The sequence below is a fragment of the Erythrolamprus reginae genome, chromosome 1, assembly GCF_031021105.1.
Source record: "Erythrolamprus reginae isolate rEryReg1 chromosome 1, rEryReg1.hap1, whole genome shotgun sequence".
In the NCBI taxonomy this organism is placed as follows: domain Eukaryota; kingdom Metazoa; phylum Chordata; class Lepidosauria; order Squamata; family Dipsadidae; genus Erythrolamprus; species Erythrolamprus reginae.
In genome coordinates, this window is record NC_091950.1 from 47823240 (window position 1) to 48111597 (window position 288358).

General features: G+C 38.9%; 6 protein-coding genes and 1 long non-coding RNA gene across 29 annotated transcripts; 4 read left to right on the forward strand and 3 right to left on the reverse strand.

Annotated features, from left to right (window-relative positions):
- Nucleotides 1–5725: 5725 nt before the first annotated feature.
- Nucleotides 5726–10061, forward strand: LOC139167113 (uncharacterized). The gene is made up of 3 exons (XR_011559074.1): nt 5726–5840; nt 7469–7513; nt 9881–10061. It is a non-coding gene; the product is annotated as an uncharacterized lncRNA (long non-coding RNA).
- Nucleotides 10062–29755: 19694 nt separating this feature from the next.
- Nucleotides 29756–89503, forward strand: PPP1R13B (protein phosphatase 1 regulatory subunit 13B). Of its 8 annotated transcripts, none has more exons than XM_070751544.1 (18): nt 29940–30330; nt 49571–49718; nt 53131–53250; nt 57375–57439; nt 68107–68208; nt 69640–69814; nt 71049–71245; nt 73116–73280; nt 74358–74538; nt 77450–77551; nt 79369–79532; nt 79791–80292; nt 81070–81833; nt 83498–83671; nt 83757–83890; nt 84993–85159; nt 86008–86207; nt 88244–89503. In XM_070751544.1, the coding sequence occupies exons 1-18, from the start codon at nt 30322–30324 to the stop codon at nt 88283–88285; spliced, it is 3411 nt and encodes a 1136-aa protein (XP_070607645.1). In that variant the 5' UTR covers nt 29940–30321; the 3' UTR covers nt 88286–89503. The 8 variants fall into 8 exon arrangements, with proteins under 8 accessions (XP_070607674.1, XP_070607645.1, XP_070607653.1 ...); XM_070751552.1 differs by having other exon boundaries at nt 83534–83671; XM_070751548.1 differs by having other exon boundaries at nt 29985–30330; nt 73116–73256.
- Nucleotides 89504–90479: 976 nt separating this feature from the next.
- On the reverse strand, nt 90480–104869 carry ZFYVE21 (zinc finger FYVE-type containing 21). The gene is made up of 5 exons (XM_070739283.1): nt 104770–104869; nt 104116–104191; nt 100431–100522; nt 91769–91911; nt 90480–90515 (listed from the first exon to the last, which is right to left on the reverse strand). The coding sequence occupies exons 1-5, from the start codon at nt 104867–104869 to the stop codon at nt 90480–90482; spliced, it is 447 nt and encodes a 148-aa protein (XP_070595384.1).
- Nucleotides 104870–109605: 4736 nt separating this feature from the next.
- XRCC3 (X-ray repair cross complementing 3) lies at nt 109606–124515 on the forward strand. 4 transcript variants are annotated; one of them, XM_070751647.1, is made up of 8 exons: nt 109606–110063; nt 111658–111714; nt 112326–112463; nt 112864–113076; nt 115474–115628; nt 118801–119013; nt 119931–119980; nt 121087–124515. In XM_070751647.1, exons 1-8 carry the CDS (start codon nt 109622–109624, stop codon nt 121334–121336), a joined length of 1518 nt encoding a protein of 505 aa, XP_070607748.1. In that variant the 5' UTR covers nt 109606–109621; the 3' UTR covers nt 121337–124515. The 4 variants fall into 4 exon arrangements, with proteins under 4 accessions (XP_070607748.1, XP_070607755.1, XP_070607763.1 ...); XM_070751654.1 differs by lacking the exon at nt 109606–110063 and adding an exon at nt 110316–110339; XM_070751662.1 differs by lacking the exon at nt 109606–110063 and adding an exon at nt 110368–110458.
- A 5151-nt stretch (nt 124516–129666) lies between these two features.
- Nucleotides 129667–175599, reverse strand: KLC1 (kinesin light chain 1). Of its 11 annotated transcripts, none has more exons than XR_011559077.1 (17): nt 175408–175558; nt 164874–165135; nt 162864–163094; nt 161621–161699; nt 159262–159487; nt 157797–157884; nt 157313–157414; nt 154562–154735; nt 154291–154390; nt 152429–152478; nt 152264–152331; nt 150786–150894; nt 149472–149606; nt 142852–142970; nt 134343–134409; nt 133956–134046; nt 129667–131427 (listed from the first exon to the last, which is right to left on the reverse strand). XR_011559077.1 is itself a non-coding variant. In XM_070751580.1 (16 exons), exons 2-16 carry the CDS (start codon nt 165132–165134, stop codon nt 131362–131364), a joined length of 1902 nt encoding a protein of 633 aa, XP_070607681.1. In that variant the 5' UTR covers nt 165135; nt 175408–175570; the 3' UTR covers nt 129667–131361. The 11 variants fall into 11 exon arrangements, 7 of the variants coding, with proteins under 7 accessions (XP_070607681.1, XP_070607685.1, XP_070607714.1 ...); XR_011559076.1 differs by having other exon boundaries at nt 131039–131427; nt 149445–149606; XM_070751580.1 differs by lacking the exon at nt 133956–134046 and having other exon boundaries at nt 149445–149606; nt 175408–175570.
- Nucleotides 175600–185964: 10365 nt separating this feature from the next.
- COA8 (cytochrome c oxidase assembly factor 8) lies at nt 185965–200826 on the reverse strand. The gene is made up of 6 exons (XM_070751709.1): nt 199893–200826; nt 196335–196532; nt 195780–195843; nt 194941–195031; nt 187864–187975; nt 185965–187442 (listed from the first exon to the last, which is right to left on the reverse strand). Exons 1-5 carry the CDS (start codon nt 200058–200060, stop codon nt 187888–187890), a joined length of 609 nt encoding a protein of 202 aa, XP_070607810.1. The 5' UTR covers nt 200061–200826; the 3' UTR covers nt 185965–187442; nt 187864–187887.
- Nucleotides 200130–208867, forward strand: BAG5 (BAG cochaperone 5). Of its 3 annotated transcripts, none has more exons than XM_070751681.1 (2): nt 200130–200283; nt 203801–208867. In XM_070751681.1, the coding sequence occupies exon 2, from the start codon at nt 203829–203831 to the stop codon at nt 205176–205178; it is 1350 nt and encodes a 449-aa protein (XP_070607782.1). In that variant the 5' UTR covers nt 200130–200283; nt 203801–203828; the 3' UTR covers nt 205179–208867. The 3 variants fall into 3 exon arrangements, with proteins under 3 accessions (XP_070607782.1, XP_070607798.1, XP_070607790.1); XM_070751697.1 differs by lacking the exon at nt 200130–200283 and adding an exon at nt 200400–200472; XM_070751689.1 differs by lacking the exon at nt 200130–200283 and adding an exon at nt 202718–202795.
- Nucleotides 208868–288358: the final 79491 nt, after the last annotated feature.

The window sequence follows — 288358 nt, forward strand, 5'->3', positions numbered from 1 at the left end:
ACCTGAGCTGCCTTCCTTCTATAAATACTGGTGGCTGGGTGTGATTTGATGGCTCAGCAATTGCCTGCTGTGTAGAAACTTCCTGGTGAGTCAGTGGGATAACACCTGGGGTCGTTGATGTAACTGAGGTATGCTGATTAGTTAATGGTTGTAGATTAGGCGTGATATCCTAAGTAGTTGGAGCTTGCAGGCTACTTGATTGTTTTGCAATGTGTGTTCTGAGTCTGGTTTCAGTTTCTATGGCTGGGATATGTTTGAGGGCTGGTTTCCAGATGTCTGGTAGGCGGGAGGTATCATCCCGCTTGTTCATATTTTGGGGCTGTTTTTCTATCTCGATGGCTTCCATGATTATTCTTTTGCTGTAGTGTTCTGTTTTGGAAATTAATTTGGTATTGTCAAAATCAATTTCATGTCCTGTAGTTTTGAAGTGTTGGAAAAGGGAGGAGGTTTTTTCTTTTTTCCTTAATGCATTCTTATGTTCTGCAACACATGCATTTACTCTCCTGTTAGTTTGTCCAATATATGTGGCTGGGCAGATTTTACACGGTATTTGATAAACTCCCTGGTTTTCTAGCTGGATATTGTCTGAACACACATTGCAAAACTATCAAGTAGCCTGCAAGCACCATCATTCCTGTACCCGTGAAAATGTACGAAAACACACACACACACACACACACACTATATATATATAAAGAGAGAGAGAGTGAGTGAGTGGGTGAGTGAGTAAATAAGTAAGTCTGCAATACTGTACTTCATTCTAACTACTGCACCAACAACTAAGCCAGGGGTCCCCAACCTTGGCAACTTTAAGACCTGTGGACTTCAACTCCCAGAATTCCTCAGCCAGGAAATCTAGCTGAGGAATTTTGGGAGTTGGAAGTCCACGGGTCTTAAAAGTTGTCAAGATTGGAGACCCCTGAGTTAAGCAATAATATGTGTATTCCAACCTCCCAAGACGCACCAGCAAGCTTATTAAAAAGCCAGCTTCAGAATTCACCTGCAGTTATTTGCATATAAACAAGATTGCAGGGTTGTTGTTTTTTGTAATTCTAATTTAGACTTTGTTCATCTACAAATTAATATTTGTTTAACTGCAAAGTCTCCCTAATTAGTACAGCTGTTTCACTATTATGCAGTGTACACTCAACTGCTTTGAAACTCATCAAATTTGATACTCAAGGCATCTTGATGTGAATATTCTGTCCTGTACTTATAGTTGGTTTACTACTCCGTACATAAGCTAGAATTTGTCAGTGTCAACTGCCTTGTGAATCATTATATTATTCCTTATGGGAAACATGTGTTTGGTACTCAGTTTTTGGTATTCATCACACTTCCCGGAAGCAATTAAAGGTGAGTACCAAGGTACCATTGTAATTTATTCTCAGGAACTTTATAAGTGTCCGGGGGTTTTAGTTTATAACTAGATTTAAACAAAACACGGGATTGGGTGGCATAGAAGTCAAACAAACAAACAAACAAACAAACAAACAAATACTAAAATGTCAACTAGCTTACAGTTTAGCATATGATACAAACCCAATTAAAATAATGAATTCAGTTAATCATGAGTTAATGTTTTGCAATGGATACAGCTTAACAGTGCATTTCAAAAATGGTGGTCTGTAAATTTTCACAAAACCTATAAACTATTCCATAAAACCCCTTCAGTGAGATCAGGATTAAAGTTTAAAATGGAGTCCTATCTTTTATTGTTGACTATTTGAATTTATTGTAAGCTTCAAACTGTATGTCAGCAACATGTCTCAACAGCTGAAATAAATTCAACAGACCTGTTTCCCTTCCTTCTATGTAATATTCACCAGACATCCTGCAATCTGTCAGATCTGTAACTAACCTGCAGATTTATGATCAAAATGAGCTCTTGCATGGATAAATTGAAAGTATAGCAAATGAATTTAAGAGATTTATGAATCTGCATTTCATCTTATGAGTGTTTATAGAGAGGTAAATCCGAATGAAAGTCAAACTACATATCATTTTAAAGACTCTGCAATGTTTATTTTAGGCTGTGTTCTATAACCTGTGGCCTTCCAGAAGTGCTGGACAATCCTAACCACATTAAAACCAGCATGGCTTGTGATAGTTGACTAGGATGATTATTTTGCATGTCTCAGTATTAACAATGTTTTTTTAAATACCAAGACATGGCAGAATAAATCATTGTGATATTAAAAAGGCATCAGTTTAGGAAGGATCTAATTCAGCCTTTCTCAATCTGATGCTGGATACGACTGAAGTTTTCCCTTTAGCTATTAATTTCCAGTAAACCAGGATGTGATCAAGTTGAAGACTGGATTCCTTCCATTTCTGACAATAATATATGCAGTGTATGTTGTGAAGAGAATTCTATTTTGAGGTCATGCCATGTTACAACAATCAAAGTTTGCCCATCTTCGCCTGGTGCACCAGTTGCGGCCCTATTTGGACAGGGAGTCTCTACTCACAGTCACTCATGCCCTCATCACCTCGAGGTTCGACTACTGCAATGCTATCTACATGGGGCTACCTCTGAAGAGTGTTCAGAAACTTCAGATCGTGCAGAATGCAGCTGCGAGAACAATCATGGGCCTTCCCAGATACGCCCAAGTCTCATCATCAATCTGCGGCTTGCACTTACTGCCGATTAGTTTCCGGACACAATTCAAAGTGTTAGTAATGACCTATAAAGCTCTACATGGCATTGGACCAGAATACCTACAGGACTGCCTTCTGCCGCATGAATCCCAGCGGCCAATTAGGTCCTATAGAGTTGGTCTTCTCCAGGTCCCGTTGACTAAACAATGTCATCTGACGGGACCCAGGGGAAGAGCCTTCTCTGTGGTGGCCCCGGCCCTCTGGAATCAACTCCCTCAGGAGATTCGAACTGCCCCCATCCTCCTCGTCTTCCACAAGACTCTGAAGACCTACCTGTGTCACCAGGCCTGGGGTAATTGATGTATTCCCTTGTTGACTAGTAAGATTTATGTGTGGTATGATTGAGTAGTATTGTTTTTAAATAATAGTGGCTTTTAGCTTTAGTTTTTAATGATTGGATTTGTACTAAATTGTTTATTGCTGTTGTGAGCCGCCACGAGTCTTCGGAGAGGGGTGGCATACAAATCTAATATATTATTATTATTATTATTATTATTATTATTATTATTATTATTATTATTATTATTATTATTATTATGAATACCGAGCGGTTTTACAAAAATGTTAACCACTTGCTGCCCCTATTCAATAGGCTGCACTTCTATGAGTCATCTGTAATACTTTACTGACTTAAATCGTCACCCTTGTTCTCTTACTTTTCTACATTTTTATGTAGGAATAAATTCTATTGAAATCATCATGGCATACATTAGAGGTGGAAAAGTTTGATTGTAAAATGTAAGCCGGAACAAGTACACTTCTAGGCATATTTTTGGGAGGAGAGTTTCACTGAATTTAATTAAATGAGCATTTATATGATTTATATAATTTTCGAGGAAAATCAGACGTTTTAGTCCAGCATGAATTATCAGGGACAAAGCAGACTACAAAGTTATTTATTAATTAGATTTGTATTCCGCCCACTCTCGAGATGCAGGGCAGCTTACAGCAAGAATAAAACAATATAAAATAAATACCACAATCAATAACAATATAAAACCCTTAATTATAATCACAACAATCATACCACCGAATATCCCACTCAAATCATCCGCCTATTAGCGCCCTTGGTATTTCAACCTCTCTTGGATATATTGTACTCAATTGAATTTGGCACTGAATTTAACCGAAATCGTGAATGTATTTAGTTAAACTCAAGTGGCAGATAATCCTCCCGGCCGAGGAAAAATAGAAAGAAAACGGTGTCCCTGCACATCAGTGTCCGTGCCTCCAATTGTCCCCGTTATTCGGAAGAGCTAAAAATATGCAGAAAACAAGGTTTGTTTGGCAACCTACAGCCATCGCGGGGGAGCGGGAAGCGACTCTTTCAGCGCGGTCCTCCTCAACAGGGTGCGCTGTAGGCGACCGAAACCGGATGAAAAGCCGCTCTAGGCAGACGCTGTTTCCGTACCCAGCAACCCTTGCGGCCTCCTGACTTCACAATCAACTGTTTGTGACCTTTCTTTCCGCTGGTTTTTCTGACTTTGAGAAGGTGGGTTTGATGTTACCTTTTGGGGCTAGCGGGCTGTCTGGGGGACCTTTTTTAAAAAAACCGCTTGCTGCCTGTCAGCGCCCGTCGTGCGCCTTGGGAGGGTCCCAGTCGTTTGCGAATGAAATCAAACGCACCGTTTGTTGGGGGAAGGTTACCGGGATTAGTCTAAGGAGCACGAAACCCTGTGTATCCTCAAAGACCATTTCCAGCTATTATGACAGCCGGGGAAGGATGGGGAATATAGAAGAAGAAGAAATGTTACAGCACTTACTACTCCGCTTTCTCTCGCTCCCTACCTTGTAGTAGGAGAGCCTTGTTTAATCAATAATGGCAAAAACTAGAGTTTGGTAGCATCTCATCCAGCTAACAGAAAATTACTAAGTTTAGAAAATTTAAATCTAGAAAATTACAGCTAGCAGAAAATACGACTTCAGCAATAGAGTGATCAATGCCTGCAATGCATCCCCCAAACCAGGGATAGGCAAAGTTGTCTCTTCTATGAGATGTGGACTTCAACTCCCAGAATTCCTGAGACAATCATGCAGGAATTCTGGGCGTTGAAGTCCACATCTCATAGAAGAGACAACTTTGCCCACCCCTGCCCCAACCCCCAAAATTTTAACCTTAGATTGCCTACAGTCGGCCTCTCCCCATTTGTAAGAGGTCTGTAAGGGGCGTGCATAAGTGCACCACTGTGCCTACTGTCACTGTGCTATTATCCTCTGTTATCGGTACTTTTTGCTTATGTTTATACAAACTACTACTATCCTATACATGTTTGACAAATAAATCAATAAAATAAAAATCAATAAGTAGCAAGCTATTTAAAGGAATAAATTTTTCCAAGCTGCAGTTCCTGTGTCTGTTAAAAAGTGAACCTTCGGTAACCAATCCTAGGGTATATGAAATTCATCGCCAGTAGAGGTGGAAGCTGCAATCTTCTTTTTATATGTACCTTTTATTTTCTTGGGGGAAAACCTGGATGAATTTATTAGGGGAGGATATATCTACATGAAGCTATTATAGAAACTGTAGGTTGGCATTGCCAATGTGGTATACAGGGGCATTGTATTTTGATTTATGTCCTGGAGATATCTGTTGTAGGATAGAAAATAATGCATAAAGTTGCCTCATCCTGAGCCTTTTACTTATGTAGAAATTTACATTATGTAGCCAGATCCACAATGGCGAGGTACACTTAATATAATTTACAGTTAACTCATAAAAAGGTCCAACAAACTGTATGCTGTTTACTAGGCTGGAGAAATAAATTTAATATGGGTGGGCTTTTGGTTTCATGCTTGGTGGCTTCTAGTTAATTACTGTGGCAAATTACGGGATAATAGGTCACAAGTGTGATCCAAAAGAACTCTTACTTTCTTGGGTAAATGAAAGACAAGCTAATTACATTCTAAACAAAGCTTCCCTGTTCATAGGAGACTTTTTTAAAAAATAAAAATGCCTATTGTTTACTAATTAAGATACAAATTTAAATATAGAAAGCAAGTAAATTTAATAAACCAGTAAACACAAGCTTACTTTGAAATACTGTTGTTCTGTTCTTACTTACAGATGCTGGCTAATATTTCAAAGTTGTGGGCTATATATAAACCTTCAAAAGAATTTCAGCCTATCGTGGCTTCTGTGATCTTAACAGGATACCTTTTTTACAAAATTGAATTTGGAGGTAAAGTTTATATGTGTGTATTCTGGAACTCTGGTTACATATGCAGTTTTGGATTCCTTTATTAGATTTTTATCCCACCTATATTACTTAATAAGTAACTCATGATGGTGAAAATGTCTAATACGCCTTCCATTTCCCACCAACAATCAATCCTGTGATGTGGGTAGGGCTGAGAGAGAGTGATTGACCCAAGGTCATCTAGCTGGCCTTCATGCTTAGGGCATGAGTAGAGCTCACTATGTCTTGGTTTCTAGGCCAGCACCTTAACTGCTACACTAAACTGTGTGTAGTCATTCATGCACTGGTCATCTGTCATTTGGATTACAGCAACACACTCTACGTGGGGCTATCCTTGAAGACTGTTAAGAAGCTACAACTACTACAGAACACAGTTGCGTAGATAGTTGTGAAGGCTTCTTGGGTGGTACATTTAGCACTGCTGTTGTGCGAGCTGCATTAGTTGCCATTGCTTTCAAGTCTAATTCAAGGTGTTGGTTGTTACCTTTAAATCCCTGTACAGCATGGGTGCAGGGTATCTGAGGAACTATCTCACTATACTAGTATTAGCCCATCCCATTCACTCCAGCGGGAGAAGCCTACTTCAGATCCCATTTGCCAAAGAATTTCACCTGGCAGGGTTTAGGAGAAGAGCTTTTCCTGCTGTGAAATATAATCCCATTGCCTCCCCACATTCCTGGCCTTCTAGAGTCTTAGAACCTGGCTCTGCCAGCTGGCTTGGGGCCCCAATAGAGGCCTTTTTTGTTGGGGTGGCTGACGGTAGAGGTAAAAAGACGTGGTTGGTAAATCCACAATAACTGAATTTAAACATGCCTGGGATAAACATATATCCATCCTAAGACAAAATACAGGAAATAGTATAAGGGCAGACTAGATGAACCATGAGGACTTTTTCTGCCGCCAATCTTCTATGTTTCTATGTTTGTTTTATGACTGAATATAGGTCAAATTTATAAAAGATTACTGTATCTTCCCAGTTTGTCTTGTATTATATTCATTGTATATAGATATTTATTACATTATATAACTGAAGCAATTTAAGTATGCTCTTTAAGATCAATCAAGGAATTTCTTTTTCTATTATACAATATAAACCAACAAAATACATGTGTTAATATGACATAAAGCTTCTCCTGATCATTTTATTAAAAGCTGCAGATGTTGACAGTCTATCACCTATCTGCTGCTTCAAAACATGCATAGGTTTCAAGAACAACATCTTCAGCCCTAATTCAAAGATTTATGTGGATTTTAGTCCAAAAATATAATAAGAGCAGAGCAAGGCGAAGCCATGTGAATTAATCTTACAACTCTTGAATTGTATTGTTAGTACTGTTTTATGGTAATTGCAATCAATCCTTAATAAAACATTACCTGAAGCATTCAAACAAAAGGAAATACCCAAATCATGGATATCAAACTTGCCCCAAATTTTGTAAAAATAAAAACAATTCTTATAAAATCGGGTTACTGTAAATTTTGTAATTATATTTGGCTATTCAGGTTCTCTTATACATTTTTTTTCTTGATTATAGCTTTGTCCTGATATGATCTATGTCTCTAATTATACTAGGAACTATTATTTGATCTAAAAATTCTTTTATCCTTAGGTGAACATTCAGCAGAAAGAAGAGCAGCAGAAAAAAAGAGGAGGAGTAAGTGCTGGCATAATTGGAAATGAATATAGATCTGTCATAACTACATATTTCATTAATTTAAAATCTTAATTAATGTAGAACTTGAAAGTGATTCTGCATTTGTTGTTAGTACCAAATGTTTACATAAAGCTCAGAAAGTAATGATACTTCTGAATTTAGGATTTTTTAAATATGTAAATACAATAAATAAGATTCAGATTTTGCTTGGCATGTATCTAGGCTAGCTGGGCTCCTTTTTTCCCCATGGCGGAAACTAAAATAGTGTGATATATGGGAAAGTGAGTACAGTGATCCCCCGGGTATTGCGATCCCGATCATTGCGAAACGGCTATATGGCGATTTTTCAACCCGGAAGTAAAAACACCATCTGCGCATGCGCGCCCTTTTTTCTATGGGCACGCATGCGTAGATGGCGCCGGGCAGATCAGCTGCTGGGCGGCTTCCCTGGGTCTTCCCCCTCTTGCTGGCGGGAGGGCGAGCGGCGGGCATCAGCGAGGAGTTTCCCCACCGCCCACGCAAACTCCTCGCTGCCGCTCACCTGCCCTTCGCCCGCCCACGCCGTTCATTCTCGCCGCTTCCCAGCTGAGTCCTGAAGCGAATTGGCTTCAGGACTCAGCTGGGAAGCGGCGCGAGCGAGCGGCGTGGGCGAACGGCTTGTCCGCCGCCTGCCTGCCCGCGCGCCCGCCGCTCGCCCGCCCTTCGCCCGCCCACGCCGTTCATTCTCGCCGCTTCCCAGCTGAGTCCTGAAGCGAATTGGCTTCAGGACTCAGCTGGGAAGCGGCGCGAGCGAGCGGCGTGGGCGGGCGAAGGGCGGGCGAGCGGCAGCGAGGAGTTTGCGTGGGCGGTGGGGAAACCCCAGCGCCGCTTCCCAGCTGAGTCCCCTTCCCAGGAACCCCAATCTTCGGCTCCTCGCTAGCGCTGCGGAAGTAAAAACCGATCATTGCGGGGGGTCCTGGAACGGAACCCTCGCAATGATCGGGGGATCACTGTACTTCTAAAAAACGTCAGTGGCTTTTATGATTGTGTCCCCTTTCCTCTACTTAACCCAATAAAAAGCTTTTGTTTTACGATCCTGTAATCCCTTAATTCGGGATAGAATTGGGGTGATTGGATGAAATTGAGTCTTTACTGATCAGATGCCCTTCTTGATACCTCTATATATCCCATTAAATTAGATTATCCAAGCCAGTTTATTTGTTAAATTTATATGCTATCCATTTCATTATCCAAAGTAACTTTTAATAAAATATTCAGGGGATGGGTAGAAGTTATGTCTTGTCAATTTGCTAAACTGAGTGAAACAGATGTTATAACGAGGGGAAACTACTGATATTTTATAGGTTTGAAATCTGGATCCAGTCCATTTGGTATTAAATTATGCTAGTCACTGTCTTCTCTGTATAACATTTTAAACTCTCACTCGTAATTATATGTTTTTCCACTTTTGTGGTTTTCATTTTTTGCAAATAGCACTATTTTTGAATGTACATTATTTTTATTCATAATTAATTTAAACTTATTTAAATTAATTAAACTATCATCTTTTACAAAATGCATACCTGAAAGTATCTAGCTGCAATTTTAACTGTTGCTTTGTAGCTGGTGTTCACATTGTTGTGTTGTAAGCAGACATTACAATTCCATGCTAGAAAAAGCAAATCTATTGGCTGAGGCCTGTTAAAAATGCCGCTGGATAATAGAAAGACTGATTATAATTATACAGTTATCGTGTCCTTCATATGCTGGTTCTGACAGCTATGTATTAATGAAGGGAATGGGTAAAAGTGTTAAAATGCTGTAGTTTTTTATTATTATAAAATGATACTATTGAACACAGTGTGATCGATTACCAAGTAAAAACGCATAGCATTATGCTACTTTATCTAGATTGTTAGCATATTATGTGTTTGTATAAAATAACACTTAGATTTGTATATCTATCTAGACTTGATCAGGCCCAATGAGCAAGAGGAACAAACTGGAAAATTCATAGTTATATTTTCTGTATCAGAATAATTAATAGATGTTATATACGTAGTCATACTAAAGACGTCTAAAATAGTGAGCTAATTATAACATCATATGAATGGGCTGATCTTCCTTCCCACTTCAGTCTCATATGTGTAACTTAGATCTGCTGCGAAAAGTCTACATGACACTCTGGAGCAGATTTGGGGGATAAAATTGAGAAATATGAGGTGGAGTCTTCTCATGCAAAAACACAATTAGGTAGTGCCCAGTGGAATATATCACAGTATAATTGATTGGTTGGTTGCTGTTTTTCCCCCCATCATAATTTTCCAGTAAAGTATATTTTATTAAAAATGGTTTATTGTTGGTCTAATTAAGATTATGTTATTTCAGGAGCCAAGCCTCAGCATCATTAAAACTTGCAATCTTCAGTATGAATTTTTGAACTGTCATCTGAGCTGTAAACGAGCTGATTTACATCATGGGAAACTAATTATTCTGTAAGCAGTGTGCATCATTAGCACAATGGTAATCTGCCAACCGTCATGGAGTGAATAAATGTGGTATTCAAGAAGTGTGCTGAATATTTTATTAATCTAGATTTCCTAGACGTAATCAATATTTTTTACTTATTTGTCTGACACTTTTCTTCACTACTTTCTTTTAATTGTTGCTTTTTAATTGTCCAGCTCCCAAATGGGCATGCAGTATAACATAAGGGTGATATACCTCACAGTTATCTAAAATATAATACTATATTAGCACTCCTAGGGTTCAGGTTCCAGAACACACTATCAAAAAGTTCAGAACATAATATAGTGGATAAACCATGTTAAAGACAGGATCCAGAAGGAATAACATAAGACCATAACATCTAGCCCAGTGTTTCCCAACCTTGGCAACTTGAAGATATCTGGACTTCAACTCCCAGAATTCCCCAGCCAGTGATACCTCGTCTTACAAATGCCTCGTCATACAAACTTTTCGAGATACAAACCCGGGGTTTAAGATTTTTTTGCCTCTTCTTACAAACTATTTTCACCTTATAAACCCACCGCCGCCTCTGGGATTCCCCGCCTCCAGACTTCCGTTGCCAGCGAAGCACCCGTTTTTGTTCTGCTGGGATTCCCCTGAGGCTCCCCTCTACGGGAAATCCCACCTCCAGACTTCCGTGTTTTTGTGATGCTGCAGGGGAATCCCAGCAGTGCAAAAACAGGTGCTTCGCTGGCAACGGAAGTCCGGAGGTGGGGTTTCCCATGGAGGGGAACCTCAGGGGAATCCCAGCAGCGCAAAAATGGGCGCTTCGGCTGTCAAAAGGGGTGAATTTTGGGCTTGCACGCATTAATCACTTTTCCATTGATTCCTATGGAAAACATTGTTTCGTCTTACAAACTTTTCACCTTAAGAACCTCGTCCCGGAACCAATTAAGTTTGTATCACTGTATCTTCAAGTTGCAAGGTTGGGAAACACTGATCTAGCCAACCAAAACCCGCCAAAATAAAGTACTGTAGTTGGTATTTAAAAAACCTAAGGGGAATGTTTGCCTTCTGACACAGTTACATTTTTCCAAATGAAAAAATCTGAAGGCTGAAGGCTTTTAAATAGTAGCAGTGGATGGATTCTTTCTGTCCTTTCAAAGAAGTATTTTGTCAATAAACTGTAAGATGTGCTAACCCTGGGAACCTAAAACTGCACAGTGATGACAAGGATCAAATTGCAAACTTCCATGAACCTGAAATATAGGTGTGAGGAGAGATAAAACCTGAGGGGAATTGTTCTGTCCCTTAATTCTGCCGCACGAATCCCAGCGACCAGTTAGGTCCCACAGAGTTGGCCTTCTCCGGGTCCCGTCAACTAAACAATGTCGTTTGGCGGGACCCAGGGGAAGAGCCTTCTCTGGCAGCCCTGACCCTTTGGAACCAACTCCCCCCAGATATCAGAGTTGCCCCCACCCTCCTTGCCTTTCGTAAGCTCCTTAAAACCCACCTCTGTCGTCAGGCATGGGGGAATTGAGACTTTCCCTCCCCCTAGGCTTATAAAATTTATGCATGGTATGTTAGTATGTATGATTGGTTTCTAAATTGGGGTTTTAAATCAACTTAAATATTAGATTTGTTTACATTGTATTATTATTGCTGTGAACTGCCCCAAGTCTGCAGAGAGGGACGGCATACAAATCTGATTAATAAATAAATAAATAATAAATAAATAAATAATTACACAGATTGCAATGCTCACCAAGGTCTTCTTAAACAACTTTTATTCAGAACACTTTTTATCCAAATTATCAAATAATCATCTCATTTCCAGCTACGGTAAGTTCATTTGTTTTCAGTAACTCTGCTGCTCTCACTTTTACTTTAATGGCTCTGGGAGTTGCACCAAAGGCTAAATCATTAATGTCCCAAATAGATAAGATTCTTCATACATCATGAACTCTGACAACTTCCCCCAAAACTTTCAGATATCTTGCATCTTCTCGGTTAACAGTTCTGAATAGCTAGAAGCCGTGCTTTCTGAGAAACTTCATCAGAGCACCTGGAAGAAACAGTTTCTATAAAAATAGTTGCGCTCCACAAAGAATTTACCCAGACTCCCATTCTTTTATAGCTCTAGTGACAAAACACCCCTCTAAAATACACATAGTACAGATCATTTCCTTTTCCAATACAATTTCTGCCACCTGCTATGGAATCTTCTAAATCTTGGATCTAACAGAGGTTCATTTTCCATAATATCTCCCTCCTCCTCTGACTCAGAAATAGTCTGTATTAACACTTCTTCACTTGGGTATACCTCCCCTTTACTTTCTGGCTCAGCTGGCAAGGCCATGGGGCCAGTGCATCTAGACGGCCCTGGTTCTTCCTCGTTCTCATGATCCAACATTACCAAAGTTGATCTAGGCTCACTCACAACAGGAATGGGAGAAATTAGATTATGAATGTATTGAAACATAAATTGCATGCTAGATTGCTGATAAAAACATGTAGCATGCCTCCCACAAAGGTTGGCATGTATCTCAGTCACATGCACAGTCAGATACTCCCAGGCTTTGTTGGGAAAAAAATATGTTGTATAAGAATGAATAATTTTTCTTTAGTTTCATAAGTCTTTCCATATATCTTCTGGGATTCTATGAGGGTCGCCTAGAATGTAATGCACCACATTTTTTTTCTCAGCCTACAGTAATGGTACAAATAAAAAACTTTAGCTATACATTATTTGAATTGTCAGGAGTGCGTGTGTAAATTTTGCACTTCTTCAGACAGCGTAGCTACTGCAGTGTTTTGAAATGGCATCTAAGTGATGTACACTACGAAGCTTGCCCAGAAAGTAATGCACCACATTCTTCAAGAACTATTTATTGAATACAATTAAACTTACGCACAAGAAAGAATGTTTCTTCTACACTCCCTATTTTTCCACGTAATCTCTGTCCCATTCTATGGCCTTTCTCTACCGTAGTGGTTCTCAAGTTGAAGTCCCCAAGTCTTAAAGTTGCCAAGATTGGAGCCCCCTGATATACAGTACTCTCAGCCATAAATATCTTTCTGCCCCCTGGCAGCTTGAACTGGTTTATCCTTAGTCAGTTTTGTCAATATTAATACCAATATAAAACCATGAAACTGCCACTTGCTAATTTTGAATTAACAATTGTTTGATCCTTCAAAATAATGCAGTTTTGTCAATATACCCATTCTTTTTCCTGGAATCCTCCAGATTTTGGCAAGAGTAGTGTGGGGGAGGTTTCAGTTATAAGAAGCCACAGCAGAACATTAGGAGAAATTCAGCCTAGAGGCCAATGTGTAGTCATGAAAGTAAAATTCTGATCTTGTAAGCTACTTTCAGATTTGAAAGTCTTTGGGCCTTTATGTTTATGCTTCTCTGTGGTCATTGGATGGAAGACACTGCGTTTAGTTTCAAAAGAAGTGTAACAATATAATAATAATTTATTGGATTGTATGCCGCCCCTCTCCGTAGACTTGGAGCGGCTAACAACAATGATAAAAACAGCATGTGACAATCCAATAATAAAACAGCTAAAAACCCTTATTTATAAAAACCAAACATACAGACAAACATGCCATGCATAACTTGTAATGGCCTAGGGGGAAGGAATATCTCAACTTCCCCATGCCTGGCGGTATAAATGAGTCTTGAGTAGTTTACGAAAGACAGGGAGAGTGGGGGCAATTCTAATCTCCAGGGGGAGTTGGTTCCAGAGGGCCGGGGCCGCCACAGAGAAGGCTCTTCTCCTGGGGCCTGCCAAACGACATTGTTTAGTCGATGGGACCCGGAGAAGGCCAACTCTGTGGGACCTTATCGGTCGCTGGGATTCGTGCGGTAGCAGGCTGTTCCGGAGGTAATCTAGTCCAATGCCATGTAGGGTTTTAAAGGTCATGACCAACACTTTGAATTGTGACTGGAAACTGATCGGCAGCCAATGCAAGCCACGGAATGTTGAAGAAACATGGAAGCCCCACGATGGCTCTCGCGGCTACATTCTGCACGATCTGAAGTTTCCGAACACTTTTCAAAGGTAGCCCCATGTAGAGAGCGTTGCAGTAATCGAACCTCAAGGTGATGAGGGCATGAGTGACTGTGAGCAGTGACTCCCTGTCCAAATAGGGCCGCAACTGGTGCACCAGGCGAACCTGGGCAAACGCCCTCCTTGCCACAGCCGAAAGATGATGTTCCAATGTCAGCTGTGGATCAAGGAGGACGCCCAAGTTACGAACCCTCTCTGAGGGGGTCAACATTTCCCCCCCCCCAGGGTAATGGACGGACAGATAGAATTGTCCTTGGGAGGCAAGACCCACAGCCACTCCGTCTTGTCTGGGTTGAGTTTGAGTTTGTTGACACCCATCTAGGTCCCAACAGCCTCCAGGCACCGGCACATCACTTCCACTGCTTCGCTGACTGGACATGGGGTGGAGATGTATAGCTGGGTATCATCTGCGTATTGATGATACCTCACCCCATGCCGTTGGATGATCTCACCCAGCGGTTTCATGTAGATATTAAATAGCAGGGGGGAGAGGACCAACCCCTGAGGCACCCCACAAGGGAGAGACCTAGAGGTCGAGCTCTGACCCCCCACTAACACCGACTGCGACCGACCGGAGATGTAGGAGAACCACTGAAGAACAGTGTCTCCCACTCCCAACCCCTCCAGCCAGTGCAGAAGGATACCATGGTCGATGGTATCGAAAGCCGCTGAGAGGTCAAGAAGCACCAGGACAGAGGACAAGCCCCTGTCCCGGGCCCGCCAGAGATCATCCATCAACACGACCAAAGCAGTTTCCGTGCTGTAGCCAGGCCTGAATCCAGACTGCTGAGGACCTAGATAATTGGCTTCTTCCAAGGACCGCTGGAGTTGGAGCGCCACCACCTTCTCAACAACCTTCCCCATAAAGGGAAGGTTGGAGACTGGACGGTAGTTATTAAACACGACTGGGTCCAGGGAAGGCTTCTTGAGGAGGGGGCGCACAAGTGCCTCCTTATAAAGGGCCAGAAAGGACCCCCTCCCCAAAGAGTCATTGACAATCTCCTGGGCCCAGCTCCGTGTCCTCTCGGCCGGCTGAAACCAACCAAGAGGGACACGGATCCAGTAGACAGGTGGTGGAACTCACAGCTCCAATGGCCTTGTCCACTTCATCAGGTAATCATTTCTTTAACGATTCCTACCTAATGGATTTATGGAGGGCCATATTCTCCCAGGCCTTGAGCTTGATTAACTGGAACTTCCCATAGGATGTTGGTAAATGTGCTGTCTAATAGATTCACCATCTTTCACTGCACGATCAATTTCCAGTCACAATTCAAAGTGTTGGTTATGACCTTTAAAGCCATGCATGGCATTGGACCAGAGTACCTTTGGAACCGCCTGCTACCGCACGAATCCCAGCGACCGATAAGGTCCCACAGAGTTGGCCTTCTCTGGGTCCCATCGCCTTAACAATGTCGTCTGGCGGGCCCCAGGGGAAGAGCCTTCTCTGTGGTGGCCCTGGCCCTCTGGAACCAACTCCCCCCGGAGATTAGAACTGCTCCCACCCTCCTTGTCTTCCGTAAACTACTCAAGACCCACCTATACTGCTTGGCATGGGGGATTTGAGACATCTTTCCCCCAGGCACCTTACAATTTATGTTTGGTATGTATGTGTTGTTTGGTTTTAATATGATAGGGTTTTAGTTATTTCTTTTAATATTAGATTTGTGCCACTATAATATTGTTTTTACCATTGTTGTGAGCCGCCCCGTGTCTTCGGAGAGGGGCGGCATACAAATCTAATAAATTGAGTTGAATTGAATTAAACTTATACAGTATACCGCATCACAGTACTTTTACAGCCTGTTCTAAGCGGTTTACACAATCAGCATTTCTTCCCCAACAATTTGGGTCTTCATCCCCCGCTTCCCATCTTGGAAGAATGGAGGCTGAGTCAAGTGTGAACCTGGTAAGATTTGAACTGCCAAATTGCAGGCAGCCAGCAGTTAGCAGAAGTAGCCTGCAGTACTGCATTCTAACCACTGTGACCAACCATGGCTCATCTTGTTCTTTTTTTCCCCTACTTTGCTTTTTGATCAATATTCTTAATGTAGTATTTTTATTTTGCATATTGTGAGCAATCCAGATTTATTTTCCAATAAGAAATTGGAAAATCTTTTTAAAGCTCTGTTATGAATACGTTTGTAAGTTGGCTGCTATTTTAATACTATTGAGATAGTGTTTTGGTTTGCTGTAAATGAACAAAAAACATAGATTAAGAAATAGTTGGCAGGTGAATTATTTTAAATACTAGTAGGACACAAAAGTAGGATAAGAAATGGAAATCACCCATAGATATTAGTAATACTTTGAAAAATGTAACTTTTTCCAATTTTAGCATTGTATGCAGATAATATGTTAAACATATACAATCAACATCCCTTTCTTACTCCCTAATTATACCTGTAATTAAAATAAAATAATTGTAATTTTGGCCAAAAAGGTTAAGACAGATAATGCAGAGTTTAAACCTTGTAGCTTTTATGTATTCTGGTAAATTTGAAATACAGACATTTTATGACTGGTGCAGATCGTTATATATAACTAATGTCTCCTGCTGGGTTTCTATCTCTTAAATAAAATAAAATAAAATAAAACAATAAAATAAAAAAATCCAGAGATGCAAAGCACTGTATTTTAGCAGTAGAAACAGGTTAGGCAGATTATGCTGTCCATCCTGTTTATTTAACAAAAAGAAGAGCACACAATATCTTTAGCAAACTTCCAATCAGTACAGTTCTACTGTATAATTCAACAGAAGAAGTTTAGATAAATGGAAGTAAATGGATATTTCCTAAATTACATGTTTTTAAAACTAACCAGTCATATCCTCTTTGAATATACAAGTAAATTGATGCTTTAAACAGTGATGAGCTTAAGCCCAAACAAGCTAAAAATAGAAGACGGAGAAGGACAAGTTTATGGAAATAAGATCTATGTGCCAATTTTGATTTGTTTTTTATGTTCACCTCATGCTAGGAATTTCAGTAAGGTGATACCTGTTGGATCGATTATTAATTCATCTTGGATGTCTCAAAGTTTTGAGAAGTTGTTCTCTGTATTTCTAAATCTCTCAAAAAGTAATCTGAATTGTATTCAACTTTAAAATTGCTATCATATCCGACAGGAAATTACTACCATAGATTGTTTACTTGTGCTTAATCATTGGAGACTAATGATTTTGTAATATTTATGTACAGATATGTTCAGTCATTGAATACATAATACAGTATAGACTTTTTTTTCCAAGAGTTCCCCATCCAACTTTTGTTTAGCTTTAGCTTTATAGCAGCATCACATCCCTCGGGTGATGTTTCATATTACAATAGCCAGGTGTGTGGTTATCTTCATGTGGATAATAGAAACATGGCTTATTCATTGTAATTGGTTGTTGAGTAACAAGTCATTGCATATTTCAGTTCCTGCTATGGATGTCTAAAAATTGTTTATATTTATATGTAGGCTAGGAATCATTCTGATTACAGTAGGGTAGAAATGTGTTTATTTTCTGGATTTAATGACACCGAACCATGATCTAACCACACATCTGGGTTTGCAGAATATGCTGGTTTACAATATAGTTAGCAATTTGTGATTCAGTATCTTGTATGACTATACCATATGACTTGATAGTTTCAACGTATATAATACAACCATTTGGTAAAAGCTAAGGAGGCCTCAATGTGATCAGCAATCTTTGGAAGTTTATTTAACCCTCACATCTTGAATGATATAAGAGGAAAAACGGGGATATAAATGATTTCCAATGTAGATTAAAATTTATGTTTTTAGTACATTCAAAATGAAATTAAATAAAGAGTATTGTAATTAATTTCTTCCATCATGCAACTCAGGACAATAAAGGGTAAAACTTCATTACTATAAAATAAGATGTACAGTGATCCCCCGATCATTGCGAGGGTTCCGTTCCAGGACCCCCCGCAATGAGCGGGTTTTCGCGAAGTAGCGCTGTGGAAGTAAAAACACCATCTGCGCATGTGCAGATGGTGTTTTTACTTCCGCCGCAGCAGCGAGGCTTCTCCGCTGACTTCTGGCGAACTTCCCCGCTTTAGGAGTCAGCGGAGAAGCGGCGCACCTGTTTTAAAACGATCGGAGCCGGCCTGGGGGGCTTTCCAGCAACCCCCGAGCCCGGGTTGGGGGCTTGGGGGTTGCTGGAAAGCCCCCCCAGGCCGGCTCCGATAGTTTTAAAACAGGTGCGCCGCTTCTCCGCTGACTCCTAAAGCGGGGAAGTTCGCCAGGAGTCAGCGGAGAAGCCGCGCGCGTGTTTTAAAATGTCGCAGCCGGCCTGGGGGGCTCGGGGGCAAGCCCCCGAGCCCCCCAGGCCGTCTGCGACGTTTTAAAACGCGCGCCGCTTTGCAGCTGTCTCCTGAAGCCGAACGCGGAACGCGGAACGCCCCCGAGCCCTGAAGCCGAACGCGGAACGCCCCCGAGCCCCCCAGGCCGGCTGCGACGTTTTAAAACACCCGCGCCGCTTCGCAGATGTCTCCTGAAGCCGAACGCTAACTTCCGCGTTCGGCTTCAGGAGACAGCTGCGAAGCGGCGCGGGTGTTTTAAAACGTCGCAGCCGGCCTGGGGGGGCTTTCCAGCAACCCCCGAGCCCGGGTTGGGGGCTCGGGGGTTGCTGGAAAGCCCCCCCAGGCCGGCTCCGATCGTTTTAAAACAGGCGCGCGGCTTCTCCGCTGACTCCTGGCGAACTTCCCGGGCGAAGGGCGAAGGGCGGGCGAACGGCGGGTGGCCGGGCGAAGGGCGGGCGAGCGGCGAACGGCGGGTGGCCGGGCAAACGGCGGGCGAGCGGGTGCTGGGGGGGCTTCGCCCTCCCGCCAGCAAGAGGGGGAAGACCCAGGGAAGCCGCCCAGCAGCTGATCTGCCCGGCGCCATCTACGCATGCGTGCCCATAGAAAAAAGGGCACGCATGCGCAGATGGTGTTTTGACTTCCGGGTTGAAAAATCGCAAGTTAGCCTGTTCGCAATGGTCGGGAACGCAATAACCGGGGGATCACTGTACTATATTGGAATCCTCTAAACTTTTATTAATTGCATATAGAATAGCATAGAATTCAGTTCTTTATTGGGCAAGTGTGATTGGACATACAAGGAATTTGTCTTGGTACATATGTTCTCAGTGTACAGAAAAGAAAAGAAATTTGTCTACATCCTGATATGGATCCCATTGCAATTGGGAATGGAAAAAAAATCAGCTTTGTTATTCATAACCAATGAACTTCTGGAACGCAGAAATTACTGTATCAAGAGTTTTGTTCTAAAAGGCATAGCTCTCATTAAAGCAATAAACATAATTAGACCTCTGTCTTTTAGGTGGTTCATGACAGAAAATACAATGCAATGCTAGAACTTTGAATTAAGTCAGAAAAGTCTTTAAATTACAAAATTCATTCTTATGCAAGCATTTAAGCAGAGATGCAGAAATTAATGGATGCAGTCAAAGTGCAGAAGTAATAAATATAATAGGACAATAAATATCAAAGACTACAGTAATAGATCAAGAAAAGATATAAGGAAGGATCACTAGTTAAGTGGAAACAAGAAATGGCAATAGATGCATTTTTCCTGTTGAATAGAAAGAACCTCGTAGATACTTTTTGTACAAATTAAACTTTGAATTAAATGCCATTTTCTCCCATGAAATGTTTATTTTTACTCCCATTGATCTTTCTCTGGGCTGCTGTGTATACTTCCCAATAAACATTCCACCATTTGCATTTTTAAAAAATGCTTATGGAGCCCATTTGATTGCCAGAGGCATTCTGTAGGGAATAAAAATATGTTGATACTTTGCAGCTTCCCATTTAAAATTCATGCATATGAAATTCAAGAGCCTGGTAAATACCAGGTATAGTCTGAGATGATACCTTGAGATGTCACATGATGGATTACATCTATTATAAACTCAATCCGTGTGCTTAATTAAATGTTCTAGAGGTTGTGAATACCCAATTAAATGGGCAAGTCATTGTCAAGCAATAGAGTAATGTTTCTCAACTTTGACAATTTTAAGATGTGAGACTTCAAGTTCCAGAATTCCCCAGCCAGCAATTTTTAACTATTGAAGTCGATATATCTTAAAAGTTGCCAAAGTTGAGAAACACTGGGTTAGAATATTGTGCAAACAGCTGAGTTGGCACATATATGAATACATTTAAAAATACAATGAGTTTCATAATAATTGATAAGCAGTACTGGGAGTGGTTGGGATGTCATCAGCCAGTCAGCGTTAGGTATATGCAATTTCTGCCACGAAGAAGCTGAACAAGTTTTCCCTAAGAAGCAGCAGGAGGTGAAACACAGGCTACTTTAGAAGTATGGCTCAAACTCTCATAACTAATTAATATTCATAAGGTGGCAGGGAGAGGAGACAAGAACAAATTGAGACAAAGCTGTTGTGATATGAATGTTACATCTCAGGATTGCCGAAAGACTTCACTTAAAAATCCAAGGACTTTGTTTTTATTCTTTGCAATCTGGTAGAACTTGGACAGAAATCACACTAAGCAGGTTGCAATACTGCCTACCTGTCAGGCACAATTACTCATTGAATTGAACACAACAGGACTAAACTTGGTCTGGCAGGGGAAGATTGAGCAAAAGAAAGATTGAGTTTGAAAATCAGGCAGGATCTGAAGGAGAAAAAGAGAAATCCCCAACAGGAGAAATATATTATGGATAGTATCCTCCTCGACCCACAGCTCACATTAGAGAAACATCTTTCAGCTGTGGTGAGGGGGGCGTTTGCCCAGGTTCGCCTAGTGCACCAGTTGCGGCCCTATTTGGACCGGGAGTCACTGGTCACAGTCACTCATGCCCTCATGCCCTCGAGCAGGGCCGCCATCAGGAATTTTGGGGCCCCATACAGCCTAAGTGTCTGGGCCCCCCCCCCCCCCGCCATTTTAAAACTACTTTTTTAAAGTTTTTAATAAGATGTTAGATAATCATCTGAAAATAGCTGTAAATAAAACCCGATGTTCCCAGAATTAACTTTATTCATAAGATTATGATAGCAACAACTTGACCTTAGTTTTACTGGAACTATAGAATAATCATATAATAACCGCTGATGTTACAGGCCGTATAACTATATAAAGAAGGAACTGTGAGGATAACAGTTCAAAAGGGATGGGGGTGGTGTTTGTTATGTTGTGTTGTTTTGTTGCTTGTCTTATAAAATGCAAATACAAAATTTAAACAAACAAATAAGTATACAGTATTGTAAAATGATAGATTATGTACTATCTTATTTTTTTAATGTTTACATAATAACTACTTAAAAAAAAAATCTGTCTGAAGTAGTGTAGGATTCCTGTCTAAGCAGGGGGTTGGACTAGAAGACCTCCAAGGTGCCTTCCCACTGTTATTCTATTCTAATTATCCAGGGGGTTGTGTAGTTATCAGTGGTATTAAAATAGGAGCTGTTAAAAAAAAAAACCAAATACAATTTCATATTGCTTCACATCTCAATATTCTTTTCGATCTAGTTTTTATGCCCATCGGTGAACGCAGGTCTGAACGAGCCCGTGGTATCCAAGTTAATTTCAAAGTACACTGCTCAAAAAAAAGTGAAGGGAACACTTAAACAACACAATATAAACTCCAAGTTGTCAATCAGCGTTGTTTCCTAAGTGGACAGTTTGATTTCACAGAAGTTTGATTTACTTGGAGTTATATTGTGTTGTTTAAGTGTTCCCTTTATTTTTTTGAACAGTGTAGATAGAGCAGGAGGTCTCCAATCTTGGCGACTTTAAGACTTGCGGACTTCAACTCCTAGAGTTCCTCAGCCAGCAAAGCTGCCTGGGGAACTCTGGGAGTTGAAGTCCGCAAGTCTTAAAGTCTCCAAGGTTGGAGACCCTCTGATAATACAGGGATTCTATCGTTGTATAAGTCAGTGTTTCCCAACCTTTTTTGAGCCGCGGCACATTATTCATATTTTCAAAATCCTGGGGAACATTGAAAGGGGGAGGCGGGCTAAAGAAAAGTTTGGACAAAAAAACCCTCTCTCTTCCTCCCTTTCGCTCTATTTCTCCCTCTTTCTCTCTTTTCTTTCCTTCCTTCCCTTCTTTCTCTCTCTCCATCCGTCTTTCTTTCTTCCTCTCTTTTTTGCTCTCTTTCTCTCTCCGTCCTTCCCTTCCTCTGTCTTTCTCTCTCCCTTGCTCTCTCTCTCTCTGTCTCTCTTGCTATCTCTTTCTTGCTTTTTTCTCTCCCTCTTTCACTGTCTTGCTATATGTCTCTTTCTTTCTCTTTGCCTCTCTTGCTATCTCTCTTTCTTTCTCTTTCTCTCTCTCTCTGCCTCTCTTGCTAAGTCTCTCTTTTTCTCTCTCTTTCTCTGCCTCTCTTGCTGTCTCTCTTTCTTGCTCTGTCTCTTTCTCTGCCTCTCTTGCTATGTCTCTCTTTCTCTCTCTCTCTGTCTCTCTTGCTATGTCTCTCTTTCTTTTTCTCTCTCTCTGCCTCTCTTGCTATGTCTCTCTTTCTCTCTCTCTTTCTCTGCCTCTCTTGCTGTCTCTCTTTCTTGCTCTGTCTCTTTCTCTGCCTCTCTTGCTATGTCTCTCTTTCTCTCTCTCTCTGTCTCTCTTGCTATGTCTCTCTTTCTTTCTTTCTCTCTCTCTCTGCCTCTCTTGCTAAGTCTCTCTTTTTCTCTTGCTATGTCTCTCTTTCTTTTTCTCTCTCTCTGCCTCTCTTGCTATGTCTCTCTTTCTCTCTCTCTTTCTCTGCCTCTCTTGCTGTCTCTCTTTCTTGCTCTGTCTCTCTTTCTCTGCCTCTCTTGCTATGTCTCTCTTTCTCTCTCTCTCTACCTCTCTTATATGTCTCTCTTTCTTTTTCTTTCTCTCTCTCTCTCTCTGCCTCTCTTGCTAAGTCTCTCTTTTTCTCTTGCTGTGTCTCTTTCTTTTTCTCTCTCTCTGCCTCTCTTGCTATGTCTCTCTTTCTCTCTCTCTTTCTCTGCCTCTCTTGCTGTCTCTCTTTCTTGCTCTGTCTCTCTTTCTCTGCCTCTCTTGCTATGTCTCTCTTTCTCTCTCTGCCTCTCTTATATGTCTCTCTTTCTCTTTCTCTCTCTCTCTCTCTGCCTCTCTTGCTAAGTCTCTCTTTTTCTCTTGCTATGTCTCTCTTTCTTTTTCTCTCTCTCTGCCTCTCTTGCTATGTCTCTCGTCAGGGCTCCCGCTTGCAGTCAGCTGAGAGAGAGCGAGAGAGCGCTCAATAATCAAGCCAGGGTTGCCCCGAAAGAGTCCAAAACGCAAGCGGGAAAGCGAGTCGGCTAACCCCCCCCCCCAGCCTAAAATACGTACGTTGCCTTAAGCCGAGGCCCTCTTCGGATGCCTTGCTTCGGATCTGCAGCGGGCCGCCTGGAGCTGCGACCGCTGCAGCCGTCCCCCCCCTCCTACCGCCAGTGCCCTCCCACCGGGCCACAAAGGACACTTGCCGCCGACGCCAGGAAAGTTCCAGCTGGGCGGGGCGCTGCCGGTACTTCCGTCCTGGGGCTCCCGCTCGCAGCTGTCCCCTGGCTTCTGCTCCTGCTCGATGCTGCAGTTTTCGGCGCTCTCCTGCTGTGCCCCAAAGAAGGAAGGCGGGAAAAAGGCGCGACGAATGGAGCTCTCCTTCTTCCTGCCTTCCTTCTTTGGGGCACAGCAGAAAGCGCCGAAAACCGTGGCATCGAGCAGGAGCCGGGGGACAGCTGCGAGCGGGACCTCAGTGCAAGGAGCCGCTGACTGCGGGCCCCAATTTGCCCGGGGCTCGGTGCCGCGCTCCCTGTAGTACCCGTCTATCGGCGGCCCTGCCCTCGAGGCTCGACTACTGTAATGCTCTCTACATGGGGCTACCTTTGAAAAGTGTTCAGAAACTTCAGATCGTGCAGAATGCAGCTGCGAGAGCTATCGTGGGCTTCCCTAAATACGCCCATGTTACACCAACACTCCGCAGTCTGCATTGGTTGCTGATCAGTTTACTGTCACAATTCAAAGTGTTGGTTATGACCTATAAAGCCCTTCATGGCACCGGACCAGAATATCTCCAGGGCCGCCTTCTGCCGCATGAATCCCAGCGACCAGTTAGGTCTCACAGAGTTGGCCTTCTCCGGGTCCCATCAACTAAACAATGTCGTTTGGCGGGACCCAGAGGAAGAGCCTTCTCTGTAGCGGCCCCGACCCTTTGGAACCAACTCCCCCCAGATATCAGAGTTGCCCCCACCCTCCTTGCCTTTCGTAAGCTCCTTAAAACCCACCTCTGTCGTCAGGCATGGGGGATTGAGACTTTCCCTTCCCCCTAGGCTTATAAAATTTATGCAGGGTATGTCAGTATGTATGATTGGTTTCTTAAATTGGGGTTTTTTAAATCAACTTAAATATTAGATTTATTTACATTGTATTATTATTGCTGTTAGCCCCCCCGAGTCTACGGAGAGGGACGGCATACAAATCTGATTAATAAATAAAATAAATAAATACATACATTTTTAGCTCTCTTCTCTGGTTATGTAATGCAGAACAGAGTGTATTTATTTATATCCTGCCTTTATGATTTTTATAAACAGCTCAAGGCGATGAACATATCTAATATTTGTTTCTTCTTCTGTGAGGTGGGTTGGGCTGAGCAAAAGTACCGGTATTTATTTAAAATGGTTTGCAAAAATATATTCTCCCTTAATATTTTACTTCCTTTGTAAGTTTCCACAATATATAATAGCCAACTGCATCTTAGCTTAAAATGTTCTTTGTGTGTAGCCCATGTTAAATTACAGCTCCTATGTCAAGTAATCCTAGAAAGTTGTCTAATAATTCAGTAAAGCATGATAAAGTGAACAGTTTTTAAATATCAAGTTTCCTGATCACAAAATCAATTATTATCACAAGTAAATTTGACTTGATGTTCTTCCTCTTAAACTTTTAAACATGTCTAAAAAATTAAAATATGCTAAATATATTCTTTGCATAAGCCTCTTCTAAGTCTCCAGTAATAATAATAGGAAATTATGCCCCCCCCTTTAAATTAAGACCTTGTACAACCCAGTGGGTTTTTAAATCTCTCTCTCTACCTCAACCTCCCACTTTCAGGAAAGCCTTGTCCCAGGGCCTCACCCTAATGGAGAAGCGGAAGGAGGCGTGGACTCCGCCATCTGCATTCCTTGCATACCTCACATTGGTAGTAAGGGACTGTCAGCTGTGGAAATTCTTTTAAAATGCATTGTGCCTTTAGCCCACAGGGTGTAACACAGAGGAAGAAGACAGGAAGAATTACTCTTGCTGGAGTCATTCTACGTTTGAAACTGCTATTAAGACTAAGCAAAGGTGCAGAAAGAGAAACCGGATTTGATTTTTCATCTATATATTGTATACTAGAGCACAACAGCTGTGATCACACATCTGAAGCATTTTTAAAAAATCAACCACATTTTAGTGTAGGGAGTTTTGTGAACCCAAGTCTATCAATGGAGTAGACTCTGGTTAACTGAGTAAACATAACATCCAAGTAGAGCCAATGACTGTTAACAGATCTTAGCAGAGACCCCTCAAAAAGTTTCAGATGGGAGTTCCTCGTGATATATTTTTCCCAACACTGAGTTTGCACTTGCACATATTACCTATGGTTTTAATAGATCAATGGTTAACCTCAGCACTATTATCTGTGGACTTCAATTCGCAGCCAACATGCTTTAAAGTTCTGGAAATAAAGATTGTCAGTTCTGCAGTGGCGTTCAAATCGGGCATCCTTTTTTTGTATTATTTAGGAAACGTGTTTTTAAACTATCATTGTCTCTCAACTGGAGACATAAAGAGAAGAAGTGGTGTAGTTAGAGCAGTTACAAGGAGCCACTTTCTGCATCTACATTGGTATCTGGAAAGGAGTATTCTCAACATCATTACAGGGTTCAGACAAAATGAGAAGCTCTAGTAAAATAAAGATAAGCTATATCTAGGCATGTTGAGTGGCCAATATTATGTGGTTTGGTTAAGGTTTCGTCCTTTCCTAATGAGGTGCACTTATTACAGGTAACATGATGTCATGGACAAGCTTGCTAAGTCTTTGTAGTGGCTTACCAAGTTATGTGAACACAGCCTAAAATTAACAAACTTTACCAGTTAGACCTCTGGGATTTATACTATAGGAATATTTGCTGAGCATCCAATTTCTGATCTAAAATATTGACTGACTAAAAAAATATCGCTAGTGTTAGAAAACAAGTATTGTAGTATCTTAAGACTAACAAGCTTCTTATCCTTAAAGCAGCCTAATCCTCAAAGCTGCAAATCCTTAATATGTGAGCCTTTGTTAAAAGTTAAAAATAATACTCTGAATTTGCTGTCTACATGCATATACAGAACCCCCAAATGAGCCTATATTCATATTTTAGCCTAGGCTAGTTTGAAAACTAACCCAATGTGGTTAGTTTAAAACGACCTGCTTTGCAAATTTGGAAGATTGAATTAATATTTAGCCATGGTGTGCTTAGGTTTTGCTGAATGTAGTAAATGTAGTTTGGCGGGGCCCAGGGGAAGAGCCTTCTCTGTGGTGGCCCGGGCCCTCTGGAACCAACTCCCCCCGGAGATTAGAATTGCCCCCACCCTTCTCGCCCTTCGTAAGTTCCTTAAAACCCACCTCTGCCGTCAGGCATGGGGGAACTGAGATACTCTTTCCCCCTAGGCCTTTACAATTTATGCATGGTATGTTTGCTTGTAGGTATGATTGGTTTTAAAACAAGGGTTTTTTAGTTGTTGTAGTATTGGATTTACATGCTGTTTTTATTATTGTTGTTAGCCGCCCCGAGTCTACGGAGAGGGGTGGCATACAAATCCAATAAATAAATATAAATAAATAAATAACATATTCAAAGAAACCTTGATTAAGTGTGATATATATGAAAATATGAATCAAGTTAATGTTTGAGGAATGCATACATTTTTCTAAAGAGAAAGTGAGGTGCTTTGGGAGCCCCATTGATTCCTGAATTTTAAGATACAGTACATTTATTTCAAAACATTTTTGTTTCTGTTTGTTCTGTTTTATTCCAGTTAAAAAAACAATCATTTTTGTTATTATGCAGGCCAGAGGTGAAATTTAAAATTCTTCCCTAAAGGTTCTGTGGGCGTGGCAAAATCTCCATTCCCACCCGATTCCTAGGGGAAGAATATTGCAAAATCTTCATTCCACCCCACTCTGGGGCCAGCCAGAGGTAATATTTGACAGTTCTCTGAACTACTCAAAATTTCCACTACCTCCTGAACCTGCTGAATTTCATCCCAATGCAGACCTTTCTGAGTTTTGTTGTCTTTGAAAGAAGTTTCTATGCTTCAGTAATTCATGTGTGGTTTCTTCTTCACCACATAATCCACTTTTCTTCAAGAGTTGAGCTTTTTACTCCAGCCATTGCCCAGATCAAGGTCTAAAAAACCCAAACAAATTATACAATGCAGCGGAAAAAGGAAACCACAGTAGAAACACTTGGAAGCCTTTGATATGCCAGGGTTTGGGGGAAGGGGCGCATAATAAAGAACACATTTGTATCCCATCATTGCTATGTTTATTAGGAAGAAGTCTACTCAATTTGTGGTTTAATTTCATGTGTGATGCAAATTCTATGCCAACACAATTAGTGAAAAACTTTCCTTTTACTTTCAACTAAACACAAAGAGATAATATTAAGAATAATAAATTAACTAATCAGTGGTAGAACGATCTCAATTTATATGAATTTGAGATTTACAGTATTTGCAATTATAGTGGTCAATCCCAATGCATAAAGTTAAAAAGGCAGAATTCTAGGGCAAAATAAGGATGTGAGCACATTTAAAAATAGGGGTTTGACAAACTTTGTGTAAGAAAAAACAAGACTTTCAGATTAAGTCAATACCAGTGTTTTTTTTTTACCTGTGCAATAAGGAGATACTGAAGAGGATTAAGAAAAGGATTTATCGCCCTCAAAGTTGTTGTTTTACCCTCATCTTTATTAACCTAGATAAATCTTATCATAGGAGGCTTAATTTTTAGAGGGGTTTTTTCCTGTCTCCTTGACAGAAGAGGAGCAAGCAGAGGATATATAAAAATGATTTTTCCGCCCGCAATAGTCGATCCTGCTAGCAAATGCAAAAACCAAAACCCACTAGAGAAGTAACTTGTAGGCGGCCTTTGCTTAGAGCAGCAAATCCTATGGTACCAGAAGGAAAAGGAAGCTAGCAGGATGCCAGAAAGTACTTCATTCAAGACAGAATTGGAAAAACAGGAAAAACAGCCAGAAGACAAGCAAATCCAGAACGAACAGGGGCCATTTAAAAAGCGCCAGGCGGACAGCATCTCCCACCTTGGTGCCTTCCGATTGTACAGAATTTATATTAAACATCTCCAACCTTTCCTGCAGAGGTTGTGAATGCTCCAACGCTTGAGACTTTCAAGGGGAGACTGGACTGCCATTTGTCCGAAATGGTGTAGGGCAGTAGTTCCCAATCTTTTTTTGACCATGCCCCATGTAAGCATCTCTAAAATCCCGAGGCCTCCCCCCCCCATGACATATTCTTATTATTCAAAAAGTGAACTACAGGCAGAGGAAGTCTAAAAGGCCATTAACTAGGTTTAAACAAGGTTCCAATTGCCCCCATTAAAAATGAAATTGCCCCCTTCTGGGGCGTGGGTCCCACGTTGGGAATCACTGGTTTAAAACAAATTTGGACACAAACAGGCTACAGATGGAAAAATGGGGAAACAGACTCCTGGTTCCACTTATACAACCTTGTATTTTGACCACTGTCTTTTCTACATTTCTAATGTTAGTACATTCAGAAACTATGAAAGAAATTAAATGACAGCACAGGGAATGAATGCGGAGTAACATGTGTAGGGTCTCCTGCTTGAGGGGCGGTTGGGCTAGATGATCTACCAGGTCCCTTCCAATTCAAATAAATAAATATAACCTGCTGATCGAATACACAGCATTACTTCACATCGTCCTTTTGAAAGGTATCAAGATTGGGCAAAGATGACGCAGTCATATTTTTGTTTTTTTGTTATTTATTTGTTTGATTGAGTGACTGACTGGTTGATGGATGGATGGCTTACAATATAAAACACAATAGAATAGAATTCTATTCTATTAGAATTCTATTCTAAAAGGGGCGAGTACAAGTGCACTAGAGTGCCTTCCGTCCCCTGTCCTATTGCTCTCCTATTTTCTATTCCTATATCTCCTTCTATTTTCACTGATATGTTCTATTCCTATATCGTCTCTTCCATTTTTTCTTAGATATATTTTACTATGAGTATATCCTCTATAACCTTCATCATGTATTTTACTATGTGTATACCCACTAAAACCTTCATTGTTTATTGGACAAAATAAATAAAAATAAATAAAAAATGAATATTGGAAACACAGCCTACGTTGACTTGAGAACCGCGGTGCGGACTTTAACACGCAACATGCCTTTTAAAATGGGTATCTATACGACGATCACGCAAGGAAGCTGTATTCCGCGATCCTGCAGTGACGCGCCCACTGGACGCCCGAGAGAGGAGGGGGGAAAGGGGGGGGAGGAAACATGAGTCGATTCTACCTATGCACGCAAAGCTCGTATTAAAAAAAAATCCCCTACAATCCATCCCACTACCACCACCCATGGCGAAAACCTTGCAGGCGCGTTAGAAAGGTGGCTCCTTCCTGACGTACCAAAAGGCACCAGCATTAATAACCCGGCCTAACGTCACGTGCGGCCTAGAGAGCAGGTAGGCGGGCACGCACTGAGCGCGCGCCTCGCATTCCTCTCTCTCTCTCTCCCCCCCCCCCTTTGCCTCCTCCCACTTTTCCTGCTTATTCCAAGGGCAGCGGGAAAGCCCCTCCCCCTTTTCTCTCCCGCCTCGGCCAATCGGGAAGCGTCCTCGTTAACCCCTGGCGAGGCGGAGTAGAGCGGAGCTGAGGGGGAGGGGGAAAAAAAACAACCTCTGAGGAGAAAAGAGGAGGACGAGGCGGCGACGGCGGCGGCGGCCGGGGCTCGCATTGCCCGTTTTTGGGGATTCTGCTTGCCGCTGTCATCACCGAAAGGGGAGGACGGGAAGGGAAGGAAAGGAGGGAAACCGGCCGGAAAACGAGGACACCATTCCGCGAGAGAGGGAAATACAGGACGACGGAGCCTGGCAACCGTGCTCGAAACCAGCCCCTCTTTTAAATTCCGGTGCCGAGAATTGCCAGAGGGAGCGGCAACGCAGCCAGGGCCTGGTCCGCGGTCGTCCTGCGTTCCTCCGACCGGCGTCTTTGATTAACGCGAGTGACAGCCGCCGGAAATGATGCCGGTAAGGCAGGATTGCGGGTGTATGGGTAGAAAAAGTGGGGTACGGTGTATCGGGAGGAGGAGAAGGAGGAATCCTAGCGGGGGATAAGCTTTTTCTCTCCGTCCCGGGCGTTTGCGACATAAAGGCTGGCCAGAGGTAAGCGCCGAAACAGCCTTAGTAACGACCCGGTATCTAGGATCTTCAGACCTTGATTCGAATGTAGGCGGTTGTGGGGGGCACCGCGCCGCACGTTTGGGGGGGGGGGGTTCTCCTCCTCTCCCTTTCCCAACAGATGCAGAAAGGATTTCCCTCCCCCCTCTCTCCCCCTCCACCTTCTGTGCTATAAGCAGCTGAATGTGACAGGGCCAGGCTACTGAGGGTGGTCTTCCTGTAGGAGGTGATAAGGTTGGATGTTGGGGTTATCTGAAGGACAGATCGGATTATAATTCCCCTTCGTTTTATATACATAAAAGGAAGGGGGATTATATAATATATATACTTATGAGAGACTGGCCAATCTTTTCTTAAGGAAGGCTGTGAGAGAAGCTTACCAGAGAGAGATATGTTTTTTCTGTCGAATATATGTACAGTATATATATATATATATTATGTGTGTGTATATGTGTGTGTAATATTATACATATATCTATATAAAATTATACATAGATAGATAGAGAGATATAGATGTATAGATATAGATATATAGATATATAGATATAGTAAGCTTCTCTCTCAGCCTTCCTAAGAAAATATTGGTCAGCCTGTCAGGAGGATTTAAACCACTGCTGCCAATCCCCACCCCCAAACCATCAGTTGTTACTTCTTACATTCTTACAAGGTTTTTACACAACCTTACATTCCTATGTATGTTAAGTTCAGGGAAAGGTTGGTGGTGGGGTTTTTTTTTAAATCATCGGAATGTTTGTGTCCTTTCTGGGTTTTGTAGAGAATTTCAGATGGGAAAAACTAAGGTGTTCATGAGCTCTCTGTTCTTTCATCTGGCAGACTCAAGGGGTAATCTGAATATGCGTCAAAGAAAAACATAGGATTTATATTGAAAAGCTAGGATGAGACACATTCTTATTGCAAACCTATGTCTGCTTTTGTATGCGTAAATCCCAATCCAGAAAGCTTACTCATGACTGAGTATAGTTGGATTTCTATGTAACAGAAACAGGAAGTATCAGAGGAGGCTGCATAGTTCATTCTATTCTGTACATTTCTGTATTTATTTATTAAAATAAATAATTTGTTGCCTCCTGGAAATATGCTTGCAAAATGTTCTGCTGCTCATCTCAACATAAAAGAATGTGACCTTGCCTTGGTGCTTTATCTTTTCGAACATTGATAGGATTTTTAAAAAAAATATTCTGTTTATCAGCCATCTGGTTTCTGTTAGTTGGCTCTTCTTTATTTTCATATATGTATGTATATTATCTGTAAAGAAATAATACATTACATATTTGTTTGGCTTGAGAAATTATTTTTTCTGAATTGCTCCTGAAATGCAAAAGAAATAATTTTTAGAAATATACCTAATTATACATTTCTTTTTATCTTCCAATAAATGAGGGAGGGGCAGGATTCCTTGTATTACTAACCATATGAAAAACTGCTTGAACATGAGAATATGAGTAAGAAATAAATGTTGACTGTGCACGGTGAAATTATAAAGTAACAGTTTAGATGAAATTTCTGTAGCATAAAGCATTTTAGTAAGAATGAGACAAACCTATTTGGTTAACTCCCACTCATTCTGTGATGATGGTATTTTACAGTTTTGAAAAACAGGGATATTAGAATTAATGAGTTTACAGAACATGCAGATGATTGTAGATCTCTGGAATGGAAAACATTTACAAACATAATACATAATTGGGCAATAGCTTTATTAGACTGAACCAAAATATTGCAAAACATTTTGCATGGTTTCAAATTTTTGAGAAAGCATGAGTGATTTTTGTTGCACTTTGATGTGTCTCAGTTAAGGTATTACCTAACATGTTTTTTTCTCATGAATCGGCATGACCGTCTCTGGGTGTATATAAACTTAATGACTGTCTTTACAGTTCCAGATAACTTCCTAATTTCATTCAGTAGATTGTGATTTAGATTGCATTCAGTAAATAGATATAAGACATGTCACTGGATGTCATTTTATGAAATATGACATTTAGAAGTTTCTTTGCAAGTGTTAGCTTGCGAAATGATCATAACATTATTAGAAAGCAGATGTAAGTGAAACCTAGTCACCTTTTCAGGCATTGTACTGCTGAAGTGAACCTTCAAAGCTTTTGTTTCTATTGATATTTACTATATTAAAAATTAAAATATATACATTCATTGATGCTATCATTTCTCACAATTGTTTGATGGGATTTTAATATTGTATTATTTTTTAACATAGGCTGGCAAATAATTTTGATTTTGAGAACTCCTGATAAGGTCTTGAAAGACCCCCCCCCCCCAAGGTCCTAGGACTGCACTTTAGAAACATTGTTCTATTGTATAAAGGTTTTAGCATTTTTATATTTTAATACTTTCCAACATTTCTACTCTTTTTAATATTTCTATATTTTATATCCACAAATTCATACATCAACTATAGTAATTTGATATTACATTACATTTATATTAATGAATGAATGCTTCAGATCTTTCAGGGGAAAAGTGGTAGGAAGAGAGTTTCCACAAATATGGAACAGATGTCTTACCCATTCCTGTAGTGAAGCCCTCTCAATTACCTTATTTACTTTTATTTTAATTTCCAGCTGCACCATATTATTTAGTCCATACATTGACTTGCCAAGAGTAATGAAGAATCCTGAAGCCTAAGGCATCATACACTATATATATTATTATTTATTTATTTATTCAAATTTTTATGCCGCCCTTCTCCTTAGACTCGGGGTGGCTTACAACATGTTAGCAATAGCACTTTTTAACAGAACCAGCCTATTGCCCCCACAATCCAGGTCCTCAATTTACCCACTTTGGAGGGATGGAAGGCTGAGTCAACCTTTAGCTGGTGATGAGATTTGAACCACTGACCTGCAGATCTAGCAGTCAGCTTTAGTGGCCTGCAGTACTGCACTCTAACCACCACCTCGGCTCAGTATACTAATACCCTAGTATACATTTGTAATATATTGCTATCCTTTTTAAAAGTGGAATTGGGTAGGCTGTTAAGAAGACTTGGTGCCTATTGTCATAATCTCTTGATTATTAATAAATCAAAGTCAAGGGTTTTGGAAAATAACACCATAGCCATAGGTGGCTATTAGATGATGAGCGAATAAAGCAAGTTAATACCTTTCCTTACCTATGGGTAGTTTTTCTGAGCCTGGAGCTTGGCTCCTTCATCATCAAAGGAACTTCACTTAGAACAAGAGCAGGAATGAATCTACTCCCTAATTTTTTTAAAAAATAACCATAATTATTCAGATTCCTTAGCCCTAATTATTAAATTATATAAGGCCAAGATCATTTCAGTGCTCTTATATTGATCTGAAGTTTGGTGCTTAAATATCAATACTACGGTAGAACAAATATAATGACTGTCAGACTTTCTACTAAATCTGCACTTCTATTCTACTAGTTTTTCTCATCATTCCTATCACCCATTTCCTCCCATGTTGACTGTATGACTGTAACTTGTTGCGTATATCCTAAGATTTTTATTAATATTGCTTCTTCATTGCTTATTTGACCCCTATGACAATCATTAAGTGTTGTACCACATGATTCTTGACAAATGTATATTTTATTTTATGTACGTTGAGAGCATATGCACCAAGACAAATTCCTTGTGTGTCCAATCACACTTGGTCAATAAAATTCTATTCTATTCTATTCTATGACAGCAATTGAGAAGTATTTTGGGTCTGGGTAAAAGACTTCAGCTGCCATAGAAAGAGCTGAATTGGGAATTTATAAAATTTGTTCTTTACTTAAATTCAGGATATATAATTTTTGGTCCAAAGTTAATGCTGTGGAAACTAACAGACTCCCAAAATTGTGTGTGTTAGAATAAACAAAAACTCAATTAAACTTGAGTTTGAATTGTACAACTGATGAAGTATATTAGGAGAGTTGTCTCCTGTCTCCTATACAACTGGAGAATACGCTAAAAAGATTATTGCACAAAAATTCTTGGATATTGAAGCACAAAAAGATATAGTGATCCTCAGCTTAGTAAAGTTGGAATATTGAAAAGAGCAGTTTATGAGCTATAAATGTACTTTTCAAATTGCCAAATATCTAAACACAGAAAAGCCTAAACATCTAAGGGAAGTGTTTACAAATGCCAGATTTAATGCAAGATTTAAACAACTTGGACGCAATGCTTAAATATGAAAGATTTAGCTACCATAAGTTCTTTGCAAAGAACTTGGTTGCATTTGTGAAATTCCAGAGATAGACGATAAAACACATATATTATTCCAATGTCAACTTTATAAGAAAGAGAGCCACTAGTATCTTGGACACCTACTGGGATGCTTATATTAAAACAGCACACTTCATATCTGGTCAGAATTCAAAAATCACATACAGTATAACAGTTCTATAATTGAACAAAAGTTTAGTTGAGGTCTGCATATGTGGATCTTACCTGGGTAAATTACAGTGGGAACATAGAAATATAGTTCGCATTCTTTATTTTATTCTTATTTAATTTGTTTATTTTATTCAATTTTTTCATATGATTTTATTAATATCTATGTTTTATATTTCAAATTACATCAATGAGATGTTTTTCCATATAATGTTTATTTTTTGAGTAAATGTTTATTTATTCAGAAAATTAAGAAAAAATACAAACTCCAAAAAAATTACAAAAACAAAAGATTTACAAACAAATTTTAAAAATTAAAAATTTAAAAACAAAAAACATAATGTACATTAAAAGGACAAAGAAAAAATCATATGTACATTTATGGTTTCCTCTAGTTGAATGCTGATAAATGTGTTGCAACGATATTAGTTTCCTCCCCTTGCGAAGCATGCCCAAAATGTATAAACTTTAACATCTAAAAGCAAATAGTTAACAGGTGAACCAACAGCAAAATTAAACTTAAAAGTCTTCTGTTAACAATCAATTATTGTATGTAACTCCTAGAAAGTGTACAATAGCTTGGTATCTATTATAAATAATCACAATCATTATTATTCAGTTAGGTCAGTGGTTCCCAACCTTTTTTTGGCCATGCCCCACCCAAGCATCTCTAAAATTCTGATGCCTCCCCCACATGACATATAACTCTCACTATTCAAAAAGTGAACTCTACACATGCAGAGGAAGCCTAAAAGTCCATTAACTTGGTTTAAACAGGGCTCCAATTGCCCCCATTAAAATCAAATTGCCCCACCCCGTGGGGCATAGGTCCCACATTGGGAACCAGGGAGTTAGGTATAGTAAGTCCATTCACCAATCACCATCAGTCTTCTTAAGAAAGTACAGTTCATCACTCATTGATACTGTTAACTCCAAATCTGTAGAATCCATATCTCTTTTAGCCTTTTTCAGTGGACTTGCAGTTTTCAAGTCAAGTTCCTTTCAAATTTGTTAACAGCAGTTCCAATCCATCCAGTTGTGAGTCTAGGGTTTGACTACAATTGCTTATGTTGGGCATACTCTTTAGTTTGACTTGAACCATTGTTTTCTCAAAAATTTTACCAAAGTTTTCAATTTGAACTTTTAGGTTCAAAGCAATTTTTCCCAAAGGTCTCCCAAAGGACTTTATCTTTAAGTTGGTGCATTGTTTGCATTTTTAATATAATCCTATACTGTAATTGAGTATTTACAGTCAGACATAAGCAGTTCCTTTCAAGGACAGGGGAGTTAGATATACTATAACAAAGTAGCCAAAGAAAAAGTTGAGATATTTCTCACAATAAAAAAGGATGGGTAAAAAAAGAAAAAGGAAAATTTCTATCAAAAAAGAGATTTTTTAAAATTAAGAAAATGTGAAATATCTATAGTGAAAATCTAATGAAAATGTGAATCCAAACAGGTCATTTTCACTACCCAGAAAATATACGTTGACTTTCATGCAGAAAAAAAATGAAAACAATTCAGAATTGCAGAGTAAAACCGTGAAAAAACACAGAAAAATTCAGGTCAACAAGAGGTTAGAGTAAAAAAACTCTACTTTGATTATTTTTAAAATAATCAAAAGTCTTGCAGCACTCAACAATCCTATCCTTTGGCCTAGCTGACTTGTGAATTCTGAGAGATACTTTTGAAAAAGGATATTGTAGGCACCATGATTAAGTACTAGACTACTTATATCAGGAAAGAATGTAGCCTCTGCGTTTTTTTTAAAGCTTGGAGTGAAGAGGAGGAAGGGGAGATATGACAGGCATTTAAAATCATGCATATATAATTAAATATGGATAATATTTTTCTCACATTGTTAGATATTGGGTTAATCTATTAAAATAGGGATGATAAAAAGAAGTCTAGGAAGCCCTCGATTAATGATTACAACTGGAGCTGGAATTTCTATTGCTAAATGATAAGGTTATAAAATGCAATGTCACATGACTGCACTACTTAGTTCCAGTCCGTGAAGGGCTACCAAAATTTTTACTACCACACTGTGGGTGTGGCTTATGCAGGATGCCCTGCATTTTCTTTCAACATCTTTCAGGTCAAATTGGGTGCTCTGGGGTGGAGCTCCATTTTCGCTACCCCACTGCGTTCCCATCCGTCCGGGCAGCAGCCCACCCCTGGTTCCAGTAAACCCCAGTTAAGCAAAGACTGTGCGGATCATGAAGTGAGGGCCTCATGTGATCATGATTTCTGACTTCCTGCCTGCTTTCCCAACTTTGCTTGTGGAAAGCCAGTAGACAAACTGTGATCGCATAATTGTGAGGATCAGAAATTTGGGTTGATTGGTAGAATCACATGATTGCAACTGAACCAGCTGAAACTTCGAAAAACAGTTGTAAGTATTGCTTGTGCAGTGACCAAAGCAAATTTGAACAGTCACTGCACAAGCTGTTAAACTGACCAACTGTATTGTTTTGCACAATAATTAAGCTGTGGAATTTGCTGCCCATAAATATTGGTTGAAGGAGAATAGGGCAAATAGGGAGAATAAAGCCACAAGTGGTAGCATGTGTTGAATATCTGATGCCAAGGAGGAAACATAAAGTAAGGCTATAGCTGCATTGGTAGTCATGTTTTTGGGGTATTTAAATGCAGCCCTGCATGACATAAATCCTTTTTAGTTTATAAGATATAATAGTATGGGCTGCAACTGTCGAATTAATAGCCATTTTAATAACTTTAGAGATGATCATGTTGATAGAACAAGAAAGATATAATATATTAGTTTTCATATTCAATTATTATCATGTATTTCTTATTTATTTATTTATTAGATTTGTATGCCACCCCTCTCCGAAGACTTCTTCTAAAATCAGTATTTGATAATTTCTAATTTTAGGTTATAAGAATTTTAGGTAAAGAGACTCATTTATATTGCCAACATTGCTTTTATTTCTATGTAACAAGATATTTTTAAATGCCATTTGGTTAGATAATAGCTACAAATACATTCAAAACACTGATTATAGGATATAATATAATTCTAAACTTCTTAAAATATTTTTAAAGATCTAGTTTCTATTCTGATTGTGGTTTTCTCTTAATTCAGACTTGGTGATTTCATTTATACAGTAACATCTCTTTCCTTGGGACAGTGCAGATACCAAATTATAACAACCCTGTAAACTTGAATTTAAAAGATAATGAACACAAGATGTCTGTTAAGTCAAGACCTTGAATTGCATGAAGATTTCAGTATCTGTTTAAATATGTGTCCGATAACTTTGGAGAATATTTATTTGAATAGGACACTTTACAAAGTGTGTTTGTGGAAATAAAACATCCAGTTTTAAAGCCCTTTTGCATATGTGCAGAGTCTGTTGATTATCTTAATGAAGTTTTGTTGGCATGTACTATGCAGTGCCAGGGACAGCCTTTGAAGCAGTCATGTGATGGTTTGCAAAGATCGTGGCTTTACACATAAGAAAGGAATATTTTGCTTTTGTCAATACATTTTGCATACCTTTCCAATGTTTTGTGCTTAAATTAGTATCATTTTTTAAAGTAGTGTTGGAAGAAATGTCCATCTGGATTCAGTTCCAAGTGGGGAGAAAGACATTGGAAACATGGAAGTTTCTTGGAAAGTTGGTTTAATGATGAAGCAGGACCACATGGTTTGAGGTTCTGGGCAAAAAAGCACATGGGTGTGTGTGAGAGAGAGAGATTTATACCCTCTCTAGGGCTTTGAATTTGAGCTTGTATTCTGCTTGGTTGTCAGACTACCATGGGCTATGCAGGGGTAACTTTGTAGGTTGTCTTTTGAATCTTAGGTTTGGTTGAGCCTTGCTGGGTGATGCAACCACCCCAGGTGCCATGTGGGGAGTTCTATTACTAGATGGATAGAGGGCCAATCCTATTATGCCCTGAGGGCTGTGTCTTAATTCCATCACCCTGGAGCTGAAGGGGAGTGGGGCAGGGATCTGCAGAGAGCTGCTTTGTCTTTACAACATGTTTCTTCTTTTCTCATCCAGGGAAATAGAATATTCTGCCTTTTTAATATTTTTAAAAATATTTCATTATTCTAAGTGGGGGTGGGTGGGTGTTGCTAACTTTCTTCAGTAGATAGTTGCATTTATTGCATTACCTCCAAACCCTTTGCAGAGTCTCATTTTCTAAGAGTTTTAAAGATTATCTAATTGTAGTATACAGCTGTGAGAAGAGAGGTGATAAATCTACGAATCTGTATATTTTCCCAAATTGTGAATAAGTTTTTATAATTTTGTTTTAATGATAATTAGATTTTCAATATTATTCCAAATAAAATTTTAAGATGTTTTTTCTTTTACTATTCTGTTTAAGAATTGTGTGATTGCATAACAGCACCTTTTTAAAATAACGAAATAAACAATAATGCCCATATTGCTAGTCACTAAGAGCCTAGAGGTTTTAACATTTTTTATTTATTTCTCCTAACTCATAGAAATTATAATGCAACATATTTCCATTTTTGTAATTAGCATATTACTAACTACAAAATAAATGTATACTCCATTTATATAATATAGCAACTTATAATATAGCAATTTATAATATATAGCAACTCGGTGGAGGGGCGGTCTGTCTGTTTCCTTCGCCCTTTGCTGCTGCAGCCGATTTGTCTGGGTCCGCGCCCTGTGGTCTGCCGTTCTCCATCGAGCCCGGATGAATCAGCTGCAGCAACGGAGGCTGAGGGGAACAGACAGACTGCCCTTCAATGTTCCGCTAAGTGACATCCTCCCTCCACCCCTCCACCAAGTGACATTCTCCCTGCACAAGTAAGACCACCTCCTCCCGCACCCCCCTCGTTCTATTCCGGACCGCGACATCTTACCTGTGCAGGAGGAAGAAGGAGGATCTTGCTTGGCGAAGGGGTGCTCTGTCTGCTCCCCTCGCCCTCCAAGCAGCAGCCGATTCATCCTGCGCATGCACAGGAAGGCAAAAAGGTTTGTGTGCGTGTGTGCTCTCGTCCCCCCCCCAGGAGTGTTCCAGTAGGGCTGTGAATGGCTGCCCTTTACTGCCTGTCCCTCTCCCCCAGCTCCAGTGTGGCAACACTGAAGCCTCAAAATGGCCTCAGTCAGGTCATCTTCAGGGTTGACAGCTAGTTCAGATTTCAAAATGCAGATTTTTTCCTGTATGGAAGGGAAATGGTCACTTTGTCCAGAGCCAGCTCAGATTTCAAAACTTGCTCACATTCCTTGTAGATCTTGCACTGTAAAGTCAGCAATTGTGAGAAGCAGAGGAGGCCCAATTAGGTGTGATGACTCCAAGGGGTGGGAAGTAGAACATGGGTATTTTAAGGGACGGAGATAACTTGAGAGGCCCAAGGCAGGTAAGCTTCTGCTCCATGAGGCACCTGCACACACTTAATGACCTGCACATTGACTTAACAAATGAATTGGGAAAAGTAGAGGTGAGAGATCATTAACAATGTGGCTTACAGTATTTAACATTTATCCTGACTTCAGACATTAATGGGCAGGCCCCAAATAATGCTTAACCTTTTTTGGACAGCACTAAGCTTTTCAATACTTTTGCATTTGGAATAAGTTTACTGCCCATCTTTATAACTAACTATTCTTAACATTTTTTAAAGAAAATGTAATCAAAAAGGCACAACAAAGAATGTTCTTTCTGCATCAACTCAGGAAGCTCAAACTGCCCAAGGAGCTGCTGATACAATTATACAGAGGATTTATTGAGTCTGTACTGACTGGTTTGGTTCTGCAACTCAACAAGACAGACACAGACTTCAGAAAATAATCAGAACTGCAGAAAAAATAGTTGCTGCCAACCTTCCATTGAGGGCTGTGAAAATATGTATAGACCCCTTACATCCTGGACATAAATTGTTTCAACTCCTACCCTGAAAACAATGTTATAGAGCACTGCACACCAGAATAACTGGACAACAAGACAATTTTTTCCTGAACACCCTCTGTCTGCTAAACAAATAATTCCTTCAACAGTGACAAACTACGGTATTTACTAAGTCTGCGCTATTATTAATCTTCTCATCGTTCCCATCACCCATCTCCTCCCACTTATGACTGTATCACTGTAACTTCATCGCTTGTATCCTTACAATTTACAGTATATTGACTTGTTCCTAATATGTTAATTGAATTTTATTTTTCATTTGTAGTTTAATTAAAATATTTTTTTTCTGCCAGAATCGTCAGTATTCACTTTTATTGATTTCAAATTTGTATATGTTGTGAATAATTCAATTTTTTATACATAACATATATATTATACACACTTACTTGAAAGTTTCATGATGTATACATCAGTCTTCACATTTATTAAGTCAGTGAATCATAATGTTGTCAGCTTTCATAACAAGTAAATAACCTCCAATTTTCTCTGTCAGCCCTTTTAAGCTCATCTTTGAGAATAGTTCAGGAAATTGATGGAAATCTTTCTGCAAGATATGTTATTAGATCTAATTAATTTTCTATTGCAATTAATACTTACAGTACTTGCTTATCCTGAAGTTTTAGATTTATTTAATTAAGGGTCTGAAATAGCTTAGAGAAATTAAATTCCCTTTTTCAGTCTTAATGCAGAAATCAATCTTATTTTTGGAAAGAAAAATAAATAGCCGCCCCGAGTTTGTGGAGAGGGGCGGCATATAAATCCAATAAATCTAATCTAATCTAATCTAATACTCTTCAGACTAATTCAACAAAATGTATCAAACAATTGCATTTAGAAAACCAGGGAATTATACCAGTATATAACACGGTAACATAGAAACACACCGGTCATCACTTTTATGACAAATATGTGAAAATTGTCATTCATTCTTGAAACTGATTTTAATGTTGTTGTATTCACAGTATTTAGTGAGTCATGTAAATATGGACTTAAGTATTTGACAACATAATGATTATAAGTAATATAAAGAGTACATAAAACGTCTGAAACTTCCCTTTTCAAAAATATTGTTCTGATTTTCTAGCATAAATGGAGCTTCATTAGATGCACGGACAACAATGTTCATGTGTAAAATATTGGTCTTTTCAGAAAATTATTTTAATATAGTAAAAATTCATTTCTTTTTACATTAACTATGAATTTGTCTTTTGCAAAGAACACTTTACTTATGGAGTTTCAATAAAATGTTATACACTGGCCATTAAAAAACCTTTGGTGTCTATTATTGTGGATTTGTTCAACTGTAGTGAGAATATTTGGGTTTTTTAATATCATAAATTGATCCTCAATCTCCTCATCTGTCTACCTTTGTAAAAATTGTTTTTAATTTCAAAAGTGAACTTGATGTATTATTGTGGAAACTTTATCCTTCAAAGATGGCACTATTATTACATTGTATAGCTTATTATAGTTAGGAATAATCTCTTAGATGTGATAAATTACAGTGTGTGATAAAAATGCAGTAGATTGGTCTATGGACTTTTTAGAACAGTTTAATTGAATGTTATTTCAATTATTGAATGTCTGTTAAATAGTTCATATTTTTTAAAAAAATACTGCAATCTCTATCACCTGTTTAGGTGCTTTATGTGAAAGTGACCATAAAGATGGTTTACATTAAACTTCAAATGCTGGCTGTGTTCAGAGAAAACCAAGAGCAATGTATTGTTGGATCTGACAATATATTAGATTCAAATATAATTGTATTGTGCAAGCTTAGTATATGTAGTCAAATATGGTTTGGGTTGGATTGTCCAATAAATTGGACAAATTCAATAATGCTTGGTTCAGTGGTTAGCATGTGATCACAGCTGATTGATTATGTGATTATGTTTTTGATTTTTAGCAGTACATAGATAGATTTTCTCAGTGACAATCAAATTAGTATAGTGCATTTTAGTTTAGCATGTTGGCCAAGCATAGAAAATTTGGTTACATTTTATATAATTTTTATGTACTGATTTTGAATATCTGATGATATATACAGTACTAGATATATTAAGCAAGAGTTTATATTTAAAAATCCTAAACATTGTAAATATTATTTAATTATAACAACAACTCTTAATTGAAACTTCAAATACCTCTGTATAACAGAGTTGGAGATTAATTATAAATAATTAAAAATAATTTAAAATATTCTGTAAAACTCTTGTAGTTCTGGGTAGCTGCCCAATATACTATATGTTTTATGCATCATAGGACACTGAGAATTTTTGTATTGCATAGTTTCAGTTCATGATAGAAAAACATTTGAGCAGCAATAGTAATACAGTGATCCCTCAAGTATCGCGAGGGTTACGTTCCAAGACCCCTCGCGATACTCGATTTTTCGCAATGTAGTGGTGCGGAAGTAAAAACACCATCTGCGCATGCGCGCCCCTTTTTCCATGGCCGCGCATGCGCAGATGGTGTTTTTACTTCCGCACCTGGGAAGACCCAGGGAAGGTTCCTTCCGCCGCCCAGCAGCTGAGGAGCCGCCTGCCTGCCCGCCTGCCCACCGCTTTTCCGCCCGCCGCTTTTCCGCCCGCCGCTTTTCCGCCCGCCGCTTGTCCACCGCTTGCCTGCCCGCCGCTTGTCCGCTGCTTTTCCGCCCGCCGCTTTTCCGCCTGCCGCTTGTCCACCTGCCGCTTGTCCGCCGCTTGTCCGGACGCCGCTTTTCCGCCCGCCGCTTGTCCATCGCTTGCCTGCCCGCTGCTTTTCCGCCCGCCGCTTTTCCGCCCGCCGCTTGTCCGTCCGCCGCTTGTCCGTCCGCCGCTTGTCCGGCCGCTCGGTGCACGATCGGGGTTTCCCCTTTGCGTGGGCGGCGGGGAATTCTGGGAGTTGAAGACCCAGGGAAGGTTCCTTCGGCCGCCCAGCAGCTGATCTGCTCGGCAGCGCAGTAGCAGCGAGGAGCCGAAGATGGGGTTTCCCCGTTGCCCACGCAAAGGGGAAACCCCATCTTCGGCTCCTCGCTGCTACTGCGCTGCCGAGCAGATCAGCTGCTGGGCGGCCGAAGGAACCTTCCCTGGGTGCCGCCCGCCGCTCAAGAGCAAGAGGGGGAGAGATAGAGAAAGAGAGAGAAGGAAAGAAAGAGATGAGAGAGGGAGGAAGAGAGTGTGAGAGAGGAAGAAGCAAGATAGAGAAAGAGAGAGAGAAAGAAAGATGAGAAAGGAAGGGAGTGACGTCATCGGGTGGAAAAATCGCGATATAGCGTTTCGCAAAGATCGAGATCGCGAAACTCGAGGGATCACTGTATAAGAAATGCTATATTTAAAATAGCCTTCTCCATGGTTACAAATCTCAAGTTCTAATTACATAGGTGGTTTTAACCATTAGCACAATAGTTGGCATTTGGATATACTGTAGAATAAATAGTTTGCTTTTTAATCTGACTTGCAAACATGCTGATTTGAAAACAGTAATAGAAATGGTTTGAAGTCTTGCTTTTATTAGCCATTAAATGAATCTCAGGAGTTTAAATATTCAGAATCAACGTTTGCTCAGTCAATTCATTTTTGGTGGAGAAGTCAAGTTAATGGCAAACTTTGGGCGATTTAGTTGGGGAAGGCTGAGCAAGTTCGTTGGCTGTGTATGCTGAGTTATAGAGAAGATTTCTTGAAAAAAGGCTTAAAAAAACAAAAAAAATTAAGTGTGTTCTGGTTTCTGGTAGAACTTTAGCTATTACAAATAACTCTTACTAAATGCAGTATTTCATAAACAAAGAAACTCCATCTTTATTTCTCTGTATTCAAAATACAGTTCATACTAGCACATTCCTCTTCCTCCCGTTATCTTTCTTAATTGCATTCCTCATACATTCCTCCCAGCCTTCTCCGTTTAACAAGATTTATGTACTCACAGCATGATTCAAAAACAGCAGAAATGACTGTAAAATAACACAGACTGCATTTGCTTGATTGGGAGCTGAACGGAAATACCTTTCATTTTAGCCCTACAACATTGAAACTCCATCCTTCTTCCCCACTGACCCCCTGACATACCAAATATATCACTCCAGTATTTAACCCATTCCTCCCCTTAATATCTTCTTCCAAACACCTGTTCCTTACATTTTTGGACCCTTCTGAATTTAGGATTGACCCAGCGAACGTCTGATTCTTCCTTGGTAGATTCTGGACTCATAGCCACATCCTGTGGCTGACCTCCCACCTGTTCTACTACCTGTAACCCCGGGCCCACCACTAATTCATAAACATTATCTGTATCAGAGTCCTCAATTTCTTCATCATCCTCCAACTGACCAGGAATATGTACAACAAAGTGAAGTCTGTATTCAGCTGCTAGCCAGTGCGGGTATATCGTTTGACACTAGGATACCTAAGCATGTGGGCATCCATCCATCCATCCATGCAACAGAAACCGGAAGATCAGCAAAGGCTTCCTTTCCCCTTTCGTGATAGAATTATTTCTGGACCAAAACGTCTTTAATTTATTATGCTGTTACTGATAGAGAGCAGGGCTGGCTCTGTGCAGACAGCCCTTCTCTCTCTATCTCTCCTTCTCTCTCTCTCTCAAAAAGAGGAAGAGTCCCACTCAAGGGCCAAAGAGCCACACGTGGCTCGCAAGCCGCAATTTGCTGACCCCTGGTATAAGGTATTCTGCTTGAGCAAGGGATTGGACTGGAAGACCTCCAATGTCCCTACCAGTTCTATTCTGATTGAGCTAAATGTGATGATACTGCACCCCATCCAGATTGAAGCCTAAAATGGGACAACAAATGTTTTTTTCTTTGTCATTAAAAAGAATAGAAAGGATTTCTAAAATAAGAAAAATCTGAAATCAGGACCTGGGAATTTCTAAAATGGGTCTTAATCCAATTTTCAGAATATTTAATAATCAATAAGGCAATTTTTAGAGGTTAGAATAGATTTGTTAAGAACAAATCTTATCACAATAGTCATATGTCACTTTTTAATCAAATAAATTTCTTAGATTACAGGATCAAATAAGTTTCTTAATAGATTGTGGAAATGGTATAAATGAAATGCATCTTGGTAACAGTAACAGAAAGAACTCCAACAGACTAGGTAAATGTGGGCTAGAATGCATAACAATTAGATGTATATATAAAATAATAGCAAAAAGTATATTTAAAGATGGATGCTTACCGTATTCATTTAACTGACAAAAAAATACCTGAACAGAGTTCAGGACTATGTTCTTCAGCATCCTTATTAATCATATGGATAATGAGACAAATGTATATCACATTTGCAAATGCTAAAATTTGGATGAAATAGCAAATATATGAAAAACAAAAATAAGATGCAAAATGAATTCGGTAAGTTAAAAAGTGAGCTAAATGAAACTTATCATTTACCTGAGATTTCCTGATCTTTGTATAAATGCTTACCATTGTTTTATTTTTTTCTTATTGGGGTAGAATGATGGGAAATTGGAATATATAATCAGAGGTTACATATACAGTACATAACTGTAAATCTTATTATTTTTCTTTAATTCAATGACTAAAAATTCTCTCATTTTTAGATATGCATTTCCTAAACTGAGGCAGTGGTTAATACAACACATTTGATTTAGTGAATTCTTCTTGTAAACTTACCTAATTAGGTGAAATCCAATCCAGAATATCTGTTGTCACTAGGCTCTGTCTTGTTTCAGTAGCCTGGCTTATCTTCACACGTCATTATCTCTTGTATTCATTTACTCAGCATCCAGAAGATGCCCATTTAAGTAGATTCTCACTGCAGCCTGGGCACAGGAACGGTTTTAGATTCTAGTTTTCACTGTATATTTTTTATTTTTAAAAAGTCACCTTTTTCTCTGGGATTTACACATGAGGAACCTTTTAAGAATTATTCTTCAAAACCTCTTTAACTTATCAAAAGACAAAGATTGTCAACATGGCAGGAACAACATAAATCAGAGAAACAGAAAAGTAAACAAAACAATGAAAAAAAAGGTGAGCGTGAAAACAACTTTTTTCATTATTGTGATGCTCTCACAACAATTCTTATAGTTTGTGGGGCGGTTTGCAATTATGTACTACAGACACAGTAATGTTTTCATGTTTAGAGATTTACTGTTTGTACATGAATTTGTTTTTACTTGCATGTTTACATTTTGTGCTTAAATTTTTTTTACCTAATATTTTTTGAATATTGTTACAATTAAATTGTCTTGAAGATACTAGCTTACAAATTAAATAATATGTAACAAATATTGATAAGGAAAGCAAAACGTTTTTTTGAAAAGTAACATTTTCTACATTCCTCTCAGATTTATAATATTCCATAATTAAAAGCATTCTGTTTATAAGAAAGGTTTTTGCTGTTGTTTCTTAGAAAATAGATTTATTTTTTGGATTTAATATTTGTGTGTGAATATTTAATAGAAAATTCATTTTTCTACTATTTGGGATCCTTTATTTATTGCATTTAAATAATGCATAACTGGGGAATTCTCTGGTGGCCTTGACATCTGTATATTATTTTAGTGATTGCCTCCTGGTGCAAAAGAATAAACATGCAAAACAATTATTAGTATTTTTGACAGGTTGAAAAATATCTGTCAGGTTGAAAAATAATGCACTCTTTTGCAATGAACAAAGAGGCTATTGTATAGTCAGATAGTTTTAGAAGGTTAGTTTCCATAGTCTGACCTTGTAGTTGTAATTTACAAAGTCATGCCTTAGGTTATTTTTACTAACAACAGTTAAATGGCTGTTGCATTTCCTGAATTTGTAGATGAAACAATTTGAATTATCTGGTGTACTCATTAAATCTTATAATGTATGTCTAAAAATTTTAATGCAGTCTTATGACACATTTCAAAGCCATTCTTCATATCATTTATAAAAAATACTCTTAAGGGCATTTTACATGATCAATGCTTTCTACAGTTGTTCTTAATTTATTATTTGTACTTCAGATTCTCTGTTGCCTACATTTTGTAGGTCTGAGTCTATATAGTGCAACTAGACACTTCTAGTTACCTCTCCCTCTCTTTTAACACAACTGCTGTTGCTGCAGGAAAAAAGAGACTGGAATTAAATAGGCTGTATGTTTCAGAAGAATATAATTTTGTTGAACTATGTTCAACAGCAGACATAATTGATTACAAACAGTTCTTGTGACCAAAAAGTTGCATTGTTTTATCATTTTGGTGGCATGGTGGTTAGAATGCAGTATTGCAGGCTACTTCAGCTGGCTGCCAGCAATTCTCATCAGCTCGAGTTTGATTCAGTTTTCCATCCTTCCGAGGTCGGGTAAAATGGAAACCTAGATTGTTGGGAGCTATTTGTTTATTTATTTATTTATTTATTTGTTTGTTTGATTGATTGATTGGTAGACTCGGAGCAGCTAACAACAATAATAAAACCAGCATATAACAAATCTAATATTTAAAGTAACTTTAAAAAACCTTATTAAAAACCAAACAAGCACACACACAAATGTATAAATTGTATAGGCCTAAGGAGAAAGGATATCTCAGTTCCCCCATGCCTGACGACAGAGGTGGGTTTTAAGAAGCTTACCAAAGGTGAGGAGGGTGGGGGCAATTCTGATCTCTGGGGAGAGCTGGTTCCAGAGGGCCGGGGCCGCCACAGAGAAGGCTTTTCCCCTAATATGCTGACTCTGTAAACCACTTAGAGAGGATTGTAAAGGTGAAGTGGTATATATATCTAAGTCCTATTGTTATTTTCTAGGAAGAATAAATTATATGAAGTTGCCTAGTATAATAGGTAAAGAAATTTGTTTAGGTTCATCTTCTTAAAATATTTTTTTTTAAGTTGGATGTTATTTTACATTTTGTCCGATTAATTGTAATACAGTATACATTTTTAATAATAGGACATTATGAAAGCCACTGGTCATATGTAGATGCATTAATAAGCGCAAAGAAATAAATGCACTTCACTGCTCTTACTTCCACAAGTTAAGTCCTAATAAAGACTCTTACTTATGCTTGGTTGGTTTTATCCCTCCTCTTCTTCCAACAATATTCTAGGGGTTTCTTGTATTGCTTCATTTTCTGGAGCACCGCCATAAACTGGAAGCCCTATGGGATCCATTATCACAGAGTCCACATAGGTGTGATCCTATTATTATTATTATTATTGTTGTTGTTGTTGTTGTTGTTATTATTATTATTATTATTATTATCCCAAGGCCCTTGTGTGCTCATTCCAGCCTGCAAGTAAGGCTGAAGCCAAATTATGCACTAGAATTTTAGGAATAACACCAAGTTCACTTTGAAACCAATATACTTTTATTAGTGGTTATAATATTACTGGATGAGTGTAGGGAGTGGATTTAGTCCACTCATTTTATAGATCCAACCACATTTATCTAAAGTCTTATTTATTTCAATTTTATTTCGGCTTCTTGATTAAATGGAATGCACTGCTTAAATTGGTGCTTGATTGAAAATCAGATGTATTGTTTTTGATGACTTCTATTCTGATTGCCAATCTGTGAGCATAATATTCTTTTATTTCTTTCCAGTCTACTATAATCAGATATAACATATCACCAGAACATGATTATTTGAGATGAGAGCAATTCATTTTATTAACTCTCTTGATCTTTAGGTATATCTTGATTCTGTTTCATTTTTCAGTGAATATTTGCTGAATTTTATAAAGGATCATTTTTTGTGGTTTAAAAACTCAAGGTCTCAGGACAGTGCATCAAATTATACAGATCAGATTGCATGATTGAAAAAGTTTTGATCTACATTGTACAGCGATTTCCTGTTTTTCAGATGATATTAACAGTGTTCCTGAGCAATAATGAACAAATTTTGACTGAAGTGCCAATTACTCCTGAAACAACCTGTCGAGATGTGGTGGAATTTTGCAAAGAACCTGGTGAAGGTAGCTGCCATCTTTCTGAAGTGTGGCGTGGAAATGGTAAGCAATACTTTGGCATTCCATATTTGTCTGTGATGCATTATGTCAAACATGATCATCTATCAATTGGATTTTGACAACAGTTTAAAAGAAACTTTACTTTGTGACTGCACATTATCCACAGTTTATGCTAAAACTATAATTTCAAGAGGGGATTCTTGAAAAATGCATATGAAAAACCAGCATATTAATACAATATGAAAGTGTTTCATTCCCAATTATATCTTTATAACAATGAATTACAACAAACTTATTCACCTATGTTATATTTACTAATTAGAATTCATATATTTAAATAAAGTGAGAGCTTCAAAATATCTATTGCATAGTTAGCAATATAAGAAGTCTGAAAAATAATTACAGTAAATACCATTGAGTTTATGAATAGTAAATACCGTATTTTTCAGTGTATAAGATGCACGGTGTATAAGAAGCAGCTAGATTTTATAGGAGGAAAACAAGGGAAAAAGTATTCTGAACCAAATGTTCTAGTATTATATTGTTTAATAAAATACCAGCGTATCAGAATACTTTTTACAACCATGTATACTTTTTAAAACCATGTGCACTTTTTACAAACTTCAAACTTGACAGCTTGAAGACTTGTGGACTTCAACTCCCAGAATTCCTCCACCAGTCATGCTACATTAGGAATGGGAGTTGAAGTCCACAAGCCTTAAACCTGCCAGGGTTGAAGATCCTTGCACTCCTAACCCTTAACTCAGGGGTCTTCAAACTTGACAGCTTTAAGAATACTGGACCTCAACTTCCAGAATTCCTCCACCAGTCATGCTACCTTATGAATGGAAACTGGAAAGCGACGCTTTGCTGCTGGTGCTTAACTTGGTGCAGAGCCTCCGGGAGCCGCTTGTGAGCAGGCTCCTCTCAGTATTCCCCACAAGCTGCTGTGGAGAAGCAGGCGGGGCATTCCCTAGGCACTCTGTGCATCCAGCCAGTGGAGGAAGCCTGCAGGATGGCCCTGATAATCTGGCGGGAGGGGGCTTGACTCCATCAGCCCCCCCCCAAATCTCCCGCCTTAGGGGGCATCCCTGGGGCTGAGCTGGCAGCCTTGGCAACATTTGGTGTATAAGAGGCACCCAGTTTTCAATGCACTTTTTAAGGGAAAAAGGTGTGTCTTATACATAAAAAAACACAGTACAGCAATGCTTAAGAACTAGGGAGAAGAGATATCTTTTTAAAAGCCACCTAAAGGAAACATTAGGTGTGTGCAATTATTTAAACTCAGAATAGTATTCCTTGGGTAGGGATAGTTTTGAGGTATTTGTCACAGTGATGCCTGCCTGATCTTATAAGCAAGTCAGGTATGATTGGAAGAGGTTATTATAAACCACATATCCATGTGGGTTTTGTAGAATTTTAACAAATCTGGACCCAATTTGGGGGAACTTAGCCTTTGGACTGAACTTTCAATTTAGCTCCAAAATTGTAAATCATGCTCCAAAATTGGCAAATCATGCAGATCAGACAGATCTAACTATCTACTTTGAGAAGAATTAAAGCAACTATATTATGAATTTGTGAACTTTCTATAGCTTCTTAAATTCAGCATACTACAGTAGTCTAGTTTTGTTATAGCTAATAAGGCTATAAGGGACCCAGGGGAAGAGCCTTCTCTGTGGCGGTCCCAGCCCTCTGGAACCAACTCCCCCCAGAGATTAGAACTGCCCCCACCCTCCTTGCCTTTCGTAAACAACTTAAAACCCACCTCTGCCGCCAGGCATGGGGGAATTGAGATCCTCTTTCCCCCTAGGCCTTTACAATTCTATGCATGGTATGTATGTATGTATGTATGTATGTATGTATGTATGTATGTATGTATGTATGTATGTTTGGTTTTTATATTAATTGATTTTTAATCATCAATACCAAATTACTATTATACACTGTTTTATTGTCGCTGTTAGCCGCCCCGAGTCTCTGGAGAGGGGCGGCATACAAATCCAATAAATAAATAATAAATAAATAAATAAGTAAAGGCATTTCTGCCATCTCTGTTTCTACAGAGATTGAGCTTTTTTCCCTAATTCCGGAGTTTTACACTTGTCCATGGAGCAAGATGTTGGCAAACAGAGGTAGGTGTTTGTTTGATGGATGGATGGATAGGTGGATGGATGGACGGACGGACGGACAGACAGACAGACAGACAGACAGACAGATAGATAGATAGATAGATAGATAGATAATATAGCAACCAGAGTTCCAGATAATTTCCCTAAGTTGTTTCATGTAATTATTAGATTCCATAAAAGACAAATGAAACTCCACAGAATTCTACTAGTTGCTTCTTTAAATTTTCCCAGCAAGAAGCATGCTTTTAATGTGAATCTGAATAGAGTTAAATGTGCATGTTTAGCTTTAAACTTATACTTCTTAATATCATTTTGATGGGATATTTTGAATAGAAGAGGTTTCTGCCTGTTTATTCTTAGTAAAAGGTAAAAAAGGTTATATGATTATCTTGATTATCATAAATTAGCAGTAGGTAAATATAGTAAACTGCCATAATCCTAAAAAAAAAGTAGTAAAGAACACATAAAAATATTTAGGAGTTAAGAAACAAGGGGATATTACATCTTAGTGACATTCTTTAAATCATCGCTGCTTGGTTTCATATTTTCACCAACAACTTGTTTTGTCAGACAGCAAAATAGAGATGTAATATCCCTGTGGCTTTTGTGTGAGGCTGATGGGCTATGTGGAATGTGGTAGCTTGCAAATTGTTTCAGTGTAATTGTTTCTACAGTGATAGTGACTAAAGCCCTCTTTTAATCAGTTTGGTTGCAAAACATGAGATCCAGAACTGTAGGGTATAGTTGTTAACAGTGTTAGGAGGAATAGCAACACTGAGGTGCTAATCCTTCATCATCATTTTTCTAATATATTGAGTTCTGAAAGAGTGAAATACTTATAGCATTCAGAAGGTCACTGGATAACTGTGAACCAGTTATTCCCTTTTATTCCAATTTATCACACATGATGCTTATAATGGCAACAACTGGATCAGAGAGTGCTCTACCCAGTACCTTAAGCTCCTGAATGAAAAGGTGGGATATAAATCTAATAAATAAGTAATATTTTAAAAATATAAACATGGTAACAATTTACACAAAACTACAGTATTGTGCAAACTATAATCCAGTTTAGCACTATTGTCATTATTTTTAGAGATTATATAATTTCAATTTGTGAACTTGTTCAAAAAGGTTACTCTGAAATTGGGAGGAAATTAGGTTTTCCATTGGAACCCTAGAATATTATAATTTTGATGGGTGGGGGGAGAGGAATGACAGGAAAATAAAACATATATCTTGTTTTATATAGTTGTTTACCCTTATTTTAAATAAATTGCCAGTGATGTGCTCTAATAAGTGATCTTTGATTCTGTATTTAGAACGACACATACCCTTTGATCATATGATGTATGACCATCTACAAAAATGGGGACCTCGTAGAGAAGAAGTGAAATTTTTTCTCCGACATGAAGAATCCCCTATAGAAAGCAACGAACAGGGTACTCTTTTATTCTATAATGTTTGTTGCTGTATCATGGATATAATTTTTATGTGCCCCAAATTGTATTAGTTTAAATTAAACCTGCCAGCATAGTGATAAAGTAGTATTGGTGATTTTTAACTGCTGTAACTCTAGGTAAATATTGTTTACAAGTATTTCTATAGGTAATAATCCTTAAAGGTATGCTACATATCCTTTTGTATGAGGAATGGGCAAATATTCCTATATATAGTGACATGAGATAGTGATGACAATTGCAATAAACATTTGTTTCTAGTCATTGCAGTTGAACGGGGGTGAAATCAGTATCTGAACCTAAGGGGAAATTGATTTATTGCTTATATGTATTATACCTATTCAGCAATTAGATTATTTTCAACCTAAAATTATTTAATTTTTTAGATTATATTTTCATACTGTATGATGACTTAGTTTAGGAAATATGTACCCACATGTAACTTATAATAATATTCAGTGGCAAAGTAAGAACATTCTAAAGACTGCAATGCATTTTCCTAGAACTGTTAATTAATTTTAATTCTTATAAATGAATTCCTAGTTTTTAATTGTGGAAAACCAGGAGTGAATGCTTTAAATGAAAATAATCCATCTTATATTAACTACTGTGAAACAATATCAAGATTTACTAGTGCTTGAAAATAATGGTTAAAATAATTAGGTTTTGTTTGACATTTTCCTTTTCAAGCAAATCTTGTGGGATTGTAAAAATCTATCACTCTTTTGGGGATTAAACATTGTACATTTATGCATTCTATATTTAGAATCTTATTTTGCTACCTGATGCCTTTTGCCCGCAGTATAATTATAGGTCTAAAACACTACATATAATTCTGATTTAAACTTGTTTAGTCTACAGTCCCAAGGATGCTTACTGTATCTAAAAGCTTTCTCATTTTGTTTTCAATTGCTAGCTTGTGGATTTTCAGTACTTTTAGTACTTTTAGGCACTAGACAACCTAATTTCTGTCTCAGTAACATGTTTTGCTTAAAAGCAGGTAGAACTTTTTATTTTTTTCTCGGTTAGAAAAAGGAAGTGAAAAGCAGGACTTTTTAAATATACAGATAAAAGCCTTCATTTTGCTTTAGGGGATAAGGGCAAATTTAGACATCAAAGGTAAGTAGGAATGTGTGGGTTCTTCTGGAGCTTATACATAACACACACTACCTATAAAATTCAATATTAATTTAAGACTGAAGATTCAGAATAACTGATGAAATAAGTTTTAAGACTTTAAATATGCTTTCATAAGAAAACAACATAATAAGATATTACTTGAAAGGAAAAAGAACGAAAAGAATAACTAATAAGATCAAAGGTCAAATAGTTATGAAGCTGGAGTCCATTTCAAAATCGCAGAGCCTACAGGTTTTGTGAGAAGAGTAGCTGTACTACTTAAGTGCAAGTGCACTTGGAACATGTAGGATGGAATAAGATTGAACAACATGATAGTATGGAGAAGGATGTTAGTATCCAAACTCCTGTGTTCCCTGATGAAGATTCTAAGATGAGATATTCTAGACAGAGACAGTGTAGTGTTGTTGAAGATGAGTCATCAGGAGATGGGTCAACAGAAGATGAGACATCAGCTATTGACAATGTTGGCTCTTGTGGATGTAAAAACTGAAGTGTAAGAGGAGGATGAGCCTGGTACTAGTACTAGTGATATGTTTTTGCCCAGAAGAGGTACCAGAGAGAGACGTGAACCTGATAGATATGAGGCAAGTATAGCGTGTCAAGTTGCTGTGGAATCTTTCAACTATAATGAAATCAAATTATATCCAGAAAAGGAACAGGAATATTGGCATGTAGATATGAGAAAAGAACTTAACTCACTGAGTGACCTGTGTGTACAAGGAAGTTCAATTATCACCAGGTGAACTTGTAACTGGGTCTATAAGATCTAGACCACTTCAGATGTTAAAATTACTTATAAGGCGAGACTAGTGGCGCAGGGTTTCTCTCAATTGGAGACAGATTATGATGAAGTCTTTGAACCAAGCTTGCGGGCAACATCTTTAAGAACCGCCTTGGTATGGGCTGCCAAGAATAGATGTTGTATTCACCATATTGATGTAGAGACGGCTTATTTGCATGCATCTCTACAACACAGAATATATATGAGAATTCCACCTGGTATTGTGAGTAATAGTAAAGGTAGATGCTGGAAAATTAAAGAGTCTTTATGGTCTCAAACCTTAAATCTGGCTATGAGAGAATAAGTGCACAGTCAATGAATTAAGTAAAATGGGATTTCAAGCAATTGTTTGCTGACTCATGTTTATTCAGAAAGTATAGAAGCATTTCTATGTCACTGTTGTTACTATTCACCAATGATATAGTTATTATCGCCAAGACAGAAAAGGAAGTGGGCGAAATTGTTTCTGAGTTGGAGAAAAAATTCAAAATCAGAATTCTTGGCAAAATAAGACATTATTTGGGTCTAGATCCCTGGTTCTCAACATGGGGCCCACTCCCCTTAGGGGGGCAATTTGATTTTTAATGGGGGCGATTGTAACCTTGTTTAAACCAAGTCAATAGGCTTTTAGGCTTCCTCCCTGTGAGTAGTTCACTTTTTGAATAATAAGAATTATATGTCACGGGGCGGGGGAGGCCTCAGGGTTTTAGAGATGCTTAAGTGGGGCATGGGTTATAAAAGTTTAGGAACCAATGGTTTAGATATAAAGAAAAGTGATAAAGGACACAGGGTACACAAGAAAAGAAAATCAACAATTTGTTAAAAAAATTAATATGAAGAATTGTAGGGGTGCAAAAACCTAATGGAAACAGGTTTCTTATATAGTGATAACAAATATTCTTTTGTGGATAAAGAATTATATCAATATTTAATAAGAAGCTTGTCATATTTAAGTAATTGGTCAAGACTGGATATTGCCTATTGTGTAAATCAGTTGGCAAGGTATAACATTGAGCCTACTGAATATCAGTGGAAGGCAGCAAAAAGGATATTAAGATACCTAAAACATCCCATTTATTATGGTTTATATTTAGAGCCAAAACAGGAGCTCATATTAACAGCCTCTGCAGATTTTAGCTTTGCTACAGATACAGTAACTAGAAAATCCATATCGGGATTAGTTGTACTATTAGGTGGATCTATGATTGGTTGGAAGTCCCTAAGATAACAGCATATCGGTTTCTCAACGATTGAGGCAGAGTTCTCTAGTTTATCTCTGTTGTGTACAGATCTAATCTTTTATAAACAATTGTTAAAAGATCTAAATATTGATATCAAAGAACCAATAACTGTGTATGAGGACAATCAGTCTCCCATCAATATGGCTAACAATATTGCAGTGAAAATCAGATGTAAACATAGGAATATCAGATATTTGAATGTGCGACAAAGTGTACAAAACAAAATGATTAAGCTTGTATATTGTGCGAGTGATGAAAATATTGCCGATCATTTTACCAAAGCACAAAGTGTTATAAAGCACAAAGATTATAATATGAAAATGTAAATAGATATGTATTGATCACCCATGGGGGACATTGCCAATACAATGTATATGACTGGATAATATAATACATATAAGCCAACTATGTATGTTTGAGATATGTTCCTTTAAGGGCAATGAGGCAATTGGCCATAAGAGGGAGCAAGTAGAGTTCCTCTTGGGGGGTATTATTGCTTAGACACTGTGTATATAAGAATTGTGTGCTGATATCTAGTTTGTATATGATAGTTTGATTTATATGTGTATGATTTGGACTGTATAACGACTAGTCTACTGAATAACTGTAAATATACATACTCTATTTGTACTAGTCTGGTTTATTGGGTGAATATTCCATAGCTGCCACATTTACTCTGTCTTACAGTTTGTTTTAGGGATATTATATTTTCCTATGCAATCCAACAATGTCAATTTCAGTGGTATTTTAGTTGTTATTAAACTGAGATTCTACTGAGATGTAAAAAAACAAATGTTCACAATTTTAAAAATGGAAAACATTTTGCTATCTAAAATTTTGTACACAAGGTTGGGCATTATATTTAAATTGTTTAAATGTTTACTAATTTTAATACGAAAATTAGTATTAAACAGGAAAGCTAAATGTTATAATTGTTTTCCCAGGACGACAGACTCAAAGTCATAGAAATGGAATCTCTATACCTATGGAGAAACGTACAGAAAATGGGGTAGGTGGCAAATCGCATATTAACAGTATATGTATTTTCAAGTTGATTTGTATTTTTAAGCCTGGAATTTTTATATCCTGGAATGATTTTTCATAGTTAAGAAACAAATAAATAAATACAATTTCTAAAGCACATTTTAAAGTAAAATATTTTATATAGCTTTCCCCAAGGTAAACAATTTTATATTTTAAAAATTTAGCTAGGATTTCTTTTATAAAATTTATGACAGTTGACAGCATTCCTGAATTTATCCCACTGATATTTCTTTTTTTAAAAAATAATTTTTATTGAACAGTTTTAAAAAAGCAACATATAAATACAAAATATATATTATACAAAAGCAAAACACAAAAACAAAAACAAGACTTAACATCAGCATTATATGACAATAAATAGTTTTTGATTTTTTTTTTAAACTTTAGGGAAACTTATGGCAATATGGGATTTAAGAAAAGGTTTGCCATTGACTCCTTCCTGGGGCTAAGAGAAAGTGATTGACCCAAGATCACCCAGTTGGCTTTATGCCTAGGTTGAGTGTATATTTTTTTCAGTTTCTAGCTCAGTGGTTTAACCACTAAACTAAATACTTTGTATTGGCTACGCTGGTTCAGAATTCCGGTGTCTTTATATATGTAGGCCTATTAATATGTTACACTTACATCCTGCCCAGCCCCAAAGACTTTGTGAAGTTAAGATTATAAAAATAAAACAATAGTAAGGCATACAGAAATAAATGATAGCACAAGTTAAAATCCTGGGTTGCATGTTTCAACTCCAAATATATCAAGTAAATGTCTTTTCAGAAAATAGCATAAGAATGTTCATATACTTCTGGGTGTTACATTTATTTGCTAAAATCTGTTTGGTTTGTTTCTATTCTTTAGAAAACAGAATTTTTAGAAAAGTTCAGATAGCTATTTTATTTCAGTAATAAATGTTTATTTCAGCTATCCAACACTAGTAGACTCTGGACAGCATAGAAAATTTTAAAAAACAGTAAAAGCATTTAAAAATGTACAACCATACAGGCATACAAGCTGTAAAGTTTCTATTCTGCATTGTTTGTCTTTTGAAATTTAAATCCACAGTCAAGTGTAAAAATGGAACTAGTTTAAACTTCTCTATTGAATATGAAAAGGACAATGCAATGAACTAATTAGACTTTACAGCTGATGTGATATTGTCATGATTAGGCTTTTCACTGTTAGCAAAATCCACTAGACTTTTTCACTCATTGATTTCTGATGAATGCCCACGGGCCATTTTCCATATTGAAGAAGGATTTGAATAAGAGAAGAAGAGGGCTTTTGTTTTTCATAGAAGAAGATACCAACCACCTGAGATTTATTAGATTATGCAAACTGAGGATGAGAGCTTATTTCTTATGAGATTTGGGAGTTATTGACCAACTTAGCTAATTGGTTTTACTATTAATATTAACAATACACATTTATTATTGTTTCAATAATCACACTTAGCTATGAAAATAAATGGTGAAATAAAGAAATGGTACTTCAAGAGTTATTATATTTACATTTGGTGATTGTACAAATTTATTATGGAACACTGTCAACAATTTAGCTAAAACAAATAATGTTGTAATGAAAATGTGTGAGGCAAGTAAAGGCTTTTTGATGCCTGTAGCATTAAATTTAATTGTGCTGTTTTGAATGTCTGTTTTTTGAGGTTGTGTCACCTTCATAAACATTGCGTGAACCACAATGTTGGAAAAACAAAAATAAAATAAATCCTATAGTATTTCAGAATCTTTTAATGAGCCTTAATCATAGCAGGTTAGAGCATATCACAGTAGGATGGCTTTGTTTCCTCTTTAAACATCCAGAAAAATCCAGTTTCACAAGTCGCAATAAAAAGGAATAGTATTTATTTATAGTGCTTAATGAGGCATTTCTATTATTCATAATTGCTTTTGAGGGTTGAAGTATAGTAAACACAGCCTTCATATTTTGGCTTGCAGTTCTTTCCAGTTTCATTAAAAGGAGGATGGAAATCATTTCATCACTAAGTAGCATTGAGTTTGTATTATATTTTGAGCCAATGTGCAGTCAATAGATTATCTTTTTTTCTATTTGATTTAAAATTTGACTACAAAATTTATTACAATTTTGGAACTGGTTATCAGTTATTAAAGAGAAAATGCACTACATGTTTGTCACAAAATAAAATATTAGTTACAAAAGCAATTCATGCTCTTCTTTTAATTAGTAATTAGCAGAGGAAATGACAAGAAAAATATTCAAGATTACCTCGTTTTGATTCTTTTTGGTATAAAAGGAGGTAGGGTTTTGGAATTCAAAATTCTTTAAAATATGCTACCCAATTGAATTGAATCAGAACACAAAATACAAACTGAGTGGACAAGACCTTGTAGACGACCCTCACTCTGTCAAGGACTTTGGAGTACTCATATCTAAGTGCCAAAGCCAACTCTAACAACATTGCCAAAAAGTCATTAAGAGTTGTAAACCTAATCTTGCGTAGCTTCTTCTTCGGTAATACTGCACTACTAACCAGAGTACTGTATATGAACAATTCTCTAATACAACTCATCTGTCTGGAACCCGCACTGCATATTGGACATTAATAGCCTAGCTCTGTTACAAAGTGCTATTGCTAACATGTTGTAAGCCACCCTGAGTCTAAGGAGAAGGGCGGCATAAAAATTGAATAAATAAATAAATAAATAAATTAATTAATTAATTAATTAATTAATTAATTAATACTCACATTTAGCTGGTTGTTCACTAATGGTCAACCAGCACCACCTCCTAAAGTCAAGAACGACTAGCACATATGTTGCAAGGATAACCTTTACCTTTACTTATATTATTTTTTTTATTATAAACAATGGCATAAGAAGAACTTTGGTGACTTTAAAAAAAATATTAATAGTATAATTAAGCACATTTTAAAGGTATATTGCTAGATAAAGTGTCCTATGTGGATATAAATATAAGGCCTATGCCTAACTTGAAAAAAGTGTGAGGTTTTAAATTTTTTTTAATGATTTTAATGAAGTTTAGTTTAATGACTTAATTTTTTTAAGTAACAACATATTTTAAGCTTTCATGGTGGCCTAAAATATCAGAGAAATACTATGCTCCTATGAGGTGCAAGACATTTATTCTAAGTCATTTTTGAAGTAAACAAAGCTTTGATAAATATGACAGTAAGGTCTGTTTTCACCGTTTTGATTTTTGTATCTAAATAGTTTCCCTTTTTGTCTAGATTTAGTCAATCTATTTTCATAAAGCTAAATTATTGCTACTGTAAAATTTACATTTTTCTTCCCAAATGGATTCTGTGATTTTGTGAATTAATTTTTAAAAAGCACCAGTGGTTATTTCAGTATTATTTATTTATTTTACCTATCAGTAGCAACAGGTTCAATCTGCTACAGATAACAGGTAAGACTGGTGGACTTCATCCTCATTATAAGTCTCAAATTTTGTCATTGCTACCCCGCTGACTGATTTATTTAACCAATCCCTATTAACACGAGATGTTCCTGAGGATTGGAGAATGGCCAGTGTTGTGCCTATCCACAAGAAGGGCAGTAGAGAAGAAGCTGGTAACTACAGGCCAGTTAGCTTGACATCAGTTGTAGTTAAAATGATGGAGACTCTACTCAAGAAGAGGATAAATCAGCACCTAAAAAACAATAACTTATTGGACCCAAATCAGCATGGCTTTACTGAAGGCAAATCATGTCAGACTAATCTCATTGATTTCTTTGACTATGTCACAAAGGTGTTGGATGAAGGTGGTGCCATGGATATTGTCTATCTGGACTTCAGCAAAGCTTTTGATACGGTTCCACATAAAGAGCTGATAGATAAATTAGTGAAGATTGGACTTAATCCCTGGATAGTTCAGTGGATTTGCAGCTGGCTGATGCGTAGACATCAGAGGGTTATTGTTAATGGCAAGTATTCTGAGCAAAGACAGGTTACAAGCGGTGTGCCACAAGGGTCTGTTCTGGGTCCTATTCTTTTTAATGTGTTTGTGAGTGACATAGGGGAAGGTTTGGTAGGGAAGGTTTGCTTATTTGCCGATGACTCTAAAGTGTGCAATAGGGTTGATATTCCTGGAGACGGCTGTAATATGGTAAATGATTTAGCTTTACTAGATAAATGGTAAAAGCAATGGAAACTGCAGTTTAATGTTTCCACATGTAAAATAATGCACTTGGGGAAAAGGAATCCTCAATCTGAGTATTGTATTGGCAGTTCTGTGTTAGCAAAAACTTCAGAAGAGAAGGATTTAGGGGTAGTGATTTCTGACAGTCTCAAAATGGGTGAGAAGTGTGGTCGGGCGGTAGGAAAAGGAAGTAGGATGCTTGGCTGCATAGCTAGAGGTGTAACAAGCAGGAAGAGGGAGATTGTGATCCCGCTATATAGAGCACTGGTGAGACCACATTTGGAATACTGTGTTCAGTTCTGGAGACCTCATCTATAAAAAGATATTGACAAAATTGAATGGGTCCAAAGACAGGCTACAAAAATGTTGGAAGGTCTTAAGCATAAAATGTATCAGGAAAGACTTAATGAACTCAATCTGTATAGTCTGGAGGACAGAAGGAAAAGGGGGGACATGATCAAAACATTTAAATATGTTAAAAGGTTAAATAAGGTTCAGGAGGGAAGTGTTTTTAATAGGAAAGTGAACACAAGAACAAGGGAACACAATCTGAAGTTAGTTGGGGGAAAGATCAAAAGCAACATGAGAAAATATTATTTTACTGAAAGAGTAGTACAGTGATCCCTCTATTATCGTGAGGGTTCCGTTCCAAGACCCCTCGTGATAATCGATTTTTCGCGATGTAGGGTTGCGGAAGTAAAAACACCATCTGCGCATGCGCGCCCTTTTTTTCTATGGCCGCGCATGTGTAGATGGTGGAGTTTGCGTTCCCCGCCGTCCACGCAAAGGGGAAACCCCGATTCGGCTCCTCGCTGCTGCTGCGCTACCGAGCAGATCAGCTGCTGGGCGGCCGAAGGAACCTTCCCTGGGTCTTCCCCGTCTTGCTGGTGGGCAGGCGAGCGGCGGGCATCAGCGAGGAGCCGGGGTTTCCCCTTTGCGTGGGCGGCCGGGAAGACCCAGGTTGGGGGTTCGGGGGGGGTAATGGGAAGCCCCCCAGGCCGGCTGCGACCTTTTAAAACAGCCGCGCCGCTTCCCAGCTGAGTCCTGAAGCCAAACGCGGAAGTTCGCCTTTGGCGTTTGGCTTCAGGACTCAGCTGGGAAGTGGCGCGGCTGTTTTAAAAGTTCGCAGCTGGCCTGGGGGGCTTCCCAGCACCCCCCCGAACCCGGGTTGGGGGTTCGGGGGGGTGCTGGGAAGCCCCCCAGGCCGGCTGCGACCTTTTAAAACAGCCGCGCCGCTTCCCAGCTGACTCCCGAAGCCAAACGCGGAAGTGGTTTTTTTTTAAATTAATATTTTTTTAAAAATCGCGATATAGCGTTTCGCGAAGATCGAGATCGTGAAACTCGAGGGATCACTGTAGATCCTTGGAACAAACTTCCAGCAGATGTGGTAACTGAATTTAAACAGGCCTGGGATAAACAGACTAGATGGACCATGAGGTCTTTTTCTGCCATCAGTCTTCTATGTTTCTATGTTTCAAATTAAGCATATCCCAATGGCTATTCTACTCCCGGTTTTTCACTGTCTTCCTTCTCCCCTCGCTATTCCTCTATCATTAATCTATCTTCTTTTCCGCTATCCCAACACACTATCACTGCATGGACCAAAATATTTATTTTCATTGTACGCATAAATAAAAACACATCTGTTGTATTGTAGACATGGACTGAAACATCAAAATAATATACAGTGATCCCTCGATTTTCGCGATCTCGATCTTCGCGAAACGCTATATCACGATTTTTCAGAAAATATTAATTAAAAAATGCTCCACTCTTCTCTCTCTCTCTTTCTTCCTCTCTCGCACTCTCTTCCTTCATTTCTCATCTCTTTCTTTCTTCTCTCTCTTTCTCTATCTCTACCCCTCTTGCTCTCCCTCTTTTTCTCACTTTCCCTCTCTCGTGCACCGAGCGGCGGGCAGGCGGGCAGGCAAGCGGCGGACAAGCGGCGGGCGGACAAGCGGCGGGCGGGCGGGCAGGCGGGCAGGTGGCGGACAAGCGGCGGGCGGACAAGCAGCGGGCGGGCGGGCAGGCAGGCGGCGGACAAGCGGCGGGCGGACAAGCAGCGGGCGGACAAGCGGCGGGCGAGCGGGCAGGCAGGCGGCGGACAAGTGGTGGGCGGGCGGGCAGGCAGGTGGCGGACAAGCAGCGGGCGGACAAGCGGTGGGCGGGCAGGCGGCGGACAAGCGGCGGGCGGACAAGCGGCGGGCGCGGCAGCAGCGAGGAGCCGAAGATCGGGGTTTCCCCTTTGCGTGGGCGGCGGGGAAACCCCGATCTTCGGCTCCTCGCTGCTGCGGCACTGCCGAGCAGATCAGCTGCTGGGCGGCGGAAGGAACCTTCCCTGGGTCTTCCCAGGTGCGGAAGTAAAAACACCATCTGCGCATGCGCGGCCATGGAAAAAGGCGCGCATGCGCAGATGGTGTTTTTACTTCCGCACCACTATATTGCAAAAAATCGAGTATCGCGAGGGGTCTTGGAACGTAACCCTCGCGATACTCGAGGGATCACTCTACATTATACTATTGATAAACAAAATCAGCTGTTCCATAGATGGATTGTTTTTCACATCTATATAACAGATTTTAAACAGATATAAAAACACTATCTTCATGATTCCAGTCTGCAATTTATTTGGCAAATGTATTTTTCCACATTCTGCTGCAGTAGAAAAATATATCAATATTACAGGTTGATAAGCACAATCACATGCCAGAGATCTATATATTTTTCACATTTCCGCTTCATTGTTTTTTAAGTCTGCTGCTTCTAGTACTGGTGTGCATAGAAACTTATCTTTGTGATTTGAAGTGTACATTAGCTGATAGAGATACTTTTAAATAAATGAAGAAAATAAATCATGCAAGCACATCTGTTGAATAATGTAATTATTTTAATCATGATATATAATGTTATTTTCAGTTCCTTGTCACTGGGATGTGATAGAACTAAAAATAAAGTGAGAGTGGCTATGTTTCCAATACTTACTTTGCTCTAAAACAGTGGTTCTCAACCTGGGGGGTCAGGACCCCTTTTGGGGTCGAATGACTGCTTCACAGGGGTTGCCTAAGACCATGGGAAAAGACAAATTTCCCACGGTGTTAGGAAGTAAAGCTTCTATTCTGGCACCTTGGAACATATTTTTACAATCTGACCAATTACCAGTAGGTCTTTACAGTGTGGGTGTCCCTCTTACCTTCCTGCCAATCACCTTAAAGCTCTATTGGGAGAATTGGAGCTAGACTTATGGTTAGGGGTCATCACAACATGAGGAATTATATTAAGAGGTCGTGGCATTAGAAAGATTGAGAACCACTGCTCTAAAAGATTCCTCAGATATAATAAATTGAAATATAAATATTATGTTTTAATAGAAGTTTTTCATTCATAGGTTAGTATGGTCAGAATTATATTTGAACCAGTTCTATTTTAAGAGCACGATTTCTCAGTTAATAGAAGGAAGCCAGTAGTTTGTTAGAAAGTGAAGCTCAGAATGAATTTTTGGAATGCGTGTGGGAGTAGTTATCTACCAGAATGCCTTTTATGAACACTGGAAATGCATTATTATTATACTGTCAGTAAGTGCCATGAGGTTTTGTGTCTTACGTGTGATAGGCTCAGGTTTGTTTTGAAAAATAAATGATGTCATACAGAGAAAAACTATATAAGTAGTATGAGTACAATGTTTAGTTATTTGGGCTCTTGTTGTTTTCTTTGAGCTTATCCCTTGGATAAGAAGGATTGCAGATATTTTTCATCCATTTTATCTGGACTGTAACTGAATTAAAAAGAATTAGAATTAAAAGCTTGACTCCTTTTCAGGAAAACTGTATTACTTAAGAACAAATTTATTATGAAGTTATTAAATTTTCAAAGACTTAGCTGCCCTACTTTGATGAGCCAAATATACTGGTTCTGATCTTCAAAATTTGCAGCTCTGAAGCTGAGCGTCTTTCCTGTTCTTCTACAGCCATCTTTTCTTCTCATGTGGATAAAGAGGAAACAGCCAAGCATAATGCTACAGGTTTAAACCTTTGTTGTTGTTAGTTCTGTTTTGTTCAGATACCACTGCAGAATAATCATTAATGGTAAAGATTTGTCTAAATGTGTGTAGAAAGTATATTTGTGTCTAGAAGATTGTCGTCATAATTTGCTGTTATGGATAGAAGGTAAAATCCTATATTTTGGAGATACTTTAGTTATATAGTCCTTCAGGTATTATGAAATGTATGCACTTAACTTTAATATTTTGGAGGAAATGCTAAATTTTAACGTCTTGTTGATTTTTATGAAAAGAAATTGCAGTTGCAACTATATTCTAGTCACAAGTTAAAGCTTTTTCTTAAGACGTCTATGCAAAAAAAAAACCTTATTAAAAAAAATCCAAGATGTGGCTCAATAAATCTGGATAGAAGTAACTGTCTTTTTACAGGCTATTGGTTTTATTTCCCTCATCCTTCTTGTGTTTTTTGATTTAGTATAGTTCAGACTCAGCATATTTAATATGCTGTATCAAACCTTGTAATATTTAAGCCATTAGGAGTTTGATGCATTCTTCTGTTGACTTTGTTTCGGTAATTGATTATGTACAATTATTTGATGGTAAAACAATTCCAAACATATACTGTTCAATTGTGAAAAAAAAAATAAAGTAATGAAAAAACATGTGCATTCATTAATCATGATACCGTACTAATTACCAAATAATTTTGTTTGGTAGGCAGACCATGCTATCTTGAAATTCACAGTCCAAAACTGGTAGAAATTCAATATTATTAATAGAGAGGAAAAATAAGTAGTCTACTTTATGAAAGTATAAAATATATCGTATATGAAATTGTAAAAACAGAAATCTTTTATTCTGTATATATGTAATTTATTTCTTTTAAAAAGTATGTTTTTCACTAATCAAGAAATGAAGCAATATGTTTTTAGTACAGATATTTTAAAGCCATAGAATAATCCTATCAGTTTTTTTATTTTTCTGTTTAATAATAATGCAATATTATAACGTACAAGACAGCCCATGAGCCATTGGGTTATCCTTTCAGAAATATTATATTAACACGAAAGAGAATGACAAAATATGTGGGCAAAAAAGTAGTGGGAATGATTTCTAACTTCCTGTTGGCTTCCCTATTGACTTTGCTTGTGGGAAACTTGTAGGGAGCATTGGAAACCACAGTCACATGACTGTGGCCAGCCATGGTGATGCTGCAGCGGCTACAACTTTATAAATATAAACGATGTAGAGATTCTTGAAATTTCAATGTGTATGAGTGTATGGAGCTCAGATTTTGCATATATTTTAAATTATCAGATTTGAGATATCTCAGTTCAAACATGTTTGTGCTATGATGCACATTTGGTCTAATTGAAAGTTACAAACACCTAGGAGAGCTTTAATAGATTCTGTACAGCATCCGATGTATAATATATACCTAGTACAGTAATACCTCATGATACGAACTTAATTGGTGCAAGGAGGAGGTTCGTAAGACGAAAGGTTCGTAAGATGAAACATTGTTTCCCATAGGAAACAATGTAAAGTCAATTAATCCGTGCAACCCAAAAACCCCCCGCAAAAAAACGGCTTTCGGCAACTGCTGGGAAGCCGCGCGGCTGTTTTAAAAGGTGACATCCGGCCTGGGGGGCTTCCCAGCACCCCCCGAACCCGGGGGTTCGGGGGGGTTCTGGCAAGCCCCCAGGCCGGCTGCGACCTTTTAAAACAGCCGCCCCGCTTCCCAGCTGTCTCCTGAAGCCGAACGCCGAACTTCCGCGTTTGGCTTCGGGAGACAGCTGGGAAGCGGCGCGGCTGTTTTAAAAGGTCGCAGCCGTCCTGGGGGGCTTCCCAGCAACCTCCCGAACCGAACCCGGGGTTCAGCAAAATTTTGCCTCTTCTTACGAACTTTGTTCGAGTTACGAACCGGCGTTCGGGAGGCTTCTGGGAAGCCCCGCCGCCCGGCTGTCACCTTTTAAAACAGCCGCGCGGCTTCCCAGCAGTCTCCAAATGCCGGTTCGTAACTCGAAAAAAGTTCGTAAGAAGAGGCAAAATTTTTCTGAACCCCGGGTTCGTATCACGAGTTGTTCGTAATACGAGGGGTTCGTATCTTGAGGTACCACTGTATGTGAAAATTTTAAATACTTATTACTGAGTTTTTTAATGTTGGGGTTTTATATTTAGGATTGTTCTAGGATTTTGTTAATTATGTTACTGTTCTTTTGTGGATTTTTAAAATAATTCATTGTCTGTCTACTTTTTGCTAAACATTAAAAAAAATTAAGAAACTAATGTGTCAGACATGTAAAAGATATATTTCAGGAAGCTAAATTTTCAAACATGTTTCATATGTAATGTATACGTGTCATTTTGGAGCTCTGTATTGTCATGAGATTGAGTTATAAATTATTCCTTGCTTTTAATTTTTTTCCACTTGTGAAACTGAAATTGTTTTATTATATCTCCATTAAATGCTTTTCCTTTTTTTACAATTGATCTTTTTCCTTTATAGGTTGGAAATCCACGTGTTGAACTCACATTGTCAGAACTTCAGGATATGGCTACCAGGCAGCAACAGCAAATTGAAAATCAGCAGCAAATGTTGGTTGCCAAGGTAAACTTTCATCAAACTTTGAAAATGTATTTTCCAGAAGATTTTTTAACTCTGACTGTACAAAAAATGATGTAATCAAAAATGGTTGCAATTCAGTACTATTTTTTCTTGCTTAAAATGCTGCTACAAGTGTACATATACAACCGACCTTACATTAGGATTCTTAGTGAAGATAGCATAAGTAGTGATACTGCACCATTGCATCAAAAATGGCTAAGATATTTTATAAGGCAGCGATTGAAACAGTACACACAGTGTTTTTGTTTTGTTGTTTTGTTTTGCTTCCTCAATAGTTATTTGGAGGTAGTATGGATTTACTACTTATTTTATTTCTGAGAATAACAACTCTGGTTCTTCCTCCTTTTTTCTTTCGGCTGGCCCAATTTCACCTTAACTGAAAATTTAGTATGGATGCTTTGAACCTTTTTTGGTTAGCTGCTTAAAAGGAGTGCGTAGCAGGGCCATGTGTGTGTGTGCCCACACCTATAATTCCATGTGGTTTCCCCCCCCCCATGCATATGCACATGATCCCCTCCCCCCGCTCCTGGCATGTGATGGCGTGCCCGATTTTTGCTGTCCTCAGGCTACAGAGCCTTTCTAAGAGCCTGGGGATGGCGAAAACAGCCTTCCCTAACTCCACGGAGGCTGGAAACAGACGGTTTCCCAACTCCCAGTCGGCACAGAAGCCCTGAACTCGTGCATGCATGGTGGCCCTGAGCTCACGTGCCCACCAATATAGCCACACAGAGTCACTTTTGGCACGCGTGCCATAGGTTTGCCATCACTGCTATATAGCCTATTTGTCTGAAAAGGGCTGCATTTTATCTATTAAAATTCCAAAAATAAATAGAAACATAACTGATACAATGTATATATTTTAATACTAAAGTATTTTAGCATATGTTACTAAAAATATGTGCCATATAAGAGAGCAGAAATGAATTTAATTTTTGTTTTGTGTAATAACAAAGTGCTGTGAGAAAAAAGGAAGCATTTCCTGCGTTTGTTCAATTCATAGGCTGTGATTCTAATATATATCTTGCTTTGGATCTCTTTATCTTTATATGTTTGTAATCCTGATAGTCACTGTTTCCTTTGGGAAGTTGTGTAATGGAGTGTTGGGACCAATTTTTCAGTGGAAGGAAGCATGTTCGAGTAGCAGGAAGTGTGCTTTACAGGAAACTTGCAACTATGTTGGAATGAATAGTTCGCTTGAATTCTTAAGAGTGTATATGAGGTTTGATCTTTTTACTGGTTTGACAGGGAGTTAATATTTGTTTCTAGACTTAAAAGGCAAAACATCGGCAGACATGAAAGCTGTTAACTAATTTAAAGACTAGCTGTCTCAACATGCTTTTAATACTAACAGACAGACAGTAATATTTTTCTAAAAATAAGACACAGAATGATTATATGTACTTGTTTTGATAGGAACAACGTTTGCGTTATCTCAAGCAACAAGAACGACGTCAACAACAGTCTGTGTCTGAGAGTGAAAAACTTCAGAAACTTAAGGAACGAGTAGAGACCCAAGAGACTAAGCTGAAAAAAATCCGTGCCATGAGGGGGCAGGTGGACTACAGCAAAATTATGAATGGCAATTTGTGTATGAGCAATTTCTCCCCCATTTCTGTAATACTTGTTACTTGACTTTTTTGATCCATTATTTGATTTAGAAATAGTCGTGCTGTGAGATGCCTGTCAAACTACTAAACATGCAGTTAGTTGGAAGCCATTTCTGCTATTTCACTTTTATTTTCCATCCTCTCCATTTTTCATGAGAAAGGGAACAACTGCTGTATCAGAACTGCTTTACATTATTTTTCAGCATGTTGTTAGCACACACTTGATTAAGAATGAGATATAAAAGTTTGTAGTTAAAACTGTTAAACCTGGTATGAATTATCTGAGCAATGCAAGACATTCATATATTTCAATAAACCAGGATTTTTAAAAAAAATGTGGCTTATTATGTGAGTCATAATAATCTACTTTACATATAATTGTCCATCCTGGAGATTCAACAAGTTCCCATCCTTTTTATCTTCCAGAGAGCATCCAAAATCTGGCTCTTGCCTATGATTAATCATATTCAAATCAGAAGAGTTATTCAATATTAATTTTCTCAATTTTTACGGCTTTCAGAGAACCTCTTAATGTTATTTCTTTCGAACATACAATATTTATAAATATATACACTGAGTTTCTTAAGTCCTTAAGTACAAATGCAGGCTTCATTTACGGAATTTATAGGCTGGTTGTGGCTCCAATGCTTTGGACATGGATCTTATTGTACAATTTAGGGCTTAAGTTTTCGTGTCAGTATTCTCAGCTTCCCATTGTTTGTTCTTTATTGCTTGTATGTCCTGAGTGTAGGGAATAGAAATAAATTGAACTATTTATTTATTTAGGGAACAGAAAACTTATAACGAGAATATCATAATGAACTTGTCAGATCACAGTTTCTCCATTTCTCATTCTTATTTTGTTCATAGAGATACAATACAAACCAATTAAGGATGATATTTGTAGTTCTTAGTTGAAATGAGTCATCAGTGGTGCTCTCTGGGCTTGGTTGTTTTCTTGCAGATGTTTCATTACCCACACTAAGTAATATCAGTGCTAGTCATTGGGCAATGAAACATCTGTAAAAAAACCCAACCAAGCTCATGCCTCATATAATGCAAAGATTGCAAGGATATTTTTGTTTGTTTGTTTGATTGTTTGCTTGCTTAATTTGACTTTTATGTCACCCAGTCCCAATGGAACTATTATTCTAAAGTGTTGCATGTAATCTCTGATACTCATTGATATTTCCCTTTTTTCATTTTTCATTGTAGCTACTGAAATTGAACATATCAGTGCCATGTTCCAGGAGAAACAACAAGAATTACAAGCTGCAGTGTTAAAAGTGGACCAGCTTACTCAACAATTAGAAGATCTAAGAAAAGGGAAATTGAATGGGATCCAGTCTTACAATGGACAGATGACAGGACCTGCAACTATAGAATTAAAAAAATTATATCAAGAGCTACAGGTAAATAATTCCTTTGGTCTTTTAAAAATCAGTCATTTCTCTACAATAAAATAAAACAAAAATAGAGAATGCATCAAAGCTGAACAGGACACAAGCTATGTTGCACTAACAGTTTAGCCATCGATATTTATTGGGCAACTCCTACAGCTAATCTTGGAGTTATGACAGTAGTCGGAACTAAGATTTCCATCACTAAATAATTTCATCATAAAGTGTAATGGCAGTCTTTTACACATTGTACCCCCAAGACCACATGGATAATTAAGCAAGGACATCATGTAGCTGCAACATGCGAAGAGGCAGAAGTTGCCTCTGGTGGATGAGAGGCTTATGGGTGAGAGCTACAGGTGGGCAGTTGAGTGGGCTCTATAAAGTGTAGGTCATGAGATAAAATGCTGGGAATTATTTGCAGCCTCCCACCAGCTTCCCCATTGACTTTGCTTGTGGGAAACCAATTTGGAAGGTCACAAATGGCAATCATGTGGCCACTGACTACTGCAACTGTTGCAATTGTAAGCCATTGCCAAGTATCCAGATCACAATCACATGACCACAGAGAAACTGCAATGACTACAATTTTGAGAAATGGTCTTAAGATCCTGTCGTTCAGCACTGACATAACTTTGAATGTTCCTGAATGAGTAGGCATAACCTGAGAACTACCATGTTTCCCTGAAAATAAGACCCTATCTTTTCTTTTTCTTTTTTTGAACCCTGAACTAAGTGCTTGGCCTTATTGCCATGCATTCAAAAGCCTGATTGGGCTTATCAGGAGATGTCTTATTTTGGGAGAAACAGGGTACCTGTATCTCTGTTAGTTTTTCCTATTACACCAGATGCAATAGAATGGGCCTATTCAGGTCCTTTCTATGAAACTCATCCTGTGGGAATGAGAAGGTGTCCTTCTATGTCAAGGTGCCTGTTCTCTAGATTGGGCATTGCCTTTTCCTGAGATTTGGATGATCATATCTGTCTTGGCTTTCCAAAAAAGGCTGTTAAAACTAGACTTTTTTCCCCAAGTGTCAGGGCCAGGGTATTAGGGGAACCTATTAGTTAGCTCCACTTATTTTTCAGAGTGTATTCCTCAGCACATCACATAAAGGCCAACTATGGGCTTGGATCTAAAGTCATAAGTGAGATCCAAGGATATATGTCAAAATGTGCAATGTATGCTTGCTACAAATTGCTTTTCTGGAGAAACCACAGCTCTTCAAATTAAGAGAAAACGAGACTGTAGTCTAAAATTACTTTAAGTCCTGTTACAACATGCATTTCTGCTACTCAGTATATTCAGATCAAAGATAGGGAGAGAATGAGGAGGGAAATTACACACCAGCACTTTTCTATCCACCTCTGAAATGAGTTATGCAGTAGCAGTAGGATACTAGGAGATTTAGAATGAACTTCTGATATTAGCTCACACAATTTAGATCGTATTCTGACTTTGTCTGACTAGCTTAAAACCTCACATAATCACAAATAGATTATTTTAGGTCTTTGTACAACAGACATATAGATTTCTAGCTCTGCAAAAGTTGGTCTGCAGTGAGCTAGACCTGAAATTCTGATGGGATTCTATTTCCTTGCATAGATATACTTTAAGTGAATGAAATTCACTTACTTTTCTCTCAGCTCCTGAAAAAAGGTTTAGGTTTGGGGGTCTTAAACAATAGTCTCTTACCAAATCATGAGTTTTAGAAATTTCTGATACACACAAACTGTTGTTTCGTATTTTTTTTAAATGAAACAAATTTCAAAGCTTGTGTCTTTAGATCTTGTCTGTTGGACTTTAATTCTTTTCATATTAAATATCTGTGAGTAAATTTGGATCAACTTTGAATGATAACTATATATTTTTTTTAAAAAATAGATTCGCAACAGGCTTAATCAAGAACAGAATACTAAACTTCATCAACAGAAAGAACTTTTGAACAAACGTAACATGGAAGTGGCTATGATGGACAAACGAATCAATGAGTTACGCGAGCGCCTGTACAAGAAAAAAGTTGAGGCACGTCAAAAAGAAAACATTCCTGTAAGATAAACTATTAAAAGGGCCACATTTCAGTGAGTTCTGTGAAGCCCAATGAATTTCCATTTTTATGCAGCGGTAGCATTCTGGAAATACTCTATTTAAGTTAGTGAGAAATGTATAACTTTTTAAAATATTTATTCACACCACAGATACACATGTGATTAAAAATATGCTACATACGTGGGCAAAATCTTGTATTTATTTTCAATATTGCATTAAAGATGGAAATGTATGAAACACATGACAACTTAGGGAGGATGGTCTGTTATCAAAAGATATTAATTTTTACACAGAACCCTCTTATAATTAGAACTCTAAAATAGAAATTTTATTTACTTTTTTATTAAATGTACTTGCCACCTATCTTGCCAAAGGAGAAATGATCTCCTCCTGCTCTCTTGATTTTCCTATCAGCTATCTATTAATATTTCTAGCCACATCCTTCTTGTTTACAACCAGTAGAATGTGAGTGGGAAACCTCTGGCCATCTATAACTTGCTAAACTACAATTTGCAGAACCTTCAGCAGTTGTAGCCAGTCACCAGAGAAATCTGTCAGGTGTGCTTTTGTAACATATGAAAGGCTACAGTTTCTTCAACTTTGCAATTGAAAGAAAATAGATTACCGTATATCAGTGATGTCTGATCATTCTTTCTGTATTGAAGTAGACATTGAATGATTTAATGTAAAATTGTTATTTTAAACTTTAATATTAGATTTGTTAGTGTATATTGTTTTTATCATTGCTGTGAGTTGCCCCGAGTCTGCAGAGAGGGGCGGCATACAAATCTAATTAATAATAATAATAATAATAATAATAATAATAATAATAATAATAATAATAATCACTGAAGGCATTAATATTAAGAAATACAAATTATAAAGGTGTGTGTGTACCTGACTTCATCATAAAATCATGGAAAATGTGTTAACTCTTAAAACATCCAATAAGATTGAAATGAAGGAAGTGGAGTAGATAGCACTAATTACTTTTGAACTTTGATGAAACAACTCTAGCTTTTATTTATTTTTTAAAAAAATGCATATTAACACAGCATTGGGTTTGTTATTTTTTAGTTAAATCGGATAAATGGAAGTTCCTCACCACAGTCCTCATTGAATGCTTCAGGCAGAGTTGCAGCAGTTGGGCCATACATTCAGGTTCCTAGCTCTAACAACTATGCTGTACCCCTTGACCCAGTAAAACCACAGTCCCTCACAATTACTACTAGCACAACTCATGGGAGGTCCAAATCTGGTAAGTAGCTCTTATTGATTCTACTTGTTCTGTGTGAAGGGAGATGATAAAAGAGTATTTCTCTGGGATGGCCTTCAACTCTTGGGATAAAATATTGAAATAGAACAAAATGGCCCCTGCAACTTTCTTTGATTTTAATAATCCTGGGATAAATATCTCTGTCTCATATTTCTGTTTGGTACCTTTATAGACCTTCTAGATGAGCAGTATTATACAATTCTGCTATGAAAATTAATTGCAAGAAACATAGAAATAATTGTTATAAAATGATTTTTTTTTCAAAAACAGTGATTGCTGTTGAGTCATGTATATGATAATTACGTATATGCTTCTTTTTGAAAGTTGGCCTTTTTTTCTCTAATTAAATTGAGAGCAATTTCTGAAAAGATTATATACTAAGTATATAAAACAGGTTCATTCAGAATACATCCTGTAGTTTCTGGAGTGGGGTTGAGTTTTTTCTTTTAACATGTCACTTATCATTCATTTTTACATTTTTTACCCATAACCTACTAGTGTTCTTTCTCTTCTTTATATTTGTGACCATATCTAGTTATTTCTTATAGTTACAAACTATGAGCATGGTGGACAAACTGCAGGTCTATAGAAGGTTTCTGATTTAAACATAATGCATTGTCTTGTTATCTCCCTCTCTTCAATCTGACGCACAATATATACTCAGCATCTATCTTTTCTAAAATCTTGCATTAGGAATTTGTAGATTATTGACAAATTTAAAAATTCCAATTTTAATATGGGGATTTGAAGTCTTATATACAGATACATGTTGAACAGAAAAGAATGTTTAGAGATTTTGTCATATCCACCTGTGTATTTTAAATAAATGTGTATATGACTTTTGGGGAGGAGGAAAGAAAAGAGAATGATTCAGACATTTTAATGATTAGCAAATCTTAATACTCTAGAAGAAACAGAATAGTTTGTTAACATTAACTATGTTGCCACTTTCAAAATACTGAGGATAATCTGTTTCCAAAGAAACATGAATGCATGCATTGTTCATTCCAAAAAATGCTTTTTCAAAAGGCAACTGGGCTGTTTTTCCTTGAGTAAAAAGAACAAAACCTTTCATTTCTCATCCAAGAAACAAAATGTTTTGTTCTTCCTCAAGGGAAAAAAACCCAGTCCAGTTGACTTTTGAAAAAGCACATTTGAGACAACTGTGACCTGGATAACTGATCTCCACAGACATGCTTTGTTCATCCCATCTTTACTTATATTTTCTGCTGTGTTCAAACAAAACAAATGATATACGGTAATTTTAGAAACATTTTAAACACTAGAATATTTTTCCTGACTAGAATAGTTTGAGGATTTTTTAAAAAAAAAATTAAATCAGGAATAAAAGAAAGTTCATATTTCATTCTGGATCTTAAGAATTTTAAGAACATTCATTTAGAAATGAATTCCCTTGATGGTTTCAGGAAGCACATCACCCACACCAAGGGGCAAAGAAAATTAGTTTTCTTCAAGTAAAATTAGAGTTTTTTTGGAAGCAGTACACAAGTGCTTTGTTACTGTCTTCTAGGATATTTTCTCAACTTCTTAATCTAATTATAATCATGGAATTTTTGATGATATCTATTTAATAATAAACAAGATTTAACTTTATGAGATTGGCCATCTGTTGCCACATAAGTGGCACCAATAGAGCATCACACTGAAGAGACTTTAGAAGTGCTTTATCTTATGTTTATTTTATGTGACTATGTGCATATCTTGCCTGAAATGAAAACGAGAAAATGATTCTCACAGCTATTACATTGAATTTTTTCATATATTTATATTAAATCCTGGAACTACACAAGTATACAGTTTGTATTTGACTATATTCAATATTATGGTCTATATTCTATGGAATGCAGAAATAACTGACTCAATTAATCTTTTAACATTCAGTCATTTTTGTAGTAGGTATTTTGCTCTTGTGTTTTGTTAATAGGTCTTGGAATTTTAGTAAAAACAACAACAACACGCAGACTCCACAAGCTAAAATTCTGCTGTGTTTGTATCCTACATTTAAATATGGAGGCCTGGAGACCTCACCTACAAAAAGATATTGACAAAATTGAACAGGTCCAAAGACGGGCTACAAGAATGGTGGAAGGTCTTAAGCATAAAACGTATCAGGAAAGACTTAATGAACTCAATCTGTATAGTCTGGAGGACAGAAGGAAAAGGGGGGACATGATCGAAACATTTAAATATGTCAAAGGGTTAAATAAGGTTCAGGAGGGAAGTGTTTTTAATAGGAAAGTGAACACAAGAACAAGGGGACACAATCTGAAGTTAGTTGGGGGAAAGATCAAAAGCAACATGAGAAAATATTATTTTACTGAAAGAGTAGTAAATCCTTGGAACAAACTTCCAGCAGACGTGGTAACTGAATTTAAACATGCCTGGGATAAACATAGATCCATCCTAAAATAAAATACAAAAAATAGTATAAGGACAGACTAGATGGATCATGAGGTCTTTTTCTGCCGCCAGTCTTCTATGTTTCTAATATATATTCTGATATTAAACTGACTGAAACGTTCCAAAACAGATTTTAAGCTATAGACTTGATGTCACTTTTTAAAGATATGTGTCTAAATTAAAGCAATCTTTTAATCATAATTTATATTTATTATATACATTCATATACATTATTTGCCTCTAGAAATTGATTTCAAGGTGGCTTATAATCTACATGAGCTTTTACATGTGAAAAAAGTTCTTTAAATACAAAACATATTTTGGCTGCTGCTTCAGCTGTAATTTAAAAAATAGAAACCACAACATTTCCTCTTACTAGGCAAGCAGGCATGAAATCAGGGTGATTGTTGTGAGGAGGAGGGTATTGAGTGGGTGGAGAAAGTTGATTTTCTGATTCTTTGTACTATCCTAGATGATGGTTATAGGTGGTCATGGACAGTATCAGACCTTGATGTCAGGCCTGAATGCAGCTCTACATGGTATCCAAGAAACAAAACTAATCAGTTTTGGAAATGTATGTTTTACAAACCATAATATATTTATTAAACCAACTATATTCTTCAATGATTTTTAACTCCAATCAAAAATCAAATCATTTCATTCTCAACTGATTACTTTTCAGCATGTTAAATTTGAAGATAAATCACATTTAAAATAGCTAATATTAATTTTAATATACTATTATTCAATTTTTTGCATTCTATTCAGCTTCTTGAAAGATTTGTCTTTCTAATTAATTAAAGAGATTTAATTAAAAAAATATTATTCAGTAATATTTGATACTATATACGTATTGGGTGATTGAGTAGATAATCACAAAATGAATATTTAATCACACAGATAGAAAATCATGCTCGTGTATGTGTATGTGAGACAAATATAGTTATTGTCATATTATCAAATAAATAAATTCAGACACAAAATGGTATATTCTAAGTTTCATCTTCAGCAGAATCTTTTCCTAGAATTCATGTAGAATAGCGTGAAGTAAATTTGTGACAACCGGTGAATATGGGAATTTGTTCCTTTATATTCTCTCTCTTTCTCGCTCTCTCCTTCTCTCTCTCTCTCTTTTGTGTGTGTGTGTGTGTTCTTACATAAGCTGTGTATAGGATCTACTTGTTTCTTCTGCTTTGGACAATCAGTGCAAACTTGTATGCTGTTGATTTGGGCACTTACAACAATCAAAGAAATTACAGTGAAATTGTTAAAAGATAAAAATAGAAATGAAACATGGCAAGTGTGACAAACAGATGGAATGAAGCAAGAGGTCTCATTTTCCTTCTTCAAAGTTTTGAGGATGAGATTGGGTCTTCATGGCTCTTCTAATAAACAGACGATATGCTTCTGGGGTCCCAATAAATCACCTTGCTTGATTGAAGGAATCCGGAACATGCCAATCCAATAGGATTGAATCTTCTGGGCAGATATTATGGGAAACAAGGCAGTTCCTCAATTTGCCAGATCCCATGACACGTAACGTCCTAAGGCTGACAAAGGATCAACTCAGGACTATAATTTTGTAACAATGAGCCTGCAAAATTATTTGAATCAACTTAAATTCAAGTTAATTAACATTACTTAATAATACTAAATTAAGGGATATTAAAGGTTTATTTGGAGCAGATAGTCTACAACAGGGGTGTCAAACATGCGGCCCATGGGCCAGATGCCACCTTAGGCCTGGTTTAGCAAAGGAAAAAAAGCCCCAATATGTCAACGTGACGATGTGAGTTTGACACCCCTGGTCTACAACAATTCTATCATACGCTATAGGTGTTGAAATCCTCTTCTAAGCATTTAAAATTAAAAAGGAGAGTCTTTTATATTTGGCTTGCTATTATTACATGAGTTTTGTACTACATCTAATTAATTACATTTTTTGGAAATGCTTCTTTTAAAAAATGTCGAATTTGTTTGTTAGATTCAGTTTAGATTCCATGAACAGAATGTTGTTGTTTTTTCTCAGAACAAAATCATGCCTGAAAAAATTAGGAAGACCTGCTTTTGGCTTATCAAACTAAAAATAGGTAGAATTTTAAGGCAGAAATTGCTTTTTCTATCTGCTATTAACTTGCTAAAGAAACCGAGACTTCTGAATGTAGCAATTTTAAGTAACAAGTAATTCTTTTGATATATACTTATAGCCACTTGTAATTTGACCATGGTATGGAATGGAACAGTGCATAAATAATGAACCTTTAGAATTAAAAGTACATCTGTTTTTTGGCTTCTCTGTTACCACTTTTATTTCCCTAATGTAAATATTTTTTTCTAGATCTATTTGATTTATTCCCCAAGCATATCTTTAATGAAACTTTTTTTTTAAAGCTAATGATGGAACGTGGCCTGCACTTAAACAAACTGCTGTGATAAAACCACCTCAACTCTCTAATACAGACTGGAAGGAATCAAATATGGATGCAAATTTAAAACAAGGAACTATATCCAGTCAACCTTTATCATCTTCAGGCTTAGGAAGCACTGATAAACTGGTGGGTTTTTTATTCCTCCCTTTTTCTTCCTTCCTTTCTCTTGTTTTGCATATTAAAATATTCATTGCTGTTACAGTTTGGTACAGATAGATTGTATCTGTACAAATGAGTTGTATACAATCTGTATACAATCTATATACAACTCATTTGTTAAAATGTTATAATATGGAGTATTAGATTTATATTTCAGTTATCTAGTTTTTGGTGTGAAATAGAGCAGTCTAACCAGCCTTTTAAAATGTTCTTTTTCCCGTTTAGAGTCTTGATGTAGGCAAAATACCACCAACTATTCCTGGTGTAAATAAACAGTTGCCTCCAAACTATGGGACCTATCCAAGCTCCGTTCCTTCAGGGCCAGGTTCCACTAATTCCTTGGAAAGACGGAAAGATGGCAGCCTGCCAAGGCCTAGTTCTACGGCTGTGAACCGGCAAAGACCTGTTCCTTTACCACCTGCAAGCAGCATTCATCAACCAAATTCTTCACAGCAGATACAGCAGAGAATATCTGTGCCTCCAAGTCCAACATACCAACCTTCCAATGCACCGTTATTTCCAGGCGGGGATAGCAGGCCTGATCTTCCTTTAACAGTGGCCATTAGGCCTTTCTTAGCTGAAAAGGGTTCAAGACCCCAGTCTCCTAGGAAAGGCCCTCAAACTGTGAATTCAAGCTCCATATATTCAGTCTATCTGCAGCAAGCAACTCCACCAAAGAACTATCAACAAGCTGTGTATAGTACACTAAATAAGTCAGTTAAAGCAGGTAGAATAATTTTATGCTACTTTTTATTTTCTGGCTATGCTTTAGAAGTTGCAACCCATTAGGAATTATGATTAGACTTGATTTGTTTAATAGTTTAATAATTGCGAACAGTGATTTTGATGTGTATCAAAAAGAGATAAGAAAGATCTGTAATGAGGTCCTTGCTTTCTGAGGTTGATTATTTTCTTGTAGGCATTTTATTTCCAAGCTAGATATTTATTATTATTGTTGTTGTTGTTGTTTGTTATTGTTATTATTATTATTTAGATTTGTATGCCGCCCCTCTCTGAAGACTCGGAGCGGCTCACAACAATACACAATACAAATCCAGTGATTAAAAACAACAGTTAACAGATAACATTTTAAAGTTTATTCAGTTGTTTTCCACCTTTAGTATTTTTACAATCCAGGTGGCAAACATATCCACTTGCATAGTCATCCTCAAGGAGAGAAAATAAATGATTAACTTCTTAATTTCCCATATTGACGCTTCCAAAAAGTACTTTTTGGTGTCATAATTTGCTTCCTGCTTAAAATATGTCTTATCTCTGTTTATGTGTCTGTTTCAGGAGGCTAAAATAAACGAGAAATAATCAGATAAGTTTGGCCTTATAATTTCTTTCTCTTCAGGATACTTCTGTTTCTGAAGATTGGAGAGTTATACATGTGTATTAGGAAATGTTACAAAGACAACCACTAGCATAAGTAATTTCTTCATTTAAAATTATATAATTCTATTTTACTTTAAACTGTCCCTCTCTTGCCTTTTCTTCTCAGTCTATGGGAAACCTGTTGTACAGTCTGGCTCAACATCTCCGTCGCCACTTCCCTTCCTTCAAGGATCTTTGCCTGCCAGTACGTCACAGTCTCAAGCACCAAATGATATGAGTGAAAAAGAGCAAGAGCAAGAAAGCACTCCATCCTCTGGGGAGAACAGCAACGTAGAAAACATTCCTCGTCCTCTCAGTCCGACAAAGCTCACTCCCATTGTTCATTCACCCCTTCGTTACCAAAGCGATGCTGATCTTGAAGCTCTTCGCAGGAAACTTGCCAATGCTCCCAGGCCTTTGAAGAAGCGAAGTTCTATCACAGAGCCAGAAGGTCCCAGCGGACCAAATATTCAAAAACTCTTATACCAGCGCTTTAACACTTTGGCAGGAGGGATAGAAAGTGCCCCTTTTTATGAGTCAAGTAACTCACAAGAATTTATCGGTACCTTGGCAGATGTTGATAATGGGAACATGAATGCTAATGGCAATATTGAGGATCCAGGGTCAGTACCTTCTACACTTCCGCTTTCTGAGGAGCCTTCATCAGATGCCAATGATAATGAACTACCTTCTCCTGAAACTGAGGAGTTGATCAGTGTAGAAACTACAAATCAAATTCCCGAGACAACTGAAGATGATAACAACAACCCTGCCATGGCTCCTCCTATTGAGCGGCCTCCTACTCCAACCCCCATGGGCAGTTCCGATGAAGATGATGATGAAGAAGTGCAGGTGCTACCTGTTCTTCCTCCTGCACCTCCACTTCCTGTGGTAAGTTACAGCAAAACAGGTATGATAGAGATTCCTGAAACTTGGGAAGAAACACAAATATGCCAAGACCTTCATATCTGCACCCATGAAAATCTACAAAAATGTGTGTATGTGTGTATAAACAATATATGAATGTTTTTCATTTGTCAGTGTTCCTATTTTAAGCCATATGCCCTTTTTATAGCAAACTTCTTCAGTGCTGACTTACTGTATGATTTGGAAGGCTGAAAGCGTAATTCATCAGTAAAATAATGATGTCTTGCCAAAGTTTAATAATATTCCTATTTCGGTGTTCTCAAATAGGTGGACAGGAAGTCTAGCAGTTTGTTGATGAGTTGTATCTGTCTTTAATGAGTCAGAAATTAGAGACTATACTTCAAAACTTTCAGTTGAGGGTTTATGTTCCACAATTCAGTTGTAGCCAACAAAAGTAGGTCATACTAAAAACACATCATTAAACAGGAAAGAGAAATAAAAAGCTGAGTCTCTCTCCAATGTTTGAAGATTATTAAGATCCTAGAATAGGCCAAGTTGATTTTTCAGTTGTATTCAGAGGATATGGTATATTATGTTTTATACATACAGTACTTAAGAAAAGGTGAAGATCAAATTGGAATACATCTACAGGTAAAACTTGAGAAATCAGCACAAACTGTAGAAACTTCATACTGGACTTCAAGTATCTTGCAGTATGTGCCTCTCCATTCTTCCTCCATACTTTGGGTACTTGGTTTCCAAATGAGATGCAAGCTTCCACTGTCTGTGTTGATTTGGGAAGCCATGTCATCTGCTGGTGTTAGTCCACTGTGCTTCATTAAACCCAGGGTCAACACAGCTATCTACCAGGAGATTTTACAACATTCCATGCTTCTTTCCACAGATGAGCTTAATGGGGATGTTGACTTCAATTTTCCAGCAGAACAGGGCACCGGCCCACACTCCCCAAAGAACCAAAACCTGGTTCAATGGCCTTGGGATTACTGTGCTTGATAGGCCAGCCAACTCGCCCAACCTGAACCCCATAAAAATCTATGGGGCATTGCCAAGAGAAAGATAAGAGACATAAGACCAATGTAGAAGAACTGAAGGCCATTATTGAAGCATCCTGGTCCTCTATAACACCTTAGCACAGGCGAATAGCTTCAATGCCACGCTGCATTGAAGCAGTAATTGCTGCAAAAGGGGCCCAAACCAAGAACTGAGTACATATGCATGTTTATACTTTTCAGAGGTCCAATATAGTTCTATGTACAATCCTTATTTTATTTTATTGATCACATGTAATATTCGAATTTTCTGAGGTGGGGAATTTGGGGTTTTCATGAGCTGTACCCCATAATCATCACAATTATGACAAATCACAGCTTGAACTATCTTGCCTTGCATGTGCGGAGTCTCTCTCATATTAAGTTTCATCTTTTAAGTTGCATTGCTGAAATAAATGAGTTTCACCTGTATTTGTTCTAACTCATGTTCATTTTTAACCTCTAACAACATATTAGAAATGAAAGCTGATCTTCATTAGCTTGTGGATGAGATAGCGAGATAGACAATGTATATATTTAATGACTAATGAAGAATGAGACCTGGATAGTGATACATAAATTTAAAAAATACATAAAATAAAATAAAATTTAATTTGGATAAATTCAATTTTGTCACAGCAAAGTAGTTTAAATGTAACTCGTGTTGTTGTTCAGACGAAAAGGACCAACCTGAAGAAACCAGACTCCGAGCGAACTGGTCATACCTTGCGGGTAAAATTTAATCCCTTGGCCCTGCTGTTGGATGCCTCACTAGAGGGAGAATTTGATCTAGTGCAAAGGATCATATATGAGGTAAGCTTGGAAATAGGATCAAATTCATCAGCTTTGTTTAATAAATAAAAATATTTTCATGTAGTCATACTTGTTTTTCCCCTAGGTGGATGATCCCAGCAAACCTAATGATGAAGGAATTACCCCTCTGCACAATGCAGTTTGTGCTGGCCATCATCACATAGTTAAATTTTTGTTGGATTTTGGGGTCAATGTTAATGCAGCAGACAGTGATGGATGGTAAGTGGCATATTAATAACCCTTCTAACAATTGTAGGGGAAAGGTTTCATCTTAGCATATCTATTCATATCCTTTATTTGCGTTACAGTAATACCCCGGTTATTGCGTCCCCAACCATTGCGAACAGGGTAATTTGCGATTTTTGAACCCCGAAGTCAAAACACCATCTGCGCATGCGTGCCCTTTTTTTCTATGGGCACGCATGCGTAGATGGGGCCGGGCAGATCAGCTGCTGGGCGGCTTCCCTGGGTCTTCCCCCTCTTGCTGGCGGGAGGGCGAAGCCCCCCCAGCACCCGCTCGCCCGCCCTTCGCCCGGGAAGTTCGCCAGGAGTCAGCGGAGAACGGCGCGCCTGCTTTAAAACGATCGGAGCCAGCCGGCTCCGATCGTTTTAAAGCAGGCGCGCCGTTCTCCGCTGACTCCTAAAGCAGGGAAGTTCGCCAGGAGTCAGCGGAGAAGGGCGCGCCTGCTTTAAAACGATCGGAGCCGGCCGGCTCCGATCGTTTTAAAGCAGGCGCGCCCTTCTCCGCTGACTCCTAAAGCGGGGAAGTTCGCCAGGAGTCAGCAGAGAAGGGCGCGCCTGCTTTAAAACGATCGGAACCGGCCGGCTCCGATCGTTTTAAAGCAGGCGCGCCGTTCTCCGCTGACTCCTAAAGCGGGGAAGTTCGCCAGGAGTCAGCGGAGAACAGCGCGCCTGCTTTAAAACGATCGGAGCTTTCCAATGCGTCCCGAAGACAAACGTCAAACTTCCGCGTTTGTCTTCGAGACTCATTGGAAAGCCGCGCGGGTGTTTTAAAAACGTCGCCGCCGACATGGGGGGCTTGCTAGCACCCCCCCAAACCTGGGTTGGGGGTTCGGGGGGGTGCTAGCGAGCCCCCCATGTCGGCGGCGACGTTTTAAAACAGCCGCGCCGCCCCCAATCTTCGGCTCCTCGGTAGCGCTGCGGAAGTTAAAAACACCATCTGCACATGCGCAGATGGTGTTTTTACTTCCGCAGCGCTACTTCGCGAAAACCCGCTCGTTGCGGGGGGTCCTGGAACGGAACCCTCGCAACGAGTGGGGGATCACTGTATATTGATTTTCCGATATGTACTTTATTTCAGGACTCCTTTGCATTGTGCTGCCAGTTGCAACAGTGTTCACCTCTGTAAGTTACTTGTTGAATCTGGAGCAGCAATTTTTGCTTCGACTATAAGTGATATAGAAACTGCAGCAGATAAATGTGAGGAGATGGAAGAAGGCTATATTCAGTGTTCCCAGTTCCTATATGGTAGGTTTCATGTTTCCATGTCGAATTTGAAGATTCATAGCTTAAATAATGTCTCTTCTCAACTCATTTGAAGATTTGTATTAGTATTTATATTATTACCAAAATATTTATTTTGAGGATTTGCACACAGACCTAAATCTTTGAAGGAGTTCAACAGTTAAGAAACAAGAAATATACAAAAAAATAGTCTTTTTACTAAAATGAGATCTGATGAGATATAACTTTAGCAGACATTGACTTTTTTGCTTTCATAGAGCTCTATTTTTAAAACTTCTCAATCAGAAACAGCTGCATCATAGCAAGATCATTGGGACTCATTTCTCCAATCAATAGAAATATCTTCTCTTGAGACCAAAGTATTTGCATCATATAATGCAAATATGTATTAATCATGGCCAAGTAGAGTAAGGTAGATTCTTTAGAGCAGCGGTCTCCAACTTTTCCAGCTTTGTGGATTGGTGGAGGGGGAGATGAGATGGTTTCACTTTAAGCACGAGTGTGTGTCCTGCTACTTGCACAAATGGAGTTTCACATGTCACCCACATTTTTTTCTTTTTTTTTTTGCCTATTACTCAAACTTGTCCAAAGTCCATTGGAGTTTTATATACTGCTCAGAGTCCATTGAAGTTGGGAGTTTAATAAAGTCCAATAAATAAATATATAAATGATAGCAATAAAGTAGAGATTGGTTATAACTTTACATTTTTATTCCTACTGGTCAGAAGCAAGGGATTTTGATATTTGCTAATTAGATACATTATGATTTAATACATTTTAATTTCATAATTGAAATTGTACAGTTTCCAATCTTAAAAGTGTTCAGTTTTTGTTAAAACGTTTGTTAACAGGTATACAAGAAAAGTTGGGAGTCATGAACAAAGGCATAGTTTATGCATTGTGGGATTATGAAGCTCAGAACAATGATGAGTTGTCATTTCATGAAGGAGATGCACTTACAATTTTGCGGCGCAAAGATGACAATGAGACAGATTGGTGGTGGGCTCGGCTCAATGACAAGGAAGGCTATGTGCCTAAAAATCTTTTGGGGGTAAGCATGATACATATTTTATCCTAAATTGTGATATAATGCCTAGGCTGAATATCTGATTGTTCATAACAAAGCCATTAGAAATTGTGGTATCTATTTTGAAACAAGGAAATAACCACATTAGAAATCATTAAAATGATGAATAATCTACAGCTTTATAATGTATTTTGATTCACCTTCTAATAGTTTGAAGTAGTTGTCATAAAGTGTACCTACCATTAGAAAATCATTACATCTGCAAATTACCATGGTGTAAGAATAATCTATATGAAGGGCTAGTAAATCCTGGTCAGGGGAAGGAAACTTCCTGTTCTTCAAAATGATACATATACTGTATATAGATCCTGTGCAGAAACTGTTGGTAAATGCCCTGTCCGTAGAAACCATATTTCCCTGTTTTCCAGGTTTGCTGGACACCCTGAACATAGTTCCTCCCGTCCGTACTTACAACCCTGTCCCAAGGTTACAAATGTCACCTTGATACCTGGTTGGTGATGATCACATGGCTGTATTTTGAGGACTAGGGCTTTATGGCCATTTGCAGTGCCTCATGGTCACATTACTGCATTTTATTATGGGTTTACCAAACCCCAGAAATATAAATTGCAGTCACATGAACATGTGCTGAAAATGGCCATAAATGGGGACACTTGCCTAGTGCCCAAAATGCAGCCATGTGACCACCAACACAATCCCCAAGCATCAGATTCAAATTATAAGTATCCTGGGGAGGTCACTATGAAACCAGTTGCAAAGAACTGCCATTAGTAGACTTCTGTACACATTGATAGGTTATTTTTAAAACATCTGATACTACAGATCTTCTCATCCAAGAGTAACACTTTTGAAACATGTATTGAAGACCATAGATTCAAAGACTACTAAACCATTTCTCTCAAATTGTCAAAATTGGTGATTGATAGTTCCCAGGATGCTTTGCAGGTTTAGCTGAAGATGGCTTTTTTGTTTATAAGTTGTTTGGCCACTCAAAAAGCAGGGATTTTTTAGTCCCTGACAAAGGGCTTTGAACAAGGGGTCAGCTGTCATACTATGGCAGGACAAAAAGAAGAAAAAAATAAGGCCCACAGTTTGCTCCAGAAATTTCTCTAGTGATCCTAGAAAAAGCATTTAGCAAGAATTATGCAGCTGTATGTGAGAGCAATGCTTATGCCAAAATTCATTAAAGCTCTCAAAAAGTTTTGATTTGAGCTTTCCATTGGTACAGTCTGTGTGAATTCACTGGGGGTCATTTGAATATCTAAGTTGCAAGTAGATAACTGATTATTTTAGCAACAGAGGTGTGTCCTCATAGCTTTGACAGACTCCATCCAATCAGCTAAGCAGACAAGGTCAACCCATTGCTGAGCAGTGGAGAACTAATTATTTTCAGGGGTTTTGGGAAATGATTAGAGGTAAAAACTGCTAGTAGTAATTGAATTTTAAATTCAGAAAATGACTATGAATATAAGTTTCAACATGGGAAAATGGGTATACCTTTTATGAAAATTGGTGCTTTTTGTACAAAAGCCAGAACTCATAATTTTATTTCACTGCACTATTCGGTGTTCTTCTGATATCAGGAAAACCTGACAAGAACAGCATTCTTTGGATATATACTAACTTATAGTGACATTTTAAACATTCTAAAGTAAAAATTCTGTTGATAAATTTATGGTTGTCCTATGGTAGCAATACATCTTTGCATTACCTTAAGCTAACCACGATATACAGCATATATACTGTTTATATAGTATAAAGAAATAAAAAAGTGTTACTATATAAAGTAGTATATATATATGTGTGTGTGTGTGTGTGTATATACACACACACACATACATACATACATACATACATACATACATACACTACTTTATATAGTAACACGTTTTTTTATTTCTTTTAAAAAGCCAAGAAGTATTTTTCATCTCACACCCATTTTTTTAACAATGCTTCAAAATGTCTAGAAATGTTACAACTTTGTCCTTATATCATTCTTTTGCACTTTAAAATTTACTTCCAATTTCATGTTATTGCAGTTATACCCAAGAATAAAACCAAGACAGCGAACACTTGCCTGAATCACTTGATTTGTCAATTATTTTTTTCTGGGAACTGGAAGATGGAAAGAATACACTGGAGACATTTGCAATTACATTTCACCACAAATTAAAGCTATTCTTGTTTTAAATGGTGCTCTTGTTTAATATGATAGACAGCATTTGAGATTTTCGATCTGCAGTTTGTAAGTGAGGTCTGCTCCATATTAATCTGCCAATCATTGAGAGGTACTCAAACAATCTACAGTATTTTTTGCCAATTGAATTAAAAGTGCTAGATGTTAAATTGTAAAAAGCAGATATGCTGTCTACTCTGTCATAGTTCACTGTAGCTGCCCTGTTATGTCAAGAACTTTAAAATATTCAATTGAATGTTAAGTTTAATGTGTAAATCCTTAAATATCTTGTAAGAGATGACAACTGGGAGTAATGAACAATCTTCTGATATAAAAGGTGTTTCTGATGGGACAGAGAAGCATTTATGCTGAGTGGATTTTGCACACTTCTAAAAACTGCACTTGTTCCTTCACTTGATGTTTCTTCTTGATATTCTGCTTACAGTACAAATTGCATTCCCAGTATTCTGTTACCATTTCTCAAACACATCCTGTTTTCTATTTCCTAGACAATCCTGGTTTAAGGAACTTGTATGTCTTATGAAAGAAAAGTGCAATAGTTGGAAATGGTAAGAGGTAGGCTATAAAAGCTAGAAGATTCAATTTAAGGACTTTAAAACTTTATTTGTGAAAGTAGGATGGTGATTAAAAGGTTGAATAAAGAGACAAGTGGGTTCAATAGATTGAGGCTGAGAAAGGAGAGAGTTTGCTTTTTGGACTGAAATAGTATCTGTGATTCTAGTGACCCTGCCTGTCAGGGTGAGATATGCAATAAACCCAGTATCTACTTTCAAGCAAAAAAGCACTTCACTGGAATACTAATTGTACATGGTTTTATACACAGAAGTCTATTTTGAACTTCCCATTATGTTGTAACCATGCTTGGTTTTTGCCAGTAAACTCTAGACCAATTGGCTTTATTCATTACACATTGTGCATAATTTATAACCATCCATGCAGTGCTGTGACTTGCTTTTATTATTGTTTAGCATCAATTGTATATATTGTGTGACGAGAAGTGAAAGGGTATTGTAAAAGAATATTTGCTAAATGAAATTAAAAGTTAAAAAGCCTGCAATACACTGCTAATCCAGTGTGCACAATAAACTACTAATAAAATATTGTTGACGTTTCGGGTGTTTGTTTTAACGTGTATGCCTTTTCTGAAAGTCATTTATGAAGTTTTCATATACACAACACATCGTACATGTGTTATACTGTTATATATTCTCTGCATGCCCTTAAGAATGATGTGTTTAAATCAGGTCTTCAAACGGAATTCTTTAGAAACTTTCTGCATTTGTATTTATTTTTTACTTTTTTCCCTGCTTAATTTGTACTTGATTTCATACCAAGTCAATATCAATATCAAACTGACAACACCAATCTACATATTAGTTAAATGAATTCTCAATAGTGCTACATCAGACAAGCTTACATAGTATTTGATAATATTTTATTAGCCAAATCTCAAATTATCACAAACATATCTATAAAATCTGAAAAACAATTTTACTGAGAGTTTCATTCAAAAAGGCCAATTTATACAGCACTATTTGTAGTATTTGGTAAATCTTAATTTTACAACAAAACCCCCCATTTAATCTCATGATACAAAAACCTCACCAGAATAAAGGGTAATTCTATATAAAATAATACCTAAGGTGGATTTGATAGATCATTTGGATATATGGGGAGGAGGGGGACACACACCTGAGATCTACATTTCTGAAGAACTTTTTTCTGGAACAATGAGGATTGGTTTTAAATGAATTACATAATTTGTATTATAAAAGTTGTACTATATATTTAGCAATAGTGCAGGTCACACTTCATTTTACATATTAAGTGCAGATAAGATTTAACAAAATAAAGTCATAGATGCAGAGCTCTATTTAAAGCATTAATAAACTGTATACATATTGCACACTAAATAAGTGAATACTTATAGGTCCAAATACTCACATTATAATTGGCCACTGCTCACATGATGAACCACATTTAAAGGAGGAAGGGATAATCCCTATACCATGTGTAAATAGCAAGTAGTAAGAAGCTTATTTTTAGAGTTGATCTTTTCCCCAATTCCAAAAAACTACCTATTGATCCCTAGATTCATAAAGAAGTTTTGCTGCCTGTAAGATGACAAAAAAGAACAAAAAAGGAAGAAGTAACATGAACTGTCATTGTTAGAAACTATTGGAATTGCATATACAGTTCAGCAGTAGGGTTGAATTATTTCTGCATGCATTCAAATTTTTCTGATAGAAGCAGCAGCAAAGCAAGATGTGCTAAATGTTAAGATTCTGATTCATCAAATTGTACAGGGAAATTTTTATAGAATTTCAAACTATGATTCTCTTCATATAAAAATCTGTACAGTAGTCCCATACCTATCGCTGGTGTTACGTTCCAGACCTGGCCGCGATAGGTGAAATCCGCGATGGGGAATTTATCGACTGATAGTACTTATTTAAGTATTTATATTGTAATTGTTTGGTAAGTTTTCATTGTTTTAAGTGTTTATAAACCCTTCCCACACAGTATTTATTTTAGATACAGTATTTAAATACAGTATTTACAATTTTAGATATATATATATTTTTAAAAAACCTGCCGATCGAGTTCGGTGGGCTGTTTAAATCTGCCGATCGACTTCCTCAAAAACCCGCGATGAAGTGAAGCCGCAGTAGGTGAAGCGCGGTATAGTGAGGGACTACTGTACACAAACACTTGTGCTGGTTTATGGTCATAATACAGATAGTGCTCAATTTACTACCATGTTTGGAACCATAATTTCTGTTTTAATCATTGCAGTTGTAGGTTGGGATCCATCTTTTTACATTTTTTGCAAGTCATTAAGCTAAAATAGCAGCAGTTTACGGGCAAAAAAAATTGCAAATCATAGTCAGATGATCGCAAGTTACTGCAACTAGCCACAAAGGCAAACCAGTTGCCAAATGTCCAGAGAGAGAGGTATTGTGATATTTTACACAGCTAGAAGTGCCTAATTACCATGGGATTAGGTTAACAATGGCAAGCAGGTTGGCAAACACTGCCATCTTAAATGATCACTTAACAATGGAAATTCTGGTTTCTGTTACGTCATATGTCAAAGACTACCTCAACTTAGTATATAGCTATCACAGACTATTAGTTATTTAAACACCACTCTCTTTTAAAAGAGACATGGTTTTGATTATAGTGGCATACCTGCCATCTTGCAGATTTTGACTCTGAACTTCATTGGATTCCTCCTGGTGGAAAAGACTGCTGCTAATTTCTTGCCAATTTCCTACTGGCATCTTGTATGTTAATAACTGATTAGGTTTATTTAAAAGTACTCCTAAAGGCATTTAAGGTATAATTTAACAATTGCTTTAGTTACCTTATGCATTGCTGCTAGCCAGGTAGCAGATAGCTTTTTATTTGAACTGAAATCTTCACCAGAAGTAAATTTAATCTGTTTGAATTCATCTGATCCTGGTACTTTGTACTGAAGCAGCATACCTGTAGCACGAGTATTGCCTCCTAAGGGGGAAAAATAAGGGAAAATTACTTGGTTATAAATACAAAGGGCTGTACCAAACCATAGCTGCTTTTTATTGACAGAATGGATTCTATCACCAGAAAAATTACACATCCCAAAATGCAATCCAAACTTTGAGTAAAATTCTGAACCAGACCTAAAAAAAGGAGAACAAGAGGAAGTCCCATTGAACAAGTGGAAGTTTACTCAAGGGACATCCACAAAGTTACACTGCAAAGCAAATACAGCTTTATCCTTACAATGGTGGCTGGTTAGCCCATCATCTATTTCTAGCCCTAATCACTGATAGATACTTGAGAGAATACTGAGTAATGTATTAAACTCTAGGTTACACCAAGTGATGGAGAAAGCCACATGCAAAACAACTATGGCCAAGCAAGTATTCAGACTGGATAGCTTTGAGGTTATAAGACAAATGTCTAACAGAACTAGTGTTTTTAAAGGCCTCATATTCAAAAGTGCATGTGGAGAATGTGCATTACATAAGACATTTATTGGATGATGTATGCTCAAGCAGAACAAAATTATGTCCTTGAATTATTGGTAAGAAATCACAAAGTAGAAGAGACAAACCTTAAATAGTTTGCAACAATGGAAAAAAACATGGAGCAGCATAAAATAATTAAATCCATTAAACCAGTGTTCTTCAACCAGTGTGCCGTGAGACATGGTCCGGTGTGCCGTGGGGAAATTAAACATGGGTCCCCAAATTACCATTCCTGCCAGGATATCCCGTTTGTGTTCATTGAAACAGGCCCAGGTTTCACACTAGGTGTGTATAAATATATTTAGAAACTATATTTAACTATATGTATAATATATACTGTGTTAAGAGTGTCATTTTGGTTGCTGGTGTGCCCCAGGATTTTGTAAATGTAAAAAATGTGCCACGGCTCAAAAAAGGTTGAAAATCACTGCATTAAACAATACAGAAATTATTCTAAACATCTTTCAGTATGGAGATTCTGCAAAATACAGATTTATTTACAATATTAAACTGAAGTCAAAATGTTTAAGTCAGGCCACCTTTATGATTACATCTCAAATTCAATACTACTTTAACAACAACAACAAAATACTTGTACCCATCTCCTCCATTACAAAGTTGACATGTACTTTAAAGGTACAATTTTGAATATTTTTTTGCGGTGGTTCAGAATTGACTTGAAAGCCCCAACTAAATCCACTATGATTAGTTTTTAAAAATCTACCTCTATTTATAAAATTAGAAGTGTCAAAGAAATCCTATCACAAAGGCAAAGGCTCTACTTATTCCCTTTTAGTAGGGGAAAAAAACAAACACAGTTCTAAATCCTTATATTTGTACTGTTGGACAAATGTAGAAACTGCTGATTTGAAAATAACAAGGCACACACATAGGGTGGCTTCTTGAACTCTTTCCAACACTTCAAAAAAGTTGTGTTTTAGATCACGATTGAAAAATGTCATGCCAACCTTCTGCCTCTCAGGGAAGCATTGGGAGATTTCCCCCCCCCCTGGATTTCTATTTTCTCTGAAGCTTCTGCCGGATACTGTTCAATTCATTCATTCTTTTGCAATTTATCCTATATAAAATTTAGTCCCCTTCTGTTATCCTATTCTCAAGTCAGTCTACATAATTTATTCTCAATATTCTATTATGTTGGAAAGAATACAATTTGATTTACAACTGGTCGCTTAGCAATAGTTCGAAGTTACATAGGACCTACTGGGGAGCTACTTATGACCCATATTCAAAGTTACGATGGTCGACAACCCCCCCCCCCCCCCCCATAGTCACATGATAATACTTCAGGTGCTCGGCAACTGACACGCGTTTATGGTTGTTTGCAGCATTCCACAATCAGGCAACAGTCTTTTATGATAATATTGCCAAAAATTGGTATTGACTTACAATTTTCAGCAAAACAGTGCCTATAGGAAACTACTGGTTTGCTTATTCTGTTTTTTCAACTGTCACAATTTCGGACCATAATGGGCAAGTTCCATTATGGTTGCTAAGTGAAAGACCATGAAAATAAAATAGTGTGAAAGAACTAATGTTCATGTTTCATGAGTATGATGTTAGACTACAATTTTCTTCTGCCATATTTTTTGTAGATGCATTTATCTTTTCTAGAAGATTAGCATTTTATGAAGCTGACTTAACTAATGGAAACAGTATTAAAAACAATTTTGGTTGTAATGTCTCAGAATATATTTAAGAAATATATAACAAATGCATAGCTCTTAAATTGTGTTAATGTGAGAACACTAAAATAAGTCCATTTAATTTTTTATTTTTTATGCAATGATAAATGCATTTGTCTGAACAATAATTAAATTTTGAATGTGAACCATAGTTAACTTAGCTTTCTGGGATACCTAAGCTGTGATTTAATAGTTTAAACATCATACAGGTAATTCAACAATAGGTAAAACTAACACATTATTCTTTTCAGTTTTGTTTGATTAAAAAAAATAAACATGCTAAATAAGCCTGAGTAGACAAAAATATTTTTTTAAAAAATGGAAATCACTAAACACTGACCTAGCAACAAGGCTATTTGTTTTCTGAAGTATGTGCAATACTTTGGATTTCATTCCAAAATGGTATTTCAGCATGTGCAAGACATAAACGGACTATGTTTTCTGAAGCTCTTCAAAGCAGATACATATTTTCCTAGGATCAACTGCAGAAAGCAGTCATAGAAAAGACATGGCTGTTTTAAAAATTACAGAGACCGTATTAATCAGAGTATAAAACACACTTTTTTCTTTCCTAAAAGAGGAATACTTATACTCCAAATATAACGCTGCTCACCCGCCAGCCCCTAATCCTTCGGCTTCCGTGCATCCTCTTCCTGGCTCCAGATTGCCACCGTCCATAGCTAATGTTTTTGGGCTCTACCTATTGCGTTTTCAGCCTCCAAATGCTCAACACACAGTGCCCAAAATGGCTACATGGAACAACTGCAGCCTTCTCTTACTCCTTCTGCACTTTGCCTGCTTTAATCACTGGAGCTTCCTCCTCAAATACGATCAGCTGTGCTTTTGAAGCTGTTTACAGCCCCAACACCAGCTAAGTGATCTTCCATGCTTTGTCTTTTCTAACTGATGCTCCCTCCAACGATCAGCTGTGCTTTAGAAGCACAGCCCCCACCAGCAAAACCAGCAAGCGAACTAATGTGCTGAAGCTGACCAGGCTAAAGACTAGCCAGATGAATACCTGTTAGGCAGAATCCCCCCCCCCCATTTTCCTCCCCAAAAACCAAGGTGCGACTTATACACTGGTGCATCTTATACTCCAAAAATACAGTAACTATATTTGCTCCCTCAAGAAATCTAAGCCACTATTCGAAACGGATTCTGAGTAGTTGCACAGTCCAATTATTCAAACAATATGAAGAAGCTATGTTAATTTTAAATTTAATGTTGATACTAAAAAGACTGTATATACAAATCAAGTCCTAAATCACTTTATACCCTGTGTTCAAATTGAAGTAATCAGACTGGTCTTTTGGTAAGGCAGAACAAATCCTTTGCCTAGGGTAATTAATTGTGGCAACTGCCTGAAAACTCATGTTAGTTCATCTATTCAAAGCTGTCACCTCCCCAACTCCATCTGCAAAGTGATACATGCAAGGGAAGTGACCAAAGATGACAGAGAGGAATTACAGGTTTCTCAATGTGACATATGAATCAGGAAAGGTAATGAAGCAACCAGAAACAATAGTAAGTTCTGCCACTTCCAGAGTGAGGTCATAGCCTAATTGTTTCCTCAGATCTGTTATGTGTAATTCTATAGAAATATAGGGTACACAGCTGTTTGTGGCTGTACTAAGCAATGCATTATATCTTTCCCATTTTAAACTTACTTTAAATGTATATCAAATATAACTTTTTGTGTCTTCCTAATCCTGATCCTTCCCATATTTTCCAACATCAGGGCAGGTCAGATTAGGTCAGATTTATGATATTCATCCAGTGAAGAGTTTCTCTTTTTACAAGCCTTTTCCCATCTCACCTGGAATTATGAAATGATCACATATCTTAAACAGAAACCACCCAACCCCTTCTCACAAAAAAAAACTTTTGGCAGTTTCATTCATGACAGATAGATCTCTTCACTGCATTCAAATAAGTAACCAAAGATTTAATTTTGGAGAAAAGCAACACACCTATGACCTATTCCAATTGAAAAAAAATACCAAGATACTTGTTATTGCTATTTTTATTGTTATTTCAGACTAACACAACTTCTTTTAATGTTTAAATGTTTAATATTTTGTAGCCCAAGCCTAGCTGTCAGACAAAGGGAGTGGGAAGGTGTTGTGTTTGGGCCTGGGCCAGCCATTGCTCCCACAGATGGGAGAGACGCGGCACAAAGTGAATGTGAAAGCCTGGCTGACAGCCAGGAGGATTCAGCAGACAGCCCAGGGGATTTGGCCTGCAGTCCCTCAAACAGTCTGTCCTCGCTCAGTTCGTCTGCAGATCAATACATTGATTTACATAGCTGAAGAGCTATGCAAAGAAGGGATCGCTTTAAGGAATATTACAAATCATGAGAGAAGCACCTGGGTTGGGTGTGGTTCCCTTAATGAGGGCTAAAGGGGATAAAAAGGGAACAAGGGCCAAGGCAAACTGTGGCTGTTTATCTGTGTTATTTTGTGGTTCCTGCTTCGAAGTTTCTGTGCTGTTGGAGTTTTCAACCCAGCTTTGTCAGACAAGTGGGAGATGAAAACTCTGGGACTTGCTGTTTGCTTCAAAGATTCAAAAGGACGTTGTCTTTGTTTGTTTTTCCCTGTGGTTTTTTTTGTATGCGGCTGAAGTAAGCCTTGCATTGTTTTCGGACATTAAGAACTGTTTTTTTGAGTAAGCTGTTTTTGTTTATGTAATACAAGTTTGCTGATTAGCAGAGCACGTGTGTGTTTGATTTCTTTTCACTGGACTATTACGCATTGCCAAGCCAGTCAGGCAGAACAGAAGGTAGTGGCTATATGTAGCCTGGGGAATGCTAGCTTGCCCATTGAGATGGTTGGCTGTGAATGGATCTGAAGTTCAGCCACTAAGGAAACATTTCCACCAAAAAAAAATGTATCTGCACTAGGCCTCACATATTGAATAAATTACACAAAAAGCATGCTTAGGAGTAATGAGTTCCAGTGCTGACCTTCCATAATGTGTTCACTTTCCAAGAGGCAGGTATAAGTATGAATGTCGTTTTCTACATCAAGGAAGCAGGCAAGTAATGAAAAGAAATGTTAATAAAAAGAAATACAGAAGGTTTAAAATGAAGATTCAAGTTATAGCCATAAAAATTAAACAGATAAGATCAAGTCATTTGGAGAAACATAGAAAAAGCTACAGAAAAGAAATGTGTATGAATGGAATCTAATCCAGTGACCGAATACTTGTAACATTGGGCTCAAATTTTACTATTCTTGTTTTCCTGAATTCTCACCACCACATTTTTATATAATCTAACCTTAATGATTTAAAAGTCAGCAAAATCTTGTATTTTTCAGAATGAAATTAATGAAATAATTTATATAGTACTTACTTTTGTGGCTAACACAATGTTAAAGGAAAATAAAAAATAAGTTACTTGCAATCCAAAATTTTGTTAAAACAATGTGCTTTAATAAAGGGCTAGCTTAATATTTGTTAATATTTCAGTTCCATATTAACTGTACAAAATAGAAATATTTTTAAATTACATTCTACAAACAATTATTATGCATGTCATCAAACTCTCAATGATTCTAAGTAGTTGAACACAACAAGTTTTATATACTGATTTGTTTAATTACCATATACATCTTTAGGAAATCAGCCAGTAGTTAATATCAGCTAAAAGTAATTCCTTGACATTCCAAAAATAATTCAGAGTATTTGATTTGCTAAAAACTCTCCATCATGTTTCTTATTTTATGAGTTTATTTTGAATTAATAGTTATTTCTATCTTAATTATCAAGCCAGTAGTTTTCTCCTTTTTTATATTGCAAATATCCTGTTGTGGTTTTTTGAAAAAAATGTAATTAGACATTAAAAGTAAGGTTTGGAATGAAACAATGACTGAGTTTCTCGTGGAATACTTGTAAGTTTGTGACATATTACAAATACAGCCACTATCAACCTTTGTTGCTCGCTTAAGGAGAGAAATAAGTCCTAATCACATGCTTACATCTGTTGCAGAAGCTATTCCCTAAAATAAATGTTTTATTATATCCAGAAAAGTATAGAGAAACACAACTAAATTGGAAGTTCAAAGTCTCATACCTATTATAAACAAGTTCACTTCAGGTAAATAAAAATTGCATTTTGTTTCAAATAATAAAGATTTCTGAAGTAGAATCAGCAACAAAATCTAAAAAGTACAAGGGGAAAATTCTAAAACGTTTTTGTGAAAAGCTATGCTTATAAAATTCATAAAGGTAATGTACTCAATGTGTTTTTAGACTCAAGGTTCTTTTAGACAGGTATCACCAATATGCTCATGATATCCAGATGGTGAGTGACATAGTGAATGACCTTTTTTTGGTGCCTGGAGGCTGTGGGGGTCTGGGTGAAAAACAACAGACTTCAACTGAACCCTGATAAGAATGAAGGCTGTGAGTGGGCCCCTCTGTATCCATCCAAGAGTTTATCATCTTTAGTCTCGGATGAGGTTGCACCTGCCCAGACAGTCCTGGTGTGAGAAACCTTTAGGACTCCCGGCTCCTGCTGCATTGTGCAACAGTTATGCCCCTTCCTGGAGAGGGAGGCCCTCCACTTGATTATTCATGCTTTGGTCATCTCCCAAATGGACCGTTGCGAAACTCACTTTGTATGGTGCTACCCTTGAAAAGAATCTGGAAGCTTCAATTGTGCAGACTGCAGTTGTGCAAACCATACTGGGTGAATACATACCACTTTTGCTCCACTATCTGCACTAGGTACCAATTGCTGCCTGGTCCAATCCTTAGTGTTGATCACCTGCAAAATTACATGGCACAGGGCCAAGCTATCTATGGAACTGGTTTCATCCCATCCCATCATCTCATCCCACTCATTCAAGGAAAGTATACTGCAGACCCCATCAGTCAAAGAATTTTGACTGACGGAGTCTAGCAGGAGGGCCTTCTCTGCCGTTGCCCTGTATCTCTTGGCCTTCCTCAAAGGGGCTAAACCTCACTAATCAGCCTTACTTGGGAGACACAGAGGTCCCTTCAACTGTGTGTCTGGCTGGCCCCTTGAGAACTTCCCTCACCTGTATTAACAACTGCTAAGCCCCCACCTTGGAATTTTTCTCAATTTTTATAATATTTTTATAATTTTAAGTTTTTGATCTTAAATTAATTCTGATTGTTTAAATTTTATTAATTATATTGTACACTGCTCTGAGAGAGATGAGTGGTTAAGAAATAAAATAAAAAAAGAAATATTTGCAAACTCCACTATGATAGCAATCAAGAAATATTTGAGAGTTAATATATTTATTTACATTTAATAGATTTATTCAACAATACTTTCATTGTACACAAATGTGATATATTTATTTATTTATTTAATTTATTGGATTTATATGCCACCCTACTCCGAAGAATGTAATAATTATACTTAATCATATAGAAAATCTTGTTCATTAGCATATGTAGATATTACATTAATTTGAAAGTGCAAAAGTTACTAACATTCTAAAATTAATTAAAATGGAGGTGTATAAGCAATCATATTCTTTTAAAAAATTCATATGGACTATGTGTACTATATTGCTCACTACTGTGTTAAAAACTATTCATGGTATCACAAAATTCTCAGACTAGATGTTTCTGAACTAAAATCAACCCCCTTCCTTCACAATATTAAAATGATTCCTGAAGAAAGTTCCCATTTTATTACTTATTTATTTGATTGTACATACATTTTCTACAGAGGTTCACAAATCTTTTTTCCCCCATTTTCTCCTCCACAACAATAACCAGATGTGGTAGGTTAGGTTAAGAGAGCGACCAGCCTATTTGGACACCCAAATAACTTCTCTTGCTGAAACATATTTAAAGTAGGACCATCTAATCCTGGTGCAGCAGCTTAATTACTACACTATCCTGATTTTTACCCTATATTTCAGATAAGATATGTATCCCAGAAAACAATGGGAAATATGTTGCATAATGCTTGCCATTAAGAAGCAATCTAAGAAAATATCCCAAGAAGATAACTATTAATTCTAGGAAGATCTGACAAGAAATCCACTAGGTAAAGAAAGCAGGATAAAATAGGTAGACATTTGAAAGACAAAATAAAAAAAATATAGAAAAAGGAAACATGTACAGTAAAAAGGAATCCGGCAGGGAAGAAAGATGCCATGCATCATGTTATCTGGCCAGGAACAGAGATACTGATAGAGGAAATGTGTAAATTATGGTTTCAGTCACAGAAACACTACAATTGTTTAAAGACTTAAACTATGAAAGGCAAAACACAGTGATTTTAGTACAGGTTTCTAGTTACTACTTATGCTTAATAACAAGTTACCTCCAGGAGTAAATCCTTCCGTAAGAATTTGGACTGTGGAGATATGTGAAATTTCTATTTCATAATGGCTTTCTCCATCCAAAAATAGATACCTGCACAAAGAAAGAATATTCATTTCATGTATATTAATTAGTAATTCTTACATTACTAAGTCTCATACTAGAAAATAAAACAATCATTTATATAATTACAAGACATTACATTTGTTAAAAGTTTATTTATTCATTATCTGTAGTATCTATGGTTTGTTGTTCCACTTCACAAGTTTAAAATGTTTCATCATTTAAAAAATGTAATATACTAAAATAATTTCCAAAAAGAATATATTGACTATTAATTCACAAAGTGTTTGAAAGTGTTTCTAACATGGGAAAAGCCATCCAAGAAATCCTCCTAGATTCTATCAACACTTCTATACTTATAATCAAATTACCAGGCGTCAAAGCAACTACCTCCTTAAAGCTTCAGTAAAATAATGAAAGAATGGTATTGATTTTCCTAACTCACCAAAGGAGACTACCGTATTTTTCGGAGTATAAGATACATCTTCTCCCCCCCCCCAAAAGAGAGTGAAAACTTGGGTGCATCTTATATACTGAATGTAGCTCCACCCAGCCACCCCCAGCATTGGCCTTTGCCTCCTAGCAATTTACCTCATTGCAGCAAACAGAACAGAGCCTGTTAAGCCAAGAAACTGATTATCAGCTTTTCAACTGTCAACTGATTGGCGCTGCAGCCACTAGAACTGAAAGTGAAACCAATGCTGCAAGGAGGCAAATTGGTGGGAAAGACAGGCAGATTTTTATTTTCTGCTGAACTGCGTGCAAGGAGGTAAGTCAATAACTATAAATGTCTTAGAATGTTCAAATTATTGGACTTATTTTTAGACTGCTTTATTATTGTTCTAGATAACAAAATGAAGCAGCTTTTTAAAATAAATGCTTGATCTGAAGAGGCCCAGCGCTTTTGTATCTATAACTATACAGTGGAACCTCAAGATACGAACTTAATTGGTTCCAGGGGGAGGTTCGTAAGACGAAAGGTTCGTAAGACGAAACATTGTTTCCCATAGGAATTAATTAATCCGTGCAACAACAAAAAAACCCGCAAAAAAATGCTGCCGCCCGGCTGTCACCTTTTAAAACAGCCGGGCGGCTTCCCTCTCTCTCTCTCCTTCCTCCCTCCTCCTCCTCTTCCTCCTCCTCCTGTATTCCGCCTCCCTCCTAGCCCGCTAGGCAAGCCAGTGGTCCCCGTCACGGAGCACAGCCATGTGGGCTCCGCTCTGTTCCCTGCCGGCCCGATTGAGGGGCCGGCGGTCTCCGCCAGGGAGAGCTTCCTGGCTTTCGTTCTTGTTGGATTCGCTAGCTTTCATGCCCAGGAAGCTATCCGAAGTGAGGAGAACCGCCGCTGTTGCCGCTCGGCCGCGCCTCCTTGCCCGCCGCCCGCCCAGGATGCAGATCTGCTGCCTTGCCCTGCGCCTGCCGCCGGCCCGATCCTGCGTCTCTTGCTTCTGGGCTGGCTCCATTCTGTTCCCTGCCGGCCCGATTGAGGGGCCGGCGGGAGGAAAGCGAATGCCTCTCTTTGTTGCGCTGCCTGGCTGGCAGCGGAAGATGTAACCGAGCCCACGGGGCCGGGCTCCGTGGCCGGCAGGGAACAGAACGGAGCCTTCCACGGCAGCTGCCTGCTGGGCTGGTAAGAGGGGGAGCCGAGCCCAGCCCCTTGGGCTCGGTTACATCTTCCGCTGCCAGCCAGGCCATGCTGGCGGAAGCGCAACAAAGAGAGGCATTCGCTTTCCTCCCGCACGCAGCCGTCTGACCGTGGGCTCCTTCCCGATCTCGGAGAGCTTCCTGGCTTTCGTCCTTGTTGCATTCGCGAGCTTTCATGCCCAGGAAGCTCTCCGAGATCGGGCGGAAAGCGAATGCCACGGGGCTGGGCTCGGCTCCCCCCCTACCAGCCCAGCAGGCAGCCGCCGCGGAAGGCTCCATTCTGTTCCCTGCCGGTCCGATTGAGGGGCCGGCGGGAGGAAAGCGAATGCCTCTTTTCGTTGCGCTGCCTGGCTGGCAGCGGAAGATGTAACCGAGCCCATGGGTCCGGGCTCCGGCTTCCGCACCGCTCGTCCCACCCATCGCCCGTATCCAGCAGAAGCGGCGGGATTCAAAAGTGCTGGGGTGGGGGGGCTGTCGGGACACCCCCCCACCCCAGCACTTTGAATCCAGCAGCTTCTGCTGGATACGGGCGATGGGTGGGAGGAGCGGGGCGGAAGCCGGTGGCTGTGGCAGCTCGTCCCACCCATCGCCCGTATCCAGCAGAAGCGGCGGGATTCAAAGTGCTGGGGTGGGGGGGTGTCCCGACAGCCCCCCCACCCCAGCACTTTTGATCCTGCGCCTCCTGCTTCCCCCCCCCAGCCAAAAATACAAAGGGGTCTGCGGCAGCAGACTGTCTTTGTGTTTTTCGCTGGGAGGGGGGAGCAGGAGGACCTTCCTGACTCCCTCCCCCAGCGCCGGACCTCCTGCCCTCCCTCCCAGCCAAAAACCCAAAGCGGCCTCCCGAACGTTTTCCATCTTACGAACCTGCCGCCGCCGAGAAGCCCCGCCGCCCGGCTGTCACCTTTAAAACAGCCGGGGGGCTTCCCAGCAGCCTTCCGAAGCCAAACGCCAAACCCGAACTTCCGGCTTCGGCTTCGGGAGGCTGCTGGGAAGCCCCCCGGCTGTTTTAAAAGGTGACAGCCGGGCTGTGGGGCTTCCCAGCAGCCTCCCGAACGCCGAACCCGGAAGTTCGGGTTTGGCGTTCGTAAGACGAAAAAAGTTCGTAAGAAGGGGCAAAAATTTTCTGAACCCCGGGTTCGTATCTCGGGTTGTTCGTAAGACGAGGGGTTCGTATCTTGAGGTACCACTGTACTTAGAAAGCCACATCAATTTTAACAGCATCTGTAAAACTATAGTCTAAAAAGTAATAGTGCCCTGTTTTAGTATTAAGATAAGGCAGCTAAGCTAAATCCTGATTTAGGGTTTACTCCTGTTTGGAGTAAATCTATTTAAATAATTGGGAGGAGTTTGTGTGCCTACATTTAAGAAAATGTTCTGGCATTAATATACTGCCATAATACACATTTCTCCAATTCTTTGCTATTTCTAGAGGTCAGGCACATATGCCCAGAAATACACAGCAACAGTGTATATCATCTGTACTGTTTGCTGGGAGGCAGAGGCAGATTTTTTTCCCTTGTTGTCCGCCCCAAAAACTAAGGTGCGTTTTATACTCTGGTGCATCTTATACTCCAAAAAACACGGTAATGTCGTTAATATGTGTTGAAAAATATTGGTCATTATCTATCATTCCGAAATAGTAAAATATATTCCTCCAATAAGAACATGCTTATACAATCATCAATATCAAAATAATAATAATAAGGAACACTAGATTACTCATTAGTTATAAAAAAACAAAAGGTAATACATACAACCACAGCGAAAACCTTCAAAAATGGAAATAGAAAAGTATCGATTTTTCTGTTAAGACCAAGTCGTAGCAATATTACTCAGATAACACTTTGGAAATAACAGAAGGGATGCTGGATAGGTAATCCTTCAAAATGTTAACACAAAATATGCAGCAAAGAAAATATTTTTCAGAAAATGATTACAATTGATTCAATTCCTACTAGCAAACACAGAACATTTTTTACCTCTGGTTGTTGGAAAGTCGACAAACCATCATTTCTGTTTTTTCTGATGTCCCTGGAGTTACGAAGAATGTAGCACCTCAAAATTCCAGGAATGGAAGAAAAAGAATTAAGGATACATTTTTCAAAATACAATAAAGTTAGAACAAACTTAAAGTGCAATTCTCAATCTTACTATACAGAATTAATGTTTATTAACTTTTCTTAGAACTTTTGTTACTAAAGGGAAAAAGAAAAATTGGGCATATCAAGATTATTCCTATTATAATGAGACAGACGTTTACCATTTTTCATTGTGGAATCCAAAGATGTATTTATACCAGAAAAACCCAAGCTGAAGCTCCAAAATTTATGCAGACCCAAAACATTCAGTACTTTTCCCCAACACCTGTAAATATTGTTGCTGAAGTGTAATAACTAAAGGGAAAATTAATATATAATGACTAAACTTGTACTGATATTACCCAAATTTAACAATATATTTTCTGCCTTCCACTATCCATTACTGTGCTCAATATACCACTGGCAAAGTATATTTTTTCTTTCAAATTTTGCAGTCCTGTTTTATGTCATGTATTTATTAAGCATATCACCCAAAACAAATACTTATATATTGCCTTTTAGCAAGTGAAATAAGAATCTATATTCAATACCTACCATTCATAAGCACCTTGAGTTGCCTGTCATAGAACTCCATTTCTTTCTGAGAAATGAGAGCACATTCAGCACACTGGCGTACGGGATCAACAAAGTACATACGAGGCAGAGGCACTTTCTTGCTGCAGCATTTATCACAAAAGCACTTTCCACACCTCCTGCAGTGATGCTGGAATAGAGGAGAAAGAGAGAGAAATTAACCAAAGTTGGATTATTATGTTTAAAACATTTGATTCTGCTTTACTGCAAATTCTCTCAGGCACAAAAGAAATAAATACTGCAGTGGAAATACAAGCAGTATAAAGAGGATAAAATCCCGATATGCGAGGTTAAAAAAAATACCAGGATGTTTGCAAAATAAAATGAGAAAAATGTCAGAATTCAGTCTAAATTCTCATGAGCTAGAGAATGTTGTCTTTGCAGATCACATTGTACTACTTCTTTTCCATGGAAGTCTAGCAATCGGTCCATGAAAGTGCGGAGTACAATAAGCGGAGTACAATAAGCAGTGTTTTCCTTTCCCTGTTCTAAAAACACAAGCACATTCAGCAAGCTTCAAATATCAAATGCCCAGAGTAATTTAGGTGACATCGGCGGAATTGTAAAAACTCTACTAATATAAGGTTTAGTATACTCTATGAATTAGACCAGGGGTCCCCAACCACCGGGCCGCGGACCAGTACCGGGCCGCGGGGCATGTTGCACCGGGCCGCAGAGTCAGCAGCTGCCGGCCCTCCTGCCGCCACCCCCTCCCTCCAGCGCTTCGCCTCCCGCCAGGCAAGAGGCCTTGGGAGGCAGGTTCTGCCAGCCACAGGATGATGGATGGGACAGAGGGGCGGGAAGGACCGGGAGGTTCAAGCCTCTTTTGGCTTCTGCTGCGGCACGCCTTTGTGTTTTTGGCTGGGGGGGAGGCAGGAGGGCCGGCCTGACCCCCTCCCTCCAGCGCTTCACCTCTTGCCGGGCAAGAGGGCTTGGGCCACAGGTTCTGCCGGCCACAGGGCAATGGCGGGAAAGAGGGGCGGGGAGGACCAGCACCCCCATGCTTAATCCCGCCCCCAACCACACCCCTTTCCGCCCCCACCAGGCCATAGAAAAATTGTCTTGCTGAAACTGGTCCCTGGTGGAAAAAACGTTGGGGACCACTGAATTAGACAACTGGGTTTTTTCAATCGTCCATGGTTAGTCTATACACAGCTTGACATACAATGTGAAAATAACATTTGATCAAGCCAAATGTTTCCTTCACTATCTGAAATAGACTGCCAATCCAAATTATATATGTCAAGCAAACATATTTTGTGATGAGAAATATTTGGGCTACCCGATCAGGATTGCAATAAGTTTGAACGAATGCTAGATAGTAGTAAAGCTACTCTGCCATCTAATGAACAGATTTTTATTCTGGCAGCCAGTACTACATCCATATATCTACAGCCCCCTACATCCCACTTTTGTGAACAATGGGCCTGTTTTTTTGCAAAAATGGGGTGGGCAAATGGTCTGAGAAGCCTACAGAGAACTCGTGAGACTGGGAAAAGACAAAAATGTTCCCATTTTTGTGAATAAACAGGCAAAAACTGGTCCATTTTTCACAAAAATGGGGGCATTTTGCCATTCCCCAGCACACAGAGTTCTCTGCAGGCTTCCCAAAACCTGCAAAACTTTTTGCAAAAATTGTTTTTGCCTTCCCCCAGCACCCAGGAGCTCCCTACAGGCTTCTCAGATCCTTTGCCCACCCCATTTTTTTGCAAAAATTGAAGTATTTTTGACTTCTAATTACCCCATCTAGCATGACTGGAGGAGGAATTCTGGGAGTTGAAATCCACAAGTCTTAACACTGTCAATTTTGAAGTTTGTAAAAAGTGTACATGGTTGTAAAAAGTATTCTGCTACCCTGTATTTTATTAAATAATATATTACTACACAATTTGGTTAAAAATACTTTTTTCCATGTTGTCCACCTTAAAATCTAGGTGCGTCTTATACTCCAAGAATATGGTATGTATGTATGTACACACACACACACATTCGTGTTTAACCAAAAATAAGACATGTCCCCATAATAAGGTCAGTTATTTAATTATCTTGGCTGCTGTATATATTTAGTTTTGATGTTTCTATTGTTTTAAATATTTGTAAAATGTTTTAAGTCACCCAGTTGCTCCTTGAGACATGCAGTTGTAGAAGATGAAAAATAAACAACCACTGTCTTAAATGATACATTTATAACATATTCATTTGGTATGCAGAACATTCAATATTGACTGACTATAGCAAGGCCATTTTATTGTTTTCAGGGGAATGCTCTACAATAAACTTGCATCAAAATTCTTACCTTTCTGGTTATGAAGTCAAATTTTGTACTGCACTGCATACATCTAGGACACTATAAAATAATACAAAGATATTTAAGTTTGACTGTTTCATCCAAAAACTAAAAAAATACATTACATTTTGTGTAAAACAATTCTAAAAAGCCTAATTGGTTTACATGAGCAAGCCTCATAAATTACTTCCACAGAGATCATTTCCTGTACCATAATATTTTCCTACTAAAAGAAAAAATACAAGATCATCTGTAGTTCATATTCAAGCACAATTAGTACAACCCAGCCAAGGACATCTTTCTGAGATCGCATCTAAATTCCAGATTCAAAACTGCTTGAAATCAATCTCAAATGTTACCATTTCTTCTAATGTACTTTTAATAACTGACTCGTGGGCCCTTGATTTTCTTCTCTTTTATATTATATATTTTTCAGATAGTGCTTGAAATACATATTACTTAAAAAGATGAAAAACACAAATTTATATTGAGCATTAAAATATGTTATACAGGGAAAAGGAAGGTAGACTTGAAGAAATCAAGATTACTACAGAATGTTAACCTTCACATATATTGTTTTGAAGACTTGTATTTTACAAGTCTCAAAGTTTTATTCCTCAACATGAGGACAATATATACTGCCAATATTTTTCATGATTCATGGAACATAAAGTATGTTGGGCTGCTGTGAAATGTACTTTATCCTATTGTTCTTGGACAACATTCTAAGCTCCGACCTACTTTTTAGACAAATACCTATTTTTGACATCATTTAACAAACATCCTAGAACTAGCATAGTTTGCAATGTTGTTGAAACTTTTGGATAATTCATAATTTTCAGTATTTGATAAAATATGTACAACACATTTAGCTAAGGACTTGTTTATTTTTATTTACCAACCTAGCATTTGCAAAGCATGATTTATTATATGTTGTCAATTCTGGTTTGTGGTAGAACCACTTGCTCTACTGAGCACATTTACATCTTTCTTTTTTGTTTCAATAGTAGTAAGTCTGAAACAACAGACTGCCTTTTCTGCCTCTTAAGATCCTGCAGCTTCTACCCATCACCTCAGTTTTTCTTTCCAAGCCATGATTTGTTTCCCCGTCTCTTTAGCTATGGACCAGGTTCCTTTTAATATTTCCATGAATGGGAATTCCATAAATGAGCAGAATACTTCTCCCTTGAAATCCCCCACCCAAGCTAGTTTCTCCCACAAAACATATACTTAATCCATTAACCATTACTGAAAGTAAACCTTATAGAATTCTTTATTGGCCAAGTGTGATTGGTCACACAAGGAATTTGTCTTTGGTGCATATGCTCTCAGTGTACATAAAAGAAAAGATACATTTGTCAAAAATCATGAGATACAACACAATGATTGGCATAGGGGTCAAATTAGCAATCAGGAAACAATATTAATAAAACCCTTAAGAATACAAGCAACAAGTTACAGTCATACAGTCATAATCTGTAAAGTCTGGAGGACAGAAGGGAAAGGGGGGACATGATTGAAACATTTAAATATGTTAAAGGGTTAAATAATGTTCAGGAGAGAAGTGTTTTTAATAGGAAAGTGAATACAAGAACAAGGGGACACAATCTGAGGTTAGTTGGGGAAAAAATCAGAAGCAATATGAGAAAATATTTTACTGAGAGTAGTAGATGCTTGGAACAAACTTCCAGCAGACGTGATTAGATTAGATTAGATTTATATGCCGCCCCTCTCCGCAAACTCGGGGCGGCTCACAACAGGGTAAAAACAGTACATAATAACAAATCCAATACCCACCAATCCAATTACAATTTTACGTGGTTGGTAAATCCACAGTAACTGAATTTAAACATGGCTGGGATAAACATATATCCATCCTAAGATAAAGTACAGGAAATAGTATAAAGGCAGACTAGATGATGATGATGATGATGATAAATAATAATTAATAATAATAATAATAATAATAATAATTTATTAGATTTGTATGCCGCCCCTCTCCGAGGACTCAGAGATGGACTATGAGGTCTTTTTCTGCCATCAATCTTCTATGTTTCTATAAGTGGGAGGAGACGAGTGATAGGAATGATGAGAAAAAAACTAATAATAGTAGTGCAGTATATACTTTTCTAAGACTATTCTTTCCATTGTCTCCAATACTGTATTCTCAACTGTATTTCTTTAAAGCCTCTATCCAGCTGCTTATGTTGCAATCAATTTCGGGTGGTTCCCAACCAAAGCCATGATAATAAAAAAGGACCCCTCTAATCAAGCCACCATTTGTTTCCTACTCAGGCACTCCTCCTGCTGGCGAACCGAAAAACGGCACGTCAAGTTCTAGCCCCGTTTTTAGCGAGCCCTTCTGGTATTCTACGTGGAGGGGCGATTTTAAGGCGGTGCATTCGAAGAAATCGACCCAACCGCCTGGATTCAGGGCGCGCTTCGAGCGTCGCAGTGGGACCTTCATTGGGGGAGGGGAGCGCTCCCGCGAGGGGAAGAGACATGTATGTCAAAAGGGGGGTGGAGATGAGGCGGAAAGCACCGATGAAGTTCCGAAAAAGGCCTGCTGTTCCAACGGTCTCCACAGGAATAGGGACCGAAGGGAGAGGCTTCGGCGGAGGGCGGCAAAGACTGGCAGGAGGGGGCGACAGAACACCGAACGAGGGTCCAGACCTGAGCCGCCCTGCCACCGTTACCTCCTTATCCGGCACCCACGGCGGCTCTTCCAATCCGAAAGGGCTCTGCGCTGTCCGGCTTTCGGGGACCATTCGGAGCCCACTAGGGGAGCGAATCAACTTTTTCCCCTCAGGGACCTCGCGCCCCGACATTTTCGCCTCAGAACTCGCCCCACAGCCGTCGCCGCCGCCGCCACACGGCGACGCACCCTTACCATCGATCCACCCCAACCACCCAATCCAAAGCCACCGCCTCCGCCACGGCTATCCAATCGCCGTCGCGTTCGCTAAAGGTAGACATCTCCTCGGACCAATCAAACGTTTCTCTTTTGGGGAGGGGGGAAAAGCAGAGCTGTTGTTTTCAACATTACAATGGTGGGCCGACTCCCCTCCCTTCTCCATTGATATATATTCTTCTCAGCCAATCCCCTTCAAGGCATGTCAGGCCAAATAGGAAAATGAAAAGGAGAGAGAGGAGGCTCGTACGCGTGCGCAGAGACTAGAGACTAACGCCGCATGCGCCTTTTACATTGACAGCGAAGTTTGAGAAGCTGTGATCTTGATGACGGGTTCGTGATTGGCTAATTAACTATTTCCAGCATTTTGTGATTGGCCCACGCTTTCCGCGGTTTAGGCTCATTCTGGTTAGCGCCTTTCTCTTTTCTAAGGCTAGGATCCCTCGCTGAAGGTAGGAGATAATTTAAAAGAGATTCTTGCTTAATGGGCTTCTCTCGGTGGAGTTTGAGTTGAGTTTTTGAAAACGCTTTCAGTATTGGCATTTTTTTCAAGCTGGTTTTGAATTTTGAGTCTGTGCTTGGCTGGAACTATATGGCAAATAAAGATCCTATGAAGAAGTACACATAGGTAACAAAAGAGTTCAATCATTATTGTTTTTTCATTTATTAAAATGCCTTTACTTTTACTTATAGAGGTGGCAGCTTTATTTTTCATTCAACTGTCATTATTTTTTGTTCACCTTCAGAATAGAAGTTCATTCACATTCTTCCTACATGTCTTACTCGATGTCTTAACAGATCTGTTTGATTCCACAAGAATAGAGGGAAGCCCCCTTATGCGTAGGATTCTTTATTCTGGGTGATGAAGCACTTGCATCCACTTTCGCAACATTCAATATGTCTTGATCAATCTCATGTTATGGGACCTCCTCTGTCCTCATACCTCACTGCGGCCAGAAAGGGCCCACAGAGCCAGCTTTCTCCAGGTCCCATCCGCCAAACTATGTCCGTTTGCAGGACCTCGGGGAAGAGCCTTCTCTGTGGTGGCTCCGACCCTGTGGAATCAACTGCCCCCAGAGATCTGCACTACAGTATCTCCTCTCTACCGATCTTCCAGAAAGCTGTTAACACCTGGCATTTCCAGCAGGCCTGGAATCAGAACTAGATTGATTATAATGTATGCATGATTTTTTATGATATCATTTTTATGATACTGTTGATGTTATTGTTGTATTTTTACTGTTTTTTACTATTGTTGTATTTATAACTATTGTTGACCACTCTGTTTGGGAATGAGCGGCATATAAATACAATCAATCAATCAGTCCTCATATTTTTCCACCTAAGTAAGAACCATTGTCTCATGCAGTTTGGGCGTGAACCATTCTCCACCCCTGATAGTTTTTCACATTCTAAAAGTAACCTGAAAGTAAAACAAGCCAAGGAGTCTAGCAATTGCAAATCATTATATAAAACACTAGTTAACATAAAAGCATTAAAGAAAAATTGAGAAAATAATACTGAGATCAAGGAGCAAAGCTGATGTAGAAAACTATTTCAAGTCTTTCTGTTAGCATCTTTCTAAAGCTATATCTTACTCAGTTTTCTTCCTCCATGTTACTTAATATTGTGTGGCTCTGAATTTGTGAAGAAATGGACTGGGATAAGTTTGACATGAACCCTAGAGTGATTGCAGCTATTAAAAAAGGTACATTAATTCTATAAATCCTTGTTTTCATGTTATATGTCATCCCTCTCAGTTTTATATATTGATTGTGTAAGAAAACTGCCTTGCTGTATTTGACTAAGGGATTGTATAGACTATAGTTGGGTAAATGCTGATTGTGTTGAAATTGGGTGTATCCAGATCTGGAAAAAAGCTAAGGTTACAGTTTGAAATTTGTAAGAACAAGCCATGTTGGACTCACTTCTAAATAAACATCTCTGAGTGTGTCTATAGCTAATCATTGATGGGATTTTTTTAGCCTTGCTCTCAGTTGCTGTTTAGAAATATGAAGAATGAATGCATGCATGCACGCCAGTGATAAGGAATGTTCTGAATAGTTGAGCAGCAGTGAATAATTATAGTTTCACAGTTTTGCTTTAGAAAAATCTACTTGCATGATCTCTGAATTAATGGTGCCACGCTGTTCATGTCTACTTAAAAATAAATTGCATTGAGATGAATAGGGCATTCTAAGATATATAAGATTCAAGAAGAAAATAAAGTAATAACATGTCTATGCCCTGTAATATCCCCACTTTCCAAATAAAATAAATATATCTATATTGATTATAGAATAAATTCTCTTATTTCAGCAAATATAACATCAATTAAAGACATTTTCCATCTTTCGGGATCAGATTTGCAAAGGTTAACAAAGCTATCCAAGACAGATGTACAATATCTACTAAGAACAATTTCTAGTACTTTGAGAAAAAACTCTGTTTTTACAGGTAAATAAACTAGCTTTTTTCTAAACAATTTAAACATTATTAGACTGCTATAAACCTATAAATTGAACATATAGTGGGATTTGATCATCCAGATTTTTGTTAAAATCCAATTGAATCCTTTAACTTGCTGTAAAATTTGATGTGTTTATGTCCTAAAATGGTAACAAGGCACCTTTTCTCTTTCTCTAATTTTGAAAACTTATTTTATGCCTTTTCCACCTTATATTCTTTTTCTGCTACCAAAATAGAATGTTGTGCTTTTGATGGATGTCTTAACTGAATGTTTGCTGAGGATTTCTGAACCAGCTGATGCCTTTATTTTGTGAACCACTTAATGATAATTACATTGAAAGTGACATACAAGTATATTAAGTAAACCTGCTGTGTCAAATTGTTTTAGCACTCCAGCTGTTTCAAAACAAAGCCCCCAGCACTTCCCAAGGCCAGAAGCTGAGTCTGGGCTGCCCGGTTCTAGATGGCTTGCTCCGAGGTGGAATTCCCCATACAGGAATTACTGAAATTGCTGGTGAGAGCTCTGCTGGGAAGACTCAGATTGCTTTGCAGCTGTGTCTTTCTGTGCAGTATCCATACAGATATGGCGGACTAGAATCTGGTAAGAAGTATGATGTTTTAATCTTTTAATTGGTTTTGAGCAGAATTCTTGACTCCCTGCCGTGTTGCATACTATTGCATTATGATTGACTATTGCATTTAGGCTTATATAATGCCACGTAGTGCTTTACAGCAGTCTCTGAGCAGTTTACAACGTAAGCATTGTTTGCATATTGCCATCAACATCTGGGTCCTCATTTTACCAACCTCAGAAGGATGGGAAGGCTGAGTCAATCTTGAGCCCATCAGGAGCCTGTCAACACAAGTGCATATAGTCAAGGCTATGATTTTCCCAGTTGCAATGCATAGTGGTGAAAATTGGACCATAAGCAAGGCTGGGCGCCAAAGAATTGAGGCCATTGAACTATGGTGCAGGAGAAGACTCCTGCAAGTCCCTTGCAATGCAAGGCGATCAAACTGGATAGTCCTAGAGGAGATCAACCCTGACTACTCTTTAGAAGGCCAGATCCTGAAGATGAAACTCAAATATATTGGCCACCTAATGAGAAAGACATACTCACTGGAGAAGAGCCTAATGCTGGGAAAGTTTGAGGTTAAAAGAAGAGAGGGACGACAGAGAATAAGGTGGCTGGATGGAGTCACTGCAGCAGTTGGTGCGAGCTTAAATGGACAGGAAGGCCTGGAGGAACATTGTCCATGGGGTCGCAATGAGTTGGACTTGACTTCACAACTAACAACAACGATCTATAAGAACTAGGAGTTTGGTTTATAAAAGCTTAAAAGGATGTAGTAAATTTTCTCTTATTTGGCTCCAAATACATTTTTGAGAATCCTATATTTGTCATTACATTATTGAAGAAACCAATTACCTTCAACATCAGTTGCTGAAATCAAATAATTTTTTTCTCTAGAAATTTGCTTTGTGCACTCAGAGAACTATTTCTTCAGCATAGAACCATCTGATCTACAAGCATTTTCCTTCAAGTATAGCCTCAGCCTAATTTTCAGCCTACATTTTTGTTGAAAGATGAAATACTTTTTCATGGTTATGGCATTGCTGCCATCACTTCAATTATTATTTATGGTTGTTAGGGTTGAATCAAAACATTTCATTTGCATAAGAACATAAAAAGAGCCATGCTGAATCAGGCCAAAGCCCATCGAGTCCAGCATTCTGTGTCACACAGTGGCCCATCAATTGTACATGGGGATCTTGAGAAGAAAGAGAAGGCAAAACCCTCCCTTTCCCTTGACCTCCAACAAATGGTACTCAAGGGAATCCTGCCTGCCTCAACCAACATAGAAGTGGCACATGGGCATCCGTTTGCAAGTATGGTTCTGCTTATGAGCTCAGGTCTTTCTGTACAGATAGCCCTCAACTTATAACCACAATTGAGCACAACATTTCTATTGCTAAATAAGATGTTTGTGATTTTTGACCCATTTCACGACCTTTCTTGCCATAGTTGTTATGTGAATCATTGCAGTTGTTAAATAAATAACACAATTGTTAAGTTAAGCTGGCTTCCCCATTGATGTTGCTTGACAGAAGGTTTCTAAAGGTGAAACATGTTCCCAATAGGATCCCAGGACACTGCAACTATCATGAATCAGTTGCCAAGGATCTGTATTTTAATCACACGACTATAGGATGAGGTTCCAATGGGTCGTGTGAAAAATGGTCATTAGTCACTTTTATCAGTACCATTGTAATTTCAAATGGTCACTAAATGAACTGATATAAGTTGATGAATATCTGTACTAGTATCCACTGCAGCTTTTGAAACAGGCATTTTCGGTTGCAGTGCTTGCCGTTTGGAATATCATAATTCCCAGGGTCCAGCAAGACACTGCTGGTATTCCAGATAGCCTTAAAAATGCACTGCTCAAAAAAATAAAGGGAACACTTAAACAACACAATATAACTCCAGGTAAATCAAACTTCTGTGAAATCAAATTGCCCCCCTAAGGAAGTAACACTGATTGACAATCAATTTCACCTGCTGTTGTGCACATTCAACTTCGTACAGAACAAAGTATTCAATGAGAATATTTCATTCATTCAGATCTAGAATGTGTTGTTTTAATGTTCCCTTTATTTTTTTGAGCAGTGTATGACTGTTTTCCTGGGCCATGGGGGTCATGAGGTTAAGGCAATGTCTCGGGTGGGTTTTCACTATATTGCATGTTGTTGTCCTGAACGAATGTTCTGTATTGTCTATTTATACTGGGTTTTGCTATTGGTATTACTAGTTTTTATTTTGTAAGCCACACACAGTTGCAGTTATGAAATGGGTTGCCATATAAACATTTTTTTTTAAAAAAAGGGAAATTATTATCTTTTCCCAGTGTCTGTGTCTCTGTGTGTTGTATGTGTTCCAGCTGACTGCCACAAAGAGAAGCCAGTAATTTCAGATGGCTTCGGCCTTCATTACAGGTGCAGTTTACATTTGCACAGAAGATGTTTTTCCTAATAAACGTCTGCAGCAATTGATTGAGCAGCTGCCAAAATTGAGGAGTGATGTTCCATCTGAGGTGACGCAGAAGATAAAATTTGGAAGCAGAATATTTGTTGAGCATGCTGCAGACCTGGTGAGTATTTTATCTGACTGTCAGTCAGGGGTGGGTTCCACTTACCTTCACCACTTGTTTGCATCGCGACGTTTCATGCGTGTTCGCTCCGCTCCTGCAATTTCACTTCCGTGCATGCTCAGCAGGTGGATTCAGCCTGAAACACAGCGGAGGAGCTGATCAGTTGTGCTTCGGGCGAAGAAATAAAGGTCAGCATTAGCTCAGTGGCAGGCAAGAGGGGGTTTTCCAAGCAGAGAGCAAGGAGAAGCCATTGAAACACAGGGAAATTCAGAAAAAAAGATGGCACACACGGACTGACACCAACAGAACCGGATCCATGACGCCACCGTTATATCACCTGTGGATCACTAACAGTTCAGACAATCTCGTCCGAACCGGGAGGAACCCACGCCTGCTGTCAGTGCTTCAAAAGATGACATTCAAACTATGCAGCTGAAAAAGAGCTTTGATGCTACATTCCAATGCAGCATATGTATTTTGTAAATCAAAGTGACAATTACTCACACTTTGCATTAAATTTATAGTGCTCTTTCCATAGATGCCATTTCTCAGCAAATCTCTTCAGAAAAAAAAGAGATTTATTTGTTTTTACAAAATATATTATTATTATTATTATTATTATTATTATTATTATTATTATTAATTAGATTTGTATGCCGCCCTTCTCCGCAGACTCGGGGCAGCTAACAACAATGATAAAAAACAACATGTAACAATCCAATTTAATAAAACAACTAAAAACCCTTATTATTAAAACCAAACATACACACAAACATAACATACATAACTTGTAATGGCCTAGGGGAAGGAATATCCTAACTCCCCCATGCCTGGCGACAAAGGTGGGTCTTGAGTAATTTGCGAAAGACAAGGAGGGTGGGGGCTGTTCTAATCTCTGGGGGGAGTTGATTCCAGAGGGCCGGGGCCGCCACAGAGAAGGCTCTTCCCCTGGGTTCCGCCAAACGACATTGTTTGGTCGACAGGACCCAGAGAAGGCCAACTCTGTGGGACCTTATCGGCCCCTGGGATTCGTGCAGTAGAAGGCGGTTCCGGATGTATTCTGGCCCAATGCCATGTAGCGCTTTACAGGTCATTACCAACACTTTGAATTGTGACCGGAAACCGATCGGCAGCCAGTGCAGGCCGTGGAGTGTTGCAGAAACGTGGGCGAATCTAGGAAGCCCCACGATGGCTCTCGCGGCCGCATTCTGCACGATCTGAAGTTTCCGAACACTTTTCAAAAGTAGCCCCATGTAGAGAGCGTTGCAGTAATCGAACCTCGAGGTGATGAGGGCATGAGTGACTGTGAGCTATATAGAGTTAGCCTTTCTCAATTTTCTCAATATGAAGCTAAAATACTGCAGACAACGCATATAAAACATCCATTAAATTGCAAGACCTTAAAAATGGTCTCATCAAAAAGATCTTAACTTACAGAACACATTCAACAGGTCAGATTTGAACTTGAGTACTGCGAAAAACAGTACAGAACTTCTTAAAAATGAGTGTTCGTTTTTCTTCTATTTTATAATAAAAAAGTAAGTGTTTTTGTTCTCAGAGCTATGAAACTATGCTGGTGAGATTTGAAGGATTCTCAGTTTGAAGGATGCCTATTTTTTTGGCACTAAGTCAACTGAATAAAGATTTTTAAAGAATCTTGTTTCGGGGTTTCCTGCACAACCTATCTTGCTATCGAGAGCAAACTAAAAGAATCAGTTTGAATAAAAGCAGGGTTCCATCCATCATTAGTAAATTCCAAATCACAGAATCATATGCTGCTTATTTTTATAAAGGTATATATTGTCTTAAATGTTATTCCTGCCTTGAATTTTAATTTTGGGCATAGAAGGCAAATTATAGTCTGCCTCACTGATTAACGTTAATTTGCATTTTGTTCCCAAGTATACCTCTAACGTTAGAACAGTTTGTCCATTAAATGGTGGACAGCAGTAAAACTCAGGGACTGTGATAAAATCAGCCTGCAAACCTCCACAAACTTGTACTCTGGAGACAAGGGTGTGGCATCGCTGCCCTCAATTAGGACAAATTCAACTAGAAGGGAGTAAGTGAGATAGAAAGGGAATCAAGGACAGGGGGAGACTTCATTTGCTGTTTCAAAATTGGCAGAGTGAGCAATTGATTGGCATTTTATTACTATGCTGCAGGCGTAGAAAATCTTTCCAACTAGGCATTGCATTGTACCGATTTTAAAGAGAAATTGATCTCGCTTAATCAGTTGCTTGTTTTTCCTCTGGCATATTCTGGAATTTCACAGGATGCCTTTTGCTTAACATTATTTATATTTTTTCAAGGAAAGGAAAAACAAAAATGGGATGCCCAAGAGAAAAATGTACTGTATGTCAAATGCTTTCCTTTTGTTCTTTCCAAGCCAATGGCATATTAAAAAGTCATTTCCTAAAAGACCTCAAAATGATGGCTATCTGTCAGTCAGCAAATTCTCTCAAACAGAACATAATATAACCATATTCGATGTAGTAGTAGAAGTTGAAAAAAGGAATAAAAAGCACTGATTTAGAAAATGACTGCAAGAAAAAAACACCTCAATGGGGTAGATGGGCAATGGCATAGCATGCCACCATTCCTTTATTTTAAACTTAGATTTAAATCAATTTGTGCTGGGCACAATTAATCCTTTCCTGTTGGTATTTATTTCAGTGCTGATGGTGACATTAGGCAGGACCCATGTCCAGGGAACTGACCCCTATCTGAAACCCTGGAAAAATATCACTGTTTAGAAAATGCTACTCCGCTTTGGCAGAAAGAAGCTTTGAATAATCCTATTTACAAGCATGGAAAAAGGATATTTACTCTAGAAGAAATTGTTTTAGAATGAGGAGCCATACCAGTAATCCTGTTGTAAAAATCTTAATGTAATCCTATTATACATTCAGAAGGGTTGCGACTTAGTCTCAAGATAATGTGCATAGATTTGCCACATTGCTGTAATTGTCATTGAGTTTCCTGACTCAGTGAAGCTCTGATGGATTGAGCTTACAATTTGTGGTTTGCTGGCATTGCAAATAAATACAAAAGCTTGCAATAAGGATTATTCTAGCTACTGTAGTAATTACTGTGTATCCACTGGAGCACATTTTTTTTTTTACAACTGTGCTGTACTTGACATACATCTTGCTGTATTTCTTTATTACAGGACACTTTCAATGACTGCATTACTAAGAGACTTAGCTTGCTGCTCTCGAGAGGAATGGTGCGGCTAATCATTATTGACTCCATTGCTGCCTTGTTCAGATGTGAATTCAGTACCAAAGATTCTGTCCAGAAAGCTAAATATTTACAGAGATTTGGGGCAAAACTTCACAGATTAAGCTGCAGGTTTCAGACCCCCGTAATATGCATTAATCAGGTAAGGTAGCAGAGTTTGCTTAACCTTAGCAACATCCCATTAATTTCATGACAGGCATATGCCTGTAACTGTTTTTTAATATTTGACTGGACCTTGATTTAAACACTTTATTGACATTCATAGTTAAGAATTGTGCAGAATGCAGCTGCAAGAGCAATCATGGGCTTTCCCAAATATGCCCATGTTACACCAACACTCCGCAGTCTGCATTGGTTGCCGATCAGTTTCCGGTCACAATTCAAAGTGTTGGTTATGACCTATAAAGCCCTTCATGGCACCGGACCAGATTATCTCAGGGACCGCCTTCTGCTGCACGAATCCCAGCGACAAGTTAGGTCCCACAGAGTGGGTCTTCTCTGGGTCCCGTCAACTAAACAATGCCGCTTGGCGGGACCCAGGGGAAGAGCCTTCTCTGTGGCGGCCCCGGCCCTCTGGAACCAACTCCCCCCAGAGATTAGAATTGCCCCCACCCTCCTTGCCTTTCGTAAGCTGCTTAAAACCCACCTCTGCTGCCAGGCATGGGGGAATTGAGATACACTTTCCCCCTAGGCCTTTACAATTTTATGCATGGTATGTCTGTATGTGTGTTTGGTTTTTTATATTAATGGGTTTTTAATCATTTTTAGTATTGGATTATTTTGTATACTGTTTTATTATTGTTGTTAGCCGCCCCGAATCTCCGGAGAGGGGCGGCATACAAATCCAATAAATAATAATAATAATAATAATAATGTAATGTTTGGATGTAAAATTCTGTCTCTCATCATAATTAAGATTGGTTAATTAACTATAGTTTAGCCAAAGTATTTTATTTCAAGTAAATAATTTGAAGTAAAATTCTTTCTTTCTTTCCTATTAATACATTTTGATAAAGCATTGAATGTACGTTTTTTCTTGATTTCTTTTTCATATTCTAGGTAACTGATGCAATGAGTGAGAGGGAAGATGCTGTTTGGAATACTCAAAGGTGAGTGGAAAAAGAAATTCAGCAAGCACATGTGCATGCACGCGCACACACAAAGAGAAAAAGATCTAAACACATAGCACATACGTGTTGCATGTGTGTGGTAGTGTGCATGTGCTGGTGCTGGGTTCTTCTAAGCCTACCTAGAATGACTCATTTTGAGTTGGAATGATGTAAGAATTACTATTGGATTCTATGGCTAGCCCCAAACACAAGGTGTAAACACCTGATTTTAGATGGATTCTTTGTAACCGTGATGAGTGAAGCTGTAAGCAGCCACACCTCTATTCAACAGAACTTTCTTCTTAGTTAAAATAAGTTTTCAACAGACAGCATGTCTCCTCAGATTAATACGATGCAATGGAATACATTTTACTAATGTGATTTTGAAGCATTTAATATGATATTATAACATTTGCTAGGACAGATCACTTATAAACATGAAATGGATCAGTGCATTAATATTGCCGCCAGGCAGGGGGGAATTGAGATACTCTTTCCCCCTAGGCCTTTACAATTTTATGCATGGTATGTCTGTATGTATGTTTGGTTTTACAATAGGGGTTTTTAACTGTTTATATTGGATTGTCATATGCTGTTTACTACTGTTAGCCGCCCCGAGTCTACGGAGAGGGGCGGCATACAAATCCAATAAAATAAAATAAAATAAAATTTAAAGAGTTCAACAAAATTGCCTTAAAGGGTGTCAAGCTCACGTTGTCGTGGTGACATCATGTGACTATCAGGACTTTTCCCTTTCGTTAAACCAGGCATGGTCATGGTCAGCGCATGATGCACCCAGCTTGCAGGCCATTGAATTTGACAGCTCTGCCTTAGATCAAACCATATAAATAATTCATCTATCTCAGGATTATGTAAATTTTGGGCTGTGGGGAGCTGCACAATTCTGGAACAACAAAAAGTAGATTTAACAATGGAATTTAAATGCAATAGTTATATGAATACTATTTATTTCCTCTGTGTTTAATAAGGTTTCTTTTATTGCAAATGCAATTTGCCTAGTCCACGAAATCAATTTAAAAACAAGCTTATTTCCCCGTAGTTCAAATTGAATAGAATATTTTGTAATTGCTGGCTTTGTGTTTCAGCTGCTCAGCCAGGACTGTTGTTCCAGCACTGGGAATAACTTGGTCTAATCAGCTGTTGATGAGACTGATGGTGTGTCGTACTGTAAAGCAAGCACTGACCGGTGGAGAAACACTCTATAGTAAAAGTGACCTTCGAATGTTAAGAATTATTTTTGCGCCTCATTTGCCCCAGCATTGTTGCTATTATACTGTAAATTCGGAAGGTGTAAAAGGAATCAGGAAAATCAATCATGATTATGAAGAAACGTAAAGCAGTATTTTTAACCATTTTTAACCAATGGAGCTAATATATAAAAAATCTTCAATCTGTTCCTGCGATTGTATCATCCTATTTATCTATTGCATTATCCTGTCTGCTCAGCAAAATGCCTGCTCGGCAGAATTCTTGTATTATTTGATCTGGATTGTGCTCGCAGAATGACAGAAAACAGTAATTTGAACTCCAGTTTAAACTACAAAAATAGAACAATTGAAACTTCAGTTTATAAAAGAATCCTCTTTAGCAGTACAAAACATATATATTACAAACTTCTGATACAATAATTTTGAACTGAAAAACCTTTGAAGCTTAAACTGTATTTCTAGAAAGAAAATTCTTTGCCGTCAGCAGTTACATTTACATGTATTTAATACAGGATTAACTTGCCCTACTGACAGTGCTTAGGCCGAAATAATAACTTAAGAGATCCATTTAAAACATGCTGCACTCTTTTAAAGTCAGGGTAGACTATTAATGACATGATGCAGCTTACTAGCATAGCTAGGGAATTCTTTTCCTGGGGAGATTTAGTTGGGTCTCATGTTCACCTTTAAAAGAACAAAGCTGAAAATGTATTTTTTAAAACTTTTTTCCTGCTGTTTTAACTTAAGAAGAAATATTTATATTCTGGCTGCGCACTAAATGTAAATAGAGGTAACTTCCATGGTAATCTCTACACAGGAAAAATAATTTGATTTTCTAAATTTCTAAAAATATAAAAATACACAAGAACCGCAAGAGATTAAACTTACTCGATGTAAGTTTATGTCCCCTATCTTAAGGGGGAAAGAGAACAAGATTTAAATGTACATATTTATTTACTATTTATTTAAATGATTCATGTGGCTGCCCAACTTGCAAATAGCAATTCTGCAGAGCTTATACATAGCTAATTTTTTAATCCTTCACAGCAGAGTTTAATTAGGGCCAAATCCCAACCGATTCAAATTAAAATCATTTCAGAAAGGGAGTTGCTTCTTACCGGACATGCCCTTTTACTGAGAATCGAAGGGAGAGGCCAGGATGGGTTGCTGTAGTTCTATAGCTCTATGGACTGGGTTGAATTTTCTGAGGACCCGCCTCCCTAGTGCCGTTTCCTCAGTTGACAACAAATCCAAATGCCACCTCAGCAGAAGTTAATGTGTCAATCTGGTAGCAGCAGATGAAAGGAGATACTGATGTCCAAGTCGCCTCCCTACAGATTTCCTTGACTGAAGCCGGAGTAGCCCAGGCCACTATGGTAGCCATACTGCACCATCACGCCTTGAGGCACCTGAAGAGAATGTGCCTTGTATGCCCGGGAGATGCAGGCCGAGCCACCTACTGACCGTGGAAGGTGAGATCTTCTGGCCAAGCAACAATGGACAAAAAGATACGAACAAGGTCTCTGTGTCAGGCCAGCTTTTGAATTTACATATTAACCTTGGGCCTGACAGCCTCTTTCAGAAATGAGCGGTTCTGCAGATATAAATGTGGAGAGCCCTCCACACGTCCAGAGTATGCCAACGGAATTCTAACTCATGTTGCGGCTCCAGACATGTTGGGCAAGACCAACTCCTGAGCAATGTGATGGCCATTAAAAATTCCACCTACCACAGTAAGAGTCGTAGGCAAAGCTTCCATACAGGTTCAGAGCCTGAAAAACTATTCGAATCCCAAGTGGGATAGCGGTGTACAGTGGGGGAATTAGATCCCCCTATCGGCAGAAATGTCCAGATGACGAACTAGGGAATCATGATCCCGAGTCCCAAACAGAGCCCAAGGCAGCAATCTGCCACCACAACATGTTGGGTGAAAGGCCTTTCTCAAGAGCATCCTGCAGGAACTCTAGAACCTGTTCAACACCCACCCCTGAGTGTCCAACTGGTGCTCACCCCACCAGACACTAAAGGCCTTCCAGGTCGCTTCATAAATACGCATGGTGAAAGGCGGTCTGCATCTTCTGAATGACCCTATTGGAGAATAATTCCCGGACTAGGAGATCCTGCTCAACCTCCAAATGGTTAACTGAAGCCATTGAGGGTCCGGATGGTAGATGGGGCCCTGGCTGACCTGGTCAGCAAACCATGGGCATTTGGGTCAGTGGAGTGCCACCAACAGTAACTCCACCTCTTCCTGCAGCACCTTCCAAATTATGGCCAGGAGAAGGGGCAAGAATGGCATAAAGGAAGCCCCTGGGCCAGGGACACCTGAGGGCATCCACCCACGAGGACGGGAAGCTGGAGCAATATCAGGGAAGATGCACATTGTCTGATGAGGTAAACAGGTCCATGCCAGCGAAACCTCTCGAACAGTACTAGGAACAGCCTGGAGTCCAGATACCGCTCTGACTGGTTGACTCAGGCCCGACTCCCTAGATTATCTATAGGGATCAGGTCAGGCGAGCTGGCCAATCAAACACAGTAATCCCATAGTCACTGAACCAGGCTTTGGTGCTTTTGGCAGTGTGGGCAGGTACCAAGTCCTGTTAGAAAATGAAATCAGCATCCCCATAAAGCTTGTCTGTGGAAGGAAGCATGAAGTGCTCCAAAATCTCCTGGTAGATGGCTGCTTTGACCCTGGACTTAATGAATCACAGTAGACCAACACCATCAGGTAACATGGCTCCTCAAATCAGCAGACTGGAAACTTCACACCAGACTTCAAGCATCTTGCAGTGTGTGCCTCTCCATTCTTCGTCCATACTGGGTCCCTGGGTTTCCAAATGAGATGCAAAAAATTAAACCCAGTCCATAGAGCTATGTGACTATACCAACCCATTCCTGGACTCACTGGCTCAGCACCTGGGAGAAAAACAACTTGTCAAGGTCTTCCGGAAAGCCAAGAGTTGGGATAATCCAACTCTGATGGAAAGGAAATTACATAGGGCTGATGTAGTAACAGAAGACAACATTTCTAATCCTGATAACTGACACTATTTCATTAGGACTTGAAATATCCATACATACGTGTTGGATTCCATGAGATGAGCAGGGATAGTCTGCTGATTAAACTTCACATTATCATATCATTGTCAAATATTGTGCCTATATACTTAAGTTTGTTACACAGTTTCTCCCACATCAGACTTTGGGAGATGTTTTTCCTAAATGCTGTAATTGATTTCTGCAGTTACCTGAAGAAGCTTCTCAATGCAATTTATGGATGATTAAATGTAGAGTATTACTTCACTTTGTGTTGTGTGTCTGGAAATATTTTATTATACTGTATTTAAACATAAATCCCCATTATCACAGGAAGTCCTGTTCAAATAATATTTAATCTAGTTAATCTTATTCATTAAAACATATTCAGATCACAAAGTTTTGGTTAGCATGTTCTAGTAAATTATGAAATTACTCTATTAAAACACACTTTATTCAAGGATAGGAAATCCTAGACCTAGACTCTATTTGTCCGAATAAAGTATTTGCCAATACTTTATACTGCCAATAAATTCTCTCTGTAGGAGAAATGTATGAGACTTTTTTATTTCTTAATAATCTATACACTATTAATTAAGCTTTTGTTTAAGCTAAAGTTTTTACATTTTGGTTAGCAATTTCAATGTACTTTAAATCATGTTTAACAAAAATGATTATCAAAAGGTCAGGTAAATACTAAAATAGATAGTAATAACATTTTAACACACTGAACAAATGTTGAGTACTGCAGCAGCAATGGAGAATCTTAGATTTTCATTTGTGCTGAATCTTTTTAATTATGTCAGAAATGTCTAGAAAATATCTGGTGGGAGTGTTTTGTCTCCATTATGACTGGAAGAATTAAGTGATAGAACTTTTGTTAGATTCCATTTTAAGCAGACTTCAGAACTGGATTATTTTACTAGAAAAATTTAGATGACCATTTGATTAAATAACTAAATAATTAAACACATTCAGCTTCCCTAATACAAACTATGTTTACTTACATTACAAACTTATTAAAAGTTGTATATATGTTTAGTAATTTTCCAAAATAATAATACACTTGACTTTGGCTGGATTGTTGTTCTGAAAATATTTAACAATGTTGTCTTAAGTTTCCAGCTTACTAGAAATACTATAACAACTTCAGCAGAACAATGAACTGAAGATAAAACAAACAGTTCAAATTAAACGAAAACATGTCCTTGTCTCCAATGCAATATTCTTCAGGGTATTAAAGACAAATGTTCCAAATGTAATGCTACATTTTTTAAGGAAAAAACCTTATTCTTCACAGAGAAACAGGCAGCATTACTCAAGATTGTACATTTGTAGGATAAATTTATTTCATAAATTCCTCAAACATTCATTTGAAATGTGAATCAGTACACAATAATCTTGAAGTACAAGTTGTTTAATAGGTACACAGAAGTTGGGGATGAAGCCCTCTGTAGAGAATTAGGGTTGGATATAGCAGCATATCTTGTATATGCAGTAGTGGGGTAGACTCTATGGGATAATGGGGTGGAATTACAAAAATGATGGTTTGAAAGAACATGGACTATGTGAACATAGTTATTTTCTAAGTCAATATTTTAAGATGTTTGGATTTCAACTCCCAGAATTCATAGCTGCTTGCTATGTTGTTACTCCTGTTGGCCATAAAGTGAATCCCACTTTTAATAGTTCTTTTTTGTGGCAGTTGTTACGCAAATGCAGTGATTAAGTGAACCAATGGTTCACTACAGGTATGGTTTTGCCAAAACCCAGAAATGCTGGTTTTCAGCAAAATTTCATAAAACATGATCACAGAACATTGCAAATGGCTGTAAAGATGGCTTTAGTTTTGCATGCGCAAAATGCACACTTTTGGAACTTCAAATATGGATTGAAGTACACTCCCCCTTCGTTCTATTGAAACTTCCGAGGGTTGCTAAGCAACCAATGTTGAAGACTAATTGCAAACATTTCATGCATAGGTTTTCTGACCCTCTAATAAAGAAATCACATTTACGTAGCTCTGTTTAATTCTTTATTTTTTACACTTTGAGAGTAACAAGAAAGCTTTAAAAATGAAACAAATACTTCACAACTCTGTAACAGATTAAAACAAAACAAAAGAGACACCATGCTATATACTTCTGAAGAGAGTCTGCTTCTTTAGCCTAAGGCAAATATTTTTGTTCTAACATCCATTTAAAATCAAAATAAATTAAGGAAATTGTGGTGGCAAATTGAAAATATGCTTTTCCAATTAAAAAAAACAGACTTCATGACTTTTAAAACAGTCACTTTTTTTAGTTTTGCAGATAAATTGATCATGCATTATTTTTCCTGTAAGAATAAAATTCCTCATTAGAACAGTTCTGTTTTAAAGAATGCAAATCTTTAAAATAAAATATGGAGAATCAAATCTAAAAAACTGATTAAGTCTATTTCCATTTTAATATTTTCCAGTGTTAAAACTATACTGTTTAGAACAGGGATGTCAACTCGTGGCATTGTCACGTGACATATCGGAACTTTTTTCTCTTTCACTAAACTGGAGGGGGGGGGAGACAGTCAGCATGTGATGCACACCGCGAATTTGATACCCCTGATTTTGAACTACATGTAGTCCTCAACTTACAACCATGATGGAAATCAAATTTTCTGTTGCTAAGGGAGACAGTTGTTAAGTGAATTTTGTCCCATTAACGCCCTTTCCTTCCACCGTTGTTAAGTGAATCTCTGCAGTTATTCAGTTAGTAACACGGTTGTTACTCTGGGACACTACAGCAGTCATAAATGTGCGTCATGTGCCACAAGTTTAAATGTTGGTCATATGACCATGGGATGCTGCCACAGTAGTGTGAAAAACAATGCCACTGTAATTTTGAACTATCATTTAATTAACTTGTAAGTAAAGGACTACATAATACAACTTATTTCTTTTTAAAAACTATTTTGTTGATTTTTCTCTGATTATAGTATCCTTAAGTGCTCTGAAGCGAGTTTCGAAAGGGTATGTGAATTACTCCATATCAGCAGTTATGCTGAATATTCTACCATTACACAATAGCCCCATCAGTGCTGCCATACATAAAGTGCACAGATGAAATGCCATTAGTTACATCCAGTTTTGCGGTAAGTCATACATACACGATACAAAAACTATTTAATTTACTATTTGAAGCCATAGAACTGCACTTTGATAATTACACGTAGATTAAGAATTACAGTAATGTGTTTTTTAAAGTATTTTTTTCTTATTTAATTTTGAGATATACAATAATGAAATAATGTTTCATATTTTTAAAAGGGAATATTCATAACTTCAGCAAAATATAAACATGTTCTAGTAAAACATTTTTTTTACATGAACTTATGTTACAAGTATGTATTTTGTACTTCAGCAGATTTCATAGTCGCAGAGTTCAGTGGGAAAATTGACCTTGTTAACAAATTGGTGTATTTCAACATTGTAAACAAATTCAGTAAAACACTATACAATCTGTTTCAGAAATATATATATAATAAAAATATTTAATTTTACATAATCAGAGGAATTATTAGTTTAACACAAAACATATTTTAGCCAGCTGGTTTAACATTGTTAAATCTAAACAGCATTCCTGCTTGCAAAGAGAGATATCTGTAGTAAACATCTGAATTGTTTTCCATGAAGCATTTTATTGAAACCAGATGCTACTATTGCCAATTTTTCATAAATTTTTGTGTGTGTGTGCATGTGCGTGCACGCGCACACACACACACACAAATAACTACTGAATCAAGGCAAGTTTTCTAAATCACCATTTTTAACAGAATAACAAAATTAGAAGGGACCTTGGAAGTCTTCTAGTCCAACCTCAAGGTTTCTTTCAAATATTTGTATTGGGGCCAACTAGACTCTTGGGCATCTTAAATAGATATAGAATCATCTATTAAAAATGTAGCTTAAGTAAACGATATTTAATATTGCAACTTATTTTTTTATAAGACAAAAAAATGTGATTTGGGAACTAATGAACAATATTGCCTTATAAAATATATAATGTAATGGGCAATTTAGATTATCACTATCACTATTTTAGAATAAAAGAAAAAAAACTAAAGAGAAAAAAATCTATCAGAATGATGTTGCTGCCAAGACACTTAATGTGCAGATGTCAGATAGATTAATATTGCAACTGAGTTTTCAATTAACTGCTGTTTTACTTAAAAACCCCAGAGTTGTGAGAAATGGCAATCTTCCTAACAGGAAGAAACCGCATAGTTACTACTCATGCTACTTTCTCTTTGTTTCACTTGAACGCCTCAAACCTATTTTTCAGATTACAGTTATGAGGTCCAAAAGGGATTCGCTGACAGATGTAGACTTAATTGGATGGCCCTGTTGTTTCCACAGATACATTTCTAAGACAGGGTTAAATCATTTATTATGAAGACGTGTACTTGGTAGGAAAAGTTTAGAGATGTATATAAAACACAGATTGTTGCTTAAGCTACTTCTAAGAGTAGAAAAATTCCTTTATAATAGGAGTTTTTGTTGGCGAGGACTCAATTCTTCAAATAGGTACAACAGATGCACAAAGTTATTTCTGCACCAAATACAAGAGTCTAATGAAATGAATGGCATGTAATACATTTTTCCACAATACTCACTTAAATTAGTGAAAGGCTGAAATGTTTGTATCATGAACTGGAAATATATGGTAACTTTCTGTAACATTGCAGAAGATATATTATATCCATAAATTCCTCAATAGTATATCAGTAGAGTGATAGTTTATCACAACTGCCCATCCCATAGCATGTATATTCACTTTTCTAACCAAATGTATTGAATAAATTGCTTCAAAGAAACGTATCAGGTAATTTTTTTTCTCTCATTTTTTATTCACAGATAAATCCATAATAAGCAAGGCAGGATAGTCAGATGACTAAGAACCAAGTTTAGCTCAGTCATACAGATTAGCCACAAATATTTATTTCCCATGTTAGAATATTAATATTTTAGGTCATTCACTTATTCGTAATACATAACACTAGATTTTTCTTCTAAAAATAGATTATCCTATAATTTCCAGAATTTTAAGTCTAGATGACCTGAGAATTCATCTCAGCTGGAGGACATAAAGTAATATTCATAAATTCTACTGGACAGATCAACATTTTAGTCCCACCGAATGAAGAAACGGCTATTATGGTTCATTCCTCTAAGCATATTACTACACTTTGTTATAAGATCAAAACAAGAGGGCCAAGGGCTGTCCCCCTTCAACTTTTTAGCAGCATATATTTTCAACTTTCATTTAGGCTGTATGCATGCAAGAGGTAATTTTATAAGAATATAAAGCTAAATATGAATATTCATTTGAAAAAAAAAATTAAACACAGGACAATGTAATTCACAACCATGTTACCATACAGAAGAACATTTTGTTTATTTTTTCTCCTTAATAAAATAAAAATGGAAAAATTGTTAAAAATAAGGAAAATTAGTAATATTTTAATAACATAACCACTTCATTCCAAAGAGCTTTGAATTTTATGCTCTTATTCTCAAACATATATTGAATAAGGCATATTTATAGTCCACTTTGAGTAACAGACTGAAATTGTATTAGAATATGCCACCATGTAACGTAAAGCCTTTTCAGACAGGAATGCCAAATACAACAACTTAAAAATTGAGTCATTGTATCTTACTTCAGCTTTTTGGTTTCTTTCTATTTGCTTTCCAAAGTCAGTTCAGAATTTTAGAATTTAAACTAAGATGGTTAAGAACAATATAGCCAACTCCACTGTGAACCAGCAAGTATAATTCACTGAGATTTACAAATTATATGCAATGTTCTCACAAAAGCCCTAGACAGTCAGCAGCATTGACAAGATCTCAGTTTTCATTTAAAGATTGGACTGATGTAGCTTCACCACAAATCTTGTTACATGTAATTTTTTATAAAACTAGAATACATACATTCCTTTTAGTGCTTTAACCTCTGCAGTTCACATTAACATTGACTGTACTGCAAGAAAGTAAGCAAAATTAATTGAGCTTGGTTATTCCTATTGGCCAGAGATTTAATTTTCTTGATATACAATCATGACTTGCACACATTTCCTACTTCCTGCTTGCAAATAATAGTATTGCTAAAGGGAAAGAGATAAACATCCGTTCTTATCTAGTCCCCTGAGAAGATAAAGGCTTTATCACACAAATGAGTAATAGTCCAATAGAAGATTGAAAACGTTGCCACTAATAGGCTTTTTTTTATCCTGACAAATTTCTTATGAGACCTTCTTGCAAGCCACAACTTCACAGTAGAGTACTTATTTTTCCCCCTTTCTTATTCCAAACTGAAATAGAAGTCAGATTCAAGAGGCAGTTAGTACTTATAATTCTGGACTGAGAAAAAAGGAGTGTTCTGTAGTAATAAAATGAAAAAACCCAAAAACCTGATGAATTTAGCTTATTCTGCTTTTCTCTTCCACATTAATGCAAACTGCACCACTTTCATTAATTTTTAGACTGAAGAAAGCCACAATTAATTGGATATTGTCATTTTCAAGAGGTGTAAATTATTCTATTCCAATTAACCAGTATCTTGCCTTCCTGTTTTAAAACCTGAATGTCATAAGCTATATGACAATTTTCGTATTTGTAATCTATAATGTATACAAAGTCATTATTCCTTATAATGATGAACTTAATGTAACCCTTAATTCTAGCAAATGCGTACATACTGAATGGATGCTCCTGTAACAGTTTTAAAACAACATGTTGAAGAAAGCTTTTGCATTTTTTGTACTTTAGTTCCTTTTTCTATTTTGTGGGCATATTTTCCTCTGCTTATGAATACTGCTATACATCTATCTGTTAACACAACTCCAAATTGCTAGTAACAATGCAATAAACTAAGCATGCTTCAGAAAGAAGCTAATTGTTAACTCTAGGATTCTTTAAAATGCCAGTTATTTTAAGAGAGCCTAGAAATAGTCCATTCTGTTATGTCTTTAACCTAAAAAGTGCTAAAAAGATCATATTGGGGACCCCCAAATCCTATGAATCTCAGTGCTTCATGATTCATGCGAACATTTTTAGCTAGCATCTGTTCCAGAACATCAGTGGGCCAAATCAGTGTGACTGACACTCTTAGCTCTTGAATCTGTCAGACAATTAGTTCGTCCCTGCATAGGAAAGAGAACAGAAAGAGTTTATATACAGTTCTAAATTGTGCCATCAGTCATTTAAAAATACAAACTCCGAATGAACAAAATGCATGGTAATCCAAAATAAAAAACAAAGATTGTTGTTGTACCTAAAATTAGTTTTAGGATCTTAACTGAATTTCAAGATTGTTCAGCACACTTTCACTAGATAGGCTTTATTCCAACATGCAAAAAGAGCATTTGGTAGCTTTATCAGTGCCTGATTCAGTTCCTTACTGAAGGAATTCAAAAAGCTCCAAATTAAAGTACCCTTTTCCGCCACAAGCATAAAACTGGAAGTATTTGCTTCTGTTCTCAAACTGGCTATCTGAAAAACACGTGTTCAGTCTAATCATTTTTATTAGACAAAATAGCCAACTGTACTATCAGATTTTTTTATCTGGTTTTATTCATGTGAGCATGAAACATCTTCAAAACTGTTATTTCAGAATTTAAGATGGAAATTTTGTTTTTAAATCCTAAATTCTATGGTTTGTATGATAATATTGACTGATAAAGAGTTCTGCCACAGCATACTAAACTCATGAAAATACAGCAACTTCAGCAAGTAAGAAAAAAATAGTGTTGCATCCTGGAAATGCTAAGAACTATGATTATTTGTAATATAAAATGCACATCAAGTATCATATATTTATATTATAAAAATAGAACCATTTTACATTTTTTATGTCCATGCTATTTAAATATTTAGCCTTACAACTGTATTAAGATAAATGTCTAACAAACTGAAGACTTTATCCTTTCAACTATTTTACTTTTATTAACCCTTTACTATATTCAAAAGATGTTGGCAGCATTTATAAATAGTTCCATTTTTAAAACTGAAGTTCTTAATTGGGGTATTTTATTTTGGACTTTACATGAATGCAAGAATATTTCAGATAACTAGAACTACTTATGTATAGGTTTTTGCTCTCCTGGTGTTACATGTTAGTATTGAAACATCTGCTTCATTGTCAACTATGTTAGTGGAAACTATAGGGTTAGTTAACAGCCACAACATAACATTGGTCATTTAAACAAGATTATTAAACATGACAAATATTAAAACACGTGAAGGAGAATCTTCATGCAGATATTAAGATGTGACTGAGTTAATATTTTGTGATCTCATTTTTCCTGATGGAAAATTGTAGCACTATCCATTGATTTTCATTAGCAAATACTATGTAGAAATTGAAGTTTGAAAAACAATCCTTATAAAACGCATTGGTTAGAGTTTGAAAATATTTTTGCCAGCCTAAATCTTCCTGTAATTACTCAGGGCCACAATTTATTTTTATTTATCACCCCTTGGAAAGGTTAAAGTTGCTCTAGAGCAGGGGTCTCCAACTTTGGCAATTTTAGACTTGTGGGCTTCAACTCCCAAAATTCCTCAGGCAGCATTTATTTTAATCCTAATCAGTGTGACACTAAACTGCAAATGCCACTTAAAATCCCTGAACTGTGAACCCTGCAAATTTTAGAAAATGTTAATATAAATGGTTCTGGAAAAGCATTTTGAGGATTTTGAAAAACTATTATACGGTAAAATAGTATAAAAAGGATAATATTTCTGAACGAGGGACTCGAATATCAATGAATTTATGTGTAATTTCTAATGCATTTACTATACTACAAGTCATTACTGAATAACATTGTCCATACATAATACAATAAAGATAATACAATATCTGCTGCTTGAAATTATTTGTAAATGGCATACAGACACCTCTCATAGCTCTATTAGCCTCTGCTTCTCTATCATGGGAAAGACAGTATAATATAGTTTTTTTTCTCCCACATATAGCTTTATTACTATATTTTTCAGAGTATAAGATGTACCTTCACCACCACCACCCCAAAATGGGAACAAATCCAGCCCTTTTGGCCTCCTGGACCCTCCTCGTGTCACATTTTAGGTCTCCCTTGCCCTCAGAAATACTCTGCAGTGCTCCGCAAGACCTGCTTTCACAAAAATGGGCTCATTTTTGGGTTCCCAAGTCCTCCACGCATTTGCCCTCTCCAGTTCCAGAATCAATCTGGAGGCCAAAAACAATCTGCAGGGTATATTTTTGGCAAAAAGGGGCCGTGTGGAGCACTGCAGAGTGCTTCTGGGGCCTGGGGAGGGCAAAAATGTGACTTTGCCCGCCCCAGAGGGCAAAAGAGAGAGGGCTTAGGAGCCCACAAAAGGACCCATTTTTGATGAAAACGGACCATGCAGAGCATTGCAGAGTGCTTCTGGGGATCGGAGAAGCTCTCCACGGCTTCTGGGGGTCAAGGAGAGCGAAAACATGACGTGTGGGTGTCAAAAACTATTCTTTTCTTGTTTTTCTCCTGTAAATTTAGGTGAGTTTTATAGTGGGAAAAATACAGTATATTTTTCATAATCTCCAGATAGCTTCATTCATACATTTATGACTTACTCTCTTCACTACCAAAAAACATAGACATATGCAAGAAATGCAAATTCACAACCCAAGAAGACATGTTTGATTACACAACACCTGATTGTAGTCTGAAGTGCATGGTTCTGTCACCTCATTTGCTATCTGTATGAAAGACTTATTGTTTCTATTGACAACACTGGAATTTGCCCTAAAATATTCAGAGAATAGAAAGAGCAATGAATTAGCAGCAATCAACAGTATATAAAAGGGTAAAACTGCAAATGGTGATGGCCATTTTAAATAAGGAAGTTGGGCCTACATACTAGAAGCTCTGAAATAGATTGTTGCAGTGTTATGACATTAAATTAGGAATGAAACACTATCATACTTAGTTCCATATCTGAGTTTGGGGTCTGATATGCCCAAATTCGTCATTTTATCCATACCTATTTTAAGCCCTGCCAGTAATGTCTAGTTGCATAAGAATATTATCGGGCTTCTTACTTGAAAATGATCTTCAGTTGTTTTGCCACCCACGTTAAGAATATTCATTGAACTGGCACGCTTCATGCTGGACAGTGAACATGCAATGATAAACCAATCAGAAGAGCTGAAAATTGAAAGCTCTGAATACACAAAACATATATAACAAGAAAATAACGCCTACCCTAATAACACTATTATGACTGAAAGAAATACAATTTAGTGTATATATATATTTCTATATTTACTACAAAAGATAATAAAATTTAAGATTATTTTAAGTACCATTTTATTAACAATTAAATTATTTTATTCTTAATTTGACAATCCCACCATAGAATTTCTAAAACTGAAACTATCATACTGTTGTAAATCATTATTTTAAAGGTAGATATCGTACTACTGGTACCTATTTTTTAAAAAAAATCCTATAGTTAAGAACATGTCATTCATTCTTGTTAACTAAATGGACAAAAATAGCCCATCTTGACTTGTCCCGTAATAGCTTTAATTTAAATTAAATATTTACAATTATTGATTTTAAAAGATTCTCTTTTCTTGAGATAGTTTCTCAGATCGAGATTGCAGATTGTAGAATATAATACATATGAGGCATTACCAAAATTCTGCCCTAATATTCTGCCAACTGAAATCCACAATCTGCAGAGGAGATTTGGTAGCAAATCTTATTTATTAAACAATGTAATCAACTCTTAAGCCCCAGAGGATGTTATTATTATCATATTTAGCTGTGACAATGCTTGTAGAATTTCTATGGTATATTCCAAGATTGATTGAACAATTTCCTACATTGAACTACACTATAATAATTAGGGGCTTATAAAATTTTAAAGGTTTACCCTTAATGATTTAAAACCAAGTACTATTTTTCTATACTTTTGGTGTGCTCAGCACAGCAAACATTTGCACTAATTTTCGATGACGTAAATGTAGGCAAAACCTGGACATATGCCAGCTAGGATTCTTATGAACCTTTAAGGTTTAAAACAGTAAAGTTGGGTAATTAATTACACTTGGACATTTTAGGATGAAAAATTCGAGATAGCTGGCTATTAATTTACGCTAGTTGTTTGATAAGTTATACGGGAAGGGATTTTTTAATGGAAATTTGCAACAGTTTATTCCCCGCACTGCCAAGGTAAGATTGTGGTAGCTGAAATTATTTGATTTTATAGATTTGTGTAGTGAGTAAAGCAAGTGTATATCAGTAGACAGGCACATCCTTTGGCACAGATTAGCCAAATGACAGCCCCAGCAACACATACACACATATATATTGTTCTCATCTATGCATTCCTAATGGTAAGTAGTACCATTAATATAACAAGCTTTGGAAAGTCAAGAAAATTTATTATAAACTAAGGTATACAAAATAAGAAATATTTACACTGTATTAGTGCCAACAATAACAATATTTATGCATATCCAAGAACTTCAGTGCATGCATATTAAAATACAGGTGTTATCAACATAAAGTAGTAAGTCATGCGATATTTACATGTTAATTATTTATTTATATATTTATATGTACTATTAAACACATACTGTTAATCTTAAAATGTTTAACACAGCACAAGTATGAAAATCTGAGTTTATCAGTTTCTAAATGATAATTATTCACAAGTGAAACTGAAACGTTAAATAACCAATTTTTAAAAACTGACTTCATACCTAGGGTGATATAAACATAACTTTTGGAATACAAGAAGTAGTATAGTATATGACCATTGCAAATACAAAACCACATCTAGTTTTTATGTGTTTCAAAATTTCCTTCTGCATTAGAATCTGTAACCAGGTCATGATACTATTATTCTTGCAGCACCATACCTTCAAGTACAAACTAGTAAGGTACAGAAAAGTTCTAAGTTGGAGGTGGGTAGTGATGTAGATTGTTCTATAAAATACAAAACAAATCTAACCCTAATAATTGATATTATACGGACCAATGTTTTACTGATCACACATAAATATCATCATGGACAGATACCACTTCAAATGAGATACTAGTAAGAGGTTAAACTATATAACAGTTTGTATTTTAAAAAAGTAGGCTGGAATCGTGTTATTCCTCTATTTGGGCAAATTTCCACTTACAGCAGCATTCAAGGGGTCATACATGTTTTGAACCTATGGATTTATGATTCACAAACAGCAAGAGTTTATTTTTTCCAAGATCTTAAGCTTCTTAAGCCAGGCTGTCAAAAGCAATTTGTGATACTGCTCTGAGACCTGCTATTTTGAATCTAAAAATCATCATGGTCGTTTACATAAATAATGTTTTAAATACGTTTCTTGACTCTTATTTAAGGAAATGCAGCTGGATGAAAGTTATATAGTAACATGAAAGTAATACAGAAGAGAAGATATATATACGGTAATTATCTACAGTGACAATTTGAATATCAGAATTTAATTTTTTATAAAATAAAACTCCTACGGTGCCAAGTTAATTGTGACAAAGTAAAGCTAATTAACATAAAATGTAAGACTATTGGGTAACTTTTGTTGAATGCTGCCATCTACTGTGATTTACTAAATGAGAAGAGCTTGGAAGGTTTGAAAGCAAACAATCATCTGAAAAAAATAAAAACACTACTCCAAAAAGGAAAAACATGTTTTTTATTTAAAAGAGGGAAATACTGCAGTTCTGAAGGAATTCCGAAAAAGGAAGAAAAGTTAGAATAGATAAGATGGGAAAATACTATAGCTTGGAATAGAATAAAAAAAGCAATAATAATAATAATAATAATAGTAATGATGATGATGATGATGATGATGATGAATTTAGAAGGCTACTACTTCAATTGTAAGATATTTAAAAAATAAAAATGTATTTGAACTCCAGTAATTTTTTTTAATCAGGTAAACAAACTCTGAAATATTATAAAGGCAATTCATAGGGAACAAATTAATAATTTAGTTGATAAACTTTCCTTTTTATTTCTTAAAAATATAGGTAATTCTCTTTCAAAATTGAGTATAGAACTTTATAAAAGTAATACACAAATATTTCCTTCTCCCCATATCCAATACTATTCAAAAACTTGTATAGATTTATCAGAAAAAAGGATCTCAAATTAATAGAAATAGCAGATCTCAATAAGGGCACTTAAATAATACCATTATTTAACAATATTTTATAGAATGTATATTTTCAGAATAAAGTGGGTTGCTCTTTGGGAAGCAATGAAAGTACAGTGGTACCTCTTCTTACGAACTTAATTCGTTCCGTAACTAGGTTCGTAAGTAGAAAAGTTCATAAGAAGGAGCAATTTTCCCCATAGGAATCAATGTAAAAGCGAATAATGCGTGCAATCAGAAAACTCACCCCTTTTGCCTTATTATCACCGGCATTTGGATCCTTGTTTGGGGACGGATGGAGGGGGGGAAGACAGCGGAGGCTGCCCGGAGGGAGCCTCGTGGGTGGATTGACATGCGTGGGAAGCTGCCTGGTGGCTTGTCAACCGGCGGAGCTTCCACACTCCTTGAAAGTTTTCGGTGACGGCGGCAAAGGAGAATCCCGGCACTTCGGCTTCAGACAAGGCCAGTTGAATTGCAACTGCTGCCCACCAGGACCCTCCAAAACCAGCCCGTCTGCACCTCCCTCCTTCCTTCCCCTCTTTTTCTCTCTCTCTCTGGCTTTCTTTCTCTTTCTCTCTTGCTTTCTCTCTCTCTTTCTCTTTCCCTCCTCTTTCTCTTTTCCCCTCTCTCTCTCTCTCTCTCTCCCTCTGTCTGTTGCTCTCTCTTTCTCTCTCTCCCCCCCTCTATCTCACCCCCTTTCTTTCTCTTTCTCTCTCTCGCCCCCACCATGATCATCGGGCCGGTGCTTGCAGCGCGTGGATCTCGCCCCCCCGATCATCGGGCCAGTGCCGGCAGTGCATGGATCTCCACCCCGCCACGATCATCGGGCCACCCCTCCCGTCCGGCGGGCTGAAAAACATTTGCCTTTCGTCACTACCTGTCTCCAACTCCAATGCCCGGCTCCGTTGTGCGCGCCCTTGGAAAAGGCTGCGCAGGGGGTTGTTTTTAGGCGCGCGGATGCGTGGCTTAGAGGGAACATTGGTGGAAATGTGCATTTTCCATTCTGTCTTCCAAGCTACTCCCAGGTCCTCTAGCAAGCCTCTAAATAGATAGATAGATGGATGGATGGCTAGATAGATATTATCTATCTATCTATCTATCTATCTATCTATCTATCTATCTATCCATCCATCCATCCATCCATCCATCTATCTTCTATCCCTCTATCAATCATCTATCCATCTATCTATCTAGAGGCTTGCTAAAGAACGGGGCTTGCCAGAGAATGGAGCTTGCTAGAGAACGGAACGGCGAGGAGGACCCGGGAGTAGCATGGCAAACAGAATGGGAGACGCACATCTCCACTCACCTGCAGGCAGTGGGGAGAGTTTGTGAGGCGAAGTTATGGGCCGGGAACGGAGCTACAGCGGCGGCATTCCAGCTTCGGGGTTTCTGAGGGGAGGCTCATAGAAGTAGGGAGCCGCCGACTTGGCTTGGGGGCACTCCGAGCCGGACATCCCCCCAAGCGCTTCATCGCCTGCCGGGCAAGAGGGGGGGGCAAAGCAGGTGCGGTCGGGACAGCTTTGGAGGGTCCTGGTGGGCAGCAGTTGTAATTCCACTGGCCGATAGGCAGGAGGGGCAAGGAGGACTTAGAGCAGTTTCTCCTGGACGGAGAAGCTGCGTAGGCTCGCCGGGGCTGCTGAGGATCAGGCGGAGGGAGGTGAAGCGGTGGCCGGATTAGGACTCCGGGCCGCAACTTCAACTGGCCACCGCTTCTTTGGCGGGGAGACAAAGGGGAGTGCATGGCTGTCCCCACAGGCTCCGGAGGAGGAGGAAGGAAGGGAGGTATCTCGTCCAGCCGCTGGTAAGCAAAGGGAAAATCCCAGGCGCTTCGGCTGGCAACAGTCGATGCTGGCTATGCGGAGGCGGGGAATCCCGGCGGGGGCAGCAAGCAAACGGGAAATCCCGATGGAGGCATTCACAAGGCAGGGGAATCCCTGCAGCAGTAAGAGAGTGCATGCTCAGTAAGAGAGCGCACACACCCCAGCTTGGGTTCGTAAAGTGAAAATGGTTCTTAAGAAGAGGCAAACAAATCTTAAACACGGGGTCTGTATCTCAAAAAGTTCGTATGTAGAGACGTTAGTAAGTAGAGGTACCACTGTAATTAAGTATGTTTTTTTATTTGTAAACCAAACCTTTGAAAGTGATGAAAGCTTATGCTAATACAACATTTTAAATCAATATAAAAGACCTATAAAATGTATACATATTTCAAAGACAAATTAAAAAAGCTGGTTTTAGAAGGAAATGTATTCTTGAAAGAAGCAAAAGGTGCATTTAAGTGTATTTTAAGGGGGAAAAGTAGGTGGCTACCAGTTCAGAGAATAAAGTTTAATTGTCTTATCAGTAACCAAAATACTGAAATATTCCAAATTAGAAAGTGACAGAAATAGAAAAGATTATGGGATAAAGGCCCTGATGATTAGACAAAGCAAAAAGATAAGCAGAGCATCCATGTTTAATGTAGCAAAAAAAGAATCACATCTGATCTAGATGCATTCCTTGTTAAAGAGACTTTCCTTTACTACTGTTACCTGTTTTTCAAAGCACCATAGGTAGAAATAAATTGGTTTCTATATTTCTATATAGCAGTGGTTCTCAACCTAGGGGTCGGGACCCCCTTGGGGGTTGAGCAACCGTTTCACAGGGGTCACTTAAGACCATGGGAAAAGACCAATTTCCCATGGTGTTAGGAAGTAAAGTTTCTATTCTGATGCCTTGGACCATATTTTTTACAATCCAACCAATCAGGCGTTTACAGTGGGGTGTCCTCTGACCTTCCTGCCAATCAGCATAAAGCTCTGTTGGGAGAATTGGCACTAGACTTATGGTTGGAGGTCACCACCATAGTTCCTTCTAAGGTGCGCAGTGGGCTGGAGCGCACTAAAAAATGAAGCCTGGCGCACGCTTTTCTATGGCTGCTCAGAGAGGAGGGTGGTGAAGGACCCCCCTCACCACCGCCCCACCACCAGGTCTTTGCTGGAACCAGCAAAGTGGCGTTTCACTCCTCCGCCTCCTCCTCAGCAGCACCTCTGCAGGGCTTTGAAATGATGTCAAGCCCTGCGCCCAGGAAAGTGGCACACTTTTCAAACGCGCCACTTCCCTGGGAAGCCAGCTTTGCCTCCTCCTCCGCCGCCACGCTGGCGGCTGCCTCCTGCCGCTGGGTCCTCTCCACTGCCCAGAAAGAGAAAGAGAGAGCCGCTGTGCTGGTGAGGGGCCGGTGGTGGTAGAGGCACTGGCGGTGACGTCACATCAGTGTTGCTCTCAGAGACCATGGACGGCGGGGAGGGCTGTGATGGCCGGTAAGGAGGCAGCCACGGGTGGGGGGTGGGGAGAGCCGGCTGTCCAGGCGCCAGGAGTCCAGTGGGTACGTGTGGCCGAGTTCCTCCCGGGTGAAGCAAGCAAGAGAGAAAGAAAGCAAGCAAGAGAGAGAGAGAGAGAAAGAGAAAGAAAGAAAGAGAGAGGGAAAGAAAGAGAGAGAGAGAGAGAAAGCAAGAAAGCAAGAGAATGAGAGAGAAAGAGAAAGAAAAAAGAGAGAGAAGTGACTCTTGATTTAAAGCATATGGTAAAAAGCACCCAAATAATAACAGCCCCCAACCCTCATCTATTTTAGGAAATTGTTTAAGAGTTCTCTCTCTCTTTCTCTCTCTCTCTCTCTCTCTCACACACACACACACAAGGGAGGGAGGAGATGAATGGAAAAAGAGAGAAGTGAGAGGGGCGAAGAATGAGAGGAAGAGGGAGGAAGAGGGAGAAATGAGAAACAAATGAGAGAGAAAAGGGGGAGGGAGAGACAGGAGAGGTACCCAAAAATGAGACAGTGGTAGAAATTTGAGGAGGGATGATTGACTATTAAATATGGATTGACAATGGAATGATGGTAAAAGATATATTTAGGTGTTGTTTAATATTAGGATGTATTAATCCGTAAAATTGGATTAGAATTATACAACTATATTGAATTACATAGATAAAATTAATGGAAGATACATATGGTAAATAAGGGGTTTATGATATGTACTGTATGATTTTATGACTTTGCATTATGAATTTAAAATATACTTGAAAATGTAGAAGATTGACGAGAGTTAATAATAGTAAATGCTAAGTGCCTGAAAATTATTTGAGCTTGGAAATATTGAATGAAATCATAGCAAAGTAAATATGGAAATATATTAATTGATGCATTGGTGTTCAGATAGATTTTCATAGTATTATTAGATTACTATAATACTATGATAAATATTTAAGAAATGAAGATTTTAAAGCATGGATTTATTAGTAGTTGTGTTTTTGGTTTTGCTGGTTGTTTTAGTTTTAATAGTAATAGATTTCGGTTTTGTTTTATTATTAATTTCTTTTAATAAAAAAAGGGATTTTTTTTCTTATTTATTTATTTATTTATTTATTTATTTTATTTTATTTCATTTCATTTCTATGCCGCCCAGTCCCAAAGGGACTGCCGCTCAGACACTATACTTTTCCGTCCACACCGAAAAAAAATTAGAGGGAACACTAGTCATCACAACATGAAAAACTTTATTAAGGGGTCGCAGCATTAGAAAGGTTGAGAACCACTGCTATATAGGATTCTCTTCATTGTTTTTACTGAAAATGGCATTGCATAACTTCTTGTAACAGTTAATAATACTTTCATGTAATAAAATCTGTAACAGTTTATTTCCTTAAGACCTGGAAACTCTGGGTATTTGGAGTGAATAACAAAGTTATTTATGCTTTTTACAAAAAAAGGAAAATGAGCATAGATTTCAAAAGGAGCCCTGATGATATTGGTACGAAGTGTATATTTTATTTATTAAAAGGCCTGGATAAAGAATTTCAGTCCATCTATTACAACAATAGTTTATTCGCAGGAATTCTAGACAAGTAGATGTAACAGCTTTTATTATTATATTATTATTATTATGTGAGAATTGGAAAAAAGTTACATGTTTACATGTTTTAATAAATGTAAACAGGTACCCAATTAAATAGATTTGTACAGATTTAATAATCTACTTTGATTAGATATTATATACACACGCGTCAATTTCTCATGTACCAATTAAATCTTAATTTTTTCAGAATAAATTAAAAGGTTCAGATTTTGTTATTAAGGGGAACCTGCTGAAATTTCAGCCAAGTCATTCTATGTAGGATGACAGAGCAGTCAATTCTTGAACTAGTCATTTATATAATGTCAAATTTTTTACAAAGCCATAATACGGTTTACAATCAAATTAAGAACAAATTTTTTACAAGTGTTTATTGACCAACTTTCAACAACATCCTGTGTATTGCATTTTTCCAAGAACTGCTTCCTGATTAAACTGTGCTTCGCACAGCAGATAAACCCAGTACACAGCAGGATAAGTTTAGGCATAATTGAATTCCCATGTGTAGCAACACATCTAGAAATAATTACCCAGGACTTTCTCGCGAACTTCCTCCCTTCAGTTTTCTAACCAGCTTCTCGCTGCTGCGTCTAATTGAAGCACGAAGTTTGCTAAAGGAACCACTGCGTTTTAATGATCCAGTGCCATCCTGAAAAAAATGAGCATGTTTAAAATGGCAGAATCATTCATCCTTTTCAGAGTTTAGCAATTACAACTGAACACCAGTTGGTTATGTTCTGCTGTCATTGAAGTTATAAGCAAGTATCTCAATTTCAAACAATATTTAACAAAAAGTTATTCCAAACAGATAGAGTGGATTATCTCCAAGATCACTTTGAACCCTTAATTCTAAGATTCTGTGATAATGGCTCTGAGATGAACAGATTAAAAATAAGCATGCAGCATATTATCTATCAGAGTGCATTACTTTAACTTAACCATGACAACAATTTATCCAAGAATTACAATTCTCATACATTTCAATGAAACAAGTTTTGGTAGATAGTTTTAATAAAATGATTTAATTATCTGAACACTTAATTGCTCATTTCCACTGAAATTAAATGGGTGTGTATCAAAACAGTTTAGGTAAAGGCAATTCCTTGCAGAATAGCCAACATTTCTATTAGCAGCATAGGCATCTAATCCACTACTGCATTCTATGCAAACCATGATGCAGTAATAGGAATACAACAAAAGTCCACCACAAAGCAGTAGCATTATAGTAACAGCTGAGTGAGCAAGATTTTATTGAGGCTCAATCTCATTTGGCACATACGTAGCAAGCAGATAATAAGAACTGAAGTATATGAGAGCAGAAAACATTTTTAAGTTCTTGCACTTTAACCTTAACAGTATTCTAGAAAATTAAGATGCAAGGCCATAATTTTACAATAATATATTTGGTGATATTTTAGTTCATTTTCCAGAAGACCAATTAACATGGTTCAATATTTGTTAACTTTATTCTCTAAGTAACTTGTTTATGCTTTATTTCAAGTTACTAATACCTTGCCGTTTTTGGAAAATAAATCTTTCCATACACAAAAGGTCAGAAAGTACTACGCAGAAGACAGAGACAGACGTCAGTTGGACTGAGTTTATTAGACAAATACACAAAGTCACCCATCACCAAGATTAGTAGAGAAAAGCATATTTGCATTTTCACATGAATACTAAACAGCACTGCTACTTTTGAATAAGCATTAAGTCAAGACATCTATATTGATGTTAAACCCTGTTATAAGTCTAATACAATGTAAGCATGTGCCTTACAATTTGAGGTTTTTTTAAACTAATTACTTTGTCAAGGTAACCTTCATGCCATTTTAATTTCTTGTGCAATAGCTTAAACTATCTTTCATTATAGTGAAACATTTACTTATGAATTATCATTCTTAGTTTTGTTAACTCATCTGTTACACAGCAAATGGATATTAAGACTACATTCTAGAAGACTACATATCTGGCAAAGCGACACATATACAAGAGAAAGAGGATCCCCCTGTCCCAAATGTAAGAGACACCAGCACTGAAGAAGTGGCCATTTTTACAGGAAGTATAGCTGTGACAAAGATCTTAAGGGATTGCTAAATACACAGCAGTCAGTAGTGGAGAGAAGTTAGAGCTTGAAGATGGTGTACGCCCGTCATGCAGGAGACAGTATTAGAGTCAGAAAAGGCATCTAGGCCTGTCGGACAGAAATGGAGAGAGAAAAAGCTGGATGAAACTGTTGTGGAGAAAGTTAAACAGTTTTCAGTTTCAAGCTTGTTAATACTTGTTAACAGTATTTCTAGGTCACATAACTAATTATGTGAATTGCTCTGTGTATATATACTTAGCGGAGAGGAGGGAAACTGAATATTTTTAAAATGAAAATAAAAGCCTTTAGGTCTTTTTCTTCTATTGCAAAACTCTTAGTATTCACGTGCTGAAAGAATCAGAATCATCCTGTGAATATAACAGATATAATTGAGGATTTATAGATTTTATAGCCAATGAATTCCCATTAAAAATACACATGAGCCAAAGTCAAAAGGGACCAAAAAAACCCTCAGAAAAGGCAGAACAAAGTAGAATAATTTAATTTTTAGATACTATGAACAATACCAGTGGGAATAAATGTGCTCATGTAATAAATGCATCAATATTCCAAAACTCCATTATACTATTAAAGTAGCAAAGCAATGAACAGATTGGCCAGCAAGCCTCTGGTCCTTCACATTTAAAAAGTAGAAGAAACGCCAAGAGTTTTGCAATGATAAATTGTCTAAACAGAAGTATACTGTAAGATTTGAAAGATACCTGTTGGAATACTTGTATTGTGGCCTCAACCTTTCTTTGAATAAATACTATTTATCAATTCCTTCTTTTTGTTCCTTCGATTAACTGTTTTCCACCTAGATTACAAGGAGGGAAGTGTGACAGTTCTAAATTTACACCAACCTCATATTTATTAGTAAGATCCAATGAGATTGGCTTGCCTTCTTCTTAAACATCTAATGAAAACATCGGCAAATTTCAGGCCTGACAAATCTGTGAGCATTAAATTAAACAGTAAAGCAGCAGGGGCTTATAACGTAAGCTTAGTTATGATAAAATCAACCCAAATGCTTGGTTTCATAAATAATAAATTTACAACCACAATTTATGTTCGCCGCTTTGTGTTATTTATAAAAATAAGGATGGAATAAAAATAAATAAAATACATAAATTTATATGTGTTTTCTTTGTGCTTTGATTGTTAAAGCACTTTTGAGGGAGAGGAAATGATTAGAAAATAACAAAATACTGAAGATTAGAAAACTATTATCCATGAGTAGGATCCCAATAGTTATAAATATGGAGCTAAATTAGCACATTTATTGTTACTGGTATAAGAATGAATAAAACACCCTGAAGCATTACTGTCTTGGTAGGATAACCAGCCCTTCTTTTAAAAAATAATATAATGAATACAACCTCTATTCTTAATCAAGAGGCTGTTCTGAAAGATTTTAAATTTTTTAACCTCCTATTCAGAATATATAAATATACAGTACATTGTATCCCAATAAACATTTGAAATCTATTTTCATTGCAATTACTTGCCTTCAGTCCCTTGAAGACTTCTAAGAACAAATGGCAGATTGAAGAGGGCTCAGTGAACAGCAGAGCTGAAATTTGCTGTTAAAAATAGGGAGCTGTAAAGTTGATCAGCTCCTTTGACCTTCTCTTTTAGTGAGGTATTAAAATTAATTGGGAATACAAAAGAGAGAGGCTACAAATCCTCTCTTGTATTAAATTTTCATCCAAATAATTATTTCAATATCACAAATTGCTAAAATTATTTAAAAGAAGACTTTTCAGGCAAAGATAACATTTTAAAACAATTTAAAAAATTAAGCTCAAATTTAGCAGTGTTTTATAAGAATATGATGGGTATGTTTAAATTACAGCTGCACTTGATATGTTTTAAATCTGGTTTACGCAACCCTAAAGACCACATATTATTCAAGGCAGATACAGATACTTCCATTTTAAAGAAACTCATTTGTTAATCAGAATATTTTAAAATATGGACTATTTGTGATCTAGAAATACTGTTTATTTCCTTGAATCAATCGCAAATCTGCATATATCTTAATAAAATGTAAAACACATGCAAACAGTGCATCTTCCTGCACTTGAAAACTGAAGGCATGCCAAGCAGACGGAGAAAAAAATTAGGAAAGAGTACAGTACACAGTTCTAATTCCAACAGGAAAAATAAAAGAATAATAAGGTAATGGTGTTTCTATTATATGCTGATTGACTGTCTTAGCGCTGTTAATACTAATTTAGAATGAAAGTCAAATAAGGGTCAAAGAAAGTCAAAGATGAGCAGGAAAAAAAGTCAAAGAAGAAAGGAATAAAAAAGCTGCACAACCTTTGAGGTGCTAAAATTCAGGCAAGATTTAAGAGCAACAGAAGAAATATCTCAAAAACATCCCATTATTGAAACTAATCTACACTTCCAAATGCAAGATCAATTGCTATTGATTTCATAAAAACAAAATTATCATGATGCGCTTATGATGAACAATAATTCTATCTTCTCAGGGAATCCAAATCATTACAAATCAAAATCAACTGTCTGCTGCTACAAGAAGCGAGAATTATTATAACAATGATAAAGTGATCAGATAAATAGAAAAACAGGTTCAATTACAGTGATACCTTGTCTTACAAACTTAATTGGTTCCGGGACAAGGTTCTTAAGGTGAAAAGTTTGTAAGACGAAACAATGTTTCCCATAGGAATCAATGGAAAAACAATTAATGCGTGCAAGCCCAAAATTCACCCCTTTTGCCAGCCAAAGCGCCCATTTTTGCGCTGCTGGGATTTCCCTGAGGCTCCCCTCCATGGGAAACCCCACCTACGGACTTCCGTGTTTTTGCAATGCTGCAGGGGAATCCCAGCAGGGAATCCCAGCATCATAAAAACGAGCGCTTCACTGGCAATGGAACTCCAGAGGTGGGGTTTCCCAGCGAAGAGAGCATCAGTGAAATCACAGCATCACAAAAACACCGAAGTCCTCGAAACTCCACCTCCGGACCTCTGTGTTTTTGCAATGCTGCGATTTCACTGAGGCTCCCCTCACTGGGAAACCCCACCTCCGGACTTCCGTTGCCAGCGAAGCGCCCGTTTTTGCGCTGCTGGGATTAGCCTGCTGGGATTCCCCTACAGCATCACAAAAATATGGAAGTCTGGAGGTGGGGTTTCCCATGGAGGGGAGCCTCAGGGGAATCCCAGCAGCACAAAAACGGGTGCTTCGCTGGCAACAGAAGTCTAGAGGTGGGGCATCCCAGCGACGGCAGTGGGTTTGTAAGGTGAAAATTGTTTGTAAGAAGAGGCAAAAAAATCTTAAACCCCGGGTTTGTATCTCGAAAAGTTTGTATGACGAGGCGTTTGTAAGATGAGGTATCACTGTATATTATTTATGAACAATACTGGCTTTAGAAGGTGCTTTTTGTTTTAATTCCTATGGCACACTTTTTTGAATAGATGGCACAAGTTTTTTTTTCTTAAAATTGAACAGACTTCCTTAGTGTTTGGAAGCAGTAATTTATCCAGCTGTAGAGCCATATTTTATTTTTGCATTCTAGTGCCATGAAGTTTCAGAAACGTTGAATGCAGATTCTGAAGCACACCTCACAGTGTACAGATGGTCCTAGACTTATGATAGTTACTAGGGAGTGGAATTTCTATCATGAAGAGATGCAATTTTAAAGTACAATATCATGTAACCACATAACTTAGCAACAGCAATCCAGGCAGTCTTCATTGAAGTTGTTAAGTGAATCCCACTGATGAATAAGAAAGGATCCACTTAGATCTAAACCATACCTGTCTTGATCCCTCCCCATCCTGAGCTCCAGTAAGATAATGGAGCCTCCTCTTCAACTCCCTTAGCTTACTAGCTCCCTTCTATTGGCCACTTTGCCCAGCAGCATTCTTTGGCAGCAGCAGAAAAAAGAGGCCCAAGGCCTTCATCAGTCTCAGCCAGCCATCACTACTCCTGGATCCCTAGTGCAGCGCCAGCACTGCCAGCAATATGGAGTGCCACCTTAAGCCCCCACCACTTGAAGCCAACTAGAGCCACAGGACTATCATCAAGTCCCAACCACCACCATCACTGTCCGGCATTCTGCAAGTCCTGCAGCTGATCTTCACCGTCTTCTTCTCACTGCTGATAAGGCAGGCCCAACCTGGATAAAGGTGAGGCAGCTGCTGACTATGCCAGACCTTCTTCCTTAAGGCCACACATGTCATTCTTTAAATCATCTGTGCTCTTCTCACAATGCTTCAGAAATCTTCTGAAGCCTTCCAAGCATTATGGGAATTGTGCATACTTTGGGGAACAGCGAGTCCTATCTGTGGAATGGCGTGAATAGACTTGGTGTGGCTGGCTGAGGCTAAAGACCTTGAGCCTATTTTAGCTCCACCACTATCACCACCAAAGAGGCCACTGTATAAGGTGACCAAAAGGACAAATGACGGGGAAGGGGGCAGAAGGGAAAGTGAGGGGAGTTGAAGAACCAATGCAATCATAAATACACCCAATTTTCCAAGCACCCAAATTATAATCACATGACCAAACTAGTTATTCAGCACCACTGTAACTTTAAATGGTGAAACTAAATGAATGTTTGTTAAATGAGGACTACCTGTATGGAAAAACTCAGTGGATTTCATTTATAGAGAAGTTAGTTTCACTTTGTTTTCACAATACAGTGTCCAGGGATTTTTTTTCTTTTATATCATTCCATCTGAGTTTACAGCAGTGTTTGTTTCCTTAATCAGCAAATGTTTTAAGTGATAAAGATTACAAGCATGTGATTGTCATACTTTGCTTCCACAAAAAAATTCCAAAACTCGTCAGCTTGATTTTGGCTGTGTATTAACTAGGACATTCAATCAGCATTCAAGCACACACAGCAAGATCCAAATATTAATTCTTAGATTTTCTTCATTTGAGTATTTTCCAATTGATTTTAAAATATAAAAAGCAGGATTTTTCTTTTACTCAAATCTGCAGATGAATATAAACCAATAACGCCAACAGGATTAAAAAATTGACTGCGCTGTGTACTGTACTCACCCCATTCCATTCTAAGCTCATACTCACTTCCTCTCCTCCATCAGGTCCGCTCTCATACTTTACCACATCAATATTAAGGCTCTCACGGCTTTGCCGTCTCTCTATACTTTCTGGATCATTAAGTACTTCAGCAACTTTTTGTTTGTGAACATTGTCAAGTCCCTATTACAAACAAGGAAAGACAAAGCAAACGTCAGCAAGGAGCTTTTCAAATCACTCCGCCTTAATGAATTCACAATAAATGAAGATTAGAAAATTATTTTATTGTTTCCAAGATTCTATATTTATCACCCAGAATATCTTTAAATATGCTTTACTAGAATCTGTGTACTAAAATTCCTTTCTTGATCTTGTTCAACTTGTTAGGGCTTGACACTGGAGCAAGTCAGATTTGGATGTATGTCTTTCAATCATACTGAATGCACAATGGATGGCTTACCTAGGAGTCTCAGTCTCTGAGCAGTCACTAAATAAGCATCATACTCCAACAGAATCCACATGTGTTTACCTAGTCCCTGCAGAATATACATTAAGGATTCATCCACATGGCCAACCTTCAACAAATATGGCCAGTAACAGTGTTGCTGGACTCCAGGCCCTAACCCAGCTGGCTCACAATAGGTTGTGCTTGCCCTGAGATATCATGTCCTCAAAGAAGAAGCATTGCAGTGTAGAGCATGAAACTGGTGCTCAGGCTGAAGGCCCATTTTTCTCCAGCTAAAGTCATCATTCCATGAATTGTCTGACTGTTTTGCTGGTTAGGTGTGTGTGCTCCATACAAGTTTTTGAATCTTTCTTGTCAATGTTGAAATATGAAAAATCTATATGCTGTAACTGCCTTCTTTTTGTTTGTTTTTTTACTTTGGTGCGGTCACTGATTTGTCCTTGTTTTCTATGCACTGCTACATTTTCTAGTGGCCTTTGTTTATTGATTTCAAATGTAGAAAGGATTCCTTTATGGTCGGCCTGCTAAGCTCCTATGTATGCAAACTGTGATATTGTGCTCACTGATTAAACATAAGTGCTTAGACAGATACTGCTCATTTGTCAAAGATGCTAGCAGTGGATTCTTGTACTGGGAACAGACTTGGGGTCAATGACTTTCAAGAACGCTTGGAATTGTCATTTCCTGATGTAGGAAATTTGCTGCAAAGATATCCTTGAATTTGTTGGTTTGGCCTCTTTATGGCAGATTCTTTAGTATTTCATGTAATAAATAAATACATATCATCCATTGCTCCTACATTTATCTTTGTTCTGCTCCCAAATCATGATGATGCAATATCAAACATCTAAACACTTTAAACATTTTGAAGAACCTTTTGGTGTTATAGTACTTGCCTGTTTACGGGACCTCATTGCTGCCTCTTCTAGTGTTTCAGCAGCTTCAAACTTTCCTTGACGTCTGTAAAGTGCTCCAAGATTCTTTAAAGTAGTTGTAACTGTTGGACTGTTAATTAAAAATCAAAATTATTTCTGACAGCAATCCACAACAACCTAAGCTTGCAACAATCCTGGTTAAAACTGCACTGGAAGATTAAAAGCCAATGCTCATCATAAGCCTAATTAGCAATAGCACTCAGACTTATATACCACTTCACAGTGCTTTATAGCCTCTCACTAAGCGGTTTTACAAAATCAGCATATTGCCCCAAACAGTCTGGGTCCCCAGTTTACTGACCTTGGAAGGATGGAAGGTTGAGTCAACCCTGAGCCTGTGGGAGTCAAACTGCTGAACTGCTGGCAGCCGGCAGTCAGCAGAAGTAGCCTGCAGTACTGCATTCTAACACTGCATCAGCATAGCAGTATGTATTAATAAATTAATAAAGTAGTGGGCTTTTATTTCCTACGAGCATTTACTTTAAATACAGTACTTGTTTTTATGGAAATGTTCATGCAGAAAACAGGCTTCATATTGTACATGATTTTTGCATAACATACTTGCAAAGGGCACAAATTGTTTTCATAGTTATTTTAGTCCATTTTATAAGTTAGTTCTAAATCAATAGCTTTAAAACATATAAATTGTATTATCCCTTTATTAACTTTGTTCAGTTTTTTTTAAAAGAAGAAAAACTGCATTAAAATATCTGACATATAATGCTCTGCATTTGATTTATCATTCTTTGCTACTTGTCCCTTACAGCAGTGTGAACATTTTTAGTCCCATGAAAACCACCTCTTAATAACATTTTACAAGTTCAATGCCACATCAATATTAAAAATAGGAAATATTAGAAATAAAAAGCAATAACAATAATAACATAAACATATGAAGTGCTACTCCCTTTGGCAGTCTTTCTCTCAAGATATAGTGGTTATGGTGTTTTTCTAACATAACCACTTAGGCCACAAAATGCTTTTAATCGCTATAGTGAATCCATTAGCTTCATCAATAAAACCCTTGGCAGAGCAATACTCGGTAGTTAGTGACTACAGAGGACTTTGCAAAACAGTGTATTCAAGCAACTCAGAAATATTCTTGAGAATGTTTAAAATTAAAAAAAAATTCTCTAGACCATACTGTTCTGGTGGATGGTTTTATGGTTTTTGAAATGAAAGTACTTTGAGATATTCTACAGAAAACATTAGATGGAACAGAGTTTTTTGTTTTGTTTTGTTTTTGATCCAGAAAACTGGAAACACTTCAAATACTTCTGGTTTCAAGAATTTACTGCCCAAAGCTGTCAAACCTCCCCACTCTCCATGAAGAGCCTGGCCCAGTGGGAACAAAAGCTTTTATGGTTTATTTACACTTCAGAATTCATAGCACCGCCAACAGCCAAACACTACAAATGATTTGGGGAATATATACCTACCTGTCAACTTTGCAAGCTTTGTACCAGCCTCCATATTCACCAAATGTCAGGCCATCTTTTTGTTTTCCCTAAAGTGACAGCAATATATTAAGAAGCAGAAAAGCGGAATATAAATTAACAACAACATATTTATTTATAAATTCATTTCTTTCTTTAATTCCTTACCTTGCATTCTTCTCTCTCCTCAGCATGCATCCAAATCGGTTTGTTTTCATCTATGTAAGAGTAAAATATTGAATTGTGAAATAAAATTGCAAATTCCAGAATAATGGTTAAGGAAACATTTTATGCCTATATAGAAAAATCTATCCTAGACTCTGCTAGTTTCTAAATCATGTTGGCCAGTGTTAATTAGTAGCTCTTACTTCTATTTGTAAGAGCTACTAATTGTAAAGATTCCCCAAAACTATTTTTTTAAATAAGGTGAATGTCACAGAAAGTTATTTCACCCATTGTGTCAAAATGCATCTACCTTTCTAGGCGTTGTGAAAAAAAGGACCTATAACTCAAAGTTGTTCTATTTAAAGTAGCTTTGATCTCAACCAGCCTTCAAAATAGCACGTTGAGAGAACACAGCTGTCTGCTAAAGCATTACAAATTTTTTCATTGATCATAGTATTTCTCACAAATATGCATCCTTGTTAACATAACTTATTTAATGCAATGAAACTACTACACTGAAATTACTATACAGTATATCTTTCTTGTGTGAAACAACACTCAGCTGACTTGTTTTTATTAGTACTATATTTTACTACAGTGATTTTCAACCTTTTTTGAGCTGCGGCACATTTTTTACATTTACGAAACCCTCGGGCACATTGAGCGGGGGGGGGGGGAGCCCTAAAAAAGTTTGGACAAAAAAATTCTCTCTCTCTCTCTCTCTTCCTCCCCTTCACTCTATTTCTTTCACCCTCCCTCTTTCTCTCCCTTCCTTCTTCTTTCTCTCTCTCCCTCCCTCCCTGTCTTTCTCTTTCTCTCCTTCCCTCCCTCTCTTTCTCTCTCTCTCTTGCTTTCTTTCTCTCTCTTGCTCTCTCTCTTGCTCTCTCTCTTTCTTTCTCTTGTTTTCTCTCTCTCTTGCTTTCTTTCTCTCTCTTGCTTTCTTTCTCCCTTTCTCTCTCTTGCTTTCTTTCTCTCTGAGCTTCGCGGCACACCTGACCATGTCTCGCGGCACACTAGTGTGCCACGGCACACTGGTTGAAAAACACTGTTTTACTACACTGGGCAGAATTCTTTTACTTATGAAAAGAGGCCTAAAAACAGACAAATAATTGTAACCAATGTCACTTGAATGTTTTGCTTTTAAAAATGCTTCTTCCACCCCTTATTCATTATGTACTGAAATAACCCATGACCTGCTGAGTCATCATTTTAGAGCTATTTCCTTATCAGATTCCTCAATGCTCTCAACAATGGCAGAGCTTCTAATGTACTAGAAATGATGTTAAAGCTTTATGGAGATAGTGAAAGATATACCTGTCTTACAAGGAGCCCACGTTGAATTGTAAAGCACAACTATGAGGAGTTGACCAAAGAATATGTTTTAAGACATTTTATATTATGCTTTATAATACAAATAAAATAAAACAAAATATTTTATAAAATTCACCAAACTTCAGCTTCACAAGAGTTTTAGCTCCTGGATTTTTGAAAACATTCTGTTATGTTAGCCCATTTGAGATACCTTGGTTGACATTTTTTCCCTCTATGATGTAATATTATGCCCAGCTAATGGTTGCAGACAAGAGTTTTTGTGTGTGTGTGTACACAAACATACAGGGAGTGAATTCTGCTCAATTTAAAATGTGTGTGTGTATGTGTGTGTATTGGGGCATACCTCAAGTACAATTTGAAATATGTATATCACTTGAAAAAATACCTATGGTCAGATAGAAATAAATATAGCACTAACATAAAACTATTTCATAATATAAGAGTTTCTAAAATTTGTATTCTTTTTAAAAATGTAACATGCATGCACCATATCATATCCATGTCTAACATTTCTTCATAATAGAATCATTTACCATCCACAGAGCCAAATTCTCTTTCATGGGCACGAGTAAGAATCTCTTTGTACAAAGTTTCTGCTTGCTTAAATTTCCCTTGTTTCAAATAGCAGGATGCCTGAAGAGAGAAACCATTACATTAGCATGTTTTAAGTTTAAATATCAGCATTAGTACTTATGTAAACATTTGTAGGACAGGTCAGCAGCTATGGTCAAAGTTTCACGTTTTCAGCAAACGAGAACCACAATTGCTTGCTTCTCTGCTTTTTATTCTATTATACAAACATACCAAATTATTCTTTGTTTTTGCTACATTTGGATCATCTGGCCCCAGTTTTGTTTGGTAGATCTCAAGTGCCCGCTGATAGTAGTATTCTACTTCTTCATATTTGCCCTGGTTCTGACATAGTAATGCCAGATTATTTAACTGTTTGGCAACATCTGGATGGTCTTTACCCAGCACCTAGAAATAAAGAGGAATTCCACATTAATTCTTTTCTTTCTCAGATACAGCTAATATCTATTTGATTGTGGTGTGGATATAAGCTTTATATACTCTTTCGTCAGATACAGTATTCATTCTTTATCAATGAATGGTTGATTGAATTGCTGATATCACATTTACTTCTCAAGTTTTTCTTACTGATATAATAAATGTATTACAATAAATTTTATGTTTCTCAAATTAACAATTTAATTATATCCCAAGCTCAAAATGTATCAATCAGGGTTAGCAAAATATATTTACATGCAATGCAGATTTTAAGAAGATATTCTATTTCATGGTTTTGGGGTTAAAATGCTTTAAGGTTTTCATATATAACTTTATAGAATTGCTTACAGTTAAACAAGTGTGGAAAGGTCTAATAAGCAGTGCCGTTGCTTGGAAATTTGTATAATGATATGTGGGGAAGACCTTTGGAAATGGAGCAAAGAAATACTGTGTGGGAATAATCAAATAAGAACTCGATAAAATGGAGCAACAGGCCCATAAAGACCCTCCCTAGTTTCTCAGTCTGTAAAGGAAACGACAGATTTGCAGGGCTCTATTAATGTAGCTTTACAATAAAGTACAATTATGGTCATGTTTCTTGTCTGGTCTACCTGGTAAGGCTGATATTTTGGATGGGGAAAAAAAGTATCATGAATGATTCTTCCACTGATTCTATTTGCAAAAATATATTGGAAGACCAAATCAAATTTTCTAGCACAATTATGGATTATTTGGAAAATACTATCTTCTGTAGAACACACAAATCATTATACGTAGTCCTTAACTTTATGATCACAGTTGAGCTCAAAATTTCTGTTGCTAAGTGAAATAGTTGTTAAATGAATTTTGCCTCATTTTACATCCTTTCTTGCCACAGTTGTTACATGAACCACTGCAGTTGTTAAGGCAATTTTCCAGTGGGTATGGTTTCCTCATTGACTTTGCTTTTCAGAAGGTTACAAAAGTTAATCACATGACACCAGACTACTGCAACTGTCATAAATGAGCCAGTTGCCAAGTGTCTGGATTTTGATCATGTGACAATGGGAATGCTGCAACGGTTGTAAGGTGTGAAAAATGGTCATAAGTCACTTTTTTCATTGCCATTATAACTTTGAAGAATCACCAAACAAACTTTTTGTAAGGCAAGGTCTACCTGTAGTCTCTGAAGGATTTTCAGTAAACAAAAGGCTGGGCAATTAAATTGTTGTGATATGCCAATCATATTAATTTAAATTTAACACACACAAATATAAAGCACTGAAACTCCCTAATTATGTAACTTCATATTATTTTTTCAGAGTTTCTTCTGCATTAATTTCTTTATTCTATCATGTCAATAGAAAAAGCTGGGTAGGAAATTATCTTTGTCTCCTATTATCTCTGTCCCCTGTTGCTCAACTTTCCAGCCTCCATCATGGTATTCTTATTGCCTTCTTCAGAATCCTATTTTGCTCTCATGCTATCAGATTTTAGCTAGCAAAGTGGGAACATTCCCAAATCTTTTTATTTTTAAATTAGGATTTCTGCAATTGAGGAAGTTTTCCTTAGAATGAAAAAAAAAGGTTGTATGATAAATATGCTTAAACATTCATGTGACAACTATTTTAAAAATGTTTCAGTTCTGTTTTCCTCCTATTGCATGTGCTAATGCTTTCACTGGGAGGGGCGGGGGATTGTTGGTATATACAGTAGATAAGCTTGTGAAACAACTTGCAAAAGGGTTTATACATTATTCCTTATTAACAACTGTCTTTGTCCTATTACAAATATTTTAATGTTCTATAATAACAAATTGTAATATATTTATATTACAGCAAATATTTATAACGAAAAAAACCCTAACTGCATTGCATAGTTATCTTCTTTAGCCTGCATGCATTTAAGGTAGTCCTCAATCTAAAACTGGTTGCTTAGCAACTTTTAAATTCTGACTGATATCTCCAGAGTATCCTCTAGGATACTTACAACCCAGTTCTAAAATTCCAACAGCCGCCCCCATACTGTCACATTTCAGGCACTTGGGAACTGGCCTACATGGCAGTTTGCAGAATCCTGTAGTCACATAACCACATTTTACGATATTTTTGCCAAAAATCTGCAATTCTGCAAGTTATTATAGAGCATTAAAATATTTGTTCGGTAAAACCAGACCATAGGAAATAGTTGGTTCACTTAACCATCACAGTGTTTACTGAACCATCAACACAAAAAAGGTTGCAAAATCTGGTCAATCATATGGGGGACCTGCTTTATGACTGCCATAACTTACAAACACAATGGGCAGCTCCATTTCAGTCATAGGTTGAAGACTACCTGTATTGCTAATATTATAACTGTAAGGTATCTTCAACAAAAATAACCAAGAATAATATTTTAAATGTAATGGTATTCTGATTTATATTAATATTTGTTTATTAAATTCTAAACTCATTTTACTGGCTTCATTTTTAAGTATTGTGTTGTTTGGTTAAAGTATGTGGCAAGTTATTATTATTGCTATTTTAGGAGGGGAGTGTATATCACGTAAAACTAAATAAACGTTACCTTTTCTCTGATTTCCAAAGCTCTCTTACATAATGGTTCAGCTTCCTTATATTTTCCTCTTTTCCCATAAAGTACAGCAAGATTATTTAAAGTTGCTGCAACCTGCAAGAAAAACCAAACACTAGATCAACTACTACATCTGGTAAAATTATTTTTAAGATAAATAGCTCACCTATTTATATTTTAGTATACTTCAAATGTAAACAATTTGGTTTTTTGAATTGTTTAAACATAAATACAATTACAGACAATATCTGTTTCAGTAGAAGAATATACTGTACTCTTGATACATATATGAAGTAATTTAAATAGAGCTAAAAATATTGTATTCAATTATTACAATTTCAAAACAATTGAAGGTCCTTTAACTTCAATTATGTTTAATAATAAACTTTAAAACATTCCATTCAAATTTAACATTAAAATGAATTTTAAATAAAAGAATTTGTGATAGGAAAAATAAAAATCTGCATTATATACAGACCGCGGGATGATCTTTGCCTAAGGTCTTTTCACGAATGGCCAGGGCATCATTCAGTAAATTTGCTGCATCTTTGTATTTATTCTGGTCCCTACATTGGGAAAAAATCATTAACATACACTATTTACAAATGCTTCATATAAACATTATATAAATATTAAACACTTCACTTCAAAATATTGCATGTAGTTGTTAGTGAAGGTAACATTGAAGCTACACCTTTACTATAGGACTTTGCAGAACCATCATAAGCACTTGTGAAGACAATACTAAAATAAAAGTGAATCCAGTCCTTGGGTTTAACTACCAGACATATCTGAGATAAAACTATGCATTACTTAGCCTTATGAAAACCTATAAAATAAGAGGATTTTAAAAAAACCAATAATGTGCCCTGGAATAGTAGGGTTAATAAGACTTGTAAATACAAAGTTCTAGCTTCCAGGTTGAATAGCTCATTTAGTGGTGGGGGAAGGGAGAAATCTTGCAGGCTATTAAGGAGTGGGAAGACATCTTTTTTCAGTTGTTCAGCTAACAGAACACATCTCAAGAGAGAGCATGTTAGACCAGAGTCACACCAGAGTCCAGACAACCTAAGCATCCCTAGGCTAAATTACTTTAACACAATAAATTGGACTTTCTAGTTCAAATGTCTGGAGAATGACACAAATCAGGAATCAATATCTATCAGTTAATATTAATGATTAACTATCGAAGAGATGAGCAGTCTGGCCATGTTTAAAGATGAGATGGCAAGAATATAGCTAATCCTTTTCTGGGTTTAAAGAGACAATATGTTAATTATAGCAGAGTCTGGGTCTAATCCTATTCATTTTAATGAGGCTTAGCCCCAGATAGGCTGACACTGTATAAGATTGCTGTGTTTAACGACACTGTAGGTAGGTAGCTATTCTGTTTGTATATACGAACATCTTCATAATGACGTAGCTCTGGGTTCAGATCTCTGCCACATAGTCTTGTGACACTTTAAAATGAAATCCTGTGAATAAAACTGCCATTCTGCATTGATTACTTGGTTATCAACCTAATTGTGGTTTGGCTTTCTTAAAGCTCTAGAAAAAGAAATACATTAATGGAATGGGTCTATAAATCTAGTTTTGACTAAGATAACCTACAAAAACATTTCCTCCAAGCAGAATTTGCCAATCTTGTTGAATCAGTCCACAAGCAGAAACTCCAAATCCCCTTTCATTTGGAGGGGGGGAGGAACATAGGGACCCTGCCTTTCTAAACGAAATTACACATAACTTCGGAGAGGGGCGGCATACAAATCTAAGTAATAAATAAATAACATTTTGTAAAACAGTAGAAACCTGGCATTTCCTGTTAGCATTTGGGCTTGGGGTGTTGCACGCTTTTAACTGTCTTATAAATAAAACATTGCACTGCAGAATCAGTACATTTTAAACACGCAATATTTTTAAACTATATTCTTAACCTTACTAACCTGTATACTAAAGCAAGTATGTTCAACATAGTGGCAACATCAGGGTGATCGTGGCCTGAAGTTTTTTCAAGGTCTTCGAGAGCTTGCTTACAAAGTGGTACGGCAACCTCATATCTACCTTGGGAAGCATACTGAATGACAAGATTATGAAGCGTCCTTAATCTTGCTGGAATCTCATAACCACCTTGTTGGGCAGCTGCTGCTGCACTGCTATGTGGCTGTTGAACTGGAAATAAAATAATCAGAATAATCCCATTAAATTCTGAGGCAAAGTTAGTTTCCAATCTCCTGGAAGCTTATAAAAACCCAAGTGTTCCAAAAGGACTTTGGGACTTGAGAGCTATAAATTTCTCAGTGAAGGTATACAGTGATCCCTCGATTAGCACGGTCTCGATTAGTGCGAAACGCTGCAACGCGGTTTTTCAAAAAATATTAATTAAAAAATACTCCACGGTTTTTTTTGCTATACCACGGTTTTTCCCACCCGATGACGTCATACGTCATCACCAAGAGTCACTTCTCTGTCTCTTTCTCTTTCTTTCCTGTCACTATGCTTCAATCATTTTCTCATTTCTCTTTTTTCTCCCCTTTTTTCTATCATTTCTCTCTCTCTTTCTTCCTCTCTCACACTTTCTTCCTCCCTTCTCTCTCCCCCCCTCCACTTGCCCACGAGAAGAAAAAAAGCAACCTCTGCCGGGCAGCTCCCCTTGTGCCCCCGCTTTGTGCCTGCCTCTTTTGGGGATTTCTTTTTCTTTTCTTTTTTGCGCTGGCAGCGGGAGCTGTTGGGGAGGGCTCTGCCGGGAAGGCCTCTCAGCTGCAGAGCCGAATGGGGGCGGAGGCAACAGCGGAGCCCGGCGCTGGGGCCATGCGAGGCTGTTCATCCAGGGGGGCGTGGACTGGCAAGTCGCCCTCCTTTCTCTCTCTTTCTCAAGATCGCTTGCTGCTTGCCGCTTGCCTATTGCAGCGAAGGAGGCGAAGCAAGGCTCCAAGCTGCAAAGCGGCAAGCGATCTTGGAGTTTCCCCTTTGCCTGGGCGGCAGGAAGACCAAGGGAAGGTTCCTTCAGCCGCCCAACACCTGATCCGCTCCGCAGCGCGGCAGCAGCGAGGAGCCGAAGATGGGGTTTCCCCTTTGCCTTTACCCCATCTTCGGCTCCTCGCTGCTTCCGCGCTGCGGAGCAGATCAGCTGTTGGGCGGCTGAAGGAAACTTCCCTTGGTCTTCCCCGCCGCCCACACGCAAACTCCACCATCTGCGCATGTGCGGCCATGAAAAAAATGGCGCACATGCGCAGATGGTGGTTTTTACTTCCGCATCCAGTATAACGCGGAAATCGGTTAGCGCGGGAGGTCTTGGAACGTAACCCCCGCGCTAACCGAGAGATCACTGTACTATATTCGTTACAATTTCACCTATAATTTTATATTTTACTGTATGATGTGATATCTGCAACTGTTGATTTTGTATACCATTTAAAGTAGCCTTGGCCAAAACTAATGAGTACTTCATTATAAACCAACCAATCAACCATTAAAATAGTTGAACTGGACTTCATTAATAGCATATACACTAAAGTTTTACCTATAAAATATTGTATACCTCTTATGCTTAATAATATGATATGGTACTGTTTGATAATACAACTTTTTGGACACTTTCGTACTGTTTTTCTCTTCAAATCAGCGTATTTAAGTTAACGTTAAAGTGCTTTCATACTGTTTTTCTCTTCAAATTACCGTATTTAAGTTAACATTAAAGTACTTTTGTACTGTTTTTTTCTTCAAATTACCATATTTTTCAGACTATAAGACGCACCCCCCCTCCAAAATGGGTGGAAATGTCTGTGTTTCTTATAGAGACAATATAGCAGTGGGGAGAGGGGGTTGGTGCAGTGCCAATCATCTATTCTAGTCAGCAAGTATCGCTGCCACCTATTGCCACCACTCGTTTGCAGCAATTGGTGGCAAATCGGCTGAGGCAAACAGGCCGCCACCACCGCAGCAAATTGGCTGCAACGACAGCAAACAGGCCATAGCAGCAGCAAACAGGCTTAAACAAATGGGCTATGGCAGCAGGGTTTTTTTCCCTTGTTTTCCTATCCTAAAGCTGATGTACATCTTATAGTCTGCAGCATCTTATAGTCCGAAAAATACAGGACCTGGTTTTTTAAAAATGTAGCTCAGCTCATCAAAGGAAGAAATTTAGGGACCCATAACTGGGGGTGGATGGGGGGAACCAAGATTTCTACCCAATTTCAATTTTTGGGTGGAGGCTTACTAAGACAAGATTGGGTTTCAGACATGAAAACAGCTTCAAAGTATAGTCTGGTAAATCTAGAAAAAATAATTACAACTATAACTTACTTCCTTGTCCTTGGTCATCTTCATCATTGGGGAATAAATCATCCAAGGGTTCTTTGGCAGAATCTGAGTCTTTGTCCTCCTAAAATATATCCCAAATATTCAGACTATTAAAATTGCTGAATCAAAATGTAAATTATTTTTTTACATTGTTTTAATTTAATAAGTTGTTTTAAGTCTGAAGGATCTTTATTACGCTCTGAATTTGTGTGTTTTCTTGCAGACCATTACCCCAACTAGGTAACATCACCAGTGCTACTAAAGAGTACTGCTGGCTGTCATTCTGCTGTTTTGCTGTCTATATGGGTAGGGGTAGTCTTAGAGATTCTTTGATTGGGCTGTTTACTGATGGCTCTTTGGCAGTTTCTTGATTGGGGTTTTGCTTTAGAAGTTAATCTTGGAATTAATCTATGCTGATCTGAGTGCTGATTACTTCTGTTCTGATTACTGTAATCAGATCAACAATCAAGTAAATCATCAGTAAACAGCCAACCAAAGAATATCTAAGATACACATAGACCACCCACACAGACAGGCAAGACACCAGAATATAAACTGAAAGTAAATAGTACTCCTTACTAGTACTGATGATGTTATATACCGTAGTTTGGGTAATGAAACATTTGCAAGAAAACAAGCAAGCTCAGAGAGCACCAAGGACCCGTCGTTTCATCCCTAAGCTACAAATATTCTCTTTTATTGTTTTAATTCTGTTGTGTTTTTTTTTTACTGTGAAAATGTAACCAACAAGAGTTGTTTGTGGTGAGATAAAAATCAAATCAAATCAATAAAATATATAGCACATATAGCATATTTAGATTAGAAGTTGCTTTTGGGAAAGTAGGAATTAATTGGTTTTAAGGATGTAAATGTACTGCTTTAATTCCTGCCCTATTCCATATATTTATCCCAACTTGAAGCCAAGTCTTTGGAGAGGGACAGCATAGCAATCAACCAACCAACCAACCAACCAACCAACCAACCAATCAAACAAACAAACAAACAAACAAACAAACAAACAAATACTGGACTCAAAAGAGGTTGAATTATAAAAATATTACCTTTTATGGAATTTAATATGTATGCAAGATTGACATCATGCACAAAGTTTATACAGTCTTTTTTCTATACTTACAGATATTAAAGAAATTAAATGTGCTTTAAAAATTATAAATATTTCCACAGTAACATTCATTCACCGTAACATTTTTAAAGAAAACCATGTAATTTATTTGAAGCCACTTACTGAAGGTGATATATCATCATCGTATTTTTTTAACTGATTCATGAATTCAAGGTGCTTCTTTTCTTCTTCCAGCTGAGCCACAGACTGTTCACTTTTTTGCAATTTCTGCTGGGTATTAGCGAGTTCATCCCTTAACCACTGGTTTTCTTGACATAGCCTACGAACTTGGGCACGTAATTTCTGCTTCTCTGACTCTACAGCATTTAGATGATTTGACAAAGCCATCATCACCTAGAATGCACCAAAATTGTTACTTGTTTGATTCAGGTTCTAGCAGTTAAACTTTCTGTTTTATATAAGATTTGTATAATTTATAAACCTGATTTAATAGTGCAAGAATTCAGATGATTAGTGGTATTGTTGGAATGCTATAAGATCTGTATAATTAATACTTTTAAAAGTCTTCATATAAAATTACATAATTTATAAGTTGGATTTTTTGTTATTGGGAATTTAAAATGTTATTAACCAACAGATGGAATAATTATGATAAGAATTGTATTTGTTTAAATATAGAGTTAAAATAAAAACAAATTAGAATGTTGGAAGGGACATATGAAAGGGGAGAAGAAATTAAAAATTTAAGGCATTTAGAAATGAAAGAGAAAAAAAGATGAGTAAAGATATCAGTTGAGGAGAGGGAGGAATACGACCTAAAATTAAAAGGCATAAGTGATGATTAATATTATTGGAAGTTAAGGTATAGCAATTAATTTGGAAGAAAGTTGAAAATTAGAGGTGGTAGACCCAGCCAACAAAAATAGGAGGAAGGAGGCACCATTGGAACAATAGTAGATATACCCAGAAGAATATTTTAAAAATATAAAGATAGATAGAGGGAAAGATATAAGCTTAAGAAATAGCTCCAATGTTGGAATGAAGTCAGGGTTTCTGAATTGCTAATCTGTTAACTATAAAAGGGATTATGATTAGATGTATTCAGGGAAGGATAGAGGGAGAAAGAGGAAGTAGAAAGGAAAGGGGGGGAGAGTGGGGAGCAGTAGGAAAGAGGTAGACAGGAAGAAAGAAGGTAGAGTGCAGAGAGGGAGATAGAGAGAGGGGAGTTGTATGAACTATAGAAGGAAAGCACACTGGAGATAAAAGTATAAAAGGATATACTGTATGTTCATATTTTGGATAGAAATATACTGCTCAAAAAATAAAGAGAACACTCAAATAACACATCTGAGATCTGAATGAATGAAATATTCTCACTGAATACTTTGTTCTGTGCAAAGTTGAATATGCACAACAGCATGTGAAATTGGTTGTCAATCAGTGCTGCTTCCTAAGTGGACAATTTGATTTCACAGGAGTTTGATTTACTTGGAGTTATATTGTGTTGTTTAAGTATTCCCTTTATTTTTTTTGAGCAGTATATATAGCTATAGATGTCTTGATAAGAGGGTATATGTATGGATGTTTGTGTAAGTTGGGTGGAAAAAAAATTTAAAAATTGTAAAGCAATGAGGAAAATAGATGATTTATGATAAAAATGATAAATTTAATAAAAATATTTTAAGAATAATATATTAAATTTCTATCTATTGAATAATAGACTACTGTTTGAAATAGATATGTCAAGACTCTAGAAATATGAGTGTGCGTGATATGTAAGTATGCATAAGTAAAACTGTGTACAAATAAGATATGGCAAAAAATAAAACCTATGTGCAATGTGGAAAACCGTCCTAGACCAACAAAATAAAAGTATAAATTAATAAAATCAGAAAATAAAGAAAGCAGTTACCTTCATAGGAATGTCAACGGATTTTAAAAAAATTCTCCTAGTGATATTAAGAGTTTTGGCTTGACACCAAGGAACAAATAAGACTGTCCTAAAGACAGATGCGGCATTGAAAAACAGCATGTGTGCTGAAGTCATAATTTTATCTAAAGCACAGAGCCAAGTTATACATTCATCATATACAATCATATTTATTGAATTACCAATTTTCCACCTTGATTTTGAATATCAATAGTAAGGCTATTTTCATTCATTTTATTTACCTGAGCTTCACTTAATCCCAGTTCTAGCATTTCCAAAGACTTCCGAATCATATTTGATTTTTCTTCCACCAGATTGGTCTCATCATCTTTCTTCAAACATTTTAGTGTCTCAAGTAAACTCTGTAAGATGGAATTGTGCTCATTCTTCAAGGCTTCTAGGCCTTGAATCACTTGTTTAGTCTTGGAAATAATCTCATCCTGAGTGAGCTTTTCCAATTTGTCTTCTTTTATATACACCATTGTGGACATGTTGTCATACATTCTAGGAAAAAAAAGTTCCAGATATATTGTTTAAATATAATCTAAATACATTGTTTCAATATTAAAGTTTTAGCTCACATATTCATAATGCAATTTATTTACTAATACCATAATTATGCCCAACAGCATTTATTTTCTGGAAATGATCACAATGATATGTAGAGTTCATTTTCCCTTAACTCAAAACAGAGAGATTGTTGTTACATTATGTCACGTCGCTATGTGAGGAGCTTCATATGACTTTCATGCCTCTTAATTTCTCAATTTTCGTACAATGTACATCCTATGTTATGTTTGTGTTTGCTTATTTTGTGGAACTGTTCGGCTTATGGCACTGTATTAAAAGTACACTGTATATATCATTCTGATAATTTCTAGCTATCACCTCCTACAACCACTGAGCACCATGACATTTCTTAAAGCTAATTAAACATATAAGATCCTAAAACACAAGAAAGGAAAAATTCATGAGTTCAATCCCTAGTAGAGAATTACAGAGATGTTACAGAATAATATCTAGCTATTTACATTTCAGAAGCCTCAAAAAAGATGATCCAATCAAGTAATGCCTGTTTATGGTGATTAATATACAGTATTCTCTGGAAAATTCAGAAAGATAAAGCATAGTATCAAATGACATTTTATGATTCTATTAATGTATAGTAGGCAGTATTGAAAAGGATTCCAGTCGTAAGCAAAAGATAAACATACAGTGTTGTACATAAGAACGCCTCTACTTACGAACTTTTCTAGGTAAGAACCAGGTGTTCAAGATTTTTTTGCCTCTTCTCAAGAACCATTTTCCACTTACAAACCTGAGCCTCCGAAACTGTAACTAGAAAAGGCAGGGAGAAGCCTCCATAGGGCCTTTCTAGGAATCTCCTGGGAGGAAACAGGGTCTCCACCCTCCCCATGATTTCCCCAATGACATGCATTATTTGCTTTTACATTGATTCCTATGGGAAAAATTGCTTCTTCTTACAAACTTTTCTACTTAAGAACCTGGTCACGGAACGAATTAAGTTCGTAAGTAGAGCTACCACTTTATCAATATAAAGTGCTCAATAAATAATTCCATAAACAGTGATGCAGCTCTGATATTTAAAACAGGTTAGTCATTTACTTATGACATCAATTGGCACTGGAAATTCCATTGCTATGTGGTCACTTAATGATGGCAATCCTTACAATTCTGGTTGCTGTCATTAACTGAATGCCACAATTATTAGGGGAGGCAATTGTCTGCCACTTCCAACAACTAGTCAATCCCAACCTGGCAGGAAGTGGCTTTTGCCATGTGGGGGAAGAAAGAATAGGGTGTATGAGGATATGGAGGAGGGTTGAGGAAGCTACATGACAAGCACACACAGGTCAGAGAGACTGTGTGAGAGGCATGAGTTGGAGACACTAAATGAGGGAACACAAGAGATACTGCGTGGCATCAGGGAGGTTCGAAGAGGATGCACAAGAAGTATTATGCAAGTCAGGTAAAGTACATGAGTGTGCATGAAAAGTTCAGTGTAGGTCGTGGAGGGTATGTGAGAGGTGCAGGTTGGTGAGGATGTATGGAGGTACACATATGGCCCAAGCGAAACAAATGCAGAGTGGCTGGGGAAGGGTGCACAAATGGGAAAGTCTCATTCAAGCTCCTGGCACTTTTCCCTGCTTGCATGATCATGGGACACTTGGCATCCAGACATATACTGGTTGAAATCCTCCCCCCACCCACATTTCCATGGAATAAACAGCTAAAAGAAAAGCATTTCAGCAGCAACTTTTGGAGTTAACTCTATTCATTAAATACAAATACAGTTTGGACATAGGGAAATCAGTGCGGTTCTGCCTCTCAATCCTGCAATAATTATGCTTTTTTTACCTATTTCTTGTCCAATTCTTTCTTTTTAAAAAGATTGGTTCACCTCATAAAGAATAAAAGAACTATAATTGCCATACTGCTAACATATGCTCTAAATCCCAGGTAACCTAATATATTTTCATGGAATTGTAACTTTAAAATCAGAATTTTATCATTTGATACTCCTAGCATAAACCTCCATAATTGGTTTATACTATAAAACTATTACCGGTAGTTATCAATTAAATATTGCAATATATTCCATGTTATCTTGGTATTTATTTCCTCAGTAATTAGTCCCTTTTATCTCTGAAAAGATTTTGTTCTACCAGTTTTTATAGCTCTGGGTCTTTATTTTATTTTTGTTGCTGTTTTTATTATAATTGCATTGTTCATAAGTATCTATGACTATGTTATTGTTATATTTGACTGTAAACCCAGAAAATAAATTGCTTTAAACAGCATATTGAAATACAGTATATGAAATAAATTAGTAAGCAAAAATCCAACAATACTTCCTATCGTGCTAAGTTACCAAACACTGGACAAAGCCTGTCATTCCCAAATCTGACCCAGGGAAAGTACCGGTACCAGCAGGTGAACCTAGCATGTAATCCCCCTTACTCCCAGAATCAATTAGGTTTAGAGATATTTTAAAATATTGAAAATTCAATGTATCTATTACTTCCTCAATTGATTTACCTTGACAAGTCTTAAAAATACCTAAACCAGAAGTTTCCAAATTTTCATCATTCACTGTGCTCAAGCTATGTATTGTGAAAGCCCAGTTCACCAACAGTTCCATTTGCTAAGCGGTAAAATATCCCACAGTGCTCTATGATTTTGCTGCAATGCCCCAGGGCACCTCAGTATACTGCTTGAGAACAGTGGACCTAAATACAGCTTCTATGTTTGATGATTCTCCACATTTTTCAGGACACAAATTTTTCTCATTACTTCCTTTGTTGCTTTCTATTTTTAACCACTGCCTTTTTTCATGTTCTATTAACAAACCAGATACTATCCAAATGATTTGGCCATACTGGCTGGGATGAAAAGGCTGAAATCCAAAATCCAAAGTACCTGGACTTTGCTTTAAAAATCTAATATTTTTAGAAACATTTTTACTTATTTATCAAACTTGTATGCCCATCTCATTGAAGGCATTTTTTAAAAATGTTTTACTTTAAGGCTTAGATAAGAAATTAAATCTGTAAATACCAATTCATTCTTTTAATTAATTCTTTGTAAAAGCATCATTTCTGTACATATCAATACATGAATACATATCTAGACATTGAACATCATTGGCAAAGAAATTAGGAGCCAATTATAAAAATTAATTCCTCACTGCTAAGTATCCCATCACTGGAGAGAGCACTCCAAAGAGAGGTGGAGTAGGGAAAAAGGGAAACTCAAGTAAAATCACTAGGAGGCAAACAAATGTCAGAGATGTTAAATTGATTACAGTATAGTTTTGTCAGTTATGGGCAGCTGCTGCAACCTTGCTATTATGGCAGCACAGTAAGCATTATACAGGGCAGGAAAATGGTTATCATTTTCAATCTATCATAGATTGAGAAATGTAATTATTTCATGTTTTTGCAATGTCATGTTTATGAGATATCAACAAATATCATGTTTGACACTAGGGCAGGAGTCCATGCTTTTTCAGGATGGAGTCTACCCTATGTCTTTTGAATTATTCTAAAAATCAAAAGCAGGATGTTCTCTTAAAATTACATTTAATTTGGCATATAGGATTGAGGCCCCCAGTTGGCCCAAGTCTACATACCATAAATCATTTACAAACAACAATAGCTGGCTTGATAAATATTTGGATGAAAGCCAATTTTTTAGAGTGATGTGCACATCCAATTAATTCAGATCCTATTAAACTGATATCAAAGTCTTCATACTGTTTACCTTGGAGTACATACAGTATGTGGCCTCTTTAAATCAAATTTCTCTTTAAATCACACTTTCCTGCACTGAATGTAATCCCATTTTACTCTATATGATGATACTGGCTGGTAAATGAAGATTAAACTAATTTCTCAGTTATAATCTGAGTCACAATCTGTGCATGAACTCATTATTCAAGAAATGTGAAGTAAGGAAGCAGGAAAGGCTTTTTTTAGCTTAATTGAGGATTATTATGCATGAAACAGACTCTTGTGCAAAACCCAGTAATTCTCAATAAAGTCAGATTTGCAGTATTCCCATGGAAGTGAAAGAGAAAATTCCTGCAGATTCCTTTCAGAATTAGATGGTTCTGGTTATTTTCTAAAAGCCCGCTTCAGATTATTTTGGCAGTTTAGAAAAGCTATTCTTGTGAAACTTGTCTTTCCTAAACATTCTTGATTGCTCAATTTAAATTTGGGGCTGTTGGCAAATAGGTTAACTGAAGTTTGAATACAGATATCACTTATTACACAAAATTCACAGGGAAATATACTTTTACAGGACAAGACAAAGCTGAATAAATATTATGTGCATTTTTTTAAATGGCAGAAACCTTCATCATGTCATGAAGAACTACAGTAAGTCTGAATTACACTAACATTATCCAAATTAGGCACAATTTAAGTAAGAGTGGGCAATGGTTTTAGGTTGAAGCCACATTCAGACTTCAGTAATATGCTAAGAACTATACCCTAAAAGGAAAGGTAACAAAAAATTAGCATGTGGTAAAAGAGGAAAATGAGCACAATGAAAGAGAAAGTGAACAAGGACAAATCTATGGACAACCAAATGTTTCCAAGAAGACTACTCTAAAAGCTTTTTCAGACAGGATAACATACAATTTTCCATTTCTATAAAAAAAGTTATTTTTCTCACTTCTAGTCCATCACAATAAAAAACAATTAGCATTACACAAAACCAAATAAAATATATATGGTGCAAGCTTCCATAAAAAAGACAAAACACACCAACTATAAAAACACAAATAATAACATAAATGTGAAAGATGGCATACTAAAATCAGAGAAAGGCTCTCGTAAACAACTCCAGCTTTAGAAGCTTCTAAATCACTTCATCTTTAAAAGAAGAAATCTAATCTGATCTCTTCTGAGAGACTGCTTGGTAGGGCTGGCATACTGAAAAGTAATGCCTCCTCACCTCAGCTCCCCAAACTTCCTAAAATATGAGATCTATAAGTTTCTCACTGTTGAACCTGTTGAAATTACACTTTTGCACAACCAAAAACAAATCTGTCAAGCAATAAACCTGATCTAAAACAATGCAATTTTAGAGATAGATTACTTTCAAATACATGAAAGATGAAATCTGCTATAATTATATAATGTTGCAATTGGCAACATGTATGGAATTCTTTTATGGATTTAATGCATTTAAAGTATTTCAAAAGCATTAACATGGTGGCTCCCTCCCTATGGAACATCATCTCTGCAGAGATAAGACTGGTTCCCACTTTGACAATCTTTCGTAAGGCCCTGAAGACCGGGTTTTCCAATGGGCCTAGCAACCCCATAAGATCATCAAATGGCTTAGGTACTTAATATTGCCAGAAGGACTAGGGATTATTGCTTTTTTACTGCTTTTTATATTGAGGTTTTTATTCTTGTAAGCTGCATTGAGTGAGAGTGAGTTGGACAGCCACATAAATTTTCGCAAATAAATTCAGTCTTGTAAAGTCCTCAACTTACAACACTTTGTTTAGTAACCGTTTGAAATTACAACAGTACTGAAAAACTGACTTTATGTTCATTTTTCACACGTATGACTGTTGCAGCATCTCATGGTCATGTGATCAAAATTCAGATGTTTAGCAACTGACTCATACTTATGACAGTTGCAGTACAGTGGTGTGTTCTTACTGGTATAACTAGGAGACTCCATTTTGGTAGCAGCCACCATATTGCGCAATTTGTTTATGACCACTCCGGTGCCGTCATTTTCAAACGGTGCCATTTTTTCCTGAATTTTGGGGCCTTTACTGCTTCCTGCGCATGCACAGAAGCAAAATTGTGTGAGGGGATGCTCGCATGCATGAGATTTTGGCAATTGTTTGCTTTCATGCATGCGTGGAAGCAAAACAATTGCCGAAATCGCGTGTGCGTGAGCATCCTCTCACAAGATTTTGGTGTGCTTTTGCTTCCTGCGCAGCATATGTACCAGTATCCAGGTAAGTGCAACCCTTCACTGTTGCAGTATCCTGAAGTCATGGGATCACCTTTTGCAACCTTTTGATCAGCAAAGTCAATGTGAAAGCCAAATTCACTTAATAACCATGTTACTAACTTAAATGCAGTGATTCACTTAACAACTGTGGTAAGAAAGGTCATAAAATGGGGCAAAATTCACTTAACAAATGTCTCACTTAGCAATATAAATTTTGGGCTCAACTGTGGCTGTAAGTCTATGACTACCAATATAGCCAGTATTAAATATTACAAAAATGTTATAAGGGTTAAAAGAAGCTGTTTACAAAGTAGCTTTAAATATTATACCCCTAATCTCTATAATACATTAGCTGCATTTTTATCTAGTTATAATTTTTCCAGCTTTTTAATTAAAACGGTTTATTTATGTTAACCATAATACAAGTTTACAGTACTTTCCAAGACAGAATAGAATGTTTATTACATAATTTGAAAATAGCGAAAGGGGAAAAATTATTTTCCAATGAACCACTGGCGATGCAACAACTTTTAAGGTTGTTTTATGTATGTATGCATGTATGTATGCATGCATGTATTTATTTATTGGATTTTTATGCCACCCCTCTCTAAGGACTCGGGGCGGCTCTTTTTTTTTTTTTTTTAAGGCAATTAAAACAAATCTATATTTTCTGTGATCAAACATCTATTTCCACATCAGTAATCAAACCCAGAAAATAAACTGATAACAAGTTTTCTAAAATATTTAATTACTCTAATTCCTCTACATAGTATCAAATTTATAAACACTTCATCCTCTTAAGAACAATCTAAAGCATTTTTTTTACTTTATATTGGTTCTAAAAATTGAACATCAATTTCCCTTTCACCTCCCTTCAAGAGAGGAATGGAAACAGCTCTTTCATATAGTTTTGATTCCTATTGCCTTATGTGCTGAGCTACTCGTTCTTATCTTTAAAATAATCCTGAAATATATGGGAAGCATGTTTTTACGCTGTACCATATATATTCTGAGATTTAAAATTAAAACATGGATATCAAAGCATGGCTTTGAAGCAGATCAAAGAAATGGAGTCAGAAGAGTAACTGCGCTAATCCACATGTCCAAAGGGAATTCAGCCTACAATAAGAAGCCAGACACTGCATTACAGAGTACAATTTAACACCCCAAGGGCACTGAGGAAAGTAAGAGAAATAAACAGATAAAATAAGAAACAAAAGGAAAGAAAAATAGGTGCGTATTTGGTTAGATCCTTATAGGGAACTCCTTAAGTAGAAAATGAAAGCAACTTTTTTTTTAAGAAGCTTCTACTATACACACTACTATATAGTATATGCTGATCTTCATTTTATAAATCTCTTCATTTTTTAAAAAAATGTTAGATATGTTCCATATTCTTGTTACATACTTAAAGGTTTAATTTGAAATTGCAAACAATAGAAAAAGCTAATGACCTAGTTTTTATTAGCCTTCTTATTCTAAACCATTTTCTTTTCACTTTAAAAAAAAGCCACAAGTACAATATGATTATTAAAATATTAATATTTTACAGTTGATCTTTTTATTTTAATAGTTTCATATACAACCTTCATTTAGCAATTTCAAAAACGTCATATTAATTCTATACATCAATCCTGTTATCAGGCACATGGAAATAGATTACTGCAATACAATACTGTATAGAAATGTTATTCAATGCTGACTTTCTAAAATTGATTGCATTAAATTTTGGCATATAAACTTTGCTAAATTGGTATCCATTAGAGTCAGACTATTCCAAGGTTCAAGCCTGATATCATATTTTTTCTGGTCAGCAATTTGCTCGCTCCAATACAGTTACTGGTTTATAAACACATTAAGGCTTTGCCTAATGAATCTGTTTGACCTTTACTGTTTGTTATTCTTTTTATCATTCCATGACTTATAACTCAATTTTTAATTATTACCAGACTTTTCTTACCAGAAAAGATATTTTCTATAATATTGTATTATTTAAATTTATACTTTTATTATTTATATATATGGTTTCAAAAATAGCTCACAAAAACATATTCCATTTATAACTTTTTGGTATAAATGCCTACTTAAACATATTAACTGCCAAATTTATGTAAATAACCAGTGAGTAAACATGAGTTTAATTTTTACTTTATGTTGGTATCAGGCAGTTGAGTTTGACTTTTGCTACAGCCTTCCTAAATTTCATTAAATTTCTCCACCCAAACTATTCCATATTGCAAAAGAGAATAAATACTTCTGGACAGTTCTTTAAAACTCATACATCAGTAGCCTAAAGCAGAAGATCCAGCTTTCTTTTAGCTATTAAAAATTTAGCTGTATAAATTATTAAATAAGCTGAATCCTATCAAGATTATCCATCATAACGCATACAGATAATAAGCTTTGCTATTACATTTTTCCCATCCAAATCTTCTAGCCATAAAAAAGCCTTTTAGGGGGGAAAAGCCTGATGGTTCAACCTACAAACTCAAAACACAGAAAAATGGAAAACAGAACTATCATTTTTGTGATCTCATTTCAGGAAAAAGCAAAAAAACCCACAAAAATCCGCACAAATCCCAGAAATATCCATATATTGAAGAAAACAAAGGTAAAGCATAGAATGTAAAAAAAAACCCAATTATCCAATAAAAAGATGTCAGGAAAACAATACTTTCATATCTATATATATGGATAATGATATCCATTAAAAATCTACTAATTTTATATATATATACAAATCTATGTTATGTAAAGTTGTGAATGGTTCATGCAAGCTTTTAATAAGTTTAAAAATTGTAAAGCCAACCTGAACTGACCATAACTATACAGATCCAAATATTCTAAAGGATCACAGTTCATTATTCTACCAGATGCCCTCATTCCTGGATGTTGTCAGGCCCAAAATTGCAACACAAAATTGTCAAAAGCAGGGGAAAAACAGTGAGCACAAGTGGGGGGAAGTGGGAGGGGGCATGTCAGAGAAACACACTAGTTCCTTCCTCTTCAGTCTCCCTTCCTCAATTAGCTTCTTGGAAGAGCAACATCAGCAGCAAAATAAAGGATGGCTGTTGTCCTCAGATATTAGTCCCAGCACTTATATACACTTAAATCAGCCTTTTCTTATAGAATGATAAGGCAACTGAAGACACTTTACACACAGAATTGCTATCAGCATCCTATGTCCAGTCCAATTGTTTTAATTGCTTGATAGCTGTTTTTTAGATTGTTTCATTGTTTTGGGGAGCTTTTATGTTATTTTTATCTGCATTTGGCTGTGAGCCGCCCAAAGTCCTCTGGGAGAGGGACGGCATATAAATCCAGATCATAAACATACATACACATACATATACACGTGTGTGTGTGTGTGTGTGTGTGTGACATGTTTTTGCTGAATTTGAAAATTAAGGGAGACTAGGATAATCTATTTTCGACAGGAAAAAAACCATAGATAGATTAGATAGGTAGGTAGGTAGGTAGATAGATAGATATATTATATATATACATATCCTCTGTGTGGGAATATTCAATCTCATTTCCAGACCTGATTTTTCTTCATCCTCTCATCTGTAGAGATTCTCAGTCATTCAGGCCATGGCTATCCCAAAGGTGCTTTTTTCGGGATGCAACTGGACTTTCTTGTGTAAGGTTTTTTTTCCCCTTTGATTTCCAGAGGAAAAAAATTGGTGACTACAGGAAGAACCAGGAACACTTACTCAGGTGACCCTGAAGACACAGATAAATCTCCAAGTGCTTCAACGACCCTATAAAAAGGATGCAAAGGACCATCTGCCCGCAAGGAATATAACTCCTTCCATCCATTCCCCCCCACCTATCCTGTCAAGAGCTGAAGAAGCTTCTTGGATGAGAAGGGAAACGTCTTCAAAGGGAAAAAAGAAAACACCCCAAGAAAGTCCAGTTGCCTCTGAGGGGGGCGGTAGAGCCACCTTTGGCTCTTCATCTTCATCAGATGCTCCGCTCAACCCGCCCCAGTGTGACAACATCCCTTCTTCCATCACCCACCCATGACCCTATCCACTCCCACACACGGGACCCGTTTCTCGTTTTCGGTGAGCGCCACACTTTTGTCCCTTCTTATCCACTCCCAATTCTACACGTACACCCGAGGCTCTTCCCACAGCAGCTGCCACCGCGCCTTGGCCGCTTAGCATTTTTTTTTTTTTTATGGGCGGCAGGCCGCCGGGTTCCCTTGGTGGCGAAAAAAAGGGGGGGATGCTGAGGAAGGCGGCGGGGACCAAGACAGATACTCACCCCTGCTCCTGACTTCACCGCCCGGGGTGGAAAGACCGGGCTTGTCAATCACGGGGCGGGGGCGACCCCGACACCGCCGTTGCCCCCCCTGCGCCTCCTTTTCCCTCACCGCCGGGAGACCAATTTCTTCCCGGCTTCCCAAGCCTTGACTGACGGACTGACCAGCCTTAGCCCCACCCCTCTCCTCTCCGAAAATGGCGGTCCCTCCCGGCCCCACAATTCCGCGCGTGCCCAACAGCAGCCATGATGTCACTGAGATCCGAGAAAGCGAAGGGATTGCAAAGGGCGGACGAAGAGCTGGGGTGGGGGAAAAGTTGAAAGGAGCGCGAGGGAGGAATTAAGCGAAAGGGCTTTTCCCGCAAACGCGCATGCGCCACGCTGCGGGCGGGAGGGGCGGGGAGAAGCCGGGGTTTGATTGTTGGCCTTATCGATCTTCGTAATTGTTCAGTGGCTCGCGTTTTGTGATGGGACTCCCCTAGGAGTCGGTGTTACTGTCGTTTCGTAAATGCCAATGATGAAACGGGATTCGCGGGAGTAGTGGGGGAAGTAGGATTGCCTCTTGAGTCAACAACCACTTCCTATGTGATGTCTCCCGCCTCCCTTTTTGGGTCTTGAGGCATCTGGCAGAGCCAGGTCTTCAGGCTCCTGCGGAAGGGTGGGAGCCAGTTTGACCTTAGGGGGTAAGAATGTTCCACGGGGCACATATTTATTGTTACATAAATTCAGATCCACTCCGTTGTTCTGGCTCTCAATGCACTGCATCAAATAACAAGAATAGCAATAGTATTAGTAAGGGGTGTAAATAAGTGCACCAAAGTGCTTTCTGTCGTCTGTCCTAATATTTCTCTTGTACTAGTATCAGGTATATAAATATTGTTATATCTTTGTATACAGTACTACCAATTAGCGTTTGATTTAATTAATTAATTAAATATTCTTTATTGGCCAAATGTGATTGGACACACAAGGAATTTGTCTTTGGTGCATGTGCTCTCAGTGAACAGAAAAGACATACATTTGTCAAGAATCATGAGGTACAACACTTAATGATTGTCATAGGGTTCAAATAAGCAATGAGGAAATAATATTAATAAAAATCTTAAAAATACAGGCAACAAGTTACAGTCATACAGTCATAAATGGAAGGAGATGGGTGATATAAATGATGAGAAAAAAACTACTAGTAGTGCAGACTTAAATAGTTTGACAGTGTTGAGGGAATTATTTGTTTAGTAGAGTGATGGCGTTCGGGGAAAAACTGTTCTTGTGTCTAGTTGTCTTGGTGTGCAGTGCTCTGTAGCGACGTTTTGAGGGTAGGAGTTGAAACAGTTTATGTCCAGTTTATGTCCAGGATGCGAGAGGTCAGTTATAAGTGACTTAGACTTACATACCGCTTCACAATGGTTTTACAGAGTCAGCATATTACCCCCAACAGTCTAGGTCAGTGATGGCGAACCTATGACACGTGTGTCAGCACTGATACGCATAGCCATTTTCGGTGACACGCGGCCGGAGAAACGGGGAGCTTTAGGGAGTGGCCAAGATGCAAATCTCCCCACTTTCCAATTTCCCACCGACTGCAAGCAGGTACAGCAAGCGCAATTATTATTATTATTTTTCCTCTCCCCTTAATTTTGTTTTGCACTAATTAAAAAAAAATTGCGCCGGTTGCAATTTTAATTTCACTCCCAGGGCTATTTACCCGGGGATCCTACTTTGCTTACATTAAACTGCTCATCCCGTAAACAAATATCACTCCGCCAGGAAATCTACTCCAACCTCCCCTCCCCTCCTTCGCTTCTTTCCCTCCACGAGCAGCGTGCGGTGTCCCCTCCCCTTGGGTCGATCGCATCTGGGAGGGCGGAATAACTTAATTGCCGTTTCCTCTTATAGCTGTTACAGGAGACGGTGCTAAGGTAAACCCTTACCGGTTTAAATGTAAAGGATGAGGGGTTATTAATTTGAAAAAAAAAATCATGCCAGGATCGCAAAAAAGAGAGTCCGAAAAAAGAACTGCGTGGACGTCGCACCGTTTGCTTCCTCCTTTGGCGGCTCGTAACTAGATTTTTACAACCCCCGCCCCCCTTGATAAGCTTTTTCTTGAATCTGACCAGTTTGGGGGGTCCCCCCCCGCCCAGGAAAGAGTTGCAGCAGGAAAGCAGCGCATTTGAAAAGCGCGCTGCTTTCCCGTAAAGCCGGCTTTCCTGGCTGGCACAGGGCTTTCCCGGGCAGCTGGCTTGAACCTTGTGCCGGTTAGCAAAGCCGTCTGCCCGCCGGAGATGTGGAGAGAAAGAAGGGAAAGAGGAGAGGAAAGAAGGAGGGAGGGAGGGAAGGGAGAGAAAAGTGAACGAGAGGGAGAGAGAAAGGGAGGAAGAGAGGAAGGAAGAGATAAATATAAAGGGAGAGAGGGAGAAAGAGGGAGGGGAAGAGGGGAAGGAAAGAAAATAGAGAGAGAAAGAGAAAAGTGGAAGGAAGAGAGAAGGAAAGAAAGGAAGGGAGAGAGAGAGAGAAGATAGGAAGGAAGAGAGAGAGTGAGAGAGCAAGAAGGAAAGAGTGAGAGATGAGAGAGGAAGGAAGAGAGTGAGAGTGTTTTTTTCTCAAGGTGACACACCACCCGAGTTATGCTCAGTTTTTTGGCGAATTTTGACACACCAAGCTCAAAAGGTTGCCCATCACTGGTCTAGGTCCTCATTTTACACACCTTGGAAGGATGGAAAGCTGAATCAACCTTGAACCTGGTGAGATTTGAACTGGTGTACTATAGCCAGCAGTCAGTAAAAGCAGCTTGCAATACTGCACTCTAACCACTGTACTGTATAGCCTCAAGGAACCAAGTGTGTGTGTATGTGGTGGTGGTGGATATCTGCTATTTTCAAAGTGGAGGAAAAGAAGAAAAAATGGTGAAAGGGGCACATAGAATGATGACCAATAATTTAAAAGCAGTAGTTAGGTGTGATAACATTTTTATACTGAGTGGGTTAATATATTCAATCAGATGTATGACTAAACGAAAAATAAGAATTTTTATCCTAGTACATATGATACTATCTTGATAATTTAGGGAAGCTGAAAAGTATTTTTCAGTTCTTTACCTTTACCTTTTGAGAATATTCTTTCTCGTCACTCAAACCACTGTACATGCCTATTTAAATTATTATTAAATTATGATCCACAAACATGTCAAGAATAATGGATTTGTTAATCTTTTATGGTATTGCAAAGTTCTTCGCTGTTTTGTGGCCAACAACACTACCATACTAGAAAATATTTCTGATATCTCAGATCCCAGGACTCCTGGTTCATTATTTTCTTCATTTTAGCTCTCAAATTTTCAAATTCCAAGTTTTTTTATCCTGGCAGACTACCTTTTTTCCTAATATGCTCTTGCAACACAATGAAGCATTAAAATGTAGGGAAAGTGTGTTTAATGTGTTTAAAAATACATATTAATCTAGAAGGTTGTACATGTTTTTGTGTTTACCAATAATAAAAACATTCATTTTACTTAATAACTATTCTATTAAATATTTAAAATCATGACACTATCAGGTCAATACAATCCATCTACTGGAGGATAGAAGCATTCCTGTTTCTATTTTCCTTACCTGTTTTTGAAGACAGTGCTGTCTTTGGAAAGAAAGAAAAGAAGTAGGAAAGTACAAAATGTTTGTCAGAAAAACTGGATCAGAAAAGAAGACAGCAAAAGGTTGGTGCATGTAACTGGGAGAGAAGGCAGCTGGGTGAAAATGCTTGCTGAACCTGTTCAGGAGCGAACAAATGCTTGCTGTTGTTCCTGAGTCTTCACCGTTGTAATTTTGGTGGCTGAAAAAATGCTTGTAAATAGAGCACTACCTGTAAACACTTACAGTAATGTACAGTAATGGGGAAAAATAGTGATTGGGTTATGGGACCTGACCTTTGGTTGTATGTAATTTATATATATGATATATAAATTTTATTTATATATTCAAAAGTTTATATAATCTTTTTCTCTCATGGCAATTCATCTCATATTCCTTTTAGATGCTACGTTTCTAAAATGCTAGTTGCTTTATATATTATTTTGGACATACCAGTTGCTTGCCCTACATCTATTTTTTTATTAAATGATTTGTTGTCTGTAGATAACACCTGCCTACCAACCAAAGTGGCTGACATTATAACTTACAAGCTCCCTGAAAATCATAAGGGAATATTTCACAGTTGCCTTGGAAGGTAACTTGGGATTATTTTAAAAATAAAAGGATGGAACTATACCAAAGAAGCATAAACATCCACATTAAATTGCACAATCTTACCTTTGGTTAAATAGAAAAAAATAAATAATAAAGGTCCAGGTTTTTTTTTCCATTTTAGAGAGCTTGGACAGTAGTGGATCACAAAACATTTAGAAGTTAATAATGGGCACACAACATGTCTAAGCAGATAATGATTTATTCTACTAAATCACCAACCAGATGTTTTTGGAACAAAATTTCTAGGAAGAAAAAATGGGCTCTAAATTTTTTCTTCGATTGTGTGAACCATGTCAGTATCTACATAGAACTCCAAATATCCCCATACTACACTTACTATATCTTGCAGATGCTTTTTACAGGCTTGTCAGCTATCTGCAAGGATATCTGGCTGACTCCTTAAGTGTAGGAAAAGTAAATAAAAGTTTATCCCTCTGAGACGCTAGCATGTTTTGCTAAAGATTTCACTATTAAAGGTTTACCTTGGAGCTATTAAAAACTGATTTTAAAAAATTCTTTCCTCTTTACCTCCTATATTCAACTGTAAAACATTAATATTACACCTCAGTTGTAGTGTACATCTACAGAATGATCCCTTCAATCCCATCTGTCCATTTCTTTTTGTCTTTTTAACATTTGTGTTGCTGAGTACCGTATTTAAATGATTGCTACTGAGAGACATGGAGGTCATCTGTGTAATGTTATGCAGCAGAATAGAAAAATGAAGCCAATACACCCAAAATCCACAAGAAACTATTCAGCCTCATCTTCCTGTGTCAAAGGCAAAGCCTTCAAATTCTTCCCATGTACAAGGCAAGCCTAACATTAAGTAGTTGATTTTTTTTTTGAGTGAAGTTTTGAATTAGTTGTCTTTTGTTCGCTTGTTCAGATCTTTTTTATGACTGTTCCTTACAGTTTGCTCACATTTAGTTGTGAATGGCGATAATGAAATTTGAGAATACAACATTTCTTATGAATCATTCAACAAATGAATCAATTAGGGCAGGGAAATAAATTGTCACAGCAAAATATGAAGGAATTTGAATTATGCTTTCAATCAATACGCATAGCAAAAGCTCTAGCTAAAAAAGAAAACAATTAACTTGACAACAAAACAGGAAGGAAATACTGACTCAAATTATTTGTCTTTCTAGGTAGCCCAATAAAAACATTGGGTTCAGGAAATGACTGCTAGGATTTGATATATTTGATTTAGTATGTAATGAAGTATTTTTTAAATAATTCAGTAAAGATAGACTAAACACTGATGTTGGCTAATGGCTATAACTAGTGGGAATGATAATTTGGAAACATTCCCATTTTTTGAGCAGAGACAATATATTCATCCTGTGCTTCATCAGCTTTAAGCTTACTCTGTATAGGTATACAGCTTTTGTGTAAAAAGTCTTGTAATCTCAGGATAACATGGTCTATTTTTATATATGATTCCAAAGTAGATTACTCAGCAGATGATAGCACCAAGTCAATTTTGTTTGTGGTTCAGAAGCTAAGGTCTAGTTACTACTTAGATGGCAGATTACCAGAACTGTGAACTAGGTTGGAAAGTAAAACATGTACAACCCTGGATGAAGGCTGTTAACAAAATATTTTCTGTACTTTTTCCAATAAAATTGTGTAATATCATCGTCTGCATGTATCCATAAGAAGTCAAGTTTGACTCAAGGACATCTTTGTATTTAGACGAACTGAACACATTGAGGGAAGTTTCCAGGCTTTATTTTAAAACAATACAGGTATTATGCTGTAAAGATTACATATGCATATCTGTAGTTGATAATGAGTGCTGTTCTTTTTACAAAGCAACCACTCTCCCCACACTTCTAGCTTAAAAAAAATTACATAGCAAGAGCCTATTACCTGGGAGTGAGAGCTAGTGAATTCATTGGAACTTACTAATGAATAAGCATGGATTGCTGAGCTTCATCTTTATTCAGTGAAACTGCCTATTTGTATATATGTTGTGAGAGGAAATATCTTTTCATCACATCTGGAAATAAATTAACTTTACAAACAGTTCCATTTGCAGACAATAAATTTTTAATTATTATTTTTAATCGACCCCTGTACTTTTTGGGGATTGTGACCTCTGGCTACTATATAAAACTACATTTTTAACCTACATACAGATGCACATTTACAAGTTTATCGCATGTACACATTTACTAAAAAAGATGATCAGTATATAATGAGGAACTATCTAATCTTCCTTTCAGCCAGGATGACTTAAAGGCAGAGTCATTTCTTTTTGATTGAGCGATATTTAAATGTTAAAAAATTAAAAAAATGGAACAATGCTTGTTAGTTAGAATCCATTGAGGACATAATGTGGAAATGCTTATGCTGTAAATTTTTGTTGGTCTTTAAATTTGATTTTACTGATTTTGATGCAATAGTTAAACAAACATTGTGACACTTTTTACACTCAAATTATTTTCACTCTAGAAGTTTCACTATACTAATATCTGATGTGTAGCCTGAAAAACACCCCATAAAAAGATTCCACTAATAAGATTTCATGCATGACTGGACAGCAGCGCCTGTAACAGTGTTTCTGAAAGTTGGTACAGCAACTTTAAAATGTGTGGACTTCAATTCCCAGAATTCCTCAGCCACTAGGGCTGCCTGGCTAATTCTAGGAAAGTCCTCCTAGACTTTCCACATTAACCACAAGCATTAATGTTTCCAATTTTGAAAATCGTTGATGTACACAATGGTCATCTCACAATTCTGCTTTTTCAGAAGAGTATTCAAAAATAAAACAATAACATTTGGTGCACACTGTATTTGTGGACAGGTAAAAGAATGATATACAGTACTTTAGAATTTATTTGGATCAGACCATAATTATTATTAATAAAGCAGATTATAGTTTTTCTACTAGATCCAATTGGGTTTATAGCGCAATCTTCTTCTACTGAGATTCCAGATTCAACAAAGTTATACCGTTATATCTGAGGCCAAGTGGTATCTGTGTTGTCTCACATTAGCAGGAAATTGGGAAAAAATAATCACACACCATCCTTTTCAGACTCTCTTTTTTATTTGGAAATGAGACAACTGGTGGGTTAGAAATGAGGAGTGAGGAGTGGTAATATAACAATTGAAACACTAAGACACTGACAATAATACATAATGAAAGCGCTCTTTTACAGAATTAAAAATACAGTACAGTACTCTAGTTTATAAGCACATTCTGTAATAGCAGTTTCGATCACACAGACATTCGTAAAAGCTTTTAGTTTAGCCTTAGTCAACTTCTTCCTTCTCTCTCCTCCTCTTTTATCTCAGTGAAATTAATACTTCAATGTATAGCAGGAAATAAAAGACATTCTTGGAATGCAATAGCAATTTCCTATCAGATTAAATACAATGTAGAATTTATAAACAAGATGCTTCATAATAGAACTCACAATCTTATAATAATATTAGACATTTAAAAAAAATTTTAACTTCAACTGGAAATCAAACATTTATTTTTGTTATTTCTATGGAGAGTCAATGTCAGAGATACTACCCTTATTTGGTTTGGATATTACAGCAGCAAATCATTTCTGAAAAATCCGTACAGTATTCTGAATATATGATACAGTATCAGTAATTATAATGCAAAAGCTGCTTGGATCAGAATTATCTTTACCTAAGGATTACAAAAGAATGCAAGATACAGGAGTTAGAAACATAGAAGATTGACAGCAGAAAAAGACCTCATGGTCGATCTAGTCTGTCCTTATACTATTTCATGTATTTTATCTTAAGATGGATATATGTTTATCCCAGGTATGTTTAAATTCAGTTATTGTGGATTTACCAACCAAGTCTGCTGGAAGTTTCTTCCAAGCATCAACTACTCTTTCAGTAAAATAATATTTTCTCACATTGCTTCTGATCTTTTCCCCAACTAACCTCAGATTGTGCCCCCTTGTTCTTGTGTTCACTTTCCTATTAAAAACACTTCCCTCCTGAACCTTATTTAACCATTTAACATATTTAAATGTTTCGATCATGTCCCCCCCTTTACCTTCTGTCCTCCAGACCATGCAGATTGAGTTCATTAAGTCTTTCCTGATAAGTTTTATACTTAAGACCATAGTTCCCTCTAAGATGAGCAGTGAGCAATCGCTCACTTAAAAATCATCATCAACTCACAAACCTGCCCAGAAGCCGAGAGGGAAAGAGTGAGAGGGAAGGAGAGAGAGAGGAAGAGAGAGAAACAGATAGAAAAAAGAGAGGAAGGAAAAGAGAAAGAAAAAGAATGGGAGTAAGGAAGAGAGAAAGAAAATCAAAATCTAGTTTGAAACTAGCTCAACTATTTAAGTGGCATTTTGATATTGATAGAGTTGCCCTATTATGAGCTCACTGTTATAGACACACAGTATAGTATTTTATTTTGAAATTCTCTGAGGCAAAACAGGGTGGGTTTGTCTGTCTGTCTGTCTGTCTGTCTGTCTGTCTGTCTGTCTGTCTGTCTGTCTGTCTGTCTGTCTATCTATCTATCTATCTATCTATCTATCTATCTATCTATCTATCTATCTATCTATCTATCTATCTAATATTTCTGTGTCGCCCAGTCCCGAAGGGACTGCCGCTCAGACACTATACTTTTCCGTCCACCCCAAAAAAAAATTAGAGGGAACACTGCTTAAGACTTTCCATAATTTTTGTAGCCCGTCTTTAGACCCATTCAATTTTATCAATATCCTTTTGTAGGTGAGTTCTCCAGAACTGAACACAGTACTGTATTCCAAATGTGGTCTCACCAGCACTAGCATGATTGGCTCAGGAATTCTGGGAGTTAAAGTCCACAAGTCATACAAGAGCTAACTTTGCCTACCCATGTTCTAAGACATCGGCCTCTGAGATCACTGGAGCTGAATCCCTACAGCTGGAAGCAATGCTATATCCATCCATAGTATTATATTGTGAGCTGTCTTCTAAGAAAACTGAACAGAAGTAGCTATTCAAATGGTCGGTGACCTCCTTATTCCCATTAATGTATGTATTATCCCCAGTACTACGCTTTGTGATGCTGCAGTTTTTCTTCTTCCTATCACTTTTATCCCCCTTCTTTACAGATTTGGCAATTTCTTCTTTTGAGGCTTTAGCAGCATATATTATCTGTTCCTCCCCAGCCTAATATGTGAATGGTCTGTGTTTGAATTCAAACTGCCAATGAAATTGCCCCTTTCCCACCTTTCTCTTCCTTCCCAGCCAGTAGTACCTCCCCAATCTCTTTGAATTCAAAAAATAGAAATGGCTAAAAAGCACTACCTTTCTCTCCTCCTTCTCTCACTAGGTCTCAGGTCCCAGTCAGGAGCTCTTGCCCTGGCCTCTGTGAACTGAAAGTGCAATTGAAAATGGCTTTTCCCCTCCTTTTTTCCCTTCCCAGTCTAGTTCCTCCCCAGCCTAATATGTGAATGGTCTGTGTTTGAATTCAAACTGCCAATGAAATTGCCCCTTTCCCACCTTTCTCTTCCTTCCCAGCCAGTAGTATCTCCCCAATCTCTTTGAATTCAAAAAATAGAAAATGGCTAAAAAGCACTACCTTTCTCTCCTTCTTCTCCCACTAGGTCTCAGATCCCAGCCAGGAGCTCTTGCTCTGGGCCTCTTTGAAATGAAAGTGAAAGGATTTGAAGAATCTAGGCAATTTGGTTTTTTTAAAAAGGATGGGGGGTTAATGGCGTAAAATTAAAAAACAACTTGCCAGTGAAGAATTTCTGAAATATAAGTTTACATGAAGTCCTATAGTTTTTTAATGTATTAGGTGTGGCTGTAGATTTTTAATATATTAGATTTGTTTTGTATGCTTTGTTTCTATATTTATTCTATATTCTGTGAGCCGCCCCAAGTTTTTAGAGAAGGGCGGCATACAAATCTAATAAATAATAATAATAATAATAATAATTATTATTAGATTATCTAACAAAAAGATTGCCATGCACAGTAATGGCTTTATTTTTCTAGTGGACAATATAACTGCCTGTCTGTGCATATACATTCTGAGTATACAGATCCCCTATTCCATCAGGAACTACAAGCATCTGCAAAAGATCTGCTCTAGGGGGAGATAAAATCAGCCAGACCTATTATTAGAATACTAATGGCTGCAGGAGATGGAATGGATAATAGAAATTGCTTTCACTTGCTTATTTGTTTCCTTTACTGGAGGAAATATGCCTGTGAATAAAAGCAATCTTTCCATGTGTGGAAGTAACACACAATCTGAATCCATTAGAAATACTGCTCTGTACAAAATCTACCAGGAACCTTTCTATTCAACCAGAAGTCCATCTCAATGAGCCTGTTTTCAGAATAAATTGATTGCTTTAATGCCATGAGCAAATCATTATACAACATGTATTTTGAGTTGAGGAACAGTCACTGCTTTTCCAGTAAACTAATGCAATTTATCATATATCTATTAAAGAGGCATCAGAATTGCAAATCAATAAATAAAGGTAATGTAGGAATAGATTGAGAGATACAGATTACTTCTAGAATGAACTCTAGTCTTTGTGAGATTTTTAAAAACGAATACATCAAAATGGAGACATGTTTGTATTTAATTAAATGAAGCATTGCAATTGATGATGTGTAAAAAAGATGAAAGGTTTGGACACTGTTGGTAAAGCAGAGATCATCTGGATCATGCTGTCAACCCAGCCCTCTTTATATTTTCCTGGGATCCATGCTGCAGGTCCAATACATCTTAAGTACGTATTCATATGCAACCAGATAATTCTTTTGTCTCAGGACCAGCCCAAGCAGGTTGCAGAGTGGCATTAGGTGTGTTTTGTGGGACAGGTTTGCCATTTCTACTTATTAGGTCCTTTGACCTGTCCATCTCAGATGTTCCCCATGCCATATCATAGTATGTGTTCTTAACTTACTGTTTTCAGCCATTTAGCAAGATGTTCTACATATTTGTTCACAGGTTTTTAAATACTGGTAATTCAATGCAGGACAAAACATTTCATAACCAGCAACAAAAGTCTTTACTAATAGGACCATTCCTAAATTATAAACTTTGCAGAGTTAATCATAATGTAAATGACACAACTACAGTACCATTTTCATGTATTACAGTATGATGTTGGCATCTACATGAATGATAATTAAGAGTTCCATAGAAAAATATTAAATTATTTGGATTATTTATAGTTGAAACAGTATTAACAAATGCAGTCTTTTATAACAAAAGAATCATCATGACTAAGTATTAATTTATCTTACTCTATGAGTATCACATTCCTGACATATGTAGTGCTTTTGTATGCAATGTTAATTATTTTATATTTAGACAGTCTAAGAGCAACTCCAATGGAAGGAGAATTCAGCCAGACTCAGTAAGAGAGGTATTAAATTACATTATAGGACTAAAGCATAATCTATCTGTTTACTAAGTTCAATGCCATTTCCTGCTCACCGTTTAATGTTTTGACAAGGCACTGGGCATGACCCTAAGTTGTGGGATTGGGTATCCTTTCCATTTTATTGTATTATTTAGTCACCTTTTGATTTATCGTTCTGATACTGCAATTTCTGGGGTTTAATTACCGGTATTTGTTTTAGAAACTTCTGTTACAACTGTTTTCTGTTGTATATGTTATTTTTCTGTTATATATTCTGTTTCTTAACCATTGCTGTTAGCTGGAAGCATCAGGTATATAAATGAACTAAATAAATAAATAAATAAAAACAACCATATTCTAATATACCAGAATGCTTTGATATAATTTAGGACAGAAACCTAGGTATTCATCTCATTTTTGGTTGAAAAACCTAAAAGGAGAAAGAATAGAAAAATTACATTATAATTAATCTATAATTAATTGTTGGGCATGCTTACTATATAACTATCTTAATACACAGAGCCACTAAAGTAACACAAGAAACATAGCTGGATTTTATCTAAGGAGAAAATGAATATTTCTTTCAAAATGGTGTTATTCTGACCATTTTCAGTAGCCATAAATGAAATTGGCAATATACTTAACTTCCCCCAAAAGAGGAATGTTCTTCTACAAAATGGCAGAAGTTACTACTTAACCACTAAGGTGGGTTTTTTAAAGAACCTATTATCTTTAAATTAACGTAATGACATAAATGTCAGCAGTAGTTAATAACTGCATGCGTGTAGTCTGAAGTGTACATTTTTAGTTTTGTATTTTTAAATGTCAAAGCTGCAAAGAGTCAAATTTACCCAACACTGCTGTAAGTTTGCAGTTCAATTCAGTCCAAATTTCTTCCATGCTTTTTCAAGAGCTACTTGTCCCATGAGGAATGTGATGGCAAAATTCCGTTTGTACCATTCCCTACATATAGAAGCAAAGGAACATAGCGAAATCATGGTCATCTTGAGAAGATAAATATTATTTTTTTTGGGGGGGGGGGAGATTCTGTCTTTGCATAATTAAAATTAACCCTAACAAATTTGTATTGTTGGAAGTACCTTTCTATTAAAATACCCTACTCTAGACTATATGTGACCTGGAAATGGGGATTTTAGAGCACACCACAAAATGAACCTGTTTGGAAAAAAGATCAGTAACAACCCAAATCACAGTATTACCCTGACTTTCAGGTAAGTCCACAATAAAATCCATCGAAATTTCCTTCCAGGGTGCCCCAGGTCTCGCCATTGATTGTAATAGTCCTTGGGGACGACACTGGGCAGCTCGCCACATAAGTTCCTAAGGACCACTCAGACTTTGCTTAATGTCAAGCTGCCAGTCAGAATTCAGACAAATAAAACTCAGAGTCCTTTTATAAAGGTTCAAAAGTGAATTTACCAAAATCAGAACTTGAAGCATCGAAAGAAAAGAAAAGTCTGAGGAAAAATGGTGCGTTACACACATATCAAAAACCCCTTTCCACCCCCTCTTGGGCATTCGCCCAATCTCCATTGTCCAGATGCATCAGGTGGCACATGTTGCTCCTCCCGTCCCTCTTCAGGAATTTTCCATCTAACGGTCTCCTCCTGGCTCCTGGGAAATCGAAACTTAACTCTCCTCCTGCACGCTTCGCAACCCCCCCTTGATCTCTACCCCTCCCCGTCTCTATGACAACCAAGCGAAAGAATGCAGCAGCATAGCGAAGGTTGACATTATGCATGGGTGTATGCAAAATAGGCGTTGATTGCTTACCTGAACGCCTCTTCTCGTACGGTGAGCGGGTACAGCAGTCACATGGGTTGCTCCTGTCCAATCCGATGGGACTGAGCCTAGTATTAAAAAAGCCTGCTGGATCCGCCCCTTCCCCAGAATTCGCAAATCCGTAGACAAGGCTCAGATGTGAAGGCTCAATAATGTTCAACTCTCATTTGTTAGAAGAAAATAGATATAGAAGTCATAGAAGACACATACAAGGGAGGGAAGTGACTGCTGTACCCGCTCACCATACGAGAAGAGGCGTTCAGGTAAGCAATCAACGCCTATTCTCCGTACTGAAGGAGCGGGTCCAGCAGTCACATGGGACATACCCAATAGATTGGTCCCTAGGGTGGGATTAGATTGCTATCGTGAGAGATAACGGATTGTAGTACTCTTCTGCCGAAGGCAGCGTCCGCTGAAGCATAGGAATCGATCTTGTAGTGCCTTATGAAGGAATTAGGTGAGGCCCAAGTGGCTGCTTTGCAGACTTCCTCCAACGGGGCTTGAGTCGCCCAAGCAGCAGATGTGGCAGCACTTCTGGTGGCGTGCGCTGTAATGTTCTTTGGAATGGAGAGGAAGGCTGTCTCATATGCCTTAGAGATGGTCCCTCTGATCCAACGGCCTATTACTGTAGAAGATACTTTGGAACCCATGGATCTGGGATGGTAAGCCACAAAGAGTGCTTCGGATCTCCTAATGGGTCCAGTGCGTTGAATATAGATTTTCAGCGCTCTAGTAAGGTCCAGAGTGTGCCATCTAATTGCCAGGGGATGCTCCCGTTGGAGACAGAAAGAAGGTAATACAATATCCTGGGATCTGTGGAACATGGAACTGACCTTTGGTAGAAAGGTGGGGTCCAGTCGCAGAACCACCTTGTCCTGATGGAACTGGCAGAGGTCCTGCCTGATTGAGAGGGCTGCCAATTCAGATATGCGTCGGGCGGATGTAATCGCCACCAGGAATGCTACCTTAAATGATAGGTACCTGAGGGACGCTGATTTCAGGGGTTCATAGGGTGCCTGAGTGAGGGAATGAAGAACCCGTGGCAAGTCCCAGGAAGGATATCTGTGGATCTTAGAAGGCCTGAGATTGGCAATTCCTTTGAGAAATTCTTGAATTTCCGGGAAGGAAGGGAGAGGCTGCCTGCGAGGCCCTGCCAAAACAGAAGAGATGGCTGCCAGGTGGCGACGGATGGTGCTGGTGGAAAGACCTTGGTGAAAACCTTTCATGAGGAAGGAGATTATCCTGTGAATGGGAAGACACAGGGGAGATAAGCCCTCCTGCGAGCACCACTGATGAAATTTGGACCAAGTGTGGTCATATATCCGATTGGTAGACCCTCTTCTAGCCTTCAGGATGATTTCCACTGTGTCCGGGTCATACCCTCGCAGGTCTAGGTCTCTCCTGATAATAGCCAGGCGGTGAGGTGGAACCAGTTCGGGTCTGGATGGAATGAGGCCCCCTGCCGCAACATATCCTCCGAAACGGGGAGTCGCCAGGGGTCCTGGACGGACAGATGTTGAAGGTCCGCGAACCAGGGCCTGCGAGGCCAGTGAGGGGCAATCAGGATCACTCGGGCCCTCTCTAGGATGATCTTGTGGATCACGTCTGGGAGAATTGGAATTGGAGGGAAGGCATACAGTAGACCTGGAGGCCAAGGCATCCTGAGAGCATTGATTGCCTCTGTTCCCGGGGATGGGAACCTGGAGAAGAAGCGAGGGAGCTGGGCATTGGCTGCGGTCGCAAACAAGTCTAGTACTGGTTGACCGAACCTGAGGCAGACCTGGTGGAATAATGCCTGATGGAGGTTCCACTCTCCTGGATCTATAGTCGCTCGTGAGAGCCAGTCCGCTTGAACGTTGAGGCTCCCCGAGATGTGATCTGCTAGTAGCGACTGGAGAGGCCTAATTTTAGGGCCTCCCTCATGAGGGCCTTGGATCTGGTGCCTCCCTGTCTGCAAATGTGACTTTTTGTGGCTATGTTGTCCGTAAGGATCAGAACATGCTGGTTGATGATGTAAGGTTTGAACTGTTTGAGGGCCAGGGACACCGCTCTCAATTCTAGCCAATTGATGGGCCTGGAGGCTTCCTCCGGTGACCACGTGCCCTGGGCTATTAGACCCTGGGCATGGGCCCCCCAGCCCGAAAGGCTGGCATCTGTAGTTACTACAAACTGGTCTGGGCACCTGAATGGAGATCCCTTGTCGAGGGTTGGAGAAGTCCACCACTTGAGGGATCTGCGAACTGCCGGTGTAATGGCGATGCGACGAGTCGAGTTGCTGTGCCCCGATCTCTGAAAAGGTAACAGAAGCCACTGGAGTTCCCTGGCGTGAAGACGAGCCCAGGGGATGATGCCAATGCACGAGACCATCTTTCCCAGGAGGGAGGATAGGGAGACTATGGAAACTGATTGTTGAGATAGAATGCATGAAATCAGATCCAATATGCTGATTTTTCTCTCAGGAGAGAGGAAAACCTGGGATATTTCTGAATTAATGATGGCTCCCAGATGAAGAATGGAGGTAGATGGCCTAAGGTGGCTCTTACTGAAATTGATGGAAAACCCATGGTTCTGTAGAACCGACATGGTGGAGGAGAGATCTGCAGCCACTCCATCTTTGGAATTTCCGTGAATTAGAATGTCATCTAAATAACATAAAATATGGATGGGCGTGGCCCGAATATGTGCCGCCAGGGAGCCCAAGAGCTTGGTAAAGACTCTGGGGGCCGATGAAAGCCCAAATGGCATGGCCCTATACTGAAAATGTTTGCCCTGGAAGGCAAAACGTAAAAATTTCCTATGGCATTTTGCAATGGGGATATGGAGGTAGGCTTCCATAAGGTCCAGCGAGACCATAAAGTCCCCCGGATGTAGGGCGGCTAAGATGGATGACAAGGAATGCATTTTAAATTTCCTGTATTTAATGAATTGGTTTAAATTTTTTAGGTCTAAAATGGCTCTCCAGCCTCCAGAGGTCTTAGGAACCATAAAGAGGATGGAGTAGAAGCCCAAGCCTCTCTGGAGAGAGGGGACCAGTTGGATGGCTTTAATAGCCAACAAGTGAGAAATAGCTTCCTCCATTCGGATACGAGATGGAGAGGAGCTGGGAGAAGGACAAGAAATAAAATGTTTAGGGGGGAAAGAAATAAACTCTAAACGTAGGCCCCTTTCTACAGTGTCAATGACCCAGGGGTCCTTACAGGAACGGCGCCAACTGGTGGAGAACCAGGCTAGGCGACCGCCTATGGGAAAAGCAGAAAACTCACCATCTGGGTTTTTTGGAAGCTCTGGTCGAAGAGGCTCCTCTCTGGTAGCGGGAACCTCTGCCCCTGGTGTTTCTAGATTGGGATCGAAAACGAGGGGAATACTGACCTGGATTCCTTTGAAAGGCGAACCCTTGATCCTGTTGACTTGGGCGCTGAAAGGACTGCGGTTTAGTGGCCTTCTTGGTGGTAGGCCCCAAGACTTTTTTCTTGTCCGTGGTCTCTGTAAGGAGGGGGTCCAGGAGGTCTCCGAAGAGGAGATCACGTTTCAGAGGACCCATGGCTAACTGCCACTTCTGTCTTACTCCCGCCTGCCAAGGACGGAGCCATAACAGTCTTCTGGCCGTTGTAGAGGCCGCTACTGACCTGGCTGCGAATCTGGAAGATTGTAGAGTAGCATCCGCTACATATTGGGCCGCTGCAAAGATTTTATTGAAATCTTGTTGGCCACGTAGATCATCTGGAGGCAGATGTTGTTGGAGCTGGCGAAGCCAGAAAAGCATAGCTCTGGAGAAGAAGGATGCTGCTGCAGAACTTTTAATGGCCCATGAATCTGCGAGGAAACCTCTCTTGAGCATTTGTTCGAGACGCTTGTCTTCTGGACGCAGGACCTCCTCTGCTTCGCCAGGCATGGCAGCAGCAGAATGGAGTGTCTTCACCGGTTCATCTGGCCTGGGACAGGTTAGAAGTTCCTCATAAGAGGGAGAGAGCTTGTAAAGCTTCCTATCCTTGGGTGTGGGATTAAGACTAGCGGTTGGATGGTCCCATTGCTTGAGCAAGGCGTCTTTGAACAGTTTGGGCATAGGAATTACCTCAGTATCTGCCTGCTCTTCCATGAAATAAGGGAGATTTTCCTCCGGAGGGTCTGTGGAAGGAGTAGCCTGCTTTTCTTGCCCGGCTAGCCCCGTGGAAGCTCTTGCCTTGAGAAGGAGAGATTTGAAGAGCTGAGATGGGAAAATGGCAGCTGGGGCTGGAATCTTGATTTGAGATTCCTCATCTTCCAACAGACGCTGAAAAGGGTCATCATCCTCTTCTACATCCACGTCCTCGTTCTCTTCCTGAGAAGAATCTGAGTCCTCAATGACTGGGGCTCTATAGGAAGAAGGAGAGCTCACGGGACGGGAGGAGCGTGGAGGAGGATGAGACAGAGAAGGTACATTGATGGCTGAGAGTTTAGCATCAATGGTTTTAGTCAAAACAGACAAAATAGACTGAAACTCCGGAGGCAAGGAAGAAATATCAGCCGAAAAGTTAGAAGGATCCCTGAAGGCCTGAGAAGAATCTGGCTGGGAGGAATCTTCAGTAATATCTGGCTCCTCTGGACCTAAGCCCCATAGGTTAGGTTGGGGTGGATTTAGGTTTGGCTCATCCAGAGATAGCACAGGAACCCCAGAGAGAGGCAGGTTAGAGGCCTCTGGGGGGGTTGGATTAATGTGCACTTGGGCCTGCACCTTTAAACGTTTGGCTGATTTATCATGTATTTTTTGTAGGGCTAGGTCCCTTCTCTTCTCAGCCCTGGTGGACTTGGCCAAAGAATGGGCACCTGAAGAAGAGGAGGAAGAGGCCTGGGGAATATTGGTAGATTCATCTCCGGTAGGCCTAACCTCTCTGGGACCTTTGGTAGTGCCTCTCTTGGGAAAAGAAGCCATAGTCTGAAACAAATTACAGAAGACCAGGCTTGAGCCAAGGAAAATTGGGGGGAGAAGAATTTCAAGAACTTTCCCAAGAGGAGAAGTGACCCTGCTCCTAGGCCCAGGAGCTACTGCGACTTAGGGGCAATCCGGACAGTACCAAGAGTTCGTGTCCCTAAATGCAGCGTGGCAGGCCTCACTAAACTTAACTTAAGTAAACCAAGGCACACTGGTTGGAGGCCACTTCCGTGGAGAATGGACCTGAGGAAACTCACAGCTACTCCAGGGTCAGGCGGCGGACTAGAAAAGCACTGATGGATGACCAAGCAAGGCAAACCGAAAGTGCGAAGTTACTGGGCGCGAGGGCCTTCGCGCCAAAACCGCTCCGTTTTTTTGTGATCGGAGGGAAGACTAAGTCCGGGAGACAAACAAGTCCCACACCGCAGGAGGTAATTAGCCCTTAAATCTTTAATAATAATAGCTTGCCCCGGCAGAAACCTCCAGGCCGAGAGGAAATGTATAAATTCCAAGCCGGCCGCAGCGGCAGCACGGAAGGGAAAAAAAAGCCGCAAATGGCTGTGCCGCCCACTTCTCCCCCAAAACTCCAAGCCCGGTACGGCTCAGTCGTTTACAATGCCGGCAAGCTTAAAAGTGACAAAATCTTACTTTGTCGAAGAGAAAGAATCGAAGGGAAGGTGTTTTATTGAGAGGAACGAGCGTTCACGCGACCCGCTGGATGCGGGGACTGAGCGAATTCTGGGGAAGGGGCGGATCCAGCAGGCTTTTTTAATACTAGGCTCAGTCCCATCGGATTGGACAGGAGCAACCCATGTGACTGCTGGACCCGCTCCTTCAGTACGGAGAAACTGCAAGATTTAAAGCAGTTTCATTTATTTTATATCCCCTCATATCCCCACTGCATATCTCAGTGAATACAACTGAATGATTTAGGCCTTCAGATATCTGCCTCAAGCCTGCTATTATCAGTTACATATAGTATGAGACTGATGCACAGCCTACTGCACCAAATCCAACACAATAAATGAAAAAATATTAAGAATATAGAAAGTGCAATGCAGATTGGTAGGTGAATGGCAACAGAGAGACAGGTAAAGTCAGCTGGCGATTTGGAAACAATTCCAAAAAAGGTTATTAAACAAATTGTTTTTTTAAGAAATCAATGGAAGTGAAAGATAGAACTGATTTGACAAATAATGAAAGAAAACTATCTCACCTATTATAATATACATTTTTTCCCAAGTTTTTACTTAGGAAATCTTTGTAAAATTCAGCCATTTCTTCTGCAGTCAGTGATGCTTTCTGACCTGAAAAGGAAATGAAATTACAGCTTATAGATTAGAAAAAACAAATCTTAATGGTTAATTTTTTCGTTATTACGACATGTTTAATATCAAATTGAAATTGAAGGCAGGACATCCATATTTATGGATTTATGGCTCCCTATGGTCTTTTCTATACATAATCAACCCTTCACAGAATGGTTGTGTTATTTTAGGGATCTTCACATTAAAGAGCTGTATGAATCCTATAAAATGGAAATGCTGTATGAATTATAAGCAGTAGCATGAGTAATAACTAGTTAAATCGTGGGTGTTGAAAATTTTTAAGCGGAGAAGAATAATATTTCTTATATCACCAAGACTTACTCCAAATTCATGGAATGTTATGGACTTCTTCCAGACTTCTTTGTAACTGAATTTTAGTTATATTACTCTGTATCATGAGTTCTCTAATTTATAACTTCACTCTCAAGGAGTCTAATGTTCTTATTCCAAAATTAGATTTTCTGCAATAGAGTCTATTTTAAAATACTAATGAAATTTTGAGCATTAGGGACACTATAAGAAAATAATTTTTTAGCAAATCTACACCAAGTAATACTCTGAGTCATTTTTATTTTGGCTTTTATTAGAAACAGTTGGATATGCATGATTTCTTTGATCAAAAATGGGATATAGGAATTTGACTTAGATTATATTCTAAGATTTAAAATCCATAAATAATATAAATAATTTAAGAATGTGTTTCAAATGGTAAAATTAATTATCTAACCTTTTTCATCTCTTGGCTGTATACCCTTGGCTTTCAGTCTAGAACAAACAAATTCTTCTTTTTCCTGAAATAGGATTCAATAATATTACAATACTGATTCTTAGCGTATTGGTATCATTTTATAAGTGACTATTACCAATCATAATAGTATATTGTTTATTCCATTTCATCTAACACTTTAACTGATGGGAAAAATTCCCTTCAAAACAATTAATGTATCTTCAACAATTCTGTAACAAACAATTCAGCAGCTAACTATTAATTTTGATATGACTATTAAAACTGAGAGATGACCTACTTAAGACTAACACATCTGTACAGCAATACTTTCCCTTACAAAAAAAAACACACTGGCTCTATGTTAGGGTAAACAAATAATTAGGTTTATGATAGTAAGACTTCATAATTGATAATGAAAAAATTAGAATGAAAAATAAAATTTAAATATCACAAATATAAAAAATGTATTGATACAGTTGAATCATTGCTTTAAAACAAATCTGCTACCAGCCTTAAAAGGACATCCAATGCCACCTATTGTTTTAATATTTCTACCTTTCTAAAAGATATATTTTGATTTGTCCAGAATTCTTGATTCCAAGCCTGTGTTTCCTGCCTAAGTTTTCTCAGTCTTCCTTGCAATGGAGTTTCATCTTTAGGAACATAAAATATCACTGGTCGAAGATTTGAATATTGATCAGGAGGTCCAATCCAATCACAGCAAGAATCCGAAGGTGGATGAAAATGTGAAACCTAAAAAGAGAGGAGGGTTTAATAATACAAAGCATCACAAATTATTTCAACATTATATTGCCCAGTGAAAAGGCAAGCTGTACAAACAGTTATAAAGGTGAAAAAAGATTAAGCAAAATTTTAAAGAATAACATTTAACACTGGACAAAGTTCAATCTTATTTATCTCTTGTAGTTTTGAAAACATCAAATAGGACATTGGTGATGAAATGAAATAATCGGAGCAAATATTTTTTTAAAATAAGAGAATGCTATCAAATTAAAACCTAGACAAAGACAAGCAATTAATACATTGCACACAATTTTCCAAATTTAATACATAGATTCCCCAAATTTTCTTTCCCCCCCAATAGAAAACAGGTGTGGTATTTATAGATCTCCATAAGAGTGATTTATAGGTCTCCATATCTCTAGTTTGCCCTTAATTTCTCAAATGCTCAAATGTTCAGGTCCCAACTCATGATATCATGCATTGCTGAACATCTCCACTTTAATTTTCATATCTTATTTTTTAATAAGAAAACTTCAAGTGAAAAACTGATCTCCCCATAAAAGAGTAGTTCAATTGGAAAAAAAGAAAGTAAACTACAAAATAGAATACCACAAAATACATGGAGGACTGATAAACTAAGACAATTGTTTGTAATTTGAACTGCAAAAGAGGAAATGTGGGGATATTAAAATCATTTTATAAACAGCCCTTCAAAATAATTTTTCTGGGTAACTTGTAATACAGCATTTTGAAATTGTAATTTAAAATAGAGACCAATCTAACACAGCAAAAAAACCCCACAAAATATTATTGGAGATAAATAGAAACAGCAATATAATTACTGACTCTTACTTCTAGTTTTTCCAGATTGTATTAAAGCTTCAAAAGCTAACAAAGTAGGCATGCCTCATTCCAGATCTAGGGGCCACTACGGACCAGGTAGTGGCATCGGTGAAATAGTGGCATCGGTGAAATATTTCGGAAGGGAGGATAATGTACTAAATGTGGTGACCCAAGCCCCCATCCCTTTATAAACATATAGAGAAAGGAAAGCAGAACTTAGATGACAATGGCATAACCACTATTCCACAATAAGTAGTTGTCCTCCAACCTGCATTCATTTATTGTCAAGGGTCAGCATGGGGATGAATGGTCTAAAGATCTACATATTCTTTAGGCAGTTCCAAAACATGAAGAGATTAAGGAGTTCGTTCATTCATTCATTCATTCAGACTTATATATATGTTTCCCCGAAAATAATTCACCCCCGAAAATAAGACATAGGAGAGATTTCATTTTGCAGCATTCCCAAACAGAACATATATCTAGGGCACAATCTGAGGTTAGTTGGGGGGAAGATCAGAAGCAACATGAGAAAATATTATTTTACTGAAAGAGTGGTAGATGCTTGAAACAAACTTCCAGCAGACATGGTTGGTAAATCCACAGTAACTGAATTTAAACATGCCTGGGATAAACATATATCCATCCTAAAATAAAATACAGGAAATAATATAAGGGCAGACTAGATGGATGGCAAGGTCTTTTTCTGCCGTCAATATTCTATGTTTCTAGATGGAAATAATGGTACGGTAGTACTGCATTAAGAAATTATTGGTAAGATTCACAGTTTGTCTGATTATGCTGATTTGTGATGACAACTACTGTACAGTATATAATAAATGTTCATTTTTTTGTTCAGCAATAAATGTTAAGTCTTCATTAAAAAAAATAAGAGATCTCCAGAAAATAAGATGTAGCACATCCTTGGGAGCAAAAATTAATATAAGACACTGTCTTATTTTCGGGGAAACAGGGTATGCCGCCCAACTCCCAAAGGACTCTGGGCAGCTCACAACCAAATATACATAAAAAGTAATATAACACCACCTAAAACAGTTCAAAACAAATTAAAACCAGCAATTGCAACAATTAAAACAGTTCAAAAAAACCACTCCATGCGTATCTTTAAAATCAGCTTCTTAAATTGAAGTCATGCAGATGACGAAATGAATATTCGGTCCCAGACAGTTTGCTTGCTATCGGTTTCCAAACTATTTTCAAAATTAGCTTTACACACAGTGCAAAATGGTAATCTCGGTAAGCAGTTACCAGAGCACTGATTGCTAAAGCCAGCCCACGTGATTAAAAGTGCATTCAACAGAAAACTTTGTTTAATGAAAAAAAGAATCTCACATCAACAAAAGATGCAACCTGATCCTTTTATTTCCCAGAAATAAAACTAAAAGTAACAGTACAGTATTATATACCTTAATGCACAAGTGGCCTTCTGTCCCCTGTCCTAATGTTTCTCTTTTACTAGGATCATGTATATAAATATTGTTATATCTTTGTATACCACTAATACGTACTTGGCAAAACCAATGAATAAATAAAATAAATAATAAAATAAAACAGTGCTTTTCTCCAGGATAAGAGACTACCATTTCACTAACAGCTGCGAGAGCAATAGTGGTGCTTCCTAGATTCGCCCACGTTTCGTCAACACTCCGCAGCCTGCACTGGCTGCTGATTAGTTTCCAGTCACAATTCAAGGTGTTGGCAATGACCTATAAAGCCCTACATGGCATCGGGCCAGAATACCTTCGGGACTGTCTTCTGCCGCATGAATCCCAGCGGCCGATAAGGTCCCACAGAGTTGGCCTACTGCATGTCCTGTTGACTAAACAATGTCGTCTGGTGGGCCCCAGAGGAAGAGCCTTCTCTGTGGCGGCCCTGGCCCTCTGGAATCAACTGCCCCCGGAGATTAGAATCGCCCCCACCCTCCTTGCCTTTCGTAAGTTACTGAAGACCCACCTATGCCGCCAGGCTGCGGAGAGGGGCGGCATACAAATCTAATAAATAAATAAATAAATAAATAAATAAATAAATAAATTTGAGGTATCCCCAGGCTAATGTGATTTATTTATGCATGGTATGATTGAATTATATGGCTTTTAATGATATGGGTTTTTAGATGCTGTTTATAAGTATTGGATTTGTCACATTGTTTATCACTGTTGTGAGTCGCTTCGAGTCTTCTGAGAGGGGTGGCATACAAATCTAATTATTATTGTTATTATTATTAATAACAACAACAACAACTCCAAGCAGCTGCCTTCCTGTCTCTGATTTGCCTACCAACATTTGTTGAGTAAATTTACAAAGTGGATTTACAAAGCAAGCAAAAGTAAATCAGATTCTCGTTAAAGCTTGGGCTACGTGAACCAAGCCACCGGCTCTATGGCAGCAGAACGTTACCCGGTGCATTCCCACAGCCTCGGCTCGCCCACAGTCCAGGCGAACGGAAGAACAAAACTTTTGACAGGACACTCGGAATATTTAAGCCCCTTATTTCCTCCGCGTTACCTTCCTCTTGGGAGGCGACGGCGAGCTTTTCCTCTCCGGGTCTTCGCCCCGCGAAGGCGCTCCAGAGACCGAGGAGGATAAAAACCTGGAGCCCAAGCAGTTCGTGACTAGGCAGGGGCAACCGCCTGGGCTGTGTAGAAACCCTCGGCTCTTCACGAGCGCCGCCATCCAGGCCTGAAGCGAAGCCAGGACTGAGCAGCGCCCGTTGCTTTACGGCGACGTCGTGAAAGGCGGGGAGGGAGGGAGGGAGGTTTCCCTTGTTCAGTTCTCGCGCGCTCTCCTCGTTCCCTCAAATGGCGCCGGCGTTGTCAAACGCCGGGAGAGTGCGCGAGGCCAGGCTGGCAGCGGGAGGGTTGCAGTCTGCCTGGATCGTTTCCGAGCCACCTTTGAGGTGAGGAAGAAGAGAACGGCGGCGGCGGGGGAGGGACGTGGCGGCGAAGGTGCCCGCGGGAAGCTCCCCATCCTTGCCGTGCGCTTCCGAAGGACGATAACAACGTGGGGGTTGGAAAGCGGAGGGAAAACCCGCAAGGAAAGAAGGAGCCGTGGAGGAGCGGAATGACCTGACTCGCGGTGTCTCGGGGTGTGTAAAGAGTACTGAGTGAAGGGGAAGAGGCCTCGCGGAATAAATAGAGGAAGGCAGACAGGCAGGCAAGGGTGCCTGGGTGCTTTCCGAGGGGGGGGGGGTCGAAGGAGCTGCGCTAGTTGCAGTTAACGTGCCCCGGTGTGGTTGCTGTTTAATAGGGAGCGTGAAAGGGGTCCAGGCTTCTCAAACTCAGAGAGAGAAAGGCAATCGGGCCTGGTTTAGATTGCTCGGTGGGCGATTGTGAAGACTGACGTTCCGGCGAAGTTGGCGAGCTAAGGGGCCGAATCGAACAAGGGAGGGAGGGGAAGGCCCGGCGGAGCCCTGCGGCCAATGGGGGTGACCTACTCTAAATCAAGGGTCTACAACCGTGGCAATTTTAAGACTTGTGGACTTCAACTCCCAAAATTCCTCAGCCAGCAAAGAATTCTGGACTTCAACTCCCAGAATTCTTTGCTGACAGAGGAATTCTGGGAGTTGAAGTCCACAAGTCTTAAAATTGCAACCCTGTTCTAAACGACCTCGATTGCTGCCCTTTCCATCCCATCCTGTGGTGTCCGCCCCATGCCTGCCTGCCTTCTCTCTTTCTCATCTCTCTATTTTCTCTCTCTCTCTCATATCTCTCTTCCTCTATTATCTCTCTATCATATCTCTACTGTCCCTCTCTCTATCTCTCTATTCTCTCTCTATCATTTTCTCTATCTATTATCTTATGATTATCTCATCTCCCTCTCATCTCTATCATTTCTCTATCTCTATCTTCTCTATTATCTCTCTCTTTATAATAATTAATAATAACAATAATTTATTAGTCTTGTATGCCGCCCCTCTCCGAAGACTTGGGGCGGTTCCTAATTAAAAACTGTAACTGAAACCCATTACCTTAAAAACAATCAATACTACTCTATCTATCTATCTATCTATCTATCTATCTATCTATCTATCTATCTATCTATCGGTATCTTCTATCTCTCTATTCCTTCTATCTTTATCTCTCTATTTTCTCTCATTTCTCTTTATCTATCAATCTATCATCTATCTCTATTCTTTCTATCTTTATCTCTATTTTCTCTATCTCTCTCATCTATCAATTTATCATCTATCTCTATTCTTTCTCTTTATCTCTCTATTTTCTCTGTCTCATCTGTCTGTCTGTCTATCATATCTATCTTATCTATCTACCTATCTACCTACCTACCTATCTAATCTATCCATCCATCCATCCGTGCTGCTGTCAAGATGGGCTGTTGAGAGAAAGGAGTAGAAGAAGGTCATTTATCGGGAGGGACAGTCTGGATTAGGCAAGGGGCGCTGGTGTGTGTGTGTATATGTGGAGGGGGAGAGAGGAGGGGACCGCCTGGTCTCTCAAGGCGGGTAGGCCGAGCGGCGGGAGGCCTCGGAAGAACCCGCTCTGCGTCACACCAGGCGGGGAGCCCGCACTGCTGGCGGCTGTTGAGAGCAGCGGCGCGCAAGGGGACGGGCGGACTGCCGGAGCGCAGCTTAGCTGAGGGCGGCGTGAGGGGCTCCGTTTAGGTATCAGCTGGGAAGCGCCGCATCTGAGGGCGGCGAATTGAGGCCAGTGTCGAGACGGGGCCGGGGAAACCTCTGTGCGGAGGCTGTGACGCCGGGGAAACCTCTGCGCGGAGGGTCTCCCTTTCACACATACACACCCCGGTAAATTAACTCCTGGTTGATCAAAGGCCTTCGGGAACAGAGGGATCCGAATTGGGGCCGGCGGAGCTCAATGAACCGGATCCCCCTGTTCTCATCTCCTCCGGGACCCGAATTCGAATCCGTTTGCTCCTCCCCCCCCTCCACACACACCCCTCCTTCAGCCGTTCCCGGAGAAGCGCATCGGCTGCCAAAGCGGAATTAGATTGTGCAGCATTGTGAAGTCACTGGGGGGGGGGGGGGAGGCGAGGGGCGGCGAGATGGGGGGGAGGACAGAGAGAGGCCGGCGGGGAGGTTGACGGCGCGCTCTACCTGGGGGAAGCGGCCCGAGCTCGGGGCTGATTCCTGGCTACCTTCCTGCAGGAATGTAGGATTGAGAGAGGGGCCGGGGGATCAAGCTCTGTGCACGGGGAGTCGCTTCCCCCAAAGAGCTTTCTCACTGGGTAAGGATAGAAATAAGCGGCGCGGGGCTGAATGAGTTGCAGCTTGGCTCCATGCCAAGCTGGTAGACCACCATGTATTTTGAGTGGACTGGACTCAAAAATTATTGTCACCTTGTTTGAAATTACCAGGACGACTGTCTTTATCTCTGGAGGAAAAAAAGGAAAAGGCAAAAATATAACACTTATTTCCCTGGGATGACCAAAGAAGGGTAATTAGAGATACATCTAGTTTTTGTCTCTATTTTATCTGCCTTTTTTTTTTTGAGGGGGGATACTCGATGAATATTGTATGTGGAGGCAGTTGGTACTCTTTTTTCCCCAGTATATCAACACTTGTTATGACTTGCTTGTGGTATTTAAAGAGATTGGGGAAAGAAACCACTCTGCTTGGAACATTTCAGTTCATACTTTATACTTTTGGCAAGAGGTAGATCAATTAGACATGTTGTAAGTTAATAATATGCATCAGATTTAAAGCAACTGGCAGAATCTTTCAAGAAGTTTGCAGCTATTGTTATTGTTGTCATTATTATTATTATTATTATTATTATTATTTATTAGATTTGTATGCCGCCCCTCTCCACAGACTCGGGGCGGCTCACAACAATAGTAAAACAGTGTACAGTGAACAAATCTAATATTTAAAAAATAGCTAAAAACCCATTAATTTAAAAACATACAACGCAAGCATACCATACATAAAACTATATAAGCCTGGGGGAGATGTCTCAATTCCCCCATGCCTGACGGCAGAGGTGGGCTTTAAGGAGTTTGCGAAAGGCAAGGAGGGTGGGGGCAATCCTAATCTCCAGGGGGAGCTGGTTCCAGAGGGTCGGGGCCACCACAGAGAAGGCTCTTCCCCTGGGTCCCGCCAAATGACATTGTTTAGTTGACGGGACCCGAAGAAGGCCAACTCTGTGGGACCTAACTGGTCAATGGGATTCGTGCGGCAGAAGGCAGTCTCAGAGATATTCTGGTCCGATGCCATGAAGGGCTTTATAGATCATAACCAACACTTTGAATTGTGACCAGAAACTGATCGGCAACCAATGCAGACTATATCTTCAAAAAGATGTTATGTTGTAACTACTATATTGTCTCTTGAATAAAATAATAGTGGAATCCTTTTTGAGTACTTCCACTTGCACATATATGTTTTTTAGAATATTTTCAAGCAATCTGTTACATTTTACTGTGTTCTCCATTGTTTTTAGTTCTGTTGAAACTGGATGAAGAAAAAGAATGGATATGGGTAACCAACATCCATCTATCAAAAGGCTGCAAGAAATACAAAAAGAAGTCAAAGAGTTTGAATCTCAAGTAGTAGCCTTCAGTGGTTTGTCCAGTGATAGAACTTACAAGAAATTAGAAAGGACTTTGACTAAACAACTTTTTGAAATAGATTCTGTGGATGCTGAAGGAAGAGGTGATGTTCAGCAAGCCAGAAAGAGGGCTGCCCAAGAAACGGAGAACCTGCTTAAGGAACTAGAGCAGAATGCAAACCATCCCCAAAGGCTGGAGATAGAATCCATATTTAATGAGGCACAGGCATTGGTGGAGCAGGAAATCACTGCTTTTTATAAAGGAGGCAACTGTGTAACTGAGGAATTTGAAGAAGGTTTACAGGATATAATTTTTAGACTCACTCAGGTAAAAACCGGAGGGAAAATTTCTCTGCGGAAAGCCAGATATCGCACCCTGACCAAAATATGTGCTGCTCAAGAAATTATAAGTCGTTGTACAAAGCAGCAGCCTTCCCTGCCATTGTCCAGTGATGCACATCCTTCTGTTTCCAAAATCAATTCTGTCATAGGAGATGTGAACAAAGCAAAAGGGACTCTTACTGCTGTATTAATGGGAGTAAACAACAATGAGACCTGTAGACATTTATCCTGTGTACTCACGGGTCTGATTGCTGATCTGGATGCCTTAGATGTTTGTGGCCACCCAGAAATAAGAAACTATCGTAAAGAAGTAGTGGAAGAGATCAATAGATTGCAAAAGTATCTGGATCTGGAAGAAGAAGCAGATTCCACCTATGCTTATGACTTGGCACAAAACGGATCCATTATAAAAATAGAAGAAATACGCAAGAACATGAAAGACGTTAAAGCTTCCCTTTTAAAAATTGAGAAAGCTTCAGATTTGTACCTAAAGTCAAAGACGGAACTGCAAGGGTTAATCGCCCAGTTGGATGAAATAAGCCCAGGCAATAATCCTTTCATCCGAGAAGCCAGGAGGCGAGCTGTGATAGAAGTACAAACCCTCATAACTTACATTGACTTAAAGGAGGCACTTCTTAAGCAACAAACCTTTGTAGAGCAAGCAGAAACAGACGTCTCATCACAAAAAGCAATTTGGAATATTCTTGGAAATGTAGCTGAGATTCAGCTAGAGGTGTTGTCTTTTGATGGGAACAGAACTGATAAGAACTACATGCGGCTAGAGGAGCTCCTCACCAAACAGCTTCTAGCACTTGATGCTATAGATCCTCAAGATGAGCGCTCAAAAGTATCCAGGAAACAGGCAGTGAAGCTTGCACAGAACATTCTTTACTATTTGGACATGAAAACTGATGAATGGGAGTACTAAAATAATATTGGTCTTGTGTGCTAGATGTTGGTTTCTCTCTTGCACTTTATAAATAATCAGTCTCTCGTAACTACAAGACTAACAGTTCCATCATTTGCTCATCTCTTTGCAGTTGAGTAAAAGTTGGATTGGGTTAAGCAGCAACTTTTTCCTGCTCGTGCAATCAGGCAGTGAAGGCAGTTCATGTACCAATTATGTTACAATTTTTTTCATAGCCTGTTTTCTGTTGTTTGCATGATTTGTGAAGAAGACTCCCAAAACTACATCTCCAGCTGTTGCCTAAAGTTTTCTATATAAAATTCTACACCAAGACATAATACAGTCTTGCAAAATCAAAGCAAAACTAATGAGAAAATCCAGAGCAAATGTCAGTCAGCCTTAAACCATTTTAGATGTTTGCAGTAGTCTGGATCAATCCAATCGCAATCCAAAGGATTAAATGCAAATTACTCATGGCTATTTTGTGTGTTGATTTAATCTTGCTGATCTTTCATCTGAGATTTTTTAAATAGTTTAGCATAATATGAAACATGAACATATCTGAAATATGGATATAAATTGTAATTGCATACTTTCTTCTAATTTCCATAGGATTATTTCAGAATTAAAAGATTTACAGTTGATCGCCTTGCACATTCTGGAGTTCTCATGTAAACTAGAGGAACACCAGAATATAGAAATGGTACTTTAAAGATAGAATGCACAGCATAAGCTGAACAATATATTTCCCGAATTATGCTGAACTTTTCAGTAATCAAAGAATGATCCTGAATTTGGAATCTTAATAGCTATGTAGATATTTTCCTTTAATTTTGTGATGATTTGGTAGATATTGGGCAACTTGTCAAACATTCCTTTGCATTTTTTAAATCGATTCATCATTTCTTTTTCCAGACTACACTTGACACAAAAATGTTACTTTATTAGTAGTTCATGTGCTGCTGTTAGAGTGTTGTTTAAAACTATTTTTCCGAATGGCTGTTCATGATTTATGAAGGCAGCAGATATTTCTTTTGACTTTTTAAAAATCTTTCAATTCATCAGAATGACTAAACATTTCAGAAAAACAGAATTTAAAAAGTAGAAGCATTCTTATGTATTAATTTAACTATGTTGAATAGGTTACATATGCTATTCCTGAGTATAAAAGGAAAAGTTGCTTTAGTTTTTTTTAACATTTTGTCCACCACCTTTTTGTCTTCAGTAAAGTCTCCTAATTCAGTAACAGTATCTGATAAATATTTCTGAATATGGCAAGCTAAGTCAGTTTAACTATAATTTTTCCCTGTTGCTTATAAATACAGAATAGGAGAAATCAACAGCGATCATATTTTTAAAATGCATTGTTAGCATCATCCAGAAACCTGCAGTCAATATGTAGAATAATATGTTTCTAATCCAGTTCCCATATAGTAATCAAAATTATTGGCTTGTAGAAGATTATTTCCACAATACATGATTAATGCATGCTGAGATATTACATTGATGTCTATGAATAAAGTTTTAGAATAGAATTAAAAGGCATAAGGCTTATTCTTGAGAAACAAGTGCCTTTTAAATGACCTTTGAATTTGTAGCACCTTGTAGCTATGATGCTGTAGTTGACTTCATGGTGTTTTTCAGTAAAGTTTTTTTCTGTAGTACCAGTTACAGCTTTTAAAAAGCTATCATATTTGTAAGTCTACTGTGATATTAGCAAACGCCTAAAACTTTGATGAAAGCAACCTTGATTTTGTCCTTGGCCTAGTCTCATTGGCTCAATTCATTGATCATTTGTGTGTTTCATTTCTGTAAGATGTAAAAAGGAGTAGTAGGTCAAATTACTTTTGCTGCACAAAAAGATTTTTTAAGCTTGTTGTATTTTTTGTTGTCATAATATTTTGGTGAATCTGTGTCAGTTAATAAGAATGCAAAATGGACTAATAAGCATTTTGGTACCTTCATCATCTGTGACTTCATTTTGTCCTTTTTCTCATTGTTTAAAATGATTACTTTTAACTGCTCGTACTGGTCTAGTTTGGGACCTTACTAAATTGTCTAGCATATCAGATTAAAATATTTTCACTTTCATTAGTTTTCATTCTACCAATTGGTATATGGTTTTGATCTCAAACTGTACACAGAGCGTTTTCACATGATTTGGATTCCCCATTAATACAACTTTAAAAATAGGGTAGTAATATAGGTGTTTTTCTTCCAGTCCCTTCCCTCCTCTTCTTCAACTTCCATATGGAAGCTATTTCTTATTTGAGTACTCTGAAATGAGATGGCAGATTAGACATGCAGTTTTTAGAGAACAAATAAGTAATTGTTTGTGTATCTACTTGTTCCTCACCTCACAGAAAACTCTTCATCAGAAGATACCTTTGTGAAAGGAAGAGAAAAATGATTACTACTGATACTTCTCTTCTCCCTGGAGTCCATAAAATAAGCTTCAGTGTTTGAGGCACAGCATTACATTTGGTGTTGGGAATTGTAGCAGAAAGAAAGTTTATATTTGGATTTAATGTTTGTGCAGTTTATGCTTCAGAAGGAGAATCTTAATGTTGGCTACTAGTTACTAGCATCTTGCTTGAGAAAAAATATGTTTTCAATAAATTCCAACTGTAATAGAAGAGAAGAAAGTCCTTTATTCCTATGCAGTTCTGAAGAAATCTAGTAATGATTTGGGGAACTTTTTGGAATCACATAGTGAGTGGTTTAAAAAGAATGGAAAACTGTAAAAACAGCTCAGAACTGTTTCCCTTATGCAACTAAAGGCTATTCTATTTTGTACCACATAGAAATTGTTTTTTTTTGTTATTTTAACTTTAATTTTTTTTCTGTTAACCTTTTGCTCACATTTTGCACATAACTGCAATGCTGTTATTCTAAATTTCAACACATAGGCTTCTAGTACATAGGGACATTCTTACAGTTCTCATGACTCTTACACCTTGTAAAAGCTGCAGGTTTTAAATAAAATGACAGTAAATATTGTAAGAACATAATTTCCAAATTTTTTATTTAAAAACAATCTTTGGCTTGCAAATTTAAGTGTGCTTTGCTGATTTACCATATATTAAGTTACTTGGTATAACTATAAATCTGATTTTTGCATGAATAAATATGAAAAAGTAAATAAGATAAACCAAAATGAAAGTTGTAAATTTGGTTTGTGCTTTTAAGAATATTTTTCTACTTAACATGTAAGTAGGTTACAGCACATATTTTCCATTGCAATGATTTAATAGTCTATTCTGCAGTTCTGCATTGGACCAGATCAGAGGGTGTGTGTTTTTTAATATAAAGGTTTTTGTGCAGTGCCATTTGTATTTAGGGTAAGAAACATGTAATTCTACTCAAATACATCATGATTTTGATTGTATTGCTTTAAATGTTCTGTTGCTCTAAATAACCGCCTGATAGCTTTCTGATATTTTTGCCAGCAACCATGAAACAATTTTGAGCAGTTTGAAATTAACTATTCCAATATGATTGGCAAACCATTGTAATCAGCTTTTCTAATTAAGCTTTCTCTGGGCACTAGACCTGTAGTTGGTACATATTCTGTTGTATGTTAAAACTTGAGAACAAGCTACCACATGGCTGGAACTTACTGTTTTTCGAAGAAGTGTATTATCTCATGTTTATGTATTGCATTGTTCAGTATATACAGATTCGGAAATCAATAAATTATTTGGATGTTGCTTTCTTGACAATTTACTCCAGGACAGGATGGAGGGTTGTGGGTTGCATGGTGGGTTGTGGGAATAAAATACTTTCTGTACTTTGACATAATGGCCTACAGCCATTGCTGATGTATGGATGGCATTAAAATGTTAAATTAGAATGTTCTTTTTGATGAAAAATATAATTATCAAAAATGGGCCTTTTCTTTTTAGTTAAGAAATACAATTTTAGAAATAACATGTAACAAAATAATATAATGAAATGCAACCTTTCCTCAACTTGACTTTGGATGGTCATACATGCCCTGATTACCTCATGATCAAATTGTGAGGTTGCCTTTGATGACCATGTGGAAGCCTCAACTGCTTCAAAATGCTGCAAATTGGGCAGTAATGAGCACTCTTCATTATGCCCATGAGTCCCAAGCTGTGTCGGTAGGCTTCCAAATGCAAATTGTTTTCTATAAAGCCCTAAATGGCACAGAGTCCGATTAAAGCAATAGCACTTAGACTTATATACCGCTTTACAGCCCTCTTTAAGCAGTTTACAGTCAGCAAATTGGCCCCAACAATCTGAGTCCTCGTTTTACCCACTTCCGAAGGATGGAAGGGTGAGTCGTCCTTGAGCCAGTGGTGAGATTTGAACTGCCAAATTACAGGCAGGCAGTACAAGTAGCCTGCAGGACTGCTCTCTTACCTAACCACTTCACCACCGTGGTTCATATCTGAGAGATTGCCTCATCTCCAAATGTTTCTGCTCACCCATTATGTTGGCTGAGTGGGTGTGCTCTGGGTCTCCTCAATTAAACATCTTGTGGAACCCACGAACTAGGGGTGGGGTACTGCCTGGACAGGGGGACGACACAGTGGGGTAGCAAAAATGGAGCTCCACCGCAGAGCACCCAATTTGCACTGAAAGATATTGAAAGAAAATGCAGGGCATCCTGCATAAGTCACGCCCACAATGTGGTAGTAAAAAGTTTGGTAGCCCTTCACTGCCTTGAACCATGCCTTTTAAATCGCTGCCCCCTACCTCTAGAAAAGAATATTCCCCAGGGATATGGACACTGCTATTTTGCAGTTTTGGAAAGCCCCTAAGACCTGCCTTTGTCCCACATTTTGCGTTAATTGCTTGTGTTTTTATTGTTTTGGTTGTTTTTGAACTGGACTGTTGGTTGTTTATGTTTTTACATGTACAGTGGTACCTCTACTTAAGAACGTCTCTACTTAAGAACTTTTCTAGATAAGAACCGGGTACTCAAGATATTTTTGCCTCTACTTAAGAACCATTTTCTACTTAAGAACCTGAGCCCGGAAAAATTTCCCAGGAAATTTGAGAGTGGCATGAAGGGCCAGCAAGTTTTCTGCCATTCCCCCTTTAATCCTGGCCATCTTGGGCTTCTCTGGGCTGCCAAAGGAGCCTTTCGGAGGCCCTTGAGGCTTTGGAAGCCCAGAGCGAACAGAGCGTTTTCCTTTCTCTGGGTGCTTGGAGAGGGATTACACCAGTGCGAGGTTGCCTCCCGCAGTGTCTGGGCACGGAAAAGCAAAAGGGGCTGCTCAACTCACCTTCCTTCGGCAGCGACTGTCCTTTCCTCCTCCCCCTCCTCCCACCCAAATTCCGAGCTTTTATTTCTTTCCTAATGGGTTTGCACGCATTATTTGCTTTTACATTGATTCCTATGGGAAATATTGCTTCTACTTAAGAACGTTCCTACTTAAGAACCTGGAACGAATTAAGTTCTTAAGTAGAGGTACCGCTGTATTTGGATTTTGTAAGCTGCCAGAAATTACTGAAGTGATCAGGCATCACATATTAAATTATTATTAATATTAAAATGTAAAATTTTAACCTTAGAATCTGACTTTAGGATTTAACTACTTGAACTCTTGGATGAAAGAGGTGATGTAATTATAATAACTACATGCAATTTAATGGCCTTCCCAGTCAAAAAGATTTTCAAAGAGGCAACAGATTATAAATAAAATGATTAATTCTACTTCTATCTTTCTAAAACATTTCTTTCTCTTGCTTCCCCTCCCCACCTCATTCCATGGGGTTTGGCATAAGAAATAGAAGATGGTGAACTTTAAATTATTTCTATTCCTTTAATGATCATATTGGAATAAAATTTTACTGATAGGGGAAGTTATATTTTCATGTCCTGCATAGTTAAGATCTACTTAATGCACTATAGATTGTTGGCAGAAAGAAAACCTTTTAAAATGGCAGATAATTCATTTTTTGTGTGTTTTGTTCTGTATTAATTTTCTGCCAAATAGCAACATAGACCATTTTCAGATTTGGAAACTAGATGTCACTTAGAGATTAGTATGTTAATAAATAAACCCATAATCATGTATGACAGTATTAACAGAAGCATCTTTTTAAAGTCAGAGCCTAATTATAAGTATATTAAGAAGAGTGGCTTCCTTAAACCAATTTCATGCAGTGTCATTTTCCCTGGGAAATATGTTAGAAGAATTGGATTACTGAAGCAATTATAATGAACTTTGTTCCTCCCCAAGGACATCCTTATATTCTGGGATTAGATACTAATTTTCAGTACAAATTTTGATTCCTCCAACTTTTATATTGAATATTAGATGCTATTTATAATTTCCTCCCAGCCCTAGTTTTTGAGTTCTTTAGAGGAAAACCTTAAAATACAATTGGAGGTCAATCATCTTGATGCTCCTTTTGCAAGGGTAGATGGTAAGTAGAAGAGAAGAGGCCAGGAAGCATATTTTGACCTCACTATTCTGGTATAGTTTCCCTCTTGGTCAGACCTGCCTTTCAAGTTAAATGGCGCTCATGTAGAGCATTTAGAGAGCTTTGTCATCTGTTATGCAGCTATTTGGAATAACCTTTGCTCTTTGGTGGTACAGTATTTTAAGATGACTATTTTAATAATTTTATTGTATGATGTTTATTATTGTTGCCAGTAGTCTTGGAGCAGATTGATTGATTGACTGACAGACAGACTGACTGACTGTTGCATGGTTTTGTTCTATTTTTTCATGCAGGCATCAAGTTTTGGAAGAGTTCTCTAGGAAAATCTGCCTTATAAAAACTACATGGAAAAGGACTTTATTAAAAGAATTAAGGAATTCTTAATTAAAGAATTACATCTAGCTTACATTTAGTTTTTAATTAATTAGAGTCCCATTTTCCAAGTTAAAAAAGAAGCAAGATAATCAAGACATTCTAGCACAATTTGCAGGCACATTTAATTTATATAAAAAAGAAACTCTTGACTAAGCAAGAATAGTTATATGCAGTAAGTGACTTTTCAAGAAGAGCCGGAAATCTTAAGGGAGTTGATTGGACAATGAAAACATCATATACAGTGGTACCTCAAGATACGAACCCCTCGTCTTACGAACAACCCGAGATACGAACCCGGGGTTCTTAAAATTTTCACCTCTTCTTACGAACTTTTTTCATGTTACGAACCCCAAACCCGAACTTCCGGGTTCGGCGTTCGCCCGGCTGTCACCTTTTAAAACAGCAGCCTCCCGAAGCCGAACCCGGATGTTCGGGTTTGGCGTTCGGCTTCGGGAGGCTTCTCGGAAGCCCCCCGGCTGTTTTAAAAGGTGACAGCCGGGCGGCGGGGCTTCTCGGCGGCAGGTTGGTAAGACGGAAAACGTTCGGGTTCGGGAGGCCACTTTGGGTTTTTGTCTGGGAGGGAGGGCAGGAGGTCCGGCGCTGGGGGAGGGAGTCAGGAAGGTCCTCCTGCTCCCCCCCCAGCGAAAAACCACAAAGACGGTCTGCCGCCGCATGACAGGCAGGGCGGAGCAGCCTGGAGCAAAGGGAGTCTGAAACCGCCGCCGGCTTCAGCTTCCCATTGCTCCACGGGCGGCGGCAGACCGCCTTTGTATTTTTGGCTGGGGGGGGAGCAGGAGGCACAGGATTGGGCCGGCGGCGGGCGTGAGGCGAGGCAGCAGGTCTGCATCCCAGGCGAGCGGGCGGCGGGCGAGGAGGCGCGGCTGAGCGAAATGGGGCGGGCAGCGAGACGGGGCGGGCAGCGAGACGGGGCGGGCAGCGACTGGGGGCGGCGGCAGTGGCGGTGATGCTGTGTCCGACTCGGGGCTGGTGGCGCCCGACACAGCGGGCAACATTGTCGGCTGCTCCGGGCCGCTCCCGGAAGCAGCCATGGGAGGGCGAGCTGCCTCAGGGAGGAGGAGGATCGGGCGGGACCAGGTGGGGGCTGGAATTTCTCCGCTGGGAAGAAGCGGCGATGGATCCTCCGTCTACCTCTGTCGGCTGCTCCGGGCCACGGGGGCGAGGATGAAAGGGCAGAAGGCGTGCTCGGCTCTGCCGCTCCAGCCCCTTTCGATCTGCGCGGGAGGCAGGAGAGGACCGGGCGACCGGAGAAGCAGCGCCCCTCGCCCCTGTGGCCCGGAGCAGCCGACAGAGGTAGATGGATGATCCATCGCCGCTTCTTCCCAGCGGAGAAATTCCAGCCCCCACCTGGTCTCGCCCGATCCTCCTCCATGAGGCAGCTCGCCCTCCCATGGCCGCTTCCTCCACCCTCCATCGCAAGCCCTCGCCACCGCAGCCAACGCGCGCTGCGAACTTCAAGCCCGGCTCCTTTCGGCCCAGCATCCCGGGCCAAGCGGCTGCCTTCCGTCACTGAGCCTGGCTCGCCCGGAAGATCGTAGCGTGCGTTGGCTGCGGCGGCGGCGACGTTGCTGCCGGCTTGGCTTCCCTCGCCGCCGCAGCCAACACGTGCTACAATCTTCCGGGCGAGCCAGGCTCAGTGACGGAAGGCAGCCGCTTGGCCCGGGATGCTGGGCCGAAAGGAGCCGGCCTTGATCCGCTGAGCCTGGCTGGCCCGGAAGATGGCAGTGCGTTTTGCCTGCGCCGGCGAGGGAAGCCAAGCCGGCCAGGCTCAGCGGATCAAGCCCGGCTCCTTTCGGCCCGGCATCCTGGGCCAAGCGGCTGCCTTCCGTCACTGAGCCTGGCTCGCCCGGAAGATCGTAGCGCGCGTTGGCTGCGGTGACGGCGACGTTGCTGCCGGCTTGGCTTCCCTCGCCTCTGCAGCCAATGCGCGCTACGATCTTCTGGGCGAGCCAGGCTCAGTGATGGAAGGCAGCCGCTTGGCCCGGGATGCTGGGCCGAAAGGAGCCGGGCTTGATCCGCTGAGCTGATGTTCCCCGGTGCGTCGGGCACTGCCAGCCCCGAGTCGGACGCACACTTGCCGCTGCGCCGAGCCGCTGCCCACCCCGTCCTAGCCGGAGCCTGAGCCGGTCGGTCGCGCCTCCTCGCCCGCCCGCCCCGCCCAGGATGCAAACATGAAAAACGTGGAGGTTGGTGAACAAAGGCCAGAACTTTCGGCTTCTGGGTGGATGGGAGGAGCTAAGCGGTGGGAGGAATCAATGCCGCTGGGCTGGTAACATCTCCCCAATGTAAAAAGCCGCTGGGCTGGCTTAGCTCCCCCTTTCCAGCCCGAGGCCAAAAGAAAAACGCGGAGGCTGCAGGAGTCGGGATGTGTGGAAGAGGTCCGCGGGAGAACTGGGGGGACCCCAGCTCACGCCTGCTGCTTGCTCTCCCGGAAAGACCCCAGCCCACACCTTCGGGAGCTTCCCAGCTGGGTCCCTTCCACGGGGCAGTGGCCACAGCTCCCCCCAGTTCTCCCGCTGACCCTTTTCACACACGCACACCATCCCCACCCTCCGTGCCGGTTGGCTGTCATCTTCTAAAGAAGCAAGAAGAGGAGGAGCTGGGCGCCGGTGGAGGAAGGTGCCCAGCTCCTCCTCCTCTTCTTGCTTCTTTAGAAGATGGCAGCCGGCCGGCGGCGCAGAGAATGTGGCTCGGAGGCTGGGAGGGAGGCGGAATACAGGAGGAGGAGGAGGAGGGAGGCCAGGAGGGAGAGGGGGAAGGAGGGAGGGAGGAAATCAGAGAGGACGCACATACAAACCGCCCGTGTGTTTCCCTCCCTTCCCTTCCAGTCATTGCAAGCCGGACAGTAACTGTTGACTTTTCCGTTAATCCACTCACGAGGCTCCCTCCGGGCAGCCTGCGCTGTCTCCCCCCGTCTCCCCCCCCTCCACCCACACCCGAACAAAATCCGAATGCTGGCGGAAATGAGGCAAAAGGGGTGAATTTTGGGCTTGCACGGATTAATCACTTTTCCATTGATTCCTATGGGAAACTTTGTTTCGTGTTACGAACTTTTCACCTTACGAACCTCCTCCTTTCACCAATTAAGTTCGTATCATGAGGTATTACTGTACTGGTTTAAAATACGGTTTCTATAAGAATTCAGGAAAGAAAGGGAAACAGAGGGAGGGGAAGAGAGACAGAAAGAAAGAAAAATAAAGAAGGAGGACAATGGAAATACCTATAACACTGATGGTGAACCTATGGCACGGGTGCCACAGGTGGCACATGCAGCCATATCTGCTGGCATGTGAGCTGTTGCCTTAGCTCAGCTCCAATGTGCATGTGCATGCTGGCCAGCTGATTTTTTGGCTTGCGCAGAAGCTTTGGAAGGCATTTTTGCCTTCCAGAGAGCCTCCATTTTTACCCTCCCTCGGCTCCAGGGAAGACTTTGTAGCCTGGGGAGGCTGAACCACAAGCCTATCCAACCGAAAGTTGGAAAACAGGCCATTTCCGGCCTCCAGAAGGCCTCCAGGAGGTGGGAGAAACTTTTCGGTCTCCCCAGGCATTGAATTATGGGTGTGGGCACTCGTGAATGTGCCCTAGCGCACACGCATGCTCTTTCAGCACCCAAGGAAAAAAAGGTTCACCATCACTGACCTGTAGAAAGTACAACGGGGTATACTAAAAGAGACTGAGTTTTATTCCTCAATTCAATAACCCCACTCTAAATTATAAACTGAAAATATTCAGAGTACAGTACTCTGATGAAATAAATATAGTACTCTTGGTTGATTATGAGCCATAACATTGGCATCAATTCATAACAATCACATACACATTCTCTATCATGATCTGTCCCTAACCTGGTAATCTTTTAAGTCAGGGGTCTCAAACCATGGGCCACAGCCTGGTGTTGGTCCCTAGCCTGTTGGAAACCAGGTGTTCACCCATTTACAAACGTATCGAAACACACCATTTGAACAAAATTAGTTCAATCAACGAAGCATTGCTAGTAACTGGCTTAGCAGTGGGGACACATACACAAATCGAAAAGCAATCCTTTCTTGCAAAACATCAGCTGCTAATTAATCTTCATTATCAGCTGGAGTAAGTTCAGACAGTCTTAACTCAAAGCAAAGCAATTAGGTTTGGTTATCTCACATAATGTCCAAGAGCTTAGCAAAATGCCCAGGAGTCTTCCTTGATAAGAAATCCAAAGCAGAGAGACAGGGAATTCACAAGACAATCATGACAGATACACAAATCTAAACTATTCTTTCCTGCAGCCTTTCAGCTGCCTCTACTGTTCTCAAATAGACTAGGGGAGTAGCCAATTAGCCTCCAATCTTACTCAAAAGAGGACCTCCTCTTGGGTAACCATTCCTGTCTCTTGGCAGCTCTACAGACTCTTGCATTAAGAAGAGGAGAAGCCTCTTTTTCCTCATCACTGCTAAGAGGTGCTGGAGGTTCCGAAGGCTCTGGTTGAAACTCTACCTCTGGCACCAAGTCCTTGCCAGCCTCTTCACTGTCTGACTCGGTTGCCAGTTGCATGGTGTGCTGGCGGGCCACAACACTGGGTTACGCAAGCAGTGGATGAGCACATGAAGCTTGGCATGCATGGGGAACTAGGTTGCACATGCAAAACCATCCCTTCTCTCCCTCGCCACTGCTACTGCTGCTGCCAGTCCACGGAGCCAGAAAAATTGGGGACTACTACAGTATTTTAAGTCTTCCTGTAGTTCACTTATTGACACTGTAACCAGTGAAGGGCCACTCGTCTTCGGTGCTACCGGTGCTCCCTCTGAGGCCTTGGCAGGTGCATGTGTGTCCGTCGGCATGAGATTTGGTTTCTGCGCATGCAGAGCAAGTGAAATCTTGTAAGAGGGTGCACGTGCGAGCGAGACTTCAGTGATTTTCGCCGATATTTTTGCTTCCGCGTATGCACGTTATTTGGCTTTCCCAGTTATCCAGTATACATCAGCAATAATACTGTATCTCGTGTTCCTCAGTTTTTTCGAAGGTCAACTTAATATATGAGATCTCCCTTTCTATTAAGGTATCCAATCTGCACTGGAAAAATCAACAAATTTCTTAAGAGCCGGGGTGGCGCAGCAGGTAGAGTGCTGTACTGCAGGCCACTGAAGCTGACTGTAGATCTGAAGGTCAGCAGTTCAAATCTCATCACCGGCTCAAGGTTGACTCAGCCTTCCATCCTTCCGAGGTGGGTAAAATGAGGACCCGGATTGTGGGGGCAATATGCTGAGTGTGTTAAAAAGTGCTATTGCTAACATGTTGTAAGCCACCCTGAGTTTAAGGAGAAGGGCAGCATAAAAATCGAATAAATAAATAAATAAATAAATAAATAATATTTTGTACGACGGTTTATGCACTGTTAAGTTTCCACCGACCCTCAACTATCCCATGCAAACCCTCGCCCCAGCAGTTCAATGAACATGACCTGATGAAATCTCTTTATCACAAGACCCATCAAAAGGCCCATCACAAGAGCCACTGATGACTCACATCTGATAAATATACAAATCACGATATATACAAATATACAAAAGCCTCGGTGGTGCAGTGGTTAGAGTGCAGGACTGCAAGCTACTTCTGCTGATCACGGGCTGCCCGCAGTTCGGCAAATCGAATCTCAGTAGGCTCAAGATTGACTCAGTCGTCCATCCTTCCAGGGTTGGTAAAATGAGGACCCAGATTGTTGGGGGCAATATGCTGACTCTCTGTAAACCGCTTAGAGGGGGCTGTAAAGCACTGTGAAGCTGCATAGAAGTCTAAATGCTAATGCTAATATAATAATTATATGTAAAACAAGATGGAGTATGTATTGTTTCTAAAATGCTTTACATAAAATGCATGTAACTGAAAAATTATAAGCTGTCTTGAAAAGCATGTAGCAGACATTGAGCTAAATGTCAGCTGAATGAAACCATAAGCCTAGCAAGCGAGATGCCAGCTGAAACTGCAAACAGAGGAAGTACAAAAAGAACAGTAGAGCTTATGCTAAGTAAAGTTGGTTAAACTGTGAAAATGTAAGACAAAACAGGGACCTTTAGGGGGAGGGGGGAGATAGACTGAATGCTTCAAGAGGATGCTGTGTTGATTAATAAGGGGAGCAGGCAATGAATCTGCACAAGGAGATATAAGTTGATCTTCATGTTTTGTTTTGCATCCACTTTCTGTGTACCTGTGTTTGCAAATACAGTGGTACCTCTACTTAAGAACTTAATTCATTCCATGACCAGGTTCTTAATTAGAAAAGTTTGTAAGTACAGTAGAAGCAATTTTTCCCATAGGAATCGATGTAAAAGCAAATAATGTGTGCAGACCCATTAGGAAAGAAATAAAAGCTCGGAATTTGGGTGCGAGGAGGAGGAGAAAGAAGAGGAGGAGGACAGTCACTTCCGAAGGAAGAAGGTGAGGTGAGGGGAATCAAAAAAATCCAAAACTTTAAGGCTTTTTTTTTAAAAGGAGGGACTCTGAGGTGGTGAGGAGAAGCATGTGTCTCCCATACACTGGGTGAGAGGGGGAACCTCCCGCTCCTTTTACCAAAAGGCTGCTGCTGCTGCTGCTGCTGTTACCTGCTTCCTCTTCCTTCCCATGCTGAAGGGCTTCCCTCTCCTCTCACTCGCTTGCTTTGTAGCCTTTCCTTCACTGTGGTGACTCCTCGGTTTGGCTGAAGCTGAGTTGATCCGGTCGGGGCGAATCGCCCCCTTTTGCCTTCCCGCGCCCAGACGCTTTGGGGGCAACCTCACGCCGGGTGTATGGGAGGCAGCGCGAGGGAATCACCACAGCGAAATGGTTTATTCCCTCTCTAAGAGCCCAGAGAAAGGAAAATGCTCTGTTCACTGGGCTGCCCAGAGCGAAGGGAGCGTTTCTTTTCTCTGGGTGCTGGCAGAGGTTTATTCCCTCTCCAAGTGCCCAGAGAAAGGAAAATGCTTCATTTGCTCTGGACTGCCAAAGCCTCTTTAAGCACCACTGAAAGGCTCCTCAGGCAGCCCAGAAAAGCCTGAGATGGCTGGGATTAAAGGGGGAATGGCAGGAAACTGGCCGGGCCTTCATGCTGCTCTCAAATTCAATCACACACACTGCTTGTAACGTACATCACTTACAGAAGCCATTTTGAAACACTGCTGCAGTTATGCTATCTGTTTGAAGTTATGCTATCTGTTAAGAAAGTGAGGACAAATCAAGGGAAATATTTATTCACCCAAAGGGTCGTTGGTTTATGGAATTCACTTCCAGAAGAGGTCGTGACAGCTATCAGCCTTGATAGCTTCAAGGCAGGATTAGACAGATTCATGGATGCCAAGCATATAGATGGTTATTGAAATGGATGTCCAAGTGCTGCTACCTCTATGTTGGTTGAGGCAGGCAGGATTCCCTTGAGTACCACTTGTTGGGGGTCAAGGGAAGGGGAGGGTTTTGCCTTCTCTTTCTGCTCAAGATCCCCATGGACAATTGGTGGGCCACTGTGTGACACAGAATGCTGGACTCGATGGGCTTTGGCCTGATTCAGCCTGGCTCTTCTTATGTTCTTATGTTGTTATGAAGAAACACAAAATTTACACACATACTCCTGACAATTGAAATAATGTATATCTAAAGTTTTGCATTTGTACCATTACTGTTGGCTGAGAAAAAAAAATGTGGTGCATTACTTTCTGGGTGACCCTCATACTAAGAGAACATGTCACAAATATGATAGAAGAAAACAAATATCTCACATCTTTTCCCCAATCTTGAAGAACAAAGTTACAGTTTGTTTTAATGACTTTGGTTTTACAGAATCAAGGGGAGGTTTTTATTGGTTTTTTTTTTAATCTCTAGTTTAGAGAGATCTTTTATCTACATGATGACTAATCATGTAATATGTGGAAATGGAACTTGTTTTAGGTAAGCCGACTACATATTTCCCAAAATTTTTGTTTCTCATGGGAAACACCCTATCCATGAAATTCATGTATCGTCTGTCTTGGCAAAGCACAAATTATTGTATTATTTTGGGAAGCAAAATTTGTTTTCCAGCCGTGCCTGAAGAAAGGCTGACTCTATACTACAAATATTTTGTAAACATATTGTGGTATTTGTTTTGTTGAGTAATTGTATGCTTCCTCAAGTTTGAAATAATATTTCAAATATAAAAATAAAACTGCAACAGTTTTAATTGTTGTGTATTCACTATGTGAACTATATATTATAAATATAATGGTTCAACATAGCATTATCTCCGGGACCGCCTTCTGCTGCACGAATCCCAGCGATCGATTAGGTCCCACAGAGTTGGCCTTCTCCGGGTCCCTTCGACTAAACAATGCCGTTTGGCGGGACCCAACGGAAGAGCCTTCTCTGTGGCGGCCCCGACCCTCTGGAACCAGCTCCCCCCTGAGATTAGAACCCTCCTTGCCTTTCATAAACTCCTTAAAACCCACCTCTGCCATCAGGCATGGGGGAATTGAGACATCTCCCCCGGGCCTATACAATTTATGTATGGTACGTTTGTGTGTATGTCTGCTTTAATAACGGGTTTTTAAAAATGTTTTTAAATTATTAGATTTGTCTTGAATTGTTTTATTGTTGTTGTGAGCCGCCCCGAGTCTACGGAGAGGGGCGGCATACAAATCTAATAAATAAATAAATAAATAAAATAAATAAATAAATAAATAATAAAATTTTGTGCTTGACAAGGGTTTCATCAACTGTACTGTCTTGTAGAAAATGCTAATGCCATAGTTATCCCTGATGTCCCTGAAGAATTCTGTAGAATAACAGAATATAATTATAAAAACCAATGTTTTAATTCCTAGAATGTATTATAGCTTAGTAGATAATTCTTAGCAATAACAATAACAATACTGCCATGGAATGATAAATCCTGCAATCCTACACCCAGGAAATTGCAAAGCTAGGAAAGAAAACATGTTCACGTGGATGAAGAATGACTGTTTATTTGACTTTATGCTTTTTTGGGAGAAATACCTTAATGGCTTCATGATACAATTAACTTGTATTTCCTTCCTGTAAGTGTATGTAATTAAGTTTTAAGTAATTCAATTAACTATGGTATTCAGTGTATTGATGTTGGCCTATGCAATGAACTTCATACATTTCTTCAAGCTTGGCACTCAATGTCACTATCACAGTGGAGTAAAATCTTTAAATTTGTCATAAAACCTATGCTAAAATTAAAAAAGAAAAAAATGAATTAGACTCTCTGGCACCTATTACATACCGTAGATCCAAGATTCAGACGGTTTTGCTTTCATCTTTCATCTTTCATCTGAGTCAAACAATATACGCTGTCTAGTTCATACCATAGGCTATAATCATATTCCTGAGTTTTCAAAGTTAGAACTAGTCAGGATAGTATAATTTATGCTTCATAAAGAATAGAATTAGGACAACTATTTGATCTTGACATTTAAGACAACTTTTACTTTAAAACAATTTTAATATAAACAGCAGTTGAAGTATTTATTTGTTTGTTTGTTATTTGATTTATATGCTGCCCAGCACTCAGGGTGGCTACAATAAACAATACAGTACATAAGTTAAGTCAAATATTAAAAGCAATAAAACTCCATTAAGCTAATCCATGAATTATTAATAACAATAAAATCATTACAACCATACACTCACACATATCAATCAAACCATGATTCGGCCGGGACTAGGATGTTGACTCTCAAGCCCCCCAGGCCAATCGACAGAGCCAGGTCTTCATGGCTTTTCAGACAGCCAGTAGGGTCAGAGCAGTGCGGATGTTGGGGGGTATTTGGTTCCAAAGAACGGGGGCCACTACAGAGAAGGCCCTCCCCTGCAGGCCCCCCAACTGGCACTGCTTAGTTGATGGGACCTGGATAGTGATGGGCTACCAAAATTTTTACTACCATACTGTGGGCGTGGCTTATGCATTTTGTTTCAACATCTTTCAGTGCAAATTGAGTGCTCTGGGGTGGAGCTCCATTTTCACTGCCCCACTGTGCCCACCCCATCTGGGCAGTAGCCCACCCCTGGACCTGGAGAAGGCCAACCTTTTGGGTTGATTGATTGATTGATTGATTTATATATTTATTAGATTTGTATGCCGCCCCTCTCTGTAGACTCTGGCCTCTGGCTGTATATCTCCAATTGGTTTCTGGCCGGTATACAGCAGGAGATGGTCCCATAAATAGTGTGGTCCTAAGTCATGTAGGACTTTATAGGTGATAACCAACACCTTGAATTGTGACCAGAGACCAATTGGTAGCCAGTGCAGCACTCGGAGTGTTGGTGTTATGCAGCTGCGTTCTGGACCAACTGCAGTCTCTGAACACTTTTCAAGGGTAGCCCCATGTAGAGCGTGTTGCAATAATCTAGACCTGAGGTGATGAGGGCATGAGTGATTATGTGCAGAGCCAGGGCCGCCGATAGACGGGTACTACTGGGAGCGCCGTACCGGGCCCCGGGCAAATTGGGGCCCGCAGTCAGCGGCTCCTTGCACATGCCCAGTCTGTACCCTCTCTCTTTTGCCGGCTGCCTGCCTTTACCAGCAGCAGAGAGAGGTAGAGATCGGGCGCGTTACCGGGTGGTGGAGGCGGTGTGGGGCCAGACGCTGGGTGCCGGGGATGCGGGGGGGAGGGCGAAGGGGTGGACGTGGCTGCTGCTTCTCAGCTGCAGAGCCGAACGGGGGCGGAGATCATCCGGTGCTGGGGCCATGCGGGACCGCTTATCAAGGTGGGCGTGGACCGGCAAGCCACCCTACGCTCTCTCTCTTTCTCTCTATGTTGCTGGTGTGGTGTATGAGAGAGAAAGAGAGAGAGCGGACCCTGGGGTGCGGGCGTAGGGGGAGGGCCTGGAGTGGGAAGTGGCGACCCGGCCAGCGCGGAGAAAGCGAAAGAGAATGTAGAGTTTTGCCTGACCAGGTCGTGGAAACCTGGGGGGAGGGCATGGGCTGCGGGGGGGGGGGCTTCCAGCCCAAAGGCCTCAGCCGTGCCTGTAGGGGATGAAAGAGACTCTCTAGTTTTCAGGCCCAAAACATCCACGCAGGCTCAGGAACGCGGGCGAGACGCGCCTCGGTTTCCCGCATTTGCCAGAATGTAAAAAAGGAAAGAAAGAAAAAGAAAAACTTTTGGGTGAGAAAAGCAGGAAAAGCCGATTAACAAAACCGAAGTGATTTTTCGGGAGATCAAAGGATTCAGTCTCGATCTCGGGGTGTCGCAGGCGGAGGGCTGGGAGGGAAAGTGCCTTTTTGCTGCCCAAACAGAAATTCGCTTTGCTCGCCTGCACCGAGAGAGTGGGGAACTGTTCGGAAAGAGGCCCTTAAAGTGGGACAGAAGCGAGGCCCCCCTTTCTTGCCCTTCGAAGCCCTCGGCGGGACACTTCGGGCGGCCTGAGCCCCCCTGGCCGGTTTTGAAGCCCCCTCGGCCCCGCGCGGCGCCTGTCAGAGGAAGCTGCCCTGTCCCGGCCAGGATCCGGGGGCGGCAGAGGGCCCCGGGTGCGAGGTCGTCGGGGTTTGAGGGGCCCTAAAGCACCTGGCAGATTGCCCAGCGGGTCTCGGACGCCACTCGGGAGCCACGGAGCCCCTTTTCTGCTCAGGGTCTGGGCCGCACGCTCTTCGCCCACAGCAGAAAAACAGAAAAAATAAGGGAGAGAGAAAGAGAAAGAGAGAAAGGAAGAGGAGAGATAGAAAGGGGGAGAGAGAAAGAGGGAGAGATAGAGAAGGAGAGAGAGAAAGAGAGAGATACAAAGAGAGTGAGTGAGAGGAGAGATAAGAGAGAGAAAGAAAGAGGGACAGAGAGAAAGAAAGAGAGGGACAGAGAGAAAGAAAGAGAGGGACAGAGAGAAAGAAAGAGGGACAGAGAGAAAGAAAGAGGGACAGAGAGAAAGAAAGAGGGACAGAGAGAAAGAGAGGGACAGAGAGAAAGAAAGAGAGGGACAGAGAGAAAGAAAGAGGGACAGAGAGAAAGAAAGAGAAGAACAGAGAGAAAGAAAGAGAGGGACAGAGAAAGGGAGAGAGAGAAAGAGAAAGAAAGGTAGAGAGAAAGAGGGAGAGATTGAGAGTGAGTGAGAGAAAGAGAAGAGAGAGAGAAAGAAAGACAGAGGGGGAGAGAAAGGGAAAGATAGAGAGGGAGAGAGAAAGGAAGAAGAGAGATAGAAAGGGAGAGAGAGAGAAAGGAGGAGAGAGAGAGAGAGAGAGAGAGGGAGAGATAGAAAGAGAGTGAGTGAGAGAAAGAAGAGAGAAAGAGAGAGAGAGAATTAGAAAGACAGAAGGACAGAGAGAAAGGGAGAGAGAGAGAGAAAGAGGAAGAATAAATATTAAATATTGTATTTGTTCCCATTTTGTTTTTTACTTTAAATAAGGTATGTGCAGTGTGCATAGGGATTTGTTCACACGTTTTTTTAATAGTCCGGCCCTCCAACAGTCTGAGGGACAGTGAACTGGCCCCCTGAGTAAAAAGTTTGGGGACCCCTGATCTACACTGTTCAAAAAAATAAAGGAAACACTTAAACAACACAATATAACTCCAAGTAAATCAAACTTCTGTGAAATCAAACTGTCCACTTAGGAAGCAACGCTGATTGACAACTTGGAGTTTATATTGTGTTGTTTAAGTGTTCCCTTCACTTTTTTTTGAGCACTGTACTTTGAAATTAACTTGGATACCACGGGCTCGTTCAGACCTGCGTTCACCGATGGGCGTAAAAACTAGATCGAAAAGGATATTGAGATGTGAAGCAATATGAAATTGTATTTGGTTTTTTTTAAACAGCTCCTATTTTAATACCACTGATAACTACACCCCCCCCCCTGGATAATTAGAATAGAATAACAGTGGGAAGGCACCTTGGAGGTCTTCTAGTCCAACCCCCTGCTTAGACAGGAATCCTATACTACTTCAGACAGATGATTTTTTTTTTAAAGTAGTTATTATGTAAACATTAAAAAAATAAGATAGTACATAATCTATCATTTTACAATATACTTATTTGTTTGTTTAAATTTTGTATTTGCATTTTATAAGACAAGCAACAAAACAACACAACATAACAAACACCACCCCCGTCCCTTTTGAACTGTTATCCTCACAGTTCCTTCTTTATATAGTTATACGGCCTGTAACATCAGCGGTTATTATATGATTATTCTATAGTTCCAGTAAAACTAAGGTCAAGTTGTTGCTATCATAATCTTATGAATAAAGTTAATTCTGGGAACATCGGGTTTTATTTACAGCTATTTTCAGATGATTATCTAACATCTTCTTAAAAACTTTAAAAAAGTAGTTTTAAAATGGCGGGGTGGGGGGGCAGACACTTAGGCTGTATGGGGCCCCAAAATTCCTGATGGCGGCCCTGTGCAGAGCCTCCTGATCCAAATAGGTTACGTCTCACAAAGCAAGCTTTTATATCAAAAATAAAATTAAAAATTGCTGGAAAAAAACTCAGTTTATATATTTGGTAGTGACTATTCAACATGTCCTTTCAGTTGACATGGCCTCCTATTTTATCTTAAAGTTTTCCTTTACAGAAGCAAAATTTTGTGTACTAGTAAGACAGAAAACTTTTAATGAAATTGGTACGACAAAAACTGATAAGTTGTTTTTCGGCTTCATTTTGGTTTTATAAATAGATACCGGTAATCCAGATATTGTTGTAACGTTCATGCTTCAATCCCCATAAAGCTAAGAACTACTCTAGATAACGCTAAACATGTAACAATATTTCAGCATTTTCTATCTATCTCATCCCATTTTGAGGATGAAATATGGGGTTTGACCCAGCTTACTCCATGAACAGAAGGAAACTCCTTCAAAGGAGTGTGGGGTGAAACCAAAAATCTTCAGGATTATAGGTGTGTTTCTGCACAGGTGGAGAAGAAGAAGTTGTTCAGTTTTCCTTGGCTGGCAGTTCCCAGAGATAAGAGGAAGTTGTCTCAGCAAGTGGCAGGGGGCAGAAGCTTGCAACGTATCCTGATGGGTTCCCATTGACTTTCTGGGCAAGCTGGCAGAGAACAATGCAAATGGCGACCGTATGATCATAAAGCGCTTGGCAACAAATCGTATTTGCAGGCTGTTTCCAGATGACTTTTGGGTAGTAGTGCAATGTTTTTCCAAATCCAAAGGTGCTTTATGGCCATCATAAGTTGTTGTGGTTAGCTCTGCCCCAGCTCCTGCCCCAAGGACTGTGGATGTGGGGGAGACATCCACATACTGCAGGCCTGTTTTGCCCTTGGTGGAATCTGCTGATGAAGGCTCCTCTGACCAAGAAGACATGAGTGACAGGGAGGAGGAGAGTGTGGCAGACAGCTCAGAAGGAGATCAATTATCTAGCTCCTCCTTGGATTCAGAACAAGAGTTAATGATACAGCCACGCATGCGGAGAGCGATGCATAGGCAACAACAACTGAGAGATTATTATCAAAGAAAATGAGGCCACCTGTGGTTGGGTGGGGCTGTGGTAATTAGTGAGGCTGCTATAAATAGCAGCCTGTGGGTTTGGCCATTGTGGAGGATTATCTGATCCTTGTGTTTCGTGACTGCTTTACTGACTTTGACTTTTTGTGTGCTGATTTTTCCCCGCTTTGAAACTAAACCAGAGCAAAGTGTGTTTCACTTTGTGAAAGAAGAAGGACTGTGATTTTTCCCCGCTTTGAAACTAAACCAGAGCAAAGTGTGTTTCACTTTGTGAAAGAAGGACTGTGAATTGCCTCACAGCTGCAAGCTAAGTATCTCAGAACTGATAAGAGACCTGTACAAATTACCAGTTTGTTTGGAGACGAGTGTTCTTTGCTATACCAAAAGAGGGCTTAGTTTAAGTGAATTTTCATTATAAAGAACATTGTTTTGAATTTTCAAACGTGTGTGTGTGTCTGAAATTTGTACCTGTGAATTTTCGGGAGGAGTTTACCAGAGAGCCCGACAGAACATAAGTACAGTCTGTAAAGTACCCTTTCAAAGGCCAGCCTAATTACTATTGTTAAACTATTGTAAGTCAAGGACTCGCTGTAATGTAAGGTAGTAAAGCTGCTTCAACCTAGCTTAAACTTGTGGAGCCTCCTTTTTACCCAGCTCTTAGAAAATTAATAATTTCAGCAAGGGGCACCTAACTGTTCTTATCTAGGTCTGAAGCTAATCAGGATTGGGCCCGGTTAGTACAATACTTAGATGGGAAACCTCCAGGGAACATCAGTGTTGTAAGTTGGACTGGGTAGTTGAAAAACATTCGAGGGGAAGGCAGTGCCAAACCACTTCCAAAAACAGCAGCAACAAAAACTGCATAAGCTTGTTCATGAAATCATTGGGAGTCAAATGCAATTCAAAGGAAATCTGACAGTTGTTTTAAAATATGTTTTCCTTCTAGGACCAAGGGTTTAATTGTGGATAAGAGAACAGATCTAAATCAAACAGTATACTGGGGAATGTAAAGTAGACCACGGGTTTAAAAACATACATATTCTGAGTCATTAGCAGAGAAGCAGTAAAGAATGTTAAAAGGATTCAGATTGTGATGGATGTGGTCAGGTGTGAATTTTTCTTGACTTCTTGTAAACTGCCTTGGCTATGTATGACATCATGAGGAATTAGTTTGCAAGGCAATTGAGGCATCTTTAGTAATGATGTCAGGGTTGTAAGTCCACACATTGACAGCCTGCTGTGAAAATAAAACACCTAGCATAATACACTATTTGCTTTACTTCAAAGAATGTAATTTGTGTAGTTATGTCCCTAAGGTTTATGAGTAAAGATTGGAATCTTAAGTGGCTTGACACTGATGACGTGGAAGTGTTAAACTGGTTCATCATAAACCCTAACCCTAAAGTCACGAGCAAGATGCTATATGAGCCTAATTTATTTATTTATTAATTTTATTTAAAACAGTTGAATGCTTCCCTTTATTATATTTAATTTCAAGCATGGAATCAACATTCATTAGTAAATTATAAAAAAATAAAGGTAAAATAAAAGACAAAAAATAAAAGTAGATGAAAACTTAAATATGCAATTAAACAAACTTGCTGTTGAACAAAAACTACATTCATTTTTCTTTTGGCAATGTATATCAGTGCCAAGCATACCCGTATAGTTATCGTGAGGCAGCCGTCCCTTTGAAAACTTTCCCCCATAAGGAGATCCTAAATCTCGGGGTGGAAGCGATCACACACCCGAAAAGGTGACGATCCCAAGGATCCCTCCCATAACTTGCCCATCAACCACCCCAAAAATCAACGGAACGATCAGAGTTGGGATGCTATACAGACAGACTCCTGACAGACAGACACTGCACCCAGCCCCGTGGCCGGCCCTCTTCACCCTCCCTTTCCTCCTCGCCTCCTCCTCTCGGAACCTGCCTCCCGCTGCCAGGACCGGGAGGTGGGCGACTATGGGGGGGGGGAACAGAGAGGCAAAAGTCCACCTGACCCACTTCCACTCTGCTGTCATTGGGGAAGGTGGACGTGCGCCTCCCTCTCTCCCCCAGGTTCGTTTTTGGGAGCCGCTTTAGAAACGTTTCAGAAAATGTAGGGCGGGAGGGAGGGAAGGAAGGGAGAGTTATTTGCTTTTTAATGAGTTTGAAGAGCCGATTCTGGACTCTCGAGGTGGTGTGTTAAAATAGCAAATACGAGTACCCTGGAAACAAGCAAGGAGGAGGGGAAGACAACTCCGATCAGAATAAAATAAAGAAACAGCCAAGATAATCTCTGGTTGGCAAGCCAAGAGGGAAAAAACAGCAATAAAGCTAATTTAAGACTGTCAAAACTTCAAAGCTGAGAAAAAAGAGCTTCTAAAATAATGTCTCTTGATAAGGAAATAATAAACACATGCACGCACAAATTAAAATATAAAACTCCTGCTCCTTCTCCTAAAAAGGCTGCTTCCAGACACACGGGCAGGCAGAATGGAAGGGAATGAAAAGTAACAAATCCTCTGATTGGCTGAGAAGAAAGTGTCCCCTGCCTCCAAAAGGCCAGGGGGACAGTGCTTTTGAGCCCGTTTGGCGAAAGGGCCGGGGAGAAAAGGCAGCAACGAATGGCTGGGGGGACGGAATGCTGGGAACGGAACAGGCTTGGACAAGTTGAGGAGGCTAAAAGTCCCATTCCAATGTGGAAAACGTACTTCACTTGCTGTATCTGTGATATAAATGATTGTTTCACTTTTGAGATCTTCTAGATCAGTGATGGAAACCTTTTTCTCCCCAGGTGCTGAAAGAGTGTGCACATGTGCAATAGCCTGTGCATGTGTGCTCACACCCATAATTCAATATGCACCACATGCACCACCTCCCCGCACATGTACACATGACCCCCAGCCCATGCTGCCCCAGCTTCTGCATATGTGTACAAAACCCTTTTCCCTATTCCCGACTTTCAGTGGGCCCGGTAAGCCCATTTTTCAGCCTTCCCAGGCTTCAGAGACTTCCCTAGAGCCTGGGGATGGCAAAAATGGCCTCCTCTGCTCTGCTGGAGTCTCTCCCTGAAGGCCAGAAACGGTCCATTTCCTGACATCTGTTGTGCCTGGTAGGTCCATTTTTCATCCTCCTCAGCTTCCAGAGGCTTCCCTAGAGCCTGGGGAGGGCAAAAATGGCCTCCCTTGCCCCTGTGTAGGTCCTCCGGAGGCCGGGAAATGGCCTGTTTCTTGACTTTGGGTGGGCCTGGTAGGCCTGTTTGTTACTGTCTCCAGGCTCCTGAGACTTTCTTGGACCCTGTGGAGGGTGAAAACACCCTCTCCCACCCCCCTCTGAGGCCCTCTGGAGGCTGAAAACACCCTCCCAGAGCCTCCATGTAACCTGAAAATCTGCTAGCTGGCACACAGATTCACACTAGAGCTGAGGTAGGGGAGTGGCTCTCATTCCGGCAGATATGGCTCCATGTACTACGTGTGTCACACATGCAATAGGTTTGCCATCATGGTTCTATATGTTCAGATTAGTTGCTGTGTTCATATACAGTGGTACCGCTACCTAAGAATGTCTCTACTTATTTTCTAGATAAGAACCGCGTGTTTCAAGATTTTTTTGCCTCTTCTCAAGAACCATTTTCCACTTACAAACCTGAGCCTCCAAAACTGTAACCAGAAAAGGTGGGGAGAAGCCTCTGTGAGACCTCTCTAGGAATCTCCTGGGAGGAAAAAGGGCTTCCACCCTCCCTGTGGTTTCCCAAAGCACACACATTATTTGCTTTTACATTGATTCCTATGGGAAAAATTGCTTAGAAACATAGAAGATTGATGGCAGAAAAAGACCTCATGGTCCATCTACTCTGCCCTTATACTACTTCCTGTATTTTATCTTAGGATGGATATGTTTATCCCAGGCATGTTTAAATTCAGTTACTGTGGATTTAGCAACCATGTCGGCTGGAAGTTTGCTCCAAGGATCTACTACTCTTTCAGTAAAATAACATTTTCTCATGTTGCTTTTGATCTTTCACCCAACTAACCTCAGATTGTGTCCCCTTGTTCTTGTGTTCACTTTCCTATTAAAAACACTTTCCTCCTGAAACTTATTTAACTCTTTAACATATTTAAATGTTTTGATCATGTCCCCCCTTTCCCTTCTGTCCTCCAGACTATACAGACTGAGTTCATTAAGTCTTTCCTGATAGGTTTTATGCTTAAGACCTTCCACCATTTTTGTAGCCCATCTTTGGACCCATTTAATTCTATCAATATATTTTTGTAGGTGAGGTCTCCAGAACTGAACACAGTATTCCAAATGTGGTCTCACCAGCACTCTATATAGCGGGATCACAATCTCCCTCTTCCTGTTTGTTATACCTCTAGCTATGCAGCCAAGCATTCTACTTGCTTTCCCTACTGCCTGACTGCACTGTCCACCCATTTTGAGACTGTCAGAAATCACCACCCCTAAATCCTTCTCTTCTGAAGTTTTTGCTATCACAGAACTGCCAATACAATACTCAGATCGAGGATTCCTTTGCCTCAAGTGCATTATTTTACATTTGGAAACATTAAACTGCAGTTTCCATTGCTTTGACCACTTATCTAGTAAAGCTAAATCATTTACCATATTACAGACGCCTCCAGGAATATCAACCCTATTGCGCACTTTAGAGTCATCGGCAAATAGGCAAACCTTCCCTAACAAACCTTCCCCTATGTCATTCACAAACATATTAAAAAGAATAGGACCCAGAACAGACCCTTGTGGCACACTGCTTGTAACCAGGCTCTGCTCAGAATACTCGCCATTAACAACAACCCTCTGATATCTAGGCTTTAGCCAGCTGCAAATTCACTGAACTATCCAGGGATTAAGTCCAATCTTCACTGATTTATGTATCAGCTCTTTATGCTTCTTCTTACAAACTTACAAATTTTTCTACTTAAGAACCTGGTTATGGAATGAATTATGTTCATAAGTAGAGGTACCACTATATTGTACTAAATCATAATTTAGTCCACCGGTTCACAAAACAACTGCAGTGGAAAGATGTTTGTGATAGAAATGAAAACATCCATAGTAAATGTGTAAAGTTAATTAAAAACATATAATGCATAAGCACAATAAGGAAGCCATCAACCCAAGAGTATGATCTATTGTGTGAACCCCATTTCTGCGAGAGGTTTCTAGAGATAATTCCACTGTAGACTTTAATTTTAATGTGGAATTTCAGTATTGAGAATTTTTTTACCACCAGATGGCAGTGTTTGTAAACAGTTTAACTGAAATAGTGAGTAAGGACTTCCATGAGAGAAAATGCTAATCAGGTAACACCTCAAAGATTCAAGATGGATTCCCTGATATTGTATGCAAAACCAAGGGATATGTATATTTTGATATTTTATCAATTATGTAATATAATCAAATCTAAAACGCTAAGGTCTGATTCTATAGTCCTTGGACATCTAGACTAGTGAAAAAGCAATGAAAATGTGCATCATAATATCCATCAAAAATCAGGTCTTTCAAACTTGTCGATCAGAAAGGTCGGCTGTTCAGTGGTTTGAATCCCTAGTATAGCCTTCTGCATGAGCAGGGGTTAGACTAGATGACCTCCAAGATCCCTTCCAACTCTATTACTCTGTTACTTTTGCCAAATGCCAAAGTCAAGACTGTAAGTAATGGAGTTTCTATCAAAATTTTCAATATAAGCATCCATCCCATTCTCCCATGGATGCTTATAGTCTATTCAAAACTCAGTTAACCATCCACTTATGACACTGATGGTCAGCCTTCAACTCTAAATTTGGAAAGCCTTCCATTCCTCTGTCAAGCCCCTTAAATTAGATTAAACACAATTTAAAAAATCAATTAAAATCCCTGTTTCCTTCAAGCAAAAACAGAAATATACAACCCCACTTCTGATCTCCTGGGCTCTTGCTTCTCCCCATCCATTCAGGGTGCCTCTGGCCATAACAAGGGTTCTCGGCCATAAGTTAATGGAGGACTTTACACTGTGGGCTATGGTTCATATTCTTCCAGGTAGATCTGCTCTGGAATGGACTGTCCTTTTCTAAGCTACCAGTTTATATTTCAAATGGCCACTAGGGGGTCTCCTTCCTTTGCTTTTGAAGGACAAGAAGGCCAAGATATTCTCCATAGAGATGCTATTCATTAAAAAAATATGTGGTAATGCTTTTGTGGAGCACTAGCTCTACTCTTTCCCTTCTAGTGCTCCTGGCTTCCTGGGAATAAAACCTATTAAGCAACCCTTCTGTTTGAATTGCCATAGCAACTCCCTCACAATGTCTGTGTCCTATTTCTCCCCCTTCATTCCACCCAAGCTCTTGTTTCGGAGCTGACAGCTGTGATTTGAATGCTCCTTGAACCAAATCCTTGCCTCTAGTGCTGCTTTATTGAAAGGAGGAGGAGGAGGAGGAGGAGGAGGAGGAAGAAGAGGAAAAGGTGGGGTGGCAGGAACAGCAGCTTTTTAATCAGAGTGTGCTGAGCTATTTTATTTAGGCTTCAAAGGTGCAAAAAGGGCTCTTAACAATGCACTCCCCTGTGCCAATAGCAGAACAGGTTTTTACAATGACCAAAAGAAGAGGAAGAAGAAGAAGAGGAGGAGGAGGAGGATGAAGAAGAAGGAGAAACAGCAACAGCAAAAGAAGAAACAAAGCCAGATTCAGTCATTATTAGACCACATGCCATGGTTTCATAGGAGCCCAGGACATCACAAGATGTGCCTTTCGTCCCCTGTCCAATTGTCTTTCCTTTCCCTTTTATCATATATATTCTTTCCTTCCCACCCACTTCTCTTCCTCTTTACTTCCTATCTTTATTTCCTATCTTTTATATATCACTTAATGTCTATTCTCTTTCATATGTATTGTATATTGGACAAAGAATAAATAAATAAAAATAAATAAAAAAGATCTGACTTTGTGTAAATTTAATTGCTTGAAAATATCAATAATTTATATATAGCGTTTCCAGTCATTTGGCTTTTAAAGATATGTCTCTCTATATGAATTACGTTTGAAATATCAAAAGCTTAGCAAGGGGCTCAGGAAGTTTTCGGAAAATTAGGGTTCCCTCAAGACCAATCTTTTTGCTTGCTCTTCTCGGTGATTTGGTAAACAGACATAAACAGTGTTTTAAATTTTAAATTATTTTAAAATGATAAGAAATTGCAGAAAACAGGCACTATGCAATGGTTCCAGAAATTCATTGTTCCTACATGTAGGAATGTTCATGCATGTGGATTAAAGAAAAACAAGTCATTTGTGGAATGGATTAGAGGAAATGTGGGAAATTTGAGTGGTTATATGATATATTGCCATTTCCACACAAATGAGAGCAGATGGCCATGTTTTAAATTTTAGTTTAATTATTTATAATATTTCTGATAAAAGATTCAACAGAATATGAGAATATGAGACCTTGCTACAGTAGGTATGCAACAGTTAGGCTCTTTTTTAAAAGCCATAAAATGAAAATTTTATTTCTACTGTTCACACTCATTAACCACTGTCTAAGTCTTTCCCCACTTTAAAATAGAACTTTCTTGGTTTTATACTGTGAAATAGAAGTGGAAAACAGCTTTTCTAGTTTCATTTTGCATCATCAGACTGCTGCAGCTGATTAGACCTCTAGATATGTGTCATAAAAGATTCATTTATACAACTGTTGGAGCACCTGAATTGCAACTTTGTTTTGCTCTTCATTATAGAGCAAACACACACTTAGTGAAGATTGGACTGGATAATTCAGTGGATTTGCAGTTGGCTGAAGCATAGATAGCAGAGGATTGTTGTTAATGGCGAGTATTCTGAGCAGAGCCTGGTTACAAGCGGTGTGCCACAAGGGTCTGTTCTGGTCCTATTCTTTTTCATATCTTTGTGAGTGACATAGAGGAAGGTTTGGTAGGGAAGGCTTGCCTATTTGCCGATGACTCTAAAGTGTGCAATAGGGTTGATATTCCTGGAAGCGTCTGTAATATGGCAAACGATTTAGCTTTACTAGATAAGTGGTCAAAGCAATGGAAACTGCAGTTTAATGTTTCCAAATGTAAAATAATGCACTTGGGCAAAAGGAATCCTCAATCTGAGTATTGTATAACAAACAGGAAGAGGGAGATTGTGATCCCACTGTAAAGAGTGCCACATTTGGAACACTGTGTTCAGTTCTGGAGACCTCACCTACAAAAAGATATTGATAAAATTGAACGGGTCCAAAGACGGGCTACAAAAATGGTGGAAGGTCTTAAGCATAAAACATATCAGGAAAGACTTAATGAACTCAATCTGTATAGTCTGGAGGACAGAAGGGAAAGGGGGGATATGATCGAAATATTTAAATACTGTATGTTAAAGGGTTAAATAAGGTTCAGGAGAGAAGTGTTTTTAGTAGGAAAGTGAACACAAGAACAAGGGGGCACAATCTGAGGTTAGTTGGGGGAAAAATTAGAAGTAACGTGAGAAAATATTATTTTACTGAAAGAGGAGTAGATGCTTGGAACAAACTTCCAGCAGATGTGGTCGGTAAATCCACAGTAACTGAATTTAAACATGCCTGGGATAAACATATATCCATCCTAAGATACAAGAAATAGTATAAGGGCAGGCTAGATGGACCATGAGGTCTTTCTCTGCCATCAATCTTCTATGTTTCTACATTATACAGCACACAGAATACATACAATACAAATGACACATTGTGTTAATTTTGCAATTGTGTTAAACTTGCAAGACACATGGTTGCCTGATTCTTCTTCATTAGGAATCAGCTCATGTGTAACAAAATAAGCTACAAAGTATACTGCTGAAGTTCGCGGCAAAAGACAAAGCGTGCGGCTTGGGTTGCCTTTTTAAAAGTATTTTTCCTGTAGGCGTGGTTTTGACAGCCGCTCGAATATCCCGGCTGCGGTTTACCCAATCCACGGCTGGTATGTAAATGAGGTAGATTTGCATACAATATTAACATAACTTATTTACATACTGAACATTTAGATAAGAACACAACACATTGGCTTTTGATATTAAGACAACTTGCCCTACAGCCAAACAGGACAGATAGAAGATGGAGAAATTTGAAACACTGGGGCATTTGCATATGTGGATATGGGTTGCACAGTCCCCTTACATTACCCGGGGCAGCTACATATAGCTCCTCTTTCTCCTTGAGTCCTCTTTATATATATATATATATATATATATATATAAGCAGAAAAATGCTGATGCTTGATAGCGGGTTCCATGAATTCGTTTAACAAAAAAACCAAAGGAAGGTTGCAGAGGGAGTATTCAAAGGACCTCCCACAATTCACACACATAACTATTATCTTTGGGAAATTCTTGTCTTCCCCAGTCCCCCTATGTCATCTGATCAGGATGCAATAGAACAAGGGAGTGTGGTGGGGAGGGGCATTGCGTTCACAGAGACCCTCTCTGTGTTGTGTACTTCTCAGTATTTCCTTACTACATAGGATCCTGAAATTCAAACCTGTAACACTAGCATTGTGTACAGTATTGCTCCTGTTCCCGAAGAGGAGAAATTTATTTATTTATTTATTTATTTATTTATTTATTTATTTATTTAGTTAGTTAGTTAGTTAGTTAGTTAGTTAGTTAGTCCAATACACAATACACATTGAAGAGGATAGACATGAGGTATTATATATAAAGAAAAGATATAAAAGTAGAGGAGAAGATATATGAAAGGAAGAAAAGATAGTGCACTTATGTATGCCCCTTACTGACCTCTTAGGAACCTGGAGAGGTCAATCGTGGATAGTCTAAGGGAGAAATGTTGGGGGTTAGGGGTTGACACTACTGTGTCCGGTAATGAGTTCCACGCTTCGACAACTCGATTGCTAAAGTAATATTTTTTTACAGTCAAGCTTGGAGCGATTAATATTAAGTTTGAATTTGTTGCGTGCTCTTGTGTTGTTGCGGTTGAAGCTGAAGTAGTCATTGACAGGCAGGACGTTGCAGCATATGATTTTGTTGCAGCATATGATTTTGTGGGCAATACTTAGATCGTGTTTTAGGCGTCGTAGTTCTAAGCTTTCAAGACCTAGGATTGATAGTCTGCTTACGTAGGGCATTCTGTTTCGAGTGGAGGAGTGAAGGGCTCTTCTGGTGAAGTATTAGGCACATGCCACCAAACCACAGAAATATGGTCTGGAGGTCAAGGTTTTTGCTCTGTGTAGCCCCCTTGGAAGCACAGAAGTACCTGCTTGCAAGATTCCTCGCCCTCAAATCTGGAGCAATCCAGCAAGACTGGAGGTTTAACAGGAACAGGTGAAAGGCAGCATGTTGTTTGTGGCTGCAAATGCCTACGTGCGATGCTGGAGGATATGAGTGGCTGGCAGCAGAGCTCAAGGTCATTTCTCCTGCAATGCCACCCAGAGGTTCTCCTTCCTTATGTAAGACTCTAAAATGATGTGCAAGCTGATTCCAGAGTTTCATACCGTGTGCTACAGCTTTGCGCAGTCTGCATGAAAAGCAACCTATCACAGAACTGACCTTGCAGACTTGTAATATAATAGGTGAGGTGATAGATAGGCTTTCATTGTCAGCAAGATAGATCCATTCATTAATTCTGCTTCCTTCTACATCGGGACTACCTCTGAATAAAGTAAAACATGTACAGCTTGGCAAACAGCCTTCAGTAGGAGGAATAGAAACAGAGATATTTTTCCCCTCTTTGGCATCTCTGATTTTGAGCCTCCTCGCATAAATCTGAAGTTCCTCCCACTTCCAACCCAGATCCTCCACAATTCGGAAGTCACTTTTTGTAGGAAAATCTTTGCAGTTTGTTTGTTTACTTTTTACTGCTCCTGGCTTCTGAGGACCAGTCGCTTTGTTACTGCCCCCATTCAAATGCCAGCAAACATAAAGAGGCTTTGTTTTTTGACTCTCTCTTTCTCCCCCTTCCTTGTCCCTTGGTTTTGTCCTCCAAGGGATCATTTTTATTCAAGTGTGATGAATGATGTGAGCAGAGTACCAGTCCTGGACAAAGGGCTTCATCAGAGCTGGCCAAGCGTACAGCTGCCTTTTTGTTTACCAAGATGAGAGATTTAACCTCAGAGGTAGAAGATAATAGACAAGACTATAGAAGAAGCCTGAGAGTTGGCTTGAGTCTGCTTTCCACAAGCCAAATAACCTTTATTAAACATAAATTATGTCAGATCTTAGCAAGAAAAAGCCTCTGAACTCTGCCATTCATGTGCCATGAAGTAAAGGAATAGTAGTATTCATCTGCTTTAAAGACCAGCATACACAGCCGTTAATGGAGATCAACAATATTTTGGCCTGCTTAAACAATGAAGTTTGCAATTGTCTATAACTATCCAGTTTGCAGTAGAACATTTGAGAATGCTTAGGTTAGATTAACAGAGTAACAGAGTTAGAATAGCAATAGCAATAGCATTTAGACTTATATAGCACTTCATAATGCATTTAAAGCCCACTCTAAGTGGTTTACAGAATCAGCATCTTGCTCCCAACAATCTGGGTTCACATTTTACCCACCTCGGAAGGATGGAAGGCTGAGTCAACCTTGAGCCGGTGGTGACATTTGAACTGCTGAACTACAGCTAGCAGTTAGCTGAAGTAGCCTGAAGTGCTGCACTTTAACCACTGTGCCACCCTGGCTCGGACCTTGCAGGTCATCTAAATCACCCCTCCTCCCAAGCAGGCGACCCTAAACCATTTCTGACAGATGGCAGTCCAGTCTTTTCTTGAAAACTTCCAGTAATGAAGTTCCCAAAAGTTCTGAATGCAAATTGTTCCGTCGGTTGATTTCACTGTCAGAAAATTCACTGTTAGAAAATTTCTCCATATCTCCAGGTTGAATCTCTCCTTGTTCGGTTTCCATCCATTATTCCTTATCTGTCCTTCAGGTGATTTGGAAAACAGCTTGACCCCCTCCTCTCTGTGGTAGCCCCTCAAATATTGGAACACTGCTATCATGTCTCCACTGGTCCTTCTCTTCACTAGAGTGGCCATGTCCAGTTCCTGCAATCATTGATCATACCTTTTAGCTTCCCCTAATCATCTTGGTTGCTCTTCATCTTGATTATCAACCTGTTCTGTCGGACTCTCTGGTAGGAGCCTCCCAAAAATTCAAAGGTACAAATTTCAGACACACACACGTTTGAAAATTCAAAACAATGTTCTTTATCACAAAATTCAAAATAAACTAAGCACTCTTTTTCTATTGCAAAGAGCACTCGTCCCAAAACCACCTGGTAGTTTGTACAAATCCCTTATCAGTTCGTAAGTACTTAGCTTGCAGCTGTGAAGGAAGTCACAGCCCTTCTTCTTCCACGAAGTGAAACACACTTTGCTCTGCTTTGGTTTCAAAGTGGTGAAAAGTCAACAAACAAAGGCCGGAGTCAGCAAGACATTCATGAAACACAACGATCAGATAATTCTCCACAACGGCCAAACCCACACGCTGCTATTTATAGCAGCAGCAATAATTACAGAAGCCCCACCCAACCACAGGTGGCCTCATTTTCTCTTGTAATAATTCTTTAGTTGTTGCTTCCTATGCATCACTCTACGCATGAGTGGATGTGTCATTAATTCTTGTTCAGAATCCAGAGATAATACAGATGATTGATCTCCTCCTGGGCTGTCTGCCAAACTCTCCTCCTCCTTGTCACTCAGGCCTCCTTGGTCAGAGGAGACTTCGTTGGCAGATTCCACTGGGAGCAAAACAGGCCTGCAGCATGTGGATGTCTCTCCCACATCCACCTGCACATTCCTTGGGGCAGGAGCTGGGGCAGAGTTAACCACAACACAACCAAGAAATTCCAGTTCAGTATAATACCCACTTGCTAAATGATCACATAACTGAATATTCTTCTACAATTAGATTGACAATTTCATTACCTGTAGAATCCTGATTCCTTTCACCATGCAAAGATTTTTGGATTGAACATTCTCTTGTGACAACTAATTTAATAAGTTAATTATCAGCTAGTTTAGCTGATTAATTGGCAAAACTCAGTATGAAGCATTATTGTTTCAGATTAATACAATTTATTACAGAATTAATACATTCTGCACTACAAATTTTAATTAATTTGTTTATTTTTTGCTTTTTTGGCTATAAATTATGAATGTTTTTTCCCCCTAATGATGAATGTGTGTTTTCATTGATGAGAATATAAATAGCTCTATGCTCTTTGAATGAAGTTCAGATTTAATTGATTATTCAATCAATTGGTAATTTAAATAATAATTTGAAATTGAGACCCTAGAAATTGGGAGACTGTGGTTTTAATCTTGCTTTAGGCATGACTAACTTTGGACCAGTCTTTCCTTCTCAGCCCGATCCATCCAACAGGGAAAATAGAAGGACAAAGGAGTATTGGTATGTTTGCTATCTTGAGCTGTATGTGAGAAAAAAGACGGCATAAAACTCTAAAAAAATTGCTTGACAGTCATAATGCTAGAGTTCAGTTGTGTCTATCAGAGGAAGAAAAGAAACTGGAAATTCTATCAGGTTCCATCAATGCCTGCAATGAGTTAGTTGTCTTATTCCCAAAAGATAAACATACCTTAGTTGTTGTATGTGCCATTTACCCTCAACACAGTTAAGACAACTAGATCCACCATTTAAGTTTGGATGGCAAGATGCCTTTGCATATGAAAAGCATGTTTTTAGTCTTCTGTCTGAATAGCTGCTGTTTCTATCCCTTGAGAAATGAGGGGCTGGAATATTTCCAAATCAAAACAAGAGGGAAAGTTGCATTGTCTGATATAAATAATGGGAGGGGTCAGAGGTTAAAGAGACTTTGAGTCAAGCAGAAGTTATTGGTGCTTGGGGAACAACTGCTCTCTCTTTTCCCTTCTGTGCTTTATTTAATGGCATAAACTCTTTATCTTTTGCTTAACTTTTCAGTCACCCATTGCTTTCTCCAGACGTTGAGACTTCTGGAACTTTTGGAAGAGGTCCAATTTAGAATAGCCCCACTAGTGTAAAAAAAAAAGGCATACACTAGACTTTAACATGAATTTCCATAAGTCCCAATCAAATTGAAATTATTTGCAAGCTTCACGTGGGATGAAGCTGCTGTTTGACAATGGCTTCCTGTGTCTCAGAACAAGATTTATAATTAGTTTATGGCTCAATGGCTCTATTATTCCTCCAGAAACAAAACAAGGTGAGGGTCACAAAATGAATCCACTCCAATAGCAGTGTATCTGTTCCTCCAGTTTGTTTGTTAACAGTTTGCAAGCACCCGAGCTGTGTATGAAAATAAAGGGATTGGGGGAAGGATGTACTTTTCTCCAATCCACTTGTACCAGCTTTGACCTTGTCTGAGCCACCATGCAGTTTTTGTTTTGTTTGCAAAAATCCAGAATAGAATAGAATAAAACAAACAGGAAGTGTCAGAAAACAAACCTTGCTAAAGTTTGCTGGGACAGTTGCCAAAAAGGAACCAGACTTGCAAATTGCTGTCAGTCAGAGTTTGCAGTGTCATCTGTGGCATGTGCAAGTGCTTTAATCATTTTCATGCTAGGCCATGCGTAACGGCTGCATACTCCTGTTTTCCAAATGGCTGTTTCTGGTGGTTAGTGGGCTGTGATGCTAATCTCCACCAATCCGTTTTTAAAATTTGTAACCAGGTGTCAATTAAACTGCCTCTAATATAATGTTGCCTAATGTATGTGTGTATTTTATGCTTTTTACCTCCCAGAAATGCGTGCCAGTCTGCCTGGAGATCGAAACCCTCTAGGGTTAGTAGTCTAGTATTTTTAAGATGGATCCGTTCTTTTATCCAGTTTTAATTATTTTCATTTTTAAATTTTTAAAAAATATTTTTATTAATTTTCGAAAAAAAGACAGACAGGACATACATACATTTAACATATATTTGGGGCTGCAATTACCCCACTTATTATAGAAGTCTTTCTAATGCAGAAAAGGAATACAATTTATATAATCAACATAGTAGTTTGAATGAAAAGAAGAATTTTTGTTTTTATATAGTTTAACCATTGATAACTATAATTATAAAAGAATGGACTATTTTTATACATTTACATTACTTTCAGGTCATTTAGTATTTTTGGTTTTTTTATTTAACCATACGTAAACCTTATTCCAAATATTATAAAAATCAGATTCTTCTTGATTATTTAGCCGGCTTGTCATCATATCCATTTCAGCACATTCTATGATTTTCCTTATTACATAAATAAAAAAAATAATTAATTAATTTTTTTTAAAAAAAATTAATTATTTTCATGCTAGGCCATGTGTAATGGATGCATACTCCTGTTTTCCAAATGGCTGTTTTTGGTACTAAGTGGACTGTGATGCTAATCTCTCACATCTCGATTAGTTGCAATGCAATATTGCTAAAACCATGAGTACAATTATTAAGTGTGGTACCTCATGATTCTTGGGAAATGTATCTGTTCTCTTATGTACACTGAAAGCCCAAGACAAATTCCTTGTGTGTCCAGACACATTTGGCCAATAAAGAATTCTATTCCATTTTACAAAGTCTGCAAAGAACCTTCAGGTTAAAAAAAAATCCTAGAAATGTATGTACAGTACTAGTTTATGCCCAACAGTAAGCCATAACATGATTTGTTTGAATGACATAGGAACAAGCAATGTGCAATTCTTTCAATATATAAAACATATTTTAGAGTGATTGTCAATTCAGATATTAAACCAGTACAAACCATACAAATAGATAAATCTGAATTTATTTATTTTTTATTTATTTGTTTGGTCAAGTACGTATTGGTGGTATTCAAAGATATAATATTTATATACATGGTACTAGTAAAAGAGAAACATTAGAACAGGGGACAGAAGGCACTCTAGGGCACTTATGCACGCCCTTTAATTCCAGTAAATTCCTTTGGATTTGTGTTTCATTGCTCTTATGGGAAACTTAATTATTTATTATTATTATTATTATTATTATTATTATTATTATTATTATTTATTAGATTTGTATGCCGCCCCTCTCCGAAGACTCGGGGCGGCTAACAACAACATAAAAAGACAATGTAAACAAATCTAATATTAAAAACAATCTAAAAAACCCCAATTTAAAAAACCACTCATACATACAAGCATACCATGTATAAATTCTATAAGCCTAGGGGGAAGAGAAATTTCAATTCCCCCATGCCTGATGACAGAGGTGGGTTTTAAGGAGCTTGCGAAAGGCAAGGAGGGTGGGGGCAACTCTGATATCTGGGGGGAGCTGGTTCCAGAGGGTTGGGGCCACCACAAAGAAAGCTCTTCTCCTGGGTCCCGCCAAACGACATTGCTTAGTGGATGGGACCCGGAGAAGGCCAACTCTGTGGGACCTAACCGGTCGCTGGGATTCGTGCGGCAGAATCCAACCAACTTGGTTTAAGTGATACAATCTAAAAACATATAACCAGGGCTGGGTTACAAAAAATTTAGCAAGAGTTTCTGGGTGGGTGTGGCCTAGTCTGCCTCCTGCACCATGGCATTTTTGTCCTTCACAGCCTGCAGAAGCTTTCCTCAAGCTTCTGGGAGGGCAAAAATAGCCTCTCCAGGCTCTGGAGGCTCTCTGGATGCCAGAAATAGACCCATTTCTGACCTCCCCAAACTTCCAGTAGGCCTGTTTTTTACCCTCCCCAAGCCTCTGTGTGCACCCTGCACTCACCTACATCCAAAATGGCTACTCCTGGGAGGGGCAGGGGTGGGAGGGGCGGGGCCAGCCAGGAGTGGGATTTGGGAGTTCTCTGAACTGCACAGAATCTTAACTAGAGGTTCTCCTGAATCCCTGCATACCCCGGAAGCCCACCCCTGCATTATTACAGAGTAAGTAGCAACTATAAGTAAGAATCTTTACTTCCAGACTGACTGGACTATAAATATTTAAACTGTGTTGTTCAGGATCCAATTGATTCAGACAACACACTACACAAAAATCTGGTTGTCTGGTTCACAATTCTGTGTGTTATGTCAATGCAACCAGTGTGGTAGTTTACACTTCAGTGTATTGTGCAAAACCAGGTAACTTGACTCATGCAGCAGTGACAAAGTTCCAATAATTATGGTTAGTGGATTTATAAACAGTGTCAATGTGAGAAGCAATTTGGATATTTTTGTTCTTTTTAAATTTAGATGAAAAAAACCTTGAAAGAATGGAGGAGCTAATAACAACCTGAAAGGGGAACTCAAGAAGACAGTACATATGTTTTAAAGATATTTTTAAAAAATGAAAGATATCACAGTAAGAAAGGCAGAGTTAAATTCTTCTGAATACAGATAAGACTTTATAGATCAACCACAAAAGGTCTTGTTAATATCTTATATTTGATTACTTATAAACCAGATTTATAATATATAACTTATTACTTATAAGTCAAAAAGTATACTAAAAAGCCACAAATCTAGACTGTCATACTAAAAGAGATATCGCCCTGCCAGCAAAAGTATTTATAGTCAAGGCTATGGTTTTCCCAGTTGCAATGTATGGCTATGAAAGTTGGACCGTAAGAAAGGCTAAGCACCAAAGAATTAAGGCATTTGAACTATGGTGCTGGAGAAGACTCCTTCAAGGCCCTTGGACTACAAGGCAATCAAGAGGAGAGCAACCCAGACTGCTTGTTAGAAGGCCAGAGCCTGAAGATGAAACTCAAATACTTTGGCCACCTAATGAGAAGGAAGGACTCGCTGGAGAAGAGCCTAATGCTGGGAGAGATTGAGGGCAAAGGAAGAAGTGCATGACAGAGAATGAGGTGGCTGGATGGAGTCACTGAAGTAGTAAGCATGAGCTTAAATGGACCCCAGAAGATAGTAGAGAACAGGAAGGCCTGGAGGAATGTTGTCCATGGGTTTGTGATGGGTCAGACATGACTTCGCAACTAACAACAACAACTAACAACAACAATTTTGATTTATTTGTTTATCTTAGTATAGATTTACACAAAATTTTCTCATTTGATCAATTGAACAAGACTTAGACAGATGTTCTAGAATTTCTTTAACTATTTGGAAATGAGATAAATATGATTATAATAAATTAAAGATCTTCCTATTTTTATTTCCCCACATTATTTTAAGAAAAGCAATATGCTGTTAAATAACTTACTTCCACAGTTTTAGAAAGGGCTAAGTCACTAATCTCCTGCTCAGTGCAGAAATTCAATTTAAAACATTTCTGACAGATGGCTGTCTAGCCTCTGTTTGAATGCATTCAGTGACGGAGAGGCCATAACCTATCTGGTTAATTAATTCCACTGTCAAGCTGTCAGTTTCCCCCCAACATTCAATTTGGTTCTGTCTTTCTGCAGCTTAAATCTGTTACTCCATGGCTTGCCCTCTGAGATGAGAGAGGTCTTGGCCTTGTTCTGGGTGACATTCTCTCATAACCCAACAGGTAATTGCAATTTGCAGAGGGAAAATCTTGAAGTTGAAAAATGGAGGTTCTTGAACAAGTTAACATTGGAACTTCAGGAAAAAGACGATACAGAATTTTACAACACTTGAGACAGGTGGTACAACTGGTTAAGTCAAAAAAATATTTGAAACTTTAACACTGTATATACATTCGGAAGAAAATGAATAAAAGCAAAGAGTAATCTTATCTTTTTAATTATGGTCAACTAAGCAAGCAGACAAACTGTTGCTAAACTCACCTATTGATGCCTACTGAACTACCAATTCACAGCAATGAGAAATAATGTAACCCAGACAAAGAAACACAAAGAGATAGAAATAAAGTAATCTAAAAAGTGTAGTTTATAATAAAATCAGAAAACGAAATAGATTAAAACATGGATAGGCTGTAAGGAATAAGATCCAGAATAGCTGGCATATATGTTAATCGTTAGATGCTTAGGTTCTGATACCAAAGTAACCTATATAGCATAAAGTTGTATGTTGTTTTTGTTGTATATTTTTTTCTTTTGTGTGTCTCTGTCTCTGTCATTTTAAATATAAATATTCAATAAAGATATTTTTAAAAAACAAAAAAAGAAAAATGGCTGTTATAAAAAATGTAATGTGAACAATAGTTAACTCAATGAATGTGTCCCAAATGACTCATCACACAATGACTGCACGCATCCCTGTCCCTTTAGCTAGGAGTCACAGGAACCCTTTCATAGAGAGTTCCCTAACCTTTCAGATTTTGTGGACCAGTGGAGTGGGTGGAGGAGATAATTTCACACAAGCAGTTGGCAAGTGCACCCAGCTCAATTTGCATGAATGATGTGCATGCACACCAGCGGTGGGCTCCTACGGATACGGTCAGGTATGCAGTATCGGTAGCAAAATTTTGATTTATTTTCTTTTTTTCCCTTCTGGGCTCTGGGTATATTTTTCCTATCACAGTAAATGAGGTTGAATGTGCATAATTTTAGAAGAGCTGTGCATGCATGCATGTACATACACTTTATATAGTAGATAATCAGGGGTGGGCTACTGCCCAGACAGGGGGGAATACAATGGTATAGCGAAAATGGAGCTCCACCCCAGAACACCCAATTTGCCCTGAAAGATGCTGAAACAAAATCCATAAGCCACGCCCACAGTGTGGTAGTAAAAATTTTGGTAGCCCATCACTGATGCACATCCTCCACTCATGCAAACGGAGTGCATGGACTTGCCTGTTTTTTCCACAACCCAGTTGCAAACAGCTCCTGGCCCACCAGTGGGGCATGGCCCAGAGGTTGGTAGCCCCTGATTTAATAGATTGCTCTCCAGAATTCCTTCTTTATTTTATATATTTTGCAAATTTAAACAAAACATTCTTACCATGTCTTAAATTGTCATTTTTAAAAGATGAACAGTTTGGGACCTTGCCTTTATGAGACAAGGTTTTCAGAATGTGTGTCTTTCTAGCTTATAAAAAGGATGAATCAGAAAAATACACTGCTCAAAAAAATAAAGGGTACACTTAAACAACACAATATAACTCCAAGTAAATCAAACATCTGTGAAATCAAACCATCCACTTAGGAAGCAATCAATATCACATGCTGTTGTGCACATTCAACTTTGTACAGAACAAAGTATTCAATGAGAATATTTCATTCATTCCGATCTAGGATGTGTTATTTGAGTGTATTCTATAAGATGGAATTCTGAGCAGTTAGTGCTGAATATGAAGGAAATAAACAGAGAAACGTTTTCTCCTTTACTCATTATGGACAGCTTAGAATCAGCCAATGAAAAATGTTATAGGAAAATCAAAATAGATAAAAAGGAAGTGGATCTCCACAGAATTAAACAATGGAATTCATTAACATATTGTATGCTATGGGTAATAGCCACCAAAAGATGTAGAAATAGGATTAAATATATTCATAAAAAGTAAAGCTAATCAGTGGTGGTTAGTCATGAAAACCATATGTTAGCTCTCAATTCCAGGATAATATGATTCTGAATACTAATCAGAGCAATACCACATCAGGAGTCATGTACTGTTCTCCTGTCCTCATTTTAAAATTCCTGGAGGATTTTGGCTAGGTACTGTGAATAACAAAAAGATGGACTAAATATTATTTGGTTGCAGTCAGGACGCTCTGTTCCTTGTTTATGTTGTTGGGCATTTTTTTTTCTCACATTAATAGATTTCTTCAGTTTACATCCTCTATAGAGTTTTAATCATCAGATAAATTTGGTTGAGCAGTTATCAGAGCTCATGTTCCTTTCATGTGAACTGTGTCTTTATGAACAAATGTAAAATAAGGCGTGGTTCTACTGTTTTTCTTTCAGCAAATTGCCCATGAATTATAAAGCTCTCTTCTACATATAGAACCCCTGGGGGAGGCTGCAGACTGTATGTTCCTGGTACACCAATCCAACACAGAGCAATAAATGAAATAAATGGAAAGTGCCTTTAAAACAATAACTAAATAACTAAGTAAAATGTGTATTCCATGACCAAGAGATCTGGGTGGAAAATGAACCAAAAAATACAGGCAAACATTTTTATTTATTTATTTTATTTATTCTTTATGAAATACACATTCCTTTTTGTATGCTATCTGCACGCAATGACTAAAAAGATCATCTGATACATTTATTATTTATTATCTCATTGTTTGATAGTACCCATTTTTGAATTTTAATCATTTTAGTGCAATTATATCCAAAGCAATGAGTTCTAATAACATAGATTATTATGTACTTTAATAGATTTTGTATTAAAAGCAGGTACGTAGTGAAGATATTTTTTCCAGTCAACATTTTTTTATTGAATTATAAAGTATTATAAAATACAAAGTAGATGAAGATATTGTAAGATATGCAAATGCTGATAGAAAGGTAGTGGGAAGTATGTGGTATGTTGCAATGAATGTATGTTTGTTGACATAAACAAAACTGGCTGTATATAACAGCATGCTTCTTTCCAGCTTCTTACATGGAAATAACAAGACATAGGAGTTGGGTTTGTCAGGAGAAACATAAAAAGTAAATTAAATGCAAGGTATGTATGTATTAAATAGATGGTTAAAAAGTGTGCATGCTAAAACAAAAAAGAGATACGGTAGCATCATGACTGGTACTGACAAGCTTGACTCCATCCTTCCAAGGTCAGTAAAATGAGGACCCAGATGTTGGGGGCAATATGCTTACTCTTTGTAAACTGCTTAGAAAGAGTTGTAAAGCACTCTGAAGCAGTATATAAGTCTAAATGTTAAGTCTAAATGTTAAGTACAAAGGCATATATTGAGGTGGGTTAGTTGTACTGGGATTATGAAGGAGGAAGAGTGAATGGAGGAATCAGAAGTGGAGGACTGAGAAATCATGGATGCTGTTGATGAGAACCCCAAAAAGAGAGTTGAGAAATTTAAAGATCAAAGACTATCAATATTTTGGTGTACAGATGTGAAAGAAAGAACAGTTTGAAAGGTTAAAAATGTATAGAGCGTTATATTATTATTGTTATTGTTATTTATTAGATTTGTATGCCACCCCTCTCCAAAGACTCGGGGCGGCTCACAACAGTAATAAAAACAATATAGCAGTGGAACAAATCTAATATTAAAAATATATAAAACCCTATCATTATTTAAAAAACCAAACAGCACATTCATACCAAACATAACACAAAGTATTAAAAAAAGCCTGGGAGAAAGGTGTCTCAACTTCCCCATGCCTGGTGGTATAAGTGAGTCTTGAGTAGTTTACGAAAGACAGGAAGGGTGGTAGCAGTTCTAATCTCCGGGGGGAGTTGGTTCCAGAGGGCCAGGGCCGCCACAGAGAAGGCTCTTCCCCTGGGGCCTGCCAAACAACATTGTTTAGTCGACGGGACCTGGAGAAGTTGAATGGTGTTAGTGCAAATAAGATTTGCAGTTTTATTTTTTTCCTTTTAGCTCATGCTTTTAGTTTCTATGGTTTATTTTTTTTACTCCCTTTTTGTGCCTTGCATACCACTGCTTACCATGTATGCATATCATACGTATGCATTATTCATTACCATTTTATCCCATAATCTTTTGCCACTCAGAAGCCATTGAACTAACACGATCTCACCACAAAGTCACATTAAGTTCAAAGGCCTGAATCAGTTGAGGAGCTGTCCAGCAGGAGCTAAACTGACAGGGAGCTGTCCTCCCACAGCTCTTACAAAGCATCTAACAAGCCCAAATAGGAAACTTTCATAGTGGGAAAGGTCTGTGTTTGAAGTTCAGATCCAACACTTGTTTCCTTCAAAGTATGAGAGAAGCTCTGTCAAGGCAAGTATAGGATATCAGTGATAGTTTTCAGTTAAAGTAAAAACATATAGAGCAAACATTAAAATAAAATACAAAATAAAGAATATTAAAAAATATAATCATGCTTAAAAATTGTTCACCTGTCAATCAGTTGCATGTCAGTGATGGGCAGATTGTGCCAACATGCAACGGTTTGTCAGTTTGTCACAGATTTAGTAGTATACCGGCAATTGCTGATGGATCTTGGTGTGGGATGCCATAAACCAGTTGTTGTTTATGAGGACAACCAGTCAGCATTGGCCATGGCAAAGGGTAGAGCTGTGAAAACACGCTCGAAGCACACAGACTTACGGTATTTTAATGTAAGAGTGTGTGTTAAGGATGGCCTAATTCACTTGGAGTACTGTGAAAGTTCTGATAATCTTACTGACAATTTCACCAAGGCACAGGGGGCTAAACCACATGTTGATAATTGTACCAGGTATAACCTGAAACCTTAAATGGGACTGTGTTTAAATGTCAACCCCAAAGGGGGAGATTGTTAGTACAAGGCACATGGTTGTTAGGGTTTGCCATTGTAAACTACCTATTGTAGTCTCTTGTACTATCACTTTAAATATTTTGGGCTGGTTCGCCATAAGAGGGCGCCAGTACTCCTTCCCTCAATGATGCTTTAACGCTCATTCGTTTTTGCTTTGCCTTGAGGGGGGAGCGTGTTTGCTTAGTGCTTATTATATTGTATGGCTTAGTGCTTGTTATGGATTGTTTCTGTTTTGTATATATGTAAATAGTACTTATTAAGCATAACTAAGTCTGTGTCTTTTTTTCTTTGGCTTTACCACACATCCACACTCTGTTAAAATTCTCTGGTCCGTGTATGTCAAAGGTCTCATAGCCTAGCTATACCGAGACATACCAACACTATACTACTGTGGCAGGCCAAAATCTCTAACACCACATGATGGCTTCGGCCTGACAAGGACCCCTTCCATTTCTTTTGGTGATATTCCGTACATTCTAGGCTTTGGGAGAGTTACTCCTGGTTCAAATTCTATTGCACAGTCTATTGGTCTGTGAGGGGTCAGTTTATCGAGTGGATTATTTGAAGCATGTTTATGAGTACTTGCATAGCGACGAATCAATAATAATAGCCAACATGGATTTGTCAAAACAAGTTGTCTCAGTCTAATCTCATCTTCTTTATTTTTCCCCATTTGATGAAGTCAAATGCTCTATTTTGAGCTCATCAAAACATTTCCCAAAGTCATCATACTGTAAATATTAATGATATGGTAAAGAATTATAGGGATCATGGATTCATATTAGGCTAAGTAGTCACATCCAGGGAGTGCTCATAAATTATTGTATGTCAATACGGAAAGTGATATTAAAGGGAGTACCTCAGGGCAACGTCCTACATCCTGTGCTGCTTAAGATCTTAATTAATGACCTGAATAATTTTCAGTAAGATTGAGATTAATTATCAGCTTTGCAAATCTTGGCAGGTTTCAACATGGCTGAGATGAATAGGATGACATTCAAGAGGGATGTAATACAATACCCTATCTTGGGAGAAAATATAAAAAGTGCTAATAAAGAGATTTTGTCTGATGATGAGGCTTTGTCTGACTTCGGTACATATGAATAGAATAGAATATAATTTTATTGGCCAAGTGTGATTGGACACACAAGGAATTTGTCTTGGTGCATATGCTCTCAACGTACATAAAATAAAATATACATTTGTCAAGAATCATGTGGTACAACACTTAATGATTGTCATAGGGGTCAAATAAGCAATGAAGAAGCAATATTAATAAAAATCTTAGGATATACGCAACAAGTTACAGTCCTACAGTCAACATGGGAGGAAATGGGTGATAGGAATGATGAGAAAAACTAGTAGAATAGAAGTGCAGATTTAGTAGAAAGTCTGACAGTGTTGAGGGAATTATTTGTTTAGTAGAGTGATGGCGTTCAGGAAAATACTGTTCTTGTGTCTAGTTGTCTTGGTGTGCAGTGCTCTGTAGCGACGTTTTGAGGGTAGGAGTTGAAACAATTTGTGTCCAGGATGTGAGGGGTCAGTAAATATTTTACCCGCCCTCTTTTTGACTCGTGCAGTATACAGGTCCTCAATGGAAGGCAGGTTGGCAGCAATTGTTTTTTCTGCAATTCTAATTATCCTCTGAAGTCTGTGTCGGTCCTGTTGGGTTGCAGCACCAAACCAGACAGTTATAGAGGTGCAGATGACAGACTCAATGATTCCTCTGTAGAACTGAATCAGCAGCTCCTTGGGCAATTTGAGCTTCCTGAGCTGGCGCAGAAAGAACATTCTTTGTTGTGCTTTTTTGATGATGTTTTTCATGTTAGGTGACCATTTTAGGTCTTGAGATATGATAGAACCTAGAAATTTGAAGGTCTCTACTGTTGATACTGTGTTGTCTAGTATTGTGAGAGGTGGAAGGGTGGAAGGGTTTCTCTTAAAGTCTACCACCATTTCTACGGTTTTGAGTGTGTTCAGTTCTAGATTGTTCTGGTCACACCACAAGGATAGTTGTTCAACTTCCCGTCTGTATGCAGATTCATCATTGTCTCGAATGAGTCCGATCACTGTTGTATCATCTGCAAACTTCAGTAGTTTAACAGATGGATCGTATGAGATGCAGTCATTAGTGTATAGAGAGAAGAGAAGTGGTGAGAGTACACAGCCTTGGGGGGCACCTGTGCTAATTGTACATATATATGATGTGATTTTTCCTAGCTTCACCTGCTGCTTCCTGTCTGTTAGGAAGCTTGTGATCCACTTACAAGTGTGTTCAGGTACCGCTAGCTGATTTAGTTTGGTTAAGAGAATGTCCGGTACGATGGTATTGAATGCTGAACTGAAGTCCACAAAGAGGACCCTGGACCCTGAAAAAGATCTGGATATATTAGTAGCGTAGAAGTTAAAAATGATACAATAGCATGATGTTCAGATGAAAAACGCAAATGCTATTTTGGAATCCGAGTCTGCGGAGAGGGGCAGCATACAAAGCTAATAAATAAACAAACAAACAAATAAATAAATAAATAAATAAATAAATAGATAGATAGATAGATAGATAGATAGATAGATAAATAAATAAAATAAATTGTCCCCCTCTATTCCGTCTTATTCAGGCCCCACTTGCAATATTGTGTCCCTTTGTGAGTATTGCATTCTAAAAGGGACATTAACAAACTGAAGTCATCTCAGAAGAAGGCTAGCAAAATGGTAAGGGGGGTGGAACTTATATCTTTTCACAAATAGATAAAGGGTAAAGGAAGGGCTAAAATAAATGAATATGCAGAAGAAGAAAAAAATAAAAGGTGGCATAAGAGCACATTCTACCACAACTTTTCCTAAATAATGTACCTCAATGGCTTCATCCTAAAAGGGACATTTTTCCACCTATTTATTTAGATCAACTTAAAGATACTGGAACTTTACTATTGCACCAAGCAATAATAAAACCATAGTATGTATGTTATGTATGTGTGGTTTTTTTTGTTTTTGTTTTTGTTTGTTTGTTTGACTTCTATGCTGCCCAATCCCGCAGGACTCAGTGCCGCTTACAACAATATAAAAAACAATATAATACGATAATAAAAGAAGTCAATATTAATACTAAAAACAATAAAATAATAAAAACAATAAAATCCTATCATAACGCACAGCGATCCAATCAACCAAACATAGATACTTATCCAATCAACACAACTCAGCTGTGACAGATGGTAGTATTAACGGCCCCCAGGCCTGCCAGCAAAACCAAGTCTTCACCGCCTTTCAGAAGACCAGTAGGGTGGGAGCAGTATGAACACCAGGGGCAGCTGGTTCCATAGAGCCTGGGAAGCCACAGAAAAGGTCTTCCTCCATGGCCCCACCAACCTGCATTGTTTAGTCTACGGGATCTGGAGAAGGCCAAACCTGTGAGATCTTATTGGTAATGCTTGCCTATTCAACAGATACAGACTGCAACTTACTTTAACCTGGTGTTGATTGGCCAGACCCTTAATTCCAGACTAGCTACTGACTGCTATTGTTGAGCTGTTTTTGCCTTCAAGTCAAATGGTGTGCATTTGTCTTCTTTTGCCTACAATTTAAGTGACTACTTCTGCTTACCTCAATCAGGTCGAATGGCTGGTCCAGTCATTAAACATTAATTAAACATTCCTAAAACTAAAATGTTCAAAACATGCCAATCTTTATCTGTTCAAATTAAAAAAGTCATGTTCGGAAACTTTAGATCGTGCAGAATGTGGCCGCGAGAGCTATCATGGGCTCTCCCAGATATGCCCATGTTTCATCAACACTCCACGGCTTGCACGGGCTGCCGATCAATTTCCAGTCACAATTCAAAGTGTTGGTAATGACCTATAAAGCCCTACATGGCATCAGACCAAAGTACCTACAAAACTGCCTTCTGCCGCACAAATCCCAGCGGCCGATTAGGTCCCACAGAGTTGGCCTTCTCTGGGTCCCGTTGACAAAACAATGCTATCTGGCAGGACCCAGGGAAAGAGCCTTCTCTGTGGTGGCCCCGGCCCTCTCGAATTGACTCCCCCCGGAGATTCGAACTGCACCTACCCTCCTCGCCTTCCGCAAAATGCTAAAGACCCACCTTTGCCGCCAGGCTTGGGGAGATTAATCTCCCTCCTCCTCTTTTTGCTGACCTTTATTATGTTTATGTTCAGTCGGACTGAGTGTGTATGATTGTGTAGCAGATAAGTTTTTATAACAATGTATCTTAAATTAGTTTAAAAATTTTTTTAATATTAGATTTGTATTTATATTATATTGGTGTTATGTTGTGAGCCGCCCCAGTCTTCGGAGAGGGGCGGCATACAAATCTAATAAATTATTATTATTATTATTATTATTATTATTATTATTATTATTATTATTTAAAATGGTGTTATCTGTAGGTTCAGGGAAATTATTATTATTATTATTATTATTATTATTATTATTATTATTATTATTTATTAGATTTGTATGCCGCCCCTCTCCGAAGACTCCAGGCGGCTCACAACAGTAATAAAAACAATATAGTAGTGGAAGAAATCTAATATTTAAAAACATAGAAAACCCTATCATTATTTTAAAAAAACCAAACAGCACATTCATACCAAACATAAAATAAAGTATAAAAAAGCCTGGGGGAAAGGTGTCTCAACTCCCCCATGCCTGGCGGTATAAGTGAGTCTTGAGTAGTTTACGAAAGACAGGGAGGGTGGGGGGCAGTTTTAATCTCTGGGGGGAGTTGGTTCCAGAGGGCCGGGGCCACCACAGAGAAGGCTCTTCCCCTGGGGCCCGCCAAACGACATTGTTTAGTCGACGGGACCCGGAGAAGGCCAACTCTGTGGAACCTTATCGGACGCTGGGATTCTAAAGTTCGTTCAAAGAATGAGGGATGCTGGTTGGAACAGATAAAAAGGATGAAATGAGTGAAAGAGGACTTGGAATAAAGTGCAAACTGAATACAAGCATTTCATACCACATATGGGCACCCTTGAAGGAGCAGGCCTTTGATCACATGGTGTCATTTGGTTTTAAAAAAAACCACACAAATATTTTTGACATTCCAGAGTTTAAAATGAGAGTGGAAATTGACTTCTGAAATTGTTCCAGATTTACTTTGTTGACCATCTAGATTAGTGAAGCCAGTTCCTTGTTGAGGAGGGGTAGAAGGAACCAATGTTTATTCTATCTTTCTTGCTTTATTTTTTATTTTAAAATCTGCTTTAATTGATTCCTGCATAACCAAAAAGCCTTCTTGATGGATCATTGAAAAGCAAACTGTATCCCTAGTCATTGATCCAGGCAATGTTTTATTTCTCCAAGCAAATATTTCTTTTCAGTTGTTCGATTTACAAAAAAAAAAAAAAAAAATTGTGGAGGACTAGGAAAATTAAACCTGACAGTGTTGGCATCCAGCACCCGTCAAATGTTGAGAAATATTCTTGGCTGACAATGGGAGGGACAGGATCAAACATGTGTCAGTTGAAGGCCAGAAAACCAGAGAGGAGGCATCTGACTGCTTAAGAGAAGATCTGCTCCCCTCACCCACTAAAAGAATGCTTAATGAACTGCAATCTGTTAAAATGTCTGAGGTAGCCTTAACAATAGGACTATTCACCCATTATGTTCTCCCTGGCCTTCTGTGTCAACTTACAGAATGGATTTAATAAGGGGAAGGGAAGGCAAAGGGAATTAGTTGGGCTGACTCCCAATGCAGCAAGTGCTTTGGGCCTATTTAACTATTCTCTCTGCATTTATAATATAAGACTTAAATAATCCCACCCTTTGAATAGTTCCTTTACATATTATTTATTTATTTGCACCCTTTATAAAATATTGCAAGACCAGCGGTCACCAACCTTTCAGAGCTCAGGGACCACTAAATTCATAATTTTAAATCCCGCAGACCACGAAGACGAAATTTTTAAAAAGATAAATAGTATTTTGTGCAAAGTAAAAAATGCAAATAATTTTTCTGTGGACCACCAAAATTTTCTCATGGTCCACCGGTTGGTTACCTCTGCACCAGACAAAATATCACTAAGTGAATTGGTCTCTTTAGATCTTTACTTTTCCCGAGTGCCCTGATCTACTTACTTCATTTTATTTTTGTTAAAAACACTTAAAGCTACAATCTGTAATGAATAATAGATGGGGGCTGGGGGCTTCATTGGCTGTTTTGAATCTAGAATTATGCAGAACTTGAGTAACTTCTTTTGAATGGAGGGAACTTGGAGATTCCAGCTGCATCAGTTTTAGCTGTTGTAAACTTCGTAAACAGTAGCATGTTGTTTCAGTTTATGTATATTTTCCCTTTACAGTTTGATGTGCAATTAAATCATATTGACATAGTCAGCCAAAGGTAGACAGCAAATGACTATAACATGTTTTATAGAGCTTATTTACCATATTTTTCAGAGTATAAGACGCACCTAGTGGAGGAAAATAGAAGAAAGTATCTGCCTACCAGATATCATCTGGCTAGCGTCTTTAGTCTGTTCAGCTTCAGAATATTATTTTATTCCCTGGTTAGGGCTTAAAAAAACCCTTATTTGCAGAGAGTAACAATGAAAGAGCTTGCAAGCCAGTAAGAACCGAGAACATCATTAGCATCTCATTAGGGTTGGGAAAAAAGCTTTGGAAAAAAAAGCTACATTCAGAGTATAAGACACACCTAAATTTTCAGCCTTTTTAGGAAGGAAAAAGGTGTGTCTTATACTCCAAATATATGGTATTTAATTTATAGAAACATAGAAACATAGAAGACTGACGGCAGAAAAAGACCTCATGGTCCATCTAGTCTGCCCTTATACTATTTCCTGTATTTTATCTTACAATGGATATATGTTTATCCCAGGCATGTTTAAATTCAGTTACTGTGGATTTACCCACCACGTCTGCTGGAAGTTTGTTCCAAGGATCTACTACTCTTTCAAAATAATATTTTCTCATGTTGCTTTTGATCTTTCCCCCAACTAACTTCAGATTGTGTCCCCTTGTTCTTGTGTTCACTTTCCTATTAAAAACACTTCCCTCCTGAACCTTATTTAACCCTTTAACATATTTAAATGTTTCGATCATGTCCCCCCTTTTCCTTCTGTCCTCCAGACTATACAGATTGAGTTCATTAAGTCTTTCCTGATACGTTTTATGCTTAAGACCTTCCACCATTCTTGTAGCCCGTCTTTGGACCCGTTCAATTTTGTCAATATCTTATGTCTTTCCTTTCCTTTAAAAGTTCAAGATATTGCAGATGGCAACTCCATCCTCCAATTTTTCCTACTAAAAAGGCCTGTGAGGTAGGATGGGCTGAGAGAGAGAGACAAACTACTCCAAAATAATCTAATGAGCTTCTAAGGCTAAAATAGACTTGTAATCTAGTGAGCTTCTAAGGCTAACAATAGACTTGAATTTGGGCTTTCAAATTTTTGTTCTAACACCTCTGATCTGAATGTATCTAAATGCAATTAAAACTGAAACTTCTGAAAGCAGTCTTGTGTTTACAAAACTGAGATTAGAGGTTTCGTTACTGTGTACCATTGCAAAAAGTACCTTTGTTTGGAAGGGCCATGAGAAAGGCCTCTGACAATGAAATTAAGAAAAAAGGATGAAAAACACTGCTTTAGAGCATTGGTTCTCAACCTGGGGATCGAGACCCCTTTGGGAGTCGAACAACTGTTTCACAGGGATTGCCTAAGAAAAGACAAATTTCCCATGGTGCTAGGAACTAAACTTCTATTATGGAGCCTTGTAACATATTTAAAGGCTCAATTTAAATTGATAACAAACTCATTTAAATATGACCCAGTAGTGTGCAGCAGCTGCCAAAATAGTCAACCGAGTTCTAGGCTGCATTAACTGAGGGATAGAATCAAGTGTTAATACCACTTCATAAAGCCTTGGTAAAGCCACACTCGGAATACTGCATTCAGTTTTGGTCGCCACGATGCAGAAGGGATGCTGAGATTCTAGAAAAAGTGCACAGAAGAACGAGAAAGATGATTAGAGGATTAGAAGCTAAGACATAGGAAGAACGGTTGCAGGAACTGGGCATGGCTAGTTTAATGAAAAGAAGGGCCAGGGAAGACACAATAGCAGTGTTCCAATATCTCAGGGACTGCCACAAAGAGGAAGGAGTCATGCTATTATCCAAAGCACCTGAGGGTAGAACAAGAAGCAATGGATGGAAACTAAACAAGGAGAGAAGCAACTTAGAACTAAAGAGAAATTTCCTGACAGGTAGAACAATTAATCAGTGGAACAGCTTGCCTCCAGAAGTTGTGAATGCGCCAACACTGAAAGTTTTTAAGAAGATGTTGGACAACCATTTGTCTGAAATAGTGTAGGGTTTCCTGTCTAAGCAGGGGGTTGGATAGAAGACCTCCAAAGTCCTTTCCAATGCTGTTGTTGTTGTTGTTGTTGTTGTTGTTATTATTATTATTATTATTATTATTATTATTATTATTATTATATTTTTACAATCCAACCAATCAGGTATTTACAGTGGGATTGTCCCTCTGACCTTCCTGCCAATCATCTTAAAGTTCTGTTGGGAGAATTGGTGCTAGACTTATGTTTGAGTGTCACCACAACATGAGGAACTGTATTGAGGGGTTGCGGCATTAGAAAGGTTGAGAACCACTACTTAATAGTTAGTTGTTATTTTATTTATTTATTAATATTATATTTATATAGCTTTACATAGCTTCCTGTTCTTGCATCATTATTTCTTCAACTGAAAGATATAGAACAAAGTTTGAAACTCACTTTCTCCCTTATGTTTTTAGACTTTGGTTTAGTTAGTTTGCATTGTTTATTTAGTTGTTGATTGAGGACACAGGATCTATTACCAGCAGGCATTCCCAAAATTAATTGAATTCAGCAAACAGAAACAAGACTGATGTATGTTTTCTTTCTTTCTTTCTTTCTTTCTTTCTTTCTTTCTTTCTTTCTTTCTTTCTCTCTCTCTCTCTCTCTCTCTCTTTACAAAGCCAAAACAAACCTCTACTCCAATTTTTTTTCCTGCTTACACATAAATATCCCATTATGTGATTAAACTGTTTTGTGACTCAGGAATGCGAAACAGTTATATTCACAGCAGGGGGCAGTGCTATATGCACATTGATAGTTTAACTGTATCAGACATTTTAGTCCCAAGGACTCTTAAAGGCCAAATGTACAAACTGAAAATGGATTTTCACTCGATCAGAGACGGTAGGTGCCTTTTAACTTGCATCAGTGAGAACAGTTGCACTTTTAAATCAAAATTGATCTCAAGAAGCAATTGCACTTCAGCCACTAAAGTATTTTGCATATATTTATAAGAATGTCGCAATGTGATGTTAGCTTCTTATATGCAATGGAAACGGTCAGTTAGCATAAGACACTGTTTATCTATGCTGGAAACATTCCCACCACAAATCAGGGAGATACAGCCATTCACTGCTTGCAAACAGCCCTTAAAACAAATGATGAAGGACTGCAGCACAAAAGTGGTTATGTAATGAAATCCAGCACATGATTGTAGCTGTGATGTCTAGGATGTTTTGAGAGTTTAAAGCACAATAGCTGAGGAATTCTGGGAATTGAAGTCCATACACCTTAAAATATGAAAACAACAACATTTGTTTAGATTTTCTGAAAAGCAACATCCCTTGAGTTTAAAAGAAAAAAACAGGCCTATTTTATACATGGAACTTTAAAAACTTCAAATAACAATGCTATTATTATTATTATTATTATTATTATTATTATTATTATTATTATTATTATTTGTGGTTGGCTCTGGCCCAGCTCCTGCCCCAGGGAATGGGGAGGTGGATGCAGGGGAAAATTCAACGTATCACAGGCCTGTGTTATTGCTGACAGAATCAGTTCAGAGTTTAGTTTCCTCGGACGAAGAAGAAGGTGGGAGTGACTCGGCAGGGGAGGGCTTGGCACACAGCCCAGGCAGTCAATCTCCCTTATCTTCCATTGATTCAGATGATGACGTTTTGGACCCATGCAAGCACAGAATTATGCATAGAAGAGACCAAGTAAGAACATATTACAGGAAATAAGGGAGCCCACCTGTATTTGGGTGGGACTCCAGTAATTAGGGCTGCTGCTATAAATAGCAGCATGTGGGTTTGGTCGTTGTAGAAGAATATCTGATTGGAGTTCGTCAGGAATCTTGTGTTGCTGGACTTTGTTGCTTTTTCACGCCTTTGAAACCAAAGCAGAGCAAAGTGTGTGTGTGTCTCACTTCGTTGGAAGAAGAAGGGGTGTTAAGTTTCTTCACAGCTGCTACCTAAGTACTTAATGACTGCTTAAGGGAAATTGTACAGACTACCCGGTTGTTTTGGGAAGAGTGCTCTTTGCAATACAAAAAGGGTGATTTGTTTATTTTGAATTTTGTGATAAAGAACATTGTTTTGAATTTTCAAACGTGTGTGTGTGTGTCTGAAATTTGTACCCTTGAATTTTCGGGAGGCTCCTATCAGAGAGGCCGCCAGAACAATTATTAATTAGATTTGTATGCCGCCCCTCTCCGAAGACTCGGAGTGGCTCACAACAACAAAACACAATACAAATCCAATGATTAAAAAACCATTTAAAACCATTTAAAACATACACCACACTGACTAAGTTTTAATAGATGTCATAAATCTTTCTAAGCATAATGAACCACTTTACAAAATTTTAGTCATCACACTGGAAAACAATGGGCAGATCTGGGAAAGGTGCAAAACAACAATAATTACAGGGACACAGCAGATCTATATGAAGAAATGTAAACATGCACTGAAGGGCAATAGTCATCCATTGTTTCATAGTACCTGGTATTTGTGGTGTTCTGTCTTTGGTTCAGGATGGAGTATATAAAAGACCAAAATGAGTAGCTATTGATAGCCTGATCCTCCTTATTTTGTTCAGTCCTCTTTTAAGCCATCTAAACTGGGGGGCCATAATCACACCCAAAGGCACCAAATTATACTTTAGCTAGCCATTGTGTATATAATTGTTTTCTGCATTTAGTTTTGAAATGAATGTCTAACCAAGGTCCCTAAAGTCTTCACCTCATTGACATCTTTATGAAGTTTCTAGTTGTTTGTCCATCTCAATTATGAAAATAATTTAATAAATACCACATTATTAGTAGTATGAATAAGAATAATAGTAATAATAATTGTGTGGCCATCAATAATAGCAAGTTGTCACATCGATTCTTGGGGAATTGATGACCACTTTAGACTCATCCTCGTCTAACCATGATTAATTTCATTATTATTATTTTTAGATTTATAAGCTTCCCCTCTCCTGATGGACTCAGGGCGGCATACAACAATGAGATTTAACAATAACAATAGAGTTGGGAGGGGCCTTGTAGGTCTTCTAGTCCACCCCCCTGCCTAGGCAGGAAACCCTACACTACTTCAGACAGATGGTTATCCAACATCTTCTTAAAAATTCCAGTCTTGGAGCATTCATAACTTCTGGAGGCAAGCTATTCCACTGATTAATTGTTCAAACTGTCACTATGTTGGCTTTTTTGGCAGCTGCTACACACTGCTGACTCATATTTAAATGGTTGTCCACTAGGACTCCAAGATCCCTCTCACAGTTACTATTTAAATGACCTTTTCCCCCAAGAATTCAAGATAGCTCATAACAGTGATTCTTAACCTGTGGTCTACAATTGACAAGGTCTACTGTCCTCACAGGGGGTCTGCAAAAGCTTGAAGAAATGTTATGACTTAAATCTTAAGTCTTGGTGGTCTATGGTCATGGTCAATGGCACAAAATGTATTTAAAGGGGGTCCATGGTGAAGAAAAGGTTGAGATTCACTGGCTCATGGCATTTCCCTCCCTTTAGCTGTATAGCAATAACCTTGTAGACAAAGGCTTCTTTCAGACTAACCTCCTTCCCTCATATACACATTATACCTTTATAAGGAAGTAATGCAGATATACCCCAGCTCCAGACACCTTTCCCCTTGAAATTTTAAATCAGCTTTGTCAGCTTTGATATTAAACACCATAGTGTGGTGTTTACTGGATGTTTATAGATTTACAGATTCACACATCTAATCCATGCATTGTTTTGCTGACTCTGTTATATGGCTTTACTGAGATATTCAGTAAAGAACCAATTATGTTGGTTTCCTGACATAACTGTATTGTTCAGAGTACCTTAGCAACGCCAGAGAGTAGATTGTGTCTCTTGCAAAATTTCTGGAAACACATAGAGGAGCTAACCGAAGGACCTATTTAACCAGCATAATTAGCTGTGAGACCTAGCAGCACTTGAAGACTTTGATTCAACAGGTTTGGTCCTGGTTGGCATTTAGATGCAAGGCTACATGAAAATATCAGGGTTTTAGGCTAGAGTAGGAGGTCAAACAACATAGGAGGAAAAAGCAATTACTTTTTATGTACTATTGCCAAAAATCTGTACAAATGTGTCCATGAAATGTGTCAAGATGAACATTAAGGAGACTATCTTATTAATTAGCCTTTCAAAAAGCACCAGGGCATCAGCCTCTCTCTTCTATCACAATCCATGGCTTGGAAGGAATTTGTTTCAAACAAATGAAAGAAAAGAGTAATTACAAATGAGATGGGAACTTAATCAAAATTGAAAACCAACATGGACTTAGGGGTTCAGGTGGGCTTGTTTCTCACGTACCTGCCTCCCAGCTGCGTGTCAAAAGCCCTGCCTGTGCTGCTCGAGGAGGTAGCCGGGTTGGCGGTGGAGTTCCCCAGACTTATTGTCTTGGGGGACTTCAACCTGCCGTCACTCGGCGAAGCCTCTGGACTGGCACAGGAGTTCATGGCCACCATGACAGCCATGGACCTGACTCAAGTAATACAGGGTCCGACTCACGAGGGAGGGCATGCACCCGACATGGTACAGTATTCCTCTCTGAGCAATTGAGCAATGGTCTGAGACTAAGGGGCTTAGAAGTATTGCCTTTGTCATGGTCAGACCATTTTCTACTACGGCTTGATTTCCTGGCTCCAATCCTTCCCCGCAGGGAGGCGGAACCAATTAAGATGTTCCGCCCCAGACGCCTGATGGACCCAGAGGGCTTTCAGACGGTGCTTGGGGTTATTCCAGATGCACTCGTCCACAGTTTGGCGGAGTCTCTTGCGGAAACCTGGAACAAGGCTGCAGCGGAGGCTCTTGATCGGATTGCGCCTTTGCGACCTCTCCATGGCGCTAGACCCCGTAGAGCTCCATGGTTCAACGAGGAGCTCTGGGAGTTGAAATGCCAGAAGAGACGTCTAGAGAAGCGATGGAGGAAGAGTAAGTCTGAATCCGATCGGACACTTGTAAGAGCTTTTATTAAGACTTACAAAGTGGCGCTCAAGGCGGCAGGATGCGCCTATCATGCCGCCTTGATTGCATCAGCGGAATCCCGTCCGGCCGCTCTGTTTAGGGTGACCCGCTCCCTTCTTAACCAGGGGGGAGTTGGGGAGCCCTTACAGAGTAGTGCCGAGGATTTTAACACGAGTGCCTGGCCTCTCCTCGCCTCAAAGAGATAAAATTTCCATACATATTTACTATTACTGAACATCCAAAATATACTATTTAATTCTATGTATGTATGTCATATGTGTACATACTTATTACACACAGGCACACAAAAATATACATTATCTACTATATAAACGGTATGTATATGTACACACACACATGCACACACAGCTCTTCTAAAATTATACACATTCAACCTCATTTATTGCAATAGGAAAAACATACCCAGAGCCCAGAAGGGAAAAAAAGAAAAAAAATTCAATTTTTTCCCACCGGTTCTGTGTACCTGACCAAAATTTTTCTCCCAGTTCTGTGAACCTGACCATACCCGTAGGAGCCCAACACTGAGTTTACAGACTTAACATATAGCCCCATCATGGCTCTTATGTCCTACATCTCTGTCCTCTTTATCTGGTAATGTACAGATTCCTTCAAGTCAAATTTCAACGCAGGGAATTTTATAGACATTTATTTTTGACAACAACATGAAAATATCATTGTCTGTCTGGTTGTCTTTCCACTGCTTCTGATGGCCTTCCAACCAAATATTCAATGCTTCTTAGTTTTTCAAGTTCAATTAAGGTCAACCAGCTATTGCCGCTTCACTGACTATTTCTGATGTAGCTTTTGTTAATTTTATTCTCTCTTTCAGTCACTCTTCTTTTTTCTTGTCATGTAGTTTTTCTTGTTTCAGGGAAGAGGCAGATCAGTCTTGCTAGTGGTCTGAATGGGGAAGAGCTTTTCAAATTAATCTGAACCCAGAAATTATCCACTGCCTATGCTAAATCATAGTTTTGCCTAAATTCAGCTGTTGACACGCATCAAGCCGGTATTGCCATAATCTTGCTGAAAATTTAATAAATAGTAAAAGAGTTATTTCAATAGCCAATGGATATTATGAAAGTTTCCAAAGATGGCCATTCTGAAAACGTCACACAGCATTCATAAGAATGGAAACAGAATATTGTGAGGCTGAAGATAAAAATGACTAATCAGAAAGACTGCTTTAGACTAGGAAGGCAATACAGAAGGAACAGTAAACCCAAATGGAAGATCATACTCATAAAAAGATCCATTAGGAAAAATCCTCACAGCTAGGTCATCTTAAAATAGAACATTTACTTCTGGAACACTGAGCATCATACTTTGATAGGAAATTGATATTAAAATATGGGATGTTCTGGGAAAATGTCACTTAACAAACATTACAGGATGCTACACAATCCCTAGAACAGTCAAAGAGACCCATCAGGTCACATTTCTCCACAATCCTTCCAGACTAGAACCAATCTCATTTCTTGCAACAATCTGGGCTGCTAGAATACAATAGATTACTCAGACAACAATGTCACTAGGCAGTTGGACAAAGAAGGCAAGGTATAATTAGGCAACTCTTGCTGATCTCCATGGGAACAATCCTGACTAAAACACTATGTATAAGAAAGCACTCTAGATCTCTGTTGTACTCTTGACTTTAGTAAATCTTTGGTGATTTCTTTTGTAAACAAAGGGGAATTCATTGCAGGTAAAATCCTAACTTTTCCGGTCAAAGCAAGGATAAGGAAGTAGAGGTCAAATGTTTGTTAGGACAACAGGGCTTAGATATTTCAAGTAGTAATACCATAAATGCAGTAATGGGCAGCCAAAATTTTTACTGCCACACTGTGGGTGTGGCTTATTTTGTCGGTGTGGTTTGATGGTCATGTGACTGGGCAGGAGTGACTTGCCGGCCATGTGATCAGGTGGGAGTGGCTTGAATGGTCATTATCATTCAAGTGAACTGTTAAGTCCTCGACTTACAACCTCACCAGTGTCGCTCTCTGGGGTGACAATTTGCTTCCCGCGCTCTCCTTCCTGGGTCACCCCCTGCCTCAGGCTGGGTAGCTAGGTGAATGGCTGCCAATCAGCTGTTTAGAAAAGAGGGGGAGGAAATGGCCCCCCTGCAACTCCTGCTGGTGCTGGTCTCCCTGCCGCTTTCTGAGGAGGAGGAAGATGGGAGGGGGGATGGTCATCTGGAGCTGGGCATACAGCTTCATTTCCGCTGGTGGACTGCCTTCCACCCCGTCTTGCCTGCTGCCCACCCCTGCATATATGTGAGACAATTGCTTGGAAAATGAAAATAAACATTTTGTTTTCTGCTAGGGTCTCGGCAATCTGACCTGCTAAAACCGCCATTCTCAGAATATTGGGGAAAGCTCATGATAATTAAAACCATTTACCTTTTGAGAGGGTGAAGATTATTGCTATTAGTGAACAAAAATCCTCTGATTCACTTCAAAGAATCAAAATGAGCTTATACCTTCTCTCCTCGTTTTTGTTGAATGAGTATTTGCATTGCAGTTTATTCCTCCTCTGCCCTCCCCCAGTTTTTCAGCATAGTGACAATTGAAATAACAAGTAGTGGTTAGTGTCTGCCTTGGAAGACAATGAACTGGATACCACATTGGTGATTTGGACAGAATAAGGAATTTTGCTTAGTAACCACTCCCCCCAAAAAGCCCTCACCCAGTGTGGCCCCATCATGCAAATAGCATTGCTCAAGAGCATGAACATTTTTTTTTAAAAAAAGCTGTAACTTGCCAAACACTGACATTCTCCAGATATTGTTTATTTATGTACTGGTAGTTGTTTATAAGCCACCCCTACTTTGACAGGCACAGGCTGTTTTATACAGCACAAATAAAAACAGAAAAGATGAACAACTGAAAATTATACTACCAAATTATACTACCAATAAACCAGATTAATATATCACAAAACTCACCAGCATAGACACAGTAGGCAAGAAAATAAATATAAATATGTCTCTCTTTCTTTCTTTCTTTCTTTCTTTCTTTCTTTCTTTCTTTCTTTCTTTGATTGATTGGATTTATATACCGCTCCTCTCCTATAACATTTCTAAAGATAGCCCAGGTGCACTTATCTACTCTGTTTCCCTGAAAATAAGTTACCCCCGAAAGTAAGATGTAGGAAACATTTCGTTTTGCAGCATTCCTGAACAGAACATATATAATACTGCTGTCCATAAATTGCATCCCAAAACGCTGCATCAATTGGATTTATAACACATCTAACACACATCCAACATGCGTTTTTGCTGCAGCAAGATAGAGAATACAATTCATTGGGGGGGGGGGAAAGACATCCCCTGAAAATAAGACGTAGCTAGTGATGGGCGAACCCAACGGTGTTTGAGTTCCGCAAGCTCGGACGAACTTTACGCACAATTCAGCCGAACCCGAACCAAACCCGAACCCGAATGGGGAATCCCACCAAGAGATTCCGGGGGCGGAGCTTTGACATTACGTATACTGGCAGGTTGCTAAGGATGCCAAGGTGATCACATAAACATGTTTATTTTTAGGTGAAATGACCGCCCTTTGCTTGTAGCGCCGCTGCAGCGTCCTTTTTCGTAAAAATAACAATGTTTATTTTTATGTGAAGACCTCCCTTTGAAGGAGCTGGGGAATCCCTCCCACAGGGGCAGAGCTTTGACGTCACCAGCAGGTTGCTAAGGACACCAAGGTGATCACTTCCTGGATTCTATGTCAAAGCTCCGAACGCTGAACACAACCCCGAAGTTTCAAAAAATTTCGGGTTCATGTTTGGCATACCAAACACCACAAAATTTGGTACCGACCCGAATTGTGCGAGTTCGGTTTGCCCATCACTAGGCGTAGCACATCTTTGGGAGCAAAAATTAGTATAAGATGCTGTGTTGTTTTCAGGGAAAGACGGTAGCTGAAAGCTTGCCAAAACAGGATTGGGTTTTTTCAGCTTGTGAGAAAAGTGAAGAAGGTAGAGGCACTCTATACACCTGGGAGCAAGTGCCAGTTGTATAAAATGGGAATCATCAACAAGAGGGCACAGCTCCAGCACCCCACCCACCTCATATCAGTCCACAAAAGTTGAAGACCTTCTAAAGATCCTTTTTGTATGAATACACAAGGCAGACCAAGTCTGGGTGGAAGATACAGTTTATAAGAACACAAATTCCAAGCCATACCTGTTGAATGACAAGTCCCATCTTCTCGAAACATAGGGATTTGTTGGCGGGAATAATGCACATTGGTTTCCTGTAGGAGGATGCCAACTTGAAAAGGCCTGTTCTACAGTAGTAGAAAGCCCAAGTAGTTATCTGAATAACTGAACATTCAAAGAAATAGCAGGCCACATAGAGACTGAAGGTGGATAATACAGCAATAGGAATTTGAAGCAGCAGCATTTTAAGTGAAGAGAAATAAAGGGAGAATTGCTTTTGTATAGGATAAAGCAATTTTTTTTTGTAGACAGAAAAAACATTTTGGGTTAAGTGTTATTTCTTAGTGTCTAGATCCAGAAGGCAGGTTTGTTTACCAAAATGGATGTTTTGTTTCTTTGTTTATAGAAGTACAGCCTGTTTGAAGGAAAGTATAGATGCTTTTCAGCAGCTGCTAATGCAAAAATGTATGTATAGTCCTTGGGGGTATTATGAAAAAAGATTAGGAATCACATGCCAGCTATGAGACATAGGTTGCTGGTGTTTGTTCATTCTTGCTTAGCATCAAGGCTGAATTTTACAATAAAGGGAAAAAAAACCCATTAGATTAGATTCGATAACCATTTTCTTTGCTCAACCCTCTTCCCTGCACCTGAGTACATAAACAGCTGAAATGTATCTTCCAATAAAACTTTCCTTTTCATTAGCACATCTTAAAGCCAAGCAGTCCCTGGGATCTGACTTGAAATGAAAATTGATTTCTTCACACATTGCTGTCACAACATGAACAGCCCTGGAGGAGTTGAATGAGGTCATATTGGCACATCTATTCACTGCACACCTTTCCTCTCTAAAGCTAGATTAATAGCTCGCTGTTTATTCTCAGGGCCTGCATTGACACTAGGAGCATATTTATAGCTAGCCTATTATAAGGTGACCTGGACATTTATTAAAGTCTTCAACTGGTCTATGAAGCTTGTGCCCTTCCAGTTTGAAAGCAGACCACCGATTCAAAAATGCTACAAAATCTGGAAGTTTTTGTTGTGAGCCGCTCCGAGTCCTCAGAGAGGGACGGCACACAAATCTAATAAATAATAATAATAATAATAATAATAATAATAATAATAATAATAAAGAATTAGCATGGCTACCAGGCCCTTGTTTGATTACTCCTCAGTGAATAAATATTAGTTGTTATCTGTTCTCTCCCAATAAGATGTCCATTGATTGTCCCACTTGGGAGTATGCATCACTCTCTACAATGGAATGTAGCCAGTAGTGGGTTCTACTTACCTTTGCTACCTGTTTTGGAATGGAAGCACACACGCAACACTTCTGCACATGTGCAGAGTGTTTTTTGGATGACGTTCGGGCAGGCGGGTGGAGCCTCCCGCCACTGCTACAGGTTCATCGTACCAAGTCGAACCGGTAGCAACCACCACTGAATGTAGCACAGAATCATTGCATGAACCCAGGATCAATTTTTCTGATCACTACATGTTGCTAGAAAGAAAATTGGGATCCCTCTATCTATCTAATATAGAAAATCTTCTATAGAGATTTTCAATCATCCAGATCTTGGTAGTCCCAAAAGTGTTTTTCAAAAAGTAACTGGACTTTCTTTCTTTCTTTTTTCTTGAAAACATTTTACTTCTTATCCATGAATAAGAAGCAAAACATTTTCAATAATGTTTCAGTTGCCTTTTAGAAAGCACCTTTGGGACAATCTATCTAACATGGTAAGTTTCGAGCTTTCAGAGTGTCTCTTGTAAAAGCCTAAACTCTGAAGAATTGTAAACTGTCTCAATATTGCATGCAAATTCTTAATTTAGTCCAGGTTTGTTTCAGATTATGCTCCAAATGCAGAAGATACAGTTACCTTGTCGCAGCTAAACCGGTTGGCAACCCATCTGGTATTCTGTGTAAGCCATTTGTGTTTTACAAATGAAAACAATAAATGACATATCAAAAGGCAACATATAATATTCAGTGGAGAAATTTATTCTCAGCACTGTTTTTACTATAGTTTTATGTTTTAGCACTTTTATTATCTTGTCTTATATTGTGGGTTTTAATGGATTGCAATTGTTATGAATGTAAGCCTCACTGAGTATCATCTGGAGCCAAAAAAGGCAGACCAAAGTTGAAAAATAGGTATTTTAAAAAATTATAGCTAATTCTACTTTTGCATGGAATTATGTACAAAGGGCTCTTTAACAGATATAAAAGATACCATCTCCTTCAAACCAAGCTTAATTCCTGTTTACCTATGAATTGATAAACCTTTGATAAACCTAACCTTTATTGAGCAAGAATCTGCTAAATCTATCCTTAGTGGAAAAATACTTTCAGATTTGAGAATAATGTAGCTGTTTTCTTTCTTTTGTTTTCAATCATGTCCAATTCTTGGAGACTGCCTGATCAAATCCCTGCAGTTTTCTTGAGAAGGTTTTTCAGAAGTGCTTTTCCATTGCTTCCTTTTGAAGGCTGAATGAATATGACTGAGCCAAGGCACTGTTGTGGTTAGCTCTGGCCCAGCTCCTGCCCCAAGGACTGAGGATGTGGGGGAGACATCCACATGCTGCAGGCCTGTTTTGCCCCCCCCCCCCGGTGGAATCTGCTGATGAAGGCTCCTCTGACCAAGAAGACATGAGTGACAGGGAGAAGGAGAGTATGGCAGACAGCTCAGAAGGAGATCAATTATCTAGCTCCTCCTTGGATTCAGAACAAGAGTTAATGGTGCAGCCACGCATGCAGAGAGGGATGCATAGGCAACAACAACTGAGAGATTATTATCAAAGAAAATGAGGCCACCTGTGGTTGGGTGGGGCTGTGGTAATTAGTGAGGCTGCTATAAATAGCAGCCTGTGGGTTTGGCCATTGTGGAGGATTATCTGATCCTTGTATTTCGTGCCTGCTTTGCTGACTTTGACCTTTGTGTGCTGATTTTCCCCCGCTTTGAAATTAAACCAGAGCAAAGTGTGTTTCACTCTGTGAAAGAAGAAGGACTGTGAATTACCTCACAGCTGCACGCTAAGTATCACAGAACTGATAAGGGACTTGTACAAATTACCAGTTTGGTTGGAGACGAGTGCTCTTTGCTATACCAAAAGGGGGCTTAGTTTAAGTGAATTTTCATTATAAAGAACATTGTTTTGAATTTTCAAACGTATGTCTTACTTTCGGGGAAACACGGGGGTATTGCCGGGGGGGTAGCCCGATGACGTCGCTTCCAAGCTCCCCGCGTGCCCCTCGCCTTCGCCTCGCCGCCACCGCCTCTTCCCCGGCTTGGCAAAGTGAAGGACGGCGCTGGTCCAAAGCGAGCCGAGCGGGCGGCGGCTTGCAGCGAAGGCGCTCGTCCCAGCAACTGAGTCCTGCCGAGGCTCGGCTGCAAGCGGCCAGCGAGGCCGACCAGCTCCGAGGCGAGCGGCCGGAGCTGTGCCCTCCTTCGCCCGCCTCCTTTCCGGCAGGCAGGTGGGGCTGCCCAAATGCGCAGAGTGGCTCCTCCCCTCCAGACACACGCTTCCCCGACACGCGTCTGTGGCTCCACGCGTGCATGCCGCTTGGAGCCCTGAGGTTGAACTTGGAAAAGGGCTCACGAGGCTCCTGTCCCGCGGCTGCCCTTCTGGACTCTGGGGAGATGCCTTCGGGAACGCGACCCTTTCAATTTTTTTCCAATGTAAGACATACCCTGAAAATAAAACATAGTGGGGCTTTTGGGGGTAAAAAGAAAGTAAGACACTGTCCTACTTTCGGGGAAACACGGTAATAACATCATACATCCCTTGGACTCACCTTTTTAGACTGGATGATATCTATATGAACTTGGCTTAATTGATTAATTAACTGACTAGTTGAAATATCTTCTACCTATATTTTTATTTTTATTACTTATATTTATCTATTTTTAATAATTAATATTTTTAATAATATGAACTGTTAGTTTTATATTAACTCTTTTTAATTAAATTATTGTGGGGATTTTTAAGTGGATGGGAGGATGGTAGTGATGGCATGAATGAATGGGACTATTTTAGTAATTATTGGAATGAATGGAATACTGTGAATGAGGAAATAATAAGGAAATAAATAATAATAACATATTGATAAAATTGAACGGGTCCAAAGATGGGCTACAAGGTCTTAAGCATAAAACCTATCAGGAAAGACTTAATGAATTCAATATGTATAGTCTGGAGGACAGAAGGGAAAGGGGGGACATGATTGAAACATTTAAATATGTTAAAGGGTTAAATAAGGTTCGGGAGGGAAGTGTTTTCAATAGGAAAGTGAATACAAGAACAAGGGGGCACAATCTGAGGTTAATTGGGGGAAAGATTAGAAGTAACGTGAGAAAATATTATTTTACTGAAAGAGTAGTAGATGCTTGGAACAAACTTCCAGCAGACCTGGTTGGTAAATCCACAGTGACTGAATTTAAACATGCCTGAGATAAATATATATCCATCCTAAGATAAAATACAAGAAATAGTATAAGGGCAGACTAGATGGACCATGAGGTCGTTTTCTACCGTCAATCTTCTATGTTTCTAATGTTTTAAAGAGCTACCCTCAGCTATCATTTTCCTTTTGGCTAAATTCCTCCAAGTGCACTCTGACAATTTCCACTTGACAGAACATTTTTTCACTCTTGCTTCCCTTCTGAGACGGCAGAAAAGAATGGAAGCCAACTGTGTGTATTGTATGTTGCTGCTCACGGCAGGTGCTGTGAGGCTAATCGTACCAGTGCCGCCACTTGCGGAAGGATGCCACAAAGCTCAAGGTAGTGGCATTGGTCCTGTGAGTGGCAGCAGTAGCACAATGCACCATGCAGCCTAACCTGAGCAGATACGGGGCACATGGGGCAACTCCACCTCCCACCCCCAACCTAGCTTATTTTTTGCGCATTATTATTATTATTATTATTATTATTATTATTATTACTTTTTATTAGATTTGTATGCCACCCCTCTCCAAAGACTCGGGGCGGCTCACAACAGCAATAAAAAACAGTATAATAATGAAACAAATCTAATAATAAAATTACATAAAAAACCCCCAACAATTAAAAAACCATGCAACACATACATACCAAACATAAAATATAAGAAAGCCTGGGGGATATGTCTTAGTTCCCCCATGCCTGGAGATATATGTGGGTCTTGAGTAACTTGTGAAAGACAAGGAAGGTGGGGGCCGTTCTAATCTCCGGGGGGAGTTGATTCCAGAGGGCTAGGGCCACCACAGAGAAGGCTCTTCCCCTGGGGCCCGCCAAATGACATTGTTTGGTCGATGGGACCCGGAGAAGGCCAACTCTGTGGGACCTTATCGGCCGCTGGGATTCGTGTGGTAGAAGGCGGTTCCGGAGGTATTCTGGTCCAATGCCATCAAGGGCTTTAAAGGTCATTACCAACACTTTGAATTGTTACCCCACCTCATACAACCATATGATGGGGAGGGTTTAACTAGGGCTTATTTTGGGGGGTAGGGCCAGAATACCTGTGGGACCGCCTTCTGCCGCATGAATCCCAGCAACCGATTAGGTCTCACAGAGTTGGCCTTATCCAGGTCCCATTAACTAGACAATGTCGTTTGGTGGGGCCTAGGGGAAGAACCTTCTCTGTGGGGCTGTGGCCCTCTGGAGTCAGCTCCCCCCAGAGATTCATACTGCCCCCACCCTCCCTGCCTTCTGTAAAAATTAAAAGACCTGTCTGTACCACCAGGCTTGGGGCCATTAGACTCTAGTCCCCTGGCCGAAAAATGTAGTATGTTTAGCATTGTGAATGGGAATGATTTTAAATGATATTAGAGTTTTAAAGTTTTTTAGTGAAATTAATTGGATTTTTAGATTTGTTCATTGTATATTGTTTGTTATGTTGTGAGCCGCCCCGAGTCCTAAGAGAGCATACAGCATACAAATCAAATAGATAGATAGATAGATAGATAGACAGATGATAGATAGACAGACAGATGATAGATAGATAGATAGATGATAGATAGACAGACAGATGATAGATAGATAGATAGATAGATAGATAGATAGATAGATAGATAGATAGACAGATGATAGATAGATAGACAGATGATAGATAGATAGATGATAGATAGATAGATGATAGATAGATAGATAGATAGATAGATAGATAGATAGATAGATAGATAGATAGATAGATAGATAGATAGATAGATAGATATTAGGCGCATGTGTGAAAATCAGGCTAGGGCTTGTTTTCAGAGTAAGTTGTATTTTGGGGAAAACATGGATACTATAAAAAAGATGCATTGTTTTATTGTCCTGTGTTCTTAGGACCGAAAAGCAAAGCTCCTTCATTAGGCTCCTATAATAACATCTCTGACTATTTTTATGTGTGTTTGCATCCCTTACGTTGAAACTATGAAGGCAAGATGCAGAATGAAATTGACTGACGTAATGAAATTAACAACTACTTACAGTCTCTGAAAAGTTAATTACTACCAGCAAATGATAGTAATCAACACATTCTGAAGGACACGGCAGCTAAAAAGCAATTAAGCAGTTTGCAGAGAAACATGTTATAAAAAGAACAGGGCTGGAGGGCTTTCTCGCCTTTGAAAGGCGATGTGAGCACTCCAAAGCAATCTTTTTCCCACCAAGTACCCACCAGACATATTGCGTTGCAATTTCTATTGTTTGCCAGTGCGATTTCTATCGTTTTCCAGTGCAATCACCCTAAACCTGCAATTCCCTTTGATTTAACTTGGTCTGGTTCTCAGTTCTCAGCCAAGGCCAGGGCTGGAAGGGCAGAGACATAGTAATAGGTGCTATTTTATACAAAACATGCAACGGTCTCCTGAATACTGTGGGGCCAGTGCTTACAGTATATACACACAGTAAGGCTTCAAAAATTTGCTGTACTGAGAACTGAAGGGTATATGATCCCTGAAGTGCTGAGGTCATTCAAGGTGACTAGCATTGTAAGTCTTTCCAGCTACCTTGTTGGAACTTGTGTTCTCGGAGGATTACATTTCTTAGAAGATTTCTCATTAGTGTTACTACTGTTGTTTTTCCAATGGGCTATTAACATTGTTGAAAAAAAGACAGGGTAGCCTACAGTGTTCCCTCTAATTTTTTGGGAGGGTGGGCAGAAAAGTATAGTGTCAGAGCAGCAGTCCCTTCGGGACTGGGCGGCACAGAAACAATAAATAAATAAATAAATAAATAAATGAATGAATGAATGAATGAATGAATGAATGAATAAATAAACAAATAAACAAACAAACAAACAAATAAAAAACCCACCCTGTTTTGCCTCAGAGAATTTCAAAATAAAATACTGTACTGTGTGTCTATAACAGTGAGCTCATAATAGGGCAACTCTATCAATATCAAAATGCCACTTAAATAGTTGAGCTAGTTTCAAACTAGATTTTGATTTTCTTTCTCTCTTCCTTACTCCCATTCTTTTTCTTTCTCTTTTCCTTCCTCTCTTTTTTCTACCTGTTTCTCTCTCTTCCTCTCTTCCTCTCTCTCTCCTTCCCTCTCACTCTTTCCCTCTCGGCTTCTGGGCAGGTTTGGAAAACTCTGAGTTGATGATGATTTTTAAGTGAGCGATTGCTCACTGCTCAGCTTAGAGGGAACTATGGTAGCCTAGCTGTTTCCTGTTAATACTCCACACACAGTGAGGAAAAAAAATACCGTATTTTTCAGAGTATAAGACACACCAGAGTATAAGACGCACCTTAGTTTTGGGGGAGGAAAATCGGGAAAAGAATCTTCTTCCCAGAAATTGATCTGGCTAGCGTCCTTAGTCTGGTCAGCTTCAGCACATTATTTTATCCCCTGGCTAGGGCTTAAAAAAAAACCTTATTCGGAGAGAGTAACAATGAAAGAGCTTGCAAGCCAATAAGAGCTGGGAACATTATTAGAACCTGGTTAGGACTGGAAAGAAATATTTAGACCAATGGAAAGTTAGGCCAATGGAAAAAAAACCCTTCAAAGACTTAGTGCTTGGAAAAAATTCTTCACAGAGAGAAACAATGAAAGAGCCTGCAAGGTAAAAGCTGGGAAGATAGTTAGCGGAAAGTTATACTCACAATATAAGACGCACCCAAATTATCAGCCTCTTTTAGGAAAAAGGTGCATCTTATACTCCAAAAAATATGGAAAATGAAACCATGGACCTTATGGTCATTCATTCCAGAGGTATAGTTTATGATTATGAATCAGTTTATAGAGAATAATGATATTCAGCAGTAAAGGAGGAGTAATTTTTCAATCCAATCCATATGGATTTAATCAACAACTTTAAATGGACAAGATATTTATTTTTGGTCTGCAGACAAAGTTTGTGCATTGAACTCCCTTAACAAATAACAATATCTAGGATAGCAATGTTCAAGATTTTTATCAACTTATGTAGCAGATTGAAAAAAAACCCTATAATTTTTTGATACAGCTACCTGAAAAATCTACAGATAACGTACAGAGGTTTTTAAAAAATCATTCTCTATTTTTCATACATAGGAATTCCTTGTCCGAAAGATACTAGATATGAAGCATTCATGTATGTATCTTGCTTAATAACTGTGCTTTTTAGCTAGAAATTAATATATGCTAAAATAGACATTTGAACTATTGAATTCATGTTTTACTTAATATGATGTCTCCAGAACTATCAAAGAAGTCTATCTATCAAAGAATCCCCCTAACTATAAAAGAATCCTACCTTTCCAGTGTATATCTATTCAATAAACTAGTGGGATATCCATATTTAAAGGTAGTTTTAGTGGCTGCTTCTTTGCCCTTTCATTTTAAAGATATTTTGCCCTTGAGTTCCTTATGCTTGTTTATCATGGCCATGGTGTTCCTAAATGATCCTTAGTGAAGCACTTGAACATTCTTATTTTATTGCATGTGGAATTGTAAAACTACTCTTAAAATCATAAATTAATGAGCAATTAATAAAGTGTCTGCTGATAACCTGGCAGAAAAAGGAATTAAAAATCACCAAACTGACAATTAAAAGCTGTCTTCAGAATATATAAGAAGTGATCCCGAGGTAATCAATAACATATTCACAGGTCTGATTATGCAATTGCATTTTATCTTTAAAAGAGCCTCTTTCTCCCTCTTTTTGAGAATGATCAGGACCACACTGGAATTGAATGAGTTTTCTACAGCATTGTTTGATGATGAAAGAAGGCTTTTATTTTAGACTAAAGGCTAACAAAGAATTAGTTAGTGGCATTGATCCAAAATAATATCTCATCTAAAGGATTGAGGAAGTGGAATAAATAGAATAGGGAGAGGGTAGAAACGCTAGTAGGATGTTCAGGCATATTGTTGTTTGCTAAAGACTGGAAAAATATTGGGGATATGCAGGGATTTAATGGGACTGTTTATGTAAATTCATTTGGTAAGACCCTTGAACTCTGTGGTTGTAGCCAGAGGAAATAATAATAACATGAAGAATTTCTTCCACCATCCAATCCAAACTTCAAGCAGCACAGGGGGAACTGAATCACTCATTTTCAAATTAATTAATTAAAATGTAAATCCTCCTCTCTGATCAAAGGAGGCTGCACAGACTTTGGTTGCTAAGCAGCTGTCCTTTGTCCAAAGTTATATTTGAATGCCCTTCTTGTGTCAGATGGATTTAGGAAAGCATTTTGACTCTGACTCTTCCTATGCTTCTCCAGTGCATTTACAGATCTCTGCCAATGATATTTCAGACTATTATTTGGCTTTCAGTGTGGAAAATGCTACCCTTTGCAGGATTAAGATGCAGAGGCAAGTTTCTTTGTTGAAAATCAAAAGGAAAGACAAAGAAAAGAAAAGCTCTAATATTTGGAGAAATCACTGCTTTTTCCCATGGGGATTAAACCTTCTACTCAGGAGAATCTGTTCCAGCATATCTGGCATACTTTGTGGGGGGGTGGGGGGGGGGTGTTCCCTCTGAAACTGTAAACGTGGCATAGTTTAAGAGCTGAAATGAGCAATGCAATTGCTTATGTAAAATCCCCAGGCATGAGCCATCTGCAACTCAACGTTCAAGTCCAGTTCATTTGCAATTGAGAGTTAGGCATATTCTCTTGATAATAAATGTAACTTCAGGTGCTGAACTTTGACTAAATTATTTCAACTCATTAAAAAAACTCTATAAAATATCCTAATATACCCTATAGAAATAAGTTCCTCATCTAAATATATGATATAATTAGGGCTATCTAATCTAAGCAGAAAAATCCAGCTATTCCTTAGGTATCAGTATAGATTTACAGCAGTCATTCAGATGACTGTAGCTAAGATCTGGTTGCCCCAACTTATCAAGTTCCTAGGAAACAATGAATATTTGCACCGATTTTGGGTGGAGGGAGATTTCAATTGTTTACTGGCACTGAAAAAGTGCTGCAGAACCTTTGCAAAATTTAATTAGAAATAAACATGTGTTTTTTTATGTAAGAAATGCAAAGTTGTTCAAATCTGAAGTTTTGCAAGTTTCAAGGACAAACTTTCAGCCAACAAAGTAGATCTAGAATCTTAATTCAAGTAGACAACAGTTACCTTGGCAAAGATGGCAAAAATTGACACCTTGGGTTAGAGAAAGGGCTTTGACAAATTCTGTTTCTACATCATTTTTTTGCAGGAAAATGAAAGAAATGAAATTTTGATTTTGAAATTTGATGATTAGCATTCTATGGAATTATAAAAATATAGACCATTGTGAATTTAAAGTAAGAGTTTGTAAATCTAAACTTGGAGTTGGATTAAAATTGTCCAGTATTCTTTGGTTCAATGATGTTTTTTGATGAATGGATAGACTGCTGCCTCACTAAAAAAATGAATTTATCCTTGCCTAGACCCACACACATATTGTCTTTTGTGAAGTTCTGACTGACCAAGAAAGATAGGGTCTAACAGGTGGCTAAATCTACAGCTCCACAACTTCTGCCCATTTCTTGTCTCCTAAACAGCATGTTAGCAAAGGCTACGAAGACAGGAAGGCAAGCAACTAACGACAAATAAAATAATAAAACAGGAAGATGACTCTTACTTAGCAAGTTGGCCAGCTTAAGTCAAGGTCATAGTTAGGTCAAGAAAAGGATATTGCATTGGAAATAGGGGGTGGCTTTTCTATTCATTGTGGAAGCCTTTGAGATGTTTTGTTGTGAAATCCCATTTTTCCTGGCTGCTACATATGCTTGCAGTGCAGTCTAAGGCCTTTACTAGGATGTCTTCCTTGCCAGATCATTCATATCTGTGCTTTGAAAGACCATCTTCTGTTTAAAAAAAAAAAAAAAATCCACTTGTATTTTTAAACAAACAAGAATATCTTTCCCATGGCTTAAAGTAGAAGGGAATGTATTTATTAGGCCAGTGATACATTTATTTTCATTTTATTTACTTTGTCAAGTACGTATTGGTAGTACAGTGTTCCCTCGATTTTCGCGGCTTCAAACTTCGCGAAACGCTATACCACGGTTTAAAAAAAATATTAATTAAATTTGGCGCGAGGGAGCGAAGGAGAAAGGCAGGCGGCAGGCTGGGCGTGAGGGTCCGGCTGGCTGGAAGGGAGCCTCCCCCTGACCCTCCCCCCCCCAAAGTTTTGCAGAGTGGCTGTTGCGCTGGCGGCACTGTGGCTGCTCCTGGGCTCGGGGGGTGAGTGGGAGCTGGATGAAGGGGAGCAGAGGCGGGCGAGGACAGCTGCCCGCTCCAGCGGAGAAGAGGCGTGAGCTTGAGGGGTGAGCCAAGGGGGAGATGCTGGGGGAAGGGAAGCCTTAGGGCAGCAGGACACGGGACTGCCTCCCGCCGCCTCTTTTCCTTCCCGCCCCCTTCTCGCTTTGTGTGCGTGTGTGTGTGCGCGCAGGGAAACGGGAGGCTCTGGAACGGGAGGCTCTGGAGTGGCTAAGCAACTTTTCCCCTCTGAAACTACAGAGTTAGCCACTGTTGCTAAAGTCGTATTTTCTACAGTCAAGTTTGGAGCAGTTTGAGTTTGTATCTGTTGCGTGCTTGTGTATTGTTGTGGTTGAAGCTGAAGTAGTCATAGGCAAGAACAATGTTCTAGCAGATGATTTTATGAGCTATGCTTAGGTCGTTTAGTTTAGTTTATTTAGATTTGTATGCCACCCCTCTCCGAAGACTCGGGGCGGCTAACAACAATGAAGAAAACAATGTAACAAATCTAATATTAAAAAGTAATCTAAAAATCCCCAATTTAAGAGACCAATCATACCAACAAACATACCATGTATAAATTCTATAAGCCTAGGGGGAAGGGAGAAAAAACTTTCAATTCCCCCATGCCTGACAACAGAGGTGGGTTTTAAGGAGCTTGCGAAAGGCAAGGAGGGTGGGGGCAACTCTGATATCTGGGGGGAGCTGGTTCCAGAGGCTCAGGGCCACCACAGAGAAGGCTCTTTTCCTGGGTCCCGCCAAATGACATTGTTTAGTCGACGGGACCCGGAGAAGGCCAACTCTGTGGGACCTAACCAGTCACTGGGATTTGTGCGGCAGAAGGCGGTCCCGGAGATATTCTGGTCCAATGCCATGAAGGGCTTTATAGGTCATAACCAACACTTTGAATTGTGACCGGAAATTGATCGGCAACCAATGCAGACTGCGGAGTGTTGGTGTTTGAGGCAACATGGTTCTAAGCTTTTTAGGCCTAGGATTTCAAGTCTGGTTGTGTAAAATATTCTGTTGCGAGTAGAGGGCTCTTCTTGCGGAGCATTCCTTATCCCTGGAAGGAAATTTATTTAATTTTCACATTTGTACCCGCCCACAATCTAAAGGCTTTTATTAATTTGCATTTGGAGCCTTGGATTCATTGGTCTACAAACCCTTCGCATTTCGCCTCTTGCTTCGTCCAGATCCTATTCTTCTTTGGGGCTTTCCAAGGTTGGAATTTTCTGGATTTGGAAACAGTTTTCCAGTGGGACTGGGGTATAAACTGATGCCAAATTCCTCTCTCTGAAATCAGGTCTCTAACCCCAGAGAGAAATTGGTCAATCCCACAGTGCCTGTGTTGCAGATTAAATACTCAATCTGAAAATACTGGCAGCACTTATAATTATGTTTGATTTAACCAAACATAGCCTTAGCTGGAATCCACAATTAGTCTTTCTCCATCTACATCCATGTTGCTTAGCCTACATTGATGAATGCAAGCAGATATGCTTTTTCTCTCCTTGCACGCATCATGCATTCGATTTTCAGTCAACTCTTCCCACTCATGTCAGGAGGTACTGAATTGATATTCGAAATAGCTTTGGTCAGAAGGGGAGATCTGAATCACTGTATGAATCAGGCCTTTTATTCCTTAGTGAGGAAGAATTGAGTTCATGCAGAATAATACTGTTCAGCTCCTCAGTAAGAAAAGAAGCAAGAGAAATTAGAATGTTCCTTTCAATCATGCCTAGTCCTGGGCAAGACCCCCTGGGCAAGTCCCTCAGTTTTCTTGCCAGGATTTTTCAGGAATGGTTTGCCATTCCTTCCTTCCTTCCTTCCTAGGGCTTAGAGAAAGCACCTGGCCCAAGGTTACTAAACTGATTTCATGCCTTAGACTAGAACTCACCATCTCCCCATTTCTAACCTGATGTCTTTATCATAACACAAGACTGACATTCGTTGTTGCGTACCAACTATTTACAGATGATCAGCAGAGGCCAGAGGAAGGCAGCATACAAATGTAATCAATCAATCAATCAATCAATCCATCCAAAACCCCTCCAAAGTGCACATATTTTACATCAATGTGGGGTACATTAATGCCTACTGTTCTGCTTTGGGCCTAACTGGATCAAGACAAAGGAGAACCCACTCTTAAAGATTTCAAATCAAACACATTTATATTTCAAAATGATTTGTACAAACAAGGTCTCTTATTCCATGTTGGCAGAGTTCCCGATCAAATTGCTTAATAGATATCGTATGGCTGCATTTGAGAGCCAAAGCAAATTTAGACATTCTTCAGTGATATAATGTTTGCTTTTCAACACACACTCAATCTTCAGATGTTCCTCAAAGCAAAGCATTTCTGGAACCCTGACTCTCCATTACAAACATTGAAACTCCACACCTGTTTACCCATAAATCCTCACTTATATACTGTCAGGGTGTGGTCAACTGTTTCCTAGATATATTCACTGTCTAGACTTTCTGTCATATAGATATCACCTTCTAGAATAGTGATGGCAAACCTCAGGTGCTGAAAGAGCATACACACGCGCTATTGTGCATCCATGAGTGCCCAAAGTTCAATGCCTGGGGAGGGTGAAAATAGCTTTCCCCACCCACAGAGGCCCTCTGTAGGTGAAAAATGGACTGTTTCCCAACTTCTAGTAAGCCCAGTAGGCTCCTGTTTCTCCCTCTCCAGGCTCCAAAGCTTCGAGCTGGGAGAGGGTAAAAATGCCCTCCCCATCCCCCTGGAGGCTCTCTGGATGCAAAAAACGCCCTCCCAGAGCCTGTGTGTGAGCCAAAAATCAGCTGGATGACATACACATGCACGAGCTAGGGCAACAGCTCACGTGCCAGCAGATATGGCTCTGCATGCCACCTGTGACACCAATGCCAGAGGTTCACCATCACTGTTCTAGAACTTTTCCCATAAAGCTATTCCCACCTGCTTCGTGACCTCCTGACCCTGGCATCTAATAGTGGCTCCTGATCCCCAATGCCTCCCTTCTTCTTGAGTCAGACATTACCATCATTGGGGTTTCTACAGTCTCAGGTTTCGCAGGTTCCAATTCTCCCTCACTCTCACTCTCTGACTTGATTGTCAAGAACACTGGCCTAGGGTACCAAGACAGACCCGGTTCATCCTCCTCAGAATCTGTGACTAACTGAGCTGGTCGTGGGCCACACACCACACCTACATGTGTATCAATAGAACATTTAGAGACTTATATAGGTGAACCTATTTTGAAAAGAATTCAGAGATTGTTATTTTAGATTAATTGTCAAATTTTTGATGGAAAGATAGGCCAAAATTCCAGATTGAGTTCTCTCAGAGGCAATTTAAAAGAGTTCTGGTTAAAACTAAGACGGTATAGATTGCCAGAGTGGGAGTGGAATAGTAATAGGTGAAATAATTGAGACTAACCACAGTCTTACTGATTACTTGCACCTTCAGCACAACACGTCCCCAAACATAGCCACGTTCTTCATTAATTTTAATAGCCTGTCTTCTGCCAAGAGGCTCAGTTTGCAGAGTTGCTTTTTTTCTGCTGTATTTCTAAGCATAATTCAATGTACTGATTATTATTATATATAAAAACTTTATGACCGAGGAACTGAACTATTTTTAAGGAACATCTTCCTTCCTCCCAAATCATTACCAATACATTCATCAGCAGAGGCTTTGTTCCATGTCCCTTTCATTTAGAGAATTGGCTATCCAGGACATTTTTATTTTAGGAATATAGGAAGGCCATTAGTCTACCCAGCTCAGTATTATCTAATTTCCAAAAGTGGCTATTTAGGGCAAGGTGCCCTCTTGATTTTGAATCAGGATCACAAATCCCATTTCAGTCAGCAATGCCAATGTTTAAGAATGATAGAAGATGCGTCAATAACAGTATGAAATGCTAATTTATTACAGGATTTCAGAGCTTCTTTTAACTCTTTGGTCGCACATACTTGGAGAGGGGCGGCATACAAATCTAATAAATCTAATATTCTATTATTATTATTATTATTATTATTATTATTATTATTATTATTATTATTATTATTTGTTGTTGTGGGGGTGGGGGTGGTGGTTAGCTCTGGCCCAGCTCCTGCCTCAAGGAATATGCAGGTGGATGTGGGGGAAACATCCACATGCTGCAGGCCTATTTTGCTCCCAATGGAATCTGCTGACGAAGCCTCCTCTGACCAAGAAAGCATGAGTGACAGAGAAGAGGGGAGTTTGGCAGACAGCCCAGGAGGAGATCAATCATCTGTATCATCCTTGGATTCTGAACAAGAATTAATGTCACAGCCACACATGCGTAGTGATGCATAGGAGACAACAACTGAAGGAGTATTACAAGAGAAAATGAGGCCACCTGTGGTTGGGTGGGGGTGCTGTAATTATTGCTACAGATAAAAGTGCAACCTGGTGTTTTAGCCTCATGGCAGTTTATTTGATTCATTGTTTCGTCAAGATCGTGGTTTTTGTGGACTCTCTGGACTTTAGAATTGGACTCAATTTCCCAGTTATTGGGTGAGCAATTGGATTGCATTTAATCTGTGCCTTGTGTGTACCAGAAAATCCCTTTAACATTTAAAAAAGGAGCTGTTTCTGTTTTTCTGTTTATAAAAACCTTTGGGTTTTCCTTTTATCGTGTGGTGTGTGTCTTCCTGGACTAATTACCCTGTAATTACAGGCGGTTGAAACACGCCGGCAGAACAATTATTATTATTATTATTATTATTATTATTATTATTATTATTATTATTATTATTATTATTATTATTATCTGCTTGAAACCAGTCCTTTTGACAGTTCCTATTTCTGTCTTAATTCATTTTTCTTTAGTCTCTTGATTACAACATTGTGGCTCTGGTTCTAAACTCACAATCCTTGTATTTACTGCTATTTCGGATTGTTACTTACATTCATACCAATTTTCACCAAGTTCCCTGGTGAAAGATGGGGTAGAGTTTTTAGAAAATCGTGTTAATGTCTCGTTTCCCTACCTAAACCGGTGTGACTAAGTAGGAACAAGTTGTTGTTGTAGCATAGCAAATAAAATGGTTGGGGCCTGACTGTTAGATTTTTCCATTTGAAGCAGGGTAGAGATGTTTATTTCATAGTTTAATTCGTTTTTCCAAAAGTCTTTTTTCCCCTGAACAAAAATATATTTATTTTTCAACATTTACATGTCCCTAAATTTTCTGATTGAATTTGTCAAGAGAAAAATGTCTTTATAGACCTATCTAATGCAGAGAGCATGCATTTTTTTCTCTTGAATATATATTTGTCTGTGCAAGTGTGAAAATAGATTTTTCATATTTCATATATATTAGTGCAAAATGTATTAATTCTGACTGCTAGCAATACATTTTAAGCATATTTTCATATAGTTGCAACAATTGGATTAAAAATCTGTAAAAAAATTAAAATCATGCTGAAAAAAATAAAATGATAGGATTTACCTGTCTTACAGATATAACTTCTGCTAAAATAAATGAAATATCCCAGGGAGTTTTTTTCACAAGGGGTGTCAAACTCAAGTCCTGGGGGCTGGATCCAGACTGCAGAGTGCTTAGATCTGTCTCACAGGACCGCCCTGGAAACAATAAAGGACCGGTCCCTGGGGCCTCTGCCAGCAAAATCACAGCTTGGAAGGGCTGCTGCCATCCTCCCAAGCTCCATTTTCACTGGCAGAGGGTTGTAGGAGGCCGTTGCAGACCAAAACAGAGCTCAGGAGCCCGTTTTCACTGGCAGAGCGCTCAGGCCATCACAGGAGCCCCCAACACAACTCACGACAAGCTGGACACACACCCCTCCAAGGTCAAACACAATCATGATGTGCCCCTCAATGAAATCTAGTTTGACATCCTTCCAGTAGATGAACGTATTTGCATTTAATACCATTTAATTTCATGCAATTAATCTGTGTACTTCTATATTTTGTGTTCAGTGCTTGGAAGTCTATATTCAAAAGGTCCCTCTCAGGCTGGAAAGCAAGCCGGAACTACAGAGTGGAATACAGTAATACCTCGTCTTACGAACCTAATTGGTTCGCAGGGGAGGTTCGTAAGACGAAAAGTTCGTAAGACGAAACATTGTTTCCCATAGGAAACAATGTAAGATCAATTAATCTGTGCAAAAAAAAAAAACCCGCAAAAAAAACGCTGCCGCCCGGCTGTCACCTTTTGAACCCTTTTGAACCCGAACGCCAAACCCGAACTTCCGGGTTCGGCATTCGGAAGGCCGCCAAGAAGCCCCCCAGCTGTTTTAAAAGGTGACAACCGATGCTATAGTTTATTAATATTTGTTGATGATATTTAAATTTATTGTTTCTAAATTTAGATGTGGGGTTCCAGATTTCTTTTCATTTTACTTTATTTTATTTTATTTTAATTTATTTTTTGCAACCCAGATATACCATCTGTCCCAGCTTTTGTGAAAGTCCTCCATGTCCTTATCTTGCAGTTCGTAAGTCAATTTAGTCATTTCAACTACCTGGTATATTTTAGTTATCACATTATAGCATCATTATACCAGTGAAGAAAGAAGGATATATGATTGACACAATGATATGGAGACTATAAGATTGTACTTATGTATTAAATGTATAATAACTGTAAAAAGGAAAATTTTCCTTTGTAAGTTAGACGTAAGCTGCACATAAATCACAGTACCCCTCGAGTAGTGCCAATTGTAAATAATGATACCAAATATGCTATATATAAAGCAGAATGCTTTATTTTATTTTTTTATTTTTTTCTTATCTTCTTTTCCTCTTTTCTCTTTCTCTTTTTTTCCTCTCCTTTTTTCATGTTCGCTTTATGTGTATATGTTGCCTTTTGTTGTATAAGTTTAATGTAAATATTTAATAAAACTTTTTTCAAAAAAAAGGAAAAAAAAAAAAAGGTGACAGCCGAGCAGCGGGGCTTCTCAGTGGCCTCCGAAACCCGAACTTTTGCCAAACTTCTGGGTTTGGCATTCAGGAGGCCGCCGAGAAGCCCCGCCACCCAGCTGTCATCTTTTAAAACAGCCGGGGCGCTTCTCGGCGGCCTCCCGAACGCCGAACCCGGAAGTTCGGGTTTGGCGTTCGGGTTCAGGAGGATTCTGAGAAGCCCCCCGGCTGTTTCAAAAAGCGACAGCCGGGCAGCGGGGCTTCTCGGCGGGGGTGGCGGTGGGTTCGTAAGAAGGAAAAAGTTCGTAAGAAGAGGCAAAAAAATTCTGAACCCCGGGTTCGTATCTCGGGTTGTTCGTAAAATGAGGGGTTCGTATCATGAGGTACCACTGTACTGCTTAGCCAATATTGAGCAGAATTATCCTTTGTAATCCCTCTGTTTTTACCCACCCAGACCCATTTCTCAGTCTCAAGTGATTCTAGGAAGCAATTAGCCATTCAGTGTGGTAATGCAAGCTAAATAGGGAATTGTGAAGGCCAAAATTAATTAAGGCTTCTGCAGTTCTGTTCCATATAATGAGAGTTTTCTACAGGCTTCAATAAGGTCAGCACTACCCAGCATGACTAAATGGAATGTTCCTTGTCAGTAGAGATACTCTGCCACGCTTTAACAAACAAACAAGCACACACACACACACACACAATTGTTAACGTTATTTTTGCATCCCAAATGCTGCTGTCAAAAAATGACCCATGCAATGTTTGGGAAGACAATATGCCTTTTAAAACCTTTCCTAAATATAATGAATTAAGAAGTAAGATAGAATGGGCAAATATTAAACACAAATGTTGAAGGTTTTATGTCATGCTTGTCATAATAATATGATAAGGGTCATGGATCCTTGAGGCACAGGAGAGTAGAAGCCTTTTACCACCTGGAGCCAGGAAATGCAGCCCACCTCCTAGAGGCTCAGCATTATGCAAGACCAGTGAAGGTGAATCTGTCTCCAGAGCATCTGCTTGAGAAATGATATCCAGGCAGTCAGAAGCATTATTGATCAAATAACAGTAACAATTGCAGATCAGGTTGCAGCTGCAGATACCATCTGTGGTTGACTTTATACCTGCACAAATTCAAGTTGACCACAGTTAGTGGGAAAGAACAAGAATAAAGGCAAACTTGGGAAAAAAGACCAGCTTTAATTTCTTGCAAGCATGTTTTAATTTCTGAACCATCAGAATACATTTGTTGGCAGACCCAGTTTCTGCCAAGGAAGAAGACAAAGCTGGGAATGAGCCAAGACTAGGCCAAAAGTGGAGGAAAGATGAGGCAGCTCTATGGTGGGAAACCCTGAAAATCAATATACAGTAGAGTCTCGGTTATCCGTCCTTCGGTTATCCGACACTTTGGATTATCCGACGTCGTGGCTGCTTGGGGGCGTGGCTCTAGGCATTTCCGCGCGACCCCAGACACACCCCAAAACATGACAGCCACGATGGGAAAGCAAGCTGGGAGGAGGGAATTGAGAGAGAGAGAGAGAGAGAGAGAGAGAGAGAGAGAGAGAGAGAGAGATGGGGACAGAAGCGGGCAAGCTAGAGAAAGAGAGAGAGAGACGGAGATAGAAGCAGTAGAGTCTGGATTATCCAACATTTCAGCTATCCAACTATCAGTCCGCCCATTTATGTCAGACAACTGAGACTCTACTGTAGTATGAAAGGTTGCTCTAGACAGAGGTCTTCAAACTTGGCAACTTTAAGATTTATGGACTTCAACTCCCAGAATTCTACTGCTAGCATAGCTGGCTGAGGAATTTTGGGAACTGAAGTCCATAAGTCTTAAAGTTGTCAAGCTTGGGAACCCCTGCTCTAGGAGGACTGGTCAGATCCAGGTTGAAGCCTACTTCCATTGTGGTGGAAGGGCATGAACGATGCTGTGATGGGTGCCCAGGTTTTGTGCACAATGGGTGCCTAAGATTTTTCTTGCCGATTGCTGAATTTTGAATTGTTTGGCTGAAGGAGAATGGATATGGCACCACTGCATTGATTAACGTTTGCTCTCTGGAGTATGGTGATAAGCCCAAGTTTCATCTCCTGTCACTATACAATTGATAAAAGCCTCACCTTCAATCTCGAAACGGTCAAGAAATTCTCAGTTGGCACTGACTGTCGATTTTGTGTACTTCAGCAAGCATCTTGGACACCCATCGCAGCAGAGTTCATGCCCTTAGCCTTCAGGTAGCCTATTACAGCACACACTTCACACTTGGAGGGAAACGGAACGAGGACGCTCATCTCTAACCTTCACCACAATGCCAGTTGATGTTCTACTGACCACTGGCACTCCTCGTTCTTTTCCACTGGCTTCCCACTACACAATAGTAATATAAACTTCCTCTGCAAACATGTGAGAGCTACGTGCCTTGTAACTTTATTTTCTGGATAACCCTCGTATTTTGACCAGGGCTTAAAAACTGTTGAGCCGTCTGCTTTGCTACCTTGAATTTTTGGTTCATATCTCAGAATCCCTGAAAATCTTTAAACTATTCTATAAAACTTCAGAAGAGAAGGATTTAGGGGTAGTGATTTCTGACAGTCTCAAAATGGGTGAACAGTGCAGTCAGGGGGTAGGGAAAGCAAGTAGGATGCTTGGATGCATAGCTAGAGGTATAACAAGCAGGAAGAGGGAGATTATGATCCCGCTATATAGAGTGCTGGTGAGACCACATT

Coding starts and splice junctions, on each gene's coding strand:
- PPP1R13B (XM_070751544.1), top strand. Junction 81,834..83,497: donor CTGCACCTCCACTTCCTGTG/GTAAGTTACAGC, acceptor ATTTTGTCACAG/CAAAGTAGTTTAAATGTAAC. Junction 85,160..86,007: donor GTGTTCCCAGTTCCTATATG/GTAGGTTTCATG, acceptor GTTTGTTAACAG/GTATACAAGAAAAGTTGGGA.
- ZFYVE21 (XM_070739283.1), bottom strand. CDS start 104,869: ATGTACTTTGTTGATCCCGTACGCCAGTGTGCTGAATGTGCTCTCATT. Junction 104,192..104,769: donor ACTCAAGGTGCTTATGAATG/GTAGGTATTGAA, acceptor TGGAATTTTGAG/GTGCTACATTCTTCGTAACT. Junction 100,523..104,115: donor CGACTTTCCAACAACCAGAG/GTAAAAAATGTT, acceptor TTCTTTGTGCAG/GTATCTATTTTTGGATGGAG.
- XRCC3 (XM_070751647.1), top strand. CDS start 109,622: ATGAGGCGGAAAGCACCGATGAAGTTCCGAAAAAGGCCTGCTGTTCCA. Junction 110,064..111,657: donor CGCCGTCGCGTTCGCTAAAG/GTAGACATCTCC, acceptor GAATTTGTGAAG/AAATGGACTGGGATAAGTTT. Junction 111,715..112,325: donor GATTGCAGCTATTAAAAAAG/GTACATTAATTC, acceptor CTCTTATTTCAG/CAAATATAACATCAATTAAA.
- KLC1 (XM_070751580.1), bottom strand. CDS start 165,134: ATGTATGACAACATGTCCACAATGGTGTATATAAAAGAAGACAAATTG. Junction 157,415..157,796: donor TAGGCAAAGATCATCCCGCG/GTCTGTATATAA, acceptor TTTTTCTTGCAG/GTTGCAGCAACTTTAAATAA. Junction 131,428..134,342: donor CAACTGAAGATCATTTTCAA/GTAAGAAGCCCG, acceptor TTTCCTATGCAG/GGACGAACTAATTGTCTGAC.
- COA8 (XM_070751709.1), bottom strand. CDS start 200,060: ATGGCGGCGCTCGTGAAGAGCCGAGGGTTTCTACACAGCCCAGGCGGT. Junction 196,533..199,892: donor CGTCGCCTCCCAAGAGGAAG/GTAACGCGGAGG, acceptor CTCTCTTTTTAG/GTTTCACATTTTCATCCACC. Junction 195,844..196,334: donor AAAATATATCTTTTAGAAAG/GTAGAAATATTA, acceptor ATCCTATTTCAG/GAAAAAGAAGAATTTGTTTG.
- BAG5 (XM_070751681.1), top strand. CDS start 203,829: ATGGATATGGGTAACCAACATCCATCTATCAAAAGGCTGCAAGAAATA.